The sequence below is a fragment of the Heliconius melpomene genome, chromosome 5 (genome assembly GCF_056956725.1).
Source record: "Heliconius melpomene rosina isolate 202511_hmr_F chromosome 5, ASM5695672v1, whole genome shotgun sequence".
Classification (NCBI taxonomy): domain Eukaryota; kingdom Metazoa; phylum Arthropoda; class Insecta; order Lepidoptera; family Nymphalidae; genus Heliconius; species Heliconius melpomene.
In genome coordinates, this window is record NC_140393.1 from 9,345,267 (window position 1) to 9,633,624 (window position 288,358).

The 288,358-nt window shown below is 33.6% G+C and overlaps 14 protein-coding genes and 4 non-coding genes across 36 annotated transcripts in view; 7 read left to right on the plus strand and 11 right to left on the minus strand.

Annotated features, from left to right (window-relative positions):
- The first annotated feature begins 7,263 nt into the window (after positions 1 to 7,263).
- LOC146539266 (potassium voltage-gated channel protein Shaw-like) lies at positions 7,264 to 60,257 on the plus strand. 5 transcript variants are annotated; one of them, XM_085185468.1, is made up of 10 exons: positions 7,264 to 7,333; positions 7,419 to 7,448; positions 41,563 to 41,709; positions 42,425 to 42,635; positions 45,713 to 45,830; positions 50,325 to 50,519; positions 52,462 to 53,142; positions 53,346 to 53,481; positions 53,611 to 53,736; positions 56,547 to 60,257. In XM_085185468.1, the coding sequence occupies exons 4-10, from the start codon at positions 42,427 to 42,429 to the stop codon at positions 56,927 to 56,929; spliced, it is 1,848 nt and encodes a 615-aa protein (XP_085041594.1). In that variant the 5' UTR covers positions 7,264 to 7,333; positions 7,419 to 7,448; positions 41,563 to 41,709; positions 42,425 to 42,426; the 3' UTR covers positions 56,930 to 60,257. The 5 variants fall into 5 exon arrangements, with proteins under 5 accessions (XP_085041594.1, XP_085041595.1, XP_085041596.1 ...); XM_085185469.1 differs by adding an exon at positions 55,348 to 55,418 and having other exon boundaries at positions 7,269 to 7,448; positions 56,547 to 56,689; XM_085185470.1 differs by adding an exon at positions 55,348 to 55,445 and having other exon boundaries at positions 7,269 to 7,448; positions 56,547 to 56,684.
- A 17,792-nt stretch (positions 60,258 to 78,049) lies between these two features.
- On the plus strand, positions 78,050 to 88,109 carry LOC146539267 (ommochrome-binding protein-like). Its single transcript, XM_085185972.1, has 3 exons — positions 78,050 to 78,850; positions 80,174 to 80,272; positions 87,935 to 88,109. Exons 1-3 carry the CDS (start codon positions 78,108 to 78,110, stop codon positions 88,107 to 88,109), a joined length of 1,017 nt encoding a protein of 338 aa, XP_085042098.1. The 5' UTR covers positions 78,050 to 78,107.
- A 5,227-nt stretch (positions 88,110 to 93,336) lies between these two features.
- LOC146539268 (uncharacterized) lies at positions 93,337 to 137,661 on the minus strand. 3 transcript variants are annotated; one of them, XM_085185802.1, is made up of 9 exons: positions 137,287 to 137,661; positions 103,681 to 103,860; positions 100,041 to 100,201; positions 99,182 to 99,284; positions 97,521 to 97,709; positions 96,776 to 96,940; positions 94,968 to 95,092; positions 94,245 to 94,397; positions 93,337 to 93,768 (listed from the first exon to the last, which is right to left on the minus strand). In XM_085185802.1, exons 1-9 carry the CDS (start codon positions 137,447 to 137,449, stop codon positions 93,562 to 93,564), a joined length of 1,446 nt encoding a protein of 481 aa, XP_085041928.1. In that variant the 5' UTR covers positions 137,450 to 137,661; the 3' UTR covers positions 93,337 to 93,561. The 3 variants fall into 3 exon arrangements, with proteins under 3 accessions (XP_085041928.1, XP_085041927.1, XP_085041926.1); XM_085185801.1 differs by having other exon boundaries at positions 94,245 to 94,400; XM_085185800.1 differs by having other exon boundaries at positions 94,245 to 94,427; positions 137,287 to 137,660.
- On the minus strand, positions 120,760 to 120,831 carry TRNAD-GUC (transfer RNA aspartic acid (anticodon GUC)). Its single transcript has one exon. It is a non-coding gene; the product is annotated as a tRNA-Asp (tRNA).
- A 10,908-nt stretch (positions 137,662 to 148,569) lies between the features above and the next one.
- On the minus strand, positions 148,570 to 149,952 carry LOC146539270 (uncharacterized; the record flags this gene model as incomplete). Its single annotated transcript, XM_085185419.1, has 1 exon — positions 148,570 to 149,952. A coding segment is annotated over one exon (840 nt), but the record flags the coding sequence as incomplete, so codon positions are not given.
- Positions 149,924 to 169,498, minus strand: Dlg5 (MAGUK family member discs large 5). Of its 3 annotated transcripts, none has more exons than XM_085185418.1 (27): positions 168,913 to 169,498; positions 168,794 to 168,843; positions 167,608 to 167,891; positions 165,106 to 165,221; positions 164,496 to 164,615; positions 164,127 to 164,244; positions 163,606 to 163,751; positions 163,265 to 163,388; positions 163,003 to 163,115; positions 162,187 to 162,293; positions 161,856 to 161,986; positions 161,241 to 161,336; positions 160,936 to 161,076; positions 160,432 to 160,595; positions 159,801 to 159,985; positions 159,340 to 159,419; positions 158,702 to 158,832; positions 157,685 to 157,790; positions 157,496 to 157,586; positions 155,117 to 155,184; positions 154,360 to 154,423; positions 152,301 to 154,231; positions 151,729 to 152,003; positions 151,425 to 151,642; positions 150,776 to 150,909; positions 150,284 to 150,503; positions 149,924 to 150,059 (listed from the first exon to the last, which is right to left on the minus strand). In XM_085185418.1, exons 2-27 carry the CDS (start codon positions 168,834 to 168,836, stop codon positions 149,953 to 149,955), a joined length of 5,313 nt encoding a protein of 1,770 aa, XP_085041544.1. In that variant the 5' UTR covers positions 168,837 to 168,843; positions 168,913 to 169,498; the 3' UTR covers positions 149,924 to 149,952. The 3 variants fall into 3 exon arrangements, with proteins under 3 accessions (XP_085041544.1, XP_085041543.1, XP_085041542.1); XM_085185417.1 differs by having other exon boundaries at positions 155,117 to 155,193; XM_085185416.1 differs by having other exon boundaries at positions 155,117 to 155,199.
- TRNAE-CUC (transfer RNA glutamic acid (anticodon CUC)) lies at positions 156,437 to 156,508 on the plus strand. The gene has a single exon. It is a non-coding gene; the product is annotated as a tRNA-Glu (tRNA).
- A 368-nt stretch (positions 169,499 to 169,866) lies between the features above and the next one.
- Positions 169,867 to 199,898, plus strand: chico (insulin receptor substrate 1 chico). Of its 6 annotated transcripts, none has more exons than XM_085185231.1 (14): positions 169,867 to 170,892; positions 176,700 to 176,883; positions 179,519 to 179,644; positions 181,848 to 181,993; positions 183,785 to 183,892; positions 185,683 to 185,991; positions 186,830 to 186,928; positions 187,605 to 187,716; positions 188,038 to 188,283; positions 188,778 to 189,039; positions 189,267 to 189,433; positions 189,848 to 190,326; positions 190,866 to 191,048; positions 191,430 to 199,898. In XM_085185231.1, exons 1-13 carry the CDS (start codon positions 170,526 to 170,528, stop codon positions 191,039 to 191,041), a joined length of 2,781 nt encoding a protein of 926 aa, XP_085041357.1. In that variant the 5' UTR covers positions 169,867 to 170,525; the 3' UTR covers positions 191,042 to 191,048; positions 191,430 to 199,898. The 6 variants fall into 6 exon arrangements, with proteins under 6 accessions (XP_085041357.1, XP_085041358.1, XP_085041360.1 ...); XM_085185232.1 differs by having other exon boundaries at positions 187,605 to 187,713; XM_085185234.1 differs by lacking the exon at positions 185,683 to 185,991 and having other exon boundaries at positions 169,868 to 170,892.
- Positions 199,899 to 201,654: 1,756 nt separating this feature from the next.
- LOC146539274 (serine/threonine-protein kinase VRK1-like) lies at positions 201,655 to 206,895 on the minus strand. Its single transcript, XM_085185237.1, has 6 exons — positions 206,297 to 206,895; positions 206,157 to 206,226; positions 205,876 to 206,072; positions 204,990 to 205,206; positions 203,984 to 204,157; positions 201,655 to 203,509 (listed from the first exon to the last, which is right to left on the minus strand). Exons 1-6 carry the CDS (start codon positions 206,519 to 206,521, stop codon positions 202,746 to 202,748), a joined length of 1,647 nt encoding a protein of 548 aa, XP_085041363.1. The 5' UTR covers positions 206,522 to 206,895; the 3' UTR covers positions 201,655 to 202,745.
- Positions 206,896 to 208,034: 1,139 nt separating this feature from the next.
- LOC146539275 (uncharacterized) lies at positions 208,035 to 210,161 on the minus strand. The gene is made up of 5 exons (XM_085185238.1): positions 209,923 to 210,161; positions 209,390 to 209,522; positions 209,121 to 209,306; positions 208,922 to 209,006; positions 208,035 to 208,403 (listed from the first exon to the last, which is right to left on the minus strand). The coding sequence occupies exons 1-5, from the start codon at positions 209,976 to 209,978 to the stop codon at positions 208,105 to 208,107; spliced, it is 759 nt and encodes a 252-aa protein (XP_085041364.1). The 5' UTR covers positions 209,979 to 210,161; the 3' UTR covers positions 208,035 to 208,104.
- Positions 210,162 to 210,878: 717 nt separating this feature from the next.
- Positions 210,879 to 225,455, minus strand: spz4 (Spaetzle domain-containing protein 4). Of its 2 annotated transcripts, none has more exons than XM_085185665.1 (5): positions 225,330 to 225,455; positions 214,779 to 214,958; positions 213,442 to 214,220; positions 212,137 to 212,298; positions 210,879 to 211,894 (listed from the first exon to the last, which is right to left on the minus strand). In XM_085185665.1, the coding sequence occupies exons 1-5, from the start codon at positions 225,357 to 225,359 to the stop codon at positions 211,636 to 211,638; spliced, it is 1,410 nt and encodes a 469-aa protein (XP_085041791.1). In that variant the 5' UTR covers positions 225,360 to 225,455; the 3' UTR covers positions 210,879 to 211,635. The 2 variants fall into 2 exon arrangements, with proteins under 2 accessions (XP_085041791.1, XP_085041793.1); XM_085185667.1 differs by having other exon boundaries at positions 214,779 to 214,961; positions 225,330 to 225,444.
- A 7,801-nt stretch (positions 225,456 to 233,256) lies between these two features.
- Positions 233,257 to 241,502, minus strand: LOC146539277 (toll-like receptor 4). The gene is made up of 3 exons (XM_085185770.1): positions 241,302 to 241,502; positions 238,950 to 239,208; positions 233,257 to 235,619 (listed from the first exon to the last, which is right to left on the minus strand). The coding sequence occupies exons 2-3, from the start codon at positions 239,187 to 239,189 to the stop codon at positions 233,286 to 233,288; spliced, it is 2,574 nt and encodes an 857-aa protein (XP_085041896.1). The 5' UTR covers positions 239,190 to 239,208; positions 241,302 to 241,502; the 3' UTR covers positions 233,257 to 233,285.
- Positions 241,503 to 242,491: 989 nt separating this feature from the next.
- Positions 242,492 to 249,039, minus strand: SmydA-1 (SET and MYND domain containing, arthropod-specific, member 1). Its single transcript, XM_085185899.1, has 10 exons — positions 248,880 to 249,039; positions 248,048 to 248,298; positions 247,520 to 247,675; positions 246,954 to 247,208; positions 246,506 to 246,628; positions 245,710 to 245,897; positions 245,365 to 245,580; positions 243,639 to 243,820; positions 243,045 to 243,157; positions 242,492 to 242,716 (listed from the first exon to the last, which is right to left on the minus strand). Exons 2-10 carry the CDS (start codon positions 248,291 to 248,293, stop codon positions 242,561 to 242,563), a joined length of 1,635 nt encoding a protein of 544 aa, XP_085042025.1. The 5' UTR covers positions 248,294 to 248,298; positions 248,880 to 249,039; the 3' UTR covers positions 242,492 to 242,560.
- Positions 249,040 to 249,581: 542 nt separating this feature from the next.
- TRNAD-GUC (transfer RNA aspartic acid (anticodon GUC)) lies at positions 249,582 to 249,653 on the plus strand. Its single transcript has one exon. It is a non-coding gene; the product is annotated as a tRNA-Asp (tRNA).
- Positions 249,654 to 252,077: 2,424 nt separating this feature from the next.
- LOC146539280 (5S ribosomal RNA) lies at positions 252,078 to 252,196 on the plus strand. Its single transcript, XR_014878031.1, has one exon. It is a non-coding gene; the product is annotated as a 5S ribosomal RNA (ribosomal RNA).
- Positions 252,197 to 252,836: 640 nt separating this feature from the next.
- On the minus strand, positions 252,837 to 281,775 carry LOC146539281 (SET domain-containing protein SmydA-8-like). Of its 5 annotated transcripts, none has more exons than XM_085185533.1 (11): positions 281,657 to 281,775; positions 266,526 to 266,571; positions 260,140 to 260,303; positions 259,155 to 259,292; positions 258,703 to 258,864; positions 258,218 to 258,407; positions 257,787 to 257,987; positions 255,487 to 255,713; positions 254,902 to 255,161; positions 254,524 to 254,627; positions 252,837 to 254,317 (listed from the first exon to the last, which is right to left on the minus strand). In XM_085185533.1, exons 2-11 carry the CDS (start codon positions 266,550 to 266,552, stop codon positions 254,177 to 254,179), a joined length of 1,614 nt encoding a protein of 537 aa, XP_085041659.1. In that variant the 5' UTR covers positions 266,553 to 266,571; positions 281,657 to 281,775; the 3' UTR covers positions 252,837 to 254,176. The 5 variants fall into 5 exon arrangements, with proteins under 5 accessions (XP_085041659.1, XP_085041655.1, XP_085041658.1 ...); XM_085185529.1 differs by having other exon boundaries at positions 260,140 to 260,306; XM_085185532.1 differs by lacking the exon at positions 281,657 to 281,775 and adding an exon at positions 279,158 to 279,299.
- Positions 281,776 to 283,057: 1,282 nt separating this feature from the next.
- ave (sterile alpha motif domain-containing protein aveugle) lies at positions 283,058 to 284,181 on the minus strand. Its single transcript, XM_085185535.1, has 3 exons — positions 283,980 to 284,181; positions 283,778 to 283,891; positions 283,058 to 283,355 (listed from the first exon to the last, which is right to left on the minus strand). Exons 1-3 carry the CDS (start codon positions 284,016 to 284,018, stop codon positions 283,173 to 283,175), a joined length of 336 nt encoding a protein of 111 aa, XP_085041661.1. The 5' UTR covers positions 284,019 to 284,181; the 3' UTR covers positions 283,058 to 283,172.
- A 147-nt stretch (positions 284,182 to 284,328) lies between these two features.
- LOC146539283 (protein phosphatase inhibitor 2-like) overlaps positions 284,329 to 288,358 on the plus strand; it is a 5,511-nt gene continuing 1,481 nt past the window's right edge. The window contains exons 1-3 of the mRNA XM_085185534.1: positions 284,329 to 284,922; positions 285,625 to 285,747; positions 287,065 to 288,358. The exon at positions 287,065 to 288,358 is cut by the window's right edge and continues 1,481 nt beyond it. Coding sequence (XP_085041660.1) covers positions 284,512 to 284,922; positions 285,625 to 285,705 — 492 coding nt within the window. The 5' untranslated portion in view covers positions 284,329 to 284,511 and the 3' untranslated portion in view covers positions 285,706 to 285,747; positions 287,065 to 288,358. The remainder of the gene's footprint in view (positions 284,923 to 285,624; positions 285,748 to 287,064) is intronic.

Genomic DNA, 288,358 nt, shown 5'->3' on the forward strand with positions numbered 1-288,358 from the left:
CAGCGTAGACTTCATATTTTTTTACCATATATTATTTCTTTTTCTTCACTTTGTATCGAGAATACTAGCAAGTAGGCGAAATAAACTTAGAATCAAGATACTCAGTTCTTTACTTATAGCCCACTTTTAGAGATATTGCATGTTGAATGGCGGAACTCGACGCCTTTATTAAATGTCAGACTGTTTTTTTACTTTTACAGACCACAGTGGTTGGTGAGATGGCGTTTAACTGGCACGACGCGACGTTGAGACCTCGACACCTACTCGCGGGAATAAATTAATTATTTGATATCCTCTGTTTCTACCTCAAATTGTATTTTTTTTTTGTCACCATATTATCCAATTGAAAAACAAAATAATCTACTATCAAATTGAAAAAAATACCCGCATGAAAACGCTTAATGTCCCATGTCTGCGCCACCTGTAATCAATTGCGTTGTAAATATTGACGGTAACAGGAAACTGACCCAATAAGGGTGGGGGGGAGAGTTATTGAGCAACAATATCGGAGCTAATATTGACTGGAAGACGGATGGCACCAACCTCGGAACTTATCTTCTTGCACTTTTGCTTTTATGAGATTTATTGTTCTTTTTAGGGTTCCATGGTCCAAAAAGAAAAAACGGAACCATTGTCAAGTACATTTATCTCGAGATCGCGTTTGATCTTTAAATAATTAAAAAATCGACGGTTCCTTGGAGCAAAAGAAAATCTAGCTTTTGAGTCAACGCAATAAAAGATACGTGCGTTTTCATCATTTTTCGTTGAGAGTTCTTTCTTGGGGAAATTAATTATTTAATATTTTTATTTCTTCGCTCTTGTAACAAGATAAACCGAGGCGTTAACTTCCGCCGCTCAGCATGTAATATAACCTCAAGATTTCCATGAAAATTCCATGAGGATCTTAATACAAGGTTTCCCCTGCCTACCTGGCTGCTACGCGGCGTGAAATTGTAAAAAAAAATATAAAATCAAATTTCAATATCTATATATCTACTCTACATTGAATTCGAAAAAGATGAAAGGAAAGAGCAGCAGAACAGTGACTTTGAAAATAATCCTTATATGGGTCATAATCAGAAAAAGTGTACATTTTGTGTCTTTTCTTGTCCCGCTACTTTGAATGCGTTTTAAAAATACAATTTTAAAGATAATTTAAATATTTTGCCATTTAAGATAAATTTACTTATTAACTTAAAGATTTTTGTAATATTTTAAATGTATTATTGCTAATAATAGTATTTTTTGTTAGTTGCAAAAAACTTTTCAAAATGCTTCCATACAATTTTTCGTGTCCCATTCACCACTTTACTTGTTAAAAAATTGATTTGTTACGAATATTTATGGTTTTATTTGATTTCAGGTATGTTTATATTACTTTACTTTATGCATAATATTAAATAGAATTACTTTTATTGATACATTATTTAATAAATAATATATATGAATTAAGTAAATTGGTCCCAAAATATTGTTTTTTTGTTACTCAGGGCTAGTAACGTACAATTAAAATATGAACGCAATTATTTTGAATGGTATTTAATATTAGTTTTTATTGTGGCACCATTATTCTAAAAGTCAATGCTGTCGTAGCTACAACCAGTAATGTTCTGGCAGCAGTAGAGGGGTTCAAATGTTTTAGAGGGAATGCGTGAAATTACATCTCAGGGTTATAAACGGCTTTTATTTTGGTAAGTATTCTATAATTTCGTTTTCTTGTTTATGTTATTTGCTTCTTTTTACAAAATCTCAAAAAAGAACTTCAGTGCTTGCACGTGCAACACGTGGCTCATGAGCAAATATTTAAAAAGGTTAGAATTTCTCAGACTTCATTCTCAATTTTGTTACATTTCGTTACGTAACGAAACTGAGAAAATATGAAGCCTAGTTCACAATTACGTTACCATCGGAAGATATGTATATAAAAAAAAATTGCTGGCATATGAAAAAAATAATTGGTGACTTTTGATGACGTAAAGTAACTAAAAATAATGATTTTTAAGCTTTTTGCCTGTTTGCTTGTTTGTCTAATGTGTTTGTGCACGCTTATCTCAGAAACGGCTTAACCGATTTACTTAAAAACATTTTTTTATTCTTCCTTAAATTAGTTGTGATTTTGTAATTACTATTTTTTTCTCTGGAGATAGTGAATTAATAAATATGTAGGTGAAGCGGGTGAGGCTTTTATTTAAAAACAAAAACGTTCTGTACTAGCGTTGTTAAAGATCTAAACAATAAACATAAAATATTATTAAATACCTATTGATAAATATTTTTTTATTTTCAGTAACCGTCATGGCTCCTATGTCAAATGCTGAAACACATAAAATATATAGAGAACGTCTTAAACAGACCAATCCTATTAAATATGAAGATATGCGGAATAAACACTTACAAAGAATTAAACTTAATTCCAGTGATAACAACTCAAATTTTGATATATTTTAAAGTTGATTTAATTTTATCATTAACTTTGTGATCTTTAGGAATATAAGTTTATTACGTTACGAACTAGCATTATTATATTGTTAATATTGTCACTTTGTTGTTATCTTACATTTATAATCTGTTAAATCAACGATTGAATCTTTAAAATTTTAATTTGTTTCTCATTAAATAAAAACAACATTGGTTTTATTGATATAATATTCTTATTTTGTTGTGTATAATGCCTTATGACATCAGTTTCGTAACAAAGATTATCAGTGTTGTTACTTATCAGTTACGTTACGAATTCGAAAATGTCCACTTTTCTGATTATGACCCATATAACATATTCATACCCCTGACTAAGAAAATAAACCCACACCTGTCCCATTTTTAGCTAGGTGCTATCCTACTGCACCGCGGTAATCTCATAAATCTCTTTAAAATATTTCATAGTTTTGTTTTTACTTAAAATATTCAACAAATGCTAATTAAAACATACTTTGGTCGTGCTTTTAAGTTTTTTCACTTAAGCATTAACATGCTTGTAGCACCGTGTCTATAGCACTGTTAAGAAAACCTCGTTAATTAGTAGTTTCTCCAGTTCGCTTCAAACAACTTAGGCTGTATACACATTGGACTTGATTTTTTTAACTTCGCGCTTTATCCTGCATAGAGGAGGGTAGGTTAGATTAATTACTTCAGAGGGAACCTAATGTTAAGACACTCCGTTTCTATTTTGTCGTCGAAATAAAAAATAAACACAATTTATCATTTTTAAAGTATTATTGTACACGTAGGAAAGAAAATTCTTATGTACTATTTAAAATCCGATATTTTTGGAATCAAGTCGAGACAAGATAAACAAAAGCTAACAAAAAATAACTCCCAAAAATATATATTTAATGGAAAGTACTGCACATTTATAAGGTCGGCTGAAAAACAGACTTCCCTACACTCAACCTAAAAGAAGCCATTAAGATATTTTATAGAAACCGACTTCATTCTTAGTCTAAAGAGAGGTTATAAGTGAATTTTCAATTTACATACTCTTAAGCATGTGAACGCATAACGTTCCAATTTCTTTATATTGAAAAATCGTTATCGACTTGCTTACTTACTTTTATGTTTCATTTTACGTTACGTACCTACGTATAAGCATTTTTCTGTGTATATATAAAATTTGTTTGTATGGATTTACCTACATTTTAATGAAAATTAATATATTTTCGTCATCTATACCACGGTAAGAGTTCTAATGAGGCCTCGCCTCCCGTAACGAGGCAAACACTCAACCCGCAATGCCTCTAGAATCTGGCAGAAAGTGGGAAACGGAAATATCTCGATGAGAAGGGACACTCCCTTAATAATAAGTTTCTAGGTTCCATCTATCGTCCCTGCTATGTACGGAATGTAAAGCTAAAAAAAAAATTAATTTAAATAAATATACAAGCAAAGTAACGACAAAAAGCTAATATGTGATAGCACTTCCATTTTCAGTATGAAGACGGAACAGATAAGGGAGAGGGAGGCAATGCGGCGCTTTATGGGAATATAATCGTCCTCTCATAGATACAGCAGCATTGAAGAGGGGAAATATGTGAATGTAGTATTTAATATTTTTTTAGTCTCCCCCTGTATCAGGCAGGTGGCAGGTTAATAATGGAAACACGCTTAGTGATAAGACACTTTATATTTTTTTCCCACAACCCGTATTTATCAGGTTTGGCAGAAAGTGTCTAAGATGGCTATTAAGACACTTTGACCGTCACTGTCTGTCCAATTTTGTGAGACATTGAACATTGAATGGCGAAAATTAAGAAAATGAAAATAATTGAATATCATTCTTCCGAATCCCAATTCCAATCGAACTCACAACCGGGTTTACAGTCAGACGCTACCCCACTGCGTCACACGGCGTTAAATTCTTAGAAAATAATATATGAAGAATGTAGAAAAATAATTTCCTTAGGGAGCATAAGTTAATTATACACACTAACGTTGAGGGTATTTCATAGAAACAACACGTGTAAGCTATATTTAAACATATCAATACATACATTTAATAAAAATATCTGGAAAATTCAATAGAAAGTGGGGGGAAGTGTGTCTTAAGGTTCCCGTTGTCGTCCCAAAATCGCGGGATAATGCGTGAAACTATTTGTTTTATATTTTACCTTTCTATAATAATATAATGCAATGAAAAAAAAAGTATTAACATATTCATTTCATGTTGGGTGGCGGAACACAGCACCGAAAAATTAAATATCCATAATATTAAAACAACATTAAAAACATTTACCTAGTTGAAAAGAAATGGACTTATCTATTCATCTTATCACCTGGAAAATGAATGAGCAGTTTTCAATGGATAGTCAATCTGGATAACTTTGATTCGTCCGGGTAACATTAACAACAGACCTCGCACTATTTTCGATATTTTTTCCATATGATACAACACTATTAATGAATGTTTATTTTAATAAATAAATATTAAGTTTAAAACCGAAAAGAAATATGAAAAGAAAATTGTCTAAGTTTAAACCTTTCTAATATTAATATAATAGAGATAATAAACACGCAAATGTGGCCAGTTGACAGGTTGTGAGTTGCATTCCCACTCGAGGAACTGAAATATTTAATATTTTCATTTCTTTCTCTGGTTCTCTACCTCGAAGGCAAAGCGCTACGTTAAGTTCCGCCACTTAACCCCAATGTCTCAAGAATTCGTCGAGAAATGGGAGATGGAGTGCCTTAACACTATATTCCCTCTACCTAGTTACTGTGTGCAAGATACATCGTAATTCTAAAATAAAGGAAAAATAGAAAACATAATAAGCACACAGCATTAAGGACATTTTAAATATAATTAATTATTTAATCTCGCGTATCTTTGAGATCGTTAAAATTCTCATTTGCATTTTATATACGCTCTTGAGCACAAGACCATATTGAATCTACATACTTATATGAAATGGAAATGTTTAAAATATATTAATTTACTTTTAATGTATTATTTTTGCTGTAGTGGTGCAGCGGTACTGCGTATAGCTGTTACTAAGACAGTTCTGGGTTTGATTCCTATTGAGGGTGGTGAGTGGTTTCGATTGCATTACTCTGTGGCTCATAGAAGCGTAAAGAATAAAAAAATATTGTCGAAACGGGCAAGCTGGAGAATTTCAGAAGGAACGATGCGCAATTCTTTTTATATAGCTATAACTGTTTTTTTTTTGAAGAAATTAATAATAAGCATTACCTTTCATCAAATATGAAACGAACCCACACCCTTAACCTTAAATTTAAATGTATATATACGAAATATAAAAAAATATTTTAATCTCTGTACCGTTTTTTGAAAGTTCTACACATACCTACATCGGCCAAAAAACGAATTTGTACTATTTAAAGTTGGGGATAGTAGGAAATATGAATCTACGATCATCAGAATTGCGATATGCTATTTTATAAATAAAATAAATTTTTAATACAAAAACATACAAAAAAAATATTTTTTTCTACATTTTTATATATATAAAATCGAAAGGTCACTCACTCATCACGAAATCTCAGAAACTACATGTGCTAGGAATCTTAAATTTTGCATAGGAGTTACTTATAGGACGTAGGTGCTCGCTAAGACGGGGATTTGCAATATTCGATTTCTAAGGGGTTGTTTTTGGGGTTGAAAGTTTGTATGAAACTTCGTTACTACAATTGCTAGAATTCTCAAATTTTGCATGGACGTCACTTATAGGATGTAGGTACTCATGGAGACAGAAATTAATAATAACGTAGTTCACGCAGGCGAAGCCGCGGGCGCGCCGCTAGTTCTTTATATATTACATTGGGAGAATCATTTACCGGCTTTGGAAAAACAAAACGCTGCGTTATGATCCGTCAATCAAAACAGCATGTCTCAAATTGAGGAAAGCATGATTTTTTTATACATACCTCTAAATTCTTACATAATATAGAAATTTTACCTTCCAATAAAAATTGTATTATGTTGGATGTCATCTAGTCTCCACACTGGTCTGCTTTGGTCACGCATTTTTATACACGTACAGAATGCAATATTTACTTTAGAATTAATATTTCTACTTTATTCTCGAAATATTCATACATAATATAAAATAATTTAAGATTGTTTTAAAATTAATTTATATAATTATATTTAATGACTTTTGAAAATGACAGTTTGAAAAACGACGCAACAATAACCATATACTTTGGTGGCTTGTCTCGTGTCAAGTGTATTACAGATAAAATAATTGGAGTTAAGTACGGAAAGCAGCAACAGCTACTGGAACATGGCAGAAAGAAGCGACGTACTCTCTCATAATGGACTTCAGACGTCAAACGGAACACATAATATACGCACACTCTACTTTCAATGCCTCCTGGATTCGGAAAAAGGATAAAGGAATGTTTTAACACTAGGTTCACAACACAACACAAAATATCGGAGCTTTTTTTGGAAAAAAAAGAAGTTAATGTGTCTCTAGAATTATCCGAACCGAGTACTCTAAAGATAGGTTCCCTCTGCCTATCCTGCTATGCGTGAAGCCAAACTTTCTATTCATATATTATGATACAATTCTATTTTGTACAGTTCAGCTCAATTAAAATTCAAGAGGAAGAGGGATAGAAAATATTAACATTTTCGAACTTTGAAGCCACCTTTTATATGGACAAAAAATTAAAAATACACCCTATTTATAAAGAGATAAAGCTTAAATTTCGTTATTTTTATAGTTCATTACAAGATATAATATATCTAGATACAAACAGAATAGGCAATGCGCATGCCCCAAATGTTCCCTATACGCCAGTGACGCGACGGACGCCGCGAGGCGCGCGCGGGTCGCCGGTTCAAATCCGATAACCAAATGTGAATACCCAAAGTGTATGTGGAAAGTACAGTTTATATGAAATAGTGCTTTTTTGAGTGATTTTGAAAATTTTTGAGTTTTTTTTTTACTTTTTTTTAGGCGTGGCCTTCGAATGCCCTCGTTTTACAGGTAAACTACAATAACGAATTATTATGTTGCGTGTGAAGAAAACTTACCTGCTTTTAAATTCGGTCAAATGTATTATGAAAAGTTGCCTCTAAATGTTATAGTTTGTGTGTGGTTTTTTTTATGTAACTGTTTAATTTTTTTAACTTGTTTTTTATTTAATGATAAATCATTTTAATAATTGTTTAGAATCTACATATTTTTAAAGCTATTATCATAATCAATTATTATATTACCTATTATTATATTATCTCCATATTAGTGGAAATGGATGAAAATATTTTTGTATATAAGTATTTTCCTGGCATACTCGCTATTTCCCGCGATTTTCCAGTCATTTTGAATATACCATTGGTGAGCTTAATCAGAGGTAAAAATATTTAAATTATTTAGTTACGAATTTAAAATAACAAGTTTTTTCTAAGATTATTTACTTAACACTCCGTTCCATTAAAACACTTTATTTCCACTTTCCGCCGAATTCTGTAAGCATTGCGTGTTAAAAGGCGGAATTCTACGCCACGTTACCAGAACCAGGAAATGAAAATATTAAACATTTAATTTCCTCGAGTGGCAATTGAACCCACATCCGGTCGCGTTTACAATCACACTTACTAGTGCCTCTACGCCACGAGTGGCCTCTATAGTTCCTAAATAATTAATCATTACACCTAGTAAGATTCGAACGCACGACTATTGCGTTAACAGTTACGTAGTATTCCACTTAGTTACGATAGCTTCTAGTTTTTTAATCTAGAACAATTTTAATGTACCTGTTATTTATTCTAAAGAAACAATAAAATGTGAACTTTTAATTTTAATTCTTAATTAAAACTGACCTACTTTTGTGGCAAGAGCAATAGATATAAATAATCTACAATATTGTTGATTCATATTATTTATTTTCTTTGAAAAAAATTTTTTTTTATATAAATTCAATTAAAAATATTATTGCAATTTGTTTTCTGCGCGTGACACTTTCGTAGTGTAATTAAGAGATGAATAAGGGATGGTTCTATTTCGACTTCAATAAATATCTATGCGGCGTTAAGTTCCGTTATCCTTCAATGCCTAGAATTGAAGCATAAGGCGAAGTAAGAGTGTCATGCCTGCTATGTGCGGGAAACTAATTTTTTTTTTGAAAAATAGAAACCAATTCAATCAATTTAGTTATTCTAGAATATTTTTTAACATTTTTAAATATTATTTTCATTTAATAAAACAATATTTTTAGAAATCAGATTAACGTTTGAACGTAGCGCGACTCGAAACCACAACCTATGCAAACCAAACGCGTAACAAAGTAGCCAGAAAGAAGTGTTTAGACACTCTCTCCTTATTTCCGTATAATGTTCATTACATACTCGTAGCATTTCGAGTGACGTAACTCAACGCTACGTATCGACAGATGAAACACAATATTAAAATATAAATATTTCATCAATTTCGGTCTCGTAATTGCTCCAACGTAAACGCAACGTCTGACGGTGGCGGCCCATCAATCAGTGTAATTATATTGGCCCGAAGAGTTTCTATATACAATTTAGATTAAGCCTCAAAATGCTCCATTTTGAACCTTTCTTAGGAACTCACAAAGGATGTGATAGTACAAATGGTATGGAAATATTTTTAGGGTTCCGTATTATTTATGAATTTGATTTTGTAATGAAGTAGACTTAAATATAGCCAGTCGTGGCGCAGGGGCAAAAGCGTGCGGTTGTAAACGAGACGGCTTGTGGATTCGATTGCCACTTGAGGAAGTGAAACATTTAAGGCAGAGGGAACCTTGGAACCTAGTGTCCGTCTCCGTCGCCATGAAGACACTTCCGTTCTCGAATTCTGGAGTCATTGCGTGTTGAATGGCGGAACTCAACGCCGCGCTTTGCCTCCGTTCTAGGGTGAAGAAATAAAAATATCCCAAAATTCACACCAATCATAAATTAGAACAATGCAATGTTCCTCTAGAAGAACAGACGCGAATAAGAAAACATTTGTATATACATAATGCATGCTCTTTTCCACGAGTAAGTAAATGCATCTAAAATTGCGCCACTTTGGTGAACCGCCAAGTGTACCTGTTCACATATGTATGACTGGTGCTGCACTGTCTTTTAAGTTATAAGGCATTTTAATATTTTTGAAAAAGTTTCATTTTTGTTATTTTATAACTTTTTTTATCTATTGTAATATCAGAATAAAGAACATCGTTTTAGATCATTGAAATTGTCGATTGAAATTTTTCAAAGCAGTGGTACCTTCGTGTGGGACTGACTGAAAAGATAAATTATCAAAGACAATTGAAATGCATAATTGCATAAGTAATATTTTTATTTTGATTTCGAAAAGGTTTTCCAAAATTCCAACGGGAACAAAAACTTATAGGATTATCAAAAAAATCGAACTTACAACCATAGAATTTACAAGCAACTACAAAAAAACTAACTACAATAACCTTAACCTACAGTAAAGAAACATAATACGTAAACGTAATAAAAGCTGTCCGTCATTTGACTGCATTATGAATAAGATTTACGATAATTTACGCCCACGTAAAGAATAACTATAGCGCTGACGTAAAGAGATCATTTCCAAATGTAATGTAATGTTAATAAATAGATACGGTATGTTTGTAAATTACAACTGACGTTTGAGGTCATCATGGGAAGGAAGAAACCACATGATGATGCTAAAGACTGTAGCAAAGTGCCTAATAAAACAAGGATTAAATTATTATACAGTGCCATGCCACCTTGCATATTCTTATAGGCAAAGAGAAATTAGTCATAATCAACGTCAACGTTTGACTGAACACAGGAGGGCTGTGAGTTCAAAACCCATTCCGAGGAAATATTTTCAATTTCCCAATAAACTAAGCCCCCTGATTAACCTCAACCTAGTATTAAGGTATTGCGTTTGCGCCTTTTGAGAACTCATCGGCACAAATTTTCTTTTCAAAACCGACATATAAAAATAAACTTCTAATCTTCAAAAACATGTTTACTCTGACCAAAAATATCAAATTTTAAAATAACAAACGATGTAATGCTAGTAAATAGAAACGATTATCTATTTATAAACTATAACTGACAGTTAAGGTCGTCCTAGTAAGATTGACCTGCAAGATGATTCGTCCGGAAGCTATAACAGTGTCTGTCAAATAGAAATATGGGTACTAGTGAAATGTAAATATGTTTACTGTTATATCTTTTTTAGTTTTCTGCTTTATCGCACACATAGCAGGGTAGGCAGAGGGAACCTGGAATTCTAGTGTTAAGAAATTCCGTTCCCATTAAGATGTTTCCGTATTCTACTTTTCGCCAGTCTCGAGGAGAAATTGAACCCATAGATTGAACATGAAAATTTATAAGTAATACATGAACAGAATATCAATTGTTTTAAAGTAAGATAATAACAATTTTAAAACTATATTGAAACAAAAAAATAATAATGGGAAAGGATACTCACAATCCTCGTATTACGACGACCTCCCTCAACCTAAATTTCGTATGTCTTTCAAATCGGTTAAAAAAAGGCTTTTTGGGTCATTCATAGATAAAATACTAAGATAATGACAAAAATATGTATCACAATCAATAAAGCCAGGCCTCGCGTGCCGCCGGGCTGTAAGCGCGATCTGATAGTGGGGTTAGTTCAAACATAGGATGGTCTTAAATAGAAAGCCTTGTTAGCCGTCTTGAGACTGGCGTTTTATGTTTTTGGAACTAGTTATATGTTCTGGTTTTGTCTAATAAATTATGAAGTTTTTCTATATAAAATAGAGATAGGCTTCCATAATTTTTAGGGACATTTGTTGTTTGGTTCTTATATCTAACAATCCTCTAGGTCTATTTTATTAGACTGTGGAAATTCTTTTAAAATATTTAAATAGTCAAGATTTTTACTCTCATTGTAGGGTTACTTAAACCGTGAGTGATGCGTCACTTCGCTGTCATTGTTGTATTAGATTTCACTAGTTAAGTGAGCCCGGCAAGTTTCGGTTCGATTCTCACTCAAGAGAATTTATTATTTTCATCTGCTTGCTCTGGTAATAAGACAAAGCGCAGTGTAGAATTTCGCCATTCAACATGCAGTGTCTCGAAAATTTTGGTTCTCTGGGGTAACGCAGTGTCCTAGCACTAGGTTCTCTCAGCCTAACCTACTATATGCGGTATACAACATGAAGCGAAAAGAATAATAAAACCAAACTCTAATCAATTAAATTTTACACTTACAACTCATCCTGTCAATATCTCTATACTGTTCTAAATTTAGTTACAATCGCTTTTGTTGAACGGGTTAATAATTGATGTTTCAAATGGCCTGGAGGTGATGAGTTATGAAACAAAGTAAGAGAATTGAGATAAAACGCGAGAATTTTCCGATGTTACTTCTACCGTATACTGCATATAGGAGGGGTGGTAGTGAGAGTCGAATTTTTATTTGACTTGCTGTGTTAGCCTTCCAAGAGATGAAATCTTCCAAGTCTTAAATTTGACTCATTTTTCAGTATCCTATTAATAACCAATTAAAATATAATAACAGCTCTATGCGAACTAACTCTGTGGAAACGCAAACCGCATCAAAATTAAACAATCGGTTAACCGTCCAGCTCGTAATATTTAAAATCCAGTCTGTTTTACGACACTATAAAATGTAAAAAAACGTTTAGTGCGTATAACGAACTGTGTGCTAAACGTGTGTTTTTAGTTTTCCTCATATTCGTGTAATGTAAACATTTGGATTGTGTGTTCCCCAAATTGGTTGGAAATTGGTTGTGGTTTTTATTTTTTTTCTGAAAGAAGTGTACGAACTGGCCTTCGTAGTGTATCGGCACAAGGATGTGACTGTAACGCGACGGTTATGGGTTCGATTCCCATTCGAGGAAGTGAAATATTTATTTACGTTTATATTTTCATTTCTTCGTTCTGGTGTTGAGGCAAAGCACGGCGTTGAGTTCTGCTACTCAACACGCAAAGCCTCCAGAATTCGCCAGAAAGTGGAGAACGGAATGTCTTAAGACACCCTCTGCCTACCCTGCTGTGTGCGGGAACAGGGACAGCGTGAAGCTAATTTTATTTTTTAAGTGTAGATTTTAATTTATAGTACAGCAACATCAGCCGCCGCAACTTGCACATCCTCTCACTCCTTTATTCTATCATCTATAATCCTTTCAGTCCTTCTTATCTAAAATCCCGGTTTCATTTCTTGGGCGCTGATACATCCTCTCAACTTCAACTTCGATCAAGATCTGACAACCGACTAAAGTGTCCATTTGCTCACACGCGCTTCTATGGTGAATCCTTTTCTGTGAAAGCGGTAAAACTCTGGAATATGATTCCTTCAGACATTCGTCACTCCAAATCCCTACTTATATTCAAAAGTCGTCTAACTAAGTATTTTCTTTCCTTACAATAATTATGTATTTATTTATTTGCAATATAGTATGTATGAATGTATGTATGTATGTATATATGTGTATATCTATATGTATGAATATTGTATATATATGTATATCTATATGTATGTATATCTATATGTATGTGTCTATATGTATTATGTATTGTATGTATAGGTTTTATATTTATTAAGTTTACTTAAGCTTTGCACCACATTTTGCCCTCACTCTTGGATGTATCCTATCTTTGGATTGGTTGCCTGGAAGAGATCACTTTTAGTGATAAGGCCGCCTTTGTGCATTTTATGTCTTAAAATTATAATTGTATTTCTTGTAAACTTTTATTATTATTATTATTATTATCAGCAGGTTACACGTACTGTAATTGTTCACAATGTAGATCGCATTGAGCAATTTAGACAGAGGTTATCTAGTGTTAAGACACTCCGTTCCCAACTCACCGCCAAATTTTCGGGAAATTGTATGTTGAATAGCGGAAACCATCGCTTTTTCTTGTTAAAAAGATGAAGAAACGTTACCGGCCGCTCTAAAATAACGTATTTATACGTTATTTCTTGATTGATATAAAATACCAAGAAAACAAGCTATGCCTTTGTTAAATAAACTTCTTTCGTTTCTATTAAGAGATTCATACGGAATCAATTGCTTTTATAAATATTTGTAATAATTCCAACTTCTGTATATTTTTCTCTGTTCCTTGAATGTTGGGTTATTATAAGAATGTATGAATACTTTTAAACTGTTATATTAAGATAAAAGATAGGTAAAGTATTATAAAATTTATGTTTTTTAGTTTTTTTAATTGTTATTTTTAAAATATTTTTTGATGTTTCTCTTTTATTAGTGTCTGAATAACCTTTTATTTAAATAAATAATACTTTCTTTTAACATATAATTTTTTGCCGAATGTTTATTCTTAGGAATAATCTTATTCTTAATCGGATTGTTTTATAAATATTCCTAAAGAGATTCTAAATATAAAAATAAATATAAAGAAGCGTATAAGAATTTCGACGTAATTCGATAGTAACGTATGGCTTAATTAGCTAAGAGATTAGATTTTGATACAACGGTTAACGGGTTCGAGTACATTTCCAAATATTTTTCTTTGTTAGAAAAAAAAATAAAGAGTGTGTTTCGTCGCACCTTGATGTAATAAAGCCTAATAGCCCTTCTCTATAAATAGACTATCCAACACAAAATAAATTTCAAAAAAAATTCAAACCAATAGTTTCTGAGATAAGCGCTATCAACAAAACAAATTTTTCAACTGTATAATATTAATATAGAAATATAGACAAATAATACTGTAGTATTATATATAGGATTCCGTTCCGTTGATAAGTAACAAACTCCGGTACATCTATACTCCAGTAAGTATTTGAGAGACAATGGACGTCTGAATAAAGGTTTCAATCGCGCCACTTGACCTGAAAACATTAAAAAATATTTCTGTTTCTCAAGTAAAAGTGGTTATAACTTCAATTTTACTAAAAATAAGGATTAAGAATACCAATAATTGGTTCGATTCCCACTCAGAGGAACGAAATATTTAATATTTTCCCTTCTTCGCTCTCGTGATAAGGGCAAAGCGTAGCGTTAAGTTCTGCCACTCAACACGCAATGCTTCCAGCAGCGAAAAGTAGGGAACGGAGTGTCTTAACTTAGGTTCCCTCGCCCTACCCTGCTATAAGAGGTAAAATTACTAATGTTAAAGTATTTTTGTATATACATATTGCATTTCTCTCATATTTTCGCATTAAATCTCACTGTGCTCAAACAAACAAGTAAATAAGCATTATTCAAAGCAGGAAAGCTGTTTAAAGTAAAAATAAAGGGTTTTATACAAAAATGCTTACAAATCACATAAAAATGAGGGAAAGGGCGGGCCCCATACACATAACTCGACCACGTCCATATAATGATTATGCAAAAGAGACCGTTCTGTAGGTACAGTAAACCACGAATTTAAGGTGAAAGGTGATTTAAGGAAATAATAAAACGACGGTTGCGACACTCGGGCCGTCCATACATAAATCACTCGGAATAAATATAATATTATAAATATTTTGATACTTAAATAATAATTACATAAATAACTAATCTATATATATAAAATCGAAAGGTCACTCACTCATCACGAAACCTCAGAAACTACAAGTGCTAGGAATCTCAAATTTTGCATAGGAGTTACTTATAGGACGTAGGTGCTCGCTAAGACGGGAATTTGCAATATTCCACTTCTAAGGGGTTGTTTTTGGGGTTGAAAGTTTGTATGAAACTCCGTTACTACAAATGCTTGAAGTCTCAAATTTTGCATAACGTCACTATGACGTAGTCATGGAGACAGAAATTAATAATAACATAGTTCACGCGGGTGTAACCGCGAGCGGGCCGCTAGTTATGTATATTGCCATGCATATTATTATTATTATTTATTTATTTTATTGCAACATATTTAAGATAGACTGTAACGACTATCGGAAATATCTTTTGCAAGAAGTTTTAAAAGGAATGATATACTCTCACTATTAACTTTTTGATTTCTCCATGTAAATTGCCAACGTTATTATAAGGAAATTACAGGATATATTTTCTATTAGCTTTCTCTACGCTTTCTCCGTATACAGACAGGGTAGGCAAAGATTAAGACACTCCATTCTGTAATTTCCACCTAATTTTCAAGATATTGTGTGTTGAGCGGCGGAACTTAACTCCGCACATTGTCTGATCTCTCTCTCTCTCTGATTGTATTATATGATATCAAAATCTATTTAACTGACATAATATATGTAAAATTGTAATATATACCAGATTCATAATTTTCCAGACCAATTCATAAATGGTAAAACGCAATAAAAATATGAATACATATCACAATTCACAATTTCCTCGTAAATTACAGTAGACACTGATTGAGACATAAATCGTGAAAATTAAACTTTTTTTCATTTTCCCCGCCCTCGTTGTTAACTACTGGTGATTTGTATGATTTATTGATATTTTACAATTATTGAAAGCTTATGCAGCAGTACAGCTTATTACTGAAGATGCGAAGGTTGTGAGTTCGACTCTCATTCGTGGGAATTAGTTGTTTTTATTTCCTCTTTAACAAAAAAAAAGCACTTTGTCAAGACGAGGTAGTATTATTTAGTTTTTTTTGTATTGAGGGTTTTTTAATTTTCACTTTATATAATAGAAAAATTATATTTAGAAATAGAACAATGTAACCTTAGGCCTTATATTGTGACGTCAGGTGCTATTCTAGGTTACGACGGAATTTAGATATAAAACATTTAGATAAACGATGCAGATAGAATCGTATTGTCAGGCTAGAATTTGACCTACATTATATGTAATAGTTGATTAAAGTAAGTTCCACAATAGTGGCCTTTACGTAAATAGGTGATTGCCTTAGATTTAGGATATCACTGTCTTAGTAATGTTACTCTATGTTTTATTTTCCCACATTTCACCAAATATATGAAGTATTTATTTAGCAGGTCTTGATGGTAGTTTTACAATGTTTTATAAAAAATAAATATTTCAGAGTTTGAATCCACAACCGTGAAAAGAAGAGAACGGAGTGTCTCAACACTATACTATTTCTGCTTACCTTATTTATAATGTAAGAAAAACGTAATTTCATATTAAAATTGGAAATTACATTTACTCATTTTGAATTTGAAATATAATTAATTCTGAAAATTGACTGATCATTAATGATAATTTTATCTGATGAAATATTTTTCATTATTGGTGGCAATAGTTATCGCCCCAATAATTAAGGCTTTCGTTAGCAAAAGATAATAAAATGATAAAAACTCTGATTGCTATCATAATGAATGCGAAAAGTCATATTTAAATACTCCGTGCCAAACAAGTTTCACCAGCTTTATTTTATTAGGTTAGGGATTGTAATCAGAAGGAGATAAATATAATTAATATTCCAACGTTTTATAATTTTCTTCTATTATAAAAGTGCAATAATTATCCTCATTTGTAAAATGTCCATTAAAGTACTAAAATTATGAAAATTAGCAAAAAGTGAGAAGGTACCAAATTAGTTAAAACGAAAAATATTAGAAAATAAATTGCATTAATTTCATTATAAACTAATATAGCAAATTTAAGTGAGTCTACTTCCAAAAGGGAACCTACAATCATAAAATTGATAGGGAACCCATGGACGGTCACTCTGTCCTGACCATAATTATTTACTGTATTGTTCTATAATCCTGTCACAGTTTAAATTATAATTAAATTTACTTGACGCTTTAATCCGCATTATGTAGTTTTGCACGACATTTTATAAAATGAGCTTTTAAAGCTCATATGTTGATCCAATAACTCTTCATTATAAATAAACATTATGAAGAATAATGAAAGTCGTCGTGGCGCAGTGGGAGAGTACTTGATAATAAACGACGATTGAGGGTTCGATCCAATTGGTGGAATGATTCCAATTGTTTTCATTTCCTCGCTATTCTAGATAAAATGCAGCTTTAAGTTCCATTCCATTTGACCTGAAATTGGGGAACGGAGTGCTTTAACACTAAGATTCCTTCAGCCTGCCCTGATATACGCGGGATACTGCGTGAAGCTATAAAAAAAACTTTTCCAACCAAAAGAAAAGTCTAGCCTAGATACAGCACTCGAAACTACTAAATCTATTATTTATAGCTTAGCGAGTGGATTTGAGATAAACTTATTAAATGATGAAACAGATTTCTCTCAGACACTTTACAGCATCTCAGACGTTTCCCATATACACCAGATGCACTTAAACTATTTAATATATCGTTTGTAATTTTGTACGTCATCGTGGCCCAGTAGTGTGAATTATATAGGTGGTCGGTGGTTTCTTTTTTAATCTTTCTTGCTTCAACCTGTATCCCACATATAGTAAGGTAGGCAGAGGAAACTTAGTGTGAAAACACTTCGCTCCCTACTTACGTTGAGTGGCGGAAAATTACAAATTACTAATATATTACAAATTACTAAATTATTCACGTATTGCACAAAAATCATAAAAATATTGAAATTAAATATATTTTAATTGTATATTAATTTTAAATCAGTTCAAATCACATGTTGGAGAATGTTAATAAAAAACATAAATAATTAACCCAAGAACAAAATTCGACTTAGGTTTCCTATAGCCAAAAAGTGAGAATCGGAAACGCAATTTGCCCCTTTCACTTAAAAAAACACTTATAAAAAGTATAAAAAATATAATATTTAAGTAGGCTCACATAACCCTTAAAAAAGCCAATCAAAATGCATTGTTATCGTCCAATTAACTTCTGGACGGGAGTACTCCATTGGAGAGTGCTTAATCTTTCTATAGAGTGTGTTTGATAGAACTAAGTGGATAGACCACTAGAGTCTATCTTTGTGAGGGATAATTTAGTTTTTTCACGTTTTAACCCGCATATAGTGAGGTTTTCAGGGGGAGCAGGATAAGGGAGTGAGTGATAAGACTCTCTGATCCCCAGTTTTTGGAACATATCGCAGCAGAACTCGCTACGCTTTATTCTGGTAACATCCAGAGCAAGGAAATGAAAATAATTCATTGTCCCGAGTGGGATTTGAACGCAACCATTGCGTCTGTTAGTATCATTGCCATATGCTATATATATGGTATTGCGCCACTACGACTTCGACTCAGTGTTTAGGCGCTGGAGAGTGAATGGAGTGTTTTAGCACTACGTTCCCAGGTTCCTCCTGAATATTTTGCTATGTGTGGGTTATAAAAAAACACACTTACAGTCGGACACTGGTTCACTGTACCACAATGATAATTCACCATGAAATAAACATTAAGCTGATTTTAATAAGGTTGTCATTCAAATATTTTTTTTCGTTTGAAAGTTAAAGAAAAAGTTAAAAGTTTGGAAGGAATGTTGATGGAATACTAATTTTCAATTTGGTTGTATTTTTTTCTATTTATTACACTTTTTTATAACTTAACTTTCCACGGCATCCTGAAGGACTTCCTTGATCTAGTTATAAGACAATGCGCGACTTTAGGTTCCACAACTCAACACGTAGTGCTTGAAAGTTGGACGGAATATTAGGGAACAAAATGTACTTAATGGGAGCAGAGAGTCTAAACATACGGTTCCCAGGTTCCCTCTATCTACCTTACCATTTACGAGATAAGAGCGTGAAGTTAGTGTTAAAATCGATCCCACAACCATCGCGACCAATTCAAAAAATAACTAACACATGAGCCGCTATGGCGTCAGTCACACTCAACTACTAACTTACTATTCCATTATTTATTTAATAAGGCAGATCTTAACTAAACACGTAAGCGTAAATTGACGGAATACAGTACAAAATTCAGGCTGTCTGAAATAAATATTTATTATAGTTTAATTTGGTTAGTTTAATTTAGCTTAGTATAAATTAATGGTAGAATTACACTTGTAGAAGTGGATGATGTATATATATTACTTACTTTGTGTTGTTGTTCCATTTATCTAGGAAAGTATAAGTTTTATTTGTATGTGTTTATCATATATTATTATTATTTATTATTTTTGTTTACGTAGGCGAAGTCGCAGGTATAAGTCAGTTTCACTACAAATATTGGAATCAATTGTTTTCATTTCTACTTTCTGAAACAATGTCTCAAATTTTGGCAGTGTCTTAACTGCTAAAGTTCTCTCTGGCTAACCTGCTGTCTACAATTAACATCCTACTAATGCTACTAATATTATAAATGTCAAACTTTATGAGATTGTCTGTTTATTTGACTTTCATGCAAAAACTACTGAACGGATATAGATGAAACTTTACAGTATTGTCCGAAATTATAGAATAACTAGCGACCCTATTGCGGCTTCGCCCGCTTTTACTACTGGATTGTTCATATAATGTATGTTTGCAAAGCACTTAAGATAATCTGAAAATTAATTAAACCCTAATGCAACCCGCATTTTCGTAGTTTCAATAAGGATTTTCCAATTGTTTTACACAGCAAGGATTTTTTAGTAGGTACCGTTATTTTATATCTGTGATACTAATCTTTTCAAGTACTTATTAAAATATATTTAAATTACTATTTTTAGATAGTTAAATGACATTAAATAATACATTCAACTCGAATTATCCAATACGTGCAAACGCATCTAAATCTTCGTTACTATAAAGGCAGGCGGGTTTTTTTTTTCGAGCTTGTGGTTAATGCTGAGGAGGGTATTCTGTCCCTGATGAAAAGCAAGCACTACGTGGCTGCCTGTGACGAAAATTAAATAGAATGCATCGGCCGGGAATTGAACCCGGGCTGCCCGCGTGGCAGGCGAGCATTCTACCACTGAATCACCGATGCGTGTAAGACAGGCGGGCGCGGCGGACTCGCTTGGATAAGCATAACGTCGCGAGACGCGTTTCGCAGCAAGGATTTTTTGATATTGTAACAACTTCTAAAGTACTTATTAAAATGAAAAACAGAAAAGACAGTTTTGATTTACATTAAATGGCCAACGTAACTAATAAACTTATTTATATGCTGAGAGTAAGGGATAAGTGAAACTTGACTCGATACAGTTGATGTGTGAACGGCGTGATGTGTCAATAATTAAATGCGTTTTTCTCTAAAACTATTCGCAATTTCGAAATAGTTTAAAAAGCAAATTGTATCTTCGTTTAACGTAAAAATTTAATAAAGTATTTTAAAGGATAAGGATTAATACAATTATGGAGAAATATCCCTCACAATAAAAAATATATTGAAATTACTATTTTTAGACAGAAATATGATCACTACAAGTTATTCTTAAAAGATACGAATATGCCATCGCGGATTTTTTTGTAGATCTTATTAAGAGGAACAATACTCCAGTACATTTTTTTCATGTAGTATTTACCATTAAAGCAGCGCATGCGCGAAAGTGTCTCAGCGGGTAGGACTTTATACGCATTTATCGTATTTATGTTAATTTACATAAGAATGTACAAATAATAAACTATATATAAACCTTCCCTGAGAAATACTCGACCTAATGGTGAAAACCGCATCCAAATCCGTTGGGTGGTTTTGAAGAAGAAGAGTTAGAAAGTTCAGACAGACACAAAAAGCGACTTTGTTTTATAAGATATAGGAGGATACATAATTGATGTAAAAAATTTATATACTTATATAACATATAAGGGTTTAAGCGGGCGAAGCCGCCAGTCGCTAGCTGCATATAAATAGACCACTAAATGTATAAATAAATATTGAAAGCCCACTAACGATAGTATATTAATGAACGTCTTCAAAGCGATCGATCCCGTATATTTGCAGTGTATCAGTGTGTGTTTGGTCAGCTGCGATAATTGCGAGATTGTTTGTTCGTGTATTTTGCTGTTCTGATTATATAGCTAGGAATATAATTATGAAGCATCTCTATAAAAGTATTCGGGAAAATTATATATTATTCATTTTTTGCTATACGCTTTATCCCCCAGGGAAAGCAAAGGGAACCTGGAAACCTAATGTTAAGACATTGTTTGTTCTCAGTAGGCCACTTCCGTCCCCATTTGAAGCCGAATTCTGGAAGCGTTGCGAGTTGAGTGGCGGAACTTGCGCTTTGCCTTGTATCAGAGCGAAAGATTGAAAATATTAAATATTTAAATTATAACATGTACTAATTCCCAATAATTAAAGCAAATGTCACAAAATCCAAGCAAAAAAAGTCACGAGCACAGCCTAGTCTATATAAAACATTTAGTTTTCACCAAACCCATAATTCCGTTTGTCTGTCTGTATAAGAATTAAAATAAAAACACACCGAAGTTCTATTTCATCTTACTGTTTACAATTCGCGCCGCCAAATGTTTATTTTACATACAATCTATATTCGCAAGTATATTTACTGAGAAAATTAATCTTTTTGAGCCGAATTGAGTGATTTCTTGGTAAATTAGTTCGTTAATATATCATTTGACTTTAGGAAGTAGCGGGTTCAAAGAACATAGAGGGTAATTTGTAAAAAAAGATTAATTGTGAATTTGGTTAAGTAAAGAACCTAATTAGAATATTTTTTTGTCTCAGAGCGTCTGATAGTAAACGTGACAGTTGTGGGTTCGATGTTCATTCGGGGGATTTAATTATTTATTTTCATCACTTCGCATTAATAGGTCAAAGCGCGGCATTAAGTTTCATGACGCTATATCTCGAAAATTGGGCGTAAAGTGAAGAACAGTCTTAATCCTAAATGTGGTTTGTTCTGCTGCTTCAGGTACGAGATGAAACGAAGAAAAATATTATAGTAAACCAATAAAGCCAAATTAAGATATATTTATTAAATTCTGAAATTTAAATAATTTAGAAAACTATTTTAAATTGAAATGATCGAGGCATTTCTAAATATAGTTATTATTTGACGGAACCCAACACGATTTGACTAGCCAGATGTAGACAGACAACGTAGAATGTTTATTTATTTTACTTGCTTAACTTTTGCGTTGTCTTTATTAAGATACTCTCCTCTTTCAGCGGAACTTAACGCCATAACACTTCATAGATTTTTCATATAAACATTACATAACTTAGATCATTTAGTTAACGCCAGAGTGGTTTCGCTTTGATCTAACTTATAAAGCGTCTCTACCGTTTGTATAACGAATGAATCTCTTTAGTTTTCTATTCTCGTATCGCGCTTGATGCATTTTATATTGTAACTAGAGGACCCGGACGCGGCTACGCCTGCTTGAAATATAAGAATATAATTTCTATAGAAATATACTATTATATTTATTTTCATTAATAAGGATGAATATCAAAATGACGCGGTAACGAACGCGGTCGCGTAGCGACGACGGTTGTTATTAACATGGCAGAATAAATTGCATGTCAAATTAGAAAGTATTTTAATTTATTAGTACATATGTGTAATGTAATATTATATAGCCTATAGCACTTCTGAAGAATGCAGCTTTCATACAAAACAAAAACAAAGTAAATCGGACCAGTAGATCCAGAGATCTTAGCGTTCAAACAAACAAACAAACAAACAAACAAACTCTTCCGCTTTATTATATTAGTATAGATGGTGGAATGAAAAAGAGATTTTCTTTAATATAACCCTTTCATTACTTCACGCTGATTTTCGCACACAGCAGGGAGGGCAGGGGAACCTGGGAACCTAATAAGACACCACAAGACAAGTTATTTTGGTGTATTTATTTTCAAGAATATCATTTTAAGAAAATAAAGTAGGATTTATTTTTAAAAGAAAATACACAAAATAACTCAATTTTACATGTATGTATGTACATCTTAACAAAACTGCTAAAAATGTTTAGGGCTGTTCGAATGTGACCCCTTACACCCATTTATATTCAAATAACACTTTAAATATACGAACAGGTATCAAAAAGGGCTTTCATGCTCTCAAAGAAGTTTTTATATTCTAGCAGGATAAAGAAATAGTTAGCCCCTTTTATCCTATTATGGCGAAAGGAGAATGTTTTTAGATGTAAATTGATATATTGTATAACTTAAAATCGTAAAATGGAACCTAGAATTATTGTAATAATAGAAATGTACTTTTATTGCAATATATCTAAAGACATTTAAAAACGTGCACAAGGTGCGGCGTTAAGTTACACCGCTTAATACGCAATGTCTTCTCAATTTTACAGGAAGTGGGTCACTTTGCCGACTCTGGTTTAAGCGGGATGCAGCGTGAAAAAGAAATTGTAATATTATTTATCAAAAACTAGTTTCAAGATTAAATTCTAATTTGAGTAGCGTAGAAGATGACAGCCCCTATATATTACGTGATCCGCGTTTTAAAATATCAAAACCTTATGTACTTATAGCGGAGTGTACCTACAGAATACTTGGATACTAAGTTTTCATATATTCTGGGTGAATTATGTAGATAAGTTTGTCCTAGTTAGATACAGACTGAAGAAAATGCTACTAAATAGTTTTAAATTTAGTGGTACAGGGTCTGACTGGACGGTTGTGGGTTCGATTTCCGCTCGGGAGAATAAATTATTTTCATGTCCAAGCTCCAAGTATTATTTTTTCTTCCTTTCCGTTTCTTACTTTCCAAGCTCCCTCTAACTACCCTGCTACACGCGCGATACTGAGTGGAGCTGAAAAAAAACAAGAAAATCTTATTTCAATTTAACAAATGTCAGTTAAAATGTAGTGACTCGACAAATGAAACAAAATTTATCCAAGAAAAAAACTATTTCTATTCCAATTCTATTATTGAAAAAATGAAAATAAATATCATTCAACTTTCAAGAAAATCCTATTTATTACCTATCAATATAATATTGGAACCTAACCCAATATGGAATTTCACACACCATCAAACCCGTGATGGCCATCCGAATAATATAATCCTCATCTGTAATACTACACTTCATAAAAATTATCTCCTTTGGCCTTCAGCCAACGGGATTTGACGGCCGTTGCTTTTTATGACACATTGCTACATTCATTGCCGATATAATGAATAATATGAACGGGATTTCTGGTGACACTATTGATACTTATAACAAAAATGGTTATATTTATATTTAAAATGTTTTCTACACAAACCGCTACGAGTTCCACTGTAAACTAACAATGTATCTAAGTGTACATTTCTTAACAAATTGCGTTTATTATTTTTTTAATGCAACTTGTCGCTTGGAAGCTTTCCAAGTTTGTCATCTATTATCATGTTAAAACAAGTTCTTAAGCTAATATGACACTTTTATATTTTAATTTATCTTTCTTGATTCTTCTTCTTTGTCGTTTCACTCTTGACAGAGCAGTCGTGGTCGTCCTTTTTAAAGGTTGGTGGTGCGCCACACAGTCCGACGCCATTCTACGTGGTTGACTGTCTGCCTGGTGCATTCGTACGGTCGTTGAGGGCAGCCTTCACTTGGTCTGTCCATCGCATGGCGGATCTACCGCGTGGCCTGTTACCCTCAACTTTTCCCTGAATCACATGGCGTTGCATGGAAATATCTTCTTTTTTCTTGATATGCTTTTAAAAAAGAATATTATAAGTTGAAAATATCATTTCAACTTATCAAATAGTCCCACTATCGGAAATAAAGTCACAGTTGGAGAACTCAGTCCGACTTGCAGATAACTTGGACTATACTGTATACATTATTCATTTCAGTCTTATACCATTTCCTTATAACCCAGATTTGTATTTTCTCGCCGTGCACTGTATTGTGTACTGGTGACCCTCACTCGGTTAGGCGAGACGTCTAATGGCTGTACGTTTTTCATTATATAATATTAGCGACTTACTTATTGCATCGTCTGGTAAAATTAAATATTTATTGTTTTGCTTATATTGTTTTAGCTTCACGCTGGATCCCGCATACAGTAGTGTAATCAAACAGAAGCAATCTAGTGTTAGAATACGGCGTTTCCCGCTTTTGTGTTTTGTACTGATGTGTTACATTTTAATGTTTTTTTTTTACTTTATATTATATCATGTACGTATATAGTAATGTAGGCAGAAGAACAGAACCTAGTGTTAAGGCACTCTATTTTCCTCTTTCCGCCCAAATTTAGAGACAATTCGCGTTAAGTGGAAAAGTCGATGCCTCACTTTTTCTTGTTACCAGAGTGGAGAAATGTAAATAATTAATTCTCCCGTATGAAAATAGAACCCACAACAGTCACACTTACATATAGACACTGTACCGCTGCGCTACGACGGCCTGCCTTTTGTAAAATACAATTATACTTATCTCTATACTTCATTTAATACTTTTACCTTTTCGTAAAAGTAATATTCCAAATTTGTCTAGAGGTCATACATATCAAATTCGCAGAACAGAAAATGGGCAAAATACATTTGTAAAAAATATTTATATTATTCTAGTTAAATATTAATATTAAGTTAATAGGCCAGTTTACCTTTGTATAATGCGAAATTCTATAAAAAATATAATATGTCTATGGATATATGTATATAAATGTATAATAAAAATGTACGAAATGTAATAAATAACAAAGCCTTCGTGGCGTAGTGGCACGGCATCTAAAAAATATTCGCGTTGGTTGCGGGTTCGATTCGAACTCGGTAGACTATTTTCATTTCATCTACAACACACGAGATACATAGCTCTAATACGTAATGTGTTCAAAATCGGGCGAATTCAAGAAAACGGAATATCTAAACAATAGGTTCCCTCTGTCTTCTGTATGTGGAATAGAGCATAACGTTGAAAAATATAAAAAAACGATCTTTATATCGCCGTATGTGTTAAATTATTAAATATAAGGACCAGACTCAATTATCTCTTAGCGTAGCAAAACACTTAGCAAGTACAATACAATCAAGACATTCCGTTATCCAATGTCTATCCAAATTCCAGACATTGGGTATTGAGTCACGGAACTCAACACCAGTGCTTGCCAATGAAAAATAAAATAAAATAGTAATCAATTTAGTACTTTAAGTAGTTATTTTTTGTCAAAGTAGTATATAAGGGTAACACAATTTACAATCTAAACGGCACCCCTAACGCGCTACGGTGAATGCAATCGAATTATACGTTATTTAGTTAGAGCTACGAACAAACAATTTTAGTTCCAGTTCTTCTAATATTAGGTTATTCGTTTGACCTAGGTTTAGTAAATTACTTTTTTTATTTAATTTTTAGAAATAAGAAAACATTATATTTATAAAGTAGCGTAGCGATATTTGAAACCATTCCTGTTGGACGGCTTGCAAAAGGCGCGGGTTCAATTTTTTATTAAATTTACTATATTATTCCTAAAAATCTTTCCTAATTATGGTATATCACCAAAAATGTTTAAAGCACTAGGTAGTGCTAAGGCACTCTGTTCTCGGGACCTTCATATTGAGTAGCGAAACTTAACTTGTTACCAGACCGGGTAAATAAAAGTAATTCATTCCCTCGAATAGAATCGAACCTATAACAGTCGTTCTTAGTCAGACGTCGTACTACGACTATCTTTTAACTTTTTAGATATGATTTTTTTTAGATCAAAATGTCCACGGGCGGTAATAGAACCCACGATGATAACAGCTATTATCAAGCACTTGAATTGGTTCTAAAGAGGATTAATTAAATTTTTCATTTAAACTCAATTCTATGAGTTGAACGGTTCATACATTTTGAATGAATGATTCAGCAATATTAAAATTCCTTTTTTCATTGAAATATTTAAAAAATTGTAATTAGTGTCAGTTAGGTTAACAAAAATATATTATACATACCCACCAAACATATAAGTATAAATAAAAAATAAGAATTAAAATATTTTATCGTGGCTTATTAGGACAGAGCCTGAGAGCATGTTGGTTATAAGTTCGATTCCTCTACTTAAGAGGCAGTGTATTAAAATTCGGAAGGTATGTGGGGAACTCCATGTTCTAGCTGTATATTCTGCAATTTGCGGGATATCAAGTTGAAAAACGAACCAAATTACTTGACTCCCTTTATACAACATACTTGATAAGATATAAAATAGAACCTAAACCCATCGCCATATAATACAAACTTTCCCAACTAAACGAAAACATTTTCTATTTAGGTATTATAAATAATCGACCTAATCCCCGAGCTTCCAACAAGCACTTAATATGGATTTATAAAATCCACTTTACGTCATCATGAGATAACATTAGTAACTCACCGACAGGTTAAACCTGTACTTAATAGTTGAAAGTTTATAGATGGTGTCAATAATGTGTGGTTTTTTTAGCTTTAAGCTGGATCCCGCACATAGCAGCATAGGCAAAGGGAACCTAGTGTTAAGTTAGTCCGTTTTCATTAATACACTTCCGTTCCCCCGAATTCTGGAGGCATCACATGTTGAGTGGCAGAATTCAAAGGAGCCATTTAGGCTTTGTCTCATAACCAGAGAGAGGCAATGAAAATATTAAATATTTCGTTCCCTTGAATGGGAATCGAATGCACGACCACCGCGTTCACAGTCGACCGCTCTGATGCTATGCCATGACTGCCTCAATAATAATAACATTGTATTTCTTCCAGCAGGATATTTTATAAAATAATGGTAAAGGAAATAATTTTAATTATGCATGTCAATAACGTAGCGGCTTCCAGACGCGTGACGAGGGTTTACATACTAAGTTACAGTCGGTATATTATAATATATTCAATTGTTTTGTTTTGTGAGGCCGTTATGGCACAGTGGGAGAGCTTCCGGCCATATGTGATATATGTGGATTCGATCACTCAGCCGGTGGTTATTTCTAATATTTTTATTTGGTACAGAGATTGAGGAGAAAGTGGAAAATCGTTGATAGTTTATAGATGGTGGCTGTAATGTGTTATATCTATACTAATATAATAAAGCGGAAGAGTTTGTTTGTTTGTTTGTTTGTTTGTTTGTTTGTTTGTTTGAACGCTAAGATCTCTGGATCTACTGGTCCGATTTACTTTGTTTTTGTTTTGTATGAAAGCTGCATTCTTCAGAAGTGCTATAGGCTATATAACATTACATTACACATATGTACTAATAAATTAAAATACTTTCTAATTTGACATGCAATTTATTCTGTCATGTTAATAACAACCGTCGTTGCTAAGCAACGGTTTGCAAAGTTTCTTTGTTGTTTTAAGAAAACGTCACCCAAAATGAACTTACATTTTTATATTCATCCTTATATAATATTTAATAAATATTCTTATAGTTCAAGCAGGCGTAGCCGCGTCCGGGTCCACTAGTTTTAAATGAAACTATTAACCGGATTCCTCGCTTATATTTAGTATTACACATTTTTGGAAACCCGACGTTTCCCACGTACACCAATAGATACCTCAATGGTGAATCTCACCACCACCCTAAACAGTTATCTACCGAGGGCAAATCTTTGTTTCACCATCTTACTATGTGTGATATTTGTTTGTTAGGCAAAGAGAACTTGGAAACTTAGTGTTAAGACACTCCGTTCTTTATTTTCTGAAAAATTATTAAGGAATTGCACGTTACTAGAGCGAGGAAGTGAAAATATTAAATACTAGCGGCCCGCTCGCGGTTACACCCGCGTGAACTTGTTATTATTAATTTCTGTCTCCATGACTACGTCCTAGTAACGTCTATGCAAAATTTGAGACTCCTAGCATTTGTAGTAACGAAGTTTCATACAAAGTTTCGACCCCGAAAACAACCCCTTAGAAGTCGAATATTACAAATTTCCGTCTTAGCGAGCACCTACGTCCTATAACTAACTCCTATGCAAAATTTGAGATTCCTAGTACATGTAGTTTCTAAGATTTCGTGATGAGTGAGTGACCTTTCAATTTTATATATATAGATTTAATTTACTCAAGTGTGAGTCGAACCTACAACCTTACACGTTTACTTACCTTTCCACCCTTGCGCCATGACTGGCCTCAAACTATATCTACTATACACTAGTAGATACATTACATTAGTAAATATGACTAATACATTTTCCCTAAGGAGAGGATAAATATAATATATTTTTTATCCCAACGATAATGTGATTACAGGATAGCTGTTATGGTAAAATCTCGTTGCTTTGTTTACCCGTTTGTTTGTTCAACGCCATTAAATTGCCTCGTTCGTTCATTTTGTATGGAATTATTTATGAGATAGGGGAAGTAAATCTTGGTGATTTCTATAGGATGATAAATAAATAAAGTATTTGAATATGTTTTTCGTGGATTGTTCTTTTTTTTTTAATTTTATTTTTACGCAAGTTTAATATTATGTAAAGTTAACAGAGAGCTCTACGATTTACTCTTGACATTGTGCTGAACTTAATGCCGCACTCTATTTAATAAAGTTAAGAAAAGAAATAAACGAGCGTTGAGTTGCGCTATTCAATATTCAATGCCTCAAGGAAGCATTTCTAATGGGGAATAGTGTCTTAACAGTAAATTCCCTTTAAGGCACTTCCGTAGCCCACTCTCCATCGAATTTTGTAGGCATTGCGTGTTGAGAGAGCAGAGCAAGGAAATGAAAACATTAAGTATCTCATTTTCTCCAATGGGAATCGAATAAACAACCTGTCACGTTAACAGTCGCAAGCTCGTCTGCGCCACGACTGGCCATCTAACTTATACAAGCTGGAAATATGGAGGATTTATTAGCAAATTAGCTTATAATTTGCTAATAAATCCTCCATCTTTCCAGTATAACATCGGTAATGTCAACAAGTCACCATCTGGCTAGAATCAGAACCAAATCTTACATAGTAATATAAGATTACATACGAATGGAAAGCTTAGTTTATTAGTTTCTCCCTTTTTTATTGCTCTATAAGGAAAATAAACCTTATATGTATGTTAATAGAGGATGGCTTGAAGTATAGTACAGTTGACGAGTCGTGGCCGCTCTGAAACTAGCTGTGCAGGCTTGATTTGAAGATATTTTCTTATTTCTGACTATTTTCCTACTAAGAGCACTATGCGGAAAAGCACCGAAAGTCTAGTTTCAAAGTGGCCAAAACACATTGGTCGTACTATAATTATAGTGAGAAGGTTAGTATTTTTGCTATTTGGTTGTAGGGTGATGTTTTTCCTTGTACACAGCTGGTCTCAAGAACATCTGTTTTCTTCTGTTTTTTGGCTATGAAGTGATCTTAGTGTAATTTGTTTTACTCACAGCCATGGTTAGGGATTTGAATACAATTTACGGTATTTTATATGTCGTAAATGTTTTTGTTTTTGGTTTTTCGTGTAATTTTGTAAGTGAATGGTAAATGGAAATTAAATATGAAAAATATTATTATTTTTCGTTTCACGCAATATCCCGCAAAGGAACCTTGTGTCAATACCCTCCATTCCCCACTTGACTAATGAAAATAATTGAAAATTTATCATCAATCGTTGATAGTAAGACACTGTTCCCCTGCACCACGATCTGGTCATATAATATGCTGATCAGTCAATAAGCATGTATATACATATTTTAGAATACATTAAGCATAAATTATCATTAATACATAGAATATGTATGTATTGAGCATGAATTGTTAGGACTAGGCCTTATAATTGAGGTCAGTCGTGGCGTAGAGATACAAGATAAGCGGGTTCAAATCCCGCCTAGTCCATTTTTTAATATATTTTCTTAAAAGTATTTTTCTTTCCAACACTAACAATAACTCTTTAAAAATTTAAAAAACGTTTAAGAAATAAAATAAATTACACACGATTTTACATACCAAAGTACCGACATACTTAAAAAAGGCGTTATGTTTTATGAAGTAGGTCGGTAAGAAGGATAATGAAATATTCCATACAGTACGTCTTCCTACCCGCGCCGCGGCGCGTCGAAAACACGAATGTTTCAAACGAATTAGACTTGGGTGTGGCGTTTTTGATGCATGTTTAAATTTTGTAAACGCGACGACGGTTTCAGGTACGATTCCTTATTAGAGGAGTGATTTCTTTTTTCTCGGTCTGGTAATATGACAACACGCGGCGTTGAGTTCCGCGTCTCAATAATTTGTTGTTCTGCTTACCGTTCTGTATGCGGGATACAACGTACAGCTAAAGGAAAATAGGATAAATATATAAATAAATATTTTAGATTGATCTGATTACATGTGACATTCTATTTAAACTAATAAAAAAGCAACGTTTAAACTTATTCTTTTTCTTTCTTAAATATTTTTATTTTCGTAATCCGGTTGGATTATTAGGTCAAAACTTCAGAATCAAAATCGAAGGTAACCATTAGTTTCATTTTTAAAAGAGAACCTGAAAACCTAATGTTAAAACATTTCGTTGCCGTTAAGACACTTCCCTAGGTTTCTCTGAATTCTGGAGGCATTGCGTATTGAGCGATTGATTGATTTAGTGGTGAATCACAACGCCGCCCTCGTTATCAGGGCGAAGAAATGCAAATATTAAATATTGCATTGCGAGTCGAATCCACTACCTACCGCGTTTACAGCCGCACGTTTGCAACTCCGCGCCACGACTGGCCCCAATCCTTCTAAAAATCAGTAAGTCAAAACAATAATCATTCTATTTATATTTATATGATTCCATAATACCAACGACACCACCAAAATCCTCCCGGCTTTACCAGGATTACTGACGAGGGCCCCTCATTTCAATTTGTGATAACATTAGCCGTATCGAAGTATCCAATTAAAATGTATGTTTGTATGTTTGCACATATACATAAACTTTATTACCTTTTAATCTTTATGATGTTTGTTTATTTCCTCTTAAAATATAGAATAGGGATGGTTTTTATTTGGACTATTATTAGAGAGGGACTATATTTAAATATGGTTGTGATGCAGGGACACAAGCGTGCGACTGTAAACTCGATGGTTATGGGTTTGATTCCCACTCGGGGGAAAGAAATATTTTATATTCATTTCGAAGCTCTGGTAACAAGAACGCATTTTTAGCTCCTCTGCTAGTGTCGTGGTCGGCGCTGATCACTTACCATCAGGGGACAGGTTCGCCCTTTTATAATACGTACTCGTATATCGATGACATGTCAAGTGGCGGAAACAGGAAGCGCAAAGATGGCCTGAAGTTGAGATATTTTCTTTCTTTTTTTGTATTCTAATTATTGAACACTTCCGTTAAATCCACAGAATACCCAAAGTATTGCTTGTTGAGGGGCAAAACTCAACGCCGCCCTTTACCCCGTTGACAGAAAAAGGAAATAAAAATATAAGACATTTCATTTCCCCAAGTAGGAATTAAACCCGCAACCTGTCGCGTTTACAGTCACACGTTTGTACTCCTGCGCCACGTTGGGCTCTGAATGGAATGTTTCATTTAATATTTGGAGATATTTTGAAAATTTCCAACCCATAACCCTAATTCTTGCGCCTCACCCGCCCCGCGTAATCCCATCAACCGCAGATGAAATATTAATTTTGAACGTTTTTGTTTGACATTTTCAATGAATAATTCATTGAAAATGTCAAACAAAAACGTTTTCAAGAAATGATATACGCTTTTGAATTCCCAACCAATATTTTAAAAAAGTAATTGGTTAGGTTAGGTGTATTAATTTTTTTATATAATATACCTACATATCAATATTTTTTTAAATTTTGTTATATATTGTTACATTTAGGCTCTAATTATAGATTATAGACAAAACAAAGTTATTGTGACATCTTCAAGCAATATTAGCCGATTATAGCAGCGTAGAGCAGAGGGAACCTAGTGTAAAAATACCATCTAATGGATGGGGAACAGTATTTTTACTGAATTTTCCATTCATTGTGTTGTGAGCTGTGAAATTCTGTCTGTCTTCCACTCCCCGTACGAGAATCGAACCTATAACTTAATCGAACCTATCTTTTAAAATATTTTCAAACCACCACTATATACCACGTCCATTAACCATTCCCACAGTCTATGCGCGCTGGGAACATAAATAAAACCGCAGTTATTTAACGCCGACCAATTTTATACTCTTCCTACACAGTTTTAAATTATTTTAGCCGTTAAATGACCTTTGTGTGTGTTTTAATATATATTGTAATATATACTTATATTGAGGTCAATGGCGCAGTGGCACAAGCGTGAAACTGTAAAGGCGACGAGATATGGGTTCGATTTTCACTCGAGGGAATATAATATTTAATATTTTCTTTTCCTCGCTCTGGTAACAGGGCATTGAGTTCCAACACTTAACCTCCAGAACTTGCCGAATGGGGAACAGAAGTGTCGGAATTATAGATTAGATTCCCTGATTCCGTCCGCCTGTACTGTGTGGATTTGTGCGAGTAGCTAAAAAAACTAAAGTAACATAGTACATAGCGAAAAACAATAAGACAGTCCTTTTGATTAGTGAAACTCTTAACCAAAGCTGACAATATATTATATATATAATATTATATATATAATTCATTCCCCCAAATTAGAATCGAACCAACAGCCCTCGCGTTTACAGTCGGACATTAGCTCAGGATTTTTAATATCGTTTAAAATACAAAATATAATTTTAAGCAAAAATTTAAAATCAAGTCAGTATTCATATTCGTAGCAAAAACTCGTTACGAAAACTTATATAGCTATATATTTAGTTCATATGAAAATTAAACTTTTGAACGTTATTTTTTACTTTTGTCTTTAATGAAGAGCATTCATTTAGTGTTGTATTAAATATTTAACTCGTAAGTTAGTTGATATTTTTGTTTGGACGCTATTTAGTTTTTTTTAATATTGATATAGATTTTGGTGAAAATGTTGAATGTGTTTTGGCACAGTTATGGATTCAATTTCCACGTGAGAGAATAAATTATTTCAATAAATTATTACACAATCCAAAGCAAAGGCCTCTGTTTTTTTCCTCCTTCACGCTTTAGCAGGGTAAAGACACTCCGCTGAATTCTAGTGACATTACGTATTGAGTGGCGTAACTCAACGACGTGTTTTGCCTCGATACTAGAGCCAAAAAAATTATATACTAAATATTTTATTTCCTACACGCTTGTGCCACTGTCTCTCGACTGACCTCTGTTCATTCAACAAAATGCGTTAAAATAAAAGAAAACAAACAAACGGTGTGGGATTGAAACTCATTAATCTCAATTAGTCCGGTGCAGAACCAATAAGAACAAATGAAAATCCAAATTCTTCACTTTATTGGAAACCTGACTCTATTAGTGGTAGCTTTCCTGTTTTAGATTGAATCTTTAATTGACGTTTTATTTTGTTTACATGCTCTAGTTTTTTTACAGGTTTAGGTAGACGGAACCTGGGAACCTACTTTTAAGACACTCCGTTCCCCACTTTTCACTCTTTCATTCACATATTTTGAAATTATATTTTTTGCAGTTTCAAAATTATATAGCTTTTCAATACACCTGCGCATACATTTGTATTTTTGAATATTTCATGAAGCTTTGTCGAATAAATTTTCATTTTGCATAACAATTTATACATGTATATTACTTTTTAAATTTTTAATTTTAAGTTCGCATTTCTTTGGGATTAACCGCTTGTGAAATGACCTGAGGACCCCTAACAATCGTTTACAAAGTGCATTCTAAAAATACCTGGACTTTCGTAGATAAATACAATAGATAAATATAAATATAAAACTGCTGATTAGCTGATAATTAGCTAACTGATAATAAGAAAAAGTCAAAAAAAATTCGGACCACGTGTCTGTAGTGTTTAGTTAAAATATATATTTAAAAAAAGTAGGGTAACAACAAGATACTCCCTTCCCCAATTTCCGCCCGAATTTGAGACCTTTCGTATTATATCACGGATCTCAACACCGCACTTTGTCTTGCGAGAGCGGGAAAATAAAAAGAAATTGCTACGCCAAGTGGGAAATAAATCCGCGACTATCGAGTGTAAAATTAAATTCTGTTCCACTGCGCCTTTATGAAATAAAATATCTTATTATATACTTACGGTGAAAAAAAGTAAAAATAATGAGATCATCTTGTTGTCTTCTACAATGTGCCTCTCGAAGGATTTAATGTGAAAAATGAGCGTATTTTTTACAAATTCTGAAAATATAATCTACTGTTTATTTGCTTTTCCACTAGGCTTAGGATATTCTCTTACCTTTACTGCTTAGTAAATATTACGGGTATTTTTTTGTTTATTTCGTAGGTTTTATAAAGTAAGGAACGGAAGTGCCTTTATAGGAACGGTGTAACTTAACACTAGGTTCCCAGGTTCCCTCTGTCTACCACATAGCATACAGCATAAACCCTAAAAGAAAAGTGTATAATTAATTTGAGAACAGTGTTTTTTCAATAATTTAAGATTCCCCAAGCGATGTGAAAGTTTTGGTGCTTCCTTTCATTTCGAAAACTCGAAAATGCGGCTTAAGCTTGTAAAATTAGAAGTATTTTTGTGTTTGAAGTGCTCTTGTAGGCAACGCTGAGCTAACTTTTCTAATAGCATTTCGATATTAATTACGGTACAACCATCTTTCACGCGTTTCCCGTATAATGCGGGATAGATTGAATGATACGGATAGTGGAATTTAAAAAACGAATAACATAACGTTTTTTCATAAAAATCTAAAAAACCTCTAAATCATTTGAATATTTTTGCTGTGGATTGCTACTATATCTAACTTTCATATCTGGGTCAATACTGGCAAAACAGACATTTGCATTCTGTTATTTGAATATTTGTACCTATTTAGGGTTGTCATTTAGTTTGAGGCCAGTCGTGGCGCAGGGGCACAAGCGAGGACTGTACAGGTTATGGGTTCGATTATCACTCATAGAAATGAAATATTTTAAGTTTTCAATTTCTTTCTCTTGTAACGAGCCAAAAGCTCGGCGTTGAGTTCCGCCACTCAACACGTAATTGCCTTCAGAATTCGGCGGAAAGTGAGAAAAGGAAATGTCTTTATAGGAACGGAGTGTCTTAGCCCCAGTTTCCCTATGCCAAACAAAAACAAAAATTTTAGCAGAAAGTATCCAAACACTAAGTTCCCTCTTTCCATCATGATATACGAGAAAATGCATGAAGGTAAAAAAAACTTAGAAAAATTTACCATAAAAGAAATGATACTGCATTTTGATCCAAGTAAAGGAACTCAAATCAAGATTTTGGTACGCAACCGCCCGTACGTCGAGCGCCACGCACGTCAGTGTCAGGCGGGTTGTGTTACCGTTGCCGTGACAACGGAACGAAAACAACAGCTTAGTCAAGGTAAAACAAATTATACGTTCGATAGTACGGAACGGAACAATGAAATTCCCTATTTTGATAGAAATAGAGATTGGGTTTCCTGTAAGAATTTTTCGAGAGAATAAAGTCCTTAATTTTTATATTATAATTTTCTGGAACAGTAGAATTTTCACGCCTATTCCTACATAGCAAGGTAGGCAGAGGCAACGAGTGTTAGGACACACCGTTCCCTAATTTTCGAGACATTGCAAAGTAAAAATAATGGCATTTCTCATTTACATAATAATATGAGAATGAAATATTTAAAATATCTCACGAACAACTATAATTAGGAAAGAGATATAAAAGATAATAGATAAAGATATATAAAAGATAATAGAGTGTCTGATATGACATCAGTCCAGTTTCATGTTTGAAAGTCCATACAAGCGAAGTAGCGGGCGGCTACTTGTCTTGTCTGCTTTGTCCCCTTAAAAATGCTTAAAATACATTTTATATAAAACACATAATCGTCTGTAAAGCCTCTAAGATTTTCAATCTCAAAGGATTCCCATCACAATATAATTCACGTAGATTGTTACGATAAATGTACGTTTAAATCGCGTCTTGAATGGGTCGTTATAGAGCATTACAGAGGTAAGTGCCTAATTTGATATACTGATCGATACTTAACGCTATTGTAGCGCAGTTGGCACTTACCTGTCTGAACGTGATGGTATTAGATTCATATTTCACGTAGGTTATGTATTTCGAATTATTCTTTTACTCTCGTACACTTCCCAAAGAAACTACATGTTTAATCTTGGTAATTTTGGCTATGCTTTTTGCTATTTATACAGACTCTTGGCTGCACTCGAAGCTATTTGTACTGTAACGGAACTCTATTCTATTCTCGCATACATCAAAGTAGGCAGAGAGAATTTAGTGCTACAATATTCCGTTCCATATGCACTGCCAATTTTTTAAGGCATTACGTGTTGAGTGACGTAACACAATACCGGGTTTTGCTTCTTGTTATCAGAGGCAAGAATTAAACATGATTCTTCCTCACATGTTGAATGCTATATCTATAGACTAAAAGTAAAGGACAAAGTCCCAAAACACGGTGTTGAGCTCCGCCATTATATTCTCCAAATAGAGCGGATAAATTGAAAGAAAATTTCTTAACACTGTGTTCCTGTTTGCCTCAATCAAACAATATATGTAGTTACAACTATGTAAATCGATACTACCTATACAATATAAGTAACTGAACTAATTCAACATGTCGACTTAATCGAAACCACGGATTTCCGGTGCCAGTGTTTAACCTAATTCCCATTTAATTTCGATCGGAGCGTTATTAGAAATTGTTTGATAGAGAACTGTTATTTGTGATTACATTTAATATAAACGTTAATAATTAATCGACTATTTCACAATGTAAAGACGATAATGCAGTTGATTGTAAACGTGAGAGTTGTAGGTTCGATTCTCACTTGGTGGAGTGAATGTTCTAACTTCGTTCTGATAAGAAAAAATTGGGTAGAAATTGAGACTGGGTTCTCTCTGTCTAGATTTCTATATGTGATACAGCATGAAACTTGTAACTGATTTCCCGAACTCCTTTAATTTATATATTTAACTAGCGGCCCGCTCGCGGCTTCGCCTGCGTGAACTACGTTATTATTAATTTCTGTCTCCATGAGTACCTACGTCCTATAAGTGACGTCCATGCAAAATTTGAGACTCCTAGCATTTGTAGTAACGAAGTTTCATACAAACTTTCAACCCCAAAAACAACCCCTTAGAAGTCGAATATTGCAAATTCCCGTCTTAGCGAGCACCTACGTCCTACAAATAACTCCTATACAAAATTTCTGATTCCTAGCACATGTAGTTTCTGAGATTTCGTGATGAGTGAGTGACCTTTCGATTTTATATATATAGATGAATAATGCTTTGGCTCCTTATGTGTCTAGTGGTTAGAACCTTTTATAATTGTGATAGTGTGTAATATAAAATCTTTTAGAAATTCAGAGATAACAATGTAAAGAAAGTTATATTTGCAACACATGAGTTTTATATAATACCAACGGAAGGTATCGTTCTAATAACATATTTGCCATAAGAAGTTTATTAAAGTAACTGGAAACTCTACAATATTTCATTGTCATAACGAAGCTCTTCCGAATAAAAACCAAGAGCGCGTCCTATCTTCCTCTCCACTATAACTGTCCATTATCTATAGTTCTAGTAAAAGGAAGAAAGCACAAGGGCACGGGCAAGTCGTAATGGAATAAAACGGAGTGTCTCAACACTATGTTTCAGGTTCTCTAGGCCTATCCTGCTATATGCACACCACACCACCGTCTAATATATGCACTATTATCTATTCCTACACAAAATATAGGTACATTCAAAGTAATTTTTTTGGCCTTCACTATCACCGAAATGTCAGATCGCTCTGAGATTTTAATAGAAGACCTCGCGGTGATTTGTGAGCCACAAAAGTTATTACCGCGGTGAATGATGAATAGTTATACTTTTGGGATGTTTTTCTTTTTTATTTTTTTGTTAGAAGTTTTGGGGTTTTATATTAAATTTAAATATATGTAGCCATAATTAACAACCAGGTTTTACATTTATGTTATTTAGGTTCTAATTTTATATTATTTTTGATTGGTGATTGTAGGTTCAAATCGTGACCTAACGTTTTTTGAAGATTACAGAAATATTCAAACGCGTTGTGTCTGTTATTACCTAACCTAGTGTTAAAACACTCCGTTCTCCACTTTCTGCCGAATTTTACAGCATTTATTTCATTATGTGTCACATTGTACCCCTGCGCTACGACGGCCAGCATAATATATTATTATTATCAATTATACATGAATTCCTACGTATAATAGTTATTTCATAGTTCGCACAATCCCCCAGGTCAAGGACGCACCTATTGTTTACTTTATCACTGCTTTCCCCTTACATGACTGTACGTTCCATTTCCCATTCTTGACCCAAATTGTTTATATATAAAGCTAATTTTCCGCTTTGGCTTTGTACTGGGGGTTAATGAATATTCTATATAAATTTTGTCGTAAGGACTTATATGCCGCATGTAGCAGTATAAAGAGGGAGAGAAGTGTTTTAATGAGAACAGAGTGTTTTAAGGCTAAGTTCCCAGGCCCCTCTTTGAAGCGTGAAGCTTAAAAAAATACAAAAAATCACTATGAGGCCGTCGTGGCACAAGGGAACTGCTCGTTCAGGTGAATCTACTATTATTTCCCAGCTCTGGTACTACTACTGGACTGGACTAAGTGTGGATTTCAGTTCCGCTCCTCAACACTTAGTGTCTCGAATTCGTCGAGCCGATTCTCTCCGCCTACACTGCTGTTACAGACGAAAAATAAACATGAAACTTGCAAAAAAAAATACTATTTTTCTATTTTTTCTAACCATTCCATCCACAAAACCAATTCAAATCAACAACCTTCAACAGAATTGATATGTATATTCTGCCGTACAGTCGTACACTAGAAATAGGTGAAATTGAATCTTTTTTGTTCTTTTTATTTTTTATCCACAATTTTCAGTCTGTGGTTTGTCCTTTGTTTTGCGTAGCTACATTTCATATGGCTCCCAGCGGTAAAAAATTAGAAAAAATACAACTAAAGTGGACTTTACTATAAAGGGATACGGTTCCTTTTCCGTCGACAAGTGTTAAATGAAATCTGTCGCGCATAGATCGCGAAATTGTACTATTTTAATAAGAACAGGCTTTAAGAATACACTTTTGTTGCTTGTTTATGATGCTATGAAATTATTTCACGCTATTTTGTTGCATACTAGCGGAGAGTGGAGGTTTTTTAATATTTTTATAAAAACAAAAGAGGCAAAACGTGATAGGTTATGAATTCGATTCCCTTTCAAGGGATAGACTATTTAATATGTTAATTTCCTCTCTCTGGTAAAGAGGAAAAGTAAGGCGTTGAGTTTACGCATCACGTAATGCCTCCTGAATTCTGTGGAAAGTGGGGAACGGAGTATCTTAACACTAGGCTCCCTCTGCCTACCCTGCTGTGTGCAGGATACAGCATGAAGCTGATTTTTTTTTTTATTTACGAGTACATGATTCACCGACAAAGTTTTAAAGATATCCAATTATAACATAGCTTTAGGCGTCGAAATATGACATGTCAATCTAAAGTTTTCTTATTATATAGGTATTGTTAAATTTAATTAACCCCACCACCGCCGCCTAATCGCCATCCAACTATATAAAGAACAACAGCATAATCTGTCACCTAATAAATAAAAAAAGTGATTTATCACTAACTTTATCACTACAAAAGATCAACAATAGTAAACGCTTAAATCTAATTTCATTAGAGTTTATCTATCACGTACAATAAAAAAGATATAAATAAAGACAGTCCAAGGGAACGTTCGATACACGGTTCATTGACGTCGAAAAGAGTAAATCCCATGATAAATTGTTGTAAGGAAGATTAATAGTTGCTTCGGAGACCAGGATATAATGGTTGGGAACTATTGGAAGTTAAATGCTTTTACTTGATAATGTGAAACAAAAGATTGTTTTGTTATATTTTTATTGATATTATTAAATAATATCATAGTAATAGTGTCATTCATTTTAATTTTTATTATTGCTCAGGTCATACTAACGTCCGTATGATCATTTTATAGTCCGTCTCTCTCTCTCTGAATATCATTTTTCTATAATAGCTTAGAGCACAGAAAAAACTTTGATTTTTAAGTCAACGAAATATAAGGATACGATTGTGTAAGCAGCAGAAGGTTTTGTTGCATTTGTATGGAGTTTGCAGATATATTCAAAACTATAGAGGGGACTCTTGCGGAGGCGAAAAATAGGGCATAAAGAGGATACGACGAAAAATAGAAAAAAGTTTTTACGTACCGTTGAACTATAATAATGAAATTGGTATGGAACCATCGGTGGGCGTATGGTAATCGCACTTGATTCATTTTTAACTTTACGCTGTACCTCGTATATATGAGGCAGAGGTAACCTAGTGATAAGACACTCTGTTCCTTTTGCAAAGTTTTCATTTCCATTTATACATTTACATTTATTTTAAATATTATTTTCTTTTGTTACAGATTAAAATCATAATCAAATCAAGCAATGCCACCGCAAGCCAGGTTTAGTCGACTAGAAGACGACTATATAGAAGTAATGTGGCGTAGAGGCCAGAGCCGGTCTCCGTAGCGGTGCATCCTAGTTGTTGGGTTGAGGAGATATTGTCAGTAAGTATTTGTTGTAGTATGTAAAAGGGTAGGCAGGGGAAACCTTGTAGCTTACAGTATAAAAATAATCTGTTCCTATTAAGTTTCTAAAAGCTGAATTTTGGGGATGCTAGGAAAAACCGGCGTTGTTTTCCACCACTCAACAGGCAATTTCTCCAGAATTTGAATGAAAATAGGGAACGGAGTGTCTTAACACAAGGTCTCTCTGCCTACTTACATTATTTTTCGAGCCCGAGTCTTCAATCATCTTTTGTACGGTGACTTTACAACTTACATGTTTCCTTCAAGCCATAAAATCTCATAAAAACCTTTCTTTACTAGCACAACAAGTAAAACCAGGGAACCAAACTAGTACGACTTCCTTTCATCCCCATCCCAACCAAAATTGTAATAACAGGGTCCGACAGCGGTCGCCTAGTGAATAATTCACGTGATCTCCATATGAATATTATGTTAACCGACCGACCGAGCCGTGTATTTATGCTTGTGTCTAGTGTTTCGTTTGTTTTGTTATATGGTGTAAGGAGATGAGCAAGAGATTGTAGGGAATGGTAGTCAGTTCGATTCTATTTTGGGTATTTTTATATATATGGAAATTGTTTGGATTAAATTTGAATTCCTCAAGGCAAATTGGCAGTTTTTCTTCTTCATAAACGGAACCTTAAAAATTACATTTAGAGACCTCTTACCAAAAACAAATGTACTTTGTCAACAGAAATGAATCTTCTCAACATGGACGCGGAGAACCGCGTCGTACTGAACGTGGGCGGCATCAGGCACGAGACGTACAAGGCTACCTTGAAAAAGATCCCGGCGACGCGCCTCTCGCGGCTGACGGAGGCGCTCGCGAACTACGACCCGGTGCTCAACGAGTACTTCTTTGACAGACACCCGGGGGTTTTCGCACAGGTCCTTAATTATTACAGGTATGTGACAAAAAATATTATAAAATAATTCTTATTTAGTCTCTAAGATAGTAAGATATAGTAAATCGATGATACTGGACGATGAACACGTATAGTGTGGTCGACGAGTCGTGGCTGCAATGAAGTTGGCGGCCATAACTTGTCCTTACTGTAACAAGCAGAAGATTCTTCTTCTAAGACTCTTCTGGAGGGCTAAAGAGGTTGATTACAGTGGACGATGAAACTTACTCAGAGAGCTCTTACTCAGAGCTCCGTTCTATACGACTACTCCACTGTTACACAAAGATAAAGAATGAAACTAAAAGAAAAATATAACCAATTGCAGTCAAACAAAGAGCGGGAAAATTATCATAAGAGATATCAAACTTTTATGATAAGGCGGGGAGTTCTGCCACTCAGTACCACCACCGCGCAATATCGTAAGCACCGAAGTGTAAAAGAGTATCTCAACACCAGGTTCCTTCTACCTCAATCTGTTCTATATATTTTCTGGAATATACAATATATTTTACAATTTATAACCAAAACATATTCGTCATTTCTCTTTAAAAATAAACTAAAGTGCTTTTTGTTGTAAAACCTTGAGATCCATCATTTATTCAAAATCCTACCAAATCATTCGGCAACCTTTTCGAATTCACTCCCGAAACTTATGAAGCTTTCCAAAAACTGATTTATTTGAGCACTCACCTTTTAAAATATGTATTTCTTTTAATATAAGTAAGGATTTAAAACAATAAATATTAGAAATGTTGAGTGGAAATGGTACAGTAGGTGACTGAGGCGTGGCGCACTGAGACAGCATTTCACTATAAACGCAACGACTATAGGTTCGATTCCCATTCGGAAGAATGATGAAATGTAAATTATTTTAAATTTGCCGTGTGTTCAACTTGGATTTCAAAGTGGAGAAAAGAGTGTCTTGCCACTAGGTTGTATCTGCCTATCCTGGTATAACAAAGCGTTATGCTAATGTACTTCATTTTATTGTTTTATCTCCACGCTCCAAGGTAAAAGGAACCTAATGTTAGGAATCCTCGTTCCCTACTTAACATGTAAAGTGTCTTGTCTAAGTGTCTCGAAACCCACGACGATCATGTTTTATAGCACGTTTATTTCTACTTCACTAGAAAAATTTCATTAAGAAAGAAAAATATTATAAATATATTTTCTTTTCTTTTTTACATAATTTACCAATAGTCTCATTAAATTGGTACAAGGAACGTTCATTAAAGAAATACATTTTTCCATTATATTCCTTTACAGCTGTTTTAATTGGTCTTTATCGATATATTCTGAATCGTTTCTTTATTATTTATCAAATAGCTGTATTTTGAAACGGAATAAGAAATCATTAATTAACTAAACGTCATTTCTCATATATTTCTCATCTTTACCAATAACTAGTTTAAATTATGCGAGGATGTCACAGTGAGAATAAAGAAGAAAAGGTGATTTGGGAATCAAGAAAAAGAATGATAAAGAAGATTTATGAAGCTTCAGTGCATGGCAAAAAAAGCAGGTAGTAACCTCGGTTGACCTATAAGGAACAGACGATGCTGAAGAAAGGTCACGTACATGAGGATGATGTTGCCCCTCAGAGGAAATTGTAGCGCTAGGCCTTTCGTTTTCTATTGATCGTCGAGCTAAAATAAAGCATAAAACTTAAAAACTTATCGTTAGCATCTGTGTAGGGAGTTTTTTACACAAGCTTTTATTTTAAGCTTTAAATATCATTAAGTAGAAAAATAAAAGATTATAATATAAATCGTCAACATAATATATTTCGTTCTTTTGAAATTACACGAAAATATATTTATTTCATGCAATAATATGAGTTTATAATAATATAAAACTTTTTTTTGGTACGCGCCCTATACCGCGTAACCCACTACGCGGTATAGGGCAGGAACCTTTTATTAAGACATACATAAGTATATACTTTAGTAAAGTTTGTTAAATGCTCTTATTTACTCTATGCAAATGCAAATAATCTAGAAAGAAATTCAAACAAAAAATAATTCAAACTGAAAGCGGATAACTTGTATCCCAACTATTTCGAATATTCCAAATTAAAATTCCAAAGCAAAGTTTAAAGTTTGTCATTAATTAATCGTGTTATTTGTCCCATTAACTTAATGGGGGGTCTAATGGGGCTCTATCTGTGTTTCCGCGTTCATTCGGGTGCCGACATTGATTAATTATCGGAGGTGGAGTGACGATTTGGTTTAAGTTTTATTTTTGTTTACCAAAACCTATTTTATATTTACATCACTTTCAGTAATTGATATTGCAACATTTTTTCCCATTTTCTTGGTCTGGTAGTGAGACACATGGAGAACGGAAATGTCTTAATGGGAACTAAGTGTTTCAACACTAAATTCTCAGGTTCCCATTGCCTACCATGCTATGTGTAGGATACTGCGTGAAACTATAAAAATAAAAACAATAAAGATTGTGAATTGTATAGCGATTTATAATGTCTTTCTTTCTTTAAAATGTCTTTTAAAACACCAGTGGTTTCAAGTTACATTTCAAGATGCTTTTGTAGTCCACAGCTACGACATTTCTCAAACAAGCAACAAAGAATGTTCTGATAATAATACTAGAGTCAAAATAATGTTATATCTGATATTCTTTTGATAGTAAAGTGTTTGTGGAGTTGTATTGCCCAGCAAAGGCTCATAATTTTCTCGCGTGGCACTGCAGGAAAGAGGAAATCGAAAAATCCTATGGCAACGGAAAAAAAACTAATTATATCTATTTTATGTTTTAAAATCGACAAAAACAAAATTGTGGCTGACTATGAGTATTTAATAAACAAACCAAATAAGTAAACTTCTTCACTGAGAATCAAATTCTCAACTATTTCGTAGACCCTCTAACATCGTCCCACTGCATCACCATATTTTAAAATATTATAAAAAAAACATAATCTTATATAATATAAACTTAGTGTTGAGACACTCCTTCCCCACGCACCGGAAAATTTTTGAAGCATTACGTGTTCAGTTTCGAAACTCAACGCCGCGCTTTGCCTTGATCTTACATAGCTATAACTACGTCTATCCACACAGGACCGGTAAACTCCACTATCCAACCGACGTATGTGGGCCGCTCTTCGAAGAGGAACTCGAGTTCTGGGGGCTGGACGCAAACCAGGTGGAGCCGTGCTGCTGGATGACTTATACGCAGGTAAGGATAACATGCTTTTATTAACAGTGGTGCAAATGCACAACACAAGCCCTTGTACATTTGCGCCACAACGGGCCCATAGTAAATCATTTAATTTTTCATATTAGTTTCTTTGTTAGTCAAAGTCAAACTCAAAATATCTTTATTCCATAAAAATGCTTAACATTTACTTGGAAATGTCACAAAAGTAGAAAAAACGATTTTGATGCATATGCAAGATGTTAGATGCATATATGTTTTAAACAGGTGTATAATTACAAATAAAAATTTACTATTTTTTCAAATAAAGGTTTACAGGTGTATAATTAGGAATTAAAATATTATATAACTAAGGGAATGGAAACAAGAACAGGAAAATGTGCCTACGTAACGGAACTCAAACAACGTAGGCTTATGTACATAAACCCACTCTTACACCCACAGAGGTGCTGTTATATCATTTGAGATTATAAATATTTAAATCCATAATATGAATTATTTTAGCTTTACGCCGTATTCTATATATACCATGGTTGGCAAGGGAACCTAATGTCCCCACAGACACAGCGTCCCCCACGCACCTCTCTATTTTCGAGACATTGCGTATTGAGTAGAGCAACGAATTGAAAATAATTCATTGAAGCAAAATATTTTAATAAATAAATACAAACAGTACCAGAGGTCAGTCGTGGGGCTGAAGCATGCGACTGCAAACGAGACACGTAAGTGTTTTGGTTTTCACTCCAGAAAATGAAATATTTAATATTTTCTTTTCATCGCTCTGGTGCAATACCTCCAGAAATCGGTGGAATATGGTAAACGGAAGTGTCTTAATAGTAGGTTCCCACTGCCTACTCTGCCATGTCAGGATCCAGCGTAAATGTAAAAACATATTACACACTTACGAACTTTTAGCTCACGTGCTTGGAAGCCTAAATATATCCAATTCCAAAAGTACCCTATGACATATATACACAGCAAACTAATAACCTTCTTTTTTCGAAATCGGTTAAAAAATTCCACCCGCAATCTTAATGCCCACAAGGCAAACTTTCCTCATTTGTCGCTATTCAGTTTTTATGGTGTGATAACTTTCACCAATATTGAATTCGATGTTACTGATATTGTAACGATAAGGAGATATGGAGTTACGTGACCTTATTTGGTAATATTCTCTTTGTTGGTTGGTTGTGTATTTTAGGTATGGTATTGATTTTTGATTGTTTTTTTTATTCACGCTGTATCACGCATATCGCAGGGTAGGCGGAGGGAGTGTAGTTCCCTATCTCCTGTCTGAATTGAAGATAATATTTGTTGATTGACGAAACTCAACGTCGCACTCTGTCCTACCTGTGCGGATAAACGAACATGACTTATGAATCATTCTTGCAAATGAGCACGATAAGAACTTGGTGTTTAGACACACCATTCCCAGTCAAAAAATATAATACAATAATTCCCTCGAATTCCCTCGAATTTCCCTGAAATAGAAGCAATGCCCACCTGGTTTACATTCAGATACCATCCCATTTAACCACAATCCCCTCTTTTCATAATATAGATAAAAAAAAATTAAAAACCAAAGCAAAGATAATGGAATGTGGGCGAAAATATGAACGTAAAATAACACTTTCTTCTTAATATCTGTAAAAGAGTGGGCGGGCTTCGGGCGGACCCTCTAACATTTTATTGAAATATATATTTTGACTAATCTTCTCCAATTGAATTCAGGCAATGCGGCCTCCACGGCTTTTGTTACTGAATAAATTACTTTTATTTCTTTTCTCTGGCAACACTGCGTCTCTAAACACTCAATGTCTCAAAAATTGGTGGAAATTGGGGAGCAGAGTGTCTTAAAATTGGGTTTTTTTGTTTATTCGCTGTAAGTGTAAGTGTGTCATTGGATATCGCTATTCAACACACGTCTCAATAATTGGGTGGTGCGTGAGGAACTGAGTAGAAACACATAGTACAATCCACACGTAGTAGAAAGAACTTCATTTTTACACTTTCCGTCGAATCCTTGAGGCATTGTGTGTTGAGTGGCGAAACTCAACGCTGCATTTAGCCTCATTACCACAGTGAGGAAATTAAAATGTTCAATTATTTAATTTTCTCGAGAAATCGAACCCATAACTTGTCGTATATACCGTCACGGCACGATGAAATAATATAATATCATAATATAACCAAAAATAAATAATTTAATAAAAAAAAAATATGTACAAATGTACCCGTGTCTTTAAAATATCAATATGGAGGCAGTAATGAGGTCTACTGAAGAACATTTCGACCTACTTACTCAGGTGTGTATCATAAATAATATAGAATTGTTATATTAAAGTTTATTCAATATTTTGATGTATTATACTTTTTACTTTGAGATCAGTAATGGTGCAGGGGCACAAACGTGACTTTAAACGACACATATTGGGGGTTCGATTTCCACCAGAAAAGTTGAAATATTTAATATTCCCGTTGTTCTGGTAACGATACAAAGCATAGCATTTCTCCAGAATTTACCGAAACATGGAAAATATCTTATCGAAAACTTGTATCTAAACACTAGGTTCCAAGGTTCCCTCTGTTCCCTGTTATGTGCGGCGTATAGTGGAATGCTGAAAATAAATAAAAAATACAAATAAGTATGCAACCATCTTTAAATCATCGATAAGAAGACGGTAATGACGTCTACGACAGAATATTTTGACCTATATTCTCAGGTGTAAATCAGAACCTATTCAATCTCTCGCGTGTATAATGAGATACGCTTTTGATTCACTATACAGATATTTATAGGTATATAGGCTTTATGTTTATTGAGGCCGCCGTAGTAAAGCGGTACGGTTCTGGGTTCGATTCCCACTCGCGAGAATGGTTTAGTTTTGTTTTTCGCTCTTCTATCAAATGACAGCGCGGCGTTATTAGTTTCACGCTCTATCCTGCATTTAAGTTAGTGTTAAGATATTTGTCGTTTGTCAAATTCTTGAAGCATTGCGTGTTGATTGACGGAACTTCGTTATCAGAGCGAGAAAATGAAAATATTTAATATTGCATTCCCCAGGTAGAAATCGAAGCCACAACCCTCGCGTTTGCAATCAGCACCTGTCCCCTGAGCTACGACAGTCTCTAATATGTATATAATAAAAAAAAAACGAGTATAAAAATAACATAATAGCGTTGACCAAAATTTATTCACACGGAAAATGTTTTGAAGATCAAAATTTACGCCCCAAATAAATGTACATATTTCGCGGTTTTGCGGAAAACCGGCGACGGATGAGAAGAATTTATTGTAAATTAATGGACGAATGGTTAAAAATTTATATCTGTGAAACGTTTTTGGGCTAATTTTAAAAAGCTTTACTTTTCGTTTTATGATTCCTATTGTATGTTAAGATTAGCGGGAGCGGAGTGTTTTGGCACTAGATTTTCTTTTACTTCTACCCCTGAAGCGAACAAAAATTGTAATATCACGGCGTTGAGTTGCGTCAGACACTAGGTTCATTTCTATGTACGAGGTACAGCGTGAAAAAAATAATACTATAAATTACAAATTGAAACAAAAAAAATAATATATCTTTAAATTAAAGCACGCAGCTATCTCTAATTATACAACTTCAAAGCAACCATATTGCTTACATGAGTACCTAATTAACGTGTTCGAAGGTTTTTAGTGACATAAGTATAAATAATAAGTATAAGTATGAATTTTGAAAATATTTTACACTAGCTATCCGCGTACATCTTTGCCCGTATTTTTCCAGTACAATATTTTCTAGTGATAGGTAGGTTACTTTTACCTATAATTTCAAACATATTAAATTTCTAATTATATAATATTTTTACTTCTTCTTTTTTGTGCTTAACGAGGCAAAAAAACAAAAAACACAGCACACAATGCCTCTAAAATTCGACGGATAGCGGAGAGCGGAGAGCGAACAAATATACTGGTGATGGTTGTGGGTTAAATTTATCCATGCCGATTTTTTTGGTTATCAAGAAAAATATTAAATATATCTATCTGCTTGAATTTTTTACTTCAGTACATATACATTTTTTTTTCAGCTCCACGCTATATTCCGCACATAGAACCTGGCAACCGCAAATGGAAAAGTAGCAACCTGGGAATCTAGTGCTAAGGCTCTCCTCTCCTTTCTCGAGATTCCCTACTACATCTACTACAGATACAGATGTATTACGCATATTTTAGGCTTATGCTGATGTGAACCAAAAAAATATGATAAAAATATCAAGTTACATTTTAAGAAACCATGCCATTATTCAAAGTCAAGATATCTTTATTCCATAAAAATGTTTAACATTTACTTGGACATGTCATAAAGTGGAAAAAAATTAAATAAAATTTAATTTATATTAAATTATATATTTATCTTTATTAGTACAAATTATCAATACACAAAATGACTATACATTTTTTAATATAACTAGTATAGGTACTATGCGTACATATGTACAATAGGCAAAAAAACTAAAAAAAAACTTTTGTTCTAGCATCGTGACACGCAAGAAACCCTAGCAGTTCTGGACCGCTTGGACCTGGATACTGAGAAACCCTCGGATGAGGAGGTGGCCCGCAAGTTTGGCTTCGAAGAGGACTATTACAAGGGAACAGTGTCGTGGTGGCAGCAGTTGAAACCTCAAATGTGGTCGTTGTTTGACGAGCCCTATAGTTCTAACGCTGCTAAGGTATAATTTTGACATTACTGAATGGATTTTTTTAAACTTTCTTTTCTCTTTTCTCTATAACGCATATAGCAGAATAGGAAAAGGGAACCAGTGGCACACCATTCCGTTTCCCACAAGCGACCCAATTTTCAAGTATTGAATTGAATTTGAATTTCAAATCAACGCTGCGCTTCCTCTTCTTACTAGAGAGAAACTAAAAACATTTCTCCTGGTGGAAGTGGAACCCACCACCGCCGTGCTTACAGTCAAGTGGTTTCCCAATACGCCACGACGTATTTATATTTTTTATACGTCACTAAAATAAGTTGGGTGGCTCCAATATCAGCTATCAGCTGCAAAACTAAAATTGCATTGCAACATCTGACGTGGGATGATAATTACTGTGTCTGTGGGAACGTGAAATTAAAATATAATGCTGAATGGTTTCGATTTGTACAAATAAATTGTATAAATAAGTTAAAGTTATTATAAAACCGTAATTGCATCGTTGCATCGCCGTTTACAAATTCCACTCTGATAAATTTATACGAATAAAATGCGTATTTTCCAAATCAGCTTTGGGAAATGCCGCCTGGAAATATCCGAAATATTTGTTTTAAATTAACAGGAAATAGGTTTTTAAAATATTTTCTTAAACTAAAATAAAAAGAACAAATTGATCATAAATTATGATTAAAAACAACGTTCAAGTTAATAGTTAATTAATGAAAAGAAAGAAATAAACTTGTCACTTTACTATACTTAACTAACTTAAAATTACTAAGAGTTACGTATGACTCATTTTATTTATCTATTTACGTAATGTAATAAAGCCCTTTCTCAATAAATGAACTATCCAACATAAAATATAATGTTCAACTAATTGAATTTGAACTGATTCTAAAATCAGTAGTTTCTTAGATAAACGCGCTCAGCCAAACAAAAACTCTTGAACTTAATAATAAGTTTAGAAGTATAGATATAGTCTTACAATATCGATACTATTAAAATATTGAAGATATTCCATTTATATGACCTAGTTGGAAACTAAAACTAGCTAACAATATCTATTCTGAACTGTAGATGTTAGGAGTTGAATAAAATAGTTGAAGCTTGTCATAATTTGAAGACATAAAAAAACTATTTTAGAGGTGTTCTTGGTAAAAACAAGTAATTATAAACGCGATTGTGATGTCCCATTCAGGAGAATGAAATATTTTTATTTCGTCGATTTAGTAACAAGACAGAGAGTGGCAAAGAGTTCTTTCACTCTCAACTCTAAATTTCTTATACAATTGGGTGGAAAAGTGGGGAACGGGATCTCTTAACACTAAGTTTCCTCTCTACGCTTCTATATGAATAATGCAATGTAAAGCTAAAAGAACTGTAACCCCTCCGTTTTCTGCTTACCTTTCACAATAAGTATATGCTAAACAACAATCTATACGACTTTAAATTCATAAACTTTCAATTACTTTCAAAGAAAAGATATTACGACTTGGATATAAAGTGTTTATCGTGAAATTTCTAGGACACTTTTTCATGTAAATCTATGCAAATCGGTTTAATTTAACCCGGCTATAGTTCCTTTGTTGTGATACTGAAACTAACTTGGGCTCGGACGCTTGTCGTCTAACAATGGCTTCCTTTTGGCAAATTCTATTAGTCAAGTGCTTGTATGGAGGGGAAGGCTTAATGTTTATAGAGAACTGTAATTAGTATAAATTAAGGTCTTATATGTTAGATAATATTACGGAATAAATTTATTCGGTTCGATTCCCATATAGGGTTTTTTTATTGAAGATATTTGCGTTTAACTAGTCAATTAGGTAGTTATTTAGCCTCATTACAAAAGAGGGAGTTGCCATTAACATAAAATCTTGCCAAAAAAGGTGAAACTGCTAAAAGTATGCTCACTTACGAGCCTTGAATTAATTATGATTAATTTCCTTTTTTCTTCCAGATCATCGGTGTGATATCAGTGTTTTTTATTTGCGTGTCCATCATATCGTTCTGTCTGAAAACCCACCCGGACATGAGAGTGCCCGTGATCAGGAACTATACAGTGACGACGGCAAACCAAACACAAAGTTGGGCGTTAGACAAAGTGCAAACAAACGCCCATATAGCATTTTTCTATATAGAATGTGTGTGCAACGCGTGGTTCACCCTAGAAATACTTGTTAGATTTATATCTTCCCCAAACAAATGTGAATTTGTCAAATCTTCCGTCAACATCATCGATTACATCGCTACAATGAGCTTCTATATAGACTTGATTCTCCAAAAATACGCGTCTCACGTAGAAAACGCGGACATCCTGGAATTCTTCTCCATAATCAGGATCATGAGATTATTCAAATTGACCAGGCATTCGTCTGGTCTCAAAATCCTCATACAGACATTTAGAGCATCTGCAAAGGAATTGACGCTCTTGGTGTTTTTCTTAGTTCTCGGAATAGTTATATTTGCCAGCCTTGTGTATTATGCGGAGAGAATACAGACGAATCCTCATAATGACTTCAACAGCATACCTCTCGGGCTGTGGTGGGCGCTGGTGACGATGACCACTGTGGGTTACGGAGATATGGCTCCGAAAACTTACGTTGGTATGTTCGTTGGTGCACTTTGCGCGTTGGCTGGTGTAAGTATATTTTAATATAAAAAAAATATTTATTTATATAGCAATTTAAATTATTTTGCGAATCATTTCACTAAATTACAAAACCACACCAAAATCCTTGTTTAAATAGCTTAATTACAGTTTATTTATTTTCACAGCGCATTCAAATAACAAATAATAATGTTATATTAAAATTAATTTATATTTGTTTATTCCCAATATAGGTGTTAACGATAGCTTTACCAGTACCAGTCATAGTGTCGAACTTCGCCATGTATTATTCTCACACGCAAGCGCGTGCTAAACTACCTAAGAAGAGACGAAGAGTCATTAACGTAGAACCTACAAGACCGCCTATGCGTAAGTCCTTAACAGTGTATAATACTTTTTAACTTTGTACACAGGTAATGTAAACACATTTAAGCACTTTCCGCCAAATTTCTCCGGATATTGAAAGAAAAATGACTGAAAATTACTTTTTTGTCCTAGGTGCACCAGGAGTGCCTGGTGGTCCGGCGGGACCACTAGCACCAGGCATGGGCCCACAAGCTGTTAATAGAAGAATGAATGCCATTAAAACAAATCATCCTAAAGATATGATAGGACCTAACATGGGTGAGGGTGTAGACATCACAATATATTTTATTTAATGTTATGATAATAATATTCAATTACTGCAATATATTAAATGAAAAATAATAAAATAATAAAAAAAATTGAAATGACTAAATTTAAATAAAATTAAATTAAATAAGCAATATTATTAAATATTTAGAATTGGCACCTATTGGCAGAACAGATTCACTCGATTTCAATTATTACAGAACAATACTCAACTGAATCACCAACGAAGTTAACAAAACTAACTTGAATATGTAATTATAAATTAGAATTTACTAGAATATTTTCAATAAAATATTAATTTTCAATTGACAATACATATAAAAAATCCTTCCAAGTACGTAATTATATTTTTTTAGTATATTCCACAAAGTTAACTCCACAAAATAATTTCATTGAAAATATTCAATCTGTATAGAACTAACATAGATATCACGGTATTAAACTAAATTATAGAAGAAAGAAGGAACTTTATTAGTAACACAATTAATGATTTTTAACGTAATCGATCATTCATTTTATTCAACTCTTTAGTCGTTTAAATAAAAATAAGAATAACTATTGCTTTATCTATTCCATATAAAAAGACTTTTGATATAATTAAATTTATATTGACTTTGAGTAAAAATAGGTGAGACCGTTTCGACCTGACCTTGAAACGTTAACGGTGTATTGTTTGGCTTTGCCACGATATTATTAAAGCGAATGATATTTTCTTTTATATTTTAACTTGATTGTAACCAATTTCCTAAATGTATATTTTATCAGATATAGCTAGCTAGCTACAAATTACACGATATATACTAAAGAAAATTCATTCTTTTGTTATCTTACCTTAGAACGACTAAAAATATTCGTTGTTATAACAAAGAATAGTTAATTCATTAGCCGTAACGTTACTAGTTACTAATAATATTCCTTCAATTGTATAATAATCAACCCTCACACTACTAACAGCTTACGCGGTGTAATCCTCCACAGATGGTGATCGTAGCGAGCTTGAGGCTATGATCCAAACAACACCAAACAACTGTAAAAGAAAAAATTTAAATATGCTTTAAAAAAAGCGTACACTTGCTGGCTCCGGGAACTGGCTTTATATAACGCCCGCACAGAACGGAATTAGCTTTTGGGAATGTTAATATATATAACACATTAAATAATAACACAATTGCACCAGATCTTCAAGCACCATGGATTCATAGGTCCTATTGAGGATTGATGAGAGCGGAAGGTGAAAATTATTTAGGGACCATTTATCGGTTAATAAGGCTTTAATATTATTACGCAATGGAAAGGTTGTGCAATAAAATTTAAATCCTGATATTGTAAAAAAAATGCGCAATAATATTAGGCTAATAAAGACCGTTTTAGTTTCGTTAGTTAGCTGCTTTGCCGCCTGTCTCTTGTTGTAGATTGTAGTTGAAAATAGATAACTTGTAGTGAATGATTCATAACACAAATAACACATTAATATATAAACATAAACTTTAAATACACAAAAAATATATATTTCAATGTTTTTTTTATAATTCTTGTTTTAGTTGTTTTAGATGTAGAATGTAGATGTTATGGTAATATAAATATTGTATCACATACTTTCAGGCAATCATCTTCAAAAAACGACTATTTGTAACTCCACCACTCAGGCAACCCCGGCACTACTCAACACGGCGGTACAAGTTTAAAACTAGATGGACACGGTACTTACTATAAGAACTGTTTAAATAATCTAAATTTACAAATTAAAATTTGAACTCACATCGTTTACAACAAGAATAAATAAAAAAAATATATGGTAATTGGATCGACAGTCATACAATTAAATAATGATAAAATTTTAACTATTTTAGATACAGTTCATAAAGTGAGTACTTACGACATAACTCATAAAACATTGAAAAGCAACTAACATACTGTAAATGGTGAATGCTATTGCGTTTTCAATTATTCGAAAATATATATTTATTTATCTAGAGGTCCCTTTGTTTCTCATTTTCGAGGATCTTAATTTCGTTAATGGTACCGAAATATTTTTTCTCTTTGATAATCTTGTTATACAAAGCTAAATTAAACATTTAAATAAGATTTCAAATTGTAAGAGCAGAAAATATTACTTAATTCTTTTTATAAGTCGTGGTATAGTGGTAGTGTCTGATTTTAAACTCGATGACTATAAGCCTGATGTCTGTGAGTTCAATCCTCACTCGGGGAATTGTATTTTAATTTATTTAATTTTTCCGCTCTGGTACATAAATCATGGTATCGGGTTCCACTATTTAAGCTCATTGTCACGAAAATTGTACGGAAAGTGGGAAACAGCTAAGAAAAAGGAAGAACCTTAATACTAGGTTTCCTCTGCTAGACAAAAAAAAAATATTTTAGTTACCTACTTTAAATTTTATACTTCTTACACGCAATTCGGAATGTTTGAATACGCGATAGTTTTCATTAAAATGTTGAACACTTACAGCTACTTGTTCGTTAATGGCTACATTATTTTTCTATTATACATACTCGTACATACATGTGCATTATGTTCTCGCTGCTGAGTGGAAGTGTCAACGTTTTGTCTTTGTGTTGTCTTGGTAATGGGTACGGTGTTAAAAAAAAACAATACTTTTTTACATGTTTTAGTGCAAAACTGTTGATGAAAATATTTTTTCCGCATATTTCATGAAATGTTGTATACAAAATGTTTGCATGTGGTCTTTGTAAATGTTGTTTTGATATGAAAATTTGATACTAATTGTCTTTTCTGTGGCCTAATTTTGGATTGTATCTAATTTATTTATTTTCTACAGTCGCAAGCTTAATGCCGGGAATGGATTTGACTGTAGCCACACGCCTTTCCCCGAGTCCCCGTGATATGAGTCCCGCTCTAGCAATTGCTCTACCGATGATGAAGTCAGTCAACATAGTCCCGGCACAGTGTTTCGACAATATGGCATATACGGAAAAACCAGATGATAATAAGGAAGAAAGTGAATCCAGCCGACAGGATTCCGTAGAAAGCGATAGCACTGTTAAAGCAAATAACTACAATAGTAAACAATTCATGGACAAGCTTGAAGAAAAGACGGACGCCAGAACACCGTTGCTCAGAGATCATAAAAACGAGTCTCTAGATGAAACTAAGTTACGAGACACTAAAGTAGAGAAACGGAAATCCTCAGCTTCCACATAGCGAGTAAAACATTTAAATATATACAATATATTAATGCAGGAGAGTCATATTAATGATATAAAAATAACAAATTACAACTAATTTCTTATTTAATATACCAATAAAAATATGATACATGAAATTCCTGTCATTATGTAATAGAATGTAATAAATCTGAGTAACTAGATTGCGCGATTACATTGTAGAACATAAAGTTATATATTGTTTTATTAAAGAAAATTGGCTTTTGACCCATTATAGTAGAAGAGAGTGGTTTGTTACAGTAACAGCTACTAGTACTATTAACCGTACATCTATATATACATATATTTCGCCCTCATGGCTGCAAATGCTTTTAAAAAAATAAATTTATTTTTCAATTGCAAAAACAACTAAATATTAAAGTTACACTATAAAATAAAAATACATTTTTAAATTGTTCTCGCGTCCGTTTTTCTTCAAGCCATATGAAAATTAACGAAAAAAAAATTAAATGAAAACAATTAAAAAGTCTGTGACCGAGAGCCCCGAAAGGAACGGATTTTACACAATTCTTGAACAAAACAACAGTAATACATATATTAGAAATATATCCAAAATTGGTATGCATGTAACGTGCGTTAGTTAGCAACATATTTGAGGTAGTTCTTACAAATACAGCTTCTACGTATCAACAGTATATAATCATTATAGTGTGCATTAAAGTTTGGTACTAGAGAAACCATACTATATAGATATAGAATACGAAAAGTCCAGGAGGCAGCTTTGAAAAATGCTTGTTTAGTTCTCTAGATTTATTTTTTTTACAATAAAATATTTGATTTTACAATTTTTTTTAGAAATAAATAGCATATCAATAAACTTTTTTCATATTTTTGTGTATTTGAAACAAAAATCTTTATGTATGTATGATGGATATGAATTCTTATCACAATATTTGAAGACGGGGGTTTTCTAAGTCACTAAGTAGTAATTAGATAAATACACGAAATAAATTTGAACAAGTATGAAAATTTATATTTTTTCATTTAAATAAAGTAAAAGCGCAAAGTAAATAAGGCAACAAATAAGCATTTAATACAAGAAAATCAACTAGACCACTAATTTAATTATTTACAAAACAAATTTGTTTAAAGATTTTCGATAAGTTAACATAAATTTACCCTTAATGTCTATATTATATTCACCATATATGGACATAATATTGTGATACATTTATGCGTACAGGGAAAACATTATTCTGACATGTCAGCCTCAGGCCTGTCATATTAAACGCTTGAAGACACTAACTAATTAGCGTCAGCCACAAATTAACTCAAATGAACTTTGTCTCCCTTGAGGTATAGTGTGGTCTGATTTGTTAGTCGTGGGTTCAGTTATCTAGGTTACTTGTACTTAACTTTCAGAGTATAACTCAATTTTCACTAAGTGAATTGTATCTAAATGGCTATAGGCATTAACAAATTAATTGTGTATCTTCTGTTTTTATAGATAATTATTATTATTGTACTTTTTACTCTCAGATCTGAAAAAAAGTGTTAAAATATAATAATATCCTCGTCTAGAAATCAAATACATATCTATCGTATATCGTTTAATACTTACGATAAACATTATAATTATTATAAATATTTTATTATGTAAGATATACGAATCTTTCATTTTCAGCGTTATTCGTCGTTGGTACGATATGTTAAAAGAACTAAACAAGCGTTGTTCTTAGCGTTAGTCATAAGAATTTTAAACGCATATTAGTTTTAACAATGTAAATAATATTTTAGCATTAATAATTTTATATCTCGACAGTTACTAAATTCACTAGAACACATATCATCAGCACTTTCTTACATTCTTGATGTCACATTATTTTTGTATGTGTATAAATAAATATAGCTCTTATTATATCAGTTAGATAATAAGATTAGATAGTTACCAATGAAATGTTTATAAAATCTATACTATTGAAATCTGATGGGGCCGTGAATGTGCATTATATTATTGTTTTATCATGCCCTTTTAATCTTCAAAAATACTTTTTTTTACACTTCTATTCTGTTTTCGAAATATTTTTACTTCATTTAAACAGAGATTAATTTAATAAAAAATCATATATACATCGATTATTATAAATTTCCTGTCCATTTAAAAAGTAAAAGTATGCTTTATATAAAACAAATTTTATTTCAAAGATAATTTAGTTATTGTGTTCAAAATAAAATGTTTCGTTGTGACTTAATTTTTTCAGCTTTCTGAGTATGTACCTGTACTATTTTAGATTAAGAAACGTGTCCTACACTATGCACTATTAAATTGTAGATACTGTAATTTAAAAGTTTAAAATGTTTTTTTTATTTAAATATTAGTCGTTTTATTGATGTTAATGTATATTTTAATGTTTAATTTTATCATAAATATATAAACGAAATAAATTTTATATGAGTTGTAATTGAAGCTCTTTATTACATTACTTTACTAATGTTTATACATAACATATTGTTTATGTAACGTTATTTTAATGTTGTTGTTATATTGTTTTAAAAAGAACTTGCATTTAGAAATTATATTTCTCTTTTAAAATTGTTTTTTTTTAAGTAAAAAATATATTCTGGTAATAACTGTAACGTTAACAAGGAAAATATTCTACGTAATATTTTTAACAGATTGACTAAAAAGGACAAAATAAAAAAAAACTACAGGTCTTTTCTGTTACAAAAAATGTAGCGAATGTAATCTATTTAAAATGAAATACTTTAATCATAAACATTGAAATAACGCATTTAATGCTGTTCAGTTGATTTAAAAATATATATTTAAAATTTAAATTAGTATATCTGAATTCGTGGTACCAATTGTAAATATAAGTGATTCACATATAATTTTGGCTGAGCTAAGTCTTGATGTAAACGAAGATATTTACAATCATTTTGCTACTTTCCTACTTATAAAAATGGCTATTTTCGAAATTTTATAAGTAAGTGGACCATTGATGTTGAGATTTTTTTTTATTAACACTTTCATTCACAGTTTCTGGTACAAATTAAAATATGTAAAATAATAAAAAAAGATATGTTAACATAGTTTCAGTTAGAACACATGCATTATATGTTATAAAAATTTAGTTGAATGAAATATAAAAAAAAAAAATAAAACATTTTATTATAAACGTACAAACTTTCGTAGCGAGCTCTCTGCCTATTTCCGTTGGTCGCACAACTACCGTAGGTTAAGGCTTTCAGTGAGTAAACAGGGCTTGTATCTTATTATGTATAGCATTCTATATACATTATACAAATTTTGAACAATACGAAAAACATATTTGAAATATTGTTCATTAAACATTTTAAAATTTTATACGTCTTTTACTTAACCTTTCTATCTCCTTTATATTAAATTTATATTTAAAAATTTTACTTTATACTGCTGTATTGCAAATATGTGTGTGAACCTAGTGTTACGACACTCCGTTCTCCACTATCCGATCAAATTTCAAGATATTATGAGTCGAGTGTTAGAATAATAAAATCAAGGTCGCGCTTTGTGTTTTTCGATCTAAGATGCATATGTAAAAAAGAAAATAACTTATAACTCGGAATGAGAATTGAACCCATGACCGTCACCTTTTCTTTCAGTAGCTTCGTAGCTGCGCTAAAATGCAGTACCAATACCAGTACTAGTATGACCAATATACACTTATCTCTATATAGTATATTTCTCTTCTTATTTATAAAAAAGTTATAACAAACTAGAAATAAAATCAAGAAGTTTATAAGCGAAGTTTTTATTTATTTGTGATTTCACAGACTTCCAGTATGTTTGTTGAATGAAACTTTGAAAAATTTAAAAGCTCTACAAGAGTTATGTGTTAGTTTTTTTTTTCTTATAGGTCAATAAGAGAAAAATGGGTTAAATGCGAGTCAGACTTAAATAGGAGTCGCACTCTACGCAAGGTCTTAATAATTCAGTGGAAAGTTGGTAACAGAGTGTCCTATCTCTAGGTTCCCAGGTTCACTCTGCCTATCCTGCTGTGTGTGAGATAGTGTGGCATTGAGCTACGCTGCTTAACAGTCTATAGTGTGCGCCAACTGAAAATAGAGAACAGAATGTTTTTTCACTATCTTCTAAGCTTCTTAAGTCACGTAGGGTTAAAGCGTGAAGTTGAAAAATATATAATATTAATTTTCAGCGTTACAATGAAAACGAACTCTTTTATATCCGAGAAATAACTTTTATGAAAGAACTGTTTATTTATGTAGAGCTCGTGACCGCAACCTTATTATTTTCTTCTGCCTTCTTTTCTTAAAATTTTACACTCTAAGTTTTCATATTATGAATAATAAATACTTATATATGTATATATTTTTAACTTTTAATACCATTGTAGCGCAGTAGGGTAGCGTCTAAACGCAACGGTTGGTTGGCGGTTTCTACATTAAAATTCAATCTTAGCGAAATTTTGCAATTTGGCTTTGGAACTTTAAAAAAAACACTGAAACTCAGGGGAAATAAAAAAAAACCCTAATATACACAGATGTTACGTACGTATATTATTATTTTAAATTTTCTTTAGTATAGATATAAAAAAGAGCTCACAAATCTTTCATATTTTACTTCTAAATTGTGTAAAGCAAACAAATAAAATTATTGCAAAATTTTAAAATTTAATTTAAAAATTAAAAACGAGACGAGTATTCATTAATGCTTAAACTAAATACATTAAAACGAGCTCTAGAAGGAAAATCAGAGCTAAAAGTTTTTATATTTTTAATACGAATGTACATTTTGACGATGTCGTGTAATATTTTTAGATTCACCCTTTATCTCGATTATAGGGTAGAGGGAACATAGTGTAAAACACTCCGTTTTTCGTTCAATTTTTCGATATATTACATGTTAAGTGGCACAACTCAAGGCCATTAAATTTCCCCTTAATGAAGCTACAACGAAATATAGCTATACAACCTTTGAACATAAAAAACCTCAACCCAAATCGAACTTAGAACCTTAATTTTAAGTACAACGCCACCACCAAACCCTTAAGACACCAATTTACAAAGTAACATCAATATAAACAGGGTTCGCAAATAAAAATAAAGTGCTGCTATCTCGTCAAGGAGATAATCCTGTGTAATATTCTTTTGATGTGAAAGATGAGATAAGAGTGAAGTGGGCGACTTTAAATATTGCTGTTTAAGATTACGAGAATTTTAGCTTTGATATATATTTTTTTGGCTTTACACTGTATCCCGCATGTAACAGACAGGAAAACACTCCCGTTCCTGACTTTCCAGCCATTTCTGTGGCTTTGTGTGTTAAATGGCGGAACTTAACGCCGCGCTTTGTCTAGTCATCAGGGCGAAAATGTTAATATTAAGCATGTTCAAAAATAAAAAACAAACCATTTTCTATTTATAACACAAGTGTAGTTGAAATAAAAGTTTTGAAAGTTTATAGATACTCAAAACCAAAGTAAGTATTAGGAAAGTTGACCATAAACTATTCAAGAAGTATCACTGGGGTCCCTTGAGATAGAAACTGTTTTTAACTATAATGCTGAACCTGAAGCTTGTACAAAATGACTGAACGATAAAACAGTAACTGTTACTTTTCTGTAAAAACTTCAATGTATAATATATGAGGATTTTTTTAATTTTTACCTAATTAAAAAAAGATAGAGGCCAATAGTGGCGCAGAGGTGCAAGTGTGCCTATAAACGCAACAGATTGTGGATTTTGTTCCCAATCGAGGTAATATAATATTTAATATTTTCATTTCCTCGCTCTGGTGTCGACGAAAAGCGTAGCGTTGATTTCGATGACTCAAGACGAAATATCTTGAACTCGGGCGGAAAGTTGGGACTTACTTTCTATATGCGAGATACTTACCTACTCCAGAATCTCCAGAATTCGATGAAATGTGAGAAGAGGAATGTTTTATCATTAAGCTCCTTCTGCATACCCTGCTACTTGCGGGATACAGCGTGAAGCTGAAAAAAGAAATATTATATTTAAGTGCTACTAATAATTGTTTGGAAAAAATCTTGTAACTAAACAAAGTTGGGAAAAGAGTGTCTTGACACTTGGTTCCCTCTAGCTAGGCTGCTGTGTGCGGGATACATCGTGACGCTAAAAAAAACTAATAAAATCACTAATATTAGAAACTTTAAAATTAAATGAACACTGCTTTTAAATCAATAAGTTAATCTCATTTTACTTATCAAAAACTATTAGGGTCATAATTAATTATCAGTCATAATACAATAATCCTCGCAACCCTTATCAGTCTCACCGTAATCCTGATTATGATGAATTATATTAAGATTTCTTGCAATATTCTAGAATCTTGCTAAGAATTTTATTTGTTTTCCTGTAAATGTCGAAAGTTGTCCTGTTATAAGTCGATTTCACAAGTATTAAGATACTCCAGGTTCCTTTTATCTATCTAGCTAGGTGCGTACCTAGTTACCTACATTTTACATACAAAAATATCAAATATTGAACCTGCTACAACCACACTTCTAGAGGAACCCTATAGAATCGATTCTTCACTTCTAAGACCTCTATTTCCACATTAATATTGAATAAGACGCACAATAATTAACAACTAACATCCCGACACGCCCTCGGGGAGGTCTGCGCCATCTTTCTGTTCTGGGAAATTACTCGGTTAATTGCATCGCACAGAGAATATATTTACAATTATAAGTAACTTAGGTTCAGTAGTTTTGTTTTGTATTTTATAAGAATTAGTTGTATGGAGTTTGATTTTTTGGATTTTTATATTTAGTTTCTTATTCATTCAATACCGTTCCGCATTATCCGTCGAGCCAAGGAACTCAATGCTGTCCATTGCTAGAGCAGATTTCATTTCCTCGAGTGGGAATCAAACCCACAATCTGTCGCATTTAGAATCAAGTTAATGGTTATATATGGACTACTTTGAACCCATACATATCAAAATTACCTTGGGAAATTAAAATGAGTCATATGTTCACGTAGATATAGTAGAGCACGAACGAAACCACCGGTAAAAGTTAGTCTTACTTAATTATAAGTTTAAATTAGGAAATCTCGTACAGCCATTCCATTTAAATATATCTGCGATTAAACAGTATCAAGTCGAAATATCGTCGGGTCGGGGCAATCACATAGCAATTGGCATCGCTGATGTGCGTCGTTCATTCTCGTACGCTTTGTTGAAAATGTACTTCTGTATAAGATATATCTTAGTTTTCTTTTTTTTTGAGATATTTTCCCATGTGTGGAGAGATTTAAATGGAAAATGTTCAGTTCTCAGAATATTGATGCTTAACTTTCCTTAAATTAACCTGATATCAACACTCCTACTCCCACTTCTTCACTAGTAATTAATAAATATTTCTTAAAGGTCGCACACAATATATCATTTTAAATGCCACCGCCATAAATACAGTGAAAAATCAGAATAAGCAATACGAATAATCGACATTAATCGTGAAATCGTGAAAAATGCAACTTCATCGCGTCATTTATCTTTAACGATTCAATACATTGGTTCTTCGTATTACGTTTTTAATTGTACTGTTAAAAGAAATGCTTAAAAGCTTCGAATGAATAAAATATTGATGAGAATTGCTATTTTTGTAATTTCATGTATATTAAACTTCATATGTAAATCTTTATAAAACTTTTGCATTACTTAATAACTGACTGCTATAAGTACGAAACTACTCGATTAAAATGTTCAACACCTTCAACATCAGCGTTTAGGCGGTTTAGTCAGTGTAGGCAATTAAGAGAGGATTTCTCCGTAGCGTACGGTACGTAGCGGGACTCAAACCTGCACCTCTTTTAAACCTCCTGGTCGGTTTCCAGGAGGAGTAGGTTCGTGACCCGCACGCGTACAAATTTGTATACGTTTTCTAAATAAGTTTTAAGCATAAAATATGCTTTCTAAACAAAGTTGTTGTCGAAAAAATAAAAGTAATAAAAGACGCTGGAACAGCAAGTTAATTTTTTTGTTGAATTTAGTTTATTTTTCTTTCCTAAGTGTGGAATAACACTTTAAAAATGTTAAAAATATTTTATGCTTCTATGATTCAGTCCTGGAAGTCCAAGAAAGCAGAGACAATGGTTTGAGAAGGGAGCTGTCTAATTATTTTAATTCTTCTTAATATTTTTATTCTTAATTCCCGGTCCAATTACTTGTTATTTCGGTTCAAACGACAACTCGCTTATAGTGGTTTCATCTAATGCCAGATTAAATGAAATTCAACCCCGAAATGACATTATATAAATTTTGAATGGTACACGCGGTCAGAACTGGCAACTCTGCAACTAAATTTGCACTACAGTTTAAATTAGTTTGTTAAAATATTTACTTAATTATTAACTGTACGTTATATGAAATTGCTCTAAATAAGTTAATCTAAATTGAGGCCAGTCATGGCACAGGGGCACAAGTGGGTGACGGTAAACGCGACTGGTTGTGGGTTCGATTCCTATTCGAGGAAATAAAATATGTAATATTTTCATTTGCGATCTGGTAACGTAATGCCTCGAGAATTCCGCAGAAAGTGGGGAACGGAAATGTTTTGATGGGAGTAAGGTTTTCAGGTTCCCTCTGCTTAGCCTGCTTCATGCGGGGTAGATGGAGGTGTGAATCTAAAATAACTTCTAAAAGAATTTAACCGAACGTAAATACAGAGCAAAATGATTTATCATTGGTCTCTCTTATTCTTAAACAAAAAATCTATGAAATTACGTACAAAAACGGCGAAATCGAAAGCAAATGATTATCGATTACATACATAAAGAAACCAGCAAAATCATAACGAATTAATGCCCCCAGAGATATTAGGTAAGTCGTTAAGATGGATTCATAGATAACGACAAGATAAAAGATAAGGTATAATTCAATAGCTACCTTTCCTAGGAGGTTTTTTTGCTTCACGCTGTATCTCATATATAACAAGGTAGACATAGAGATCCAGGGAACCTAGTGTTAAGACACTCCGTTACGATTAAGCTTCCGTTTCCCACTTACCGCCGAATTTTCAAGACATAGCGTGTGGAGTGGCGCAAGGAAATGGAAATATTAAATATTTAATTTCCTCTAGTAGGAATCGATCCCACAACCTGTCGAGTTTACAGTCGCACGCTTGTACCTCCGCACCACTGGTCTCTATTTATATCTATACTTAACATGATTAAATTACACCTACATATAAATATACGGGTCACATCTGCGTGGAATGCGGGCAGGTATGCTCGCTGTGATCCCTAACGGAATAGCGATGTCGAAGCTTTGAGTCGGTCAACTAGTTGTAGGTTCCGTAGAAAATGTGATAATATATATAACATATACTGCAAAGGGTGTTCGTGTATTGTTTATTGCTATAATAATATTGTTGACTGCTCGTTTTTGTTTAAGTTAATCTCAGAAAAAGGCTTAACAGATTTAAATTCGGATTTCACTATCTTTTTTCGCAAGCTTCCCTTAACATTTAATGTTTGTTTTATATCGCGTCGCTGGCGTTACAGTGACTAGCTGACCGTCGCTGACCAAGTAACGGTTTCGTATGCACCGCATTTTTGTACTATTTTTGTCCCTACACTTCTTTCTTTTCTATTTATTCTAATTTTTAGTAAAAGAAAATAAACTCTTTCGATATATTCTTCAGGATACACCTGAACCATTTACAGCTGGGTCGTATGAAAAGGGAGCTTAGTAGTAAGACAGTTCATTTCTCATTCGCTATTTTGCTGTAATCGAAGTGTTTGCTATTAGATATTGTGTGTAAATTGACGGAGCTCAACGCCGCGCCTTGATCTAATATCAAACGAGAAATTTATACATTATCCCGAGTGGGAATAAAATTCATAACCGTCGTTGTGCTGTTCCTAATTTCCGATGGCCCAATTTTAAAGATCTGCTTTTATAATAACCATATATTTAAAAGAAAGTCATTTTAGCGTTAATATTTTCATTTCATCTCCCCCTCATAATGTGCAAAGCGCGGCGTTGGGTTCCACTGAACACACAATGCCTCCAGAAACCGGCAGAAAAAGGAGAACGTAAGTGTCTTAATAGGAATAAAGTATCTTAACACTTGGTGCCCAAGAAAAAACAACTAAAACATATACTATCAAATGTAAAAGAGTTCAATATGACTGAAAACACAAACTACGAAAACCCTTGCTCAGGTTAACTGAGGGCGTTGACCCCGGCTAGGGTTCCGCGGGTAACGGCACTTTTACGATCGTTTTACGATCACACCAAATTGCTAAGTGAGAGATGACAGGCTATCTGCAAATAGATGTATTTGCATTTAGACAAAAGGTTTTTTGTCGAATTTCAGTTTTACAGTACAAAATCCACATGTATGTACTTATATATATAGTTAAATACATTTCTTTTTTTTAACCTTCAAAGAAGAGAAGAAGAATTTTACGACTTTTATTTTATATACATATACGAACAGAAACAGAAAGTACATACTTTCCACAACGTTTGAGTGAAAATGCGATGGCTGTGGTTTAAATTTCCACAACCATTTCTTTCATTTCCCCTAGTAACAAGACAAAACGCGGTGTTTAATTCCGCTACTCAACACCATATATCCTGAAAATTATGCAGAAAGAATGAGGTCATAACCAAAAGACCTCCGAAAATAAAAAAAATCCTGAATGTGTATCGAACTTATAACGACCGCGTTTTACAGTTAAATACTGTAGCACTACGCCACGATAGCCTCATATCCTCATACCCACCACTACTACAGAACCAAAAGCTAGTCTCAAAAAAGATTTCATCGCAAAATTCTTTAATTGCCTGTGAACTGTCTTTAAAAGTGAGGGCGGGTCAAAAACAATGTTCTACATCCCTGTAACACTTGTTCCCAGCGATTTCAACCTTATCATTATAGATGTAAGAATTGTATGACAAAAGTTTGAAATTCACGCCATTTTAAGCTTTACTTAACCGGAAATAAGATATATAGGAGCTTTTAGTCCAAATAGAGCGATCGTTGCAAAGATTTTAGATCGTTGCACATTACTGTTTGGAGACACGCTTTTAAGACAGTAATAGTATTGTAACAAGAGTCATGCAAGTAGAGTTAGAGTTTTCACGCTCTATCCCGCATCGCATCAATATCATATCATCCTCATCACTTGGATGCGTGGTACTTCATAACTGTGCGGTTTTGTAAGTGTGCAGGTTGAGAGTTCGATGCCCACTTGAAAGGAATTATTTTTATTTTTCCTTTTAGTAACAAGGCAATAGGCGGCGTTAAGTTAAGCCTCGAAATACGCCCAAGAACTTGGCATAAAATGGGGAACGTTAGTGGAATACAGCTGAAGCTAAAAAAGAAAATAAAATGTACACAAAAAAGGTATTAAAAATAATCCTTTGCCTTATATTTCAAAGTCAAAACCGTAAAGGAAAATACCCATAATTCCAACCGAAGCTTTTACAGCGGCGCTTTTTAGAGGTAAAAAATACAGGAGTATTTGATACACATTGTCAGGGTTACCATTACTATTCCTTTATCACTCTTCTGTCGAGGTGGAATTGAAAAATCTATTTGTAGACACTTTATTTCTCGTTTTCAATTGATTATTATTATTTAAATATGTATGTACTTCGAGGACGGTCATAGCGCAGGGGCACAAGCGTGTGACTGTAAAAGCGACAGTTTTGGGTTCGATCTTCACTCGAGGGAACCACATGCCAGCAAATTCTGGAGGCATTACGAGTTGAGTGGCAGGATTCAACACCGCGTTCTATTTCGTAAACAAAACGAAGAAGTGAAAATTTTTCATATTCCTACAGAGGAAATTGAACCAACTTATCGAATCGAATCGATTACTTATCCCCGTGCCAAGACTGGCCTTAATTCAGGTTTCACTAAACTGATTTCACTTTTATTTCCAATAAAATATTGAAACTAAGTAGATTATGCTGTCTTCACTCATTACAGTATTACACAGAAATTAAGTACTTTTATTCATTCTCAAAGATATTCGAAGCTTTAGAAACGATCGAGTCGAAGGAAAAAAGGCGAAAAAAATTTACAACTTATCGCTAACTAAGTCAACAAAGAAAGGAAGGAATTTCCAATAGACGCTAAGTGAAATCTTCTTGCCCTGTTTTTTACTAAGTAGATTGTTTTTAGCCTTTTTTCGATTGGTTTTTTGTTTAAACTAGTTTAAAATTATGATTGAAATTTTTTAATAGGGTTAGTGGTTAGGTTTCATTTTTTAATTGTTCTTTCTTCACCATGAACGCTATCGTGGTGTAAATAGTGAGTGGTTTTGGATTCGATTCCGAGATAGCGTATTTTTGTAGCGTCAGTCATATTTAATGATGTAGAATAAGAGAAGGAGTCATGTAAGATGGGCGTTAATTTGACAGTATGTGTGGCTCCTACGACTAGTACTTGTATAGATAACATATTTACTGACATTATTCCATGCTACAAAAGCATTATTAATAAATTGGATTCTGACCACTCTGGTCAGCTAGTAGAATTCTATAGTAAGAAAAAACAGGTGGCTAAGAAAAGAATTGCTGTTGTACCTGTCACAGCTAGTCGTTTGGAACGTATGAGAGTTAGTTTACTAACTAATTTACTAGTTTTAGATATAACTTTACCTCCCAATTCTTTGTACAATTCTTTTTTTTACTCTTTTATTAATAAATTTCATTCAATATTTACTCCCAAAGAGATTACAATTACTGATAGTCCTATCTTTGGAGACTGGGCCACAGCAGGTATTTATAAGAGTAGGGAGACACTGTATATGTTATATTATGAAAAACAGTTTAATAGTGGTGAAGAGTTTAAAGAGTACTTAAAATCTTACTCTAAAATTTTCAAAAGAGTTTGCAAAATTGCTAAATCTTTATTTATTAAAACAAAAATCAGAAATAGTAATAATAAAATTGAAGCCACTTGGAAGGTTGTTAATGCCGAGACTGGGAGAACTAGGGTGAAAGATTCTAATTTTAAACTTAGTATTGACGGTCACATTGTTGATTCCGATTTGGAAGTGGCCATTGCATTTGAAAAGTTTTTCTCTACTTTCCCAGTCAGTCTAACAAACGATTTAGGTTCTTCCACCACTATTGCAGAATCGTTAATTAAAGACAATGTTCCCGAATTTTATAATGGTTTCGTTTTCCGTCATGTAAATTATTCAGACATTAGTGTAGCTTTCAAATCAATTAGTATGAAAAAGACAGCCGACTTGTGGGGTGTCTCAGTTAATATCATAAATTCTTTAATTGATATTTTGATTCCTGATTTAGTTACAATTTTTAATAGATGTATTGATTGTGGAGTGTTTCCTGATTTGATGAAATATAGTAAAATAACTCCATTGTTTAAATCAGGTAGTACGCAAGACCCCACAAATTTCAGACCGATTTCAGTACTACCTACGTTTAGTAAAATTTTTGAAAAGCTGATACTCAGTCAGCTTCTTACTTATTTTAATAAAAATAAATTACTGCACACAGGTCAATTTGGTTTCACTCGTGGAAGGTCAACATCTGATGCTGGGGTCAAATTATTAGAGAGTGTATTCGCGGCTTGGGAGGAGTCACGTGATGCCTTTGGGGTGTTTTGTGACTTATCCAAAGCATTTGATTGTGTGCAGCATAAAACTCTTATCAGGAAGCTACACCACTATGGTATAAGAGGCATTGCTTTGGATCTTCTCACTTCTTATTTAAGTGATAGGATTCAAAAGGTAAATGTTAACGGGAAACTATCACACGGGTCACCTGTAGCATTGGGGGTGCCACAAGGCTCTATTCTGGGTCCGTTTTTGTTCCTTTTGTACATTAATGACTTACCTCACCTTATGAGAGATATCTGTGAAATGGTGTTGTTTGCAGATGATACATCTTTAGTTTTTAAGGTTAATAGACAGCAATTGGAAATTGACGATGTAAACAATGCTCTTTCTAGGATATTGCACTGGTTTAGTGCCAATAACTTGCTTTTAAATAGTAGTAAAACTAAATGTATCAGGTTCTTTACTAAGAATGTTCAACAAGTAGAAACCAGGGTTTTGATGAACAATAAGGAACTTAAAGTAGTTGATGAAACTGTTTTCTTAGGTATAACATTAGATGCTAAGTTACAATGGGGTCCGCATATAGAAACTTTATCTGGTAGACTTAGTTCGGCAGCGTATGCTGTCCGCAAGATTCGTCAACTGACCGATGTTGACACCGCGCGTTTAGTATACTTCAGCTATTTTCATAGCATTATGTCTTACGGCCTATTACTTTGGGGTAGTGCCGCTGAAATAGATACCATTTTTGTGCTCCAAAAACGGGCTGTCCGAGCAGTCTATAAAATGGGTCCACGGGAGTCACTAAGGAATAAATTTAAAGACTTTAACATCCTCACACTACACTCCCAATATATTTACGACAACTTAGTATATGTGCATAAGAATATTAATAAATTTAATAAAAACAGTGACCTCCATCAATATAATTTAAGAAATAAAAATAAGCTTGCTGTGCCCTTCTCTAGGCTCCATAAAGTGTCTCACTCATTCGTAGGTCAAAGTATACACTTTTATAACAAACTTCCAAACGACGTGGTTAATTTATCACTGAACAAATTTAAAAAAGTGGTAAAGCACAGGCTCTGCCAAAAAGCTTATTACTCTGTTAAAGATTATGTTCGCGATAAAGATGTTTGGAAATGAGTTGCTCTATTTCTAAGTTAAAATTGTTAATTGTGATTTATAACAAATGTTGGCATTTAAAAAGAGTGGCCATGAGTTTCTTTGCCTGTATCTTCTCATGAGCTCAACCATTTGAACGGGCTTTTTTCAAGTCAAAATTGCACATTTTTTTGGTTATTTTGTTTTCCATTTTTTTTTATCTTTTATGACATGTCCAAGTGAATGTTAAGCATTTTTATGGAATAAAGATATTTTGACTTTGACTTTGACTTTGGGTTTCATTCCCTCAGGGGAATAAATAACTTATTTTTATTTTCATGCTCTTGCAACAAGAGAACACACATTCGACTGTCTCAACATTAGGTTTCTAATTTCTTCTGCCTTCTTCTCTCATGCTATTTGCGAGATACGGTATAAAGCTTTAAGGAAAACTCGGCCACTGAATGTTAGTCAGACTCTCATACCGAGGTCTCCGTATCAATTTCAGGATGGTGTGTCAACGGGAAGTACAATTTATAAAAGTTAGGAAACTTAAGTTTGCAGACGTATACACTCATTTTATATGAAATTAACTACAATTATAAGTTTATACTAACTTTTTCTATGATATACTTATAAATATTAACTTTTTGACAACAATATATTCCTATAAGGGTTCCGTTTTAATCTTTTGAGGTATGGAACCCTAACCAAACATAAAATTCCTTCAATTAAAACTAAAAGCTACAAACGCTAACACTTTAGTGACATCAATAAATTTCAAAATAATAAATCCTAGCACAATCACCCGCAACGCCGCCGCGTCGGCGTTGATTTACGACCCAACACTGTATGCGCTAGATAAGGGCGCGAAACGCTAATAGTCACGTCTTTGCATTTTAATTGTTTGGAATGTGGAATAAAACTTAATTCAAAACTTGAAATACCTGACAAATGAAAAGGAGAATTTAATTACCAATTTGTATTATACATGATTTCTCCAGAAATACTAAGTCGATGTTAATGTAACTTTACTGTATAAACTAAGGAGTTAAAATATGCTTGAACTAGAGCGGAAAGGAGCGTCTGGATGTAACTTTTGATTTCTGAGATCTATGAACTTGTGAACAAACATATCTACATACATTTACGAAACTTACGAGTATAACACGTGCTCGGAAGCCTAATAAATAAATTATCCTACTCAAATATCACATAATATATTACCTATTAAACTGATACCTGCGTTTGTTAAAATCTTAGAAATTATATGAAAATTTAACAATTTGAAATAAATTGAAATTCAATATAAACTCACAATGCCTGTGAATTCAGTTTCTATATTCAGTTTCATACTTCAACATAGTAGAGTAGGGTAGGGTAGACAAAGAAAAAGCCATCGAATTATATCCGCTCTTCGGCCAAATTCGAGATATTACATGTAATTTGAAATACCTACACACTATATAACCTGGGGAAGAAAGGTCCTCGAATGGCGACCCCGTCTCGGCAAAAGAAGCACAGGCCGCCCTCCAACCAGGTGGACCGACGACCTTACAAAGACAGCGGGAATCCGCTGGATTCAAAGGGCGCAGGACCGGACGGAGTGGCGAGAATTAGGGGAGGCCTATGTCCAGCAGTGGACGTTAAAAGGCTGATGGATGGATGGATGGATATAACCTAACGCCTGACTTCATTTTATAGTAGTCACGCTGTATCTCGCACACACAAGGAAGGCAGAAACACTATATTCACGTTGAGATACTTCTGTTTCTCACTCTCCGCTGTATTCTCAACGCATTTCATATTACCGCGAACAAAAAAGAAAATATTAAATATTCCCCGAATGGGAATCGAATCCACAACCGTCGCGTTTACAGGACGCTTTTCCCCTGTGCCACGATGACCTCAAACTAAATTTATTAAGCAATATATCTCGCATTCTCTTTGCTAAGCGCGACTACTCTGTAAGCATATTTTACTAGATATTAAATGAGAATTATGCAAATTTTACATATTACACTCTAGCGCTAGTTAGTTCTTGTATGCTATGAATTTGTATGTAACAGTATTCAATTATTAAGTTAATGGGACAGCCTTTGAGTATAAGAGAGAGTAAGAGTTATGGGCTCGACATGGATTCTGTCTCTCTCTTTATCACTCAATACGCAATGTCTGAAAAGTGAAGAACGGAGTGTTTCAACGTTTGGTCCCCTCTGACTATTATGATGATGCGGGAAAAGACGTGAACCTACTTCTTTCTACTTACTAATAAATCTAGAATAAAATAAAAAATAACACCAGGTTCCCCTTGCCTGTCCTACTATGTGTGTGAAGCTAAAAAAATTAAGAAACTTCCCTGAGATATTAAAAATGGAATTAAAAGTCATATAGACCATTCTACCATTGTATTTACTATAAAATATATGGAAAATGCAGCTTCATTCTAACGTCTAATACAAGCAAATTCGCCATTTCCTTTCAATAGAGAATATAACGCTTGGTTAGGTTAAAAAATCGAATTTTATCTTTTTACATTATATTCACACGTATAGAAAGAAAGCAAAAAATACAGTTTAACGCTTGTTCCCGCATAACAAGGACTTAGAGTTCTAACACTCCGTTATCCACACACCGCTCAATTTTCGAAGCATTACCTGATGAGTGGCAGGTCACTGTGCTTTGTCTTGGTACTACAGCGAGGGAATGAAAATAATTCGTTCGTCTGAGTTAGAAAGGAACCCACAAATGTCGCGATTACTGTCAGTCGCGATACCCCTATGCCACGACGTCCTCGTACTAGTTATATGGCGGTATGAAATAAATAGCATTGTGTTTGGAATAAATATGGAATAAATAAAACCCGATTTTCGTGATAATTTTTTCGCCTGGCCCTTTCCACCACTCCTCCTTCAATTCCTCGAAAAATTTAGAGTTGTGTGTGTGTGTGTGTTGTGTGTGTTGTTAAGTGGGGAACGGAGTGCCTTAACACCAAGTTGCCTCTGCCTACACTGCGTGTAAAGCTAATTCACTTTCTTTTATTTCAATACAATCATTCTCCTGAAAACGAATCGAATCCACACCGTTAGCGTCAGAGTCATACGTAGTACTTCTGCGCCATAACGAACTAGTTACATCCATATGTTTAATTGTACCTACTATACAGAAAACAAAACTAATTACTATGATTAGATACAAAATGGTAACTCCATTAAATATTGTGGTTTCTATTAAACTAATACCGCCGCAATCACGTCCGATGCACTTAATAAAGCTATTAAACTTTGGGGTATAACTCGTGTAGAATATGCCATGTTAAAATTTATAAATCATTATATACTAGCAACTCGAACAAGGCTTCGCCCGCTTAAACTTATTATTATTATTAAAAATTAAACAAAATGTTTACATAAATTGTAGCCAATGTTTTATTCTGTTGTACAATCTATGTTAGTGTAAAGTTTCATATAAATCCATTCAGTGGATTTTGCTGATTTTTTAAAATAAAATTGGCACCTAGAGACGTTAATTAGTGTAGGAGACATTGTTGCTACTTACTCATAGAAAGTAGAAACAGCAAAATGTCGTTTGCCTAAGTTCGTTCTATTATCTTTTTTTCTCCTCTATGATTATATTTTTTTTCTATCTTCGTTTCCTCTATGGCCCCTTTGCCTTGCCATCAGAGCAAAGTAATGAAAATAATTAATTCTACTAATGGGAATAGAATCCAGAACCATCGCGTTTACATTCAGACTCTATGACAGTCTCAAAATTTTCCGAAAATACAGAAATAATACGTTAAAACGAAAAAAAAATGTCATTATTAACGCTACGATTATATATATTAACGCTTCTACATTTTCAGGGTGTGTTTTATAAAAATACTCCTGACAAATATATGAGGTATGATATAATGAAGGTAAAGATCAAAGAAGAATTAATGATTCATCACTACATTCTCTACATTCTCCAATATTCAACAGCCTTGTGGCTGTTTAATATTAAAATTGTTTAGTAGGTATTCTCAATATTACAATGGTCGGTCAGCAAAATCGGAATATCGAAACAATCTCTTCGTAACATATTGAAATTCAACAGATTGTCATAAATCATACAACCTTTGCTAAGGCAAGGGTACTGTACTCGTATATAAATGTATGTTTAGTACGGTAAATATGATATATTTTATATGTATTGGAGATTAGAAGATTTTGTATGAGAATTTCTAATTGTAAGATGTGGGTTCATATTTTAAAGCGGAGCGGACCCATTAAGGATTACGTTGAACTCGCAAACGTAAACTGTATACTTGTATTTCCACCGATAAATATACTCGTATATGATACATTTCTAAGTAGGTACTCGTTTAGTATCGAACAATTGAGAAATGCTCAAAGTTTTCACCAGACTCGTGTGAAAATTACCATTTGCTAAGTACTACGTGAGTTGACTTATGAACTGAAAGAAATCCAGTTACATTCAACATTTGTTTTAAGTGAATTCGAAGAAAATCGTGTAAAATGTACTCATTGGTAGGTTAAGAAAAATCTCGGATTCACACTCGGCCATTATACACATTACTATCTAAATAAAATAGTTATTTATCACATACACATTCTGTACAATCATCACAATCACAATCACAATATACTGAAAGTAAAGTCAAGTCATGAGGGTTCGATTCCCTCTGGAGAAATTAATTATTTCCACTTTCCAGTTTTACTTAAAATGTAAATGAGCGGGAAGTGGGCGGGAAGTGTGGTACGGAGTTCTCTCTGCCTATGACGTTATATGCGGGATACAGCGGGAAGCTATAAAACAATGCAATATTAAATATTCCCATTTCCAGGCCGTAGACGTGTACCAGAGACGTATTGAGCACGTATCGTAAACAAACCAATCTAAGTTACTCACTTCGCTCGCAACGTGAGGGATTTGTTACACCGTTGTATCATATATTATTGCATTTATTGTATAACTACTTTATAAATATAACTATTTATATACTATACTAGCAGGCACAAGCGGCTTCGCTCGTTGAACTATACGAATATTTATTAAATATATTTATGAAATTAATTACCCTTTAGAGGGTGAACTCTTAAAGACCATGAAACACGTGCTCAATGAGATATTTTTAAGAGTCTGCGTTTGAAATATATAAAATATTTATACAATCTATTACTTAAGCAATATGGGGAACAGAAGTTTCAGAAGACGGAAATTATACAATAATAATTATTATATTAAGAAGTGAAGAACTGCAGAATCTTCATGGCTAAAGACCATCTTGACACCAGGTTCCCAGGTTCCCTCTGCGGACCCTTCTATTAGCCGGATACACCGTGAAGCTAAAAAATTATAATTTCCCAACCGTTAACGGTGTAACTAGAACATGTAGTACGTACTCAATCACGAACTTACGGAACATGTCCGAACATCGATCTGGGCCGGATTGCTTCCCAAATATTTCCAATTCGTTCTCGATACTGTTAGTATACGAAGTTTGTTTGTGATATGCATGGCACGCTCAATTGAAATATCTATTGAATTCATTGAATATGCAATCAATATATTTTCAGTATAATTGACAAGCTTGATGGGATGTTAGTTAGCACGTAATAACTATGCATTTATCATAAAATTAAAAAAATTAATCAGCTTCACGCTATATATCCCGCACACAGCAGGGTAGGCAGAGGGACCCTTGTGCTAAGACGCCCCGTTTTTAAAAATTCAATTGATTCATACAATTTCCTAGAGATATATTAAATAGATATCGACGAAACAAACTTTTACGCTATGGGCACGTTATGGGTAACCTCCATAACTCCAAAATAATTTCAATTCCCTCTCGATACTACGAATATATTAAATTTTGTTCGTAACAATTTCTATATTATGTACCATTTTGATTCTTATTTGAAATATTCCTTTTTAGAAATATTTAAAGTGTTTAAAGTAATATAGCAGAATAGATAAAAGGAACTTAGTGATAAAGTACCTACTGAATTCTTCACGTACAATCCAATATTCAAGATATCGTGTTCAGAAGGTGAAGTCTAGGTCTCGCCTGTTCTTGCTACTAGATGAAATAAAAAAAAAATTGGCTAAAAGTGGAAAACGGAGAACGGGAAGATAATACAAATTTGTTTATTTAGAAATCCTATATTTTATTACACAAAACAACAATAAATATTCATTATAATATTAATATATAAATCATAAATTAAACAAAACATCAAACATCTCCAAATTATATTTTCAGTTTCACATTTCTGTTTCTCATGCTTACAATTCGTGTTGATACAATGTTATTGACACATACTTTAGATGTTTGTATTTGTGTCACATGGAAAAACAACAGCTCAGACTGTTTACTCGGTTACCCCAAGTTGTGAACAGCCAGTAACGGTCCCAGCGTCGTATAAATAGTACAATATATATTAAAATAATTGGAAAAAATGTTAAAAAGTATATATATTCTAACTTCTATTTTATTTCATTTCTCATTAGTAGCATCTATCCGGGAGATGATCGACTTAAACAAGATTTGCGATCTAAATGAGACCAAACAGTGCTACGTCAAAGAAATTCTGGCGTCCCGTTCACACAGTCCAAACCAATTAGCCGTTGACAGAGTATCTAATACGCTTTACTTCAGCTTTGACTCTGGCGAAGGCGAGTACGTGCCAGCTACACTCAAAATCGACACTAAAAGGCTAAGTATTCTCAAAGGAGTCAAAGATGCTTTTGCCATGGCAAGCGATGCAGCAAACCGAGAAATCTACTTTGGTGGCAGCCACGGCATTTACAGATACAATCCAATTTTGAAGAGCTTGAAGAGACTAAATGTAAGCAATTTGGACATCTGGTGGTTGCAAGTAAAAACAAGGATATATTTCACAAAATTTCCAAGTCTCAAAATGTATTACTATGAAAATCGTACCATCAAATCTGTACCAGAAGTAAGAAATTCAACTGTAAACCAATTTGTGCTAGATGCAGAAGACAATATATTCTTTATCAATGGCACTGGGCTATTCGGACTAAAGAAAGGAACCAATGAGGTAATATTTCTGAAAGATAATCCAAGATTCCTCGGCATAGCCGTCGATAATGCAGGTCACGTTCACCTCTGCAGTGAAGAAGGTATCTACGTTATCAATACGTTAGTGATGAGGGTTAGAAAGATAGTTGCTGTCCAAGGAGTTCTGGGTATTACTTTTGATAAAAATAATAACATTATATATACGGACTCACATGATATTGTTCAGTTGAAACCAGCGCCCAAGGATGATTCGTTTAATTTAGAAAGTATTATAAACTAAATATTTGTAATATGTTTTTCCTTAGATGAATAATTTTTTAAATATTTTAGTTGATGAAGTTTTATTTTAATAATAATAAATAGATTTATTTACATAAAGTTTGGAGAAAATATCTGCAGAATGCATGAAAATAGTTTGTTAGTATTACTACCTCAATTACTAACTTTAGTCTGCTGATCCTAAATGTTGTTTATTTTAATTTCACTCGGCATTCCGTAAGAGGCAGAGGTAACATAAAAACCTAATATAAAGCGACTCCGTTCTCCACAGTCCAAATGACCTCAAATAATCCGAAACTGTTAATTATTTAGCAAATGAACTGCTGTGTTGAATTCTGCTATTTAGCACTTAATGTCTCAGAAATTCATCAAGAAGGAAATCGTGGGTCCTAGAAAACCGTATATAAATAAATTTAAATGTAAATTAAATATATTAAATTACTTCTCCACATTGAAGCATCGAAAGAACAACTCTCTTGTGAAGACTTTTTAAGGTAAAAGAGGGTAATATTACATGTACCTGCCATTTGTATCCGAATCGGATTTCCTCATTAACTTTAACAAATATAAAGGGAACAAATATCTTGTTTACTTTTATAGAAATAAAAAAATTACAGCGCTATTTTCTTGGAAAAATAAAAAATGAATGTTTTTTAATTTTCCTTTTTGAGGTGCAAATAAATAATCCAAGAAAACACGTAATATCTTAAATTTGGGTGAACCTAACCTGCTATATGAGAAAAAACTGAAAAAGTGAAAAAAATTGAATTGGATTTTTTTTTTTTGGGAAATGTTTATACATTTCCTAAAATATTAACTTTTATAAGTTTAAAGCCAATTCTTGCGCAGGTGCAAAAACGTGTGACTGTGACCGCGACAAGTTGTGAGTTCGATTCCGGGTTCGGGGAAAATGTCTTCCTCGAGGAGGAAATATTTAATATTTTCATTTTCTCGCCCTGATAATGAGGCAAAAGTGTGGCGTTGAGTTCTGCCACTCAACACGCAATGTCTCCAGCATCCGGCGGAAAGTGTGGGCGGAAGTGTCATAATGGCAGCAGAGTGTCTTAACCCCTAATATATTTAATATTTAATTTCTCAGGTTCTTGTAATCATTTCAAAGTATTTTTTTCGAAGAATTAAATACACAAGGGTCTTCCAATTATTTATAATTACAAGAACATGTACAATATCGCCGCAAGCTGAAATACCCCCAGAATGACTCAGTTAATATATTATGAGTAAATAAAAATATTTTTGCTTACATTAAAGACTAGTCCCCTTTGAGAAGTGCGGTGTTGGGTTCCGCCGACCGACAGTGAGGCGTCAAGGCCCAGGGGCACAAGCGTGCGACTGTCATCGCGAGAAGATGTGGGATCGATTCCCACTCGAGGAAATGAGATATTTAATATACGGAGGAGGCAAAATATCAATAAAATTTATAATTATAATAAAAAAGTACAAGATAATATAAGAACATATAAAACTGTCTTTCATTTCAACTCTACGTCTTATTAAATTAAATTAAATTAGAGACAGTATGTTGAGGCGGAACCCAACACTACGCTTTGTCTTATCTAAGGGAAACATAAAAAATTACTACAACGCTAATTCCACTATGGTACAATTTTTTCATACAAATATCTAATTCACTCGAGATTAGAACTGGCACTCCTCTTAATATTTAATATGAAATAGACTGTACTATATCAGTCAAATTATTGACTATACAGCGTGCTCGTTATAGAATCGAAGCAGGAATTTTGTTATTAAATACCTTACAGTATTAAGCGTATAGAAGCATCTTTAGAATAACGAAAATCTAGATTAATATAGGAAATAGTAATAAATTATATTTATTTAGAGGTCGTCGTGATGCAGCGGCACAGCATCTCACTGTTAGTGCGACGGTTGCGTGTTCAAACTCCAGTGGAGGGAATAAATAATATTTAATTGTTTTTCTTCTCTGTTACCACAACACGACGATGAGTTCCATTACTTAAAACCTCCGATCAATGGTGATGGATGGATGGCGAACTCAAAAGTTAAGCGAAAATGGAGAAAGGAGTGGCTTAACGTTAAGTTCTCTCCACCTAGCATGCTATAATTATGTGTGATACAGCGTGGAAAAAAAAAAGGAAAAAAAAAATATTATATTAATTGTACATCATTAAAATCGAGATCCCCAGAAAATTTCTTAATGAACAAGTTACTATATAATTACAAAAGGAATCGGCTTTTGCATAAAAACAACAATGCATTGCGATACCAATTAATTGGTACACGAGGATATTTGTTCACTTATAATTGGTGGATGTCAAAGAAAATTATTATGAATAAGAAATCGACATTTTCGTTTTATCCGCTGATGGCATATTATGGGTTTTGCGTAGTATATTCATATATTTAATATATATATATACTTCAATAAATTTTAAAATATTTTAGAATTATTAAGTTTGGTTTAACTTTCATTCCTCCTTTTAGGAATTGAAATTACAACCGTCGCACACGTTTGTACACGCTTGTGTCCCTGCGGCACGATAACCTCAATAATAATAACGAAAACAATAACAGTCTAATATTTCTTATACGCGGCACGGCGTTAAGTTCCGCCACTCAACCCCCATTGTAACAAACACTTCTCTATCTACCCTCGACTATAAAGCATGCAACTTAAATTATAAAAATTAAATATACCTATATCAAATTTCATATTTCACTAGCTAATACTATTTCAAAGATGTAATAGGCGATACGTAAGCCGCTCACTGCCGCAAAGCCGATTGCCTCCGCGGCGGCGGCGGCGGCGGCACGTGCTAGTTTAGTACATTTCACACCTGACATTTATTTTCCCGACTGACGACATCCTTATTACTGTGTTATATGATCCTTCCGGCTCAGTGGATATTGTATTTTAAGTCGTAAGTTCAAATCTAATACTAATATATATTTGAGAGTATCGTGGCCCGGTAGCACTAGTGTGACTGGTCAACCCGAGGGTTATTCGTTCAATGTTCACTCGTGGAAATGAAATATCTAATAGATATTTTTATTTCCTCGCTCTAGTCAAAGCGCGGCGTTATGTTGCGGCACTCAAAAAGCAATATAATTTTATTGCTTAGTACAATAATACAATTTTTATCCTTCAAATATTCTTGGATATTCAATATTCAGTCTTCATCCCTCGAGTGGGAATCGAACCCAGGCAAACAAAGTCGCAGGCGATAAGTAGCTATTGTATAATATTTTTGAAGAACTAAATAGAATATCAATGTAATAATGTCTAACCCGCAGTAATCCGCTTAGCCGTGCGGTGCACCGCCGGTGGACTCTAATGCGATACGTTATCGAACGATCACAGAATACGTCCATCGACGCAATATAAATATATATTATAAAAGTGCAGACTGTCGATAACATTATTATATATATACTAGGGACCCGGTATCGGTTAAGCATATTGTTATATTATAACCAAATTATACATAATATATAAACATAAATAAATATTTAACTTCCTCGAGTGGGCATCGAATCCACCACCGTCACGCCACGCCACCAAGACGGCCTCACGTTTTAGATATACCATATTTTTTTAAGATATTGTATAGAATACCGAATTATACAGGTTGCCGGTAAGATATATAAGTGTATTTAAAAAATCGAATTTAAACATAATATTTAAAGACATCGCTACGTCTTTTCCAGTCGGTACATTTCAATGCACAGAAAAAAGTAAATACATGTTAGGTATATGTATAGCATTCGTTGTAATTGCCGACATTAGAAACTCGAAGCAAAGTAACGGAAGTCAGCAAATGACGCGAAAGGAAAAGAGTAAAGCGCGAAACGCTCGTTCCACAGAACAATCTACACTCGCTTTTATAATTTTCAAATGTTTCAAAGACATGACAAGTAGTCATTTTCTTTGACAGTTGTAATGAACTTAAAGAAAAACGGAGTTAGGTACTGAAAATTGGATAATATCATTGCATATTTTGTGTACATATCGGTGGAAAGGTATATAAAAGCGCGGCGTTGAGTTTCGCCCCACACAATGCCTCCAGACCTGAATTCAGACAGCCGAAAGTGAGGAACAGAAGTTAATAGGTCTTAATAGGTTCTTTGAAGAATACAGCGTGATAGTCCCAAACTTCCCAAATCACCAGCTTATACAAAAAATAAAACCCATTTTAAATATCATACATACATATATATGAGTTTAATAAACATTAATTACAACGTTTATTTCAGCAGCTTTGTTTAAATACGCAAAACGAGCAATTCACGTACGAACGACAGCTTAAATTATTCTTTATGTCGAAGCTGCGCTAATTAAAATTTATTATTATTATTATTGTAGATATAAGGGAAGAATTATAAATGGAGAATGAGGCCAGTCGTTTTGCAGGGGCACAAGCGTGGCCAGGGTGTAGGTTCGATCCCCACTATATTAACTATAGTTACGAAGCAAAATGCGGAGTTAAATTCCGTCGCTCAACACGCATTGCCTTCAGAATTCATCGGATAGAGGGGAACGGGAGCAGAGTGTTCTAACACTATGTTACCAGGATAGCGCTGCCTACCCTGCACATAGCGGGATACAATGTGAAACCGAAAAAAATTGCCATCGTTAAATATCAGAATAGGCAGAGAAAATATAATATTAAGACAATCTATTTTCCACGTTTGTCTATTTAGTACCGAAAGACAAAAATCATTACAAAAATCTTTCTCCCAAATGGAAATCGAACTTAAAATCATCACACCTTAGCCAGACATTTTATACAACTTAAAAAAGGCATATATATATTCTGTATCCTAGTAGGTAAATTGTAACTTCCAAGACTGATTGCTTAACGTGTCCACTGAAGCACTTAAGTGGCTCCGCACACCCATCCAACCATACGCTTGACCGTGCGTTGCTAAACCAAATCTGTGATATAGTGACAGTATATGACCTACTTCGATTTATGAGCATGCTACATATGCTAAAATTCTACGGAGAGTGGTGAACGGAGTGTCTAAACACTAGGTTCCTCCTGCCTATCCTGCTGTGCACGGGATATCGTGTGGAGCTGAAATTTAAAAAAAAAACAGGTTTTATAACGTAAAAGTTTGTAGAGAACTTACATTATGTCCCTATCTATTGAACCGCAAAGCTGATTGCCTTAGAACTAAGTCCGGGGTATTAGAGCTTTTGTTACTTGCTGCGATAAGATCTTTTAACTTGGATGTGAGAAAATTGACATTTATATTAACTTATTTTTTTTAAGAACTGAAGAAGAAGAAGTCTTGAACTTTTGGAAACTTTCTGCTAAGCAGGATAAAATCTAAAAAATTATCTCTTTTCTTTCCTACGTTTCCATTAAAATATTTCCGTTCCCTTTTTCCACCAAATTCTGGAGCCAAGGAGTGGCAACGAAAATAATAAATAATTCAATTCCCACCCGAGGAATTGAACTCACAACCTGTCGTATTTACAATCAGAAGCTAGCCTTTTGAACTTAAGATTGCCTGTTATATACATAATTATTATATTTTCTTCGAATATATCTAAATAATACTTTAGAAATATATAAAATAAACAATATTATTCCAAGTATGTATGTATGTATAATAATGGTCTTAATTTCTCACCCAGTTCAGTTCTCCAAACAGATGGTGCGCTCGGCTCAAATTACTTTGTTTATTTGTAAGTTTCAAAGTTTACGACGTTTCCGTTTCCGCTTCTGGCGATGAGAAGCGCCAAATTTCTTTATCTATAGAATTATATATTTGTTAGATATTCTGACTGTAAATGCGACGGTTGTGGGTTCGATTCACATCAGGGGAAAAAAGTTATTAATTCGCTCGCTTGCTACCAAAGTAACAAGACAAATCGCAGCGTTGAGTTTTGCTATTCAACACGCAATGTTTCGAAAAGCTTAAAATGTGGAAAGGCCTGGGTGGAAAATTGGGAACGGAGTGCCGACATTCTCTCCGCTACTCGGATATGTAAGGGATACAGGGTGAAGCTAAAAAAATAATTTATATACTAAAACACAAAAATTTGGGCATTCCAATTTTAGGCGGTCCAGTCAGCGCTTGGTTTGTAATGAGATTAAACAATGCTTTGTAAGCGCTCAGATCCCCTACGGAATGGGATTATTCACTGTAGTAGGTCTGAGCTGCTAGTTCAGTAGTTGGGGGCACTATCTCCTACGACTGAGGTGGTGGTTCAATTCTGTATTTTTAATTTCCCATTACGCATTTTTTAAAATTATTCCATGCTTAAAATTTCTTTGATTACTTGGACAGGATAATTATATAGTTAAAAAAAAAAAAAAAATTCGCTTATTAAGAACTGCTATTCAGGAACGTGCTTCACGGTATGTTATTATTGTTGTTCAGAGGGAACCTGGAAACGGAACGACAAGGAAATCTAATGTTATAACACTTCGATCTCATTAAGACATATCCGTACCAAGTTTCGTAATATAATTACGAAAATATTATTAGTGGATCAAATTCATTTTATAACTCAATAACAATCCGATCTAATAAAATTATATAAAAAAATTATGAATGTGTTTCACGCTGTATCCCGCACACAGTGGGGTAAGCAGAGGGAACCTCGTATTAAGGCACTTCTTTACCCACTTTCCACCAAATTCTGGAGTATCCGAATTGTGTGTTGAGTGACGGAACTTAACGCCGCAAGCCGATCTAATAGAACATATTAAAATAGAAGAAAAGTATTCCTATTTCTTAATAAAACATTAAGTAAGTAGTTCATCTGCACCACTCACTCAGCTCTCGGCCGCGTCTGAATTACATACAATCCTATAATACAGGATTTTGGCGGATTAAGTTCTTTGAGGTCTTCAAACAATAAACGACTGAAAGGAATTTAATTGTATTCGAGCATAGTTTCAACGTTTTGTTCTTCTTGTATTATCCTTTTTTTTTGTTCTTATTTTGTATACGTTTAATTTTTGGTATTAATGAAAAGTTTATTGTAGGCTTGGAAATGGTTGTGAAATCTAAATCTATGCTATAAAATAATAATAAACAATTAAATTAGAAATAAAGATTGTCTTCTCATTTTTTTTTCATTTTACCCTCTGCCTGTTCTGTCGAGCTGCTTTTTTTTTGTTAAATTGTTTTGTTTCGCAACTTAACGCAGCATTCCTAAAAAAAATGCCAGTTTCTCCTTATCAGCGGCAAGTACACAACAATTCCACTTCCACACCAAAAACCGTAATGAATTTCCAAGTAACACAAGTACAGGAGTAAACAAAATGTTAATTTCAAACATAATTTACATCCACGAGAGCTGGCTGGTCCGCAAAGGTGAGAACTGTCGTTTCCATTAACGCTGATTGCCGTTGCGGACTAGCGCCCTAATGGATTACATATTTAATATGGAAATATGTCCGTCTGTCTGTTTGTTATGCTATTAAATTTGTATTAAAATAAGTAGGTGCGTTTGGTTGTGCAGCTAACTGTAATCGGGATGGTTGTGAGTTCCAATCTAGGGTAGGTGTTGGGATAAAAAAAAAGTAGTTTTAATTATTCTTAAAGAATATTTGTAGTATATAATGAATATAGAGAGTTTTATTATTTACAAATGTTAATTTTCTTATAACGTCTGTATCTCCGTCCGTCACTCGTATATCTCGTAGTAGGGAAGGCAGAGGGAACTTAAGGCGTTGAGTTCTGCGACTCAACTCGATATGTGAAAATTTACAACAATTTTCTATAACAACAATTTTCTCGAGCGAAAATCGAACCAAAAACTATAAGTCAGCTTAAAAACCAAAATGAATGTAAAATTGTTTAAAACACCAAAGAAAAACCTCCCCGTTTCAATGAGAAGTCTCATTAACCAAAACAATAAAGGAACATGGCACAACAAGATACCGGCGGTTATACGCTGTGAATATTTGAAAAGGTTAATTTATGCAAAAAAAATTTAAGCCTAGTTCAGTTGCAGCGGCCTACTAAGCCTGCATTGCGCTAAACTTTTACATACAAAATTGAGGTTCTATATGAAAAATTGTCAATATAATGTTTTTTTAGTATCACGCTTTTTCCCGCATAACAGTTTCACGCTTTTTCCCGCACGGAAGTTAAATAGAACAAAAAAATCTAGTCAAGTCAATTCTTTTTCCACCCACAACCAGTTAACTTAAAAATTAGTTATAAAATAATATAATAATAATTTTCTAGTATAAAAATACTCCCAGATCTTAAACAAGGTTCCTTTGTATAATATTAATTAAAAACGGCAAGTACACAGTTGCCAGAGATGGAAAATAATATATTTTTTAAAGAAAAATATTATAAGAGACCCTAAAAGGACTCTGGTCTGAATAACGCACACAATACGTGCTTGTTCACGCTTTGCGTTCTAAAGCACTAAAGTGAGGTAAATATTGCTCAAAAAATATTCAGCTTTTTTATATATTAGTACCTAAATTAAAATAGTTTTTTCATACAGTAGTTGAGACATGTTCGGGATTTAATTTCCAATTCCAGGGTAAAAACAGTCTGGTCTCCATTTTCCTCCCAAATTCCGAAACATTGTACAACTCTAAAGCCACGATATGTATTTTTTACTATGGCAATATTTATGGAAAACGAAAATAATTCATTCCTCCGAATGGGAATTGAACCGACTACCGTCGTGTTTACAGTGGGAAGCTGTGCCGCTACACCAAGGTATCATTTGTGGGTGGTAGTGATGAATGTGGAGGTGTTTTATTTATTTTATCATTTCGTCCGTTCCTTAATTGGAAACACTAATATATTCACACAACTCAATAGAATAATTTGTGAATTTAATTAAACAAGAAAATCTTTTGACCAAAAAAAAGCATCTTTATAGTGTATACGCCTAGAACAGAGAGACTTGGTGTTCTAACACTCCTTTCCCCACACACTATAAAAGAAAAAAGGGTAAACTAATCGCTAATAGATATCTCTGAGTGCGACATTAAATATCAAAAGCATATTTATCAAAAACCTATATTTTACATATAATAGATATATTGAGAAACAAGATGAACGATTTTATATAAGGTACACGTTATATCCACTCGTAGATGAACGTACGACGCTCACATCTGCATTATTAAAATGCAATCACGGTTTACGCTCGGGAGATGCTGGAGGTACACTCGACGTCAAAAACATGTTGATAGTTTTATATAGAGAATAATTAGCTTTTGCGATTATAAGCTCTTAGATGTTTAATGTTATAGTGATTATGGAAGCGATGGTTGTGGCTTCGATTCCCACTTATGGGTAAGTATTTAAATTTCCTCCCAATTTCTAGGAGATTGAGCGGAAAGTCGAAATATACTCCCTGTATCTTAAATCCGGGTCTTAAAAAAATCTTAAAGGTGTGCAGGTTCACGCCGTAAAGTGGAAAAATATGAACCACTCCGTTCCCATTAGACACATCCATTCCTCACTTTCCACTAAATTCTGGAGGCATTGCGTGTTAAGTGGCAAAGCCCAAAACCTCGACTTATAAAAAAAAAACTTGTTCGGTACAATAAATTTTTCGATATTCCCCAAAATATCTTTAGTATTGCCATTAGGGCCTTCAGGGCGCTGGGTGATTCCGTGATTCCAATTTCCATTAACGGATCATGAATATTTTCATTTCCTTGTTCTGGCAACAAGACAAATCAAGACGTTAAATTCTGCCTCTCAACACGCAATAATCTCTCACTCACCTTAACACCAGATATCCTCTGCGTCTGCAATATTTAGAATACAGAGTAGAGTTAAAAAGAAATAATATATTTTTTTATTTTCCAAACATTGTGTAGGTCACTGTACAAACTTGAAGACACATTTACTATGACGTCACAAACAATAACCGAGTTTCAAGCTGTTCTAAGGTTGCTTCAGTAACACCATGTCTAACATCATGTGTTAATACACACATTATATATGATAGAAGAAGACGAGAAGCTCTTTTATGCTTTATAAATCTTTTGAGGAATTTACTTTGTTTTAGTGATGATATCGACTACTGAGCTACAGGTCGTGGGTCTGGGCTTCATTCTGTGCAATTAACTGAGAATCTATTATATACAATTTGTATTTACTTCGAAACTTTCTCAGCTTCTTATCATTTTTACACGTTTATAGTTTATCCATACCTATCCATACCTATATTATAAATTCGAAAGTAACTCTGTCTGTCTGTTTGTCTGTCTGTCTTTTACGCAATCAGGCTCAAACCGCTAATTCTATTGTGATAACATACACATATAGAGATACTTGAGGGTCCCGGGATGAACATAGGATACTTTTTTTCTCATATTTGTAATATTTTCGATATATATCAATATATTAAAATACTTATTAATTCGACATGCAATTTATTCCGCCATGTTTATGACATCCGCCGTTGCTAGGCAACGATTTGCAAAGTTTGTTGTTTTAAGAAAACGTCACCCAAAATGAGTTTGCTTAACGCATACATGGCGCGCGCCGATATATATTTGTATACATTAACAAAAATTAGATGATTTCTATAATTTGATATTCATCCTTATGAAAATAGACATAAGAGTCACTTTTAGCATTTCATCTAGATTCAAATTATAGTTTACTCGTTTTTTTCGTTTTTCGAATGAGCAGTATGCTGTTGGCCATATCGGCCTCTACAGCGTCACCGGACTTGGGGAGGCCGAGCTAGACGAGCTCTGACCTTGGCATGGCTACCGTGGAAGGTACCATCAAAAGAGAACACAGTGGCGCAAGGGCGTCTCCTTTGAGACTCGGACCGCGACTTGCGAACACCGTTCGTAGTGGGGGGCTTTGCTTCGATCGGTTCGACCAAAGCCTACTGGGGAGGGCTCTTGATGCCCTATTGGATTAATGAGTGCGGGCTCCTCTCGCGCCGAGGCGCGATTGGGCCACAGTAAATCTGGGACTTCGTCTCCACCGGCGGGGACGGTGTGCGTAGCGTGTATGTGTGCGATTGTGTGTAGCCCTACCTACAAATTTAGGGTCGTTCGCTTTAGTGATGGGGTCAGCATCATCGGTTAAGATATCCCGGGGTCGACGGCGATCCCACGGGCGACGTTTGGCGTAATTACACGAGTTTACCACCAGCGGATTCGGATGCGATTCGGCTTTAGTGAAATAGCTACTAGAGAGCTTACGACAGTGCTCTCTTACTGAATCTAATTTAACGTCTCTATGGAGGTCGGTGTTACGCATGTACCACGGGGCACCGGTAGTATTACGCAAGAAGCGGTTTTGAATTACTTGTAATCGGCTAAGGTCTGTCTGTGCGAACACAACACAGGCGTAGGCGAAAATGGGTCTGACGCATGATTTATAGAGTCGGATTTTATTTCTAAGTGAGAGTTTACTTTTAGCACAAATGAGTGGATACAAACAACTTAGAACGTAGGCCGCTTTGCGGCGAACATAAGTAATGTGGGCTTTAAAGGACAGTTGACTGTCGAGAATGACACCTAAGTATTTGGCCTGTTTGGCCTCGGGAATTATTTTGCCTAAAAGGCGGACATGTGGCAGGTAGTCTGTCCTACGAAGGGGGAAGTATATGATGTTACTTTTATCGGGATTGACCTCTATGCGCCATTGAAATAGCCACTGACCTATGCGGTCCATGGACTTTTGGAGTCTTTTAGCTATGCAGACTGATACACGGCCGGACGTATAGACGGCGGTGTCGTCTGCGAAAAGGGCTAGGTTTGTACCTGGGGTTTTGGGGATGTCGTGAGTGTACAGATTGTACAGAAGCGGCGATAATATGGAGCCCTGAGGGACTCCAGCTCTAACTGGCCTACTGGAGGAAAGGGTGCCTTCTACCCTATATCTAAATGAGCGGTTTGATGAAGGGTGCCTTCTACCCTATATCTAAATGAGTAGTCTCGAATGATGTGCACGAGTCTGTCAGGTACGTTAGTCTTTTGTAACTTGTAAATCAAGCCATTGTGCCAGACTTTATCAAATGCTTTTGCAATGTCTAAGAAGATTGCCGCTGATGGCATTAATTTGGCTCGGGATAACAGGAATTCCGTGAGGCGGTGTACCTGGTGTATGCTGGGGTGCTTGGCTCTAAAGCCGAATTGTTCGGGGGGATTATGTCATTGGCCACGACTGCGGCTTGGAGACGAGTGAGGAGGATACGTTCGTATATTTTGCCCATTGAGCTGAGAAGGCTTATGGGGCGATAACTGGACGGGGATGTGCGAGGTTTCTTAGGCTTGTGAATACCTATGACTATTGCCTCTTTCCATTGGTCTGGGAATGAGCACTCTTTTAAGAGCGTGTTGAAGATGGCGACGAGAAGCGTTAGGATGTGAAAGGGAAGAATTTTAAGGATCTTATTCGAGATGCGATCGGATCCTGGGGCTTTCTTTAGCTTAAGGCGCTTAATAATGTCTTGGACCTCTTCGACAGAGGTCGGTCTTATAGGTTCGCCCGCTGGTGGCAACGGTGCCCACGTTTCGACCTGTATAGTTTACTGTATAACATTCTAATAAATAATTAAGGAGATGTCACTGATTCGAAATGACCTAGCCTACGAGTGGTATAGTATGACCGACGCGAACGGGCAGATGACTTTGATGGTTTTGTAAATTTTTATATATTTTCGAATTACTGTTAATTTTTATTTAATTATTTGCTGCTTATAATTAATTTATCTCAGTTCGGTTATCTATACCGATGTTATACACTTAAAATATCGTAATTTTAATCATTTGAGATTTTATTTAATATTGTTCGCAAAAATTATTAATTATTTAATATAGAAAAATGTATACTACGCGCGCACGGCAAACTTTAGGTTCTTTTTCCAATATTAAGAATTTCCTTTAGTTACTTTTACATCTTTTGTTTGTTCGTTTCGGTTACTCAGATATTTTTTCTACTTATTATTATTTTTTAACTTATTTTAATTATTTAGGCTTATATTTTCGCGCGCGTAGCCGCGTCCGGGCCCACTAGTATAACAAATAAATAAAAAAAAGTAACTCTGAAAATCAGTAGTTCGTCTCTGTCTGTCTGTTCATTTGTTACAGTCTATTTGGTCCAAAATCACTAGACCAAATGAGTTCATAAAAAACTGTAAAATTAAACGTTTTTAAGTCGAACTTGTAATTTTTTTTCATTTTATATTGATATATATTACGAATAGTAGCCTAAAACTTTATTTCAGTGATAGAGCTTCATTTCAGTGAAAAAATATAGATTTAGGTTTTGTTGTTATTTTTATATTCGTATTTTCTCGCATTGGGTAGACTAAAGTCAATTTTATTCTAATATAGAATATAAAATAAACTTAACGTTGAATTATAAACGGTTTCTTTAATCAAACTTTAATGAAAATCAATATTTATTTAATAGTGAACTATAAAAACAAGAGTAATTTACTTCGACGTAAGAAAACTCACTTTATACTTTTATGCTCTTGTGCTAGATCATAAAGGTTAACCCTCAAGACGTTTACTAGTTTAATAAAAAGTATTGAATTTTTAAAGCATTTTTTGATTTCATTCATTTTACAATAGCAAACATAAAATGATTATTTAAATACCAAATGTCAAAAGGCGGTCGTGGCGAAAACTCCAATTTTCGATTGGGAAATCCCACTGGGGGGAATATTTCTTTTTTAATTTCTTCACTCTTTTAAGAAAACGTGGCGTTGAATTTTGCTCAAGATTCAATGTCTCGAATATATCTGAGTCTATAAGTGTCTTACGCCCAATGTTAATAATGTATCTCCTATCTCCAGTTAACGTCAATCTTGTATTGTTCGACATGTCTATCCAATCTCCATCTCTGTCTATTTCAATCTATGGTTTCAATTTATGGATTAGGATTGATTATTAACATTGGGCGTTAGAGAGATAACATATATCCTTACGTTCCGCTTATTGATCAATCCATTGAGCGGAACTCAACACCACATCAATGCAATGTCTTGGTATCAAAAAGTCGAAATAAGACTATAAGGTCCATTTATTCCTCAGACAAAATCACGTGCCATAAGCAAGCTAGTTAAATCTAAACAAACACATTACAAAAATAAATTTAAAATATCTCCGAGTACACTCAAGATACAAAACGCTATTAACTCAGAAAATACTGTTTACTTAATTAACTTACGTAAATAGGATGAGTCTCCTTTATACTGAATTACACTAACAAGAATATACTGTTGGCAGAAAAATTATACGTATAATGCTTTTTTAAAGAGTATTTTTTAATAAAAATAAATAATGTTTTAGGAAACGGGAAGGAAAGTGGATAAAATGGTTGAGGTCATGGCCTCTACACTTCTATGTAGAATGGCATGCAGCTAAAAGAATCTTCATCATCCTTTTACTAATCAAAATTTGCAAAATATCAATTAATTACAGTTTTTCATTTAAAGAAATAAGCAAAGATCAGTGATAATAAAATTTTGTTATAAGCAATAAATTAAATTATTTACAAATACAATTATTTACAACATAAATTTTCTTATTAAATTACTTATTAAGTTACATATATTACAAATAAATTAAATAAATAAACTTAATGTAGCTAAAGTATTTACATTTAAGATACTTTTAATTTCCTTGCCTTATTACCCGAACGAGAAAATGCAAAATAAACACGATTTTAAGTTTTTAGGCGTCGCACGGTATTTGAGTATATTTCAAGCAGATTCCTAAGTTTTCTTCTGGATTCTGTTTTACAGATGGCACTCCAAAATGTACTGAAACAGCGAAGGGGATGATGGAACTATCCATATGGCAATCCCGGAATGGTTTCCCGGGACAGAAAGTGTCCCCACAGTGATGGGGGTCGCAAACACCCGGACTGAACATTTGTGACTGAAATAAAATAGAATAAGGTTTATGATTATTTTTTATTTATTGTATTTTATTTAGGGATGAATTTGTACACAGAAATAATTACCTATTTGCCTTTCTACAAGAAATATTTTTTGTAGGCATAAAAAAACATGGTGAACTTTAAACATACAGGTTAATTAAATGAACCGTTGGAACATGAAGAAGTGTACGAGTAGGTTCAAATCTTGTAACAGCGTGTATATTCTTTAATGGCCACTAAAAGATTTAGATTTCTTATAAATAAGTAGTTTTTCGTAAAACAAAATTAATTCCCTCCTTATTCTACATATTCTTTTAGCTTCACGCTCTATCCCGCACAGGATAATATAGCAGGATAGACAGAAGAGACCTAGTATTAAAACACACCGTTCCTCACTTTCCTCTCAATTTCCGATATTACGTGTTGAGTGGAGGAACTCAACGCCGCGCATTACATATCCTTAAAAATAACTTACCGAAACAAAATATTCATTCTCACACGGTATAGTGACCCTATCCGTGCACTTCTGTCTACCAAATCCCTGGCCAGCATAATCTCCGTAGCCGTAATACTGCATCTTCTCTTTACTGTAGTGTTGTAGGTATGGCGACCAGCCCCACATGGATCTCTGCTGAGACGGCCAGATATAGCTCCAGATCTGATTATAGTGGGGTTAGGGGTTAGTTATACAGGGGTTATTGTGTTATAGGGGTTGTTTATTTCTTTTTAAATAGTATACTACGTAATTAGGGCAGGAAACTACATATTATTACATTTTTGGATGCTTAATTGGACTTATTATTAATATTTTATTATAGGATATATTTAATACATCACATTTAAATTAGAATATAAATTATTATTTATAATTTAAAATAAATCTACGGGTAACGAATTAATTTTTGCTAAAAAATATGAGTGTAGGATATTTGAGGACATTATTAATATTTGAGTTTCTTAAATGAGTTGATTAAACTATATAATAGGAAATGTAATAGGGAATGTATTATTTTTATTCATCGATCAATAAAACAAAAACAAAAACTAAATATTTCTAAATGAGAAAATCATTGAATAAATTTTATTTTTTCTTTTATGTTCCTCCGAGTGGGAATCGAACCCACAAACGTCGCGTTTACACTGTCTAACTGTAGCTGTTCCACGACAGCGTCTTATAATAATATCATATAATTCTTACTCTTGACATTATGCCTGGTTGTGGTGTTGACGTTTCTACTATCTGAGGCTCCGCGCCCGAGCCTTCTTCCTCGTCTTGAGTCATCTCATCATCTACTGGCATAACTTGGTCGATTGGATCTGATGCTGTTTAAATTACAATGAATATAAATTATTTATTTAACATTTTACTTTTTCTAATAAAGACTTCCTGGTAACATGAACTCATTCACAAAAGCTTTGATGTAAATTATCGATAAAATTAATGAAAGTTCATTTATCAAAGGGAATTTTATTAAAACTGTTGGGTTGAGTGGTGTACCTAACCCCGGGCTTTGATTGATCGATGAAAACAGGCCGTTTCCTTGATACTTGTAAGAAATTAAAAAAACCAATTAAATGAGTATACCATAAAGATTTTCAACATAGAGTATGGTTTGGGAGTTATGGTTATTGTTTTTTTTTTTAAATTTCATCCTTTTTCCGGTAGGTAATATCAGGGTAGGCAAAGTGGACCTCATGTTAACTCAACATCGCTTTTGTCTTGTTACCAGAACGGGCAAAGGAAAATATTTGTTTCCCCCAAGTGGGAATCGAATCCATCGCGTTTACAGTCGAAGGCTCTGCCACTGCGCCACGATGGCCTCTTTAGAATAATTTTCTTAGAAAAATAGACAGTTGTGGATTAGTATAAAGATATAATTATTAACTTGCAGAATCCATGTTAAAATAAATTTATCCATTTGAAGTTTCGCTAAGAATTTTAAGATTAAATATGTAAATAATCGGATTTGTAAGTCAAAATAAACCTGAAAGTTGTGGTTATTCAAAGTTTGTGAATTTCAAAAACAATTCGTGAACAAATTAGTTTAAAAAGTTATTAATTTTGAAGAAACTCCTGGAGGTAAATACTTGTAAGTAATTATTTATTCATTTGTTTTTTTTTTGTTCAGAAAATTATGTGTGATTTCGTATAATAAGTATGCAGTATCCAGTGTAGACCAATTAACAATTTCATTTAGATGCCGGTTCGATTCCTGACATATATTTCCTCGAACTCGAAAAAAGTGGAGGATAAGTTCTACATTTCTGTTAAATCTCTGTCTTTCCTGTTACGTGCGGGATATAGTGTGAAGCTGCTTTTTTATATAAAAAGAGATATAATCTATACAAAGAATTTTATAATTTATTCCATCATTTTCTCTGGTTTCTTGCTATACAAGTATCTACTTCATTTTCTCGTACAAAATGAATTACACTGATTCCACGGATGAGTAAAAAGGTAACGGTCCTAAACAAACACAAAATCAGATTGTAAAGAATATTCTAACAATTTTAATTTTTTAAATGACTGGTTTGCTTGAACGGACAGTTATAAACGTGCTATTATGGCGAGGGTCGCGAATTCGATTACCATTTGCAGCGTTACGAAAAGTAGGTAGGTACCTATATTTTTTTATTTCTTTTCTTATTTTAGTATACATAGATGACACCACAGCGGAATACAGCGTCAAAGTTTTAAAAAAAATGTTAAGTGACAGTCTCTATAGATGTTCTCTCTGCTTTCCTTCAAAATATTTCTTTTTCTGCCTTCAATGTATTCCGTATGTAGCACGGTGAGCAGAGGATGTGTAGTGTTAAGACACTTCGCTCTCCATTTTCTTCTTAATTCTGGAGTTGAGTGACGGAACTTAATGCCGCGTTTTGCCTCGATACAGAGCGAAGAAATGAAAATATTTAATTTCCTGGAGAGACCCATGTTTATGTCCCTACGCCACAACTGGCTTTTAAATCAAAATTTAAAAAAAAAACACTTAAATTACCACTAACCAGCAGGTTCCACATCATCCCCTCTGGGTCCTATCCTAAACGACCGACTGTCGCACGGCGTATATCTTATAGAGCAGAAGCCGACGTTCCTTCGTACGCACGCTCGGTACTCCTGGCTGGCGAGGTGTCGCCCGTTTGACGCGTAGTTGAACGATTTTATTGTACCTGGAAAAGCAATATGGTTTTTGAGATTTTATATTCTTTTTATTATAGAACACGGCGTTAAGTTCCGCTACTCAATACGCCATTTCTTAAAAATTGAGCGGAATGTGAGGAATAGTGTGTCTTAACATTAGATTTACAGCCAAAGTAGTAGGACACACTATACGGAAAAAGTACAAAACTACTTATTTATAATATTAAAATAAATCATTCTATAATCAATTTTATTGAAATGAAAAAATTGAAATTGAACAGAATTGAATTGAAAATATATTTTTGTGTCGGATATCTCACATAATGAATGTGATAGGTATACTTCATTCACAACTCTTAGTTTATTTTCATTTGACCAAGAGGGCAAACCAGCTGGTAGGCTTATAGTATTATATATGTTTTAATTACAAATTACTTACTTACAAATTACTTAATTACTATTATTTACAAAAAATTGTTTTTAAATTACAAAACGCGGTATTAACTTCTAACATTCCCCAAGCAATGTCTCGAAAATGATTCCCTCTACTCTATTTACGTGATACAGCGTGTACCAAAAAAGAACAAAAATAAAAAAAAAAACATTTACCATTATTCTCAACATGATGTTGCAAGCAATTGTGTGGAGATGACTGAGCGAGGGGCATCTGCGCTAAACGCAGCATCCACAGCCGCGGCATCTCGCTACCTCTCATGCGGATGACGAGAGGCGTAGACTTGGTGGTAGGGAGTTCCCCCGCTTCCTTGGTCTCGGCGTTACTTGGTAATGTGTAGTAGACTGTTGGGATAAAAGTTAATGTTAGATTTTATTAAGGCTTCTCTCCTAAGAAGCGATTCCGATTCAAGGAAACGAAGTGTTTAATATTATCATTTATTTGTAATGGTAACCAGGCAAAGCGCGCACATCAGCACCTCATACTTCAAGAATACGGCAGGAAGTGGCCAACAATAGTGTTTGAATGGGGAACGGAATGTCTTAACACTAGGATTTCTCTGCCCATTCTGCTTATATTTTGTTTTAATTACGTCGTCTGGCTGTAAGCGCAACGGTTTTTGGTTGGTTTCCCACTCGAGAGTGTTAATTATTATCACGCTTCGCTCGGATACCAAAAGAAAGTAAGGCGTTAAAATCCGCTATTTAACACCTATACTTTAAAAAAAGGTATATTCATTTTTTAACATAGAATTTTAATAAAAAATCCAATTTAATTTTGAACATAACAAAAAGATTACATATTTTAAAGCCACATACAAAATACGATACGGCAATCGTTTAAAACACGTGTCACTAACATAACATAAATTCTAACAACACTACCGTGAAATTGCGAAATAAACATAAAAAAAAATTCGACGCATTTCTTTACATTCTAGCCAAAATATTATTATTTAAATATTTTTTAGCTTCACGCCATATCTAGCACATAGCAGGGTAGGCAGAGGGAACCTAGGAATCTAGTGTCAAGACACTCCGTTCCTATTAAGACATTTCCGGTTTCCTTCTGCCTTTTTGAGTAGCGGATCTCCCTGCTGCGCTTTACCTTGTCACCAGAACGAAGAATTGTAAATATATGCATATTTCATTCCCCCGAATGGGAATCAAAGCTACATCATTCGCACGACGACCTCAAAAATCACTCACAATTTAATTGAACTTAATCTAAAGTGGCAAAATTTTATGAAAATGTAAGTAAATAACATTATTTTATATCATTTATAAGTTTTCTAAGCTTTTAAACCATTGAACTGATGGGCGGGTGAGAACAAAGTGCTTGTAAAGTAAGAAAAGTGGCTCTAATTTATTACTCCCACCTAAGATCTAAGACTACGGATAAGAATATTCTATTCGTAGCGGTGTTGTTAATTTTATCATTTGATTTTGTAAGATTTTCATTTCAGTAAGAAAATGTTTGACTTAAGAAGATGGCCATCAGTTCAAATCTGGCTCAAAAAGATTACTTTTTAGCTTCAATCTGTATCCTGTACAACATAGCAGGGTAGGCAGAGAAAACCTGGGAACCTAGTATTAAGACGCTCCATACTTATAAAGGTACTTTCGTTTCCCACTTTCCGTCGAATTCTGGTAATATTGCATGTCGAGTAGCAGAACTCAAGTTCGTGCTTTGTCTCGATCCAAAGCGTGGAAAAGAAAATATTAAATATTTCGTTCCTTTGAGTGGGAACCATTTTTTTTTTCTGTCATCTTTTATTTATCTACATAAATATAGAAATTAATTATAATATCCTTACTATGTTGACCATGGTTTTGTCCGCATATGGTAAAGTTGGCCGCACCCTCCCCCAAGATCATGGCGTCTTCGTCGCATTCACCTGTCGTACGATTGGGCTGCCCCTGAAATATATATTAAATATATTCAAAATAAGAAAAGAAAACGTTTTTAATATATATTGTTTATCATTCCCCACTTAGCAGGGTAAATAGAGAGAACCAAGTGTTAAGACACTGTCTTGCCCATGCATTACCTAGTTTTAGGAATGTTAACTGTTAAGTCTTGTGTAGCGTATCTCAACGCTACGCTTTGTCTTGTTATTAGAGCGAGGCAATGACAATAACCTTTCCCTCGAGTAAGAATCGAACACCCAACTATCACGTTTATAGTTGCTTCGACGACGAGACGCCATAATGATGTACTTTTCATAACACTAACATAAAAGTAAAACCTCTAACATTATGAAAGATGAACTGAAATCAAATAGCCTATTTATTTAGAAAGCAAAGAAGTACAACTGTGAAGTGATTAATCATTCAGTAATTAGTTAGCTGAAACAACAAGCCAAAAATATTTTTGTTTTTCTTTCAGCGACTTTTACAATAAATAATTTTGGCGTTGAACCCTTCGCGGCGTAGTGGCAGAACGTCTAACTGTAAACGTGACGGTTGTTCTTTTATATAATGTCTCGATTATTGTTTCTTAAGACTAGGTTCCTACTACGTACTTTGTTAAAAAGCGAAAACAAAAACCGCTTATCGCTTTGATTATAAAAAAAGACGCGGCGTTTAGTTCCGCTACTCAAGGCTTTTTATCTTAGCTTTCGTTTCCCTCGGTTTTCCCTGCGGGATATAGCGTAAAGCTTAAAAATTACTTACAATAGTAAAATGGACGAAATCTATCCTCAATTGCATTATACCGGCGTAACTTTTTTCTATATGTATAGTGCAATCCTTCTCCCCAGTCCAGAGCTCGGGGAAGCCTGGTGACATGAAGTACGTCAGGTTATTCTGTACTGTCGCACCGCAGGTCACTTCGACTGTAAGGAAAGGAAAAAAATAATTTAGATTCACAATGTATCCCGCATGGAACAAGATGGGCAGAGGGAACCTAGAGTTAAGACACTCCGTTACCCAGCTTCCGCCAAATTTTTGAGTTTTTTATATTTAAGAAATAGCGTAAAACTGAAAAAAGCAAAGAAATATAAAAATACTATAAAACCTAAAGTTAAAAGTTTTCTCTCAAAAAAACCACAACACAACCACTAACCACTAGAGAAATGTAAACAAAATTTTCTTACACTTTATATAAGTCAGCATAAAAATAGTAACTTCTAAAGAAACTCTGAGCTTAATATTTTAAATGAAATAAATAAAGTAAACTTGAAGAGTTAAATATAAACAAGGTATTAACAAGTCAAGCTATTTTTTATTAAGTCTTACTTCTAACACAACTACACAGAATTTAATTAATATGATAGAAGATTTCAATCTGTAATAAAATAAATTATATTCTTTTAAAAAAGCGTCGTTAGAAAATCGAGATCATCATGGCGCATAAGCACAGCTTTCGACTATAAACGTAATGATTGTGATGGGTTCGATTCCCACTTAAGATATTGAATTATTTCTACGACTTTGATCTCCACCACTCATTCCACAATGTGTGTAAAGAAAATGGGTACGGAGTGCTTTAATACTAGGTTCTCTCTGTCTACCCTACTATATGCGAATAAAGCTAAAAAAATGACTACAATAGATACTAGAAAAAAATAAGGAATAGGTTCGATTTCCATTTGAGGAAATGAAATATTTAGTATTTTCATTTCTTCGCTCTGGTGTCGAGAAAAAGCGCAATGTTTAGTTTCGCCTCTTAAAACGCCTCTAGAATTCAGAGGAAACGAAGGAACAGAGTGCCTTAACATTAAGTTTCCCTCTGCCTAGCCTGCTGTTTCCTGAAGCTAAAAGAATGTTATTCTATGAAATACAAATCAATTTAATTTTAATTAACTACCTCACAAATCTTGCTAATAGGAACTAAATAACGCCATTTAATTAAATTATCGTCAACTCTAAGCCTCTTAAGTGTTAGCAAATACGCTGGATAATTGCTTGAGTAAGTCTCGTATGATTTTGCTGTAGCTCGTTTAGTTATTAAAAATTTCTTGTTGAGGCCAGTCGTGGTGCAGGGGCACAAACTCAAACGCGACATGTGTAGGTTCGATTCACATTCGAGAAAATGAAATATTTAATATTTTTGTATCCTCGCTCTGGTAACGAGGCAAAGCCGCTCAACTCAGTGCCTCCAGGATTCGGCGAAAAGTGGTAAACGGAAGTGTCTGGATAAAAACGGAGTGCCTTAACACTAGATTCCCATGCCCCCTCTGCCTACTCTATGCGGTATACAATGTGAAGATAAAAATAAATTTCTTATTGTTTTCATACAAAATACTTGCTTAGAAATCTAACACCTAATTACATGTCTCTTACTGTAAAATGTATAAGTACATTTTTTTAAAAACGAATTAATTATATAAATTGTAATCAATTTACGCTTTATCAAAAAATGTATGTTTGTAATTAGTTATTATGGAACGTAAAATTAAACCTTTAAACCATTTTTGATCGATAATAAGGAACAATTTATTTTTAATTGTATGCCTGTCTGACTGTAAATACCACGGTCATGGATTCGATTTGTTTGAAATTATTCATTCATTATCATTTTCTCGCTACTATGACGGGGCAAAACGCGGCGTTGAGTTCCACCACTCAACGAAGTAGAGAACAGAGCATTAAAAGTAGATTCCTGGTGCCTATTATGCTATGCATATTCTCGAAGTTGCACACGTAAAACTTTAAAACTTAAAAAAAAGTATAAATATAATATCTACATAAACTTTTACATGACCTGTAAAATAACGATTTTAAACTTACACCCCGTTTTACCTAAATCCCACAATTTCCCCAACTAGTATAGTATATAGAGAACATTCCCGAAGTGGGTCTAACAGAACAATAGGTACCTACGTAGATTCTAAGATCTATACGCCATTCAGTTTGCGGTGTCGTTCAATACAAGTTTAAAGTAGAATTGTTTATAAATTGGAAAACTTTGCTACGAATGCGCAAGAGTTACGCGACAACTGCTTAAGCATGAGAATGAGCTTGGGAAAGCTTGTTTTATCAATTGCTTGATATAAATCGAGCTTTCGGTTTAAAAAGGTTTTTTAAATTTTCTATTTGTATGTAAATGTAAGTAAAGATGGGACAATATATCGTAAAGGAAGATAGAGGATATCTAGCGTTGAGACATAACGTTTTCCACTTTCCGATCCATTAAGAAGACATTTAAAACATTACGTGGGGCTTAGATGGCGGAACCTAACGCCGCGTTTTATTGAATCAGACTGGAGCAGCTATAATATATTCTATATTCTTTTATTAACTCTCTCGGGAATCGTATGTACAGCCCTCATTTTTCATCTTGTCTTTTAGTAGAAAAGATATAGAAATTGTAATTTTTGAAGAAAAAGAAACAAGTATTAAAGTTTCTTTTTGAAAAATGCTGTGAAATAAAAAAATACGCTTGAACTCTATAATACGATTAAAATACCTTTTTTTTTCTTTACAACGAGTACTAAGAACTAAGAAGTTTTGAAGTTTGTAATGAAACGATTTTATTTCTTATTCTACTTGTTTTAACGCCACGCCGGTTCTTTTGTACGAGGATTTCTATTAAAATAGACTCTTTAGTACTTAATGAATTCGTTAAGAGTGTATTATATTTTATTTTGCAATGGTTAACCATCTAGGTTCAGTGAAACAGTGTCTCATGTGAACGCAGTAATCGTGAGTTCGATTTCCATTCGGAGGAATAAATTATTTGCGAGATACAGCGTGACGCTACAATAAAACTAATTCACATTTAATTTTTTTTACATATCTCCTACATTTTTAGAGGCATGTAAAACTTAAATATTTCACATGTAATGTTTCTAACGACATTTGAACCTACAACCATCACAAGTTTTGTTGTTATCAATATGCTGATATCCTACTAATATTAATATATGAAAATTCGTGAGGTTGAAAACTGAAAAAGTTAAAATTAAGGAAGCAACGCGTAGGTCTCTATTATGAAAATTAAAGTATGTAGGTACTTTTAAATTTGTAACAACTGACAAATTTTTCCCGTAACTTCTCTTTGTGGAGTATCTATACATATTATTGGCAGAGCGTCCAACCTATCGGAACTAAGTTGTAAACTTTGTCCGATAAAGAGGAACATTTGACTTGAATGGTACATATCGATATAAAAACTATTTTAAGTTCTAACAGAATTCCTGAAAGTACTTAGCTAAGTATTATATTTATTTCTTAGCTGTAGTAAGAAGATAAAGTGACACAAAAATGCTTCTAAATGGAGTAAATGTAAATGGAGAAAGTATCTTAACACTAAGATCTCTCTGCTGACCTAACACGAAAAAAAATTGAACTATTTTTAATAAATACTTACAAACGCAGCATACACCTAGCCCGTGAGCGCAGTCCCCCAAAGGCTTGCCGTCTCGCTGCCGACAGTCATAAGGGTTCACGCATATTCCAGCCCGTGCTATAGTGAAGCCGGAGGGCTGGCACTCTCTTTCCCCTCCTACAGGGAAGAAATTCAGGACTTTACCCCAGGATAAAATGCCACCTGGAAGAAAAGTAAGTATATTGGTTAATTTACTTTTTTAACCGACTTCTGTAAGAAAAGGAGGTTATCAATTCGACTGTATTTTTTTTTTTTTTTTTTATGTTTGTTACCTCATAACTTTTGACTGGGTGAACCGATTTTGAAAATTTTTTTTTGTTTGAAAGGTGAAGCTTCCCGAATGGTCCCATTTTTTTTTGGTCCATGTCTGACAATGGTATCTATGAGAAATTCACATAAGTCTTAAATTTGCATTAGGTATGTGCGCGACAAATAGACGTATAACTCAATGTCGCGCCAACCGATTTTGATGATTCTTTTTTTATTTGAAAGGATACACTTCAAGGTTTAATTTGGTGAAAGTTTGGTTAGGTTCCGATTATGGGATCTGGTGAAAATTGAGAAAGTTTGTTTTTTTTTTGGTAAAAAATTGATTATACTATAATAGTTACAAAAACTTTTTAAATTGATGTCAGAAGTGAGATTCCTGATCGTTCAACCAACCTCAAAAAAGGGGATGTTCTCATTTTCAACCAACTTCAAAAAAGGGAGATTCTCAATTCGTCCGAATACTTTTTATGTATGTTCTTGTCAATATACCAAAGTGTAACTTTGCACAAAAATAAAACCTAATTAAATAAAGTTTTACATAGGACAACCACAACCACTCGTTGACAACCACTACCACCACCATCACCACTCGTTTAAGAAGCATCATTTTAAGATCTACCCATCACTTAAAATCGTAAAATAAATTATTTTTTAACAAAAAGAAAACCGACTTCTAACAACGAATTAGACTAAGACTTCAAAATTACTAAGACTTCAAAATTATAAAATCTTTGTATAATTATTTTTCACTTTTTAGTTCGTTGTTAAAAGTCGGTTTTCTTTTTGTTAAAAATTAATTTATTTTCGGCAATTGTTGTTTAGATACCCACTAAGGGGAACAATTTATTTTCTTTTTCTCGATCTGATAGCGTTGAGTTCCACCATTCAACACCCAATGTCTTGAAAATTACACATAAAATGGGGAGCGGAGTGGTTAATACAAGATTCCCTCTTTTTACCTTTCTGTATGCAGGATCCAGCTTAAAATAAAAAAAAACACTCCAGTAACAACAAACACACAGCAAAATAAATAACGACTACCCTACAACCATTTAAAGCTTTAAAAGTGTAATAATTGCATTTCTTTTGTGGTAGAAAATAAAAAAAAACTAGTGCTAGTTTACTCCGGTACTTACGAGTAAGTAAAGTTTATGAAAGATTGCAATTAAAAAAGTTAAATGACACTACTGTGTGCAACTTTTACTTTGAATATGTTTTAAAGTCTCTAGACTAGGTTTTATATTATTTTTTTTATCTTGCCTCATTTCTAGCGTCTACCGTGAATAGGTAATAGTTATTTAGTGTTAAGACACTCTGTGGCTTATTTTTACGCGTGATGTGTGGCGGAACTCAACGCCGTGGTATATTGAAAAAAGAGATATAACTATATGTTACATATCCAACGAGTTGTGACCGGTTATTTGAAGATTTACAAGTATTTACATAATATTGTTAGCATACGTGAGTAAAGAATAAATTGAAATTTTCTCTGCCTTCTCTTAGATAAGCGAGAAATAAGTATAAATGTTATATTTGAAGTCGTCTGAGGTGTGGCGTCTGTTTCGAAAATTAAATGTTACTTGGGAAACGGAGTGCTTTAACACTAAATTCCTTCAGCCTACTCTCCTATATACTGGATACAGAACGAAGCAAAAGATATTATATTATTTCTTCTATACTCTTATAGCATTTTACTATCAGTCGGTTTTTCAAGTTCGCTCTTAAACTAATAGCGTTTTCGTTTTTGGCCATCTTCCAGTTTTCAACCGAATTATAGACGTTATGAAATATTTCATACATATGAGTATATTTAAGCTATTAAAATATATCTTATAGGGATTTATTACCTAATTTCAACTAAATTATTCGTGAAATGTTACTTGTAGTAGAATTTCACGAATAATTGAATTCTTGAATTGAGTCCTCTAAGGTACAGTCGTTATATCTTGTTGTTCTTGCTAGTCTTTTTATTTCTTTTTTTATTCCGCACATAGGCACAGGGAGCCTCCGTTCCCATTAAGATACTTTCGTTACCCGCTCTCCTGGCATATTGAGCTGGCGCTTTGCCTCCTTACCACAGCAAGGAAAGTAAAAGTTTAAAGTTATAACTAATAAATCAATAACTATAGTTCATGTCTAACTGCAATTTTCTCCCTCTGCCTATATTAATATTATATAAATAAACAACGTAAAACGAGAAAAGAAAAAAAATGCTATAACTTTTGTTATTTTCAGGCTCTGGCAAGGCGTGGCGTTATGTTCCACCATTCAACACACAATGTCTCGAAATTGGGCGCAAAGTGGATTTTAACGCAATCTAAATATTACAACTGCTTATTAAAAGGCTCTTATTTTCCATTTTCCTGTTACAGAGTTAAAGATGAAGTTACATACATATATGGTAAGTACTACATTCTAGTTCGAGATAGTAAACCGGTACTAATAGTACTAGTTTCAACCATCAATGTCAAAAGCAATTATGTGGGAGGAGGTTCGATAGATGAGTGTGAGGTGGTGGGGCAGGACTCGATAGGCTTTAGGTTCGATTACCACTCGAGGAGCCTGAGAGCATGTTTTTCTCCGTTTAATATTTAAAATATTTAAATATTAAGGAGAACAAATTTGTTGTAACAAAAGGAGGCTAAGTCAGGTGCTTCATGTGTAACATTTTAATTATGTAAATTAATTAGAATCACACTCCATTGACAAGGATAAATCGATTGACGTGTTATTATTATTATTTTTTTTATTACGATACATTCAGTGTCCGAATAAAAATTATATATTTTAACCAGTTATAAGTAAGAGGTCTTAAGTCTATATATACAAAAAAATAATTCAAAAATGGACTTCTTTCAAAACAATATAGATAGGTAGTTAATACAAGAAAGAACATAATAATACACATTTTCTTGATTTAGGATATATATCTATCATATTATCAAGCTGAGGTCTGTCGTGGTGCAAGGTTATGGTAGCTACAGGTTGTGCGTTCCCACCTCTCTGGAGGAAATCATAATATTTAATATTTTGATTTTCTCGCCCTGGTAACTAGGGATACGGGCTTAAGTTCCACCACTCAACATTCAATGCTTCCAGAATTGGACGAAAAGTGGAAAATAGAAATGTCCTAATGAGGAAACGGAGTGCATTAACACTAGGTCCCCAGGTTCCCTTTGCCTACCCAGCTATGTTTGGGGTAGACTGTGAAGATAAAAAAAAAACTACATTATAATTATTAGACTGTAGAGTTGTGTGAAAATAAACAACATTTATATGAATAAAAACAAAGTTAGCTGATAATTTTTAAGATACCCAAAATGATACTTAAAAATAAAATTTGGTTATAACAAAAGAAGGCAGCATTTTGTTAACGTACACATATTTGTATTTTCACGAAGTAGCGACTCCCAAAAGAGAAGGTAAAGTTCATTGTAAGAAACAGAGCTACGGCCACGGGGAGTTTACATCGGGGAACATAGAGTACTTGATGACAGAGCTAATATTCAACATCTAATATACATATATTATACTATTCCGTTAGTGAGTGACTGATAGACAACACACAGACAAAACTTCTGTGCGAAGTGAGTGATTTAGAGGGTCCTAAGGAATTGAAAAAAACTATTTTTTTCATAGGGTGCATCAGCGTAGAAATGAGAACAGAACTCCAAGCGAGGGCAAACCTGGGCCCTGTATAGGGTACGGTATCTAAAATTGATGGAAAGCATATACTTCAACATATTAAATATTTGATAAAAAAAATATGTAAAGTTAAAACATTACTTTCTCCACTCTTTAACCACTTCAATTAATGGTGTATTAGATAGCGAGACGCTTTATACCAGCCTCTTCGTGGTTCACTGCTCGCACTAACGGTAACTACCCGTAAGCTCAGTGGGTTAAACCAAGATATGATATAATATAGGCTTAGGCCTCCTTTGCTAAAGGAAATTTCCTATATAAAATGATGTTATAAATTAGAACCAGCAGTCCTGAGATTAGTGCGTTTAAACAATGAACACATAATCAGCCATTCCTACAGCCTAGACATGTTTACGGGAGCGCGAGTGGGCTTTTTACAAATAACTAAGAAAGTTAAATTTAAATTTACTTTAATTAAAATAAGAACAAAGGTATATGTTCTTATAACTAACTTAAAATTAACTTAACTAGTGAATCGACCGAGCAGAAGTGCATGCTCTAATCGACTAAAGAATAAAATATAGAATAATTAATATTAAAACACTACGTTTGTTTCCCATGGCATGAGGGGATTCGCGTTACTTACGCCGAACGCTGATTAGGCGTTTACCGGTACCGTTCTCACGCCATGAGGCAACATAACTGCCTACTACACTAAAACGTCCAAATAATAATAAAATATAAACTACCTCTGCTACACAAGTATTCTATGTCACGCTAACAGGAAAAATAAGATAAGTATAGAGAAAAATAGTGCATACGCCGCCTCCAGGCACGTCTCGAGTATTACGGGTGAATGTCTTTTTTTAAGAAGGTTACGTGCTCCGTGCCCCGTGCTGCGTGCTTCGCCAAACGTTGTGAACGAGATTCAACAAAAATTATAACTATTCATATTTTTAACCGACTTCTGTAAGAAAAGGAGGTTATCAATTCGACTGTTTTTCTTTTTTTTTTCATCAAAATATATAAAAGAGGTCCTCGTTGCGCAGGGGCACAAACGTGTGATTATAAATACTATGTTGTGGGTTCGATTCGCACTTAAGGGAATTTAATATTTATTTAATATTAATATCTTATAGTCATCTTGCCTGTTATGAGACAGAACGCGTCGTTGAATTCCGCGACTCAACACGCAATGTTTCTAGAATTCGGTGAAAAGTTGGGAACGGAAGTGTCTTTATAGGAACGGAGTGATTTAACACTAGGTTGTCAGGTTCCCAATGACTACCCTGCTAGCTCACCTATCAGGATACAGCATGAAGCTAAAAAAAAACCAGAAGTAGGTGAACAGCAAAAAATGTCTCGAAATATAAGCCGAAAATAGCGATAGGAGTATCTTGACACTTTCTTTCTGCTTGCTCTGCTATAGCAGAATCACGATATTTCCCATTTAAGTGGCTGGTTAGGGAGATACTCTAACCGTCCAAAGTCCAAATGCATTGCGTGTTGAGTAACGGAACCTAACTCCGTAAATAATTTTAATGAATTTAATTATTATTATGGATCAATCAGACTTAAAAACCATTTTATTTTAAAAAACACTGAAGTAATATGGAGAGTAGTAAATAATTTTCAATATAAATTCATTTGAAATTCACAAAAAGCTACGCCCCGGGGACGAAGGGAACCACATTTAAAATCTTTTACGCTCAAAACTTTCATCTGGGTGAAATTTATTTTTTCTTTAAAACTGTTTCAATAGTTTATGAAGATACCGTTGAAGCAACTTCGCTAAAATTATTATTTCTTAGTCCCTTGAGAAAGTAAACGCTTTGAAAAATTCTACGTCTAAATAATTTTTAAGTATTTCTTATCGGTCTACAGAGAATCTAATATTTCGAGGTTAGTATAGATTCATTTTATTTTTTTAGCTTTACGCTATATCCCACATATAGCAGCGCAGGCAGAGGGCACCCAGTGTTAAAACCCTCCATTCTCCACAGTGATGGACCGTAAACACAATCGTTGTGAGTTCGACCACAATTCGGAGGAATGAATTATTCTACATATAATCATATCTCATAGCTCTGCTAAGACGAAGAGCGGCGTTGAGGTCCGTCACGGAATACACGATGTCTCGAAGTCAGACTAGCCTATTATAGCTTTACCTAATCTACAAAATAATACGCAAGAAGTAATACAGACGTCAGAATAACATGAAAATAAAATACAAATATATATCGATATTCAACTCAAGTAGGTATCTAGGTACTAGTAAATACTTGGATACGTTATCAATATGTTCTTATACAAAATATAACATTTTCAATATTAAGGCGTATAACCTATTACAAACAGCGCCTTCACTCGATCGTCCTTTGGAAAATTTCACTCGGAACCCCCTTTGTGATGCCTCCATACATTACGGCACCGATATTTCCCTACTCGAGATAAGATGGTGCTTACTTTTTATATTCTACATCCTGTTTAGGTATAATATGTTTTCTTATCTTCGTAAAATTAGGTTGGTACTTTATATATATAAAGAGAGTGAGTATAACAGAGAAAACTATTTCTACTTTTACTCACTCCTTTTTGAACTTTTATTCCGATTTTGAATTTTTACAGCGTCCGACTGCAAATGCAATGGTTGTGGATTCAGTCGCGCCTAGGCTCCTGTTAACATCATTAATACCTAAAACTTATTTATACGGATAATGAATAACAAAATGTCTTGACATTTGGTTCTGACATTTATCCTGCTATACGAGGTAAAATAGCTGAAAAAAAAGAAAAAATATAGCTTTAATGTCCTAATGTTATCAGCTATCAGTTTCAGTCCCAATGTTAGCACTTTTCAGAATGTTAATATAATTTCAACTTCTCGATTAATTATTTAAGAGATTTTGACTTCTTTTGTTTATTTTTACGTTTCCGTAACTTTAAAAAAACCGGAGCCTTCATAAGATTAACAACGACTAAATACATCATATAGGTAAAAAAAAAACAAAAAAAACTACTATAACTACGCCGAAATAACGTTCCATACATTAATATCTTTCATACACCGTTACGTTACATAGCAAAAATATACTTTAAGTTGAAGCCAATTTATATAAAGTTGAATAGACGTGCCGCGCCGGGGCAAAAACCAAACGTTGAAAAGTTAATTAAGGACACGCCACGAATGTTAGATTGTTTTTCTTTTTTTATCTATTTTGTATGGAGCTCGCTAGTTATTATAAACAGATAGATTAAAAATAAAGATAAATACTTCGTGCATAGTTAATGATTTTTGTAAACTGTTTTATATATTTTTTATAAGCCTATGAATATATGGTGAAGCCAGGTTGTGGTTTGTCCCACTCGTTCGGCTGACCAAAGCGGAGAGTGGGGAACGGAATTGTCTTGATGGGCACTGAGTGTTTTAACACTAGGTTCTCTCTGCCTACCCTACTGTGTCCGAAATACACTGTATAAGCTTGAAAATATTTATATGAAAATTTTTATATGAAACTTGGCGCAGCGTATGAATGTAAACGCAACAGTCGTGGGCAGAGAAAACCTATTGTTAAAATACTTCGCTATCCACGCGTCACCCAATGTTTGAGACATTGCGCGTTGAATTGCGGAATTGAACGCCGTCACTTGCCAGAACTTTTTAATAATTGAAAATTAAATATTTTTTGTTTAAATTGTGAATAATGTACGACAAAAGGCAAAAAATCTTAGATTCATACAAAATAACAATAAAAAACCATTAGAAAATATTGAATCTAAGTATTTGTTTATTTTTATTATTTCCTTTAAAATTCGCGGCCAAAGTCACGCCATTTCACTTTCACCGTGACGCTATAATAATAAAAAAAAATTACAACCGTTAACACTTTCTTAGTCCAGTTTATTACGATTGTTAGTTTTGACCGGATGTCGACTACCGGTATTCCACTTGTGATATACGCTTTTTAATGTTATGTTTTTTTTAACTTGTCTCTCTCTGTTTTGTTGGATAAAAGAGAAGAATATATGGAGGATGAACATGTATGGAATTAATGTCTATTGAATAGGCAGGATAGCTGCCAGCTAATGTAATAGTAAAATATACCATTGACTTTGAAAAGAGCAACTGTTGAGTTTCTTGCCGGCTCTTTTCAGCAGAACTGCCTTCCGAACCGGTGCCGGTGGTAGCTTTTTGTTCATATGTTCAAAAGTGCTTGTAATAGTTTATTTGAATAAGAAATATTTTGAATTTGAATTTTTGAAAAAAAAAATACGGAGTGATCTTTTCGGTAGATTATTTCATTATTTTATTATGTGAAAGTTAACTACAATCTAAGGCCAATTTTATTCGTTTTATATGTATGAACTGCAAGAACAAAAAAGCAATAAGCTCATCTTGATACAATAAACGAAACAATACCTACTCTCTAGTTCACAATAAAAAAAGTAATGGTATACATTTTTTCAACACCAATAATGGTTTTTGGACTACTTTTACTACGTTTTTTGGGGAACACAAAGGAACGGTGGGAGGAACGATGATTGTGGAATGCAACTAGTACTTAGTAAATTATCATTTTTTTAAAAATTGATAAGGTCAAGGCTTTAGTTAAGGTCAAAACGAAGAAATGGACTAATTCATTCCCCTTTGTGGTTTTCGAACCTGTAGCCGTCGCTTCATATATGGCTGCCTTTATAATAGCCGAAGAAACTGACTGCAACTTTCATTATTTTCCCATGGGTTTCAAACTTACCACTATAAAGTAATAAATGTAAGTAAGATGTCAAACCGCACTAACCACAACGTTGTCTAATGATTTTAATCTTAAAAATGTAGCTCTTACAAAAAAAATCTTAACCTAAATATAAAAATATATAAAGAAAGAAAGAAAAAAGTCGTCATTGCGCAGGCGTGCGACTGTAAACGCAACGATTGAAGGTTCGGTTCCCACTAGGTGGAATGAAATTATTTTCATTGTTTTCATTTCCATGCTTCAGGTAAAGAGGCAAACAGTTATACCAGTCAACACGCAATGTCTCCAGTATTCGGCGGAGAGTTGGTAACAAAGTCAAAGTCAAAGTCAAAATATCTTTATTCCTATAATATTAAAAATGCTTAACATTTACTTGGATATGTCAAAAAAGTAAAAAAAATGAAAAACAAAATAACCAAAAAAAATGTGCAAATAACGAAAATCTCTTAATGAGAAGGGAGTGTCTTAACAATAGGTAACCAGGTTCTCTTTGCCTGCCTGCCTGCCATTGCCATGTGCGGGATACAGCTTTAAAAAAAAACAATATTTGAATATATCCATGTATAGACAAACAGCACTTTACGTAGTGCGAAACACATTCAAAAAATTGGCTTTTCTTACCACCTGACGTGAGAAGAACGAATGATGGCACTAATGCAAGGGTTTATAAGAAACAGCATTACCATATATGGTAACATAATATTTATTATGACTTTCGAACACATATTACCCAGACGTGAGGTTTTGACAGTACCTACGAGCTGTCAGCTTTTCTTTTTGTCCTGTTGCGTTGTCGCTGTGAGTCGTCCTTGATATTTAAATTGATTTTATACATTTTTCCTTATTTAATTTATTTTAACGTCAAGTCAACTAAGGATTTAATTTCACTGTCATCGATTTTCTATCTATTTTGGACATCTTCGGTGTTCTTTTACGTTTATTAATACTTAAAATTTACATTGAGGCCATCATAACGCATTCTTAACATCTGATTATTAGCGGTTGTAGGTTCGATTCACATTTAAAGAAAGCAATTATTTCCTAGCTCTGGTTATAAAGGAAGACATGACTTTGTACTCCGCCCATCTCAAAAATGAGGGGAAAAGTGAGAAATGGAAAAATATTATTTCTCATCTTCCATTGATATACTATGCTATAAACGGAATACAGTGCGATAATTTCTTTAGAGCTTCGTATCCCGCACATAGCAGGATGATCGTGGTTGACAGGTTTTGAGTTCAATTCCCATTCGTGAAAATGAAATATTTAATATTTTAATTTGGTTAGGTTAGGCGTGGTGCCGACCACTCAATAAGCAATCAAAGCCTAATGGGGATGAAGTTCTTTAACACTAGATCCCAGGTTCCCACTACTTACCCTACTATTTGCAGGATACAACGTAAAACTAAAAAAAAATACTAGCTATTTACTTACTAAGATACCTGTCTCCTGATGTTGATACTTACACAAAACACCTTTCTTAATCATTTCTCCTTTACTAAAAGATTTTCAAATAAAATTCAATGTTAATAATTAAATGGAAAAAGAAACTGAGTAGCAATAAAACTCGCCCCACTTAAGAATATCGCGTTAACTCAAATAAGATAAAAAAAGGACAAAAAAATTAACAACTATAAAACAGACATTATAATCTGATAAATCTCTTGGAAGAGGGGATGCTGTGAAACGAGTCCCTTACATTTATCACGTCGTATTAAAATAAAAAGTGGGCCTTTTGTCTCTTAAAATCCTATTTTAGAAATTGTTATTGTACTTTTTTAAACATTTTTTGGTGTTATACTAGAAAAGTTATAACGATTTCAATGTTGGGAACCAAATAAAAATTGGAACGTAGCAAGATTTGAATCTACGCCTCTAGGACTGCATAAGCGCACTGACTACTAAGCCATACGTTTCTCTCACTACACTACAAACTCTTTAATGTTTGTATTTGTATAAGAATAATTGCTTCTTTCTTTACGCATCTTTAATATTTTTTATGAAATACTAATTATTTAGTGGGTAATTACTTTTTTACTTTTTTTTGTTTATTTAGGGTTCGATTCCCACCTGGAGATCTACTAAACATCTTTTTGCGTGAAATTTATTTTAATTTAGTATTTTAATTATTCATATACCTAACCTTTTACTAGGACGACACCGAATTTAAAAAATATATATAAATATACATATATATTTTTCTTGCTATCTCCTATTCTATACAGTAATTATAAAGCCATTTCTACAAACCCACTGTCGCCCTAGCTCGAAGTGGACTACGGGGTGAGCAAGTCCGCGAACTAGTCTTTACTTAGAAATTATATATTTGTAACGAGAGTTGACTGGGAAATTGAAAAAAAATAAATATTTTTCCTCTTGCTCATGATAAATATTTTCATAATACTTGATATTCTAGTTACCTCAAAACCTAAATTGGTCTTTAGGTCCTCGTGGCCCAGGAGCACAACGGTGTGACTGTGAGGTTATCATAGAGATCCTCCCCTCAATACGCAATGTATCGGAAGTTTGACTGAAGGTAGGAAAGCAGGTGCCTAAGTCTCCTTGGTCTACAATGCCATTGGCATTGAGTTCTGCCATTCTACACACAATGCCTCCAGAATTCAGCGTAAAGTAGAGAACGGAAGTATTTAATAGAAACATAGTGTCTTAACATTAGGTTCCCAGGTACCCCTGATATGGGATATAGAGGGAGGTTAGAAGAAATAACTTATATATCAGATTTCATCTGGTTCAATAACACATCCCTATAAAGATTTTGAACTAGCAACCATTACGTCAAGTCAAGCGTGTCTCAACTACTTTACATACGACGGCGTCAGACAATGTCAATTATTTAGATACAAGAATAATTTATCTCATGAATATTTATTATTATGTACGTCATGTTTCTCGTAAATTACGGTTTTTCACATAAACAATTTTAATTTGCAAAATATCAGCATATATTTAACGCTAAAACACACTTATGGTATACTAAGATACGATTGGTGTAATTTTATGTCCTGCTTGGTGCAAGCCATGGTAACAGATTCGATTGCCGTTCAGAGGATATTTTTCTCTTAACGCTGTATAATGTAATGTTAAAAACTTAAGACACATCTTTTGAACCATGTTCGTCAATGTAATTTTGTCTATTTATTAAAAGCTTTTATTTAACTTGCAATGTATGTATGTGGGTTCGGGTGAAATCTTAGAGCTCAATTCTGAAGTAGATATCGTCAACCGATTGAGCTGAAATTTTGTATACACGTTTACTTTGGATGACAATGCACGATAAAATATGTGACGTCATTCTAAATGTAATATGGCGGACCATGCAAGATGGCGGAATTGTTATTTTTAATGTACTTCTACAATATGGGTATCAAATGAAAGGACTCGTTGAGAGCAACTCGAAAAATAATGTGATTTCACTCTAAATCCCATAAGGAGGATATTGAAGATAGCCGAGTATCTATTTGGTCTACTTCTACAATATACATATTAAATGAAATGGGTCGTTGACCGTAACTCTAAAAATAATGTGACGTTATACTAAATCCAATATGGCGGAACATCTAAGATGGCGGAATAGTTATTATTTATGCACTTCTGCAATATGGGTATCAAATGAAAGATCTTGCCGAGAACTATTAGAAAAATAATGTGACATCACTTGAAATCCAATAGAATTGACACGATTCAAGTTTTTTATGCTTTCATATAATGAGAGGTATGTTCATACGATTGAGCTGAAATTTTGTATACACGTTAGGTTTGGATGACAATGCACGATAAGGTTTGTGACTTCATTCTAAATACAATATGGCGGACCATCCAGGATGGCAGAATAGTTATATTTCATGAACTTCTATAATATGGGTATCAAATGAAAGGGCTTGTTGAGAGTAACTGGAAAAATAGTGTAACGTCATTCTAAATCCAATATGGCGAACCATCCAAAGTAACAGAAGAGTTATTTTTGATGCACTTGTACATTACGGGTATCAAATGAAAGGGCTTCTTAAGAGCAACTTGAAAAATGATGTGACGTCATTCTAAATCTAATAAGGCGGACCATCCAAGATGGCGGAATAGTTATATTTAATGCACTTCTATAATATGGGTATCAAATGAAAGGGCTCATTGAGAGCAACTTGGGAAATAATGTGACGTCATTCTAAATCCAATATGTGGGACCATCCAAGATGACCGAATAGTTATTATTTTTGCAATTCTGCAATATGGATATTAAATGAAAGGGCTCATTGAGAGCACCTCGAAAAATAATCTAACGTCATTCTAAATCCAATATGGCGGACCATCCAAGATAGCCGAATAGTTAATTTTAGTCTAATTCTACAATATGGATATCTATTGAAAGGGCTCGTTGAGAGTAACTCGAAAAATGTGACGTTTTTCTAAATCCAATATGGCGGAACATCTAAGATGGCGGAATAGTTATTATTTATGCACATCTGCAATACGGGTATCAAATGAAAGGGCTTGCCGAGAATAATTAGAAAAATAATATGACATCTAGTGTGAGAAACCTTCTTCCTCCTGGCATTAATCCCGGCTATTGCCAGGGTCTGCCTTCCTACTCAACCTACTCTACTTTGCGCGGTCTTTTGAGTCTTCGGTGGTTAGACCTTTGGCTCTCATATCCGGCATCACGACATCCAACCAGCGCTTCCTTGGGCGTCCAGGAAGTCTCACTCCAGGAACTGATATAGCAAGGCACTTGCATCCGACATAGTTCTTAGACCAGCGCGTAACGTGGCCAAACCATCTCAGGCGGCGCTCTTGGAGCTTTTCCGCTACGTCACGGACCCCAAGACTACCTCGAACGAATGTGTTGCGTATGCGGTCAGACCGCGTTACACCGCACATCCACCTCAGCATCTTCATTTCCGTGACGTGAAGCTCCTGAGTGTACCGAGATAGTGCTGGCCAACATTCGCTGCCGTATAAAAGAACCGGTCGTATGATGCTCTTGTATATCAATCCCTTGAGCTTGGCGGTTTTCTTCGGTCACAGACCACACCAGTGACCTCCCGCCATTTGGCCCAGGCAGCACTTATCCGACCATAAACATCGTGATCGATGCCTCCAGACTCGTGCATAACGATCCAAGATACCTGAACTTTTCTGACTTAACGGCTGGCTCAGGACCTATAAGGATCGTGGTCGAGTCCGGGCTCCCGCAGGCCATGTACTCGGTCTTCGACATATTTAGTTTAAGACCGCCGTTCTCAAGCGTACCCTTCCAGAGGTTCACTTTACGCTCCACCGTCAGTCGGTTCTCGTCAATGAGTGCTATGTCGTCGTCATACATCATCAGCCATGGAGGCTGCACTACATTGAACAAGAACGGACTAAGAGTCGAGCCCTGGTGAACCCACGCTGTAATCGGGAAGGGTCTAGTGTCGCCAACAGCATTCCTAACCATAGAAGCGGAATCGTGGTACATGTCTCTAGTGTGAGAAACCTAGCCAGTGGTAACTAAAAAGTAAAAAATAAATTATAAGCAAAAAATCATTTTTAGAAAAAGCTTTTATTTAAACGCTTTAAAAAGGAGAAAATAAAATTTGTCTTTTAAATTTTAACTATCAACTCATAACCTCATTGTACACAATTTATATGATCATAAAAGCTTGTCGCGTTAATCAATATTTAATTAAATTGAAACTTTAAAAATTTAAACTTAGCAGATTTTACATAATTAAATTAGCACTAGTTTAGTTACACAAGTAAATCGCGCGACAAGCTTTTATGATCATATAAATTGTGTACAATGGGGTTATGAGTTGATAGTTAAAATTTAAAAGACAAATTTTATTTTCTCCTTTTTAAAGCGTTTAAATAAAAGCTTTTTCTAAAAATGATTTTTTGCTTATAATTTATTTATTATTCAATCACGTCTAAACTACTAAATTATTTTTAATTAAAGGTGGATCTTGGAAATTATTTAATTTTCTCTGTAAATCCATTAATTGCAACCATTTTCCATTTATTGTTATTTATTATTGATTGCTCCGTCCAATCCAAGATACGCATTTTATTAAAAAGTATAAAGACACTTCGTTCCCCGGGCAACGTCCAATCTTCGAGATATTTTCTGTTGAAATGCGGAGCTCAACGCCACACCTTGCCTCGTTACCAGTGACCATTGCGTCACCATAGCTATTCCCTTCATATATTTACCAGTGTATAAGATACAAAAAATTAACGTGACAAACACTTTTCATGTCAAGTAGTGAGTGAAAAACCCAAAAAAAATCTTCTTTAAAAAAAAATTCTTAATTTTCGCGCAACGGAAGTAAACACAATAAAGAAATTCGAAAAAAGGCAAATATATGATAACTTTCAAGTTAACAACAAAATTATTATTAAATTAAGATAACATTTCTAAATGATTTGTCATTTTATTATACAAATGTAGCGGCCTTGACGTCGCACGCGGTCTCCAAGGTGTTTATACGAGTGGACATATTATACGGTATATTCCGCTTTCTATAGAGAGTTCAAAAGTTTTAACAGTAAATAATGTTGACATACCCAAAAAGTTATTTAAAGTGATGGTGGATCTTCTTGCATTATTAAATCTGGTATAAAATACATTAGGCCGTAAGGGCGCAGTGGCGCAACTGTAAACTGTGGTTCTAGGTTTGATTCCCAAACAAAGGAAATTTATTATTTTCATTTTTCCATTCTGGTAACAAGACAGAGTTCAGCTCTAGCACTTTACACGAAATGTGTCGAAAATTGGACAGAAAGTGGGGAAAGAGGTTAAAAATCCGTGTTTAATCTGATTCTTCTATATCGATCTTGTTAACTCCACTATAATGGTGGTTAAAACATTTCTTACACCACGCGGAACGAGTCAATGACGCGTGTTTTGTCCCTCCATTTTCTACTTTCCGGTACAAATGTTTCTTTTTCTTTAAAATATAAACATAAACAAGCGGACATCGATTTGATTCTATCAGCAACGTCTTACTTTATCTACTACATCATAATAAGACTTTTTTCCTTTAGCTGCCCTCTGTATCCCACATATATCAGGCGCTTAGCCTCGTTCCAGAGAAAGGAAATAAAACTATTAAATAATTTATTTCCAGAAGTAGAAATCGAACCCACGACCTATCATCGTGTTTACACACCCACACGTTTACTTGACTTGCCTCGTCACAAAACTCACTCGTCAATAACAATTATACAAAAGCAAGTAATCAAATGATTGATATCTCACGTCTCTAAGTATCTCTTCGACTTATCCAAGCCCTAAGTAATTTAAACTTAGTTTAAGTTAGCTCACGTTATTTAAACTCATTTGGCCTAAAATTCAATTTAAATTCATAAGACAGCGTCATGTTTAGTAAATACATAAATAAATAATGTTCTTTACGGTTTTCAATTAAGCAAAATAAATAAATATGCGTTGTGTAGCGTCTGACACTGCGGTTTGGGGTTCGATTCCCACTCGAAGACTTGATCTATGTTTTATTTTCTCGTTCTTGTAACCGCGTACCGCCACTCAACCCGCAATATCTCGAAAACTGGGTAAACGTGAGGAACGGAGTAACTTAACAATAGGTTCCCTCAGCCTATTCTGCTATATGCGGGATTCAGCGTGTAGTCAGGGACTCAGCGTGCAAGTTGAAAAATAAAGAAAGATATTAAAAAATAATAGCCATGAATTAAAAAATGAAGCCAGTAGGGCGCAGGCGCACAAGCGAGTGACTAAACACGACAGATAGTGGCTTCGATTTCCACTGGGGTTTGTGAAATATTTAATATTTTTCTTGTTCTATAACAGATTTCTTAATGAGCTCCTTAAAAGTAAGTTTCCAGGTTTTCATGAAAATGGGATACAAGAATAAAATAATAAACTAAAAATAAAAGAACTTTGCCATTTAACATCACACACTTGCTAAACCAACGCCTACTTTACAAATGGAAATCTCGACATAAAAAAATAGTATATATTAAATTATTATAGTTATAATAGCTTTTAATACAACATAATTTTAGGCAAAAATGTTGTTTTTATCACTTTTTAAGCAGATAGGACCACATCTCATATATATTTCCTAATTCTTATTTTTTAAATGTCCCCAAATTACCATAGATTAACATAAGCAAAAGTAATAGTATAGTAACAATTTGTCAGCCTATTCGTTTAAGATGACTTCATATAGAAAAATATCATTTTTCAGTTTCACGTTCTTTCCCGCATAGAGGGTTGGCAGAGATAACCCCGTGCTAAGACATTTCTTTCTCCACTTTCGAATCTGCGTGTTTAGTGGCAGAAATCAATGCCGCGTTTAAGATCTATATAACACTAAGTTAATTCCGTAAGAAATATCTCTCATACAAACAAAAAATCCTCCCCGGCGGGGAATCGAACCCCGGTCTCCCGCGTGACAGGCGGGGATACTTACCACTATACTACCGAGGACTTGGGATTTAAATGCAAATATTGTATTTTATGATATGGTTATCACTTTATGCAAATATTGTATTTATGAGTCACGAAGCAAACTATTTTTATTTTAGCAGGTGATAAGGCGTGGATATTATAAGCATTTTGTATTAAATAATTTATTGATCGATCTGGTGGTAAGACAAAGCATTTTTAAAGTTTATGAGAGTCAAATTCTTTTTTTATTATCATATTGGTAATTACTTTTTTATTTTCACGCTTTATCCTGCAAATTGGAGGAAAAAACTAATGATAGCACGAATAATTTGAGGGGTTGAGCAGCGGAACCCATCAATGCACTTAATCTAGAGAAAGGAAATAAAAATAAACCATAACTGGAATAAAATAATAATAAAAGACACCAAATAAAAAAAAGTTATTTTCTCCACATGCACCTTCAGAAATATCTAATGAGACCAGTCGTGGCGCAGGGGCACAAGCGTGTGACTCCAAACGCGACGGTTGCTGATTCGATTCTCACTCGGAGGAATGAATAGATTCAGGAAATGAGGAAAAACGCATATTACTTCCAAAATTGAGCGGAAAGTATGGAACGGAAATATCTTAACACTTACGTTCCCAAGTCTCCTCTACTTACCCTGCTGCTGATACAGCGTGTAGTAAAAAAAAATATTAAAAAAATACATCCCCCCCCCATTTTTTCTTAGTACGTAAAGAATAATCGGTTAAATAAGTTAACTTGTTCAACCGTATGGGTCTCTTTATGAGCGCCATCAATAATGTTTTACTGCGAATCTTATTTCCTTTTCGTTTCAATAAATTCACTTTCCGTTACAGCCCGTGTGGGAGACGCGTAGAGGCATTGAATTACTTATTTATTTTTTAACATAAAATACTAATTCGTATAGGTATATTGGATATGTATCTTCATTATTATTTCTGCTTCACGCATTGTTCTATATAAAATGACAGTAAGATGGAAATAAGTGTTAAGACACTCCGTTCCCCACTCTCTTTAAAACAAATCGTGATATACCCTGTTGAGTGACGGAATTAAACCCTAAATAAAAATAATTCGTTCCCGCGAGTGGGAATCGAACCCACAACCGTCCTGTTTACAATCCAAAACAGTATTTTAACAGTTTCCCTCTGCCTATTATAGCGTGAAGCTAAGAAAAAGTCAATATTATATTAAATTAAACTTGACATTATCAAAGATTTATTATATTACTAGCGACCCTATTGCGGCTTCGCCCGCTTTTACTACTGGATTATTCATATAATGTATGTTTGCAAAGCACTTAAGATAATGTGAAAACTAATTAAACCCTAATGCAACCCGCATTTTCGTAGTTTCAATAAGGATTTTCCAATTGTTTTACACAGCAAGGATTTTTTAGTAGGTACCGTAATTTTATATCTGTGATACTAATCTTTTCAAGTACTTATTAAAATATATTTAAATTACTATTTTTAGATAGTTAAATGACATTAAATAATACATTCAACTCGAATTATCCAATACGTGCAAACGCATCTAAATCTTCGTTGCTATAAAAGCAGGCGGGTTTTTTTTTTCGAGCTTGTGGTTAATGCATTCTGTCCCTGATGAAAAGCAAGCACTACGTGGCTGCCTGTGACGAAAATTAAATAGAATGCATCGGCCGGGAATTGAACTCGGGCTGCCCGCGTGGCAGGCGAGCATTCTACCACTGAACCACCGATGCGTGTAAGGCAGGCGGGCGCGGCGGACTCGCTTGTATAAGCATAACGTCGCGAGGCGCGTTTCGCAGCAAGGATTTTTTGATATTGTAACAACTTCTAAAGTACTTATTAAAATGAAAAACAGAAAAGACAGTTTTGATCTACATTAAATGGCCAACGTAACTAATATACTTATTTATATGCTGAGAGTAAGGGATAAGTGAAACTTGACTCGATACAGTTGATGTGTGAACGGCGTGATGTGTCAATAATTAAATGCGTTTTTCTCTAAAACTATTCGCAATTTCGAAATAGTTTAAAAAGCAAATTTTATCTTCGTTTAACGTAGAAAATTAATAAAGTATTTTAAAGGATAAGGATTAATACCATTATGGAGGAATATCCCTCACAATAAAAAATATATTGAAATTACTATTTTTAGACAGAAATATGATCACTACACGTTATCCTTAAAAGATAAAAATATGCTCTCGCGGACTTTTTTGTAGATCTTATTAAGAGGAACAATACTCCAGTACATTTTTTTCATGTAGTACTTACCATTAAAGCAGCGCATGCGCGAAAGTGTCTCAACGGGTAGGACTTTAGACACATTTATCGTATTTATGTTAATTTACATAAGAATGTACAAATAATAAACTATATATAAACCTTCCCTGAAAAATACTCGACCTAATGGTGAAAACCGCATAAAAATCCGTTGGGTAGTTTAGAAGAAGAAGAGTTAGAAAGTTCAGACAGACACAAAAAGCGACTTTGTTTTATAAGATATAGGATTCTGTTTACAAAGAATACGTGATAAAAACACACAATATACATTAAACACGCACGTGAAAACATTCACTATCATTACCGGAGTGCCAATTACGTTATGAAAGTGCAAACTTTTCACGCTACAGATATTTCACTGTGGAACCGAACGCTGATCCGAGATAGGAGTAATTAACTAATTATTTATTTTGATACAATCTACCTCTAGGTATTATATGCGAGGTTTGTATAACTGTAATAACTTTATTTAGAAGATAATGCTATACTCCGTATATAGTAGGACAGACAGAGGGATCAAGGACAGAGAGACCTAGTGCTAAGACACTCCGTTCCCATTAAGACATTCCCAAATTTTTCACCAATTTCTAATGCAATATTAGAAGCGGACATCAACTTGAGAAAATGAAAATATTAAATGTCTCATTCCGCCGAACTTACAGCTTTTACCCCTGCGCCACGACGCGACTGCCTCGTTCCGGTCTTCTTACCATGCCATGCCAGAGAAATAATACTCTAGGAAAAAAAATACTTATTTAGTTTAAAAATAAGTATAAAAATTGATCTTAGTCAGTTTTGAAACCGCGCCTCTTGGAAATCGTCCAAGCCCTGACCACTAAGCCATACGCTACAAAAATACTTTAATTAAAATGAATATTTAAGTGTTAAGTTTAAGTGTTATAGTTGGGTACAAGCAATTTATTTATAAATGAACAATTATTTATAAACTGTACTTTTAGAATATTTTCAATTTTAAGAGTATAACTCATACTCTATAGTTACCTCTTTCATATTTTTCACTATAATTACCTTTATATTTCAAAATTTATATAGTCGTTTAAAAGTTCATATGTTAATATAATTATACTATTCACATAAATTTAATTTCTTTTCAGGCGTAAACATTTGTAATTTGCTAGCGTATTTATTTCACAAATTCAAAAAGTTCATATTTATTAACTTAGTAAATTGCACTCAACACGCAGTGAGTTCACAATTGGGCGGAAAATTGGTAACGTAAGTGTCTTAACGGGAACAGAGTGTCTTAACACTAGGTTCCCAGGTGCATGCCGAATACATCGTGAAGCTGATTTTATAATATTATATTTTTACCCAGTTCTAGTTTCCCACTTCTGTGAAATCTAGTTGAGAGGTGAATGTACTACTTTAAAGTCATCCGGCATTATTAATATAAAGAGTTATTTAGAGCAGGTTTATTTTTTATTTTTCACGCAACTCCCGCATTTTGCGCATTGTTTATTTTTGTATTTGTTTTCAACTTCACGTTGTAACACGCATATAGTAGGGTAGACAGAGAGACCCTTATGTTAAGACACCCTTTATTAACTAGTGGAATTTAATGCCGCATTTCTATCTTGTTAAATTGGGGAAATGAAAACAATTCATTGCTCAAAGTGGTCATCGAATCCACCACATTGTCTTTACGAACCGATAATGGTCCCACTGTGCCATAACAGGCTTTAGTTAAAAGGCGAAAACTTTAGAATTAAAATATATTCTTTCTTATAGTTTAAAGTTTACTATGACAAAATATCGAAAAGTGGGTGATAATTACGAGGGGAACCGAATGACAACGCTAGGTTCCAACGTTCCCGCTGCCTCGCTATATGCGGGATACATTAAGCTAAAATATAACAATAAAATTTCACGTTTTAAAGCCAGCATTTGTTCTTGTACGTCTCGTATAGACAAACAAATGCAATTTCGAATTGCAAACTGGCGCCGTTTTAGCTCATGTCCATTTCTATTTATACATTACTTGCAAGTTGCGGTATTAACTTGTACTTTTGTCTTTCATATATTTCCATATATTAATGCCTGTCATTGGTTTTCCCTTACCTTATACTAATTATGTCAAAAAACTGGCTTTGCTGTATGCTATAGATTCGATTCCCATTTAAAATAAAATATTTTCTTTATTTATTTATTTATTAGTTAATTATTAATTTATTTGTGAAGTTGTTATTTAAAAGTAGATATGTTTATTTGCAGAGCAAACTTTGAGATCGTTTATTTGTTCCGCAAATAGCAGGGTAGACAGAGAGAACCTGAGAATCTAGTGTTAAGACAGTCACGCTAAGATACTTTTGTTGAACACTTTCTACCGAAATCCTAAATTAAAGGAAAAATTTAAAAAATACTTCAAAGCTCAAAAATTAGTACGTAAGTAGTAAATTAAGGCCCCATGTAGAAAATATCCCATCAAAAACATAAATGTAAAAAGAAAGCCAAGTTCTGTAATAAAACGTATGCTTTCAGCGATAAAAGAAGTGAGATGTAAATGTATGCCAAGTTCAATGGTCAGTCCTGAAATTTACTTTTTAACAATATAAAATATTTTATAACAACTGAAAATGCCCATTCTTCTTACAACTTGGAGACTTTATTTATGTGTAATATCTGACTTGGCTAGTTTTCATATAAATTTACAATAGAATCTGAATAGAATAGAATAGAATTTGAATACATTCATTAATATCGATGTAAATTAATTTGAAAACTAGCCAAGTCAGATATTACACATAAATGAAGTCTCCAAGTTGTAAGAAGAATGGGCATTTTCAGTTGTTATAAAATATTTTATATTGTTAAAAATAAATTTCAGGACTGACCATTGAACTTGGCATACATTTACATCTCACTTCTTTTATCGCTGAAAGCATACGTTTTATTACAGAACTTGGCTTTCTTTTTACATTTATGTTTTTGATGGGATATCATTACTTTTTGTACAGAAATTATAAGTAAGAAGGTTCATAATGTTATCAAAATCAAAATATTCTTTATTCAATTTGGCCATTACAAGTACTTTTCCTATAGGAAGCTACTGTAGCAAGAAACTCAAGAGTTGCTCTTTTTAAAACATAGTTTAGAGTAAGCGCTTCATAGGACATTTCTCTTCGCCGAATAACCCAAGTAGGACACCATTGTGATAATACACTTCTATCTTAATATTGTACAAATCTACTGCAGCCTTTATTTCGGAAGTAGCTCCGTACGTAGTTAAGCAAAGCATGTCTTCTTTAGAAGAGTAAGGATTCCCATTTCGAGCGCTAGTGTAGATACTTAAATCATTCCAGTTACGACATACGTACTCTACTATAGTCTCGCGCAATTTATTAGTTTGTTGTATATCAATACGCTCAAACAAAGAATATGCAAAAGCATGGAAGAGACAGCTCCCATCGGGAGGCATTGGAACAATTCGGTGTAAGGTTCTTGTTTCACCCACAAGCAATTCTATTGAACGACTCATTGTTCAACATGTCTTGGAAAAAATATAAACAATAAGTTTATTAAGTGCTGACGGTACCAATCTGAATTGATATGATCCCAAGGTTAACTTCGTTCTCTGCCGTTTTCACAAGTGTTCCTAAAACCAGTAAAATCATGAAACCCAGGCCAAAAAAAACCATTAAAATATGAGCGCCTTCGTACAATAAAATGTATCTAATATAATTAGGTATTTACTTTTTTTATTATAGTCAATAATATTATGTTTTATTATTCTTAAGATGATATTTAATTATATATGAATTTAGATTATATTTATCTATGAATCTCGACTATAGTTTTTATTTTGTTGATTAAATGACAGTTGTCAGATTATAAAGTAATTAATGTATGCTGCGTTTAGAAATCTGATAAATTTATTATTATTTTTTTCTAATTTTATTATTTTGTTGGAATAACTCAACACGCAATGCCTCCAGAGTTCGATGGAAAGAGGGGAACTGAGTGTCTTAACACTAGGTTCCCTCTGTCTACCCCGCTATGTGTGGGATACACCGTAAAGCGGATCTATTTATTGGAACGAAGTTCCTTACGGCAGGCTTGGAAGGGATAGGGATTTCGCTGCGTGAACGAACTGAAAAAAATGTGATAGTAAAACCGTAAGAAAAATGCGTGGAATAAAACCGTTAAATGAGACGTGCGCAGGCGCGACAGTCGCATACACAGACGAGTAGTGTATCTTTCTCCCTCTCCTGTACCTTTCTCTTTCTCCCTCTTTCTTTTTTTAGTTGATAATTTGAATTACGATGTTTTTTTATTTTAAGTAATTTATTATTTCCTAAAATACTGAATTTTCTAAATACTTTCTTGTACTTAAATAAAAAAAAATCAGCAAAATTTAAGAGAAAAATCAAGAAAACCTACATAAAATTGAGCACGACTTTTTTTGCAATTTGTGTCGATTCTACATTAGCCGAAGGACTCGTCGTTCGTCGAACTTCGTTCCTAACTGGTGTCCCACGACACCACATTTTGGTTTTTTTTTATTATTTTGTTTAAGTAATTTTTAATTTTCTCTTTTTTTCTCTTATTTTTTTATTAACAATTACTTAAATTTTTACTGTTAATAATTACTTTATAATTACTTCTGTTAAGATAGCTGGTAGGCTGACAATGTTTCAAAATAAAAATCAAATCAGCTTCACTCTGTATCCCGCACACAGAAGAGTAGACAGAGAGAACCTAGTGTTAAAACACTCAGTAACTAGTAACCAGTAACCAGTCAGGTTTTACAGTCACACTTTATGCCCCTGTGCCACGACTGACCTTACAGATAGTATATTATTATTAAATTTTATATATATTTCTATCAATATAATTACTTTTTAAAAGCTATTATTTGTATTTATTTTTTAGTGTATTTTTTTCTGTTTTAGGATTCTGTACCTCGAAAGCAATAAAACAGAACCCTTATAGGACTTAGTACTTAAATATTGTAATAATAATTTGTTATTTGTTATCATTGTGCCGATAGTGGTTTCGGTTAACGGTTTAATAGCGAAAAGCCTCGACCAACACCTTAAGAGGCTATCGCTTAGCTGTTGGATCAAGAAACGGATACAGAAGGCAGTATTACTTGAGACGGCACGTATTGTGCGGCGGTTCCTCTCTCTGGAGCCCTAGCCATCGATGGCTTGGACCCTTGTCCCGCCCTCGGAAGAGTGGTTTTTTTATATTTTTAAATGTATCTTTTTTATAATAATTTATATTTAAAAATGTAAAAGTGATTCACTAATTTAATAAAAGTTCTTCAGGTATTTAATATCAAATACGTTAATCGACTATGCAAATGCTCTTATTATAATAAGTACTAAAATGTTTAAATTATCTATATATATAAAAGGACTTGTCCTCACTGACTGAGATAAGACGCACGCACAGCCGTAACCGCTGACGGTAGAAACGTTAAATTTGGACAAAAGTTTACTTTCGTAATCTGGACATCCACTAAGAAGGGATTTAGAAAAATTTTAACCTTAAAGAGATGAAATAGCGGATAAAAATTTAAATCGCACCGATTTTTATAAAATTTGAAATTTAGATTTTTAAAGGTATTTAATTGAACACGTGTTTCATCGTTTTCTAGAATTCTCCCCTCTTATTATTCCCCCCCTAGAGAGAACCTTTAGGGTGCAAATATTCATAAATATTCCTAAAATTTGAAATTCAGACTCTTAAACGTATATAATTAAACATATGTTGTATGATTTTCTAGAATTCACCCCCTAAGGGTGCAAATAAGGGGTTGAAAGTTTATTTAGAAAAATTTTTAAAACGCCACCGATTATTATAAAATTTGAAATTTAGACTTAAAAATATTTCATTGAACACATGTTTTATGGGTTATTAGAATTCACCCTTAAATAGGCAAGCGAAGCTGCGCGCGTCCGCTAGTAATAAATAATAATGAAGGATGTTAATCCATTTATTATATTTTTATATTTTTACGTGAAGCCCTTGAAGTCCACATGATGACAGGCTTTCTCAGGACATAAATTAGAGTAATTTTCAGCTACAAATGGAGACATATCTTATCTTAAAATATACTTGAAAGCATCGTGTTGTTTGAGATGGCTTACGTAAGTAATAGTGAAGTAAGTACAAAACAAATAAAATATTTACTAACGTGTGACATAAATAAAAGCAAATATATATAAATAATGCATTGCTCTTATTTTGTTGGCAGGCGCTATGCCTAAAAATCAGTTATCATTAACTTTGATTGCTATGCTTTCATTACAGGTGCTATAAGTAAATGTTCCTAATTGAATCTATTTATTGAAAAATTATAAGAAAATATTTTAAAAAATACTAGTTTCGTATTTTTCCCTTGACATACACCCAATTACTTAACCGGATGCTAAATTTCACCATTCTAGATCATCTGGAACTTGGTTAACATTAAGGTCTATAGGTCAGTCACCCCCCTAAAAATTTACGATTTTTGGACGTCATTATCTAAATAACTGTTTGAGCTGTGTTTATGAAATTTAATGCACGTATACAGGTAGGGGGTCTAAATATTTGAGCCAAATATGACAGCTTTAGGTGGAATAGTTTTTGAGTTACGAATAGGTAAAAAGTGGCTTCAAATGGTTCGTGTAAAATAACACACGGTGCTGCTCGCCAGTTCTGAAACCCAGAAACTTGGCACGCGCTCCGCGCGTTTTAAATGTCTAGATACGCCAATGTCCTTACATAAAATAAAAAATTCTCACGAACTACTTTATAATTAATTGTAATTTATATCTAAAACAAGTTCTTTATCAGACACAATTAATATTATAATTTATTGATTTTAAATTATAATAAAAAAATACGAAAATAGAGTAAATTAAAAAGTAATAAGTCTAAATATTGTCATAGCTTAGTATCCGGTTTTAAATATTTCTTAGAAGCTTTTATAGAAACTACCTAGTAGTAGTAGTAGTGTGTGAAATCTTTCCAGAATTCGGCAAAAAATAGGGAAGAGTAGTGTCCTAATGAAAACGGAGTACATTAGATTCCCAGGTTCCCTCTGTCTACCCTACTACGTGCGAAATACAACAAAACAACGAAACCAAAAAAAAATGTAACCCCAACCACGTCCAAATGAAATATCCTCAACCGAACACAAATACCTTCGACTTGTAAAACCTGACGTAACCGTAATGTATACTTGCATAAACAACCTATTGACCTTAAAATCCTTGAGGGGTCTTCCTTTTATTGTAAACATGGCCATTTTATTACAATCCGACTACATTTCGAGTGAAGTGTCATAGTTATCCATATATAGTTCTCATTTTATTGGTTGTAACGTGTGTAGGTTGTATAAGTGCCAATACTCGTTGAATTTACTTCGTTATTTTCCCTTAAATTTCTCTTTTTAGAATGATTCGTAAAGTTATGTTTATGGTAATGATGTGGCAATAAATATTTAGATGTAATGATGCGTTGAAATTATGTTTTTGAAGAAATAGTGAGACCCTCGTGACATAAGGGCGTGACTGTAAACACAACGGTTTTGGGTTTTGATTATCGCTCGGAGGAATGAGATATTTAATATTTCCTTGCTCAGGGAACAGAGCAAAGCGAGTGGTTGCGTTCCACTAGGTTTCCAGGTTCCCTCTGCGAACTCTGCTATACACGGGATACAGTGTGAAAAACAGAATAATACAAAAAATATACAAAGATATGTTTTCTGGATTGAATGGAAAATCTCGTATAAAGTCTTTTTGGTCACATCATCAGTGTAAAACACTCCTCCTCACTTCTCACCACATTTTCGAGACATTGGGTGTTGAATAGCGCAATTCGTCGCTGTTCTTTAACTTATTACCAGAGCGAAGAAAATTACAATAATTAATTTCCGAGTGGGAATCGAAACCGAAACTGTTGCGTTTACAGTCTCACTATAAAATTTCTAAGCATTCTATTTAATATGCCTGTTTAAGATATACCTATATATAAAAGTGGGGACCGGAGTGTTTTAACACTAGGTTCTCTCTGGTGAAGCTGACATTATTATAAGAAATACCTCCAACAAAAAATAAAATATCATTATAAATCACATGCACAACAAAAGTTTAGAGAAAACGTCTCAGCGCTTATAAAGCTATAAACATTTTAATATCGCCGGATGTAACCACTTCGGTACCACCATTAGTGGTATTTACTGACTTTTACGGTAATGTTGAATGTAAAATCATTATGTTTCATTATTCAACTCATATTTATTTTAAGGCGTTGAATTCCGATACTTAACTTTCTTCAAGTTTCTTAACACTAGGTTCCCAGGTATTTTCTGGCTCTGCTATGTGCGGAATACAGCGAGACGCTAAAAAAGTATGTCTAGTTCTCATGGTATCAAGTGCGGCGTTAAGTTCCGTCGGTAAACACGCAATATCTTGAATTTTTGTGAAATTTGGAGAACGACGGTTTCCTCGAGTGGAGATGGAACCCAAAACGTACACTAATGAAATTATAACAAAAAACGATTACTTTTGTGACGACTTAGGAGTAACATTGTTTTGTTAAAATTTACTTTTGCATAACAAGAATATGAAAAAAAATTGTGGTGTCAAAACACTCCACTGCTTTTCTAGTGGTAGATCTCAACACACCTTACCGAAACTGTACATTATAGAAAAAAAGCTGATGTTAAATTTCCCCGTTGTCTATTCTCGATTTGTATTGTAGCAAAGCGTAGCTTTTAGGGAAATTTCTAATATTTTATAATAATAATTTCCCTTTAATAGTATTTGAATGCCAAGCTATCGCCTACAACTCCTCCACAGGGTAAAATATGTAAATAAATTATAATGAACCAACTCGGAACAAATTCTAAATGTGACAGCTGTCAAATCGTAGAGTCAATTAGAGGTATATACAATTTTGTTTATTCATAATTCACCATTCTTTTCCACTTCTTCCGCAATGTGGATGGCGCAATCAAACAGAATATATTCTACATTTTTTATCCATTTAAAAGACACGGCTTGTTGGAAAACGTAACCCAACGCTGTGGTTTGTCTTATTTTTTTTCCAGTTGCATCCTGAAACCTAGTCACTCCATTTTCTCCTGGAATTCCTCTACGGCGATGGCGTCTTTATTGCTATAATAACAATATTAAAAAACAAGGCTATTATTTAATTTATTATTATTACAATGTTAGAAAAAATAAACTGTCACATGTACTCATTCCTTTTCAACCGGTTTCGTCTATACATAATTTATTGATGCTTTTTATGATTTTCATATTTTTACTTATTTAAACAAGTTTTTTTTTTTAACGATTTTTTTTCACAAGTGCCCACTTCACTTGGCTTAGTGTAGAAAGTGTTACAAATGTCGAGTAATTTGACCTTTTTAATTTTTTTTAAATTGGAATATTTAAAAAAAAAACAAACATCTAACGGCTTCAATTCTAAATGTTTAATAGTATGTATATTTTTGTATTATATAAAAGACATAGTTTCACGCTTTCTTAAACGGCTTCCAAGAGGAACGGGTTCAAATCTCGCTACGTTCAAATTTTTAGGAGTATATTTTTTTCCTAAGTGTGATATGACCCATACACATATATATTTCTTTATATATATTCTTTGAAAAACTATGTTTCAAATTATGTTTTAACTGAAAGTATAATAAAAATGTATACCTTATAACATGACAAATTACAATAAAAAATGAAGAAGACCCGATTTTCCTTGAATGGCCATACAAATTTACATAAAAAAATCATAAACGTAAAAAATCTTATTCATTGAGGCCGTCGTGTCGCAATGGCACGGCCTCTGGCTGATAAAACGATGATCGTTGGTTCGATCCCGCTTGCAATTTCATTCCCCAGCACATATTAGATCGAAAATTACAGGGGGCAAGAGGCCTAGAGGCCGAGGCGTTGGGTTCCGCCACTTAAGACGCAATGCCTCCAGAATTTGATGAGAAGTAGAGAATTCCGTTCCCAACTCTTAACCGAATCGTAACCGTGTCTTAATAACAATAGGTTCCCAGGTTCCCTCTGCCTTTTCTGCTATGTATGAGATACAGCGTAAAACTAATAAAAATAAGTTTAAGCTGTAAATAAAGACCTGAACAAGGGAACCAACCGTATATAATTACACGGAAGAAACCCACTGTCAAACTTTTAGACAACTCCCAGTGCTTGGCTGGAGAGATACGCCACTTGAATAATTTATGATACTGTTTGTTTGTTTGCGAATTCCGTAACTGAAATATACGCTTAATGAGATCACTAATTATTATTAAGGCCGTTATGGCGCAGTGGTAAATTACGCATCGTAGGTTGGAGTTCCGTTTAATGTATATATGTATATAGAAAATAACTTCACGCCTATAGCAGGATTAGCAGAGGTTTTATTTGACTTACAAATCGATATTAGTAGTTCCTGATATCAGCGCGTTCAACCAAACAAACTTAGCTTCATAATATTACTATACATATCGATATGAGCAAATCATTTATCTTAATTACACACATACACACATTTATAAAAAATATATGAATAATAAATACAGCATGTTCTAGTTTAAACATAAATAAACACACCGTTATACGATTTCTTCGTAAATTATATGTGTTTAGTGAAACTACTCAATAAAAGTGATTAAAAACGAGTGCTATGAGACTCATCGTTGCAAAAGTTGCATGACGGAACCTACTTAGAGTGACCGGGCCGGGCCTGTGTGGACGCCCGCGTACTTGGAAGATGCGCACGCGCCGATCAATTAGTTTGTTTGACTCACGCTGTATAACGCGCGAGTAAGGTGGGCGGAGGGAACCTAGTGTTAAAACTTTACGTTCCCCACTTTCCGCCGAATTTTCGAGGCATTATGTATTGGGTGGTGGAACTCAATATTATTTCCTAATTTAGCTTTCTGTTTATAATGTTCATTCGACGATTCAAAAGTGCTTAGTATAAAATAGTCTATTTGAATAAATAATATTTTGTATTTGAAATTGAATTGGCTGTTTGTTTTGTTTTTTATCTGACTTCATACTGTATCTCGCATACGGCATCCTAGGTTGTGGGAAAATAGTGTTAAAACTCTTTGCAAAATTTTCCAAAACATTACGCGTAGATTTACGTTACTCAAGACACGCAGTCTTGTTATCAGGGAAAGAAATTAAAATAGTTCATTCCCAACTAAAAATCGAACCTATAGGCGTCCCAAATACGATCAGACATTGTGTTACTGACATGCTATGACAGCCTTGTATTTTTTAATAAATATTTGCCTTAAAGAAAAAGAAACAAGAAAAAATAAAAAGTAACCTCCTTTGAAATCTGAAATCTCAGCGACATTAATATAGCAATAAATAGAAATGTTTTCCCATTTCAAAGCACATCAAATATTTTATGAGTCGAAAGTCAATGTTTGAAGACCCTTATGACTCAGTCCTGTTTATTATTTAATTAATGCTTTATAGAGTGGGTACCGAGTTTGATATTTTATTTATGAATAAATAACAAATATTTTTATTCAAAATGAGAAGTTATACTTATTTCTTTAAGCGTCGACTTATTTTAATTAATTACTTACGAAGTAGTATTAGTAGGTTTCTATTAATTGGGAAACAGTGCTAACTAATGAGTATTGAGAGGTGGAACTCAACCGTAAATTGCCTTAAACAAATATAGCTTAAGCATTTTTGTAGTCATACAGAGAAAAACATAAGTTAATGAATTATCACATAAACTTTGGAGTCTAAGTCGTGTAACTTAACTCTGCACTATATCCCATCAAAATATTGTAGATATAAAAGATTACACTTTAAATATAAGTATTTCTCCAAGAGCGACTAAAACTCAAAATCTTGTTTACAGGTATATTTTAATAATAATTAACCCAAATGACGTAAACAATTATCACTTTAAGGGTTCCCTAACCAAAGGATAGTGTGACCCTATCATTAAAATTCCGTTGACTGTCTGTGTCTTGTATCTGCCCATCTGTTACCAGGCTGTATCTCATGAACTCATAAACCGTGAAAGTTAGACAGTTGATATTTTCACAGATCATGTATGTATTTCTGTTGCCTCTATAACATTAAATATATCTATTAAAAAGCAGAATAAAATAAATATTTAAGATGGTTCCCATACAACATAATTGATTTTTTTGCTCATCTATATATATAAAATCTAAAGGTCACTCACTCATCACGAAATCTCAGAAACTACATGTGCTAGGAATCTCAAATTTTGCATAGGAGTTACTTATAGGACGTAGGTGCTCGCTAAGACGGGAATTTGCAATATTCGATTTCTAAGGGGTTGTTTTTGGGGTTGAAAGTTTGTATGAAACTTCGTTACTACAAATGCCAAGAGTCTCAAATTTTGCATGGACGTCACTTATAGGACGTAGGTACTCATGGAGATAGAAATTTATAATAACATAGTTCACGCAGGCGAAGCCGCGGGCGGGCCGCTAGTTTTATATATAATAGTATGGAACCCTTCGCGCTCATATCCAAATTGCACTTGACTGGTTTTAATACAAAACTTGTATTATTCAATAACTTTGTTCTATTAGAAACAACTTATCGCATTCTATTTAATTATAACAAAAGGCAAATCGAAGTTACTTTTACAATAAAAAATAAAACAATCCTATCACTATTGGACTACTTCTAGATGTCTTATCCGCCTGCAATGTAGTTACTATATTGTATAGGTATACATACTTTCACATCGGTATTTACTTCTCTTTTTTCTTATAGATATCGTGAGTATTATTCACCTGATTTTCCACTTTCCAGCGTCGACGGATTTTTTGTTAGAAATGAACTTCAAATATGAGTTTACTAAATAAATTTTGACATTAACGATTTTTTTCATTGTTTGTATTGAGAGTCCACGGGAAGTACCCTATAGGTTTTGATTACGCGGTGAATTTCATACAAAATTTAGCAAATTTCAACAAAAATGATGCTATTCTTTGATTACGTTTAGTTAAAAGCAATGAATAATTGATATTAATTTCAATATGATACTTCCTCGCGAACTCGGGATGAATGGTCTTGACAGACGGATAACAAAGTGATCCTATAAAGGTTCCGTTTTTCCCTTTTGCGGTACAGAACCCTAATAAGGACGAAATTAGCATTTAGAGCACACTATTTTCGCACTTGTTAAATTGATATCCAAATAGCCTACTCTAATGTAAAATTAAAAAATGAAGACATCCAATAAAAACTATTAATATACGAATATTACTAAATTAACTTATTTTCTACAGATAAATTAGAAATTATAATTTATAATTGTAGTCTAATCGTGTCATTGAATTAATGTTTAGAAATTACTTAATGTGAGCAAGCAACTAGCTTCACGCGTATCCCGGTACCTGTGCAACCTAGTGTTAGGTCACTCCATTACTCTAACACCGCCTTATTTTCGAGACATTGCACGGTGAGTGGCGGAACATAACGCCGTGCTTTGCTTTGTTACCAGAGCGAGGAGATGAAAAATAAATCTTTCGAGTGGAATTGTAACCTACAACCGTCGCGCTTACAGTTCTATGCCGATCGCCTCAAACTACTACTTAATGTATAGACATAATATATAACACCTGTCTGGTGCAGTAGCAGCGTCTGTAATTACGTAGGTCACTAGAACGATTCTTGCCTCAGGCTATTTATATTTACCATAGATGGAAAAAATAGAGGTGACACAGCTTTAAACTTGATTAAAATTACGTTTAAGAAGTATTCTATAAAATATATTAATATATAATTTTATATTTATTTATGTCAATACATATATATCTCGATTTTTAAAACATTTTCACTGAAACAATCAAAATATTCTTTTTCAATTAGGCTAACACAAGCACTTTTGAACTGTTGACTTACATAAAATTGTCAATAGAGTGGGAAGGAGTACTACTAACCAGAAACTTTAATACACGATATATATATATATAGAAATTATAGTGTCAACTACTGACACAAATCGTTACCAATAGATTATAAGTTACGGGACGGTTAAGAACAGAGTGTCTTAACACTAGGTTCCCAGTTTCCCCCAATTCATATGCAATATATAACGTGGAGTTAAGAAAAATTATAAAAAAATCAAGAAATAAATATTAGGAACATTGTTTGTTTATTTATTATTAACAATAATTACATAACCAAAAATAACACTTACCAGACAGCAACCCCCGACCCTCAACACTCGTTGTATTCTTAAAAAAATTATGGTCCGTGACGTCACTGTTATCAACTTTTCTCTTAAAATTCCTCTTGAAGCCATTACAGTCACAAATCAATACACATATAAACACTACGTAGCCGACAAGTTTCGTACACATTTTCGATTCATAATTAAATTTAAAACAATATCTTTGGCACTAAAATACTTTTAAAATATAATATTAATAATAATTTATTATTTTAGCTATGAAATTACTGTTTTTACATATATTTTAAACGTAAATAGATAGTTTTCGCGGGTAAACGCGGTGGCCATGTTTCGTGGTGCGCGTGCGCATGTCTCTCAGAGCAGGTTGCCAACTGCTCTTGTCGAGGCGAAGGAACAAAAAAGATAAGCTACCGCGACCTGGTTTCGCACGGTATCACTAAATTCCGATTCATTTCATATTAAATTTATAAATGTGCTAATAATCTATTGAAATATGTAGGTAAATTTTTAAATGTTTGATTTTTAATTTAATTTTGATTTTTAAATGTATTTTTGTTTATGTAAAAAAAATGATGTTACTTATGTAGAAAACGTATAAAAATTTGAATGTAGCGGGACTCGAACCCGACGAGGTCTGTCTGTAAGCTATCGTCCTGAGTCTGGGAATATTAATATGTTTATATTCTTAAAAACGCTTTTATAAAATTTTATAAAAGTTCGGCGTCAAATTGCACTGCTTAATAAGTAATTGGAAATCGTCTTCATATTTTTGTAGTTATATATTTTTTACTTAGCTTTAATTTCGAATTTTTCCTTGTCAATTTCGTATAAGATTTTAAAAAATACAAAAATATGAAACAATAAATTAAAAATATGCATTACCTATCAATATAATGTTAAACAATTTCTAATCGTTATAATCTTTTTTTTTTAAATATTTTCCTATAGAGGCGTGACTCCTAAATACCTAATAGTATATAATATCACCCACGCACGTTACGTCTGTGGAAGAGCATGGATTTGAACCGCCCCCATCTAGTTAATTCGCATAAAAACTGTTCCATGAAGGTAAAATAATAAATGTAAACGCAAACTCGTTCTCTTCAAATGGAGAATCTTTATAATTTAAAACAAGTATCAGGATAAACAAGATTGTAAAGGCGTTTGACGGCCGCGCTCAGAGTTGTCAATTAGCATTTAAGTTGGATTATTTATTTATAATGAGGTAAACAAATAAATATAAATTAGCACAAATCTTAGAGGCACTTGGATTTATTATTTTTAGCTTTACATAATTTCCGATATTACGGCTAAATAAGGCTTGAGGCCAAACGCGACTGGTTGTGGGTTCGATCCCGACTCGAGGAAATGAATTATTATTTATTAATATTTTCATTTCTTCACACCTAGTACAAGACAAAATCCCGCCGTTGATTTCCGCTCCTAGGATCCGGTGGAAAATGGGTAACGGAGTTAACAATAGGTTCCCTCTGCCTACCCTGCTGAGTGCGGGGTACAGCGTGAAGCTGATTTTTTATAATATTAAAAATATAGTTACATAAATCATATTATAGTTGTATCTATATATATAAAATCGAAAGGTCACTCACTCATCACGAAATCTCAGAAACTACATGTGCTAGGAATCTCAAATTTTGCATACGAGTTACTTATAGGACGTAGGTGCTCGCTAAGACGGGAATTTGTAATATTCGACTTCTAAGGGGTTGTTTTTGGGGTCGAAAGTTTGTATGAAACTACGTTACTACAATTGACGTAGTCATGGAGACAGAAATTAATAATAACATAGTTCACGCGGGTGAAACCGCGAGCGGGCTGCTAGTTTATTATAAATGTAAATCGCCTTTGATCGACGTAGCGTAGTGTATCTGATGGTATCTGGTCTTCAAAAGGCGCGCGACACATATGATCACATTTACTATTAACTCGATCATAGCACGAGCCTGAATAACTCTTATATGCTTTATATATTCTATGTTATTTAAATATTTATTTATTTAACGGACTACACGTACGTAACGTACGTAACTGTAAACTCGACGGTTGCTGGTTCAATTCCCATTCGCGATATGAAATGTTTATTATTTTGTAAATACAAAATACTTCTCTCAACATACAACTTCTGTTGCTGTTAAATAGGGATTGTTTCCTTTCTTCTTTTACATTGTGTAAAAGTTGAGTTTCGTCACTCAACACGTAATGCCTCCAGATTTCGGAGAAAAGTGGGAAGCGGAGTATCTTAAAACGAAACTGAAAAAAAGGAACCCGCGCAAAAAGGTTAACTCGCTAACAGTGATTGTTCATAATGATGCATTATTTCCTTTACTGGCGCTGGCTCTGAACGGAACGGCAGGTCTGATTGTACGCGACTACGTGGTCTAATACTGTGTCAATTGACTATTGTGCTCGTGGTTGTAGCTTTTTACTAAGAAAATATAAAGGAAATAGAATTAAATTTAGCATTTAAACATTACTTATTGAGGCCACAGATTTATTTAATTTTATTTAGTATCGAGGCAAGGTGCGACGTTGAGTTTCGCCACAAAACAAACAATGCCACAATGCATGCCGGCCGAAGACGAAGAATTAAATAAACGATCGAGAAGTATTTTTTCTTTTCCATTATTTAATTGTATTTGTTAGATTATCTCCTTAAGCCTCACTTGTATCGCAAGTCCCAGGCTCCAGGCAATGTGTCCCGCTCCTTCCCCTACAACGCGATAGTCACCCACGATGGTTTACTTCAAATTCAACCTCAAAGAACCTTTCCAATAGTTTCCTGCGTACAGGAAAGACAAAAGGAACCTCAGAATTAAACCACTTAGTTCCCCACGTAGTGACCAATTTTTGAGACATTGGGTGTTGAGTTGCAAAACTAAACACCGCGCTATGCTTTAATACCAGATCAAGGAAATGAAAAAATGTATTCCCCTGAATGGGGATCCTTCCCAGAAATAAAAAAAAAAAAATAATAAAAAAAATAAAAAAAAAAAAACAGTGACTTCCATCAACATAATTTAAGAAATAAAAATAAGCTTGCTGTGCCCTTCTCTAGGCTCCATAAAGTGTTTCACTCATTCGTAGGTCAAAGTATACACTTTTATAACAAACTTCCAAACGACGTGGTTAATTTATCACTGAACAAATTTAAAAAAGTGGTAAAGCACAGGCTCTGCCAAAAAACATATTACTCTGTTAAAGATTATGTTCGCGATAAAGATGTTTGGAAATGAGTTGCTGTATTTCTAAGTTGAAATTGTTAATTGTAATTGTAATTTGTAACAAATATTGGCAGTTAAAAAGAGTGGCCATGAGTTTCTCAGCTCTTCAGAAGTTGTCTCATGAGCTCAACCATTTGAACGGGCTTTTTTCAAGTCAAAATTGCACATTTTTTTTTTTGGTTATTTTGTTTTGCATTTTTTTTTTTTACTTTTATGACATGTCCAAGTAAATGTTAAGCATTTCTATGGAATAAAGATATTTTGACTTTGACTTTGACTTTGACTTTGAACTGTCGTGCTCACAATCAAACATGTGAGACGATGATGGTTTCAATTAAAATGTAAAAAATGCGTGAAAATTAAATCAAATTGTTTTAAATTCATCAATAATCAGCCCCATTGACCTTAAAACAAATTACATTCCGCTACAAAACAAAGCTAATTCTATTTAAGCGACGATTAGTGAATCGTAATATACGAGCGAGTGGTAGGTACTCGTACATCTCGAATGGGTTAGGAAAATTGTACTTTCTCTAATTAGTCCGGTCGCGTGCGGGGCTCGACATGCGATTTGTGGGACACACGGACGGACGGGCTTTGAACGTATACTCTGGTAATATGTGTTAGCTATTTAGATATCCTATCTTTCTGGATTTTATAATTATTAAATGTTTTTTTTGTGAGACCAGGTCTATATATAGTCGGGATATATGGAAACGGAGTGTCTTGTCACTAGGATCTCGGGTCTCGTCTGTCTACTAAGCTATGTGTGGAATATATCATGAAATTAAAAACAAACATTCCTCGCAACATACTCTGATCTCTTCTAACGAGTATAGTCTCTCCTAGCTATACTACATATATCTAGAGAGGGGAAATTAAAATAAAGAACTCCCCAAATGGAACCGAACCCACACTCCATCCCAATGCGCCACCAGGCCTCAATACGAATGTATATTTAACAGTGGCGTAGCTAGGGTATTTGCTGCCCGGTGCGGCTCGGGGGACATGATGCCCCTTTCCTGTTAATGACTTCTAAAAAAAAAAAAAAAACCAAATCATCGACGTTGAGTTCTAAAAAAACAAAGTGATCGTCGACTTTGATGCCCCTTTTATTTTGATGCCCGGTGCGGCTTAAAGGACTTGATGCCCTTTAAAATGGTATAAAGTCTAAAAAACAAAGAAAAAACACACTAATCGTCGACTTTGATGCCCTTTTCCTGTTGATGCCCGGTGCGACCGCACCGCTCGCACCCCCCTAGCTACGCCACTGATATTTAAAAGCTAAGGCGCAAATCAAAGCGCATACAATTAGCCCCAAATTATCGATCAAAGTGAGCTCGTACTGTAGTTCGATTGGCAGGTTAATTGTGCAAGCATCACACGAGCTACACGCTTAGTGCTTCCTTTAATATAGGTCGTTTGTGTTTTGACGATAATGTTTTTAATTGTTTTGTAAAAAATAGATTTAGGAGTGATGTGTCACTAATTTCTTTCGATCTTTCTTGTTAGTCAATACATAATATAGTAACTAACTGTAATTTTAAATTTATTCTGTAGTTTTTGTTCCGTATTTTCCCCGCATAGATGGCAGTTCTAACGAACGATGAAAAGATAGAGAAGACACTGTATCAGCTTCACGCTGTATTTCGCACGCAACAGAGTAAACAGAGGGAACCTAATGTAAAAACAATCCGTCGTTATCGCTAAAATAAAATAATGAAGATATTAATAAATAATAATTCATTCCCCCAAGAGGGGATCGAATCCACAACCGTCGCGTTACAGTCACACCTTGTACCACGACGGCCATATTTACAGTTCTCTTTACAATACAATTTTTCCGAATGACTCTTAAATCTCACAATCAATCACTGAATAGTATTAGAAATTCTCATTAAGTACTTCGTCAGTCGTGGTCTGTAGGTGCCAATATTGTACATCAATTGAATAAATAAATAAATGAAAATGTAAGCAACTTCAATGGTAAGTACGTAAATACTTTCTACAAACAGATATAAACATGTTTGATTTCTTTGTATTGATATTTTTTTTACTTAAGTATCATTACATTACATAATCATTATAATTTTTCTTCGCATTTATCAATTACTGAGTACCTACGGTATCCAATACGCTATGCCTCCAGAATTTGACTGAAAATCGGGAACGGAAGTGTTTTAATAAGAAAAGAGTGTCTTAACACTATGTTCCTTTCACCTAAACCTAGATTCACGATGTATCCCTAGCAGGGTTATCAGAGCGTGCAGAACGTTAAACGCTATGGTCCCTACATACCTCTTTATACATGCCCTCCGAGGGGTCTACATGCTTTTTACGTTAAACAAAATTCTAATAAAATAAATACTTATTATGAGAAAACTTAGCACAATTTAATAACTATACTTACTAATTATAGAAAATAACCTTACAAATACCAATACCCTCTCTGTATCTAACAGAATTACTGTAAAAGTAGTGTTTAAAAATAATGATAATTGTGAGAAATGTTTAAATACTTAACCTACAGGTTACGTCTCGATTTCACTGTAAATGTTTCTTTTCTTAAAACTACATTAGAAAATAGCTGACGTGAGGAAAGGCAAAGCTATTCTATTAACTTCTATGTTGGGTTTGTTTATTATTTGTAGAGAGACGACTGAGTATATAAGTATGTCATTTTTTTCAGTCCCAACTAGTCTTGGAACCTAGTGTTCTTAACACTCCGTGCCCCACTTCCCGCCGTTTTCTGGAGGAATTGCATATTGGGTGGCGGAACTCTTTGCCTCGACACCAGAGCGAATAAATGAAAATATTAAACATTTCATTTGCTCAAGCATAGATGGAACCTGCAACAATAATTGAACTGAAATGAAACCATACAGTGTCATGTGTTTTTTTATTATATGGTAAAATGCTATAGGAAGGCCGAGGGATTTTAAAACAGAGGTGATTTGAAACAACAACACTATTGGGCCGGGCAGGCGAAGCCGCAGTTAGCACTAGTATAGCCTTGTATATAGCAGGGTAGGCAGAGAGAACCTAGGAACCTAGTGTCGAGACACTGCGTTTCCATTAAGTCATTAAGTCTTCCGTTCCACATTTTTCGCTGAATTCTGGAGGTAGGTATTGCGTTTTGACTGTCGAAACTCAACGCCACGCTTTGTCTCTTTACCAGAGCGACGAAATGAAGTTATTAAATATTTAATTTCCTAGAATAGGAATCGAACCCACAACCTTGTCGCATTTGCAATCGTACACTTGTGGCCCTGCTACGCACGACTGGCCTCAAATATAACTGTTAGATGCTATCTCCGTAATGACAGGAAATAAGTTATTTGCGTATCTTTTAACAAGATACTTTACTGATGGGTCACTTTTTCAAATTACAAGATGAATTTTAAATGAAATCAACATATTTTTTTATTATTAATTTTAAATGAATTAGAAAAATGGTGAGAAGATTTTTTATTTAAATTACAGGGCAATGTTTCATTTTAAATTAGTGATTGATCTAATTAATTATTTAATGTGCTTTTAATTTATATTTTTATAGCAAATATTTTATTTTATAAATAATTCGTTTCATTTTTTTTAAATGGAAAAGGCATGATAAACGAACGTAGGTACGGTTCACATGATGGTGAACGATCACCGCCGCCTACGTCCCCGTGTACACTAGAGGGGCTACAGTTGTGTTGCCGGCCTTTAAGGTGGAGATAGACGCGGTTTTTGAAGGTACACAGGTCGTATCGACCTGGATACTCTGCCGCAGGTAGGCCATTCAAGTTTCCTACGAAACCGCACAGTAGTGGAGTGCCACGTATGAGGGTGGTGTGGTACTTGAGCTTGTGACGTACTGTGCGGTTAGAAAACTCGGCAGGACACGTTCTTACCTGCCGCCGAATGTTCAAAGTCCTCCACAACACTCCCCATGATAAATGCGGTAGAGAACGCACAGAAAAACAGACGTCTCTACGCAAAGCCAAAGTGCCTTTCACAGATCATTGGGTCCTCAACTTTCATTCATTCTTTATATGAAAGAATAGTATTTAAATATTTTATTTCCTCGTATGGAGATCGAACCTATAAAGTCGCGGTAACAATCACACACTTGTTGCTCGGCGCCAAGACCGCCTCAGTAATGTAGTAATTTTTATATAATTTAATCTTTTGTATCGTCTGAGACTATCACTCTGTTTTGGACCTACAATAGTTTTTTATTTACATAACATCACACCTAATAATGGGATTCGAATAAACGATTCGGGTTCAGTACAAGGAATGAGCGCAACATATTAAATAAAACACTTCATTTATACCGTATATTTATTATTGCTTCGTTCTAAATTGTAAACAATTCGTTGAAATTTCACAAACAAAAACTTCGCTTCTCGCGACTCTTATTAAATAAAACGAAAAATTACATAAAATAATACCATAAAAAATACAGAATAAACAAACATTAACAGATAAATATATCTCCAAAATAAGACATCAAAACTACCTTGTATATTTATAATTTAAATACTGTTATTGTCATTAAATACACATTTTCATTTAAATTCTCTAAATATATAATATAATATATAATTTACAGAAAGAGCTACCCTTTAATGCTGATTTATCTATATATTATAAAATCGGATCGAAACAAAGTCGATTTTCTTAAGACTTTATAGAAAAAATCGATTAAAATTATTTATAAAAAATCAGCCATTAATCATTATTGATAGCAAAATAGTGTAAAATCGATAACTTAACTGTTACATCAGATCAAGTTAAAATAAACTTAAAACTAAGTGTGGTTTAAAAAAATATTTAAACTGTTTGTGCAACATCGAACATTTTAATTAATATTTTTATGTGGTAACTATTTTATGACCACAGATAAAAATTCTTTGTAATATACCAAAAATATCGATTTGTTCCTTTGCATTTATTCAAAATAAATTCTCAACTATTTTCTTTTAATAAAGTAGCACCATAATATATTTACAATAACACTCTGTTAGGAATCAGATATAGGAATCTTTGTTCAACAAAACCTATTTTGCGAAACAATTTTAATAATTTATAAAATTAATCAAGTTTTTTATAATCATTCAATTTATTATTTATAATATCATAAAAATAATTGTCTGATCTGTTGGCAAATTTAAATATAAAATTATTAAAAATATGCTTTATTTTTTTTCTACAATCAATAAAAACTCTTATATTTCACGACACGTAAAAATGAGTATGAAATTCTCTTCTACCATAAATAAATTACAATATTATAAAGAGTGATATTAATTTACAAAATATCGATTTCCACCTGAATAAACCATCTATTTACAAAGTCAATGAATTTTTATCTGTGACCGTCATAGGTTATTTGTAGGCGCTATGAGCACCGAAACAACAAATAAGCGTAAATATATTAAAATCGTTCATTTTCGACATTAATAAACTGGTCAGCTTAAAATATCAGTCATGTCAGTTGTGTAAGTCAATTTTGTCAGTCACGTCAGATGATCGTAGAAAATGAACAATTCTATTAAACCGGCAAAGCGATATAACTAACATTACATAAACTTGTATCAAATCTCTGTACAAAAAACTTAACTAACTACAACTGTGAATAAACCAATATCGATATAAAGCCTCATCACACGAATATTAATGAGATCGCAAATCATTTTAGCAATTGTCTTGTCTTGAAACGTACAAACAATTAATTATAAATCAAAAATAAGACAAATAAATAAATCCTGATTTTTGGTTGAAAATTGAAAAAAAAAGGTTGCTTTTTCCGTTTTCAAGCAAAAATCTCGAAATCTTAAGAAGAAAAAACAAAAACTACGAAGTAGTCATACAAAATATCAACGTTAAAAAAGTTTGTATGTCCCATACACGTTACAATATTATTGCCATATGTAATAAATAAAGTTCGTTTATTTCATTCAGTTTGGTCCTACGGTATAACCCTAAATGTTCCGAATGCACTACTTATGTTATACAATAATATGTATGAATTTTCAGACAAAAAATCTATTTAAATTTGTAATAAGATAGTATTTATGTTTTTCGATGTCGATTCATTTAAGAATAAAGAGTATCCTTTATTCCTTCTTCTAAATTTTAAATTTAGATTTTTTTTAAAATAGATCAATAATTGATATATGGATCGATCAATTGATATTGATCTTCTCAGTAAATCTTAATTTTTTATAAATATTATCTCATTACAATTACGATACATACATATAGTAATATTATAATAATCGGTTAATGATTAAAACATGTAAATACGGTGCTAGTGCTATAAATATAAAACCATGTGCATTTTATTTAAATATATAATAAAGTATATATTATGTTTGTGTCAATATAACTAACTACATGATTATAATTATTATATATAATTATTGAAGTTTTTATAAGAGTTATGTATTTCTAGATTGATAGATCATCATTGTAAAATAAACAGTCTAGTCTGGAGTTTCAATGTCTATTGTATTTTTCTTGTAAAAATCTATTAATCTATTGAATAGAAATTGAATTTGAAAAATGTTACTTTTGGAAAATGTAATTAGTAATTCAACAAGTAAATATATAAGAACCGTTGTTACACTTTATAGTGTACTCGAAGTATGATACTTAAAAAACAAAACTAGATTTGTATTTGCATCTTGATAATATAATACATATATTTACTGTGTAATTTTAAAAATATCTATATTCTTTTATGAATCAAACATGTCATGTAATCCTGAACTATGAAATACCTACTGTATTTTAATAAAATAAAAAAAAATCCTAAAAGGGATGTTGATTTATTTTTTATTATTCCCAATATATATATATATATATATATATATATATATATATATATATATATATATATATAATATACATATACATATATATATATATATATATATAAATAAATTAAAAATAGGAACCATTTTAAACTAATTTAAAAAAACATAACCCTCTCTTATTATCATAAAATCAATTTTTGAATATTCATTCAATAGTAAAATATGAAGTCACTTGCTTGTAGACGTTTCCTGTAATAGTAGCCGTGTTGTATTAATAATTTACTTTTATAAATCGTACAAAAAAAATAACTTATCAACATCCCATATAACACACATCTACTTTATAAATTTATTAGACATGCATATAAAAAATTGTATACGTGACAAGTCCAAACTTGTTTTAAATGACAAAGACGTGTCAAATCGTGTCACGTCACGATAATATTTAAAATATCTAATAAACATTACTAAGTGTCTATTGATCCCTACGTTCTAAGCTAGGCTACTTTGAATGAAGTCTACTTTTAGGTTATTTAGGTCTACATTGATCTAGTCTAAACTAAGACACTTAAGTATTCATGATTTTTTAGTATATTAAAAATCGTTATATTTTGTATCTGTATAATTGTCTATTGGCACCTATTGTATTCTTTTTAACTGAAAAATAAAAAAACGAGTTTATTTTAACATTAAATAAATATATATAAATTATTAAGAATAAGAATTATTTTCACTGTATAAAAAAGACGTTCAAAAACTTATGAAGTGTAAATATTCAAGTAAAGGATCAATTCAAATGTTTTAAAAAGATCATGTCATTTAATTTCATAACATTTCTTATCGCCGATAAAATTATGTTATTATTATTCCTCAAAAAATCCATCTCAAAAACGAATTTTACGAGTACCATTCGATTATTCGTTATAGTTATAATCGATTACGATTTGATATTAAAAACAAATCTACAAGTATTGTATAGAAAATACGTTTGAAATCGACATTCATAGTTAGCACCTACACATTTTATATTTCTATTATAAAGTTTAGACCACTTCTGAACACTTACGTTTGAAAAACACGATAAAAAACCTAATAATTCTAAATAAAAAGCACCAAGTAAGGAAATATTGTTTAAATTATAAACGGCTCGAAGAAAATTCTAGAATAATATATATAAAATGGTGAAGTATATTTTGAAGATACGAGACTTACTTTGTTTTTTTATGTCGTAATTAGAATACATGTATGTAGATAAGAAATATATTGCTATATTTAAGAAGTTGATATGAAATTAAAAACGATTTACAGTAAGGCATACGAGTACATAATATGTCATGGCAGCCTTGATGTTAGATTGTTTGTTTATTTTGCGCAATTTACACTTGGGGAAAAAACAATCATAGGTAAGAAAAAAATCTAAAATCATATCTGCGCAATCATCTACATCCAACTTCAACGTGGCCACGACTCGTCGGCCGTACTATAAACATGTTTTTATTTTAGTTCAAAATGGTAAATATATAAGAACCATTATGAATAAAAAATTTGAAATATCATTAAACATTGACTATAGTTTAAACATTAATAAAATGTATACTTTAGAAAATTTGGACAAATATTTAGCAAAAAATAAAAAAGAGTAACATTATCTGTGTTATATCACACTTAGGAAGGAAAAATACTTTTTTACAAGACATAAATTTTTAATGTAGCGGGATTTGAACTCATCTCTTGGAAATCGTTTAACTTTAGTAGCTTCTCTAAAAAAAATATTGACCATTTTAATAGGACTTCCACAGACCTTTAATAGCTTTTAATTTAGGTGATTTCTTCGTAGCCTCCAATTCTTGTTTGAAACTTATAATAAACTTCTCTCGCAAACTCAACCTCGGCGACGAGGGCTTCAATAAAAACTTCTTTAAATCATTGGTGAAGCTACTCGCTGTGTAATTCGGTTCATCTTTCATCGATTCATCGTTACTCGATTCTAGAAACGATACCGATTTATTCGATTGCAACGAGTTCTTCCTTTCGCGATGCGGATTGGTTTTAGACCGAGAACTGATAGTTTTACTCGATAAACTATAACTTTTGGAGGCAAGAGAATATTCGTCTTCAATCGAATCGAGTGTATCAGTCGATCGATTGCATATTTTGCAACAAAATCGACAATGCTCTATGTCTCTATGATATTTTCCGTTACATAGCACGTAGTTTTCTTTGATAGCACCACTAGTTGGTGGTTTTAGAGTATTCTTATCTCGATATCGATAACTTTTATCACTCTTCCTTGACTTTTTCCGTTTACATTTCGGACAGTTATTTTTAGCGATTTTTCGTAATTCTTTGAGAAATTCATAATCGATTTCGAAATATTTGACATCCGGTTCCGAATAGTACCTTTGATCGCTATCAGTGAAGTCGTTTTTGGGTTTTTTCTTGGTTTTGTGTATGGGCGAGTCCGGTTGCCCAGGATCAGAGTAGTACCTGATATCTATATCAGAGACAGGTGGTTTATCATATTTGCAATGGGAACAGAAGGTAACAGATTTCTGTTTAGAGGGAGTACTAGTGGAGGGCGTAGTGGAGGGAGGGTTGGAAGGGGGCGTGGGGGGCAAAGGTCAGGCCTGCGCTGAGGGCACCCATAGTGTCTTGTTCTGCTCTTCCTCGACCGCCTCTTTGATTTGTGTGCACATGTACGCTATGTTCACACCGGCTGGTATTTCCGCTGGGAAGTGATAAGTATAAAGTGAATATTCATTGTTTTTTTTTATACGAATTTATTTATTATACGAATCTTATGATAACTTTAGTGTGTGTTTAACTGTAGTAGTGCTAGAACACGTTACACGTTCGTCAGATGGTGTGCCGCTGCGCCATACGCCTTTTTTAAATACTCATTTACTCTCTCAATTTAATAACAAAAAATAATAATATTTTAAAACAACTAACCTGATATAAAATTCCTATACTCGTTCTCAACTTTGAGACCATGTTCATACATTTCTTTAGCGGCCTTCGCAGACACTTTGTCCGCGGGGTACCTTGTGTCTTTGACTTCTTTAATTTGTTTGAATGACTTGAATTTGATGAAAAGAACTATTGGATATATTTGATGCTTGTGGAGTTTCTCTATTGTGGGTACGCTCACGTCTATTATACAGTGGATTCCCTGAGTTAAAAGAAAATAAAACATTATCAACAAAATATTTTTTTTGCTTTTGTAGGATATTGTATGCCGCATATAACAAATTAAGAGGTAGTGTTAAAACAATCCGTTTCTCACACACCTTCTAATTTTCGAGACAAAGCGTGTTGAGTGGCGCTACTCAACGCCGCATTTTATTTACTCCATTGACCAAATGAATCACAACCATTCAATTGACACGCTACATGATGTAGTGCTCTAGAACCAGTGCTTTAATTGATATTTTAGGCCCTTACCTTATCAGCGAGGTCCCTGAGTGCTCGCGGGTCGGGTCGTGCTCGCGCGAACACGTGCGGCCAGTCGGTTACCAACTTGCCCGCCACACACTCCCTGAGAGGACCCAGCACGGCCACAGGTCGTTTACTACCATCTAATGTAAATTAATATATATGTAAGTAACGTTTCATATATGTGGAATAGGGATAGAGAAATAATTTAATGAATTATCTTTGAGATGGGTGAAACAGTCTAAGAGGATTGAATGATCCTACTGATACCGCCTTTGAAATACGTTCTAGAAGAAGTAGATAAATAGATTGATTGAATAAATATATTGTAGAGAGAGTACGCAGTATATCCTTACAGTTAGACACTTCTATCGCATACAAAATATAAAACTCTAAACCTTTTCTCTAAGTCCTTTCGTTCTACCAGTATTACAGCTCTTAGTACTAAAGAAAAATATATTAAATTATTACTTACACTTGTTTAATACACAAAATTACACTACCGTTTACAATATTATTGAGCAAAGCGAGGTTGATCACGACACATATATGAAATTAGACTAAAAGAACGAAAACTAAAACAATTACAACTAAATAAATTCTACTCAAATATTATGAACCACCCAAAATAAAAACGTCAATATAAAACAGCACTCACAATGTAATTTCTCCACTCTCTGATAACTCAGTGGTACATCATCAGCTAATGTCCCAGAGTCACTCCAGCACCCCAACTCGGTGTTAGAGAAGGACGCTAGTTCTTTACTATCTCTATGTTTTTTACGTCGGAAGAACGATCTTCTTGCTGTACTCGATGCTCGTCTTTGAGCTTCATTGTCTAGTGTACCTATTGAACGGCGGAGTATTTCTTCCACTCTGGAAATTAATTTTAAATTTGTAAAAATATTGCACAATATGTTAAATTTTATTGCAAAATTCCCAAATAAACCAACCAAACTCACTTAAATTTACTGGGTATAGTGCCCCAGTGGCGTTTAACACCTTTGCAATCCAACTGCCACGCCCTCCAGAGACCGGGGGCGCCGTTAAACAACGTGTTATCTACAAATAACACTTCATCTTTGCGAAACCATAGAGAATATTCATCTATAGTGTCCATTCCTATGGAAGCTATTTTAGCGCAACGGTCGAAACCGGCTCGTATATAAAATGCGTCGCCGGGTTTGTCTTTTATTTCATGATATTGGGGCAGATCATGTCGGACTAGAACGCTCACCTGTTGGGAGAAAAAATATTAAAAATCTAACGTGTATAGAAATAATTATGTTGTTAGTTAATAGCATAGCATAGCATAGCATAAGCATAGAGTTTATTCATACACATATGAAAAAAATATGAGAACAAACTTAAGAACAAACATACTTTGCTGACATTACATCATGTATTAAAATATTTGACAGTTTTGCATAAAAGAATTATCCATAAGAACTTTATACACTACTAAGTACACGTATAAAAAAGATATCAACAAGTACAAAGTATTTTATACCAACTAAAGTACATATATACTTACTTTATCAGCCGGTTTCGCTAGTTCCAAAGCTGCCTGCTCAGCAGTAGCTCGCCTTAAATCCACGTTATTATATTCCAAAATTTGATCTCCCGTCCTCAAGCCCGCTATATACGCGGGCGAATCTATTTGAACACTGTGCACGTAAATACCAACAGCATTACCACCCACAAGACTTATACCCAAATCTGAGCAATTACGCATTTCTATTAACAAAAATCTGGGTAAATCTTTCCCTTGCGACTGCCTTAATGTCGCCACTTCAGTGGACGGAACATCCATTCGTAATGATTGTTGTGGACCAGGCGAGTTCCGAGGTGTTGGAGATCCAGATAGGGAAACCTCCTCATCATGAGAACTGTCTCCGGAAGACGAGCTACCTGGAACTTCCATCTCATCTTTGTACTTCTCAGGACTGTATTGAACTAGCATAGTTATTGAATTTCCGATTTGTCTTAAAACACTTGCAGCTAAAGTATAAGTCGCTGATCTCATATTAATTCCACAAACTTCTAATAACTGATCACCAACTTGGAGACCAACTTGACTGGCCAAGGAGTTCTCATTTACAGTAGAAACAAAAACTCCCCCACTACTTGGCGGACAATATATTTGTATGCCCAACGGCTGCTGACTTTTGTCAATGTGAACCCTCCTCAACTCCCCCGGCAGAGGTTTATTCCATCCTAATCCACAATATTCGGGCATAGAATTCCTCGTTTTGTGAGTCAATTGCTTTGCCCCTCGTCCAGGACTTAGCACTTCTACGTGAAATGTCGGCATTGGGGAATTTCTCTCTGAACTTCTCTCAATAGAACCCGTACTAAGTTTTCCTGCAGAATTTTTAGATGTCACACTAGGATTAGATGGGATACGAAACCTTTGGTTTTCTTTTTTTCTGGGGAAGGTCCCGCCTTCGTATGTATGGTGGTACTCTCTATTCACTCTTGGTACAGGATGTAAGTCGGACATATTGTGCGTGTGCGACGTAAATGAATGCATGTCGTAACTTGTGCCAATACTTTCTCCTGATTGACTCTGTGGTATATTAGTTGGACTGGAAAGATGGTTGTATCGACTAGATGTATGTGGATTCGAATTTGTGAACGGCCCTCTATAGTATTGGGACTGGAGACGTGATTGAGATGGCAATGTTCCCGTCATTGGGAAATTAGCATTGCTATTTAAGCTGTCTGGACCGAAACTGTCACTGTCAGATGGATATTTATTCACTGTTTTGGGCGAAGATGCTTTTTTAGAGGAGTAGAACTGATCGAGTATATCTTTCCCCGTGTGATTTTTAATCGAATGATCAAGTGAACTGGGTGATTTTCTTGATACAAAATCGAGTGAATTAGGGCCTTTGTTGACCATAAAGTCTAAGGAATGGGGGCTTTTTGTACGGTTTCTCATGGCAGGTTGATAAAAAAGGGAATCTTCTGACGGATTGAGAACTAAACTTAATCTATTCGGAGTAACATCCTGTTCATAATCACTTATAGATATTTTTTCTTTTTCTAAAGTCCGATTTTTCTCGAAGGGCATACTATTGGGTGCAAAAGGGTTATGTATGGCTAAAGGGGCCGGTTTGGGAAAATGTTCAATGGCTGGACTGGATTCAATAGATTTATAGACAGAATGTCGCGCTGGCGTAGTCACTTGAGTTAAGGGCACATGCCCTAAGGGTATGGGATTCGAATTCCTATTCGTATTAGATCTTTGCGGTTCAGGCGGTAACTTTGTTGGAGGGCTGAGTAAAATTGATAAATGTGGCCTTTCTTTTCTCGATCGAGGTTGTACTATGGTTCCTGTCGCGTTATCTTCTAGTATAAAATTTGCTCTCGCTTTAGGCCAAGTGCCGCCATTTTTAACATCATTCTGAGCTTCTTTATTTTTTCGTCTTGACCTCTTTAGTACGCTGCTAGTTTCTTTAACTAAAATATAAATTTATATTTATTAATTTAACAAAATAGTTTTCAAATTTCATTAATTGGACCACAATGGTGAAATAATAATATAAATACAATAACACAATAAGTAATAAACATAAGTCTGTACTCACTTGTTTTCCCGTGATAACTGTCGATAACCGAGTCTAGCTCCGCAATAGCATCTGATTCTGGCACCTGTCAAATATTAAAAAAAATACAAAAAACAGAAAACGTAAATTATACACATTAGATGGGATATTGTTTTAATATTAACACATCTTTTATTATACAATTATTTACCATTATATCTATCAATTTCAAATTATTTGTACATTTTAAAACTCAATGGCTCACATAAGTGCCACTTTATAGAACCCACAACCACTATAGAAAGTGAAAGTTATTTCTAAGTCAATCATGATGGAGCATAAATAAACGACATGTTCGACTCACTACTAAAAATTATAATAAAATATATCAATAAATAAAATACAATCAAAAGATAAGACAATCTATTGATTATTCTATATCGCTCCCCTTAATAAAAGTGACCTAACTCAACATTTCTGCAAGTATAATATTTCCAGATTAGACAATAAAAATTGTAGAATAGGCACTATGCATTTTTCAAAAAGATTTCTAACAAATTTATTAATAGGTGATAAGGCATAACACGCTAGGTAGAAAGAGACACTTATATCTCTAATTTCTTCTGGAATCCAATTAAAGACACTGTTTTAATTGAGTGGATCAAAAGAAAATAATTTAACTGTAACCGTTTCCAGTGGGGATAGAATTATCAAGTTTTCTTATAATTCCCTTCTAAAGAAAATTCTGAAAAAATGCCTATATTTTCATCATCGATAAAGTAAAACATATACAACCCACCTTGCTCTGCTTGTCTTTACTCTTGCCAGTGACGGCCTCTATCTTTCCGCGAATCATGTCCCATGTGCCTGCAACACCTTTTACTAGTTGACCAAATTGTTTTTATTGAAATATCAAAATGTAAATAAAATATAATTTATTCTATTAGGTTATTATGAGTTATTTTTATTTATATACTTTTTAATCAGTCAAATTGACTGATTTAAAAGTATATAATTAAAAATATAAGTAGAGTCAGTCATACAGGAAACCACCAACAAGAAAGTCATATTCTGCTAAGAAAAACCTCCTGAACAGTAGCTGTATCCCGTATATACCAGTAGATGGAATCTAGTGTTAAGACACTCTGTTCACGTATCGCAAAATTTTCGAGTGTCTAGTGGTGGGAGTCAACGTCGCGCTTGTTTTGTACCAGAGCAAGAAAACAAAAATAATTAACTTCCCTCAATGGCAATCGAACCATTCTGTCGTTTTTACAGTCGGATTCGATGTCACTTTCTTATCACCAATACTTTCCCTTTCAATGTTTTCAATGTTTAAGAAAAAGAAATTAGGAATTGACAATAACTCAAAAATTAAACATTTATGTATTTTATTTTCTGTTAGGGAATAAGATACATCGATTTTCTTAAAATAAATGTTTTTATAAACGCACATAGAGTATATCAAAAAAATATTCATCTTATTTAACATTAATTTATTTAGTATTGTATACTATTCCTAACAAAAAAAAAACAAATAAATAGATCGATATATGAACACAATCTTATCTAGTCGATACCAGATAATGATATCTCGAGTGTTTTGCCTAACGGCAATGGCAAACGTCATAACTAGTAAAGGTATAATTGTCAACATCTGTTACAATTTTATTTTTTACCTTCCCGCATAAGGCAAGGTCGTGGGTTCGTTTCTCAATGGGAATAATAAATTATTTAATATTTTCAGCACGGCGTTGAGTTTCGCCACTCAACATGTAATTTATCGCATCTTATTTATGTATATTTGTTTTTTGCTTTTGTTCTTTGTCAATCATATTTTTTTTAATTCACACATTATGCAGAATGAACCTAGTGTATAAGCTCTCCGTCTTATTTTTGATCATTAAGTTTCGAGATATTCTTTTCTTGTACGATACACATCATCTTATTTGTGGACACTTATACATATTTGAATACAACTACATTTTATCTCCGCAAAAAGTGGAGAATGGATTAATTTATCACTAGACATAGATCATAATATGATCTATCTATAACAATTTTTTTTAGTTACTTAAAAGTTTTGTAATGTCTACTATTTCAGATCTTAAGCCCAACATCCGATATGGTCTAGTGGCTAGGATACCTGGCTCTCACCCAGGAGGCTCGGGTTCGATTCCCGGTATCGGAATTATGTGTTTTTCTTTTTTTATTATTATTTTATTATTATAATTACAGTAAATATTATTCTAAATATACATAAAGTATAATAAAATATAAAGAATTAGAAAAAAATGTTCTAAATAATTACAAAAAATATGTTCGTGTTTTTAAATCCTTTTTTTGTAATAATACAAAATTAATAATATAATGAAAAAACAAATACTAAAAAATCTAGTCAACCGACCTCGCTTTGCTTTAAATTTTTTATTAAAAAATATGACACTTATACTTTTTATGGTTTTATATAACCAAAAACAGAATTTTCTTAAGCAGTACTAAAAGCACTACTAAATGAAGATGAGTTAAAATTTTAATTAAATTAATATAGATATGTTTTATGTCAGTCGTATCGCAGGGCCACGTCAGACTAAAAGCGCGACAGGTTATGGGTTCCATTCTCACTTACCGCTACTACGCCGCTACTTCAAACGCCTCCAAACACCTCAAAATGACACTAGGTTCCCAATTTCTCTCTGCCTACCCTGCTATGTGCGCAATACATACAGCGTGTAGCGAAAAAAAAATTATTTTATTTTTTAAGTGAAATCAACTCAAGAAAAGCTTATGCCTCAACATTCCTAAATACGTGAGAAACAACATTCCTAAATACACTCAAAAGAATTAAAGATTTTTTAAAACTATTTTTTAACTATAAACTAATTATTACTAAATAATTTACAATGTACATATATGAATCATATAGGAGACAATGCTTTTTTTTTTCAAAACAACAAAACAATACTTAATGATTTTTATCTATAATTAAATGGTTATTGTATAAAACTACACATTTTTTAATAATATTTAGATTATAGACCCAAATATACAGAAATTATAACGATACGAAAACATAATTTAACTACCCAAATACTAATCTAAATGGAAATAATTTTATTTACTTCCATATGATTCATATTATGATAATATATAATATTTTATATAAATATATAAGTACCTCTCTCCTGGTGTATCTTCCCCTGGCTGCCGGCCGCTACGTGGTATACGTAGCGCCGGTCGAATTCCGCTACTGAGTGTTCCACATGCACCTATACAGATATTAAAAGACATTACATTAGATCAGCTTCACGCTATATCCCACACACAGCGGGGTAGGCAGAGGGAACCCAAAAGAAGGAATGAATACCTTAGGCTCAGGTGGCGGCGGTATGAAGGCGCCCCAGTTGTCCTCGGTCTGGGAGCAAATGTTCACCATCTTGTTGTCACCGTACGATTGCTCGTACAGCGAGAGCCTGTAAACATTGTATTTGTTTACTTTATTTATATTAGTATAAAATTATATAGACAATGTCTGGTTGTAAGTTTGACAGTTGTGGGTTCAGTTGCTGCCAGGAAGGCGGCGGAGGGAACCAGGAAACCTAACATAAAGATACTCCTTTCCAATTAAAACACTCCTGTTTCTCACTTTCCGCCGAATTCAGGAAGCATTGCGTTTTGAATGGTGGGACTCGCCGCCGAAATAAATTTCATAATATTAATAGCAAAAACATTGTATTTCAAGACTTTAATAGTTAAATTATATATATAATTTTAAATGAAATTACTTACGACCACGGATACTATAATATGTATATATTAAATATTTAATATCAAATTGTGTAAATAATAAAATTAAGTTAATATTATTTCATATAAAATACATCTATTGACTATGCACCAGTAACAACCCGACTAGAAGTTGAGTACAACTATACCGATATTGCAAAAACAGAGTCTAAGTATGTTTGTTTGTCTGTTTGCAATTATGTAGGAAATCGACAATAAATATTATGGCACGCGAGATGAAGTGCATTTTTTTATTACACTTGAAAAGTGATGAAAATTGTAAATATTGACTAACATACAACTTCAATATAAAAGTAAGAAGGCAATATAAATGGGTTCGATTTCAATTTTAAAAATGATTATTGTTGGCGTATTAAATAAAAAATCAATAAATTGGATTAATTTTAACAATATAACTTTTAGGTCCTATATTAACTATTCTAAAGATTTACTAAAATCCTTAAGTCAATATTATTTAACTATAGCATGATTTGAGGTTATGGCTTTGTACTATATAGCCAGGGCATGGCTTGTAACTCGTGATCGTGGCATGGAACCATAGCTCGTAGTTCCAGGCCAAGGCCTATGTAATGCTTACCTGTTACGCGGATCGCAGCAGGGGTAAAGAGGTCTCAGCACAGTAAGCAGCACACAGTCGTAGTGACAGTCGTTGAGTAGTGCTGTTGCTTCTGATACACTTTTTATGCCTTCTAGGGAGCAGTTGTTTATCTGTGGAGAAATAAAAGACATGGAACTATTTTAGAGGCCAGTCATGGCACAGGGGCACAAGCTTGTGACTGTAAACGCGACAGGTTGTGGGTTTGATTGCCACTCGAAGAAATTTTATAAAAATAAAAATCAGCTTCACGCTGTATCCTGCACACAGCAGGATAGGCACAGGGAACCTAGTGTTAAAACACTCCGTTCCCCACTTTTTGAAGAATTCTGGAGGCATTGGGTGTTGAGTGGCAGAACAGATCGCGCTTTGCCTCGACACCAGAGCGAAGAAATCGAAATATAAACGTAAATAAATATTTCACATCCTCGAGTGGGGATCGAGCCCACAACCATCGCGTTACAGTCACACCCTTATGCCGCTGCGCCATGACGTAACCCATTGCTAAGACACTCCGTTCCCTCTGCCTATCCTGCTGTGTGCGGGATACAGCGTGAAGATGAAATAAATATAGTAACTGTCAAAGATAAAATAAATATAAATAACAGTATAAAACTCACACTGACAACTCTATCCCCGACGTACACGTTGCCTTCTTTAGCGGCCGCACTGCCACAAGCTATTTTGCTTATGAAAATACCTGGAAAATAAAATTCATAATATTTAGAAAAGTTTCCCACTGCATTCAAATGTTAACGCTATTTCTTAATAGAAAGCGTAACATTGCACCTAAAACTAGTTCAATAAATCAAATCAACTTTACGTTATATTTCGCACACAGCAGGGTAGGTAGAGGGAACCCCAGTGTTATAACACTCCGTTCCCCACTTTCCACCGAATTTTGGAGGCATTGCGTTTTGACTGGTGGAACTCAACGCCGAGCTTTGCCTGGACACCAGAGCAAAGAAATGGAAATATACATTTCAATACATATTTCATTTCATCAAGTGGGTATCTAATCCACAAACAGTCGCGTTTACAGTCACACCTAGGTAATGCCCCTATATTAAAACCAACATACCTTGTTGCAAGCTGAGCCCGCTCTGCCCCCCACCCGCGATGCGCAGCAGAGTGCGCGCGGCGCGGGCGCGTTGCAGGCGCAGCTGCACGGGGCCGCGCTGCAGCGCTGAGCGCAGAGCTGCAGCGCACAACGTGGCGCGCGCCCACTGCGACATGCCACACACGTCCGCTATGCGGTCGAGCACTCTGCAATTTATATAAATTTTCAAATTGCTGTACAACTACCACACACACAGCGTAAATCAACAATATGAAAATTAAAATGTTTAATAATTGTTTTTCTTTTTTTTTCTTATTAAATCCGCTTCATGCTGTATCCCGCACACAGCAGGATAGACAGAGGGAACCTAATGTTAAGACACTTCGTCCCCCATTTCCTGCCGAATTCTTGAAGCAATTGCAATTATTTTCTTATTAAAACTATTCAAAACTCAATAACTTAACAATGTTCAGCAAATACCAGTTCAAATAATTAAAGAAAGTAATCATCTCATTAAAAATATAAAAATAAAAATAATACTATGTATCTCACAAAGTAAAGTTAAGTGTAGAACTGAATATTTTAACCCTAAAATTCTAGGTTCTTCTTCTAGATTCCATTCAAAATCTCCTAAACTCTTGCAAATACTCACTTGATCCTCCCATCTGCAATGGATCCCTTCTTCACAGCGGTCACATATACACTACAATCATTAGGGTAACAGGGTTCATCTCGACCACCGCAAAGTTCCAAGCCCAAGGAACCATCCGGAGACATACCGCTCAGTTCCACGTCGATTATTTCCCATTCGAAGTCCTGGAATAAAATAAAATATGTAACAAAAAGTATAGTTATTGAATATAAAAAAACCTTTTTTGTAAACCCTTTTTAGAAAAAATTGTTAAAAATAATACATTGCGACGTAGGAGCCAGAGGCCAGTCGTTGCGTCACTCCGTCGTTAAGATCCGCCAGCAAAACGCATTGCCTCTATAACAAACGGAGAACGAAGAACTTTCAAAACGTTCTCATCATATTATATATAATTAAGTTCCCTGTTTTAATTATTATGTTATATGATGGACAAAAAAGGTGTAACTAAAAAAAGAGCCCAAATTTTATTTGAACCCACATGAATCAACCAAAAAATTGTATTACCTGTATATCAGAATCTCTATGTGACGGCATTCGACATTTATCCTCGTGAGACTTAGGTCTGGGAGATTTGCCCTCTTTGGAGTCCTTTTTCCCTCCGTGCCTCCGCGCCTCAGCCAACTCCCCTACCATTTGATCTCGTTCCTGTAATACGATTGATAGTTTTATGAATAATAAAATATACAATTGTTGTTTTATTTAATAATAAAATATTGAAACATTTGTAATCATATTGTCTCAAATTTAATTAACATAAACACACACAGAAAAAATCTTATTTGCACATTTAAATTCAAAATATAACTCACCTTTCTTAATCGATTACAGAGAGCTTTGACACTTTCTCGTTCCTGCAACAGTTTGTCTCTTTCAGCGAACGCCCAGTCTCTTCTACGTTTGGACACCTGGAAATATTTAAATTTCATAAAAGATATTCAAGCGTTCTAAAGTGGATATTATAAAGTCGATTTTTTACTGTGAATATATAATTAATAGGCGCTAAGCGGTACTCATATAGTCATACATTTGTACAATCCTGTACCGCCTGTGTACATACACATACAGTTCAAACAAATTGACTAATAGACAGCGAAATAAAAAAAAATCGTATAATTTTTTTTATCTATCTAAATTATTTTCTTTAATATACGTAATGTAGAGATTTTAGCACTTTAATTCATGTCTTTATAGACATGAATTATGGCTTATGCCATGTCTCATTTTACATTTAAATAAATGAACGAAGAGAACATTAAATTTTTTATATATTTTCTAAATAACCTCAGCTAAAATTTAGATCAAAACTTTTTAATCAGGTTAACCATGTATGTTTAGAATTATTTATCACATTTCCGTGGTCAAAAACGTATATTACTAACTATATGCGATTAATCCAGTTAGAGTTTCATTTAAAAATACTATACCTCAGCCTCTCTATGTGCATCGTGTAAATCATGTGCCAATCTGTCAGCTCGTGCTCTTAGCCGTTCTATTTCTTGGTTGGCTTGTTCCACGTCGTCGACTCGAGCACAAGACGCCTCTGATGGGGAGAGACCTGGAGAAAATATATTAATATAGAGCAGCACAATCATTATCACAAAAAAAATTGTTTCGGTTTAGTATGTACAATTTTTTTTTCAGCTGTAGCAGGGTAGACAAAGGCATCAGTGGTCGAGATTAACGCGTTCAATCAAACAAACTCATCACTTAATTGTAATATTAAATTAAGATAATAAATAGCTTATACTAATATACCTTGTAATTTATCCATAGAAAGATCATTAGAATGTTGTCCATTGAGGAACCCATCAGTACCCACAACACTCGATAACCCTAAATGGTGGTACGCTGAGTTGTCTTGCCTGAAACAAATTGTTATCAGCTTCAGCTTCACGCTGTATCCTGCACACAGCATGGTAGGCAGAAGGAACCTTGTGTTAAGACACTCCGTTTGCCACTTTCCGCCGAAATCTGAAGGCATTCCGTATTGAATACGGAACGAAACTCAACGTCGCGCTTTGCCTCGACACCAGAGCGAAGGAATGGAAATATAAATTTAAATAAATATTTCATCTCCTCGAGTGGGGATCGAACCCACAACCAGTCGGTTTTACAGTCACTCTCAATTTACTTTTTTATATCTACATATTTACAAACATTTTTCATCTTTGCTATAATTGTTTGTGTTCTTACAGCTCCTGCTACGAGCAGGATAGACAGAGGGAACCTGGGATTGTTAGCACACGCAATTCTTATTAAGATACTTTCTTTTCCCACTTTCCATCGAATTGATGCATTGCATTGTTACCAGAGCGAACAAATGAAAATATTTAATAAATTATTTCCACCTTACAGTCGCACACCTGTATCGCCACGACGGCCTAAAATAAATGTCATAATTTATACATATATAACCAAAAACAAAAAGATCACAATTTCTTTTAGACCATGCATAATTAAAATAAGTAGCCATTCAAGACTTTGGCATTTAGATCATTATTTTTATTTTCTATGGCTTACATATTATTCTTTTTAATTTTATCACATAAAATAAAAAAAAACAATATTCACCTTGATTTCCCCAACGTAGCTGTGTTCTGTGGTGTTTTTAAATCCGTACACTCCTTGATCGCGCGGTCGCGGTCCACGAGAGCCGATTCGATCTCGCGACGGAGACTTTCAGCCTGTTAACGTAAAAATATTGTTATTATTTTTTTTTAGCTTCACACTGTATCCGCATACAGCAGGCACAGGGAATCTAGTGTGAAGACACACTTTCCGCCAAATTCTGGAGCAATATCCAAGCAATATTCTTATTCTTGTCCCTACATACCTGTAAAGCGGTAGCCCTCTGCTCTTCCCTGGAGGCTTGCAAAGCGGATTCTAACGCCGCAACGCGTTTTAACGCCGCCTGTAGATCATCAGAGAGCTTCTCCATTTCTTTGTGTACTGTGTCCCTATGGTAGACAGTTTAACGTTATATTTAAGTAGGTAATTTAGTTTAACAATTAAATATTTTCAGTTATATAAAATAAAGTAAAATTGAGGTCAGTTGAGCTGGAAAAAAATACGAAATTTATCTGAAAATGAAAGCTACATACAAGTCTGTGTGTGTGTTTGTTTCTGCGTGTAAGAGTGTGTGTGTATGAGTGTGCTTTGAGTGTGCATGATCACCTCTCACTCATGATGAGCGTGTACTCTGCCATGGCGGCGTTGCGCTCGTCGGTGAGCCGCTTGATGTCGTTGCGCTCGCGCACGCCACCCTCCCACTGCCGCACCACGCTCGCCACCTGCTGCTTCAGCGCGTTGCGCTCGCGAATCTGGATTTTATTATTTTTATTTATATTAGGCCTAATCTTTTTAATCTTCGTTAGATTAATTGCCTAAGAGACAGTTTAAAAATTCAGTAAGTCACTGCTCTATGTAATATAATTTTTTGTTTTGTTTATTTTAGTAAAATATCATAATTAATATTCACTTCGCTAACCCTCTTTCTCTTATTACATCCTATGTATTAGGTTGCCTGAAAAATATCGCTGTTGAGACAATGAAGTCACCTCTCTTCTTTTTATTTTTGTTATCTATTTTATAGTTGCCTGTTTCTTTGCTGAACAATTAAAATTATGATTGATTATCTAAAACCAAAAAAAAGTAGCAGTTCAACTAACTAGCTTTTAAAAAAACACTATAATTACCACGACATTTCTCTCTTGTGTTAAATCGTGACACTGTGTCTTGAGCCTACTGTTTTCTTCTTGTACTATTCGCAAATTTTCTAGCGTCGTGTTGTGATTTTCTATAAGATCGTCATACCTGGAATAAATAATAATAAAAAACTACAAATTATATAAAGAAATTTCAAAGAAACATGGGATGTTGACGGAAAAATCATTTTTATTAAAAAATGTCAAGACACTTAATGTAATTTTATAACATGTATTTTTTTCACATTGCAAACCACAATTCACAACAAATACGTTATAACAAAAAAATAACCAAAAATTAATTCAATAAATTAATATTTATTTTGTTTTTAATCGACCTCTTATTTTAAAAAAATTAACCTTTTCTGGAAACATTCGAGTTCTTCCTTGAGAGCGTCGTATTTCCTCAATGTATGTACGAGAGCGTCCGCGCCCTCCGCGCCACTATTCTGTTGTAGATGCTGAATCTCACGCTCTAGGCTGAAATATATTGAAAAATTCATTGGTAGACATAATGCGGCGTTGAGGTCCGAAATTCATTACCCTGTTGTCTGATATTTAGCACTATCTTAAATCTAGCACAAAGAGAGGATAACGGACCATGACATTAGTTTCTCTTTCTTTACCCTGCTGTATACGTGATAAAGCAAAAAAAATATAAATGTGGAAAAAACGTTAATTTTTGCGATTAAATACTTTACGATGTTTTTTAAATTTAACTGAAAGCTTTGTTTCTTTTCTAATTCTAAGTATTATAAATAATAAATCCTTTTATCCGACTTTACAATTATATGGATTACATAATTAACCATATCAACGCAACTATATAATAAAATATAAATGTCTATAAATATACAATACAATTGTAAATTTCATTTGAATTTTTAACTAAATTGTTTATATTATTTTCATTTCCCTGCTGTAGTAAACAAATACGAAATTCTATTAATATTAAGTAATATATAAATACCGTTGATTATCATTCAACAGATCGCCGTATTTGCCGCGGAGGCTGCTCGTCTCCTGCGCGGACACTTCCAGCTGGTTCATCGCTGCACGATGTTGGCCGCGGAAGTATTCTAGCTCCTGGAATATTTTATATAATTTATAATTAAACTATATTTTTCAACATTTCAAATCGCCATAAAATGTCAAATTACTTTTGAAATATTATATATATAAAATATTTGTCAGAAAATATTATTATTAATTATTACGTAATTTTCGCCTTTACAAAAGTTTTGTAATCAAAGCGTCTTGAGACAAATGTTTTGCTAATCTAGTAAGAGAACGAAGAGAATAAAAAATCCCTTTATCTCACATATATAGCGATAGGCAGAGGAGCCTAGCGTTAAGACCTTCTGTTCCCCACTTTCCGCCACTTTCTCTCTTTCACAGTTTCTCGAGGCATTAGGTGTTGAACGACGAATCTCATCGCTGTATTTTGCCTCGCAACGAGGTAAATTACAGCGACCTCGAGAGAGTGAAATATTAAATATTACACTCTCCCGAGTGAGAATCGAACCTACAGCCGTTGTGGAGTAATCTTTACGAAAATGTTTCTTCGAATAAAATATATACAAAACTAGTATTTTGTGCAGTACTTTTTTCGTTTAGCATTATTTTTTTATGTTGTACATTATTGTAACAGACTTACTCGTTTATAACATTAAAATCGATAGGAAGTAACATTAAGTACAAGTACCTATGCGACTGTAACGCATAGGTTGTGGGTTCGATTCCCGATAGAGGAAATGATATATCGTATATTTTTATTTCTTTGGTTTAGTAAAGAGGCAAACGCAATGCGCTCAATGCCTCCAGAATTTGGACGAAAGTGTCTTAACATTAAGTTCCCAGGTTCCCTCTAGCAGAGTAGGCACTCTGCTTCGTGCGAGAACAAGCAATGTGAAGCAAAAAAATATTAAAATCAGTTGTTATTCTCACACAAATCCATTACTCAGTCCTGAATACAATTTCAACACAGCGCAAAAATTTGAAAAACAAAAAAAAATACGTTCTCATTAAAATAGAACTAAAGCATAATTTTCACATTTACTAATGTTGAAATATATAATGGTTAGTTAAAAAAATGGCTAACAAGAACTAGGCTATTTCTCCAAGGCTGTGTAGTGTGTATAAAATATAGGTCAATAGGGCAAGTTTGTTTTGTATTGAAATGGGGAAATTTATTTCTGAATAGACTGGCAACGTTGCTCCAAAGCGCGGTCTCGCCCCGAGATATAAAAATGGCGGCACTTATATTTAGCGCTTAGAACTTTTTAAAAGAAAAATATTTTAAGAAAATTAAAAAAAATACATAGCGAGACTTGAACCCGCGCCGCATGGACGGTTCTCAAGTAAAAAAGTATTTCTCTTTCAAAAGTGTGGAATAAACACTTTAAAAACGTTAAAAAAATATAGAACTTTTGATACTGAAATGACTTCGAAAAAATGTTATTTCACTCGAGCTTTCAGAAAATTTTCATTTATTTAATGGGCGGCCTTCTATAAAAATATTTTCTCGAAAAAGTTCAATTGGAATTGGCAAATAGTAAACTATGAATTAGATTGACGACATTTTTGATGGATAAATGGATAAGGGTTCCTTTTTTCCTTAAAAGATACGTAACCCTATAAAATGGAGAATAAAAGGACTAATTTATGCTGGATTCTGTTCGTCATTTCACATTTCACACATAGCACGGTAAGTACACAGAACCCAGAGTCACGGCACTCCGTTCTGTTGAGTGACGAAACTTTACGCCGCGCTTCGTCTTATCAGAGCGATGAAATGAACATTATTCAGTCAAAGGAAAAGAGATTCGAACCCAAACCCATCGCGTGATTCTGTAGACATTGCGTGATGAGTGGCAGAATTCAGCTATAAGCTTTGCTTCGTTACCAAAGCGAAAATATGAAAATATTACATTTTACATTTCCTGTAGTGGGGGTACAGAACCTTATAATCTGCCTCTACGCCACGACTGGCCATTTATATAAGACAGTACATGTAAAATGAAAATGTAAATGTCCAACACTTTAATTCTCTAGCTTGTGAAAACATAAAACAACATTGACTAAAACAGAATTACAAGCTATTTTTAAATGAAATTAGCAATTTGCATACTAATTAATACTTGACATTGTACTCAGTTATCATTTATTACGTAAGCAGAGGGAACATCTGTTCATTTATTGTAAATTATATTTATATTAGACCTTTCCAGCATAGCCTCTGACTGTAAATGCGACAGTTGGATTCAGGTTCAATCTCATTCAGGTGAATTCATTATTTTCATTTCCTAGTCTCTGGTAATAAGACATTTGTATAGGGTTTGTGTAGTGTAGTGTGTTCTGCCACTGAAAATATGTCTCGAAATTTGGGCAGTGTCAGGGTAACAGTGCCTTAACACAAATTTTGTGCTGATGAGGACAATGTGATGTTATAAACAAATATAGCAATACTAACCTTCATAACATGTTCACAACGTCTAGATGTCTCAGTATACTGACGTCTTAGTTGGTTCAAGTCATGTTGAGCTTTATCACATTGCTGTTTAAGATTCTCGTTGGCCTGCTTATTTAATACTTCATACTGTCCAAGTTCGTATGGTGCACTCATGGTGTGGCTGTGGCTCGTATAGTTGGGTTTCTCGTAGCATTGCGATGAAGATAAGTCATATTCAATGGGCAAAGACGGTATTTGGGTAGTTGTATGACGCTCATTACTCACGTAGCTGTGAGATATTGATTCTGAAAATAGTATTTTTTTTATATTTACATATATGAAATCACATTTCATTGAATTAGTTTTTGTTGAAAAAAAAATAAATCTATTGAATTATAATTAATATGATAATACATTTTATTTAAGGTCAAATTTGTAATTACTACCTGGTAAAATTTTTTCAAGACCACAAATTAGTAATATGAATAATTCAGTGTATTGAGGCCAGTCATGGTGCAGGGGCACAAGTGTGTGACTGCAAACACTACTGATTTTGGGTTCAATCCCCGCTTGAGGAAATGAAATATTTATTTAAATTTATATTTTCAATTTGTCTTCTGGTCCTGGTCAAGGCAAAATGTACCGTTATGTTCCACCACTTAACACACAATGCCTCCAGAATTTGGAGAGAATAGTGAATGAAGTATATTAACATTAGGTTCCCTCTGTCTACAGTCGGTCTGTCTGTAGTCTGTCTGTAGACAGGTTGTCAGCTGATTTTTTTTTTCAATTTATTTGTTGTATATAAGTTACTATCATTTGAAGCTTTTGTGGGACTAGAAGCAGAAAGAACCTAATATTATAAAGCATTTGGACATGGATGTATGAACATTTTAAAACACACAAGAGTGTTTTAAGCGGTCCACTCAACCTTAAGACCTATTGAATACAATTTTTGTATGGCCAAACTGAATGCTTTACTTTGTCTGCTGAGGCGGAGGAAATAAGAATTATAGATCACCTTGAGCTAAAATTGAACTCATAATAACTGTGTTTACAATTGAATACTGTTCTACTACACTATAATGGGTTCAAACCTAAAGGATGTGTATAAGAGTAATATTAATTTCAGCAGTAATTTGAAATATGTATTTAAAAGTTAATATTTTTACTACTTAGTCTGGATAATGACAATGATAATACTCACCATTACTCCCATTGCTTTCTAATGAAGATGTTCCTGATGCCATAATATATCTGCAATAAAATTATATTGTACAAAGATTCCTAGTGTATTATTATGCTTCATTTCATGATCAATATTACCTCCAAAGTTACGATCTGTGGTCCATTGTCTTTCTCCTAGATATTATAGAAATTATTATCTAATAAGAACAAAGTTGTTGTTTGTTGTTTTTATCATAAAATCCAAATCTCATAGGGTGCAAGCTTGACACGGTTTTCACGCTCTAATGATAGTTGCAAAACTTCTTAACCGCAACTATTGATAGACTGTTGCAACTAGTATTTACACAGGACGAAAGTATTCAACATTATAATGCCATCCAGCAGAGACTTCTCATCCGCCCGCGAGTTACAGATAACTGTACAACGATACGGTCCATAAATACCATCACCGAACATTAAAAACACCGAATTTGCCACAAAAAGTCTCCTTTCGCTACGAATATGGTTTTCACGGCTAAGGAGTAAATGCTTATTTCACAATGTAAACAGATTACTTATCACGCGAACGTACAACATAAATAGTCAGACCGCACAAATTTGTACAACAATAAGCTAAAATAAGAAAATAAAACTATTACACGTATTTATCAGTAGTAATTTGCCAACATTTCCCGTTTCTGTTCAGTGTTCTCTACCTTTTTTAGCAAGTAAATGAATGAATGAATGACGGACACAAAAGAAGACGACATATTTAGTGAATGTTGTCAATGGTAAATTTAAAACTTTGCAATCGGATACATTTTATATAATATATTTACTGCAACATATTGTAAAAGAAAGTGGTATGAATATTGCATGTAGTACGGCAGTTTTCTATGTTTTAATAGGAATATAAAATAATTCTCTCTTATTTTTAACTTGTTTTAATATTTGAATTTATGATAATTGCAAAGTAATCTTATTTAAAACAATAATTTATTCTTAAAAACAGTCCTATGCTGCAGCAGAATACTCTGTTGAAAGTGTTTTAAATGCCGTCAAGTGGCGCATGTAAATATTATAGTCACAGTATCCGACCTATACGGCACTATTTTCTCGTAATCGTCGTTCGAATAAATGACACGCAATAGCGAGGAACCAATAAAAAACGACGCGCAAATACAGGAGTTTTATAAATCAAGTGCATAACATATGAACGACTCTGTGTAATTTGACTCTTTCATTAGCCAAAATTTGAATGTTCTGTAAGAGTGCAGTATAGCGCGTAAAATTGATTGTTTTGATGTCGCACGGAGGCATGAGCACGGCGTGACTTCCATGCCCTGCGTTCCCACGGAAGGGCGTGCGGATTACGTTTACTATGAATGATTTTATCTCTTTCTAAACTCGTGTATCTGTGAATGACCGAGTGTAATAGCGAGCGTACCAAATTATGGATTGAAAAGCGTTTGTTGTTGTATTTTGATATTTGCAGTTTGCACCGCATTGCTGCGATCTTGTTGCCGTTATCTCGTTGGTGAATCGTAGTAGTGTAATATAAGCGGTCATATGGCGCCCGCAGGACTAGGCCGAGTACGGATTAGTTACGCCGTTCGATTTGTCGAGCGCTTTACTATTTACGCACTATTGAAAAGAGATAGTACGTATTTTTAGTCGCGTCGACGGTGAGACGAGTGACTTTCATCACGGTGCGTAAACAACTTCAAGGTTATCCGTCGTGTTTGTGCCAGTGCTGATGCGGAGGCGCTGACATGGCTGCCATGGCGGAGGGCGGCGCGGTGGTGCGCCAGGGCCACCTTCGCAAGCTGAAGACCATGAAGAAGAAGTACTTCGTGCTCCGCGCGGAGACTTCGGAGAGTTCAGCAAGGCTTGAGTATTACGAATCCGAGAAGAAGTTTCGTTCAGGGGCAGCGCCGCGTCGCGTGCTGCCTTTGAAGAGTTGTTATAACATAACTAGACGGTTAGACTTGAAACAAAAACATGTGATAGCTCTGTTTACAAAAGAGGAACAACTGTGTATAGTGGCCGAAAATGAACAAGATCTACATGGATGGCTCGCTGCCATTCTGAAACAGTTCCGTTCGGATGATGCAAGTGAGGAGCTACTGCATCCTATACGTAAGTGTTATTTTTATATTTATCTTAAGATAAGCAGAGGAAAGTGTTAAAATCCTCTGTCCCTACCGGACTACCAAATTTTATAGAGATTGTATGTTAAGTGAGTGATTTTGTCTGGTTACTAGAGTGAAGAAATAAAAATAATTTATTACCCCAAGTGGGATTCATACCCACAACCATTGTCTTTACAGATGCTGTAACACTGCATCACAATAACCTCTTGTTATTTTTCTATTTATTTATAGAAAATAATGATTCATAATATATTAAGTCACTATTGATGACTTGTAAAGTGATTTCATTTATTTATTATCTACATATTGATGTGTTATCTGAGTAATGGGGAAAACATACTATTTTTTGGTTTTCCAATTTAATAAATACTTAAAAAACAAAATGGTTTCAGTTTATTGTGTGTGAGCAATAAAATAATATAATTTACTATGAAACAAATAAATTTAATTATAGTTTAAATAAAGCAAGGTTGTACTCCTTTATATTTGTGATGCAAATTGTAATGCAAAATACATCATTTATTTTTTCTTTTGATCTTATCGAATGCATAACACATATTCCAATCAGATAAAAATAAAATAATATTATGAGAAACTTCCGTGTTTTTGTAATATTTAAAAATAATTACTATACTTAACAAATAAAAACAATGTCTCGATTTTTTCCTACTAGCTGGTTCAACAGAAAGCACCTCATTTCCTCATGCATAATCCAATTTTTGAGACGTTGTGTGGAGGAATCAAACCCTGCTGCTTGCATCAGAGCTAGAAAAAAAATTTGCAATGTTTTTTCAATCAAAAGTATAATATTTATGCTAAATTTTAGGCAACTCTTTAGTACGATAAATATTTCCTGACAAAGTTTTCCTTATTTTGAATTTATTATTTTTCCTCATAATAATGTACACTGTGCTTCATAAGTGTTGTTATAAAATAATTAGTTATTTAATTTGAATATTACAATTATAATAAAGATCTCATCGTGTTCTTTATTAATTGTGTTTACAAGAAAATGCAGGAAAGTGCTTGAATATAATATTATTTATATACATATATAAAATTGTTTGTTTGTCTATTTGTTGTTCTCAATTATGCAAAAGCTACTTATTGGAATCACACATTCATCACGAATATTGTACTTTCATAGTCATATAGCTGAAACAGTGAAGTTGGGAGTTAAAACATTCCCAAGTATTTATTGATGGTTGAAATCAAATATTTAGACTTTTTTCATTTAATTTAAATTAGATCTTAATATAATATACTAAATATCAAGAAAAATAAAGAAATTTGCAATAATATCAACAAGAAATCACATCATGCAAATATTTTAAAATAATTACACCATGTTTTATAATAAATTAGTAATAAATTGAGCAGTGTATGCTAAAATGAATCTTAAACCCCAACAACTAATACTAAATTGGCATGACAGTGTGTTTGTATGGAATCAATAAATCAGATGATGGAAACATACATAGAGATCTCAAGGCAATGATGTCATTGACCCTATGATAGTACTCTGATAATGATAGTAGGGACTAGTTAGCATAATTAAATAGCCAATTCACGTATTTATGGCTGTTTATTTATCCTTTTTACTCGGTATGACGTATAAAGTAGGGTAGGAAGAGGGAACCTGGTGTTAAAACACTCTTTTTCCTCCTTACAACCCGATTTTAATGATACACGTGTTGAGTAGCGGAGTTCAGCGCCGCGACTTGCCTTTTTAACTGAGTGTGGAAATGAAAATATTTCGTTTTCTCGGGTGGGAATCGAAACCACAACCGTCACGTTTACAGTCAGCCGCTGCTCCACGATAGTTTTAAATATAGTATAAAAAATATACATATATTTATTTTATAGTCAAAAGCAAGAGGAAAGAGCTAGTTATTAAATAAACGTGACGGCTACAAATATATAGGTAACTAATGTGTAAACAATTTCTATTGATTAATCACAATAAAATGATGACAGTTCACAAAACTGTTTATTACGTATATTTAATTGTTTAACCACTTTTGTTTTTGTTATGTTTGTTTGTGTGTTTTTCTTATATTTTTCAAGGATTTTTTTAATGATTGATCTACGTATTTAGTTGTGGGATTTTTTTCTTTAGTTTCACGCTGTATCCCGCACTTAGCAGGATCAGCATAAGGAACCCGGGAACCTAACGTTAAGACAGTCCGTTCCCATTAAGACTCTTCTGTTCCCCACATTCCGACGATTTCTGGAGGCATTGCGTGTTGATTGGCAAACATCAACGCCGCGCTTTGCCTCGTTTCCTAAGCGAAGAAATGAAAATATTAAATATTTAATTTTCTCGAATGGGAATCGAACTCACAATCTGTCGTGATTACAGTCACATGCTTGTATCCTTACGCCACTACTGGCTTCTACTGACTAGGTATTTCGCATTTAGAAGCCAACTAAGAATTTCCCACGTGAAGTTTTACAAACAATTTTTTTATGTGTTTCCGTTAAGACAGTATCATATAAAACATATTTTTTTTTCCCGTTTAACGATCCTAATTTTGAATACGATTAGTAGATTTTTCCGTAATGACAGGAAATATGTCAAAAAACAAGCTTTGTATCTCTCATTCGTATTTGGCGCTTTTTTCTTATGAAGGCAGCATCTTAATAACTTTTTAGAAAACGTACTAAATTTAAACATTGTCAGATTTGAACCTGCGCTTCTTGGAAACCTGGAACTATAAGCGCTCTGACCACTAAGCTATAGTGAATGTAGAAAAATATTAAAAATATGTTAACGTTAACTCTACTTTTTACCCTTCTATATCCTTAGTATGGAGAACCATACAACCTGACATTGCAGAAATAATTACTGCTCAACTGACACTTTCGGAACACCATAAGCAAGCTAGAAGAAGAAGAGCTTCTTTCCAATAAAAATCCATTAAAAATCAATAGAGACTTCTATTATTAATAAAATAGTCTGAGGTATGTACACAGTATACTTCAATCTCTCAAGGGCATCCCTTTAAGACTGTATTAAATATTAATATAGTATACTCACAAAGTAACATTTCCTATTCGATACATTAAAACACTTTTATCTCAATGAAACTCGTAAATTCCTTTGGCTGAGTATTCTCGAACCTATGACCCCACACTGAAAATTCATTTTGCCATACACTAGCAGGCCATGTGTTTATTTATAGTACCCCATATATTTATCATTATTTACGGCTTCCACGAAACCGGGGAAGTCCCACGATAATGATTTTACAACCAGCGGGTTCGTGTATTGAATTATTTGAAAGTTTTATTTATTTTGTTTCGTTTTGTAATTGTACCTATTTTACCTATTTAGATTTGTTGTTTGTAAGGTATTGTTGATATTTAAATAAATCGAAATATTATTTTATTGAATTAGGTCATTTTTTAGGACAAGCACTGAATCGGCAAGTGAGATAGAAATGTCAGTAGTGTCAGTCCCACAGGACCATACACAGAAGCTGAAGTTTCTGTAAATTGTGAACAGGGCAAACTTAATATAGTAGAGTATGGAGATGCTACCACCGCCATATCGGCTCAGCAGGCAGTTTCCAGCAACAAAACTCAACAGTCGCTTTTTCAATATAATGATTAATTGTAATATTTCATAGAATAGAATAACTAACGGTTGTATACGGTTTTGAGTTACGCAATTTCTCGAAAATTGGAGAGTTGCAGAGAATTCTTTATCTGTAATACAGTGGGTACCTAAAAAACATACCTAAAATAAACAAGTCTTGCAGTGTTAAAGTTTGTCGTAAGGTAAAGTAAGTAAACATAAATAAACAGTTGTTAGTATAATTCGTGCGGTTATATTTCTACGTAACCTATTAAATAACTAGAACGTTAGAGAATGCCACAGAAAAATAATATCGACATAATATTATAATGAAATTATAACTTCCGTATGCGAATTCTAAGTAAATAATATCCTTTTATAATTACGTGATGGTATAGAAACTTGTTTACTTGTGGGCTCGATTATCGCTCTGGTAACGAGTCAAAATTGAGTTTCGCCGCTTAAGACGCAATGCCTCCAGAATTCGGCGGAAAGTGGGGAATGGAAGTGTCTTAATGGGAACGAAGTGTCGTAATATTAGGTTCTCTTTGCCTACCCTGCTATGTGCGGGATATACTTAAAGATAATAAAATGGGGCCCGGTAAGCGGAAAAAAATATGTTTCATAAAGACAATAGACATTAATTCTTTTGAATAACTTATATGATGGCTTTGCTATATAAGTTACTTTTTTAAAACAATGTAAGTCTAAATTTCATAAGAAAGCCTAGTAATAAGTGACTCATTAATAACAGTACTGAAAGTTCCATATAAAATGTTCAACGGATTCGAACACGTGCCTCTCGAGATCTGTAGGTATATAATACAGTTGTCGGTTTTTGGAAAGATTCCAATAGACGTGGGTTGAGAGCCTAAAATTTGTTTATAGCAAAGTTATGCAGCTTCACTTTTCTTCCCGCATAGCAGGTTAGGCAGAGAAAAGATTTGAGGGAGGAGGATTTTTGAGGTGTTTAGGGAAATTTCCGCCCACTCTTAGGAATTAAATACCTAGGGGTAATTATGTATAAGTAGAAGTTGAAAATAAAATGTAGTTATAGCTGATAATTTAGGAAAAACAAGCAAACATCACCACCGCACTGTCTAACAGATCGAGACAACTCATTCTCCCTAGTGGAGATCGATCCTACAACCGTCGCGTTTGTAGTTTAACGCTGCACCACTGTGCCACCGATGGCCTTCATTACATAAATGTACTAACGTATGAACTGCAAATACCACACATGGCCTACCGCAACGGAAAATCCAAAGCGCGCTGCAAAGATATGCAACCTATTTATATGTGTATAATTGAAAAATATTTCAACAATTACATGTTTTGTACGGCACTGTAGATAATAAATATGCTTTGGTTTCCTTGTTGTTTTTGTATTTACTTAAGATATAACTAGGTAGTTGTTATTAATGGATTTTTTTTAGTTGTTTTTAACAGGCTAGGCTAGGAGAAAATAGTTCTAATTATAATTAGTTATATACTAAATAGCTATTGAGGACAGTCGTAGCACAGGCGCAGGGACATAAATGTGCGACTGAGAACATGACAGGTTGTGGGTTCGATTCACACTCGAGAACTCTCATGAGATATTGAATATTTTCATTTCTTCTCTCTGGTAACGAGGTAAAGCGCGGCATTTAGCGGTCACTCAACACGCAATACCTGCAGAATTGTGCGGAAAGTGGGAAACGGAAGTGTCTTAATGGGAACGGAGTGTCCTTACATTACTCTGATACAGCGTGAAGCTGACAAAAAATGTTGAAATACCTACTCAATATCCGTCGACTCGTTTAAACGGTTACAAAGATTGTACCTGCAAAAAAAGACAAATTTTACCTTTATGTGTTAGTGTAAACACGCTATGAATCATTCATAGTTCATCATAGTTTTTATATTTTACTAAACGAAATGTATAATGTAAATTTTAAATATTATAAATATTATTCTTTTCGTTTTCCTTTCTGTGTCACTTTCATGTTATCATTATCGTAGTATCAGTTTAGACACGTAGAACTTTATATTAAGACACTACGTTCTCCGCTTTACCAGAGGATAATTTTTTTTTCCCCGAGTGGGAATCGAACCCACAAGCATACCGCTTCCAGTTAGACGCAATGCCGTTGCGCCACGACGGCCTCTATTTTTTTATTGCAAACAAAAAGCTAATTTTGATGATATTTATATATTCTATATTTTCTTAGAACACGTATGGCAAGTGAACGTGCAAAAGAAAGGTTTGGGTGTGTCGAAGAACATCCAGGGACTATACAACCTGTGCCTCACCGACAAAACCCTCGCCCTCGTCAAGATAAAGAGCCACAACAACGTGATCAGCGACCTCGTCATACCGGAACGCGTGGAGTACTCCCTGAAGAATATTAGACGGTGGGTAGTTTTGTTTTTCGTTTTAGAATAATATGGTTGATGAGTAGTAGTCGTTCTGAAGTATAATAAGCATAGCAGCCAGAAAAAACATTTATTTAAGAAATCACGAGTTATCACTGATAAATAAGTTTGAAAAGAAACGTTTCAGTCGTTTTAACTTTACTTTGACATGAATTATGCATGAATCTTAAAACTCCTTAGAAGCTTAGAGGTTTGAAATGAAAACTCTCCTCCTTCACTTTGGAAGTAAATACTAGGACTAAGAAACGCACTCAGAGATGTTAATTACAGTTTGATTGACATCAAACCGTTTTTTTGTGTGTATTTCAATAAATGCTTTTATCATCGTAAATGCATTGGTTGTGGGTTCGGTCCCTACTCGGGAGATTGATTATTTCTATTTTTGTTTCCTCGCTCGTAGGCAAAGCGAGGTTCTGAGTTCCGCCACTCAATAAGCAACGACTTGATAGTTGGGCGAAAAGTGGAGAATGTCAACACAATTAGGTTCCATCTGCCTACCCTGCTATGCGGAAAGGCATGAAGCCCCTTTTTTAATACTAATAGAAAGGCCTTTTGAGTGACTCTGTTAATATTTTAAATTAACAGAGTCACTCAAACGAATTATTTTAATTATGAATAATTTTAATTTCAAAGGAGAATGGAATAATGGTGATTTAACCTTTTACTAATAAAAAACTAATACTTTCTAATAAAAATAATTGAAGTAAAAAATGTAATAAAAGTAACTAAATTGTGATTAAATATCATACATTCATATCACGCCTCGCCAAATCATAATCTTCGTCGGTATCAGTTTAGCTAGAATAAAAATATATGATTTGTATAGATAAATATGAAATAGTTTAATATGTGATATAGTAAAACACTACGTGTAATATTATCTTCGAGCAGGGGTTCCCAACATTTTCTGCTTTTATATCAATATTGCTAGCAGGGACCACTCTGTACCTATAATCAATATAAACTGTGATAATGAAACACAAATTTTAATTTAGGGCCCTCGTGGCGAAGCGGCACATGCGTGTAACTGTAACGCGACGGTTGTGAATTCGATCCCCACACGAGGATAGCCTCACCGCGTCTAGGCTTCTGCGGACCAATTTTAGGCTTCCTTCCTAGAGTTTAGCGGACTACTGGTTGGGAACCACTGTCTTAAAGCAAAATTATTATAAATAATATTTATCGTCGTGCTGCAGCGGCACTTCTGACTGTAAACTAGACGGTTGTAAGTTCGAATCCCACTCTAGGCAATGAATTAGTTTCACTTTTCTCATTCTGGTAGCAAGACAAATCTTGGTATTGAGGTCCACCGTTTAACAAACAGACAGAAAGTGCAATAACTTGTATCAATACGCTAACTTGTATCATTACGCTAGTTGCCGGTACTTACCCTGGTCCATGCAGGAAAATACATGAAACTGCTTTTTTTATTTCTACACATACCTGCTAAATAGCTGACGGCTTTATCGTAAAAGATAAAAGGTAAAACACAATGTGTCATAGCAAATATTATGCTATAGTACGATTGTTGTAGGTAATAGTAATACTATAGTAAAGTAGGTAGGTGCTTAGAAAACTAGCTAAATATTTACGTACAATTTTAATCATTGACGCCATCGTGACGCATTTGGGAATTGTTTGATTGTACGCGATGGTTCTTATTCTGATGGGTATTTTTTTTAGCTTCACTCTGTATGTTGCAAATAGCAGGGTAGGTAAGGGGAACCTGGGAACCTAGTGTTAAGACACTCCGTTCCCCAACAAGACAAAGCGCGCCGTTAAGTTCCGCCACTCAATATGGCGGAAAGTAGGGAACACTAGGTTCCCTCTACCTACTCTGCTGTGTGCGTGATAAGATTTGAAGAGTAAATAAGTAAAAAAAGAATATATAACCACATTCGCCCTATGCACCCTGCGCCTTCCGTGAGATGCATGAATCGAAAATATTTCAATTTCGTTGCTATTACTGCCAATTCCATATTATTTCACAATATTAGTTTAACATTTATTTTAACTTAAAACCTGCAGTGAAATTGTAGAGTAAAGAACCTAATTTAACTAATTGCATTCGTAGAACGTATTTACTTGTTGTTTTTGTCGTAAAACGAATGCTATTGCCGTACAAGAGTCACAATGACGCTAATAGCTAAGACGTCACGGTATTCATGTACTTTTTTCTTTGAAAGTAAACAACTTTTTTCCGTAATATTTTATTTTATGGTTTTTTATATATAATCTATACTTCTATACTATTTACTTTATATGGCTGAAGAGATTGTTCTTATTCCTTTCATTTCCTCGCTCTGGTAACGAGGCAACACGCTCCAGAATTCGGCGGAAAGTTGGAAACGGAAGTTTCTTAATGGGGATGGAGTGTCTTAACACTAGGTTTCCATGCTTCCTCTACCGCCCCTCTTATTGCATGATACAGTGTGAAGCTAAAGAAAATAAGTTAAATATGTTTGCTGTAGGATTATTTACAATATTGCATTGCATCTCCAATATTTCAAAAAAAGTGCAAATACGTCATTGTTGCGCCAAATGAGTCATATGTCTAAAAATGTATATTTAAAATTGAAGCTTTGGACATTTCGTAAAACATTTTTCATTCCAGGTGCGGAGATTCCGAATGTTTTTTCTACATGGAGGTGGGACGTCAGACCGCGACCGGTGCGGGCGAGCTGTGGATGCACTCGGACGACTCCAACATCGCTCAGAGCATGCACTCCACTATATACCAGTGAGTTTTGTATAGTACGGTTGACGAGTCGTGGCCGGCCGCTCTGTACTAACTGTAATGGTTGTGCAGATTAGATTTTAGGATTTTTTCTCACTTTTGATAATTTTCCTTCCAAGTGTACAATGTGCATAAATTTCTGAAAGCTTAATTGCAAAACGCCATTGACTTATTAAACCGTTAGTAAATTCGGCCTTTTCGGCGAAAATTTCAGTACGGAAGTCAGGTTCCCTCTTTCTACCATGGCATTTGCGGGATATAGCATAAAGTTTTAAAAATGTAATGTCTCATCAGGATTCCTACTTTCACGTCACTTTTATAATTTAAACATGATTTAAAAAATATATATGTCGCAAACGATTTTTTTATGTAGAAGACTTCACGTACTGAATGAAATCGCGTTTTATACAGAATCGTGATAATTTCGCTATGATGGGGTTGCATGAATTTTGAAAAGAATTTAAAACGCAAATTTTATTCAAAACCAGGAAGGGTTCTCTTTAGAAATTTTGAAACCACCCCACATACTTTTTTTATATTTTCCCTTTACTAGATGACTGTCCAAAAATATCTTTTACACTGTCGTTACGCTTTAATAATCGTTGGAGCTTTAACTAAAGTTTAGAGATGTTATTTTTTAATAATTATAAATCTATACTTTTATACTAATAGTATAAATTTGGTTGAGCTCGCTAATCTCAAAAAATACTGGTTCGAATTAAAAAAAATATATTTTTGTTTTGTATCGTCCATTTGTCGTGATTGATCATGGGGACAAAGCCGCGTACAAAAGCAAGTATCTAATAATATATGATAATGAAATATTTTCACGCGATATTACAATATGTCGAATATTTCTCAACGATAAATTTTAAATACAAAGAATAGTTTCTATGCAAAACATTTTCTTTATCAACATAAGTGTGTATATATAAAAAAATAATTGCCTATTAAAAATAAATCATGAATTGTTATGATTCTTATTACTTGAGCCCTTTTGTAGTTTAATTCGTAATAATACCCAATTAACATTTATAACATAATATATTTTTTAGCTTCACGCTTTCTCCCGCATATAGCAGAGTGTACAAAGGGAACCTAGGAACCTAGAGTTAAGACACTTTCTTTCTCACAGTTACTTTGGAATTATCATTAAATTATTTATATCCACTAGAAATTTACACCTGTGAGTTATGCCCCTTTGACAAGGACCGCCGGATGTATAGTTGCATGATTTTTATATGCAGCCAAATATTCTTATTTTTGGTGTCAAAAATGTTAAATATGTGGTTTTATAGATAACTGGGTAATAAAATAAAACTTTCCAATTATTTTGATAGGACCATTTAAATTTTATATTAAATGCGGTATCTTAATGTAATTTTTTTTTCTCGCATTATTGGCATTCCGATAAGTTTATATCGCGATTTCAATTTAAATTGCAAGATTTTGTTAAAATCGTGTTATAATGTCGATTAGTGATATTAATTTAGGTTAAATTATTTTAAACATATATTTTTTTCTTTTTTTATAAAGTAAAATGGATATACGTTATTTGGCTATAATGGAAGTGGGGGGTTCAAATTCATTACATTTAACGACGTTGTTTAGATAAAGCGATGCATTACCTAATAATAAATAAATTTAATGAAATTTAATTTAAATAAATTAAATCTAAAAGAAAAATGTACTATTGTCACTGGTTGGATGTCCTCCCCGTGAGACACTATCTAAAAAAATACACGTTTATTGACAAAGTTGGTTAGGCCGTGTATTTAAAGAAAAATAAAAAAAATTCAAGGCCGAAATCAAAAATATTCAAGGAGACCGTCGTGGCGCAGACTCACAATCTTGTGACTGTAACGCAGCGATTGTGTGATTGTGGGTTCGATTTCCACTCGGAAAATTAATTATTATTTATTAATATTTTCATTTCTTCGCTCTGGTATAAAGTGCGTCGTTGATTTACCCGTCTCGTAGTGTTTCGACAATTTGGCGGAAACTGGGGAACAGAGTGTTTTAACACTGGACGTAAGCTGAAAAAACTATAAATTCAAATTCCTCGCCAAAAATGCATAAACTTTTAGCCTAAAAAGTTAAATCATTTTTGGCTAGTGTAAATAAAGTACCTACTTAAGATATAATTATAGGATTTAAAATAGATTATATTAAGATGCAAATATCAACATATTACAAAATATTTCAGTGCCATGATAAACTGTGCGAAGGAAACGGAGAACGAGAAGGACCACGTGGTGATACCAAGCAAGGGCTCCCTCATCGAGGGATCGAACTCGCTACCCACCAGGCCGAGGACGTATTCCGATGTTAAAGCCCGTGTTATCTATAATGGTAAAACATTTTGTTTATTTGTTTGTTTTTTTATATTGGTTAAAGCGGGTTCAATGTGTGCTCGACGTAAATGGAGGAAGTGTTTTATTCCTTTAAAAAAATAATATACCTAGATTTGATGAAAAATTACTTAAAATATTTTTGATTATTTAGTACAGACATTATAATGATTAAAGTATTAGAATTTACGAAGTAGGTATGTTCATTTGAATCGAATATAAATTGGTCTACACAATAACCGATACATGTAAGAATAGATTAAATAAAAATGAAATAAGAAAAGATAGAGGTCTTTGACCGAAAAATTAATGAATCATGCGGAAAATTTAATGGGATAATGACCTTTGAGGTTCACAGTAATACCGCCTGGGGGTTATTACGCACACCTACTGTCGAAGTTGTGTTTTTTTTTAAGTTCTTTTTTATTTACACGTGTTTTTTGTGGGTTCGTCAGAGCTTAGTGATAATACACTTAAGTTTTAGGTTTTTGCCTAAAAAAAAGTTCATTAAGTTGAGGACAGCGATGTTGATTTTGTTTTCCTTTAATTGGTATTTGTACTCACGACCATAGCGTTCCGTAACATATATCTCAATTTTCAACTTAGCCACGTCGTTGAGGATATCTTGATACTTTAAATGAAACCTACAAAGTCGTTTTTATTTATTTTTTTTTCATTTTATGACTCGTCTCGAACTCTAAATTGGTTTAAGTTTTTACCAATTGTCAGTCATTTTTGTGTTAATTTCTTTCACACACACATATTTCATGTAGTTTGAATAGAAAACATACATAGACATAGACATGTTGACGCATCTGTAATAGTGCCCTTTTAGTATTGAGTAGTGTTCGTTCCTTTCAGATAAAATTGCTTTATATTTGTTTTTGTTTCATATTTTTTTTTCTATAATATAGAAAAGGTATTATTAATTAAAGTTTTTTAAAGATAAAAAACATTTTTTAATAAAAAAACAAATTCTTCATTTTTCGAAGTGTAGTAAATTTCTGTATCTGAAAAAACATTAAAAATACAGTTATTGGTTATTTTTAAAGCAATATCTGACTGTAACGTAATAAGTTTCACGCATCTACTAAGTAATTGTAGCTAGAATTAGTTAGCTTCAGTACATACTAATCTGAAATCTTTTCAACCCATATATTATTCTATTTTATAAGCATTATTGTTATAAGATTCACGCACATTTGTGCCATTTGTGTTGTCCTTATCATTAATTTTAAATATTTTTAAGGAAAACATTTATCAAAATTGGCTCAGATTTCATTAAGTGCTCCGTTTTATTTATAAACACATTGGGTTTAAGAGATTGCTACGTAGAATGTCACTAACAATTTATACATTTTTGTTTTTATTAGAGCTGTAAGTTTATTTTAAATAATAAATTTGGAGCTTTTTATATTATGATTAGAGTTATTAAATTAAAGTGATAAGGTTACGTATTACGGTTGATTTTACATTTTGGTGTAAATATGTATGTCTGAGAATATATTTTTTATGAAAAACATGAATTCAATTGTGCATATAACTATTTTTAATGGAAAATAATATTTCAAACCAAAAAGAAAAAAATAATATTAGTAGATTCTTTGCTAAATAAACATAAAATGTTATCACTCAAAAATTGGATAATAATATTATTATGTCAATTAAATTATTATTATCGCGTTTTTAACAAATACATGAATTATAAATATATACTACAAAAAAAAAGGACAACCAAGAGACTCTAGAAAAAAGCAAAAAATAGAGTTTCATTGCCATAAATCTATTACAGACAAGGGTCTCTGTGTTGGCTCGTGTATAAAGCAATGCGTGTGCGCATCCGCAACGTACTCAATAGACGACTCGTGTGCCGCTATTGCGCCTTTGACGCCTAAAAACGGTAGGATTGTACTACAGAAAATACAGACTTCTATATCACTATGAATGTTCATTTTATTAATTCTTTAAAACTGACTTTCATCTAGATTAAAAAAATGAGTTTATTTTTTTATAAATAATTTGAATTGAATTTGCAGAATAAAATGTTAACATCCAAAGTGATGTAGTTCTAATTCTGTATAATAATATGATCGTCGTTATATGGTGACTGTTGTAGCATCTTGTTCATTGCTGTACCTTGTATTCGGATTTCTAATTATATTTTAAATTCAATTGAAATTCAAATTGAATTGAATATTTATTTCAATTTTAATATAGACTTTTTGTTTGTAAATGGAATTAAACAATTTGAATCTTTTTTGTGTTTAAGGATACTCGGTACTTGTCGTTGGCTAATGATTTCTATCCTCTTCGTCGCTTTATATTATCATCATTTCATTATCATCATCATCATTGGCATCGTCGTTATCATTATATCATGATCGTTCTATTCATTAATTCCGCCATATTGATTTTTTTTATTTTATACCCTTTTCTAATAAGTTTCTTCTAAACCATGACTTGTGGTTTTCTGTAAGGAATAAGGTGTTTATAAATGACTTTTAAAAAACATATATGTATATTACTATATATTTTTAAACATATTTCAATAGTAGGTACTAATTATACTAATAAATATTGTTTTAACGAATTTTGAGTATGTACAGTATGTTTAAAATATGTGAAGTGTATCTTTTACTAATGATTGTATTAGATTTAATTTCTTCAAATTAACTGTATTAGACTTTAATGCTAATTGATATGTTTTTGTGCATATAGAATGAACAAGAACATACATTATAATATATATTGTTTTTATAAAAAAATTAAAGGATTTATTTACAAAATACACATATTATAATGACAATATCGATACACTAACAATACTTTTCAGGTTTATTCAAGTTAATTTTTAAGCATGCTTAAGTCAAGGCATCGTCGTTTTGACAGTTTTCTGTACGTCTGCATGACACGGTGATGGTGTTACGTTCTCGGTGAAGTGACATTGAAACTATCATACATACAAAACATATGCACACACGCAAAATTATGGCAATTTGTATGGTATTTATTTTCAGTCTTGCCATGATTTTGTGACAATTAACAATTACGGCGATTGTACCTGGTTTGCATTTTTTTTTTTCAGTAAAAGTTGTTGTAATATATCGTTACAGATGAGTATCTACTGAGGATTATTTTGTTTTTTTTAATATATATATTACATGTTGATAATATTTGATTGATTATATTTCTTATTTTTAGATTACTACAATTGTAAGATATTCCAATTTTAAATATGACGTTGACATATTATATAACTAGCGGACGCGCGCAGCTTCGCTTGCCTATTTAAGGGTGAATTCTAATAACCCATGAAACACCTGTTCAATTAAGTCTAAATTTCAAATTTTATAAAAATCGGTGGCGATTTAAAGATTTTTCCATACAAACTTTCAACCCCTTATTTGCACCCTTAGGGTGTGAATTCTAGAAAACCATGAAACATGTGTTTAATTATATACGTTTAAGAGTCTGAATTTCAAATTTTATGAAAATTGGTGACGATTTAAAAAAACTAATTAACTAATTTAAAAAAATATATATATATTTTTTACATGATATTCCATCTTGTAATATTCTTTAACATTAATGACCGAGTTACAATCGCCCCCATCATCTAACACCGCACCGGGTGAGTGACCGCGCTTGGTGTCACATGTTTACGTGTCGCTTCTCATTGTCTCTCCGCAGCCGACCAACCGACGAATAACACACTAACGCCCGACAAAGACCCCGCGAGGATCATTAAACACCACCGCACAGTGTCGCTTCCCGCCGGGTACCTGCCGTGCCAGGAACCCCTCAGGATCGTTCACGAGAGGACCAGATCCGCCCCCCTCACTGGTGATGAGCTGGATCGCGCCATACTGGAGAAGGTCGCCATGCACTCCTCGTGCAAGGCGGTCAACGGGACCGATGGTTTGTCCAAGAAGACGCCATGGTCGAGGCGCGCCAGCACCGGGACCAGGTTGTCGAAGCTGTCCCCGGCCCATACTAAAAGTATGTATTGTGTACGAGCTTCTAACGCGCAACCCATCGCCATTTTTTACTAACATTAAGCCATTGAAATGCCGATATTGAATGTTTTTGATATGTTTTTTTTGTATGGAGTGCTTAATTTTTTGTTTAAATCTTTTATATGTGCATGCGCTTCCGTATATTATTGTGTTTGAGCGCTTTTTTTACGAATAAATGAATATTGTTATTTTTTATTATCACAGTTCTTAATTTGTTTTTTTTTTTTTACATATATGTATAGTTAATATTATGCATAATATTATAACACCTTAATCTGAGTATTTAAGAGTAACGTCAATATGACGAGCAGTCAAAGTCTGTAATTTGTCGTCACGTTGTTAAATCATAGCTATGTGAACCACAAACTTGTAACTTATCACTGGAAATATTCAATTTAGTGTATCTTTTTGTATATAAAATATACTTCTGCCCCTATATATTTTCTATTTTTGTATATTATTATTAGTTTATGTATAGAATAACTATAAATACCGTATTATTAATATGATAATTTCAACATTACAATGTAAAACAAGATTCAAACATTTTTCTCATACCTTATTGTCAATATTGTCCAACTAGAGACCATTGCTTAGCTAGCAATACTGAAATAACTTTTGTCATACATACTAAAAGTATTTTATATATTTAATAATATTGCAATTGTGCTTAAATATATATATGTATAAAGATCTGAAACCTAAAAAAAATCGATTAAATATGTCCTAAATAAATTTTGTGTTTATTACCATTATAATTTGGGCTTTTCACCTGAATTGAACATTAATATTCTTAAACATAAAGTGTATTTTGTTCACAGATACTAATGTGATTCGCAAGAGGTGTGACACGATGCCCTCCAGAGCGAGTTCGTCCTTTGAGCCGGAGAGGCCTCCGCCACGAGATGTTGAAACGGACGGTATGTATATAAAGCTATGGGAAGCTCTCTAATGATCTACAGGCGGGGTTAAATCGCGTTGCGGCGTTAGAATCTGCATTGTAAACGTCTAGGAAAGAACAGAGGGCTGCTTTACATATGAAAAGGGCGAGAGAAGAGCTTTGCTTGCTTCTTGTACAAAAGAGCACTTGGTACGGTCCAGGGGTAATGTCAACTGACACTGACAGTTATCTCCACCATTAATAACTACCAGATTACGTAAAGTATGGTCGATGAGTTGAGACTACCAGAAATTAGGCTTTCTGAGCTTTGCATATTATTCACTCGAGAAAAAAATAATCGAAAGGAAGGACGAAAACATACAATCAAGTGTGCGCAATTACCGCCGCTAACTTCAGAACAGCCACAGCTTTTTTGACGTACTGTACCTACTCATTTGTTTTAATATATTACAGTAAGTATATATTTTGTGAGTGTGGAGGATTGCTAGAGTAGGGATTGAAGAAATTTTAAATATTTTTTTATGTTCAAATTGCTAATAAAAAGCAACAGTGAGAGGCAGAAAGGTCGATCTTGTAGAAAGAACCAAGAATCCCACTTAATAAGTTCAGATATGGTCATAATCAAAAAACAAAACAGTATACCATATTCAATTGAGCAATTATTTTAAAGTACTAATATTTTATCTGTGAATTAGGGCTGGACTCGTCCCGCGACGACATCGACTCGATATCGGAGTGGTACCGCACGCCGCGCATCCCCGAGGAGCCCGACTGCTGTGACCACATGGCCAAGGACTTCATGAGGTAGCTTGTAAATAAACTGGGTTCTTGGGTTTGAGTCCAGTTAAAGCCGTTCTTTGTTTTTTTTTTTCGTTTGGTTGTAGATTTCATTTTGTTAAATTTAATTTTTAATTTGGTAACATTAGCTTAAATGTTTAACAATGACTGTCATTGTGTACTCCTGACAGGCATTTTTAAACATTTCTGTAGTTTCTGTTACGTTATGGTTACAGAGTTCTGTTACGTTATGGTTACAGAGTTCTGTAACCATAACATTTTTATGATTCTTAAAAGAAAATCTTTGAAATGAATTATCATATTACTACAACTTGATTATTATACATACAGTATGACTACCCGTGGCAGTTCAAGCGCTCACTCCCGGACGTCCTCGGTAGGGGCAGACGAAGTAGATGCTGAACCTGCGACCGCCGCCGCCGTAGGTACAGGAAGTACGACATGCGGGCCCCTCGGAGGGTTTTCTGTAGGGTTCCCTGGAGGGTACTTGCCCATGGCACCCGGGCATGAACCGCTCGCGATGGCGTCCAGTGGTTCCGTGTGTAGCGGGACTCCGTCTACTGATCCCAGGTTTAGGTAATATATTTTTATATTAATATTTTATTATGTGTGGTATGATGTTTATTGCAAAAATACTTAAATAGTTGACAGAAAAAAAATAGTTGCTATACACACATGTATTTTTATTTTTTTCGAGATCAGTTTAATTTTTTTAATAAATTATGTGTGATTTGTGATATTATGAAGAAAAACAGAAAAAATGTTATCTTAATACAAAATATATAATCGTAAAATAACTAATCTTGAAATAAAGAAAAACAATCGTTAAAATTACCTGTTTATAATCTATATCTATAAAAATGTGAAACAAAAAACTTTGTACACTTTTTATGAAAATTGTGCGGATGGAGAAGTATGAAATAAAAATACATTGAAATAATAAAATGAATGTAAAATATATTATCATAGTTGTTTGTTAATATACACTTTTGTATAAAATGACACAAACGCGTATTGTGCGCGTCAATTGTTTCTCTAATATACGTAATTATAATTTCTCCTATGAACAGTGAATATCAACTAGACCCGGCCACCGCGCACATCTCGGCGGAGCGCTCCACGCGCGCCTACAGCGTGGGGTCGCGACCTCTGCCGGCGCGCGTGGAGCCCGCCCGTCTGCGCGCCTACAGTGCGGGCGCTCGCCGCGCACCACGCGACCCCGCAACCCCCGCCGCCTCGACCCCCGCGACCCCTGCGACACCCGTGCAGCCGCGCGCCTCCGCAGGTGACTGGATGGAACTGGACTTCTCCTCTAACTCACCCGCGCCTAAGGTACGTGTGTTTAATGCGGTGTATTAGTATGTCGCCATCGTGACCCCTCTGCAGATTTGCACCTTAGGAGGAATTGAACGTAGTTGGACTTCTCGTCGAACTTACTGCACTTGTCATAGAATGAGAATTCGACTATATTCTGACGTATTTTTTTAATATCAGATTCTCGTTTTTCTGCGGTATGATGACCTTATGACCTCTAATAATGAACTAATGTCTCATCCCAGGTGGTAGTGGCGCGCACCCCTCCGGGCGCGTGTTTCTTGGAGCGCCGCAACCTGGACGAGTACGTGGACATGTCGCCGCGCAACGCCGGCTACGTGGAGATGCGGCCCGGCGACCTCGCGCACGCCACGCTCGCGCCCTCCACGCCCGCGCCCGCCACGCCGGACGGGTAAAAGAGCTTTTTTTTTTCTAGATGTGATAATTATGTTGTCTTGGCAGCTAGCATCTACAGGAAGTACTAGTTCAGGAAGATATCTGAAAACTATACATTTGTGGTTAAGTACTCAAAAATAATAGCCTTAAATTTGGTATTAAAGCCGCTAGTTCAAGTAAGGTATCAGATGAAAATGCTCTGACAGCTGAGCTTGAATTTTAGAAAATAGTTCGAGACCTTCACTTTTTGTACGGATTCCTCGGTGGACGAACCCGACTCGCGCTTTTCCGGTTTTTTATATTGTATTGTGTTGCTAGCTAAAAATTGAGACATTGTGTATTGTTTGTAGGAACTGAAGTTCTCTGTTTTTTTCTGCATAGTATTACAGGCAACTGTATTTGCTTAATATAATTTCTATCAAAATTATAGATATGTCGAAATGACCTGCGGACGTGCACCCACCCGTCCCATAGCCATATCGACCCCACGGCAGCCGCCCCCATTGGCGACTTCCCCCGACGAACGTAGAAGACGACGTGAACCCAAAACACCATTGGGCTCACAAACACTATTCAACATGTCCATGGAACCCAAAACACCACTGGGTTCCCAAACACTATTCCACATGTCCATGGAGTCCCCATCCTCCCCACCTGAAACAGACATTGCGGAATTAGACGATGACCACCACTACCTAACAACAGTTCGCGAATTGTCCGAAGATGGGCGGAAAAGTCCAGAATTGAGAGCCGAATTCAAGGCGGAATTTGGAGAAGTTTCCTCGTCACCCCAGTACGTGCAGCTCGTTGGTGGTATTAATATAGCCAAAGGGGGGAAGAAACAAGTGGACGAGTTGCCCAGTAACCCGACGGCCGCTAAAACTATTGTTAGGCCGGATGATGTTAGAGGTTTGTGCTTTTTACTTTTCACGTTTTTCTCGTAAAGCAGAGTAGGTAGGGGGAACTATGTCTTAACATTTCGCCATGCGGTACCCAATATTTGAGATTTTTCGTGTTGAGTGAACTGAACTTAACGTCGCTGTTTGTCTACTGAAGCCGGGAAATAATTTAAATATAAACATTCCCTCGAATGGGATCGAATCGATAACCATAGCATTTAGTCAGACGCTTTAATTTTTAGTTAACTTATCGATTTGTAAAAAAAAATATTGGTTTTATCTCAAATTGTATTGATGCTTATAGAAGATAATTATACACTTTTAAGTTTTTACTCGTCTAAGTACAATATACAAGTGCAGTACAGTATGTCTACAATATGATGACACGAGCTCGTACTTGCGTGTTATTTTTTGGAGGAATTTGCGATATTTGTAAAGATTCACTTTCACGATAAAAATTAACTTGAAAATGATATGAACTTACTATATTTCGCTAGTTTCTTAAAACAAGTTTACATAAAAGATTATTTAAAACAAATTATATTTCAGAAACGTCATCTATCCCCGGTACAACAGTAGGTACGACAGCAGGCGGGGTTGGGGGCGCGGTGCACTATGCCGCGCTGGACCTGGAGCCGCGGCGCGCGCTGGCGGCGCCTGCGCAGCGTTTATATACGCAAATAGACTTTGTACGCAGTGAAAAATATGCTGCTGATGCTACGTAGCATTGCGGTCAGCTTGAATTTTATTATTCATATTAAGTAATGTACAGAATAAAAAAAATATGAAGAAGATTGTGGTTTGTTAAAAATATACATCATCTCATGTACATTATAGTGTTATTGGATTTTTTTTTAAATAAAAATTTAGAAATAAATTTAACAGATATAAATTTAGGTAAGGGAAAATAAATACATTGTAACAAGAGTCTAAGAATTTCGACGTAACTTAAAAAGAAAGTATTTTAGTTGACGACGTGGACGTTAAACATAATGAGTTTAAGTCCCGCGGCGTTTTTTTTAAATACACCAGTCATATAGCAATGTAATTTACTATTTAATGTGTTATAAACTATAACTATTATATAAGTCTAACATTAATTGTATGTTACAGATATAGCGAAAACAAAAGGCCGCACATACATCAATGAATCCACACCTCGGGAACGCCTCGTCTCGCCTCTGTATACGTTATACAGAACCCTATACATACTATACAGTACTATGTTTACAGTTTACAAAACCGCTGTAAACAGTTTACTTCTGTATACAGTTTGCAGAACCCTTTATATAATATACAGTATACAGTTACATTGTTTAGCGTACGTTTAGAGCGAATTACACTAAAAATGTGTCAATAATTTTTATATATATTTTGTATGTAAATGATGGCATTAGTTATATCATCATTTACATATAATATATAACAAAAATCCGTTATGTCAGTGGAAAACAACATTTTTGTTCATTTTATTCTATTTTTTGTTTTTTTTGTTAGAAACAATGTAATTTTGTTTTTATTATTATATTGTTATATGTTGAATATAAATAACGAATATGATGAACACTCTTAATTTTTTTTATAATTAACAGTTTAGGTGTTTTGTATGAATTCTGTAAATGAAACTAAAATTCTTACATTTTTCATTTATTCTTTGATAAATCAAAATCTGTACCTGAAATAATTATGTTTTTACATCTTTAAGTTAACAGGTTTTCCCCTTCACGTTGTTTTTTTCGTTTATTCTTTATATATTTTACTTGTTATTTTTTTTTATTCGACTACACAAGACGAGGTATACGGGTGTTTGACTTAAACTATACTGCCATTTACTGTAGGTGCGTATGATTCATACAAAGTAACTGATATTTTATTATTGTATGTTTATGTAAATAAAGTTTTTCCTTGTTATTTTTTTATGTATAAAATTGCTTAAAATTTGCTTAATTAACTATTAAGTAAAAATTTTATTATCAATATAATGTTCATTATTTAAAAATAATGGTTCTTTAGTTATTGTTAAAAAAATGCAATATATAAAATATCAGTTATTAAAATAAGAGCGTACGGTAATTGAGTATTTTCTTCATTATAAAACGACTGCCGGAATGATATTCCTACATAAATAAAATATATGTATGTCACACGACTATGTCTCCGTTTTAGATGAAAAAAACTGTGTTTTTTTTTTCGTTTTCTTATAAATGATAGAGTGCGTTTATTTAATGTTTTTTACGCAGTATCATGATATATCTGTATATAAATTCGATTATAGTTAATAGTGTCGAAAATCTAATTAAATTCATACAATAAAATTCAAGTCGTCGTCGATTTTATATTTTAATAATAATAATACTAAAAATGCACTCTACTGTTTATATATTAATATAACCCGTTTAATGGTAGGTACAAAATATTGTTTAAATTGATTTATTTTATTGCTATTAATTCTTGAAACGCTGAAAAAATCTCTTAATAATATCTTATTTATTTTTGTAGTTATTATGTTGAAACTGACAACTTTTATTTTCTATAAAAAAATAGAAATTTCAATAAAAATCAAATATAATAGGTTAAATTAGGCTTAGCATAAATACCCGAGGTCCCGATTTTTCATACAAATTAAATTTATATAGTTATATTTGTAATATATGTGTAAATAACATTTTATTATTAATATTAAATGATTATATGTAAAAAAATGTACGCACGTTGATCAGTTTGAATGTTTTAATTATGAAAATATCGTATCGTGTCGTAAAGTCTAGTACAATCGCAGATAAAAATCGGTTTCAAATAATATTGTAAGTAAAGTCGTATATAAAGCGTAGACTATTGTTATGATACGGTTTATACATATTATGATATACATACAAACATACACACTTATATGTATATATATTTATCAGTGTTGCGGGAGATTTGAGTTTTGAGTTGTTTGTCAGTTTTTTCTTTAATTTATCAATACAAATTAATTATGATTGTAGTGGATGGTATATATATTATGAAATGAAGGTTAAAATTCTTATTTTTAAACAAATAATAAATATGATGTTAATATTTATTGTTATTTAACTAATCTTGTTTGCGAGTTAATCATTATATATAATAAGTGAACTTAATAGTTTTTCTTAATAAATTAAGTTACTTTAAACAAAACTATTAACGTATAAAAAAATGTTTAAGACATTTTTTATGCATTTTTCTATATTACTAAATTGAACTCAAACTCAAATGTTCTCCAGCATTGGCTTAAATCCCATTTAAAGTTTAATTTGATCGAAACTAAAGTATTGCCTGCCTTTTCTTATATAAGTCGTAAGAAAAGGATAGCATTATGGTTAGTGGAGATCAGAGAAGTACTTTCAAAACGAGTTCCATACACGATTAGTATTATTGTGAAAATATATTCCACAATATGTATCAAAATAGCAAATTGCATTTCTGTAATATATTAAACTTATAAACTGAATAAAAACTGACTTTTAAATCATAGACTATACTGATTGAAAGCGTTATAGATGGTCACTATTTGTTTTCATTACATTGCGCAATAATAATAAGCGTGTTTGAGCCGTTTTATTGGAAATATTAAACTATATTAATGTTTAACGATGACATCGGTCTGTGGTGTATCATGAATGTGCTATTTCATTTTTTTTTGTAAAAAAATCTATGTATTATTTGATTATAACCCTGGATTATATTTTTAGTTTGAATTACCGAGATGTTCTGTATATCTTGTATTTTTGTATGGAACATAAGCAACAAATAAATAAAGAAATACTTCTCGAAACCAAGAGATTTAAAGAATAAAGATTATTCTAAATTTACATTCAATTGGTTATTGAAATAACTAGCAATTACCTTTTTTAGCACATTCACGATCATACAACCATTTGGTGTTAGTTGTGCATAATTGATCTAAATCACTTATTTAATTTGTAAAATTACATGTTAATTGAAATAATTTGCTTCATATGAACTATCAAACAGGGTGAGACAGTGCGAACTTAGTGATTCAACACTCCGCTCTCCGTAATTTTAATTATTTCTCACACATTAAATCGATTTTGCATATCTAATTTTTATTATAGATATAAATATACATAATCCATTAACAATTAGTCTATAATGCAACGGTTGTGAGAGAGGCCTAAAGTAGTCGCGTTCCGTAATACTACCTATTGTGTTCGTAGTATCATACTCTGATATCTGGAAACTTATTATCTTATCAGTTATCTTATCTTATCTACGTGTTACCAGTTGTTATTGCTTGACACTTGGCTGTTCACGTCTTGAAGAATATTAAGAATTTTTCGCAAAATTTGGCTTCTTACCATACAGTTATCGTTTTTCGTGACTGTTAGAAATTATTTTTATTGATTTTTTTAAATATTGAATAGAGACTGGAAAAATTTACAAGAAAAAATATTATTTTTTGCGTCATTTGTAAATTTTTTTTTGTTATAGTTAGTCAAAAATCCTTATGTGTATAAAGCAAGAAAAGGAGCGGCCAAGTGTAGCCAAATTGAAAAAAAAAACCTGAGCTTGCCCTTTATTATTCCGATTTAGTTAATAATTAGTTAACTTTTCATTCAACTCTTGCTCTAGCTCTCGAATCATTCGTACAAATACAGTACAGTATATTATGTGGCTAGTCAAACCTAATTTTAGGCAGAACCTGTTTTATCCTAGGCCGAATTGAGTGGTTAGCCTATGTTAGAAATTTATCCAGACACTATGAACGCCTATCGCAAATATGAAAAAACTTATTATATAAATTATTAAAAAAGGTATTTTATATTAAAGTAAAGTAATGAGATACTTAAAATTAACTAGTTAGACCAAACTAGAGTCTCTTATACTAAAAGTGCATATATACCTATAACCTATACTATAAGTATAGTAACATATCTTTTTTTTTCAAGAAGAGTTACTAGTTTATCCTAAAATAGGGTTTGGCCAGTGACAATATACTCCCTAAAGCTGGGTTCACATCTTCGAAAATAAATCTTTTTCCATGTAAATAAAATTATACTATGTAAGGTATAAAAAGTATATGTGACCCCGCCTTTCGATCTGTCGTGTGCCTTAAAGAAACTTAGTCACAAATGTTACATTGAAATCGCGGTTTAAATTTTAGAAATATTATCGTATATATAGAACTTTCCATGGAGGGTTATACAAGTTGTATTTGAAATCTTCTTGGGTAAGCGTTCTTAGGTGAAAGTGACGTAACTCAAACTTTATGATTTTAGTAAAGATTTTTTCTTGTTAATATCTGATGAAAAAAGATTATTTAAAAGAAATATAATATTGTGTATTGTAATGAATTATATAAAAAAATATTAAAAGTATTTATTTACGGAGATTTCTTCCAACCAACCAGTAATATGAGTAATATGAGACAATTATGTGATAAATTCCTGCAATGCCTTGAGTTCGGTCACTTTTATTTTTAGCATGATGTGTAAAATATAAAATAAGTAAAGAAAGTAGCTAGAATAGATAATAGATAGTCTATATATATGTGGTTTTTGCGAGTATTGGTCATGTAAAGTTTTTACAAATATAAAAGAAAAGAATAAAAAATCGTCAATTATAATAACTTTTGCAAATTCTAGTTGAGAATATAAGCATGGATACATCTTTATGAGTCCTTTTTATGAACTTTCTTTTACTTGATATTATAAAAGAAAATCCATTTAACTCCTCCATGGAATAACGCGAATGTATTGAAAATGCTTAGTTTAGAACGATGCAGAAGGTTTTTCTTTTTATATATACGTAAGTACAGTATGGCCGATGTTTCTGAAATAAGCTGTAGATGGCTGCATACATTTGATTCTGAGATTTATTCTTATTCTTGATTATTTTTGGAAACCCTTAGTTCAAGGTGGCCACAACACATCGGCAGTATTATACTTACTACTTGCTATATACATACGTATACGTGTATGACGCGTTTAATTATAGAATTCATTGCGTTCCTATTTGCTATTTTATATTTGTATCATGTTTTTTTAAATATGTAAATGTAAAACTAGTGTTAGATTTACGTTTCGGTTATTGATGGTTATGATTATGTTGTTGATTTAAGTTGATTCGTTTTCATTGTTTTATGGTTTTTTTTTTGTGAAAATCCGACAGACTTGTTTGTATAGTGGAAGTTAACGCCATGTTTTGTTTATTAGACATGACAAAATAGTTTAAGATATTGCTTAAATTTGAGGCGAACACACAACCGTAGCTCTAAATCATTAACATCTATAATATAATCGTTATGTGTATTTTAAAGAGTTATATGTATTAAAATGTACTATCAAATCACCTGATACATCCCACCCATTAATGTCGCGGCTTTAGTTTTTTGTTCTTTGTGACCTCGCGATTTCATTATTATTCTGTTTTACTAATGTTATTTAAAATTTGTTATAGATCTAATGAAATTAGATGTTTTGGGTTAAACCCAATTGTTCGAATTAAATTTGAACTTAAAAAAATCTTCTGCTCGTCTCACAAAGTAAAGTACAGGCTCAGGCGTAACTGTGTTCAAATGATTTTTACAGTTTTTTTTTCTTATCAAAATAAAGTTTATAACATACCGTTTAAGAATAGTAGACCGATATCCTTAGGTTCAGATTGTTTAATGCAATAGTTATTTTTCTTCCATAATTGTAAAAAAAGGGTTGATTTTTGTACGCACCAGGGTTTTTATATATAGATAATACTGGGGGGTCCTCCCGTCTGTTATTTTACCTTAGTACTAAAATAGTAACGGCATTGACCCCCCTTCAGCAAATACAATGATAGGTAGTATAATAGAATTATATACATGTTTAAAATATGACAATCTTCTTCACGCGCTTTTTTATATAAAAAAAGTTGTAAAAGCACAATATATACTGTTGAAATTTTTCAGAAGAAAAAATATTACGTTATAATGTTGCCACAATAAATATATTTACAGTATAAAAAATTTTAGACTTATTAAAGAATTTATTAAATATTTTTTTTAAGTAAAAGCGCGTGGATGTATATTGTACTCGTATATACCTACTACAATATTATAGTTATATTCAAAAAATATTAATAAAATTATAATGTTTATTATATATATATTAATATATACTTATATACTTTTGATAGCTAACGTATTAATAAGTTACCGATACAAATCCAATCCCGCCGGTAATTGTTTCGACGATGAGATATAAGCTCAAGTTGCAGCTTTTTGGGATAATCGATATAAAAAAGATGAGTTTTATTGAAAAATCATCGAGTCATCTGTATTATATTCAAGACCTATGATGTACTTGATCGAAACTATGAACGATAGGTATATATTTTTTTTTTAAAACAATCCCCAAAATATAAAGAAGAATGTTTTTTATAATTTCCAAATAAATACCTTTCGTGGTAAGTGAAAAAAATTGTGTTTTGTTTGCTTACCAAATGTAGCTGATGTGGGTAATATAAAATATATATATATATTAATCTAGAATATTTATGTTCTTTATGATATGTCGTACCTATCCTTTAATGTCGATTATCCCCAAGTCTGAACTATTAAATAAAAAAAGGATGACGAACATTCCGACAAACTCGACTAGTCCAGTGTGTTCATACATCGAAATCGGTGTAGCTTTCTGTCCACTCCGATATAACGCACGTATAAAAAGAAAGTGACCTAACCTAAAATTTCTGATTCTGATAGTTTGCGTGTAAAAAGTTTACTCCATCAAGATTTAATTTATAAATTTATTTTTTTTGGGTTAGGCCACTTTTGTCTTAGGCTGCGATAAGACACTATGCGCTCGAAACTTGGTAATGGGACCTGTATAACGCCTGACTGAGTTAACACCAAATTTTTTATATAGAACAAGTAAATAATTAAATGAATAATAAATAAAAAAACGTTATTTATTCAAGACGACGTACGAATATTTTGTGTATTGTATGTAAATTATTGAAATTTTGAGAGTTAAGCTCGATACAATTTTTAAATGTTAAGCTTTAATAACGCCAGATTTAAATGGCTTTTTTTGGATTCTTAGATTTTTTTTTGATTATTACAAAAAAGTCTCACCAAAAAAATTGTAACTTTATGACTCGCTGTTGCACTTGAAAACGATAATTAATGTTCGGTTATCATTAGATTTATTGTAATACATCAGTTTAATGTCAATCAAATGCTAATTAACGTCCCTAGGTGCGACTGTTAGTAAAATCAGTTGAAAACTGGCCGATATTATAACGTAGTACAATTAGGCACAGCCATTGTTTACTTTTATGTATTATGTGTAGGGGAGTACGCTCGGAATGAGCTTTGAGTGTCGTCCAGTGATGGCCGGGCGACGGTGGCTTGCTTAAAATATCTAAAAAAATTATATATAATTATTATTAATAAAAACCTTATTTTTTGCAAGAATTGTAATTTTTTTCTTTGAATGTTATAATGAAACAGATTAAATATGTTGTGTTGAGTACACAGTGAATGAGCCCATCACAGTTATTTTTTTTTCTCTCATCCAGTTGTATTTTGATATAGTACTTATTTTAGTAGAAATGTTTGTGAAGCAAGATTTGTGCGTCAGATCTTGCTCAACCTAATTTTGAATAATTAATTTTGAATATAAATATTTTAAACTTAACATATAAACCATTAAATTGTCTTTGAGTTTTACGTTTACATTTGTTAAATACAAGTCACGAGCCGCTCGGCAGCTTCTAGGTAAGCCAGTACGCAGTAGCTAGTGCCACCTCGCAGTATAATACCTAGTGAATAGCTTACTATATATATATATACTATGTTACTTTATTCCACGTAGCTCTAAGACGTTCTAGATAGTAAACGGACAGGTACGGTCGAAACTCCTTTTAAAATACGCCTCAATAATGTTTTATAGACGAAATTTATATCATATTTACATATATTATATATACTGAAGGAATATGTTCAAATATATATATTTTACCTTTATATTATTGCTATTTGTAATTCGTATACATATTTATTAGCACAAAACGTCACAAAATAAAGGTTATTTTAAAAGGAGCGGCGCATTCGCATTGGTGTGATATGTTTACATCGAACGCTAGTGTGTGCGCGGCCTTATTTACACACTCCGTACAAATAGATGAAAGTGGTTCATGACAATGGAGTTTAAATGTACTAGTCCCATTGCAACTTAAATAGATTTTGCATAAAAATGTTCCTGTAACGGCGTAAATAGTGTTTTTTATAATTAATAAAGTAAGGTTTTAACTAAGTAATGTGTAACGGTATAGGTGCGGCGCGAGGGGCGAGGGGGGCGCGCGACCGCGACCGCGACGGATACGAACCCTGTGCCACCGTCGACGGTGGACGGAGGACGGACTCGTTGGAAAAATAATATTTTTTTACAAATGGTGCTACGTTTTGTTTTAGTCAATGTCGCGGTCGTCGTCGCGGTCGCGCTATACCACCATGTTATGTTTATTACATTTCTAAATCTAATTCTTTTTTTTGGTACGTTACTTTTTTTGTTTACTTTCATATTACGATTATTGTAAATAAAATAAAAGCTTTGGATTTGAGTGTGGGTTTTTTCTTGGGTATTGTACCCATTATTTTTAATATAGGTATTAGGATACAATGTTGACAAAATTTTAATATATAATATATTTCCGGAAAAGTATGCAATATAGTAATATTGAATACTTTTGGAACAATCAATGGAGAAACTTATTTAGCGTTTTTAAATAATTATTTACACCAGATCCTAGAAGACGTTACCTTGTTACTTCGCTCCACATGTATTTTCAATGCTATGGAGCACCTTGCCATTATGCTGAGAATGTCAGAAAACATTTTCCAAATCGATGGATTGGCCGTGGAGGGCCTATAGCCTGGCCTCCGAGATCACCAGAACTCAACTCGATCGATTTTTTTTGTCTGGGGGTTCTACAAAGATATACAAGTCATCATACGCCACCATAGATGTATTGCGTTTACAATTAAACTAGACGCAAAGAAACATAAGAGAAAACAAAGATGTGTTTAGAAAATTAAAGATAAATTTTATAAAAAGGTGCCGACTATGCGTCGCCAATCACAGAGGTCACTTGAAACATATATTATAAAACTATTTTGATTATTTTCTTCCTTTTTTTCGCTTTTTTATTTTCTTAAAACCATAAAATTGTATATCTATAACATATTATCATTTTTAGAATATCATCATCATCAGCCTGTCCTCGTCCACTGCTGGACATAGGCCTCTCCAATGGCACGCCACTGAGCTCGATCTTCAGCTCTTCGCATCCAGCCGCTGCCCGCCACTTTACGAATATCGTTACCCCATCTAGCTGGAGGACGTCCTACATTACGCTTGCCGAGGCGTGGTCTCCACTGTAGAACGCGCTTACTCCAACGGTCATCGGTTCTGCGGCAAATGTGACCAGCCCATTGCCACTTTAGAATATAGGCCAATTATAAGTTACTAATAAAATATATTTTTTTATTTGAGTTAATTCTGAATTATGCTCTTTAAAAATAGACAATCCTCATAATAAGAATAACTGATTTTCGCTGCCTCTTGACTGAACTACATTTTTTATCGTTGAGCTAGGCCTGCAATACCAGCCGTTTTTGAAATTAGTTGTAAAAAAATTTTTAAATTGTTTTTCTGTGTGTAATTTGTTTCAGCGCAACCGCTGAAAGTTGTTGTTAAAATTTTACTTTGATTTTTTTGTTTCAATGTTATTTTTTTGAATGTTTTATAAAACTATGAATTGCAACTACTACGTGATTCAAATGGACTACTATTGAGCTATATTGCTCCAGTTAGGATGTATTAACTAATTTTCTTCAAGAATCCCACTTTTTCTAAAAAATCACAAATTCTCAAATATCTGCCGAACAACTGAAAATCGGCTAACATACACGGGGGTGTGGTGGGAGGTGTGTTACACCTGTATATGAAGGAGACAAATGCAAAGTGGATATATTTTTTTTAATTGTCTTCCTTTTAAATTCATAGCTAGCTGTTTTATTTTTTTTAAATGTAAATAATACATCCAACGAGTGGGCATTGAACCGATAACCACCGTGTTAACAGTAAGAGGCTGACCTTTGACACTGCGCCATGATACCTACACTGGTCTAATAAGACAAAGTGCGGCGTTTAGTTACCTCATACAACATGCATACTCTGTCTGCTAACCCGGATTATGTTGACACTAAATTCTCTTTCTAGATACAAGTATGAAGCATAAAAAAATATTGTAATATTTACTATGAACTCAAATATTTCGAAACATGTCCATGCAAAAATATCAATCATTAGCAACTGTCAATAAAACAACATTTATTTCAATACCTACATAATAACACACAAAAAATTTAACTAAAAAAATCATTTATTGTACACTTATTATATGGAAAAACATGATTGTTATTTTCTAACAATAATTCTCAAGTTCTTAAATATTTATGTTAATTAGTTAGTTATGGCATCAGTATAAACTGTACTACTTTATAAATGCTAAATAAACTAAATTTAATATTAAACATTTATTTAATCAATATTAAGTTTGATTTATTCATTTTATTCCTTATTGGAATGCACTCCTGTAATCGACACTAACGGTTATCCGTAATTAACAAGTAACTGAGTCCGATATGAATGAGGCGTTATTAAAGATTTTTCGCTTATTACAAAGTAGCGACAGGGAAATTTTTCGAACATTTTGTTACTAGACAAGGCATCAACAACAAATAGCGTAAGTCAAGAACAATCTTTAAAAAATAAACTTCCCAAAAATCTAATATCCATAACTGAAATTACACGGAACTATCGGATAGCCCGAAATAATTTTATTTCAGTAACAATATTAATTCTTCCTATATCCATAACATCTCTGTTACATATCATCATTGAACTTTATACTAAAAACTTTTATATTATTGATTTCATATGTATAATTCAATTAGTATTGTAGAATCTATTTATACTCTTAATATTAGCGCTAAAAAAAATGTTTCATACATACTTTTATACAAACACAATTTCAATAACCATCTTATAGGATTATGAGTGGACACCACACTATTTCTAGTGCACTAGGTTAGGGCACTACAAGTAGAATATTCTGAACGCATTTACACTATCTAGTGCCCTACATGAACAAACTACCCTAGTGTACTAAAACCAGTGAGATGAAAAGGCCACTTCACTAAAACATTGAGACAAATCATTTCAAACAATCATGCGTCAGATGCCTCTGTTGTAATTTACGCATAATAATAAACTTAGATGGTTTCAACGGTTGACTGCCTGGCCTCAATCTATCAACCCTTAGGATACTGGCATCAATACTGTAATACAAAGCCAAATACAAAAACATGAAGAAAAACATAAAAATCAAACAAGGGAACACTAGCTATTTGGATGGGGAGCGTCCATTCACTTTTTTCTCCCTGGGACTGATCACTTTGACACTATCCTTCTTTCTTAATTCTCTCTTTACTGTTACTTCTTGAGTCGATAGTAATTTGCGTTTTCGTTTCTCTTTTTTTTCTTCTACCACAAAAGAATCTTCAAAAACATCTGGACTGGACTCTGCAGTAGGTTTTTTTATTTCTTTTTTCTCTCCTATTATTTCACATATAGGACTATCAAAGGACACCTGCCGAGGACTTCTTTTAGGTTTCTCATTAGATGTTTGAGTCGCTATATTTGTAAAATTCTTCTTAGGTGGAGGTGTCAATTTGGGAACTATCTTAGTTTTCCTAATTTTAACCACAACACTCGGTTCTATTGATTTCCTTTTCTTTCTTGGCCGCAGTTTCTCTACACTCTCTTCAGGTTCTTCATTTTCACAATTTTCTTCAGAAACTGGTTGCTTTCTCCTTCTGGGTGCTTTAACTTGGCCATTCTGCTTAGAATTTTTCCTCAAGACCTTTTCCACGGGGACATCATCATCATCATCATCATCATCACCTTCCTCAGCTTGATCACCTTTTTCTTCTTTATCAACAGTTTTAGCAAGTTTTCTTTTCTTGGTAGGTGTGAATACAATTTTACTGTTTTTCGTAATACCATCAGATTTTAAGTAACTTTCGAATAACTGTCGACACTTAGCAAAGTCCACAGTGGTTTTTGGTTTCATTGTATTTACGTATTCAAATAGTTTGATTAATGCATCTGCAAATAATAGAAAAATATGTTGTAAGAAAACACAAACTATACAATACAATATAACATAACATATCTAACACATAGTGAACTTCGATTTTTTATCATTTTTTATCTTATACAGTGCAAAAATACAAATACAAAAAATTTCACATGGTAATAGAAAATAAAACATAATAATAATAATAAATAACAATTAACACTAGGTTCACTCAGGTTCCTTCTACCTATTCTGCTATGTGCAGAATACAGAAAGCAAAAAAATTTAAATACAGAATTCATCAATGCTGCATTTATTGGAGAGCAACAATCAATGTCATAAAAGTAAAATGATCCATGGGGAATGGAGCTCTTTACTCTTTGTTCTCAAGTCTGAGATGCCGTTTTCGGCATCATGGTTTATAAATAAGGACCTTATAAGTATAAAACTAACAGCCTATTCAAAGCCATCTAAGCCTAATAATAAAATATCTAACATCTTACCAGGCACATCATTAAATTTGTTAGTAATCTCTTTCCGCACATTCTTCATGAACGCCTCCTTCATGCTTTGCACTGTTTTAGGTTGCTTCAAATGTTTCTCCCACGGTAACTCCCCAACTAGCCATTGTAGCATATTGTATGCTAGAATCTCTAAATCCCCTCGCATTGTGGGTGCTGGAATATTAATATTATTAATAACTAATATTGTATGCTAGAATCTCTAATAAAATATCATATCATATGAAATCAATAATATAAAAAATAATTGAAACACAGTGGCAGAGCATCAGAGTGTAAACGCGACGGATGTGGGTCCCAATCTCACTCGGGCGGTTGAATAATCTAATTTCTACGTTCTAGTAATAATTCAAAATGACACCTATACAATACGCGTCTATAAAATGTGTTGAAGTGTCTTGCAAGTAGCACTAGGGTCCTACTACATTGCCATATTCGGATATATAGAGATTTTCAATGAGGCCGTCGTGGCGCAGGGGCACACGCGTGCGATTTGATTGCCACTTGAAGAAATTAATTATTTTATATTTTCATTTCCTCACTCTGATTATGAGGAAAAGCGCGGCGTTAATTTCCGCCACTCGACAAAGTGCGGAAGTGCGCGGAAAGTGGGCAACGGTCAGGACAGAGTGTCTTAACAACTTGCTATGATTAAAAAAATATATAATTTAAATACTATGGAGCTTTGACTCCTGCTTGCTTTCCTAGAGTGAGAGGGTTTCACACATGTTTTATTTCAATAAGACTTTTGAAAAAAAAAAAACAACTATACATTTTTAGCATTACAGCACTTAGAGCAATACTTCCGAGTGAGTCGGCGACTAGAGGCTGTTTTGTCTTGTTACAAGAACTAGGATATGATAGTAATTCACTCTCAGATACCGCCTACAATCGTCACATCCAGTCAACAGCGCACTGACCTCTTATATTGTGATTAATAATAAATAACAAAAAAATACATAAAAATCTGTTTCTCTATTATACTAACCTCCTATATGCGCATCTCGGCTCGTATATTCAATAGTCCCATTATGTGCACTTTTGGGGTCTGGCTTATATTCCTTATCACCAACTCTGGTCGCTAAACCAAAGTCAACCAAATATGCTTGGTTTTCCGTACCCTTCTTAAGCCCCATTAATATGTTTGCACCCTTTATGTCTGCATGTACGTAGCCCTTACTGTGTATATATTCAAGTACATCTAACTGCAATGTGTTTTATTGTTAGTTGGTATAATGTATAGAAAAATTTGACTCAAACCTCTTCAAAAGCATCCAAGCATTTATTAACAATTTTTCTACCTTTACACTATCCCATATACAGCAGGGTAGACAGAGGTTATGTAGGGTTGAGACACTCCATTCCTCACTTCCCACCGAATTACCTAGCATTACCATTGTGTCAGAGGAAAAGCATTTAGATTATGAATTATTGACAACTCAGCAGTTCTTGTTGAACTATATTGATATTCTGATATATTTTAAATATTTTCCTTTACAAACAAATTTTAAATATTACATGTTATCTATATCTATATATGAAACATTCACACTTTACTGCATAGCAAGGCAGGCAGAGAATACCAAGTGTCTGAAGCATTGTCAGATTTTATCATAGCAAGATTTGGAATTTTTAAGCATTTTAAGTATCTAAGTACTATTGCAATATAAACTTCTGGGACTTCTGGCAACACTAATCAGGACCTTACTCTCTGTTAAGTTGAATGGTATAAACCACACTTTATCTTACTAAAGTGGGAAATACTAGTCATTCATTCCCCAAGTGGGATTCAAACATTAGTAATTTATCTAACTAAAAAAGATGGTTACATCCATCTTTTGTAGTATGACATAATTATAAAAGCATTTACAAACCATTTGTAATCCAATTTGAAACACAGTAACTGCTGAGAAACTCTTGCCAGAATCCTTAAATATACTCCATAAATCCTTTCCATATCTCTCTAAGACTAAATACCTATATTTCTCACCCTTATACTCATGTGTTCCATTACCAAAATACAATGGCATACCAAATGATGTTAGTTTTTTTGATTTCATGAATTCTGCAACTGAAAATAGTTAATTATTATAGACATAATTATTATTCGTAAAATCATAATCATAATATGAATATGATGTATTAATTGGCTTACTATCGTTTTTATTTGCATTTCTGATGTAAAAATGTTTCTCCACAAATAGTGGCCCATTCTCATGTGGTTCCTGTTGAAAATATAACAATCAATTCACTTAATATAAACTTTTTCTGTATAAAAATATAGATGCAACTCACAATTTTTACAACATAAGGATAATTGGGAGATTTTTTAGGAGAGCTGTTATGTTCACACGCGGAATAAATTACACCGAAACCACCGACTCCTATGGACGGTCCGATGCGCCATTTCTTTTTAGCTATAGAATCATTTATTACTTCTCCTATGGGAATAGGAGCAGGCATTTTATATCCATTTGCTTTTTTTTTTGGCGCCGCCGCCTTTTTTCCTCTTCCAGTCATTTTCTCTAAGTATAATTGTCTATTCTCTATATACACAAAATTAAGTACTAATTTCACAACATACAATTTAATAAGTTAATTTCAGTTCAGTTCTTGATTTATGGCGTTTCGAGCGTGCCTAAGTTAATTTCAAATATAGAACAAAACTCAAACTTCAAATAATATTAAGATTTTTGTTTTTAAATGGCCAGACTGCGATGACGATGAATGACGTAAAATAATCTGCCAATGTCACATATAGTAGAGAGACACTAATGATATGAAGCAGCAAATTTTATAAATATTATGAATTGAATTATTTAGATTATTAATAAAACTTGAAAACAAGCGTCGTTGTTGACATTGTCAAAACGGCCATTTTCAATTTCAATGTTCAACAGACTTGCCAACATCAAATAAAAAAGTCGAATATAAAATAAAGATAAGACGAATATAAAAATAAAATCGATATAGCGATTTAAAAGCAAAATATATTCGTATTATATAATTTCGAATTTGAATTTTAAATTTACCGTGAATGAAAGCCCTTCCGGTTGTGTATCTATCCATATTTTAGAATTGTAGCAAACTATTGTAATAAAGGTAGATGAAAGATGGAATAAAAGTATCTATGATTAGGACTGCATATATTTTATTGCCAAGTTGCCAACTCGGATTTTGAAAATCCCGAAAGCCAGATAAGAAGAATACAGAGAAATAGTAATTTCCATATGAAAAATATTTGTTGTGAAACAAAAATAAGTACTCATTACTATTATAATTCTTATCACCAGATATTAGAGCATAATTTAGAATGTGAAAAATTCTTTGTGGAAGCTTTGTAACTCGTTATCTTCGATAACGATTTACGAAAACTTTCGAAATTCTATTCGATAAGTACTATCGTTGCCGTATTTACAAAGGTAACGATATCGTCATTCGTCAATACTACCAAGTTGGTAGGTCTCTGTATCTGTCATAGTTAGTAGTACCAACTATGACAGATGCTATCGAAAACCATATATTATTGTTTATTTTACATACTGTAGATATTTTTTTAAAATATTTGTGTACATTTAATGGAGCGAGCTATAATAGGATTTATGGTGAATTACTCTTATTAACAGTAGAATCTTTACACTACATCGTTAGTGCAACTTATTAACAATTGATATGAGCCACTTTTCTTTGCATTTTACGTGTCTAATTAATAGTAAATTTATTATTTAAGATCCGCTACTTTTTGCGACATTTTCTATTTTGTCCGCACGCGCTGGGTTAGGTTAGGTGAATGAATGAATTTCAAAATATTCCACAGTTTAACTCCGAGATACATTTTGGCCATACATTCTATAATTACAATTATCACCCAACTAATTCGCTGGGATCACCGCGTCGTACACAACGTTCCTGCAAAATTTCAGAACTGTAGGTTTAACAGTCTAGGAGGATTGGCATTACAACAATACACTTTTGGCCAGTAAAAACTTTGCTTCGCTCAGCTCAAATAATGGTAATTTGTGAAATAATGGAGTGGATATATCTTGTCTTTATTAAAATCTATATAATATGTTGCATCTAAACGCACATAATATACATAATATTTATTTCTTTTCCAAAACATCTACTACTCTGTTGCCTAAATCTAAAAACTGTTCAAACAAATCCAACCATCGCCCTTGTTGCTGTAACTCTCGTTTTCTAAGCCTTATTCTCTCCTTTTCAATTTCCCTCTGAAATGTTTTCCACTCACTATCGGCACTGACAAACACTTGTTGAGGCACTTCTGTCTGAGATCTGATTCTACTTTTATGTACAGTTTTCCACCTTTTTCTAATAGAAGATTTAGATTTTTTAGGTATATGTTGTTCACTAGTTCCTGGTAACTCCCAGTCATCTATACCTGCAATTAAAAACTATATTAGCTTTACAATCTCCATAGTGAGCCAGAGAAAATGAAGTTCAAATGATACAGATGTTGTACACATCATAAATATTGTCTAGGAGTTTTTTATATGACCTTCCTCCCAAAGAATCCAGAGATAGGAAAGGTTCTTTCAGAAGAAAGGTCAACTATAATTTCCCCATGCCTCTTATATAATTATCATTATTATTGTTTTTATCTTTACTCTGTATCCGGCACATAGCAGGGTTGGCAGAGAGACTCTTGTGCCCCTATTTTTAAAAGATTTTGTTGTCATTAAGACATGTACTATACATTATACTGATTTCTCCAGGAATTGCATGATAGGTGGAGGGACTCAACACCTAGCTTTGCCTCGTGAGCAGAGTTAGGGAATTAATGTATTAAATATGTTATTCTGCCAAGTAGGAAATATCCCCTGCATCACAAAAGCCTCATAATGGTATTAGATTTTCGTTTATCATTTTTGTTTAAAGTATAACATTTTGAAAACTTACTTGGTTCAAATTTAGGTTCCTTTTCAGAATCAGAATGACTTTCTGATGATTCGCTTTTAGAAACTGATGTACATTTTTCATCTTCCTGCAAAATCAATAAAAATTTTAATAAAGTATTATGATCAGGATCTTTTCTTATTAGACTAACATATTAAACAAATTTTATTTATTAATACCACAGCAAGTAAATAAGACATACCTGTTCTAAATTAAATTCTGGAAATTCCACTACCTCTGTTGTCATTGATTGACCCACAATGTTAAGAACTCTTTGCTCTAAGTCACTTAATTTCAACTTGTGTGCTCGACCACCCATTGGCTTGCCATCTGATTGTTCTATTCTATTGGCTTTTCTTTTTGTATTATTTTTTAAATCACTCCAAACCTTTGAAGATATTAAAGAAAAATATAAATCATTAATATATATATCATTTATTGCTTAAAAATATTTTTATATTGTTTATATACTTTTCTCCATTTCCCTGCTGTTTTGGTGTCGCCTGAAGTATCAGCATTTAATAATTTTGTTAATTTAACCCACATCTGTATATTTGTGATCCTCCCTTGAGAACCTTCTGTGGGTTTACTGAGATCACCATTCCTAGTAAAGATTAATATATATAATATGAACTTTAATTCTAAGAACACTTTAAAGACACTTTGTCGACACCATTTTTATTCAGTACAATGTCGAGAAAGAATCATACTGTATTTACTATAGTAGGGGACTCGTAGTTCATTTGTGGCAATATTTATATAGTTGGAATCTTTCTTTTTAATACTAATAAGACAACGGGGGGCGTTGTTTTTCGTTACTTAATAAGGAATATGTTCAAAGATGAGCAGTATGTATAGAGCGGAATAATCGGTCCACAACAAAGCACTACTTTTATGATATTTTCACATAAGCAATGTCGTTCCCTTTTCTTATCGCCACATCTGTTGAATAAAGATGATTATTACTTAGAGTATTCTATTTAGATAAACAATTTATAACGTACCTTTCCATAAATTCTACAAGCGATTGAAATTGACTTGCACTGGTTCTCATTTTCATGAACTTATTACTTTATATAAAAATAAAACTAAAAAATATCGTTTCATCTGTTTATAAATATCAAAAATTACTTGATTTTTTCTAATCAAGTAACTAACGTAACTACAGCGTCAATCGAGAACTTTAAACTGTCAATAGTTAACGCGCAAGTGACAGTTATCGTGGTGTCACTTCGACTATCGTTAAGTTAGCTCTGCGACATTTCTATCTGCATTGCAGTAAGTTTATAAATGTGAATTACTTAAAACATTATATTTCATTAAATTAAGTGTAGTTTTAATAGTTTTTTTTATATATTTATAGTTATTACAATTTTTCATATATTTTCTTACGCTAATATAGACGTAACGTTATTAGTGACAGTAAAAATCAATACATTGAACTCAACAGTTTGCGTAAAACGTAACTATCACGTTTTGATCGTGAGTTACAATGCCATAACATAACTATCGTAAGTATAGTATAAGATTACTATTGTATTATATGTATTAACATAGGTAGGTAAGTATATTTTCGTATTCAAAGTTAAAGTATATTTAAATAAAAAAAAAATGGAAAGTGTAATTAATAGAACTATATTTGAAGTCTGACGTGGCGCAGTGGCACAAGTGTGTTACTGTAAACATGATAGGTTGTGGATTCGATTCCACCCGAGGAAGTTAAATATTTAATTCTTTAATTTCCACCGTTTCCCACTGGCCGCCGTTTTCTAAAAGCATTGCGTGTTGAGTGGCGGAACTTAACGCTTCGACACCAGAGCGAAGAAATGAAAATATTAATTTAACTAAATATTTCCTTTTCTCGAGTAGGGATAGGCGAACCCAGAACAACCCAGTCGAACCAAGAGAAAGTGCACCAAATTATATTAGAAGAGAAAAAAAAGGAAATATAAAACGATTATAATTTAATATAATATATTTCACATTAACATTTCATACACTTTTTACAGTTAATTTACACAATTTTCACTAGCCTTAAAAATAGTAATTAGTAACGGATAAATTAAACTATGTATAAACAACTGTTAAATTTTATTTACGTCTATCTCCTATAAGCTAATAAACAACAGTATAATTATAAAAGCTAATTAAATAACATTATTTAACAAATTTTAATAATTCTTACAGTAATACCTAATATAAATAATTTTATCTAATATATGTGTATGTTTAATGGTGGGGTTAAATTAGGGAAGATTTATCATATGACGAGCACAGGTTATGTAAAATTAAAAAAAATATAACGGGCGCACTAATAGTGTCGATTAAATAAGGAATTATTGAATATGTATTTATAATTTAATCGATACTATTGAGATATCGATTAAATAAGGAATTATTCATGTGATCATTTGCAATTTAAACTTTTACTACAAATTTAAAAAAATAATGTTGCCGCCAATCAGCTTTTAGCTATTATTTATAAATGACAATTACAAAGTTTTAAACGAAACGTAGCGTAGCGTAAGCGTAGTCGCGCTAAAATTTAGCTGTATATGGCTGGGTAGATATGATTTAACGTTCTTTAAATTTTTTGATTATTTTCTTACTGAGTAAACAATGCGCAAAAGTTCAGAGAACCTAAAAACAGACCGCGCCTCGTCAACGAAAGTTATATTAATTTATTTATAAAAACAATATATCAACCATTTAACTTTCTAATACAAATCATCATCATCCTCCCCGTACGACGTGGAATACCAATCTCTGGCCACATCTTCGTAAATAAGCCTCTTGACGTCCTCGTCGTACTGTGGATGGAGGATACGAGGTGACCTCGCGCGGAACTCCAGAGGCACGTCGTAGCATCTGCAGACGCAGCAGGCGGGGAACTTGAACCAGTCGGCGAAGATGCCGCGGCACTCGTTGCGGGGGTCGTAGGCAAGGAGGCGGTGTAGACGGTATTGCTGTTCGCATCTGTCATTTTGTATTGATTGGTGCTTAGTTTATTTCAATAGAAGATATAAACTGCGCAAGTTTGAATGTAAAAGCGACAGGTTCTATGTGGGTGGAGGATGGATGTGGGTTCGATTGCCTTTGGGGATAATGAAATATATAACATTTACATTGGGCATCTCGTCATATGCTCTGGTAACAAGGCAAAGATTTTACTATTTTTAATATTAGGTAATATTATCATAATAAAACAGAGTATTCACCTGCATCCCTCTCTGCAGTATTGTTGCTTGTGTTTGTGCACACACGTCTCCAAGTGTATGTACTGCTCGAAGGGGTACATGTTGAGGAGCGCCAGCATCTCCCCGCGGGTGCTGTTCGCCCAGAATGGAGCCGCCATCTCTTCTTTAGTCTCACACGCGTTCCTGTTATGTGGGGATAGAATCAATTATTATAATAATAAGTAATACTACTAGCTTTTATTTATGGGTTGGCCCGCGTGGTCAAATGGAAGCGACACATGAAACTAATTGCAAGTAAGTACCTATAGACTGATAATTTTAAACGATGATGTAATATAGAGTTCTTTGATATCGTCTAGGTAAAACGCGGCGTCGAGTTCTGCCACTCAACACGCAAGGCAGAAAGTGGGGAACGGAGTGTCTTAACACTAGGTTTTGTAAGATATATTTTTTTTATCCTTAGCGGAGTAGACAGAGAAAAGCGAGCGACAAACATCACTGATAGGGTGATAAGTATCTTTCACCTCGTCCTCTACCATTATATATCCTTTATAGTGATGAGAATTATGTATCTTTGCGTTTATTTTTTACCGTAAATCCAAATTAGAAAATTAAAATTTCAAAATCTACTTTCATATAGTGCCAAAGTATAAAATGATATCTATTGTCTTAACAAATCGATAACGGTAAAACCAATGAAAGTATACGATTGCTTAATAAAAACAAACATTTAAGGCAAACAATTTAAATGCAGATTAAGTTAACGATGACTTGTAAGTTATTGTGGGCTAGTGGTGAAAGCGCGAGGTGCCGGAACCAGTCCGCGAATATCATTTCATCGAGTTAGGTATAAGTAATAATATCTTTTATAAATAAGATATGAAATGTATACTTTTTTTGTTATTTTATATTAAAGTAAAAATTTCAATATCGATAATTCTATATAGTATGAGTCTATTATAGTTTTTTTTTTAGATTATTTTCTTTTCTTTTACATTGTAAATATATAAACGAATCTCTTGCTAAACTCATGAGTATGTAGGCAAGAAACGTTCTTTACAATATTAACCTAAAGTAACATTCTAATACTAAACTACTGTACCGACAATTATAATTTATCCATACATACTTTACATACATATAAAAAATAAATATTCTATTAGTTTACTTATTATTTAGTTAACTTTAATAAAAAAAAAATAGAGAGTCTGGTATAACTGATAATTGTAATTTATGCCAATATAAAGTACCTACCTATTAACTATATTCATAACTTCTCCATAAAATTTGATCGCAAAAAAGTGAAAATCTACAGCATGTACTTACGCTCCCCGGAGTTTTATGACCGAAGGTCGCATCGTCTCTTGCACAGGTTTAGGGTGCAACTCTTCCTTTTTATCATTATCTTTGTTATCAACTCGGTCCACTTTCACTTTCTCGTGTTCTGAAAACAACAGCGTAGGCGGCAAAGTGGAAGTGTCCGAGCTCTTCCAAATGTCTTTTCCAGATTCTGTTGTAATATCATCGTACTGTTCAATAGTATCGGTACTATTAATGATTTCCGCCGTCGTAGTCATATTTCTGTCCGTATTGTTCTTCCTTTCGGCCAATGGTTCGCTTTTGGAGGTTCCCGAGAAATTTGTGTAAACACTATTTGTCTCTATACTTTGTTTTATAACGGCTTCTAAAGTTATCACATCTGGATCTAAGTTGTTTATTTCTATATTAGCTATACTTTCTAATTTTGTTTTGTAGGATATACCTTTATCGTCGTTCAGCGTATCGTTATTACTAACTTCTGTTTTGTTTTCATTTTCCTTTATATTTGTACTGTTGATTGCGTTATCAAGCGGCTTTACTTTCAATATTTCAGTGTCTACTTTTTTCTGTTTCTCGCTATTTGATTGTATCGGCCTGAAATGTGGTTTGTCCTTCATGGCGCGTCCGTGGCTTTTCTTCGTATATAACATTTTAGTCTTTATTAGTTCTTCAGTGAAGTCTTCGCTTTTGTCATCATCATCATCATCGTCGTCTATAAAATTTTCTAACTCTGCTTTAAGTACAGCTATATGTCGCTCATCACCGTACATTCTTCTCATGAGACCCTGAAAATATTGTAAGGAAAGTATGTATTGTCAAAAATATAATAAAAAAGTTACAATAGCTTGGAATAAACAAGTTATTATAGGTCTGGCTAATACGTAAATATTACGAGAAAAATCAAATAACACGTACAATGTATATAAAAGTCACGAATCACGATCTTATTTTATAGTAACATAAAAATAAAAAGTGAAATCGTCCACAATACCTGTGGACACACAAGTATTCTTAAACTATATTGTGTTTAAAATTGAACATTTTGAATCTTTACGCTTCGTAGAGAGTTCTCTATTTTCCACTTGAATTCGGGCAATTGCGTATTTACTAGCGGAATTCAACGCCGCGCTTTTTATTGCAAGGCAAGGACGTCAAAGTAATTGATTGCCTCGAGTGAGAATCGAACTAACACCCATCGCGTTTATTATTGTCCCATGACCATGTCGACGTGGCTAAATGAAACATACCTACTTTTCTTAAATTTTATTCGAGCATTGAATCTTCGGCTTGAACGTGTTGAAATTGTCAAGGCAGATATGAATATCAGAATTATTTGTTATTACCTGATTCTCCCTGATAAACCTCCGAATAGCGTGCCAGGGGTAGCTGTTCCCTGGCGTGGTGCAGTAGCTCTGCTTGCTCAGGTCGCAGGGCACGTCGGGGACGGCCTTCGCCCGCTTGGTGCGGTACGGGCGGGCGCATGCTGACGCGTAGTCGTAGCACCGCACTGTGCTCCATGTTACCTACTTGACGAAGAATTAGGGTGTTAATATATATTTTTTAGTATATATATATATACTAGTGGGCCCGGACGCGGCTACGCCCGCGAAAATATAAGCCTAAATAATTAAAATAAGTTAAAAAACAATAATAAGTGGAGATTTATTATTAGAAAAAATATCTGAGTAACCGAAATGAACAAAAAAAAGAAGTAAAAGTAACTAAAGGAAATTCTTAATATTAGAAAAAGTACCTAAAGTTTGCCGTGCGCGCGTACTAAACATTTTTCTATATTAAATAATTATTAATTTTTGCGAACAATATTAAATAAAATCCCAAATGATTAAAATTACGATATTTTAAGTGTATAACATCGGTATAGATAACCGAACGGAGATAAATTAATTATAAGCAGCAAATAATTACATAAAAAATAATAGTAATTCGAAAATATATAAAAGTTTACAAAATCATCAAAGTCATCTGCCCGTTCGCGGCGGTCATACTATACCACTCGTAGGCTAGCTCATTTGGAATCAGTGACATCTTATTTATTAGAATGTTATACAGTAAACTATAATTTCCATCTAGATGAAATGCTAAAAGAGACTATTATAATAATTTATTTTCATAAGGATGAATATCAAATTATAGAAATCATCTAATTTTTGTTAATGTATACAAATCTATATCGGCGCGCACCATGTATGCATTAAGCAAACTCACTGTGGGTGACGTTTTCTTAAAACAGCAAACTTTGCAAACCGTTGCTTAGCAACGCGTAGCGACGATTGTTATTAACATGGCGGAATAAATTCCTTGTCAAATTAATTATTTTAATATATTGGTATATAACGAAAATATTACAAATATGAGAAAAAAAAAGTATCCTATGTTCATCCCGGGACCCTCAAGTATCTCTATATGAGTATTTTATCACAATTAAATTAGCGGTTTGGCCCTGATTGCGGAAAAGACAGACAGACAGACAGACAGACAGACAGACAGAGTTACTTTCGAATTTATAATATAGGTATGGATATATATATATATATAAATATACTAGTGGACCCGAACGCGGCTACGCCCGCTTGAACTAAGTATATGAATATTTATTAAATATATTTATGAAATTATTTTCACTTTTCAATAGAGAGATGCGTTACGCAAGCTCATTTTGGTTGACGTTCTAACAACAAACTTTGCAAATCGTTGCTTAGCAACGCGACGGTTGTTATTAACATGGCGGAATAAATTGTTTGTCAAATTAATAAATATTTTAATATATTGGTGTATATCGAAAATATTACAAATATGAGAAAAAAAAGTATCCTATGTTCATCCCGAGACCCTCAAGTATCTCTATATGAGTATTTTATCACAATTAAATTAGCAGTTTGGCCCTGATTGCGTAAAAGACAGACAGATAGACAGACAGACAGACAGAGTTACTTTCGAATTTATAATATAGGTATGGATATAGATGATAGTGTCATTTTTAATTTGCCTGTGCTTTTTTATGTTTTTATTTAAAAAAATGGCGTTTACAGTTAATTTGCACAAGACCATGCATATATCTAAAATAAGGTAACCGATTTTCCTTGTTAGCTTTCTGTGGGTGGCTTACGCCCACCTCTATGTTTTCTTTTGTACCAAAATTTAGTCGGGCTTTTGTGATTTAGAATGATATGGCTGTAGTGAGAACTCTTTCTTGGAAAGATGTTTATGGTTATTTATTTTTTATATAAATAATGTTTATGACGTGACTATAGTTTCCTGTACCCACGCGCATGACGTCACAACTCACCCAACTTACATTTGCGTCAGCGCAAATAATATTTTGAAAAGAAGATTAGATGAGTATAGAGTTAACACAAGCGATATCAGATTTTATCTCGACTTTGTTTTAAGTTAATAAGCTCTTCCACCTCTTTTCTCAAAAACGGGACAAAAATAAAATAAAATCTATTTAATTTATTATTTATAATGGTGATAAATATCAATATAATTATAATGTTTTTTAATGGGAAAACATTTGTCGTTTAGGTATAAAAAAACACTTCCGTTCACAGAAACACTGAACCTACAGCGAATTTTGGGAACTCTGCGTTTTGAGTGGCGGACAAAACCCCGCGATTGGCTCTTTTACCAGAGCGCAGAAATTAAAATATTAAATTTTCATTTCCTCGAGGAATCGAACGTTTGTCTGTCGGGTTTATAGTCGCATTTACCTCTGCGCTACCATTGCCCCCCTTAGCTTGATCAAGCAAGAAAAAAAAGGATATACGAACAACGTGTCCCAATAAGGGTTCCATTCATTTCTTTTAAAATACGGAACCCTAATAACAACAAAATATAAACACAACGATATACATACGTCAATAATTATACCAAAACCGCGTCCCCGTGTTCATTAATCGAGCGCAAATAAAAAAGTTTGACACAGTGACTGCCATGATAAATAAACCGTAATGCAAAGTAATATGAATCGAGGTCGTTATACTTATAAGTTATACAGTAGGTACACAGTATACAGTATACAGGGTGCAGCGTGCACCTGCGGCCGTCGCTGTCTGTACGAATGAAAGTAAACGCCCACTCGATTGAAATTACTTGTCTTATATACTTACAATTAAAGGTTTAGGTTTCACTTTTCTTACTTTCTATTTTAATCCTTTTTGGGATTATATGATATTGTTGATATTTTCATTTTGAGGCCTGTCGTGGTTCAGGGGTTCGTGTGTGACCGTAAACGCGAAACGCGACTGGTTGTGGGTTCGATCCCCGCTGGAGGAAATGAAATATTTATTTAAATTTAAGTTGAGTTGTGTGCGCGAGTTTCGTCAATCAATGGCTCCAGAAATTGGCGGAAAATGGTGAACAGAAAGGATGATGGGAACGGAGTGTCCTAACAAAAGTTCCCAGTACCTTACCAAATGAGAGAATAATGTGAAGCTAAAAAAACATCACCCTTATCTGATGATATGAAGATGGAATATTTCGTCACTAAAATAGAAATTATATTCTAATAGCAAATTATTTAATATTCTGAGCAAGGTCTCGAAAATTGGGCGTTGAATGGGTGATGTATTTATCACTAGGTTCTCTGTGGCCCCAAACTGGAAAATGTCTCTAGAAACGCCATGGGCGTATCTAGAGTCATATAAAGAGAGGTATATAGCTACGTTCAATTTTTATACGTTTTCTACATATTAAAATAGTGTTTTTTCTAATATTAATAGAAAAAGGGCTGAAAAAATTAATACAAGGTTCACTCTTTAGACCCGGTAAGAGATGCTTCAAGCTAAAAAGTTGTATTAGTATTTTAGATGAGTAGGCGGTAACATTTTGATATTGTTGTCAGAAAGGAGGTCGAGTAAGGACATTTTTGGGCGCGTGATGTACATACACACAAACACACATGTGGCGTGAGATGCTCCATGTACGTGGGGACGCGTGATACCGTTATTAAATAAACAATTTTTTTACATATTACTCAAAAGATTTCGAAAATTGAAGGTATTCTTTTCAGTGGCGTAGCTAGGGTATTTGCTGCCCGGTGTGGCTCGGGGAACTTGATGCCCCTTTCCTGTTGTTGACTTCTAAAAAAAAAAAAAAAACGTGATCATCGCCGTTGAGTTCTATAAAACAAAGTGATCGTCGACTTTGATGCCCCTTTCCTTTTGATGCCCGGTGCGGCTTAAAGGACTTGATGCCCTTTAATATGGTATAAAGTCTAAAAAACAAAGAAAAAACACACTAATCGTCGACTTTGATGCCCTTTTCCTGTTGATGCCCGGTGCGACCGCACCGCTCGCACCCCCCTAGCTACGCCACTGATTCTTTTCGTAAGATATGATAAGGAACATGGAGAATGGTTTTACTGTCCAATTATCACATGTCTAAAGGTCATTTCCTCGTTATAGTAATAAAACAGCGCGGCGTTGAGTTACGCCATTCGAAAATCGGATGGAAACTGGACAAAAGAGATACCTAGTGTCAAGCGTCTATATGTCTAGACCATATGAGAAAAGGCGAGAAACTGCTTTTTTAAAACAAACCCAAATGAAATAAATTTATTTCATAATAATTATAAATGTTTTTACAATATTTTTGTCGTTCAATTATTCGATAAAAGATGTAAAATCAAATTTCATTTACATTGTACACACTGATTACAAATAAGCGACATCCTATCGAATTTCTTTATTAAGATAGCTCTCTCGATGACGTCACACCTGCTCAAATATCACCAATCACTTTCACTTGCATGCCTGTCCGTATGTCCGCTCAATTGTATGGTGGCTTCTGGTTTCTTTTGTTGCTTACATAGCTTTGCGTGTAATGATGAAATAAGTATGCTTCGAAAAGTAGCGTCTCTGTAAACTATTAACTGTAAGCGGGTATATTGTGGTTTCGATGGTTACTTCAGGAATGATTATAATAGTTTATACCACCGATTGGGAATTGAACCTACAATCATAACTTTTACAGTTAGACTCAGAATTTAAAAATAAAGTCCATAGCATAAATAAAATAAATAAGATTTTTTAGTTCCCAAATCATACAATTTAGCAAATATCTATATATATAAAAGGACTTGTCCTCACTGACTGAGGTAAGACGCACGCACAGCCGTAACCGCTGATGGTAGAAACGTGAAATTTGGACAGATGTTTACTTTCGTAATCTGGACATCCACTAAGAAGGGATTTTTAAAAATTTTAACCCTAAAGGGGGGAAATAGGGATTGAAAGTTTGTATGGAAAAAAATTTAAATCGGCACCGATTTTTATAAAATTTGAAATTTAGATTTTTAAAAGTATTTAATTGAACACGTGTTTCATCGTTTTCTACAATTTTCCCCCTAAGGGTGCAAATAAGGGGTTGAAAGTTTGTATGGAAAAATCTTTAAATCACCGACTCTTAAACCACCGACTCTTTTAGACTCTTAAAAATATTTAATTGAACACATATTGTAGTTTATTAGAATTCACCCCTAAATAAGTAAGCGAAGCTGCGCGCGTCCGCTAGTATTAATATATAGCTTAAATATAACAGGAAAAAAATCCATATTTTTTTCGTTTTACCAAAAGATATAATTGATAGTTTATTTTTAAAAGGACCGGTATATCTCGTTCGCAAATTACAACTTATTTACTTTTTACAACATCAAGCTAATTTACTTAACTCAACCGTTATACGAAATTATATCGAGTAATTATGTTTTAATATACGAGTGGAGCCGCTTTGGTGGCTAAGAAAGATTCATTTCAAAAAGGTCTAAAATGATTTGCTATAAATTATGCTGTATTTTTTTAGGTTAACTCTGTATCCCGGAAATAGCAGGATAATAGGGAACCTAGTGTTAGAACACTGTTCCAAACATTCGACTTAGCTATTGAGATATTGGGTTTTAAGTGGCAGAACTCACTTCCTCACGTTACCTTGCTGTCAAAGCTAATTTATAAAAATATTCAAACTCACAACAATCGTGTTTACGCTCAAACGTAGCGCGTGACCGTGAACGTGCGCCACGACACGACGACCGGCCGCAAAAGAGTAGGTAAAGCGTACAGCGAAGAAATAAAAATAAATCATTCCCCGATTAGGGATCGAATCCACAACCAGTGCGTTTCCTAATTTGCAGACGCTGTTCCACTGTGCTACGATGTTATTTACGTATAGTATTTTATAACTAACTTAAGACACTCCGTGAGTTATTGAGATACTTCCGTGAAACTCAACGTTGCAAGTTGACTCGTTACCAAAGCGAGGAAAATCGAATATTGAATATTCTTCGAACTGGAATCGAACCCAAAACCTTCATGTTTAAAGGCGCACGCCTGTGCCTCTGCGTCATGACGACCTCATCCTAATCATTATAATAAAATATTTTATCATATTCAGCGAACTAATGTAGTATTAATATTTTTTTATCATAATTTAATCACTAATGGCTAAAAGGTAGAAAGTTTAAAGCGCATGTTGCAATTACAATGTTTTCACTGTTTATTGACAGTCAATACGGCAGCCTGCACTGATCGAGAGAGTCCGGTTGGTAAAAGCTACCTTATTTATATTTTGAATGTGAAAGTATTACCACCGTGTATACAGTCATATACCGTGCCGCTGCGCTACCATGGTTCTAGGTTCGATTCGCAGTTGGAGGAATGAATTAGTTTCATTTCCTAGCTTTGATAATAAGTCAAACAGCGTGACGTTGAGTTTTGCCACTCGACTTGCAATGTCTCGAAAATAGGGGAGCTAAGTATCTAATGGGGAATTGGGGAACTGAGATATAAGATTCATCAACATCTTCATCTTTATATTCATCTTTACACCTGCTATATCTAAATATAACTTTTTATTTAAATAACGTACTAATATCTATTTTTACTTTTAAAGATCTTTTATATATAAGTTTATCACAATTCTCGCTTACAAACAGCTTAGTGTGAAGACACTCCTTTCTCTATCCATATTTTATCGCCCATTCGATGCAATAATTACGTATTTACAGTTTTTTAATTATTGCAAGAGACGCAATTAAAATTTGACAATACTTTTTCCCCGCACATTGACATATTTAACTTGTTTTTTTTAAATCGTCTAAATTTTTTTCCCTCATATTCTGTCGTTTAAATGTAATTTTTTTTTAAATGCAAACAACTTAAAATGAATTCCACAGTCATCGTAATATATAATTAGGTATAACCTTAAATTTAATTCATAGCAATATTTTCATTAACTTTTTTAGAAAGCATATAAACAAATATAGCGAGATTTCAACCCGCACCGTTTGGAAACCGTCCAAGCGCTCTAACCACTAAGCTTTATGCTGTTAAAAGCTCTTCATGAAGAAAATTATACTACTACTAGTGGACCCGGACGCGGCTACGCCTGCTTGAACTATAAGAATATTTATTAAATATTATATAATATATTTATTTTTATAAGGATGAATATCAAAATAGAAGTTATTTTTGGGTGACGTTTTCTTAAAACAACAAAGAAACTTTGCAAACCGGCTTTCCTACAAGCTTTCATACAAAACAAAAACATAGTAAATCGGACCAGTAGATTCAAAGATCTTAGCGTTCAAACAAACAAACAAACAAACAAACTCTTCCGCTTTATTATATTATAGTATATAGTATAAGTAATAGTAAAATAGTAATAGTATATAGTAATAGTATAGATTGATACTAATGACTTTTTGACTTGGACTATTCAAATTGACTAGAATGTGCCATACACACCTCTCAGCTATTAAGCCATCTCATAATGGAAACGAATCCTAAACATATATCTACATAGTTTTGTAGCTTCATGCTCAATCAGGCACATACCAGGGTAGGCAGAAGGGACCTGGGAACCTAATTGCACCCTCTGTTCCCATTAATACACTCCATTCCCCACTTTCCGTCGAATTCTTGAAGCATTGCATTACTTTCCTTTGTAATTGGTTCGAGAAAATATAAATGTTAAACAGTTAATTTCCTCGACTGGGAATCGAAGCCACAACCTATGACGTTGACAGTACAAAGTAGCTTACAAAGTTGATTAGGTATAACAAGTAGTTTTAACTGTAGATAGATAATTTACATGTAACGAGTATTTAAATGAGGTTACACGAGAGCCTAGAGACCAGACGCAGACAGGCGGTGAAATCACGTCTGTCTAGAACTAACTTTCGCCAATATAAAGTATTGTGGGTGATGTAAAATTTACAATGTTTCGCGTATCGTAACTTATGTTATTATTTTTTTTACCAGATTAAAAGAGAAGAACGGAGTGTGTTAACACTAGATCCTTCTGCCTTGCCTGCTAGGCGGGAAATGCGTGAAATTGTTTTTATGGTACAAATTAAAAAAAAGGTTAAAAATATAGAATATTTAGACGAAGAATAAATAAAGAAAGTTTTTTTTCGAAACATTATAAAATTTAAACTTTAAATTTAACATTAAATTAAATTTTTAAAATTAAATTTCAACTTTCTTAATAATAGGAAAAAGCGTGGCGTAGGTAAATGACCTCTAAGAATGTAATTTTAGATGATCCACACTTAAGACAGTAAAATAGGGGTTGAACTTTTGTATGTTGTCGTTTCCAAATTGCTAATTACGCGTAATATGAAATAGAAAACCTTTCTAAGCTTTTTTGCACACATCGCAGAGTAGACAAAGGGAACCTAATGCTAAGGTACTCTATTACCACTTTCCACCGAATTTTCGAGACATTGCATGTGAACTGGCGGAACTTAATGCCGCTTATTGTCTTGTTACCGAAACGATGAAAATGAAAGTTAAATAATACATTTCTCCGATAAGGAATCGAACTCACAACAGCCACTACTATCAAATAGAAAAGTTAGCTAATAAAGATTAAATATAGGTATGTTTTTGGCGATTATAAATGACTAATTAAATTCCTTAACAAAATATGTCATAGGAAAATCGAAAACAGCGCAGGCAAAGCCTAGCGGTAAGCTAGTGAATAAGCTACGTGAATAGGTAGAGTCGCAGAAACAAGCTTGGCAAGTTAACTTGCCGTCGTGAACTGAATCGCTGCAAGTGATTAAACAAGATGCGATATAATTACAAGTGGATTTTGGTGTCAATTAACTAGATAGATGCTGCAGACTTCTTCTTAGTTGTAGACATAAAACGATATATAAAATATAATTTAAACGTAAATAATTAGTTTAGCTTATTAAATTTTTCTTTTTTATTTTATTTTATCAGCTTTACGCTGTATCCCGCACACAGCAGGCTAAGCCGAGTCTTTCTGCTGAATTCTGGAGACATTGCGTGTTGAGTGGCAGAACTCAACGTCGAACTTTGCCTCGATACCAGAGCCAATAAATGGAAATATACACTTCCTCGAGTGGGGATCGAACTCACAACCGTCGCGTTACAGTCACACCCTTCTGCCGCTGTGCCACGATGGCCTCCTCTTTTTTCTTTTTTAAAAGGTTCCCTCTGCCTACCCTGCTATGTGCGGTATCCCGCAGTGCAAAGCTAAAAAAACTACAAAGTGTAAATACGAGTAAATCTCATCAATCCACCTTACTTAGAGACGGAAAGCGGGACAGTAGCCGCGGTAGTACGTGGGAACCAGGCCAACTGCCTCGCACCCATTTTTTTTCACTGATCGCACACTGATGCTATTATGCCTATAAATTATCGAATAGTAAGTCTGTTTGTACGTTTAATTGTTTTTTTGTATGTTTTGAATAATTGTTTATCTTTTTTTTTAAATATAATGAGTGTAGACTTATGAAATGACTGATCAAATGTGACAATTTAGTTGGAATCCCATTGGGGGAAGAGAATTAGTTTGATTTGCTGGCTCTGGTAACAAGACAAAGCACGGTGTTAAATTATACACTGAAAGGCAATATCTCGAAGTTTGAAGACGAAATAGTAAGACAGTGCTTAGTTATTTTTCCTTATTATTTTTATATTTTTAAAATTAGGAAGGTAGGTTAAAGGTTTAATATTTAAACTGATTTGATTACAAATTACATATATTGAAGACTTTTAAAACGTGTTAAAAACTAAAATTGAGACTAAAAAAAGTTATTGTTGTTGATTATTTAGTAGTTATGTTTGTTTTTACATTTTTTATATTTACTCTGCATATATTTATCATATTATAACAAATATTAATTCTAAGATTTGGAAAACGTATAAAAAAATAAGAAGTCTCTCAACTCGAACCCGCGTTGCTTGGACGGTTTCTAATATTTTTTTGTATTTGTAGTGTGGAATAACACTAAAAAATTAAAAACATGTTATAAGTTTTCACGATAAATACCCATAATATTCTGTAAATTTCTTTTTAATTATCATAGTAAAATCGTTCCAAATCGTGCATTTTCTATGTCAAGCTATCATGTAATTAAAGAAGTTCGTTAGCCTTCACATTCTTTGTCGATATTTAAACAATATACAATTACTTATCTGTGTAACGAGAAATGAGGGAAAGCATTGTTTAACGCCGGCCTCCTTACCTCACCGTCGAATATTTAAGTTATTATAATTTATGTACATTTTATACTAGAATAGAAATATACTTGTTTAAGTTATTTTACAATTTTTAAACTCCTTTAATAAATGCACAGTAGTTATATGAATATAGACCTAATTAACTTCGAACTCTTCGACTTTAGATATTTTTAATTTTCATTTACTATAAACATATTATTATAGAGTAAAATATCCAAATATCCAAAAATATAGTATAATTAATAATTAGACATCGACCTATTAAAAAAAAACAAAACATAAAACTCATCTATTAGCCATTACTTATCAATCCCTTCATCACAACGTCTTTTGTCGGCATGTGTACGAAAATTAGCACTTTTTAACGCAATTCACACTCACCACAAACAGAAAGGCGATATCGAGACGCATTTCTCTAACGTAAACGAACTTTCACTTGAACACCACACAGGCTCATGGTGACCGCACGCCACCGCGGCCGAGCATCGACTGGCAAATGCTATAAAGAAAAGTACATGGACTTGGACTTGCTTTGCTAAGTACAATATAGTGGTAGTGCGCGTGCTAACTGACCTGCGCAGGCGCAACAGTTTGGTTAGATTTGATTAGTGTTGTAATTAAAATACAAGACGTATAGTAGACAGTTTCAATCAATTAGTTGTCATTATCTAAAATGGAAAGATTGGTGATTTTTAAAGTTAATTTCTTTATTTTGAAGCTTTGCGTTAAAATAAAGTTCTATCTAAAAAATTTTTTAAGTAAATATTTCGGAGTAATATATATATTTTAATTCCTTTTCAATGCGACCATACCAGGCCAGACGTGACGCAGGGGCACTAAGTAGACTGTAAACGCGGCAGGGTGTGGGTTCGATCCCTACTCGAAGAAATCCAATATTTAATATTTTTATTTTTTCGTTCTAGTGTCGAGGTAAAGCGCGCTACTCATCACGCAATGTCTCCAGAATTCAGTGAAAAGTGGGCGACAGGTAACAGTTCTTCAGAACAGTCCCCATAATATATGCGATAGAGAACGCACAGCGAGGAGACGTTTTCTTTATATCAATTTCCGTAAATGTATATCAAACCTACGACCATAAAAAACATATTTTAGATTTTACAAATACTGACTTTCTAAGTAACATCGCACCTGTACCGTTCTCGCCCTTAGAATATATCTCACATGAATGCAAATTATGACATTAATACTCATCAAAGTGTTGAATTTTATGTGCGTTTTTATTAGTTTCATTGTAATTACTTGCGCCCGTGTGACTCAGTTGTCACTTGTCTTACAACATTTAGCATACGGTGGTTAAAGGTTCTAACCTACCCATATAATAGCACGAAATATATATCTAGATTCTAGATATCTATATTTATACTAATATCATAAAGTTTATCAGTTTATTTGGCTGAAGGCGCTAATCTCAGAAACTACGAGTTCCAATTCGAGTCCATTTGTACAGAAAGTCTATATTATTCTTTATCACTATAGGTCGGCAACGCATCTAAAGTTCCTTTTGTCACATGGGGTCGTGGGGTCGTGGGCGGCGGCGATCACTTACTTCACACTCACATCATCAGCAGATTTTGCCGTATCTTTTACATAAAATGTGTTCTCTTAGTTATTTGTTATTTCCATTACAGTAAAAAAATTAACTTTTATTACTATTTTTAGCTTCACGTTGTATCCTGCACAGCAGGGAAGGCTCTCCATTACTATAAATATACTTCCGCTCCTCACTTTCCGCCGAATTCTGGAGGCATTGCGTGATGAGTGGCGAAAAATGCCTCGTTACCAGAGCCAGGAAATGGAAATATAAAATACATTTCATTTCCTCGAATGCGAATCGAACCCATAACCTGTCGTTACAGTCGGCCGCATTTGCACCTGCGACACTACTGGCCTGATCTTCACGTAGTTGTATTCAATTAGTTAATGATATAATTTCGTTAATCATCAATTAAAATTTATTTATTTAAACTGTATCATTATTAATTTAGTCAAAAAAATTAGGTCTCCACTGAGAGTGTGCAATTGAGTAGGTCAGTCGAGTAATCATTTGCTTTCTGTCTGTCTCTTTCTAACGGTCTCTAGTACGGTGCGTGCGAGCGAGACGGCGCACCCACACCGTTATCCCGCGGCGATATCTTGAATGAAAATGGCGTTTTCTCTCGCGCCAAAACAATGCCGTTGCAAATCAACTTACTTACTAATTTTAAAATCGAAAGGCGTCTAATTATATTATTTTTAATTACTAATTTAAATATTTTATTTCTTTTATGTTAATGTTTATGATTGTTTTATATAAAGCTATTTATATTTTTGGGAAGAATAAGTCTAGGGCTTTAGTTATCTCTTTTGCACAATAAAAAACAAAATGTATTTTTATATCTGCGATTTCAAATTAAAAATACATAAGAGACAGGTTATTAGTAAAATAAAAACTGAGTATCTATTAGCCGAGTTGGTTGGAATCCAGATGTATTGGCTATATTTAATTTATGTCATTGTAGTTTTCAATTTAACATATGCCACCAGAATTCGGCGGAAAATGGGAACTTAACACTAGGTTCCGTATAACTACTCTGCTGTGTGCGGAATACAGTGTGAAGCTGGTTTGTAATTTCATTAAAAACACCCTGCCTGCAGATTTGGCAGCGCGCTCTTAGGCCATTACGTACTTTATAGCGGAAATCGATATGCCATTTCTTACAACCACATTATTAGGTTATTAGTTTATAAACTGTAAAACCTATAAATGATTTCAAGAAAACACTAAGTGGCTCCCGGAAGCCGCCCGGATGGGATGTAAAAAGTTGTTTACCTGCTTTTGATGGGCTTAATGTTACATTGTTAGAAAGGAAGATAATATGTAGAGTTAGTTTAACTAAAACATCTAGCTTAACAGTGTATCACTCATATACCATCCGGTAGGCCGAGGGAACCTATTTATGATACCAGAGCGAAGAAATGAAAATATAAATTTAAATAAATATACGAACCTATAACCATTCGCACTTTCAGTCACACAATTGAAAGTGTAAAAAATGATAGGAGTGACCGACAGAGAAGAGAAGTCGTCGTGGTACAACGGCACAACGTCTCGCTATAAGCACGACTTGTAAGTTCGATTTCTACTCCGGGGGATTCTTCAAAGAATGCGCTAAGTGCAATAGTCTCTGTACTCAGTGGGAGAAGTGACTCTTCCTCTATCTCTTATCACTCACTTGCTTCATACGTTGCTAGCTTGTTTACGTCACTCATTCTTTATTCTCACTGTGACATCCTCGTTTCATCATCATCATCATCCTCTTTTGTATGACTTATAATGAAAAATGTAAATTAAAATTAAATATATTCAAAGGAACGTTCACGGGAAAAAAATATGGCTAGATGCCATAATTTCTGTTTCTCATAATAATGAAGAAACGAAGTAAGAACATTCATAATTTGATCTACTAAATAGAGTCGTCGCGTCATCTTAGGGTCGTTACAGGTCTAGTATCCACCATCCTGTGAAATAATAATTATGTTTAATGGAATCATATTTATTAGGAGTTGTTTTAGGCAACAGATTTTAGCTTTGCTTGCCTTTGTTGTTCTTTTTTCAGCCTTTGACTGTAAGCGTTACAAATGTTAGTTCGATATCAGTGAAGCTGACATAGCAAAAATACGAGATCCAAACACATTACATTATAATACTTTTTAGATTTTCAACGAAATTTCTAAACGCTAGGTTCCCTATGACTTCCCTATATGAATTCCGTAAAAATTAAACATACTACCTGTGAGTATGTGCCTTAAATTAATCAAAGATTCACCTCACATCGCCAACTCATATATCCCACGTTAGTTAGTTGAATTTATTACTACGATTTCATATGCGACCCACCATACAGTGTTTCCGCGAAAAACATTTTTGTTTTTCCAGAAAGTTGTAATAACTAATTTCTATATACATTTGTTTATATTACTAGTGTATTTGCGTGCTCAAATGGAATATACTGTTTTTTTTTTTCATTTTTTGTTTATGGTATTCCGAATGTGCCAGTTGAGCACAAATCACAAAAGTAGAAACCACTTTTAATAATTTTTATTTCATAACCAAAATATATCTGCAGCCTCGAAATTTTTCTTTTGTGTGAAACACATCGATTTGCATAGGTTTAGTTTCTTTTTCAAATAGGTACATAAAAAAAAATAAAATCTGATGATAATGGGCTCTAAAGGTAAATTTTCCATGCAACGTATATTTTAAGGTCTCCGCTATCGAGTCGTTGCGCATAAGCAAATGTCTAAGTCGATTGTTATGGGTCCGACTCCATATTGGTGAAATACAAAATTTTTTTTGAGAGACGAGGAAGAAGAAAGACGTCAAAGAGTCAAGATGACTTTTTTTTGTTTAAATAAACGCGCTAGCTTAACTAAATATTTATTTCCATTTTATAATATTAGTATAGAAATATAGATATGGATTATAGAATGTTTGTTAAAATTTTAGATTAAAGATATCATTATCATAACACCTGTAAGGGAAGCGTGAAACTGCGAATTTGAGAAATTACGTGTTGAATAGAGAAATCCAATAACTCATTATCTCATTATGAAAATGAAACAACAGGTTCTTCACCTGAGAACCTAGTGTTAAGTCACTCCATTTCCATTAAGAGAGGTTTGTTCCCCAATTTAGGCCGAACTCTTGAGATATTGCACGTTGAGTGCTGGAACTTAACACCGCGCTTTACCTCATTACCAGAGCCGAAATAAAGGACGGAGTGGAAATAAAAACCACCACAACCTTCACGTCACACACTTGTAAATGGCATACTTATATGCAAATATAATAAAAAATTAAACACACTTATCTCATGAAGTAACAATATGAAAGTGACGATATCCTTGAGAAAGGCAAATATGTATTGAGAGGTGCATTAGCGGCGCTGCAGCTTTCTATATCTCGCAAGTGGGCCGAGACGTGATGGTGATACGCGAGCCAGCAGGTATGATTGACCTTTTGGTTGAGTGGTTGGTCGCGTTGGCTGTTTAGTGGAAGTCCTGGGTTTGATCGTGTGAATGGGGATGGGTGTGGGATCGACCATTTCATGTGGGTGGGAGCCGTGTTTGTCTCGTTATCTGAGCGAAGAAAATGATAATAATAAATATTTCATCATCACGAACGACAATAGAACCCAGAACCTGTCGCGTTTGAACTGGCCTCAATCGAACTCGGTACTTAAATACGCGAAACACCGCATCAATAATATATTTACTAAACGACAAAATAATTTAATAAGAAACAATTAAGAGATGCCGTATGAAGAACCAATTAACCTTTTCTTACATTTTTACTTCCTTTTCTGTTCGAGTAAAGAAGATGTCAAGTTAATTATTTATTTAGGTAGATACGTGTTCTTGTGAAAAACAATATAATACATCAGGTTGAGGTATTTGTGTTAATTACTTGTGTTTATGAAGTATTTATGTAGCTTGTCTTTTTGTTGAAGATGACCGGCGTGACTCGTGATTGTAACCGCGATGATAGTGGATTCTATTCCTACTCGGCGGAACGAATCACTAGTCTTAACGAGAATGGAGTGTCTTAACACACCATATTAGCATGAACTTAAAACATGTATTTTTAAAATGAAATATATATATTTTTATATCTTTTAGTTTCATTCTTTATCCAGCAGGGTAGGCAGAGGAGGAAAACCCGTTGTAATTCTTTTTGGTGTCTTATATTTTTTTAATTCTATCGAAAAAAAAGCAATTTTTTGTATTTTATAGTATTCATTTACTTATAACCCCGTTATATAATAGTTGACTTTAAGGTACGAGAACATGAATAAATCTTTGTTTGTTCATAAAGTAAAGGCATTCTAGGTTATAATTAGTATAAGAATACGGCTGAGACAGAACAAAACAGTGCTTTGACAGCTGTAGCACAGACCTCAGTGCTGACAGGTGATTTGTACTTGTATGTACGCAGATAGATTTGTATCTCTTTTGAAAGGCAAAGGAAGTTGTAAATGTGACGTGAAGCCTCATAGGTCAGTCGTGGGGCACTAAGTGTGCAAAATCGACTGGTTGTGGATCCGATCCTCATTCGAGGAAAAGAAACGTTTATTTAAATTTTATTTTCCTGTCTTCGCTCTGGCGTTGAGTTCCACCACTCAACACCCAATGCCTCTAGAATTGGGCGGAAAGTGGGGAACGGAGTGTCTTGACACTAGGTTCTCTTTGCCTACCCTGCTGTGTGTGGGATGTTAACATGTAGCCTATGTATTATTCTAATGTATATACCTATATATAGATACCTATTAATGTAAAGTTCTAAATCCGTTCCGTAGTTTTTGCGTAAAAGTGGAACAAATATGCATCCTCACAAACTTTCACAGTTATAATATTAGTATTAAACAAATTGAAAATGATCCAAAAATCATAAAATTTTCCATAGATTACATGAAACCATCAATGTCATCTATGGAAAATTTTAAATCGTTCGTGGATCTCAAATACACATACTGATTAAGGCACTCGGTAGGTTTTTAACTACATTTCTGTTTCAATTTTTTTTAATTAACTTTATGACAATTGAATGTAATGTTAATACATCGAAACCTTTTTATTGTTTTGTTACTTTTGAGGTCTTATACTACAGATGTGCAGTGTAGTGTACATATATTATAATAAAGTAGGTTAGGTTAGGTTCCCCGCTCGGAGGAATTATTTTATATAAGCTATTTTAATACACCCGCTCTTCCAAGCCTTCGAGCGCAGTGGAGAAAGGACCTCCTGCATAAAATGCTTTGCTTAATCAATAAGAAGCCTGAAAACAAAGATTATTTATTTCTTATTCTGTACGTTATATTCCATACATAGCATGGTAGGCAGATGGAAATTGGAACCCTATTGTTAAGAGACTCCGCTGCCCACTTTCCGCCGAATAAAGAACATAATACTGAATTTAAGTCAAATGATAAACATAATTCTACGGACTGTCGAATGTGTTATATAACAAATCGACAAATAACAGTTTATTGCGTACTTAAATTATTTACATTAAAATAGTAATAAAATAACTGTGGCATTGCGTTAAACAATGCTCTGTTAGCTTTGCGTTGGGAAAACCCCAGTTCTGTTTGTACGGTGACGTCGCTCCGTCGTAACTCCGCACCGCATATTGCGACCCACCCTGCTTGCCCTGCTGCACCTGCTTTATCCACCCTGGGTATGGGTTCGATTCAGTTTTAATTATTAATCATTAGTTTGTCCAGATATCTCAATTTACAATTAATAAATCGTTAATTGATTGTAAATATTTTATTTTATTTTTTCATAAGAGAAATTCAGTGGTGGTTGGTGTAGAGTCTAATTTTACCTGATTTCGTCTGATTTTCATTTTAATTTAACACATAAACAGTAAATGTTTGCTAGAAAATTATTGAATAAAAAAAATCAGTTGGATTCATGTAAAAAATGTTTTTTATTTTTGTTGTTTTTCGGTAAAGTAAACTGTAACTCGAATTTGGGTGGAGAGTGGGGAACATGTCTTCATACCTGATTGTCTCTGTCTATTCTGCTTTGCGGAATAAATCGTGACGCTAAAAAACACTTTATTCACATTAGTAACTTTTGATTTTTATAAGATGAATCTCGTCTGCCTTTGCAGTGTTAACAATTATTTTTTATCTTTATTCTGTTTCGTACATAGCAGAATAGGCCTACAGGACCAGGTAATCTAGTGATAAAACACTCCTTTCCCATTAAGACTTCCGTTCCTCAAATGAAATGTGTTCAGTGGTCGAATTCTGGAAGAAAGTTACCAGAGCGAGAAAATGAAAATACTATGTATTCATTCCGTCGAGTGCGGATGGACCCGCAGCTGTCGCCTATATAAGTGTACGATTGTGCACACAAATGATTTGTTTAATTGTGTATTAATCTGATACAACAATTAGAGCTAAAACAATAATGTAAGATGTGTACAATATAGCTGTTTAGAAATAAAATAAACATGATACCTACCACTTAAATAACGAAATGTTATTTAAAGAAAAAAATTAAAGTACCGAGACTCGAAAACCGTCCAAGGCAAACGGTTTCCGAGAGGCGCCGGTTCAAATCCTGTTACGTTAATTTTTTTATACGTTTTCTATAAAAAAATGTTTCCTTAGTGTGGAATAAATAACATTTTAAAAAGGCAACAATAAGGAAATGTTCCTTTATTAAAATGCCTTGATAAACGATGAAAAATCAAAGTCCAAACGATGAAAAATGAAAGCTGAAAATAAAACAGATATCATAAAAAGATCTTTATTATTCGCCTCTTCATCTGTTTTTGATGATAACATTTCTTAATTTCCTCCAAAATTCATCTGCATTTTCATCATCCCATGAAAGATATATTTTTGTTTTGAGCAAAAACTTCAAAGTTGTTGTTAAATATTTGTTTTCGACTTCACCTATTCTTATTAATACTAAGGGATCGTAGGAGACACCGTTCTCCAGAGACAGTCTATGGTAATCTGCCAACTGTGCCTCCCATCTACACCACTGAGATTTTACAAAATTATTACTTATAACTAAAATAACATATCTACTCTCTTTTATACTCGCTATAATTGCTTCGGATATGAAGGCACCTATCTCGAAATCTCTTTCATAAATACATAGTTTTAAATAAGGCGGACACCGTTCTAATTGACTCACCATTTGTGATACAAAGTCGTTATCGTCACTACAATATGACACGAAAGCGTCGTACTTAAAACAATCGGGCTCTATAGCTTTCAAAGTACTACCAAGGAAGGTCCTTCCGAGAGCTATTTTGGCTAGAAACAACCAGTATCTAAGGTAAATTCGATATTTATATACAAATGTTAGGAATAGCATTAAAAATATTACGGTGACTAGTGAAGGGGCTGTCCAGACTAATAACATTAGGCCAGATATCTTTTCGTTCATGGCGCAGCGTACAGTATTCATAGAGGATAAGTAGTCCGCCACCCTCTTGTCCTCCCAAACGTCTGGACTGTTACACAGAATACTGGAGTGCATAAAATACTGTTTGAGCTCATCAGACCCATTAACTTGCAACCACATGTAGGTTCTGTACATCGAAGAGCAATCACAAATGAACACGTTGTTCAACAAATCAATTTCAATTGTCATATTTTTTCTATTTTGTAATAAAAAGTTAATATCTTGAATCATGCTTAGAGTGAAGTGAGATATTTTATTGTTAGTTAAGTAGAGACTATGAGGCTGCAGTCCAGATGACAGAAACAACGGTTTCCACCACGACACTATGAGATTATCACTCAAGTCCAAAACTTGTAAAAACTTCAATGGTTTCAATAATTCTGACGTGACATAAAACATTTCGTTATTTTTGAGTATGAGGTGAGTTAAGTTTGGCATCATTTCAAATATATTGTCATCATCAAAAATATACTTGATGCCACAATTTCTCAAAATTAGCACCTTTAACGCATTCAGTCCTTTAAACATGCCGCTGCTTAAATTTGTATTTGCTGTTAAAGGATTATTAGCTAGATTAAGGATTTCCAATTGTTTCATAGGCTTGAATGTTTCATCGCCGATACGAAATAGGGTGCCGTTTTCCAAATTCAGCATTCTCAATTTTTCTAATCCTAAAAAAGTGTAATTGAATATCGACTTAATTCTATTAAATCCAAGGTTGAGTATTTTGAGATCCTTACATTCGAGGAATGATCCGATGTCGATTTCATAGTATACAGGATTTGTTGCTGTGCCTCGGTTAGATGACAAATCTAGGAGTACTAGTTGCGAACACGATATATGTTTCAAATGGATACCAGGTAGATTATTGCCACTCAACAGTAAGATTCGAAGCTCGGGAAATTTTAATGGACCAAATGTTTTTTCACCAATATTTAAGGCGCTTACAGCCTGTAGATCTATCATTTTAACATTTGGCATACTCGGAAAAGCTTCATCTGTGAGAATTTCAAATTGATTATTTGACAAGATAAGCGTTTCAATTTTGGTACTAGCAATAACTTCCATCAGATGTCTGGGTGGATGCTTACGAAAACCCAAACTACTTAAACCCAAATGTGTCAAACTTCTGTTATGATTTCTCATGCTTATGAGAAAGTCACCTATAATTGACGAGTTCAAATCATTTTCGCCTATGTTTAATTCTTCTAAAAAAGTTAAAGGTAAAAAACTGTTTGGGTGGATATAATCTAATCTGCATAAATTAATATCTATCTTACTTAAGGGAGAACCTTTCATTAGTGCAAAAGCGTTCTCAGGAATCTTTTCTAGGGAATTTTCTGATATATCCAACTTCTTTAACGCTGGTAATATGGAGGGCTTAAATGCAGGCGTTATTTTGAGTATATTTGTAAATCCATTATTAACTAAACTCAATTCTTTAAGGCTTTTTAAGCCTACAAACGTGTCTTCAAGGATTACATGCAAATTTGTGTTGTAGGATATAGAAAGTTCCTCTAATATGGTGAGATTGCGAAACAGCCATGGCTGTAGATATTTTAACTGATGATTTGCATCTATTTTTAAAGATTTTAAATAGTACAAAGAATCTAAATCCCCTACTCTTATCTCAGGTAATACTGTCGTTCTTACAACAAGTGATTCACTTCTCCTTTTAATCTGAAACAAACAAGGTAAAATAATTATTATTGATTAAGTATATCGATTCACCTGCCTTAACTTATTATATCTATAGAGTCGTACGAAACAGTTACAGTTCTCTCGCCACCTAGCAAAAGAATATGTTGTAAGGGATTTTACTCAAAGAATAATGTTTTCATTTTCTCGTTCTAGTAAAAAAAGAGTGACGTTAACCATCACGTAAGACGCAAGGTCGTCATCATCTTCATAGGTTCTTTATGCCTACTCTGATATATGCTGGTCACAGCGTGAAGCTAAAAAATGATGTTTAGACCAGGCTCTGCTTATTGTTTAATACTTACATTATATCTTAAATGACAAGTTAAAATTAACGGTGCTGTTGACCTTTATCGTAGCGCTTTATTTTCTTCAATTTATTAAGCTGGTTTGGTTGAATTATCAGAAAGAAAGATAAAAAACAATTAAAAACGTGACAGCAAGATAGCATATCAGTATAAATATCTAATTTAAAACGCATTGTATATTTACGACGCCACTACACGAACTGCGATGTTCGTAGAAAAATAAACAAAAAAAATAGTTTAAAGTTGAGGTAATGCCATCCTGTAAATTCTATGGAAGTAGAGTTAGAACCTAGAAGTTATCTGTAAATACAACCATAAGCATAGCTGAAATCTATATTTCTGCACTCTTTATATATAGATACATATTAGGTGTGAAAAGTTTTTTTTTACCGGTCCACTTTTTTCTTGTATCCATCCATACCTATATTATAAATTCGAAAGTAACTCTGTCTGTCTGTCTGTCTGTATGTCTGTCTGTATGTCTTTTACGCAATCAGGGCCAAACCGCTAATTTAATTGTGATAAAATACTCATATAGAGATACTTGAGGGTCTCGGGATGAACATAGGATACCTTTTTTTCTCATATTTGTAATATTTTCGATATATACCAATATATTAAAATAATTAATTTGACATGCAATTTATTCCGCCATGTTAATAAAAATCGTCGCTACGCGTTGCTAAGCAACGGCTTGCAAAGTTTGTTGTTTTAAGAAAACTTCACCCAAAATGAGCTTGCTTAATGCATACATGGCGCGCGCCGATGTAGATTTGTATACATTAACAAAAATTAGATGATTTCTATAATTTGATATTCATCCTTATGAAAATAAATATAAATGTCACTTTTAGCATTTCATCTTGATGGAAATTATAGTTTACTGTGTAACATTCTAATAAATAATTAAGATGTCACTGATTCCAAATGACCTAGCCTTCGAGTGGTATAGTATGACCGACGCGAACGGGCAGATGACTTTGATGATTTTGTAAATTTTTATATATTTTCGAATTACTATATTTTTTTATGTAATTATTTGCTGCTTATAATTAATTTATCTCAGTTCGGTTATCTATACCGATGTTATACACTTAAAATATCGTAATTTTATTCATTTGGGATTTTATTTAATATTGTTCGCTATTAATAATTATTTAATATAGAAAATTGTTTAGTACGCGCAAACTTTAGGTACTTTTTCTAATATTAAGAATTTCCTTTAATTACTTTTACTTCTTTTGTTTGTTCATTTGGGTTACTCAGATATTTTTTCTAATAATAAATCTCCACTTATTATTATTTTTAAACTTATTTTAATTATTTAGGCTTATATTTTCGCGGGCGTAGTCGCGTCCGGGCCCACTAGTTCTCTATAAAACGTTAACGTTGATGAATTCACTTCATTGCAATTATATAAAGTTCAGCTCCCAAGATTCATCTTGGGAGCTGAACTTTATATAATTGCATAAATCCTATCATATAACCCTAGTGTTAAGACACTCTATTTCCCACTCTCTGCCTTAATTTTCAAGACATTGCGTACTGTTACCAGCAGGTAAGACATATTTTTAGTGTATATAACTCTTAAAATAACACCTTAAAATATTTCTTTAATATAAGATTATAATTTTAGTCGAGCAGAGAGAGCTATATTTAATACATTATTCCTAAATTGTAATCGCACATTTTTATGAACTAAGGGACAGCATTCATGAATCTGGTGTTATCATAAGAGTACAAAGACTTAGTTATCTAACGCACACATTGCGTCAGTTATTATAAACCAACACGAATATAACATGTTTAAACGGTAAAATTTAAAATACATACATATTTAAGGCAGTCGTTTCTTTGCAGTATATCTAACTATAAACGCGAAGGTTTTAGGTTCGATTTCCACTTAGAGGAATAAATTAAAAAAATAATTATTTATATGACCTACATCGTTGAGTTCCACTAATCAAAAAACAATATCTTGAAATTGGGAGGAAAATGGGAAACGGAGTCTTAATATTAGGCTCGCTCTGGCTGCTCTGGTTTCGTACCTCAAAAGCATAAGGTACCCTTATAGGATCACTTTTTTGTCCATTTGTCAGTCGGTCAAACAATTTATTTGGAGATCGCATGAAGGTATCATGCTGAAATTCATATCACATATTTACATCTACGGTCTTGTAGCACAGAAAATATCAAACTTGTAAGTCAACGGTACTTCCCGTGGACCCATAGTTACGAAGTAAGTCCAAAAATAATCCGAAATATACCAAAAATCCGAAAAAATCAGTAATATTTATTAGAAAAATAATATTACAAGCTTATATTTGTAGTTCATTTCCTACAAAATGATTTGTATATGCCCTCCAAACTTGGATTTAAGCTCGGCGTTGTTATTATTTCGAATAATTTCTTTCACAATAATAATAAACAAGTACTTAAGTGAAAGTAACAACATCATAAAATATGCAATCAAAACAAGGATCTTTAGCTGAGAAATTTCCATAATTTCTTAACGTGTTGATTATTTTTGATATCTCACCTCTCCATAATATTTACACACGAGTCATACCTCGTCGGGCTAATTTTATCATCTGTCTTAAGCTGATAGGCCTAAACGTGTTTAATATCAAAAATACTTATTTTGATGTAATAAAACAAAAAATTACTGTAGTTATTGAATAAAATGTAAATATTATTTTATTTAAGACAAACCATTCCATGGTCCAGCGTGTTTTCGGTCCAATTTTCCAGACATTGCGTATTTAGCAGCGGAACCCAACGCCAAAGCGCGGCGTTATTATAGCAAGGAAATGAAAGTGAAAATAATTTATTCCCTCCAAGTGAATTCTCTTAGGGATAGAATTATTCCTACTAATTCTTATTCTTCATATTGGACTATAATTTACAATTTGGTCTATACTGGGAAAATATATAGAGTTACTATTCAAACAATGTAACTTGCAATAACAATAAACAAGTGTCCCGGTCTTGATACGTAACTTACCTTTGGGAACCTCCTGCACTCGTAGTTGCCAAAACAAACGATGACTTTACGGTTCTTGGAGCTTCGGCATATGCAGCCGGAGACGCGATCCTTCCCAATATCTATGGGCAAAGCTGTAGTTATTTTGTCCTCGGGTGGGTACAGCATATTCCTTGATATTTCTTCGTATTCCTCCAAAAGACTGCTCTTAGCGTATTGGGCGTAACATAATAGCAGCCATAGGGTACGTGCTAGCCACATGGTCAGCTCAGGACGTTATCTGTAAATATATAAAAAAATCGAAAATGAAAATCAAACAAAAAAATTGAGTACATTTGTGCGAGCATTTTAGTCGTATAAAAAAGTTTATTAGTATTTTTTTTATTTTTCAGGACCGAAACTTTCTCAGTGCTAGTCGGTAAACGTGACGGTTGTAGTGTTTGGTCTTGTAATAAGAAAAAGCGCGGTGTTTTGTTCGGTTACTCAACACGCTGTCTCTAAATTGGAATGAATCCTCTTTTTACCCTGCTATATGCAGGGTTAAGTTAAGCTATAAAAATAAACTTTTTTATTACCAGTAACTGATACACAACGCACACGGTTGCGTCCTGAAGCTTTAAATACATATACTTAACTATAACATAAAAATACAAATGATTTTAGAGGCCTCATCAATAATCAATAATCGGCTGGTTGTGGGTTCGATCCCCACTCGAGGAGATGAAATATTAATTTAAATTTATATTTCCAGTTTTTCGCTCTGATGTCGAGGCAAAGCGCGGCGTTGAGTTCTGCCACTCAAAACGTAATGCTTCAAGAATTTGGTGGAACGTGAGATACAGAAGTGTCTTGATGGAGAATGCAGTATCTTAATTCTAGGTTCTCAGGTCCCCTCTGCCTACCATGCCACGTCCAGGATAACCGAAAAATACAAATAAAAACAGATGACAACATATTTGTAAATATCCTATTATGTATATCTTAACATATATAACCAAATTATTATACTAATATTTAATGGAGTCACGGTCGTCACCATGACGCGGTTAGGACATGATTAGGCTCTAATTCTACTCGTGGTGGTTTTTAAAATAACTTTTAAATATATGCATTTTTAACAGATATTGGCAGCGATGAATTTATAAACATATAGGTACACTACAAACCCCGTCTCTAAAAAAACAAAATAAAGAACCTAGTTAGGGCGTAGGGTAACATGCGTCATATTTTATGAATATGTCGCAACTATAAAATAATGAGTTTTATGAAATCGTCCCGACTCCGTCCTTGTGATGATAATTGCTCTTTTTTCGAACTTGAAGTTAATACTTCTAGGCCTTATCTTTACAGCGACATTGATTGGGTAGGAAAGAGAGTGCCTTGTCTCTAAGAAAGAGTATAAGGACTACACGGCTGCTTAAGAGGATGTCGACGGTGGTAAGGGTGTCCCCTGCTGTATTCGAACCTAGTCTTGCAGCCGTCGATAGAGCTGGATAATCAGGGGCCCTGGGTAAGGACTGGTTAAAGATGGAGGAGCGTGCAGATTATATAAGGTCAAGAGTTAAGTATATTTAAAAGTCCTTAAAAAAACAATCCGTCTAATTAACATTTTCTCTCTACGGAGTAAAAGAACATTGTGATAAATCACCAAATTCATTCATTCTTTTTCAGGGAAAAATTGTAAAGAAAAGTTAATGCTTAATAAGACCTTTCGACGAGAATTCGACGGAAAGTGGGGAACGCAAGTGTCCTAATGGGAACGTAGTGTCTTAACACTAGCTTCCGAGGTGCCACCACCAGGTGCGTACCATGTTTCTCTCTAGCCTACAAGCAAATTTCAGCGTTCTAAGCCGCGTAACTTGTCTGTAAATTAGGCACTAGGTAACGAGAGTTTTATACACTTGAAGGTGATATGTGAAATGATATATGAAGATATGATATATGAATGCACATTGGTGGTAACTAATTTTTTGATCTTATAATCGTTTAAACAGTACTATAAGCTAGCAAACAAATGTATTTGAAGTAATGATGTCATGTTCATTTTTGCCCCTTGAGGTCCGTGGTAAAAAGAAATGATAATGATGATCAATGAAATTAGAAATCACAAACACCTCTTAACAAATAATTCACCACTACGTCACGATAGCTTGTTACAAATTTAGTTTATAAATGGATAGATAAAATTGGTGCGAGTCATGGCGCGAAGGTACATGCGTGCGACGGTAAGCGTGACAGGTTGATGGAAACGCAAGAGTCTAAATGGGTACCCTAACTAACCCTAACAAGAGGTTCCTTCTGCGTTCCGTACTATGGGCAGGATACTGCGTGATCCTACAAAAAAGACAAAATTCTATTTAAAAGTAAACGAACCTTAAATAACAACCTTCGGAGCCACTAATCTTTATAATCTTCTTCCTCAACGAAATGCAAGAGCTGTAATTTCACTAAAAATTCCATTTATGTGCACTATTTTTGACGAATTTCATAGAAAAACTCTATAAATTGAGTATTTTACACAGTTTAAGGTGCAAAGTAGCGACAGGTGTCTAAGGTGTCCGTGAACGACTGAGACGTCTCCGGTGTGTTGACTCGTGATAATTTAATTATGATAGTGTAAGCGTTTGTTTGCAAATTTCGAATATTTGAAGTATATTTTTTTGCGGATGTTTTGTAATATTTTTTTTTATCATTGCGTTTTATGGTAAGGAAAATTGTGTTTCTTTTATATTGTTACATTATTTTAGTGCTGTGATTTATTACGCATATGCGTAGTAGGAAAAAAAAACCCTAATATGAAGACTTATCGCTCTCCGTTTTCTGTCTCAGAATTAGAAATCCAATGAAAAATAAATGAAACAATTCATTCCTCCGAGTGGGGATTGAACCTATAGATACAGATTTTTATAAACTAGTGTCGTTGCGGTACGTCTGGCGAAAAACGGAAACTGCACGACTGTGAACGCGACAGGTTGTCGGTTCAATTCTCACTCCAGGAAATGAAATATTGAATATTTTAATTTTAAAGAGAACTCTAGTGCCAAGGCAAAGCACGCCGTTGAGCTCCGCCACTCGACACTCAATTCCTTCAACAAAATGGGAAACGGAAGTGTCTATTTGATAAGAAAGTTACACACAAACGACTCGACGAACTCCAGACCAGTAATGACAGTCGACAAGTGCTCGTAACTCTCAATAGGGGCTGCCGTCAGACTATCCCTAGAATTGAACCGGTGACCAGTTAGTTATATTTACAGTTTGCTGATCAGATTATTTATTATGTAAGTACTAATTAGATTACTAATGATGAAAGCCTGTGGTAGAAGAGGGATGTCAGTTTGAGCGTAAAAGGTTATTGAAGATTTTTTTCCACGTATGACGAGAGTAGCAGGGTTGATAGTAGATATACATTTAAAATTATTTTATTTCGTCCTGGCGCAGAACTTCGGTTCGGTTTAAAGTTAGGAACGGAGTGTCGTAACACCAGGTTCCCTCTACCTATCCTGCTATGCAATGCAGGATACAACCGTTAGCTGAAAAATTCAAATAAAGAGAAAACAAAAAAATATATTTTGTTTTTTATTGAAATTAAATAATAAAGATACAAAATATAAACAACAAAACTGACATAACTAAAGTGGTGAAGGTAGAGCTGCAGATAATGTCTTAATAAGTTCGTCCATCTGTATCAAGTTGATCCTCGCCTGCCGACCGAGAAGACCTTCAGGCAACTCCGGTGGCTCATGAGCTAGTAGTGCGGCTGATTCCATGAGTATTTTACGGGATTCCTATAAAAAAACATTTAAGATGTAAATATTTTTATTAATCGTGTTGACATTAGGAATGAAATAAAAAAAAATGAAATTTTCTAATTATTATAACAAAAGGTGTGACTTGTGTGTGAATATGTTCACTGTGGGGTCTATTTTTAAGAATTTTCAGCTAGTGCAGTTGAGGTTTTTTATATCAACAAACCCCCCACCGACAATTCCTCAATCTGCAGAGTTAAAACAGAAGCATTGTCTTACGGAGTGCAAAATATCACTTATTGAAACGAAAAAGTTCATTTTGTTCTTAATTTTCTTTGCAAATTTGGTTTAAATACATAATACTTACCGTAACATAACCTAGCATAACCATCGGTCCATCAGTCAACGACTTCCTGTGGCCTGTCTCAGCCACTGCTGCGTGGAGTTCAAAGAGCAATGAACCGCGTAGGCGGGTTTCAGCTGAAATTTATTTTTATATTAAACAAGCGGCCCGCCCGCGGCTTCGCCTGCGTGAACTACGTTATTATTAATTTCTGTCTCCATGAGTACCTACGTCCTATAAGTGACGTCCATGTAAAATTTGAGACTCCTAGCATTTGTAGTAACGAAGTTTCATACAAACTTTCAACCCCAAAAAAAACCCCTTAGAAGTCGAAAATTGCAAATTCCCGTCTTAGCGAGCACCTACGTCCTATAAATAACTCCTATGCAAAATTTGAGATTCCTAGCACTTGTAATTTCTGTGATTTCGTGATGAGTGAGTGACCTTTCGATTTTATATATATATAGATGAAATTCATGGAACGAAAACAAAAATCCACCATAAACTAATAAATTTTTAAAAAGGTAAAATATATATATAACAAAAATATTTTATAAGATTTCTATAACATTTCTTTTGAACTTGAACTTGTTGCCGCTTCTATAGTAAAATAATAACCTGGAGTCAAGGTTTCCAATAAATCAGCGATCTTCCTGCACAATTGGGTCTTCAGAATTAGTCGGTCTTCGTTCAACTTAGTAAGGCCGTTGTCTTGTCCGAGCATCTGAGCTAGAGCTAGACTTACATCTGTCATGTAATAGTGGGAGGGGTGGAGATAGCTGCTGCAGTGGCTAATGAATCTAGAAAATTTAATACTAAGAATTAAATAAAGTTCATTGTCGTACGTTGTTAAGTCGTCGTGGCGCAGGGGCACAAGCGTGCAATTGTAAACAGGACAGGTTCAGTATCTACTCTGGAGTATTCTCTCTCTGGTAACGAGGCCAGCACGCAATGCCTCAAGAAATTAGCGGAAAGTGGGAAAAGGAAGTGTATTAATGAGGAACGGTGTATTTTTAAACTGGGCTCCCAAGTTCTCTCTGCCTACGGTGAATATTGTAATTATTCTCCAGGCTCGGGATCGAACCAATTATCAGACAGCATTCTGGTAGCGGTGACCTTATTGGCTTATCTTAAAACAAAATATTTAAATATAATAGCTTAAAACAAAGTTGCATGTTTCTCCTCTTTAACATTTATTTTAAACTCCTAATCGCCGACATTTAACAAGTCTCAAACGACTGATAGCGAGATAAGATCCGGAAAAAAAATAATTACTTCGTTTACTTGTTTCATACTATAGAGATAATTTTAACAGGTGACTATTATTGTATTTTACCAAAAAAAAAATGGTTTTTGTTTTATTCTATAAGTCTACTATCTACTTGCAAATTATATAACTTTTTTTTCAGCTTCATGCTGGCATATACATGGCAAGGTAGGCATATAGAACCTGGGACCCTAGTAAAGACACTCTGTTCCCCATTTTCAAATCTTAAGATATTGCGTGTCGAGTTTCCAAAACTTGCTTAGTCACCAGAGAGAGGAAAATTAAAATTTTAAATATTTCATTTCCTCGAGGGGGAATCGAACCCATAATCGTCGCGTTTAGAATCACCCGCTCGTGACCCTGCGCCACGATAGCCGCAATACACAATTATTATTTTTTATATGTGTAGTTTTCGGGAGAACTAAATAAATCAAAATTACTTTAGTATATAGAAAATTTTTAAGATCACTATACGCCTAAGTATAGAGACTAGGGAACCATGGGAAAGCAGTATTTTCCAATGAAAACTGGTTTTCATTAACATTGCTATGTTAAAAAAGTAAAGTCCAAAATATGTTTAACATTTTCATTTCATGATCTAATATTGAATGTTTTTATGTATCATAATGAATTATATACTAGTTATGGCTAGCAGTTATGCTTGGATACATTATTTTTTTAGCTTCACGCTGTATCCGACACGTACCTAGGTAGGCAGAAGGAACCTGGGAACCTAGTGTTAAGACATTTTTGTTTTTCACTTTCTGCCGAACTGGAGGCATTGCATGTTGAGTGGCAGAAATCAACGCAGCGCTTCGTCCCGTTACCAGAGCGAAGAAGTTAAAATAATAAAGATTGAATTTCCACGAATGGCAATCGAACCCAACCCATCTGTTGCGTGTACAACGTGTGGCAAGCTTTTGCCCCTGCGCCACGATTGGACTCATTTCGGAGTATCTTAACACCAGTTCCTAGCTCCCAGGTTCCCTCTATATACCCTGTACGTACTGCATGAAGCTAGTACAATCAAATTATCAAATGGTGCAAAATTAAAACTGAAAATGATTAATAACAAACCTCTCACAAGCATCAGGATCGCCTTTAGGCATAATGCTTAGCTCCTTGCCAATATCCTGTAGGAGTTGCTGTATGATGGAGTCAGATATTTCATCCTTGCAGCTGTTACATTTCCAGAATTTATTGTCTAATCCTCTAGTGCTGGGATCTGGAGATTTGGTCTTATGGAGGATAGGCAGGATAAAGGTATCCGGTAAAAGATAGCCTCTACAGTCTCTGAAAAATGATCGTCGTTTTAGTTAAGTTCATTATGAAGCTGAAGAGTTTATTTGGTTGATCGCTTGATCAAATCTTAGGATTACCTTCTGCTCATCTCATAGACTAAGCGGTACAAGGATCACTTACTTCTTCTTACACTTAACAGCGCTAAACATAGTACTGAGTTCGGTCACATCAGAGCATCTCTCACAGGAACATTCGAAGAACTTGGAGTCCGAGAGGTGATGCCTCCTCGCCTCCGTGCCCCACAGGGGGTCCGTGTAGCACACTGAGAGATGAGCTCCAGCTGGTATGCTTATACCGGCTGATAGGACCTGAAATAACGTATCATACTTCATACTAATATTATAAATGTGAATGTAAGTTTGTTTGTCACGTTTTCATGCCTAAACGACTCATATATTATCCTTTGACTATAATAAGTCGCGTATAGCAGGACAAACGCAACACCGCGGTTTATCTTATTAACTGATCTTCGCTTTCTCCGCACCACTATAGCCTTGATAAATATGATACGACGATAAATCTTTCTAGATTTTCTTTTTTGATATTTAAATGAGAAAGGAGATTTATGAAAGAAATTTTAAACAAAAAATAGATATAAGTTAACATAAGCAATAGCGATGATTCGCTTATTGCTAATATTTTATGTCAGGCAATGTATCATGTCGTTATGTTTGGTAAACACACGTCGCATCGGTTAGAAATTTTATTACTCTTATTCCTGTAGGTTCAATGCCCTCGAAGAAATAAAAAATATATGTATTTTCATTTCCTCAATCTGGTAACGAGTGGAGAATTAACTTTTTAGATAAACTTTCGCCAGGCTCTCTAATATTAGGTATATTCTTTTAAAAAAGAGTATTTTTAAAATTTTTAAAATGAGGTATTAAAATTGTTTTATTGAATTTGATTATCTTACGATTTGTCCATTTGATGTAAAGCTTTTGTTGCAGTTAGCGCGACAACTGTGCTCCACCATTGAAATTTTATCGAAAACTGCCACGTACTCGGGTTCTAGGAGAGGAACTTCGTGACCATTTATCTAAAATGTAGAGAAAAATATTACGACCACTGACTGCTTTAGACGGTTGTGAATTCAAATCCTACCCTATTTAACGCTAGTTGGTTAGTACGTTTATTTATTACACGACTTCCTTGATTTTTCCCCAAAAATTATTGACAATTGGAAAATAATATCAGTAAGTTTTTCTACTGTAGGTATATATATATATATATATATATATATATATATATATATATATATATATATATATATATATATATTGTAGATATACAAAGACAGTATAATATAAAAAGCCTTTTATAATAATAATATAACATGCAACATTTAAGCTACACCACTACACCTGAACTATTCCGCAGCACTTCATAATTTCGTCTTCACTAAACTTAGATTCCAATTTAAAGAATTTCCAAATGAACTGAGCAATCATTTTCTTGTCATTCTCCCACTTATCTGTGCCTTTGCGGTCTTCGTCGTGGGATTCCAGGACCTGGAGCTTTGCCCACAGCTTTTCGTTATGGTCTCGCTGGTAGAGGCAACGAAGGACAGTGATGCATTGGTAATTTGGATGTGGCATACCGAATGTTGAGATTGATACCTGGAATATTTGATTAAGAATAGATATTATAATAGTTATTATCTATATTGAAAATCATTCATATATATTATTATATGTTGGAAATCATTTAACACGTTTACTGCGGCACCTATTTTTGAAAACAGCTGGTGCGGTTGAGTTCTTTTCGGTCTCATATTTTGTACATAAAGTATTGAAATCGATTTCGACCTCAAGTCATAGTGAGCACGTTAATATTATAATATTTGTCTGGTACAATACAGGCACTGATTATTATCTTATTTAGTACAATTCAGTAGCCATATATGGGCTAATTATTTGTGAAATCATACCTTTTCGCCTTTTTGCTGTGTATAATAGCATTCTGGTATATGAACTTCTTTTTTCGTACATAATTCAGAACAAAATGGCCAGCCGCATTTCTCACAAGGCACAACCTTATTTTCTTCTAGTAATCTGTAGCATCCAAGACACACGGGCGGAGTTACCTACAAGTATAAAAGGAGAATGTATGTTTGTGAATGTAGGTACCTGTTAGTATGTGACACTATTCTTCATTTTCAAAGCAGATTCATTCTTTATTAAACTTTTAATATACTCAAATATGTATTTATTGAGGCCAATCTTGGCGCAGGGGCAGCGTGCAACGTGCAACAGGTTGTGGGTTCGATTTTAACTCGAGGAAATGAAATATTTAATATTTTAATTTCCTCCACCAAATTCTGGAGGCATTGCGTGTCGAGAGGCGGAATTCAACGCCGCGCCGCTTAAAATTGAAACACCAAAGTTTAAATTTTCATGCCGGAACGAATGACCGCCAATCTATCCACTACCTACATAAATAAAAAATCTAAACTCACCTGAGCCGGACCAGTAATCAAGGGAGCTTCCTTCATAACGACATCTCCAGCTTTAACATTCCTAGTAGCTTCCAAATATCTTCCAAGTGTATTATCTTCTTTGACCCTGGCTGGGACACAGTGGTGCTTATGTTGCTTCCAATGCTGCTTCTGATGGTCCCTCGAACAGTAGTGGACTTGCTGACAGCTTGAGCACTTGTGCTCTGTTGGTGCAGCGCATACGATGCATGGTGATTCTATAGCCATGGTCTCTGGAAGATGTAAGGTGAATTTCTTATACTCAAAATTCCTTGACGATATTTAGTATGGTGTGTGGGCAAGCGGCGAGTTCAAATCCCGTCAGTTTACGATTTTTTATATATGCATGTCCTAAAAAAGTGCATTGCTTGACGCTATTAAAATTAAAAAAAAATACTGTGATCTATAAAACTTAATTATTTCCCGAATTCAAAAAGTATCATATTACAATAATATAAAGAAAGAAATTAATGCAGTAGTGCAGCGGCACAGCGTCTTTCTGTAAACGCGACGGTACTGAGTTCGATTCCCACTTAGTGAAAAGAAAAAAATAATTTCGGTGAGCCACTAAACACGAAATATCTCACAAATCAGGCAGTGCAAGGGAAACGAAATGACTTAATACTAGCTTTTCTCTGACTACACAGTTATGCGGGAGCTTATCTTGGTATTTATTTTACCTACAATGAAAAACGTGTAAGAGAAGCACTGATACATGGTTGGTGAATAATTTTAACAATATCAAAAGCTTAAAATATTAAAGATTTAGGTTATGCATCACTCCACTTTAGACCTAAAACTAACAAGAACTTACCCTATGTTTGAATATTTATTTTATAGAACAAGCACAGAAAATGTCTAAACACTTAATTTAATTAGAACATAAAGAAAATCATATCAAAAAAATTACAATTTTATTCAAAAAGAGATAAGATATTAGAAGAGAGCTGTACAATGCGCTCGCGCAGCTTGCGGGGCGGTAAAAATAAATCTACCGGCCGACTGAAACGTGAAACGAAATACGAACCATGTGTATTATATTTGCTCACAATTTGGTTTTAAATTATCTATGCTATAGTTGTGGGTTCGATTCCCAATCGTCTCAGTTGGTTAAGTTTCCGATCTTCTACAAAAAGAACTTTGAGTTTCTTTTTGACATTTTTTTGTTTTTTTTTTCTTCACGCTGTGCACATAGCAGGAAGCCAGAGGGAGTCTGGGAATCTACTGTTAAGACACTCTGTTCCCCATTAAGACACTTCCGTGCCCCATTTTCCACCGAATCCTTCAGAAATTGCGTGTTGAGTGTAGAAACTAAACGTCACGCTTTGCCTTATGAGTGGAGCGAGAATATGAAAACATGAAACATTTAATTCCACCAAGTGGTAATTGAACCCATAACCGTTGTTTATAATTTTGCACTTATGTCCCTGCGCCTTAATTACAATTAAAATAGATAAAATAATAAGAACATTTACTTAGCGTTAAATGATAAAGTTTTTCGACATGTCCATCACAATCTTCGGTAGTATAGTGGTAAGTATCCCCGCCTGTCACGCGGGAGACCGGGGTTCGATTCCCCGCCGGAGAGATCTCTTTTTTTATTTTTGTATTCTGTTTTTTTTTTTCATATTATTTTAGATAAATATGACTATTTGTCACTAACGATGTACTAGCGGATTCACGCGCTTTAACTATACAATTATTTATTTCTTAATCTGAACTACTTGCGTGTTCTAATAACTTTATTATTTACAGCAGAACCCATACTTTGAACCAATTTAATAAAAAAATACCTAAGCCAATACCCAAGCCAATTTAATAAAAAAATAAATTTTGTAGCAATTTAGTAGAACAAAATACTTTATTTGATATAAGGTAAGTGACGGTAACTTCGTGATAGTACGTGGTTTCGTGAGTTTTGCTTCTGGCAAAAATAATAAGCAATTTAAGTATTATTTACGGAAACTATATATTGGTATATAATCTTTATACTTTCAACTGTCTAAAAACTAAGTAACAATATTTTAATGATAAAATTGAGCGTATAGCGACATTTTAAACGCAGAGTTGGCTACAAACTGCATTGTAACGTGTCTGCGATGCTTGCGACCGTAAGACTAGGGTAAGAATTTCTTAAGGTTGTAGAAAGACAAAAGTAAGTTATTCGAATAAAACATTGAATATATGCTTTTTTGTATTCTATAATTAAACATTTTATTGAAAAAAAAAATAGATGGAAGCATAAAATTCTTTTAAAATTGCAATAAATCGATTCACGAAATAGCAGACATTTTATTTATCAAGTGTCCGCTATTTCGTGTTACTACCGAATTAGGGAAATCTTAAATACTTTTTAATAAATTTATATTTATGTTATAACTAAGATAATTTAAATTTAAAGCTTAAAATCAGTTACTGTATTTATTAAAGTTTCTCGTGATCGAAATTCGGTATATGTTTTGTCCACTTAAATTTCTATATTACTATTTTAAAGGTAACCTGAATTGGTAATTTTAAGCTAAATTCGTATAGGTACTGCCAATGTAATTTTATTTTTTAATCAACCTTTATAATTTATTGTTGTGTATTTTATCGAATATACGTGGTTGTTAATGATTACTTTACATAATGTAAAAAATACTGAATAAACAGAACTGCGGAAGTTACTAAAATCAGTAACACGAAATAAGATCCCCTACATTTCATTATTTTCTCTAACTTCGTGACAAATAAATCTACGTAAAATCAGCACATTGACTTCTTTGTCTTTGTTAATAGTGTTTATCTTAGTCTTGTTATAAGTCTAAATAAAGATCTTTTTATTTTTTCAAGAATTTTTCAGGAATATAATATATACCTACTAAACACAAAACGCCGTACAAACTGGTTGCGAAAATATATAGTTCTATAAACTGGCATACCTAGCTTCAAAAATTTAACTTGAATTTTGAGTTTTTTTATATATTTTTTATAAAAAAATATATAAACGTTCAAAAATGTAGTTTTTTTAAAACTGAGCTTATATAATTTGTAAATTATAAAAGTTGGGGCTACTCGTGGCGCAGAAGTACAAAGTGTGACTGTAAAACCGACTGGTTGTGGGTTCGATCCCCACTCCAGGAGATGAAAATAGGAATAGTATAGAAAATAGAAAATATTTATTTAAATTTATATTTCAGGCAAAGCACGGCGTTGAGTTGTGCCACTTAACATGCTGTGACTCCGGAATTCCGCAGAAAGTGGGGAACGGAGTGTTTTAAAAACACTAGGTTCCTACCTATCTACCTACCTACCTATCTACCTACCTACCTACCTAGGCCTATCCTGCTGTGTGCGGGATACAGCGTGAAGATGATTTAATTTGATTTGATTTTTTTTATGAAAGTTTTAATGTCGTTAAGCTGATCTACCTATTTTTTTTTATTTACAAATTCTTTACAATCCAAACCAATAAAGGTGTTAATTTTTTTTATTATAAAACCTCACTCGCGAGGTAAAAACTTGTGACCCGAAATAGGGGACACAAACTCACGAAGTTAGAAACAGAGCTAAATTTTATCACGAAGTAGGGTTCAAATTAGAGGTCCACAAATAAATTAATATAAAAATTAAGGTTAAGTTAAACCGCATAATTCACACATTAAATTACTGCCAAAAGACCCACTTTGATCACACTAAAATTTGCAAATTCATATAACCTTTAATAATGTATTTACAATAGTTTAAAGTTATGAGAGCCTTAAACTGCCGAACTCCCGTACATTTACCTTAACTGTTTGCTTTATAAAAGAATTTAAATCAAACAAACACTGAATGATAAATAAAACTAATTTTAAATCGGTTGATCTAAAAATCAATCACAAGAATTTTAAATATTACTGTTTTTCAGGTACATCAATAAATTAATTTATTACTGGGTAGTAATAAATTTTCTTAAATAACTTCCATTTACAAACAGTAACGACCGTTTTATAATATGAAGATTGTGTTATTAATATATTTTGACCTATTCGCCAACGTCCATACCACGTTGAACACACCGGTTCTCGTCCGATCACCGAAGTTAAGCAACGTCGGGCGCGGTCAGTACTTGGATGGGTGACCGCCTGGGAACACCGCGTGCCGTTGGCTTTTTGCACTATTTTTTGTGTATATATAACATTTACAAATATATTTTTTTATAATTGATTTTCATACCAGTTACACATGGATGGTGGTTATTATAATACATTCTGATTATTATAATTATCTTCCATCTAATTATAGTTATATTTTACACACTGTATAAATTGGCAGTACTTAACGCCTATTTTGTATTATTTCCTCGTACATAAAAATTAGTATTACTTATAATATATTTACCTCTTAATACTTAATAGTAGAATGCTGTTTACTATGTTTCACAGGCGAAGACAAGCCTAAAATATATTATGAGCAAATATACTCTCTTACAACTTTTGTGAAAAAAAACTTTCAGGCGCTTTAATAATTAGCCTGCATTTTGGCCCATCTAGTCAGATTATGATTTGTTACTACTTTCATATAAATCCAGATAATTTTGATTGAAATTTGAAAGTTGAAAGACATAATATTTTTCTAATTAGTACTTTTTACATTCTATGATCATGAACCGTGATATTTCACAGCTGATGATTTTTGTTGCCGCTATAACAACAAATAAAAAACAGAATAAAATAAAAATCATGTTTGTTGTATAAGAGACCCTATAACAAACGTTTTATTATAAGGTAAAATAAGAAAAAAAGATCCATTATCCACAAAATATTTAATTATCGTTATATACAAATTTATTAAAATATTTGTTATATTTAAATAATTACATATTATATTACAATCTTGAACAGTAAAAAATATTTTCATATCATTTATACAGATAAAACTAAAATAAACGAATTTCTTTATATGGGTTACAGTTACACAGGCTATATAATATATATATAAATATATAATAATATATATTTATAATATATTATAAAAATATATAATAGTATATATTTTTATAATATGATTTATTTAACCTAAAATTGACTCTTGGGAACGTTAATCTGTAATAAATACACAATATGTCACAAATAAAAATGAATTTAAATTTTATATTTAATAAATGATTAAAATGTATTTTTTTACATCCTTTACAAAATAGACTCTAACGAAATTAGAAGAATGGAAAATGTTGCTATTAATTTTAATACCAAAACGTTAATATGTATAAAAATAAATAAATAAATTTACAAATAAAGCATAAATTAAATAAAACTATCACTTCTAGAATACTCACATAGGAATTTTATACTGTTACCTTTTAGTACAAATCGAAAAAAAAAGTTACCGCTATAGGTACCTACTCAAAAACCTTAATTTATTTTTTAAATAATTTAATGCCAATTAAATAAGCTAACATCAATTAACTAAATTCTCTATAAGCGTCTAACAGTAAGATGAATAACGTAAATTAAAGAGTTTTAATAGAAAATTAATTAATTAAGCAAAAATATTATGTCTTTTAGAAGGAATGAATAATGATTGTGAAATTATTTTACGAAAAATTACATGAAAATAACAATAATAGGTTAGGTTTAGGAGGTACCTAATTGTTATTATATTAGTTACAATATAATATAATATTTATATAAATATTCTAACAACGTTTAATAAGATTGAGGCCGTGGTGGCGCAGGGGCACAAGCGTGCGATTGTAAAGCTTAAACACGACGGTCGTGGGTTCGACTCCCACTCGAGGAAATGAAATAATTCATATTTTCATTGTTGCCTTGAGTTCTGTGATTAACACGCAACGCCTCAGAAATTCGCCAAAAACTGGCAAGCCTAATGGACGTGCCTCAATTCTTCGTTCCCAGGTTCCTATGGCTCAAGGTGATGAATGATTTTTATTAAGACTTGTTAGAATATTTTATAACCAAATCAAAATTAGACAAAAATTCTTGTTGAAACAATCAAATAAATATTAAATGGTACATACATAGAAAATAGGTAGGTACTGTACAAATTAATCATAATAAAAATACTGTCATATTTCTTCATATAACAAATTCATAGCCGTTTTTTTTTTTCATTGATATATTAATTAAATCAGGAAATTTTGCCAATTATTTGCTCCCATGTTTTTATTTTCTTCAACGCATCGCGAGCCGCTGACGCCATTAGACCTTCTGGGGAGTGTCTCGGTTCGAATCCCAGAATCAATGCGGACTGTGTTAGGTAGCTTACGATCTGGAAGAGAAAAATAAAATATAATAACAACAAAAATATACAATGTGTAGTAAAGGAATTAATTGTACGAGTATCTTTTGTAAAATTATTATTAGGACAGAATTTTTTTTTGCACATAAGCAAATCTCTAGTCTAAAAATAAAAGAAAATATAGTAATAAAAAAGTGAAACTTTTAAAACTGGATTATAACGTGAATGATAGTAACCTCTTTGAGACGAATTCTAAGATTTTCTTTGGTGATAGCTTTCCTTTCAAAGTCTCTCGTCGTCAGCACCATGAGAGGAGCGTGCAGTTCATATAGAGTTATACCTGTAAATTGATAGTTAAAAAGATTATTTGAATTTATTTACAATAATATAGCAAGAATTTGATTAAATTTATACGCCACCATCCCAGTCTACTGAACAGAACAAAAATGCGAGACAAGCAAACGAAAAAATTGTCAGTCAAACTCCATCTCCATCTGCTCCAATATTAGTTGACCACACAACCAGTGACCACCTAGAGAAGACAATTCTCAATATATATACCGAGTTTTTTAAAAAATATTATTCCCTTGTCCTCAACACTAGGTGTGTCTTACCTCGCAATCTAGAATATCCGGGCTCTATAACATCGAACACTTTCATCAAATCTCTGCAAATCTCCACTTTCCTGTGCAACAGTGTCTCCGGCATCTGATGTATCATATAGTCCGTTACTTTCCCATACAGCTGGCTGAGGGAGTGTTTCGCGGAGAGACACAGATAGTGACTGTCGTGGAGAACATTTCGATATTTGGTCAAAAATGTTTCAAAGCCTGTCACATCGTTTGCGTCTATCTGATCAAAGTCATCGGTTAACCTGAAATATTTAATAATAAACGTAAGATTGCTTTATATTTTAAGCGACAATTAGCGATAATTACTAATGTTATAAATGTGAAAGTTTTTAAGAATGGGTGATTGTTACACTTACTCCCAAAAAGTACTGAATGGAATTAGATGTAATTTTATAGTAATGTAGATTATATTTTGGTAATAAGTTAAAACTTTACACATTTAAACAAGACATAAAGTGAAGTTCTGCAACTTAAGTGTCGTTTTTCTAGTAAACTTATGTATTATAGTTTTAAGCTTTAATATGGCTTATCAAACTTATAATAGCTATAATATAGCTTATATCTTACCTTTTCAAAAGAACTTGTACAGCAGTAGCCAGCATTTCGTAAACACAGCTCTCACAACGCCAAGGTGCAGCCTGTATCAGTGGCGTGGTGGGTAAAACCCTCGAACTGCACTTTGGACACCTAAAGGCACTCGCATATGTTCCCAATTCTGTTGGATCTGAACATCTCTTGCACGCGCATTCGAAGAATTTACTTAATTTTAGATGTTCGCGACGTTTGAGAGTACCCTGAAAGTTAAAGTTTCGTTAGGTATGGCATATAGGCATATAGGTTTCAAAAATATAAAATTCTAAAATATTCCATAACTATAAATTAGTACATACGCCATTAACAGCAGAAAAATTCGCACTTTTAAGTGTTAATTGATGATAAATTTTACAGATGAGAAAACAATACATCCAGTTCATTTTTTTTCTGTACATCGAAAATTATTATACGTTTACAACTCATCTATATACATAGACTAGCGGACCCGGACGCGGCTACGCCTGCTTGAAATATAAGAATATAATTTCTATAGAAATATAATTTCAATCTAGATGAAATGCTAAAAGTGACTATTATATTTATTTTCATAAGGATCAATATCAAAATGACGTGGTAACGAACGCGGTCGCGTAGCGACGACGGTTGTTATTAACATGGCAGAATAAATTGCATGTCAAATTAGAAAGTATTTTAATTTATTAGTATATATGTGTAATCTAATATTATATAGCCTATAGCACTTCTGAAGAATGCACCTTTCATACAAAACAAAAACAAAGTAAATCGATCCAGTAGATCCAGAGATCTTAGCGTTCAAACAAACAAACAAACAAACAAACAAACAAACAAACTCTTCCGCTTTATTATATTAGTATAGATAATTAAATTGTAACTGATCGCTGTCTGTACATAGAAGATATAGAAAATCTATTAATAATTGGAGTATTTATTAAAGTAAAAGACCCAAGGACTTTTAAATTTTTATCTATTGATACTAATAAACAGTTCGTATCGTTAGTTTCTCTGTGTGATTGTGCAAGCTAATCTTAGAAACCGCTTTAAAAAAATTAATGCAGTTTCTACTATTTGTATTTGCATTTTGGCAAACTTCCCTTTACACTTTGGGTTAGTGTTATTTAATAAAATTTTATTTATTTAATAAAAAAAATATATTAAAATAAGAAATATTTTGTCAGAAAATTTAGTATTCAATGTATACATGTGGTCTTTATAATTATAATATTATTAGAACAGGAATATTATTAACTAGTGGACCCGGACGCGGCTACGCCTGCTTGAACTATAAGAATATTTTCGCGTCGGTCATATTCATATTATGCCACCCGAAGGCTAGGTCATTTCGAATCAGTGACATCTCCTTAATTATTTAGAATGTTATACAGTAAACTATAATTTCAATCTAGATAAAATGCTAAAAGTGACTATTATATTTATGTTCATAAGGATGAATATCAAAAAGTCGCGGTAACGGTTGCGTAGTGACGCGATGGTTGTTATTAACATGGCAGAATAAATTGCATGTCAAATTAGAAAGTACTTAAAAATATATTAGTTTATATGTATAATGTAATGTTATATAGCCTATAGCACTTCTGAAGAATGCAGCTTTCATACAAAACAAAAACAATGTAAATCGGATCAGTAGATCCAGAGATCTTAGCGTTGAAACAAACAAACAAACAAACTCTTCCGCTTTATTATATTAGTACTAGCGGACCCGGACGCGGCTACGCCTGCTTGAAATATAAGAATATAATTTCTATAGAAATATAATTTCAATCTAGATGAAATGCTAAAAGTGACTATTATATTTATTTTCATAAGGATGAATATCAAAATGACGCGGTAACGAACGCGGTCGCGTAGCGACGACGGTTGTTATTAACATGGCAGAATAAATTGCATGTCAAATTAGAAAGTATTTTAATTTATTAGTACATATGTATAATGTAATGTTATATAGCCTATAGCACTTCTGAAGAATGCAGCTTTCATACAAAACAAAAACAAAGTAAATCGATCTTAGCGTTCAAACAAACAAACAAACAAACAAACAAACAAACTCTTCCGCTTTATTATATTAGTATAGATAGAGTATAGATTCGGATTAGTAAATAGAAAGTCGAGTAATTCAAGCAGATAGCCGCGAGGGACTCGGTTCTAACATATGTATAAGAATTTTAAGTTTTTAACGTGGCTGGAAAAGAACTTGGCTTAGAAAACTGACCGCCTTGATAGTTTCCAAAAGGCACGGATTTTTATACTTTCAAAAAGATTTTTATTTACTTTACCTGTAAAGTATAAGCGTAACATAAGGATATAATATCTCCAGCTGTATGAGGTAGAGAAGCTCTAACAGTCAAGGGTCTTCCAGGTTTTCGTTCAGCATCAGTATGGGTGGTGGAAGGTGTGCAGTCGTGGGCCAGCAGAAAAGCTGCATCATATAGTGCTCTGGCATTGGCCCCACTACCACCTACTTCGAATGCGTTTACCTGTGAACAGATTATATTAAATGTAGATTATTCTATAACTAATCGTTTTTTACAACAAGTAATATGTTTATAGGTTAATATTGTTAACCTGCCGTAACCTAGCGCCGAATTTTGGCCAACTAGTTTCAATGATACACCACATTGGCAATAATTTACAACGAACACACAGAAAAGTTGTCAAATAAAAAAAATATATTGATTGTTATAGTAGCTAAGTAATGCTAATCTACCTCCAATATACCACAAACAGTGTGTATTTCTTCATCATCGAAGTCCAAGCCCCACTTCTTTAATCTCTGTACCACGTTCCTTTCGTTCATCGGAAATATGTCGCCCCTTGAACGGCGCACGGCGTTGTGCGCCTCCATAGATGACACTGCCCGCCATTTATCTGGATCTTCTTGTTTTAGGAGGAGACATCTGCAAATTGTTGGTGTTTTTAACAGTTTGTCACCTGTACCCGCATCTCGGACCAGCCAAAGGGAACCTAGTGTTAGGATACGCCGTCCCTCACTTTCTGCCGTTTTTGTGGAAAGGTTGCTACGAACGTGGTATAACACCGTCTCACCGTAAACGCTGTAGTTAGAGGGGTTAGATTGATTTCCACCACGCAATATTTAAGTTTCCTCTATCTACTTCGTAATTTGCCGCTAACGCTAAAAGAATATCTATGTAAATAAAAATATTATGAATTACATTTATTATAATTATGTACCTCAAAGGAGTAAGTGCTTGATAAGAATCCTTCAAATCCTCAATCCGACCGTAATCAGGCGGAATTGTCTTTAACGTATCACATTCATATATTGAGTGTCCGGTGTACTTGCCCAGGCCATGGCAAGTGCTGCTGCATAGCGGCCATTTACATCCTGGACATCTATAAACGAACAAAATAGATTTTTAATATGAATCTATTAAGACATATGATTGAGGCCGTCTTGGTGCATCAGCACAGCGTCTGACTGTAATCGAAACGGTTGTAGGTTCGATTTCGACTCGGAGGAAAGATTTATTTTCTTATTCTATCTTAAACACAACAAGACAAGACAGTGCTGAGATCCACCATTGAACACGTAATATCTCAAAAATAAGGCGGAACGTGGGAGAACAGAGTGTCTTAATAGTAGGTTCCTACCTACACTAGTATGATCCAGCGTAGAGACTTACTGTGCCAAATTCGATTCGTCCAGCTCCCTATAACATCCTAGACAAATAAGTCCACATCCGGAACAAGGGCCCACTACCAGCGCAGGTGCCTCTATGATTACTTCGCCAGGCTTAATGTCTCTTGTTGCGACCACGTATCTGAAATACATATATTGTAAGAGAAATTTTCATAAAAAATATTATAGTGTAGAAGAATACTTTTTCATATTTTTGTGTTGGATAGTCTATTTGCCGAATAATGTTACCTGCGTTTAGAGTTAGGCAGGAACTTAGGCCCGTATATAAACCGTTCTCAACTGTAAGATCAACGTTGAGATCTATCTTGAGATGCAATTTTAATCTATGAATGAAAACGGCATCACAAGATCGCGATCGAGTTGTGGGTGTAAAGCGTCATATATAACACTTTGGTATTTCCATTTAACACCGTCGGCGAAGAAGCAGGTAATGCCAGCAGTAAAGTAGATGATCAAATTTATAATATTTGAAGTTATACAATAATCTCAAACAAAGCAAAATTAATAAAAAAAAGTTTTTATCAAAATGAATGACGTTTGTATGTAGGATTTATTTATCGTAAAAAAGAATCTATCAATGATCGACGTAAATATTTTTCACAAATGTATGTATCTTTCGATCCTACTAACCGGTTACAAAGTGAGAAACGCACTGTAGTGTAATGTTTATACACTACTCTTAAAACAGACAGGATGATTGCCAAGTGCTGCGTTGCAGGTGGTAACTTTAAATCTATTTTTGGGAATATGATAAAATTGTCTTTCGTTTAAATCTATGTAGTTAAACGTTGTTGAAGGCAAAATTGTTGAATTAAGCATCAAAAACTTAAAATAAAATATATATATATTGTCAGTAGTGTCCAGTCCTACGGGAAGTTAGTAGCTACTACCAATTTCTAGTTCTAGTTCTAATGAGAAAAGGCGACAAAAAACGCAACAATAAATATTAAACATCAACAACACCTTACCTGCCCATGATATCAGAATGCTTGATTTCATAACACAAGTCTTTCTTGAGCTCATCCTGCTTGATCTTAGTTTCTTCCGTATCTTCCTTCTCTTCCTTGGAACTGACTGGGGTCTCATTTATAATATTCTCCTTGTTTCGTCCATCATTTCGCGTCCTTCTTTTCTGCTGTGAAAATAAAAAAGATTTTTCTATTTTTAGTATTATGAAGACAGAAATTGAGTTTGTCGTTATGGCGCAGTACTGTGCTAGCTCGTGTAACTGTAAACATTGTGGGTTCGATTTCCACTTGGGAGAATAAAAAAAAAAACATTTTCTCGTCCTGATAACAAGATTAATTGCGGCGTTGTGCTCCGCTGATCAACACGCAACGTATATTCGAAAAATAAGAAACATAGTGTCTTAACACTTTTCCAACTTTGCTATATGCGAGCGTGAACCTAAACAAAAACAAAAAAAAATTGGAACTGTGCCTTACACAGGTGATGCACCTCAACATCGGGATTGCCGTGTAATAGTAAATATAGAGTGGAACGGAGACACGTCTGCGAGCCGCGGCCAGTGACGTCAGAGTGTATGAATGGATGTCTTGACTTGGTGGTGACTAGTGGTGGTGACTAGCTGGTAGTGACCTTGCGTCGATAGCTTCCAAAAATCATATGGCTCTTTGGTAACTCTGATGTTGATTTATATGACCGTGAAATGGATTGTGTGATTCGTTTATATTGGTGTTTTATAAATTATGGTTTTACTTTTTTTTAATTTACTTTTAGTTATTTGGATTTTACATTTTTGGTGGTTTTGATAGTGAAAGTGGGAAAGTTTCCTACAATGCTTACGAGGAAGAATCTTGTTGATAGAACAATTTTTTATATTTTGCCGGTTTGGCATTTGGTCACTGCGTCCAAATCAGAGAGAAGAAATGATAATATTAAATATTGCATTTCCCCACCTGGGAAACGAGCAAATGCTTTTTTATTATTATTAGACTATACGATATATTTGGTTTCTTCTGAACGAGTCTTTAGTTTGGCACGCAATGGTTTATTGGCACTTGAGTAATATTAATATAGCTTTGCAGATTGTGAATGCCTTTCCATATTGATGTATCACTATCATATATAATCGTTTATATAACTTTTATGAATATTTTAAAATATCATTATTTATATTTATGAAAAAATAATTTCTGTGTGTTATAGGAATTATTTCTTCCAGAAGAGTAAGTCTAGAAATGAATTGGATAAGACTAAGGTCATGTTTAATGCATTCGTAAACCCAAGGCTATTTATCGTCTATAATGTTAACATCCAGATCCAGAACCTGAACAGCCAGACTATACAACTGGGTAGGAACAACTTCGATAAATCTTCGATCCGCTACTACCTCAACTTATAAAGTCTCGGGTATTCGCCCATTAATTGGCCAAATATTTTCGTGTAGTGAGTGACAACATTTGATGAGAATAATTCATGAACTCGCAAGTTACAAATGCTTGTACAAAAATTCTTTTATATATAGCCTCGTCACAGCCATTACTACATAATAGCATTTTGAAATTTAAAATATATCTTTGTATTAGACAATTGTAGAAGTTGAGTGGAATATTATAAATCTATATATAAAACACTCATTCGTTACCGAGTGACCAACAGACAACGTACAGTCGAGATTACGCGGCGTAGAACGCTGAAATCTAACCTGTAGATTCCTTGTGGAGTATAGGGCAGCTTATAAAAAAGGATTTCTTGAAATTCCTAAGAAAACGAGATTTTATGCTTTAGCGGCCGATCGTGGCCCACATGTGTGGGTACAAGCGTGTAACTCTAAACGCAACAGGTTGTGGATTCGATTTACACTACAGAAAATGAAATATTATTTTCATTTCCTCGCTCTGTATCGAGGCAAAACGTGGCGTTAGGTTCCTTCACTCATCGCTCAACGACTCCATAATTCGGCGGAAACTTGGGAACGGAAGTGTCTCAATGGGAAAATTGTCTTAACAATAGGTCCATAGGTTCCCTCTGCCTACGCTGTTACGTACGGGATACAGAGTAAAGTTACCAGTCTTTATTTAAAACAAACCAAACTTATTCTCAAATGTGCTGATCAAATTTCATATATTCCTCGTCTAAATGCGTTCTGTTGATAGCCGAAACATTTTTCTTGGCAGTGGTGTAACTGGTGCTGTGAACACGCCGGTACTATTGTCCGCTTCTTGGACCCAGTTCAAAATTATTTTGATTTCATTAAATTTTTATGTGAACCAATGTAAGTCCTATATTTCACAGGTTTATTGTGATTGTGCTAGTTATTTATAGGTACATTTTATATTCAAGTAAGCGAGGGTGTCGTGTAAAATTTTTATTAAATTTCATAGTTTTTGGCACAATGTTTTTTACAATATCATGAGTAAATAGGATTTTCTATTTGTGTACATTAGGTATTATGTTCATGTCATGGACTTTCCCCAACAATTTTTAAGATATTCTCACGCTACTGTTACTCACCACGTTTTGTCTACCAATGACAAAGGGAAATGACAATTATGTAAAATTTGGTATTTTTTCCGGGTATAGATTAAATTCACAGCCATCATGCTGATCATGTTGGTGTTTCACCATGGGCGGAGGAATGGGAAGAAGTCGTGCTCCAGATTAGCCTGACGTCCACCCCAGATATTTTATAAAAGCAACTAAAGTATGAAGAAAAAAAACACACAAAGAGAGCAATTTGAAACTAAAACAACTCAAGTCCCTGGAAATATATGTTAGATACTATATTAATTATTTGTTGATATATCGATAGCTCATGTGTTTCACTGCGCCCACTATGGCATCTCCACAATTAAAACATTTTTAAATATTTTTTTCTGTCTATAAAGACAATCTTTTAAGAAAATTACACAATTTTTTTACACAATAATGCTTAAATAACAGAATACACCTGTTGCGCTATATTCAAAATGGAGCAAGTTGATCTGACGGAGAAATATATCTATCTTCTAGATATCTTCATCAATAGTTATTATCCAAATGTTAATGTTTAAATATGCCGTTAGAATTTGAGTATACGGTAGAGAACCAGAGAATTGAATTTCCAAGTTTTATACGTTTCTTTACGACCAATTTGAATGTTCAACTATAATCGTAAAATATATCTCGTTAAAATCTCATTGCTACCTAAAAATATATATTTCTATATAAATCAGCTTCATCACCGCTGCTTTCATCAAATAATGATTTCGTATGTTATTATTGAGGCTAGCAGTTGTGCAGGGCCACAGGCGTAAGCGCGACCAGAAGTGGGTTCGATTCCCACTCGAAAAAATAAAATATTTAATATTTTCATTTACCTCGCTCTGTTAACAAGACATATTTCAAGCCTAAAGAATTCGGTGGAAAGTGTGAAACGGAAATGTCTTAATGGGTATAGAGTGTCTTAACATTAGGTTCCCAGCTTTCTCTTGCCTACCCTGCTTTGCGCGGGAAACAGAGTAAAATAATTGTAGTCTAAAAACATTTTTTTCTATTGTTTTGCACTTCAATAAACTAAAACTTGAACGTAAAACGTCTGTACAAGTAACTTAACTGACAATAATCGACCTTTAAACCAAGGATAAACACAATTGGGCAAGAAATATTATTTTAAGGGAAATCTGTTGCATGTTTCAACATTTAGGGAAGCACCAAACAACGTGCCACCAGAGCTATTAGGATTTCATCGGGCCACGAACTAAAATACTCCTCTATACTATAAACTGATGATATACGTATCTATGTTCCCTTTTAAATTGATAGTTTGTTGTCGAAACATTAAAATTTACGTTTCTCATTCGCGATGAAATGTAGATTTGGGTGATGTAAGACCTCTATCGAGTTACTAGAGCACTAGACAACATTAAATAATTCGTTTTTCAGAGTTGGAATCGATCCCACGAACGTCGGATTTACCTGTGCCATTGCGACCACAAATCAATGCTCGTATACTTAGCTCTATGTTTACAGTGAGTATAAACAAGTAGCTTCCGCCAATCAGCACTCACTCTGCCCCTAAAATTCAACAGGAAATGGGGAACGGAAAGGTCTTAATGGGAGCGGGACATTAAATTCCCAGGTTCCCTCTCTCTGCCTACCCTGCTAAGTGTGGGGTACAGCGTGACGCTAAAAAAAAGTATAAACATAAGTTTGTAGCGCGACATGCATTGGCGCGGCTCCCGCCCGTCTGTGTACGACATGACGTTACGTCGAGTGTGTCCAAACGACAAATTATAACCGTTTTGTCTTGAATAGATCTTAATTTGTTGCAAAGCCATATCAAAATACGAGTAATCTTGTAATTATCTTGATGTTAATTATTATCAGATTGTTCTTATACTAATCTATTCACTCCATATCTTAGATATAGCGTGGTAGGCAGAGGAAACCTAGAGTTAAGGCACCGTGACCCATGCACGACTAGGTGGAAGACAATGGCGCGCTTTAATACAACGAGGACATGAATATATTAAATATGTCATTCCCCCAAAAGGATTCGAAAAGAGCTTAAAGAGCGCTCTAAGAAAATTATTTTTTTTCTCTGAATAGGAATTGGGAATAGAATGCACAGTAGCCTTTTACTTTTACGTAATCTGGGGACCTAGAGTTAAGGAACTCTGTTTTCCATTATGACACTTCCTTTTTCTTAAAAGAATTCTTCTTATAGTATTCTGAGATGATGCGTGGTGGAACTCAATGCCGCGCTTTGCCTCGTCACCAGAAAGAGGAAATAAAAATATCCAAAAAATTTCATTCTCCCGAGAGGATTCGAACCCACAACCCTCATGTTTACAGCGCACGCTTGTGCGGCCTCTAATATTTTTTTTATGTCTCGGCTCTACATTTTCTTCTGCCCACTCCGAAGTTAAATATTTAAAAAAAAAAGAAAAACTATTCAAACCAACAGAAACGAACGCTACATTAATACGAAACGAGCATCTCTTAAATCTCTCAAATCATATTTTGTATGAAATATTGGGAAATTAAAACAAAATTATGGTACGTGGCACGTTCGTTCGTAGAACAATTTTCCGCAAATTAGCAGCGCTTTTGATGCCAAAAGCCTTGCCAACTAGAAATAGATGTACTTGGTATCTCACGGTCCCAAGGGTTATTTGATAGTGTACTTTTCAATATAGCTATTTTTTTATGTATCCCGCATAGGAGAATAGGCAGAGGAAACCTATTGTTGGGACACTCCGTTCTCCACGCGCCTCCGAATTTTAGAAAGTGGCTAACGGTGTCTTAATGGGGAACAGAGATCCCTAACAACGACGAGTTAACGAAAGGGAGACCTAACCCACAGCCATCCCGTTTACAATCTTATAATCTACGCAAACAAAACTGCTGGCAACGACTAGTTAATTATTTATCGCTACATTTACTTATAAAAATAGAAAAAAATATAATATACTATTGTATTGTGGCCTCAATAGAGAAAGCAATCAATCAGGAATCGAATTGGCGTACTGTGCCAAGATTGCCAGCGTTTGATGCCAGGAGGCGCTGACATACCGGTGTCTGGTGCACCGGCGCACCGCGCACGGGACCATTAAATATTATTTGGATTATTTTAATTAGCTTAGCTGATAGCTGATAGCTATTATTACTGGCGTGACCTTTTAACTGTATTTGTATTGTATAGGCATATGATATAGGCAGGATTAAAATTCTGTAACTTAGTATTTTCTGTTTAAGCATTCCATGGAATGAGTGCCAATTACTGATATATTTCAAGGCAACTTAAAATGCGAATTGACGCTCACTTTAACTGTTTTAGATTTATTCTTTTCTGTTTAGTTTCACGCTGTATCCCGCTCATAGCAGGGTGGGTAGAGGGAACTAAGTTTTAAAGCACTTTATATGCCATTTTCAGCTGAATTTTTGGAGTCATTGCGTGTAGAGTTATAAGCAGAACGATAAAATGAAAATATTAAATATTTAATTTCCTCGAGTAGGAATCGAACTCACAGCCGTCGCGTTTATAGTCGTACGCCCCTGCGCCACAACTGGCCTCAATCGGGAATAATTATTTTATAATTATTTTTAATTTCCTTTTCTCAAATCTATTTAACATGGAATATTTCGAAAAAATTGCAGAATATTTGGAACAGGGTGTCTCACTGCCATGCTGATCGAGAACAATCATAAACCAGAATTTTAATTATATGACAATGACTGTAAAATATGTCAAAATCTGACAAGAATAAGCTGAAAAGATAAGATAGACACAAAATAAGCGATGACTTCATTTATTTTTCAAAAAAGCTAAAGACTAAAAAAATCTCTCTAGTGAATAAACAGATGAAAGATTTTCGATTCGCAAATCTCTCTGTTTGTAAACACTAACCTTTTTCTTATGAGACTTTTTGTTCATGATGGACCGGTGCACAGATCTGAAACAAAATGTTATTTTAAACTTCAAAGTAATGTTAAAAACTATAAAATGTAGCGCATAGAGACTCTACCTATAAGCATGCTATATTGTGCTTCTATTCATATTTTTATTGTAAAATAAACATCTTCCCACTCTTTGAAAATGTTGAAAATGAAAAATAAATATATTATTTTGAGACCCTCGTGGCGAGGGGCACAGGCATGTGACTGTAAACTTGACGGTTGTGTGTTCGATTACTTAGGGGGGAATGAAATATTTAATATTCTCGGTCTTAACGTGGCAAAGCGAGGCGTTTAGTTGTGCCACTCAATTCGTAATGTGTCATTAATTCAGAGGAAAGTGGCAAACAGACGTGTCTTAAGTGGCAAGTGGGAACAAAGTTCCTTAACACTAATTTCTCAGATTCCTTCTGGCCACCCTGCTATGTGCAGGATACTAAACTTTTTTATTTAAAAATTTTATTTTAAAACTTTTTTAATATAAAATCAATTGGGTCGCTTTAATCAAATAAATATTAAGGTACCACGTTACTTATATTAATTTCATGAAAACTCAAGCGAGTTTTGTTCGTCTCAAATCCGGGATTTTGGTATTTTAATTAAACATGGCGTCGAATAAAAACTGGGGCAGTTGCGAAACGCGAGATGAGGAATTGTTGTGTAAACAAATCTGAATGGGTTTCTATGGTCGTTTGTAGAGACGTTTTATTACTATTTTTTATATTAATATAAATTTTCTCGACATAAATGTATTTTAAATTGCTTTCATTTAGATTTTTCATTTTTGTGTAGAATTGCCGGGAGATTACACAGAAAATTTAGGGACGATTTACACTATGGTGACGCGGTTCATTCTCGGTCCAATCTCAGTCTGTTAAAAATATTCTTATACGAGAAACAATGAGAGCATTCATACTCTGATATCGGTCAAGTTCCAGTCCAATCACACATATAAGAATATTTCTCATACAATGATACAAGAATATGAGATGGGATCGATAACTAATCGTGACCAGCATATAGTATAAGCCTTCCTTTAGTATTACAAAACTTAATATTAAAATATTCCATCCTCCACTTCCTTCCAGTTCGAAATTTCGGTTCATCCTATCGAACTCACAATCAGTCGCGTTAAGAGTCACACTTTGTGCCCCTGCGCCACGACTGGCCTCAAAATTAAAAGATAATTAGTATAATACACTGGTGCCCAGTTTTTTCTCAAAGGCGCTCAAATGGCGATAACTATTGTTTTGACGGTACAGTTCCGCACCCAACGCCAGCTTATTTAGATATTGGCAGCTATTCAAAGTAGTTTGATGTGAATTATCTTTGTAAATGATCGTTGCTAAGCTACGATAACAGCTCCCTAGATTATCTGAGATCTATTAAGAAACATTGGAATAGAACATAGAGTAGGTATAGAATTTGTTAAATAAAGTGCGACGTTCGGTTTCTCTATTTTAAATATTATGATATCCTATTTTTCTTAAATGGGAAAATAAAACACTAAATTACTTATATAATATATATTATATACTTTGTAATTAGCGTCAAGATAAAAAACTTAGGAAGTATTATGTTCACCGTCACACTGTAACCCACTCTTAAAAGGTAAATTGATTAAAAATAATAGGATAGAATTAAAAATATAGAAAATGTGAAGTATTAAGATGCATCACAGTGCGCGTGGGTTGGCAATTCAAATCACATTTGGGTTGTTATTCCCACGGGGAAAAATATTCAATTTCATTAGTTCTAAAAGAACGTCCGCAACATCTTATATCTCTTAGAAATAAGTCACAATGAGGTATTTAGCAGCAAAAAATAAAATTCTTATAAAAAAATTGAAATATTTGATTTTTATGAGACTGACCGATAGAGGGGGTCATGGAGCAACACAACGATTATTTTTTTATCTCGGAATTCCCACGAGATAGGGATTTACCCGCTTAAATAACGTTTAGCGAAGCCGCGCAGGGGCCGCTAGTCTATATATATAAAAGGACTTGTCCTCACTGACTGAGGTAAGACGCGCGCACAGCCGTAACCGCTGTGCGTAGAAACGTTAAATTTGGACAGATGTTTACTTTCGTTATCTGGACATCCACTAAGAAGGGATTTTGAAAAATTTAAACCCTAAAGGGGTGAAATAGGGGTTGAAAGTTTGTATGGAAAAAAATTTAAATCAGCACCGATATTTATAAAATTTGAAATTTAGATTTTTAAAAGTATTTAATTGAACACGTATTTCATAGTTTTCTAGAATTCTTCCCTTAAGGGTGCAAATAAGGGGTTGAAAGTTTGTATAGAGAAATCTTTAAAACGCCACCGATTATTATAAAATTTGAAATTTAGACTCTTAAAAATATTTAATTTAACATGTATTTCATGGTTTTCTAGAATTCACCCCCTAAGGGTGCAAATAAGGGGTTAAAAGTTTGTATGGAAAAATCTTTAAATCGCCACCGATTTTTATAAAAATTCAAATTTAGACTCTTAAAAATATTTAATTGAACACATGTTTTGTGGTTTCTTAGAATTCACTCCTAAATAAGTAAGCGAAGCTGCGCGCGTCCGCTAGTCTAATATAAAAGGACTTGTCCTCACTGACTGAGGTAAGACGCACGCATAGCCGTAACCGCTGATGGTAAAAATATGAAATTTGGACAAATGTTTACTTTCATAATCTGGACATCCACTAAGAAGGGATTTTGAAAAATTTTAACCCTAAAGGGGTGAAATAAGGGTTGAAAGTTTGTATGGAAAAAAAATTAAATCTGCACCGATTTTTATAAAATTGTAAATTCAGACTCTTAAAAATATTTAATTGAACACGTGTTTCACGATTTTCTAGAATTCACCCCCTAAGGGTGCCAATAAGGGGTTGAAAGTTTGTATGGAAAAATCTTTAAATCGCCACCGGTTTTTATAAAATTTTAAATTTAGACTCTTAAAAATATTTCATTGAACACATGTTTCGTGGTTTATTTTAATTCATCCCCTACGGGTACAAATAAGGGGTTGAAAGTTTGTATGGAAAAATCTTTAAATCGCCACCGATTTTTATAAAATTTGAAATTTAGACTCTTAAAAATATATCACTGAACACATGTTTCGTGGTTCATTTTAATTCATCCCCTAGGAGTGCAAATAAGGGATTGAGAGTTAGTATGGAAAAGTCTTTAAACCGCCACCGATTTTTTTAAATTTTAAATTTAGACTCTTAAAAATATTTAATTGAACACATGTTTCTTGGTTTATTTTAATTCATCCCCTAGGGGCGCAAATAAGGGATTGAAAGTTTGTATGAAAAAAATCTTTAAATCGCCACCGATTTTCATAAAATTTGAAATTGATACTCTTAAAAATATTTCATTGAACTGCGAAAGCGAAGCTGCGCGCGTCCACTAGTATTATATAAAAAGGTAAAAAAAAAACAACAGTAACACTACAAATAACATTCTTTATAGTACGTCTATTATAATAAAAAAAAATATCAACTATGCACCTGAAAAGAAGACAACCGTAAGACCTTGAAAATAGAAGTGATGAAAATGACCGAAGAATATTGTAAAAACATTTTTATTAAATATTTATTTTAATTTTATTTAAATAAATAGATATAAAGATAATAAAGATATTATGTAATATTTATTTAAATTTATATTTTCATTTCTTTGTTCTTGTGTCGAGGCAAAGCGCGACGTTGAGTTCCCCCACTCAATACGCAATGCCTCCAGAATTCCGCGGAAAGTGGGGAACGGAGTGTCTTAACACTTTATTCCCTCTGCCTACCCTGCGGTGTGCGGGATACAGCGTGAAGTAGATTAATTAATAAATTAAGATATTCAATATTTACTCGCTATCGTATTATGCAAATTGGCGGCAACTGAAGTTCAACGTTATTTCAGTACTTGTAACGCCATTTATTATTTTTAGATTAAGATTTTATAAGTTGATCAGTTTGTTACGGTGATCTCACCACACGCTGATATTCAGGTAAAATAGGAACTATATATGTAATATTTCTGCGTTTATCGCCGATATAATCATTTCCGCGGCGTTTAGATCCCCAAGGGTCCCCTCCAGAGCACTCACCGTAGAGGAGACAGAGCGCGTCATCAGGACTGTAAGTAAATATATGAATTTAAAATTTATTTGGTGGATAAAAGTGTGCCTAAAATATAAAATTTACAAATATTATTTCATTATTGATTTTATGATTTTTTGAATTATAAAAAACAGAATTCAGAACTTTTAATACATAAAATAATATAAATTATAAGATATTAAAGAAGACAACATGTCTATTTGAAATTTTTTTTAGTATTTATTATTGATAAATTAAATATTGAATATTAGGAAAGTAAATTTTAATATTTGGCTCTTAGATAGCATGTTAAAATTTTAAAATGTCCAGATATGTGTAGGAATTTATCAGATATTTAATCAATATTTCATGTAGAAAATTCATAAATATTAGTAATCTATAAAATATATATGTATGTTATACATTAAAAAATACATTTTTTAAACGGTTTTATTTAGCTCACCCCGTTTGTTTGTTTGGGTCAAATTTAGTAATTGAAATTTAACCCTCTTCCCGTTAACCGATTGATCTGAAATTTGGTATACGCCTTTGATTCTGGTGACAATACAATTATCCATATTCAATATTATTGTGAATATAAGATGGCCGCCGCTACAAGATGGCGGACAACTTAGTTTTTTTCAATCCCATCAATATGGATATCAAATGAAAGGGCTTGTCAAGTAGAATTCAGTGGACTATACAAAATCAAAATCCAAGATGGCCGCCACTATAAGATGGCGGACAAGTTAGTTTTTTTCAATCCTATCAATACGGGTATCAAATGAAAGGGCTTGTCAAGCAGAATTCAGTGGACTATACAAAATCAAAATCCAAGATGGCCGCCGCTACAAGATGGCGGACAAGTTAGTTTTTTCGATCCCATCAATATGGGTATCAAATGAAAGGGCTTGTCAAGTAGAATTCAGTGCACTATACAAAATCAAAATCAAAGATGGCCACTGCTACAAAATGGCGGATAATGTAGTTTTCAATCCCATCAATATGGGTATCAAAATAAAGGGCTTGGTAAGTATAATACAGTATACTATACACAATTACAATATGAATCTCCCACCTAAGTCAAGATCTGGTATCCTGTCGAGGACTGTGTGGCTATAGGGTGCCTAAAAATGATACGTCGCTAGGGGTACCACCCAAGGTAAAAGGTAAAAGCGCGCCGAGAACTGTATGGCACTAGGTGGATAAAAATGATATGTCGTTAGCGTTTTCCCCTCAAGATTCAGGCACATCTTGTTGTACATAGCCTTGTCCCTCTATTGGACCTCTGGGGGGGTCGTTCGTAACATTCTCCATTAACCTTGCAATAATGAGACATCGAGCCTCATTTCAACGAATTGAATAGCATGAGAAATAAAAACTAAAAACTTAAAAATAAAAAAGTAAAAAAAAATTTTTAAGTTAAACGGTTTTATATTGCAGATAAATGTACTAAAAGCTAAAAAATAATTTCATAGAAATTATGATTACTAAAATAAAATCGTGGGGACACTTGCTACTTACCACTAGGTGGGTGAAGTCTCACGCTATGTCTTTCAATTGTAGATATTGGACGTGCCCCACGATTAAATTTTAGTAATCATAATTTCTATGAAATTATTTTTTAGCTTTTAGTACATTTATCTGCAATATAAAACCGTTTAACTTAAAATTTTTTTTTTACTTTTTTATTAATTACTTACACAGGGTTAGCTTGACTGATTGCTAAGAAGGCGAAAACACACGAAATGAAGAAGATAGACACCTTCATTTTTTTATAATATTATTATAATAATATTTAAGAAGAACAAAATGTCTGACGCGAATCGAAAGACATAGAACGACTGTCTGATATTCGGATATTTATATGTGCTTTATAACCGTGACCATATCGGTAGGTCAATCTCTTATCATAATTCATAATACAAACTATTTTAAAAACATTTTCCTAGAATTTAATCATTATTTTGTAGAAGTAATGACCGTTCCCCAATGTCTTAAACATGTCATGTGTAAAAGGTGGTAAGCATCTTGACATTTAATTGTACATAGACCGAGAGAATCAATATTCTACCACAGGCCGTCACGAATGTTCAGCATCAAACAGAACCTGCTGTGTACTCAAAGAGATTCCGTAGTGGTATGACTTACACCACTGGCAATGTAACTTGGCTATACAATTTTTAACTTATCAATTTTTCATACGTTGAGGTTGAGTTCGTGGTGTAGAGACACAAGCGAGTAACTGTAAAGGCAGATTATGGGTTCGATTCCCATTTGAGGAAAGGAAATATTTAATATTTTCATTTCTTCGCTCTGGTGTCGAGGGAACGGGCTTAAGTTCCGCCACTCAACACGCAGTACCTTCTGCCTACCTACAACATGCGGGATAAAGCGTGAGACAAAAAAAGGGAAAAAAAAATGTTTCATATAATTCGTAATTTAGGCAGAAATTAATTTAATTATGTATATTAATTTAAACATCAAAACTGAGACGGGCGCGAGTGGGCGCGGGACATTCATTATTTTGACTAAAACATATTATGATTCAGTATCAGGTCCCGGATGTACGTACAAATTATACTGGAGTAATATTCTGAACACACGTCCGCTTATATTTTTTCTTGGAACGAACCCTGATGTACCACAGCTGTGACGGCAAGTGGCAAGTGTTTTCTCAGTATATCTATATATGGAATTATGAACGTATTATAGATTTTTCTCAAAGCTAAAGTTATTATCTATATATATATAAAAGGACTTGTCCTCACTGGCTGAGGTAAGACGCACGCACAGCCGTAACCGCTGTACCTAAAAACGTGGAATTTGGAAAGATGTTTACTTTCGTAATCTGGACATCCACTAAGAAGGGATTTTGAAAAGTTTTAACCCTAAAGGGGTGAAATAGGGGTTGAAAGTTTGCATGGAAAAAAATTTAAATCGGCATCGATTTTCATAAAATTTTTAATTTGGATTTTTAAAAGTATTTAATTGAACACGTGTTTCATCGTTTTCTAGAATTCTCCCCCTAAGGGTGCATATAAGGGGTTGAAAGTTTGTATGGCAAAATCTTTTCTCTATACAAACTGGATCTAATCTGGATTATTATAAAATTAGAAATTTAGACTCTTAAAAACATTTCATTGAACACATGTTTTATGGTTTATTAGAATTCACCCCCAAAATATTCAAGCGAAGCTGTGCGCGTCCGCTTGTCTTTTAATAAATAACTAGCTTGAACTTGCGGCCACGCAACACGCTATGCCTCCAGAGTTCAACTGAAAGTGGAAACCGAAGTGTTTTAATACTAGGCTAGTGCAAAAGATTATTCAATGCTGGTTGGTGGAACGTGGCAGTGAACCCCATCGCCGTTCCTTCCTTTCCTTGGCTTTTCCAAATAACCTCTTTCGCTAAAGAAACCAGTGTATTCTTGTATTTCTAACTGCATAGACTGTAATGGCTGGAATCTTTTACATCTTACTGGCAACACAGTTGCAGTTCATTACTCTCTATAAATATATCACTTTACGTGAAATTTACGAAATCGACCTATACGTAGATATTTTACATAAAATTTGTAAAAATGTACCTATAAAGACACTAACAACAAAAACAAATTGGAAAAATCATATAAGAATATCAGCGTAGCTCGAAAAGAACGGCTTAGTGGTCAGAGTGCTTGGACGGATTCCAAGAGGCACCGGTTCAAATCTTTATACACTTTCTAAATAACTAACTTTTCACCTGTACTAATATGAACTTACAACCACCAAACCCATAACCACCAAATACAACTAAACCCGCTCAACTCTACCCCAATAGATAGAACCACAAAAATTATAAATCGTTGACAGACAAAGCACGTGCGAATATTACCGAAATGTGCGTAAAGTACACAAGCGTGCCGCCATGTTTGTGTTCTATGTAGTCGTAAAACCCTCCACGTCCTCTGATCTTACTCCAAATTGTTTCGGATATATCGTTAATAATGAGACGGGAAGCTGTTTAAATTATATCCTGAATTATCTTGTCTTGAAATCATAAATATATTATGTATTTTTGGAGCGACAGGTTGTGGGTTCGATTCCCGGTGGAGGAAATTAAATATTTTATATTTTCCTTGATTCGCTCTGGTAACGAGGTAAAACTGGGCGTCGCGTTGAGTTTCGTCACTCAAGACGCAATGCCTCGAGAGTTCGACGGAAAGTACCAAGTGATTTCCGTCGACGTCGCGTTTACAAACCAGTGATACCAGCTCGATGCTACCATAAAATTGTATTATCATCCAGCCCACTCATATAATAGTCCAATTTCATGATGACACAATTAGAAGAGCGCGAAAATCAGAATCTTAGATTTTATTACATAGTTACAACACAAACTAAAAAGAGCTTATAAAAAATAAGCTACAACTACAAGCTAGCACCCATACCGCGAGTGCGTCTCCACCCAGCACACATTATAATATGATTTAGTCTCTCCAATCAGTGTAGTGATGTAGTAATTTGCACAATCGGACTAATTCTAATTATTCACAGACACGCGCGACGGCTGGAGCTCTGGACGCGCTATCCGTCAACTTGCACGTTAAGATTGGTTCACAATATTTGTTTTGGTTTTTTTTTAGGTTCACGATGTATCCCACACATAGGAGGCTGAGGGAACCTGATAAACCTAGTGCCTTGAGTTGAGACACTCCCGCTTTCCATTTTCCGACTAATTCTTCAGGCATTTCGTGTTGAGTAGCGAAGCTCATCGTCGTGCTTAGCCTCGATACTAGAGTGAAAAATGAAAATATTGAATAATTTATCCTCTTCTCGATCTTCTCTATCTAATCGAACCTACAATTAGTTTACAGTCGCACCCTTGTGCCGCTGCGCCAAAACGGCCTCGAGATGCCATCGAAAATTCTTCAGCTTTATAATATTAGTGTTATAGACATTTTCAACCTCCACCACCAAGTCAGACTATCATAGTCCAATCCAATAACATTCTAACATATTGATTTAAATCTCGTTAATACATTGTTACTAGTAGATGCATACATGTGTTTGTCTGTTCATCACACAGTCACTCGGTGCAAATGTAATCGCGGCTTTAAAGGCACGTGCGAGCGATGATCATAAATCGCGAGGCATGCGCGTGCGCTGCAATCTTTTGGCAGGGCGCAGCTAATAGCCACTGTTCTATAGTACCAGTGGAGTACTGTTCACATAAAAATATATACCTACATTAATATTCATAATGTTTTTTAGCATTTTTTTTAGCTTCACGTTATATCCCGCACATATAAAATTTATAAAAAACTCCGTTCTCCAATGTCCGCCAAATTTTTGGTGGCGTTGCGTGTTAAATAGCGGAACTGAACGCCGCGCTTTGCGTTGTTACCAGAGCGAGGTACTTAATGAAAATATTAAATATTTCATTCTCTCGAGTGGTACCTATCGAACTCTATAATTTAGATAAAAAAAAGTAGAATAGAATTTAAAAAATATCATATAATCGTATATGTGTACATATTTAATATTTTTAGGATTACGTATCTCAAAATTAAAGAAACAGAACCCGTATAGACAAGTCTATAATCATTTATTGTTCATTTATCTTTTGAAGCACACAAAAATATTAAGCTTCTAAAATTACTACTTTATACTATAGTAAAAATCTTTCCGTATATTGCTTAAATGTTTTATAATATTATTTTTAATCAACCTCATCAAATTTCATCAAAAATCAAGTCAATTAATCATACACATGTATACATATTCCTTATATAACACAAAAACAGTTAATTCGATATAGATTGACTAGCGGCATCGCGCCAAGAAACATACTACCTAACTCTACTTCAGTAGTTGCGTTAACTATTGAGATTTCAGAGTTCAGGCCATACCCATACGTTAGAATATATCACAACAAATAACAAATAAAGTGTATTGAAATGCAAAGAGGATATATGGACTGCAGACGAGTGTAAATGTCTTGGCGATAGTACACGGCTTCGATAAATCACGTGTTACGGCCGTAATCAAAGTTCCAATAATACTTTGTATACGTATCTATATATCTATTTTTTTATCTTTTTTCTTTTTTTCATCTTCCTGTATATGTTACCGCGATTTGGTAGGGAGTAGATTGAGATAATTGATTCTCAGTTAAGTTATTTAAATTAAGATATTCAACTGAATATCCCGATCCGATCCCGAAATGTGTTGAACACCGAGTACATGGCCTGCGGGAGCCCGGACTCGAACACGATCCTTATAGGTCCTGAGCCAGCCGTTAAATCGGAAAAGTTCAGTTCAGAGTCTGGAGGCATCGATCACGATGTCCAAGGCCGGATAAGCGCTTCCTGGGCAAAATGACGGGAAGTCAATGGTGCGGTCTGCGAGCGCAGAATACCGCCCAAGCTCAAGGGGCTGATATACAGGAGCATGGAATGATAATAATAATGGATAATAGATATATCTATTTGTTGAGCAGTGTTATTTTATGTTTAAGATACCTTTCCCAAGTGGGAATTGAACCCACAACCTATCGCAGGAAATTCCCACTTGAGGAAACGAAATATTTAATATTTGCATTCCCCCGGTCTGGTAACAAAGTAAAGCGTGGCGTTTAGTTCCTTCATGCCTCCAGCTTTACTTAGCTATTTTACCTCGTAGAAGTCACAAGTGAACCACTGAACGCTAATCCAGATATCTTTAAAATGGGAGCTCACCTATAAATGTAACAATTAATAGATTAATTGTAGTCGTCTTAGTTTATGATACAAATAACATAAACATTTTGAAATATCGCCCGTCTGTCTATTTATCCGTCCACGTCTCGGAACAGCTACATCAGCTGACTTTGATGAAAATGTTAAAGGTAAATTCGAATATACTCAGAATTTACATTATTTCTCTTCTACTTTAACATATTTAGAGCTAATGCAGATTGTATTTTTATTAATAGGTTATCGTAGGACAAAAGAAAAAGGAACCCTTATTGGATGACTTTGTTGTCCGTTTCTCGGTCTGCGTGTCTGTCAGTCTGTCAAGACGATTTTTCTTAAGGTCGCATGGAGAGATCGTCAAGCTGGAATTAATATCATGCAAATCTACAGCTCAAGCGTGAAATTGCTACGGGACTCTCTGTTTCAACGATTCAATTTGGTGTCAATACGCACTTAACCAACTTATCATATAGAGGATTGTGAAAAGTTACTCTGATCTATTTTTTTTTTGCGTTTCTATATAATATGTAAGTGTAGGTAAATTTATCATTACATAACCAAAGCAAATGAAAAGATTTTAAGTATGGGCCCATTCGAAATGAGAGCACAACTTTAAAAAAATATTCACAATAATGTATACTATAAAATCTCCATTTTATTTTATCTTTCTTTTCATTAAAATATCCGAGTACGTTTACCATGCTACAGACTTTAGGCCAGACAGCTGATGTGATTGCCAACATATTACAAGTGTTTATTGCCAACGATCAACCGCTCAGCTAATGTAACAGTAGAAAAAATTGTATGGTTAGCAAAGAAAATTGGAATCATATTTTTTTTGAAGCTTCATGCTTTTTTCTATTGAGGAGGCATAGGGAGCCTAGATAGTGTAAAGAAGTGTCTTTGGGCGAGTGGATAACGGAGTGGGACTTCTGAGGACTTTTGAGAGATGGCATTAGAAAAGAAGGTATGCACCCTCTAACTAGCCTGCTATTGATAAAGCGTAAAGAGAAAATAACATTTCCCGCCTCTGAAAACGTTATACTAACTATCGTAAAGATTTTTTTTATACTCCATTGCTCCATAAAGGAGTGGTAAGAATTAAGTTCTTTTTAGGTTAGTTACATGTGTGGTTGGAAATATTTTTGTGATTATTGTATAAATTTAAAAATTATTGGCCATTTCGTTTCTTTTTCAAATAAATAGCTATATTTTCTTAAAACTGTAATTCCGTAATTTGTACGTAGCCTTTATACTTGCGACCTCCATTTTTTTAAATATTTTAATTTTAAAACTGTTAATATATTGTGAGTACAATTATTTAAAATAAATTATTGTTTGTAATGAATGTATGATGTATTCATTACATATAAGGTATAAAATTATGTTTTTCTGTATTTTAAATATTTATTTAAGCATATAAAATGAAATGAAATGTTATATTTTACTTTTAAAATTGTTAAAGAAAGCTGATTTTCATTTAGAGTTAACATAAAGTTTTAAATTGTGTAATCATTAATTATTTCGCTAGTCAATGTAATATTTAAAAAATAGAATTTACTATAAAACAAAAGAATTTACTGAGCTAACGAAAAAAATAAATTAAATTAAATCACCTTCACGCTGAATTCCGCATACAGCAGGGTAGGCAGAGGTAACCTCGTCTTAAGACACTCCGTTCCGCAAAAAAAATTTTTTTCAATAATAAAAAAATATATAATCATAGTTACCAACACATCAATGAACAATAAAAAATAATTAATAAACAAAAACAAACCTTTTACAACACTTAAGCCGAACCAATTAAAACAATAGACACAAAAAAGAAGAAAAATTAAAAAAAAGACAAGTGTCAAAATAACCGCGAAACCAGTATGACCGAATAAAGGCGCGTCGCGACTCGCGCGCACCGCCCAACTATACCACAGCCACTGGCTTGACACAATAAAGTTTTAAACGTTTGGGACGCGACGCGGGAATTTCATAATAACCATACGTGATTGAGATTTAGACATTAAGCCAAATGACATGCCAAATAACACAAATATATTTAATATTTATAAAGAAATGGGCATCGACGGCAATCTTGGACTACTGGGACGTGTGTAACAGCAAAAGTTGAGGTTTGTTTCCATCAACTTAGTGCCGAATCCTATTCATCTGTCATAGTGCCGGGTTGTGGTTCGATTACCATTGGAGGAAATGAAATATTTCCATTTACTCGTTCTAGTAAAGGCGCGTTCGCGTGTAGAGTTCCGCCACTCATCACGCAATGCCTCTTGAATTGAGTGTACTAGGCCTAAAAGGTAAGTAATAGATATTTATATAAGGTTATACTCGTATATCGCGATAGTTTCTGCTATGTAGAACGCGACATCTTTCAAAATCGAAAAGTTTGAAGGATTTTTTCAGTATCTTATATTTACCTGTCTAAAAATGGTACATATGTGATAAGATAATAATTAATTCATTTAAGGTTAACTCAATAGTATGTACAATAATATAAGGCTTTATAGGTTGCAAATACAGTTGTAATTATTTTGTTTTAGCAATACAGCACACATAGCAGTGTAGGCAGAGGGAACCTGGGCACTTAGGGTTAATACATTACGATCCCATTAAGACATTTTTGTTTTTCACTATTAGCTAATAATATAATCACGAAAAAATCTTACCACTTAACCAATAAAAATTCTATCGCATAGTAAATTTATTACACAAATGTTTACAACTATCAAAGCTACGATTTAGTGATGGGACGGTAGGTAATAGCGCAATTAGGTAGGTACAGCTTCACACTATGAAACTAGACACTATGAAACTAGGCGGCAGAGAGAGATAGAGATTTGCTTATTTTAGTTCTCGCTTTGTTTCGATTTTCATAATTCCAGGGGTCCAGGTCCGCGGTAAAGTATAGGGCTAAATCTTTACATCGTTTTTGTTGCATTTTGTATTAAATTCGCAGTGTACCTAATCTAAATGACACACTCTTAATTTTTTTATTCTCCAAGGGGCCGTGATCTGAATATTAAATTTTAATTAAAATTTGATACCTCCATGCGATCTTGAGGTGACTTTATAGCGATCTTATAAAAGCACCGTTTTTTTCCTTTTGAGGAACGGAACCTTAAAAAATGCAGTAAACCATTCTATAAAAAATGTGTAACTAATATTCTCAGTTACTAAGAACCATCTGAAATTTTATATTTTGCTTTTCCTTCGTGGAACCGATAATGAAAAAGCTACTGAAGTGCTGATCCAGACTATTTTTTTGTATATTCTTGGTAATTGTTTTTATCAATTACTCGTTCGATTATTCATCTCAAAAAACATGACGTAGCACTTTGTGTTAACTACATTGGGATGTCGAACATATTTTAAACGTAAACATTTCCTCGAGTAGAAAGCGAAATCACAACTGTAGTGTAATATTTTTTTAATTCTAGGTTCCCACGTTCCCTCTATCTAACCTGCGGGGTACAGCGAAAAAAAACATAAGAACAGCTTTATCTGGCCTGACATTATATTTATCCGGCGTCCCGTCGCCCGTTATAACCGGCATCGGGCAGCATCGCGAGGAAGAATAATAAACAAAGGAGGATCATTAAAATTGCTATTTTGGGTCGTCGGCTCGCGACTAACTAGATATCCACTGGCTTTTGTGTGTGGTACGAGTTGAGAGAACGTGGTGGAAATTATATTATTAATAAATGAGTGGAGAATGTTCACTATTTTTTACTATTCGGTCCGCTTACCAACCTTATTTTGCTATACGAGTATGGGGCAATCATGGAGGTATCAAAATATTTTTTGAATGTGGCACGAAATTTTTATATCGTTTTTTGCATTATTTTATTAAGTTTTTCATTATAAGACAGTTAAGAGTTTCTTAACATTAGGTTCGCAGGTTCTCTCTGCCTTAAATGTGGAATGCGGCGTAGAGTTAAAAAAAAGGAAACAAGAAGTAGGTAGGTAGTAGGTCATAATCTAGTGTTAAGACACTCCGTTCTCATCAAGACACTTCCTTTCCTTACTATCTGCCGAATCCTAGAGGCATTGCGTGTTGGGGAAAATAGACTCACTTAAGTAAGTATAACTAGGTATTATAAACAAAAGAAAATTAGTTCAACAAGAAATTCAACGTAATGTTAGATAGCAATTAGCATATACATTTCTCAATAATATAAAAATTGTTACAAAAAATTTGTTCAGGGAAAAGAATATTCATACAAAAGAATAAGTCTACTAGTCTTGTTACAATTACATATACACTAACCTTTTTGCTTAAAGAAATAAATTGTCCACTTGCACTTTTTTACAAGTCCACTAGTAAATACAACATACACTATTTAAATGAATTATTATATAGAACAGAAATGCTTTATATAGAGTTTACAAGAAGCCCTAGCAGCCGAGTTACATGAATAAGAAAGGATTAGCCTTTCTTAAGTAAGTGAAGGAAACACCCTTAGCATTTCCTTAAGTAAGATCATCTTTACATAATAAAATAGATATAATGCACTTGCATCATAGTTAGGTACTTAGGTCTGTATTTATAAACTGCTCTCAACTCTGAGATCGATCGTGAGAGAGACCTTGAGATGCCGTTTTCATTTATAGATTAAAAATTATGTATGAAAATAGCATCTTAAGATCTATGTCAGAGTTAAGAGCGGTATTGGGCAAGTATTTAGGCAATAGATATTTACGATTTTATTAATATTTTCTGACTTTCATTAATAGATTAGGATAATTTTATTTCCCTAAATATTTTAGAAATTAAAATCACCCTAATCTTTTAATTTTAATGATAACTCTTTATATTTAATGCATATACTTACTCTGTTTGGTTAAACAAATTCTTAAAGTATAATATTAGATCCTCGATATATCTATCAAGTGTGATTTTGGGCTCGACATCGAGGGTTCGTACTTGACGGACGGAGTACAAACTTTAATACTAAATTTGCCTCCCTTTTAAGAGTATTATTATTTAGGACTTTACCACAAATTAATATTTTTCAGACTTTTCCTGAACTAGTACTACCTGTAGATGCTAGCTCGATAATACTATATGTTAAAAAAAAAAAAAAAGAGGTAGGGGTCTCATCCAACCCCTCTAGTATAAGCTCTAGATATAAGTACAGTTTAAATTGTCCCAAAATTAAGTACGCCACATTAAAAGAACTTTCTTAAAATAAAAAAAGGCACGGGCAACTATGCGCCAGTGGATGTAGTTTTTAAAATAAAAAAAAAATAAAAAAATATGCTAGCTCAACAGGAAGTACCCTATTAAATTTAATTTAATTTATAGTGTCGAAACACGTTTTTTGCTATATAAACGGCCATATCTTTTTTTAGGTAAATGTAGAAATATGATATTTTCATTACATCAAGAGATTGTAGACCTGAGTATATGGTCTGAATTTCAACTCGATATCTCCAAGCTTTCGTTTTCGTGAGATAAAGGCTCTTGACAGACAGACAGACGCATGGACAACAAAGTTATCTTATAAGGGTTCGTTTTTTTCCTTAAGAGGTATGAAACCCTAAAAATAATATTTTTTTTGTTATATAAGGAATTTTATATACTTCTGTAAGGTATATTAAATTTATTTGAATTTTTTTCAAATATTTTTTATGTTTAAGTCTTAAATGTGTAAAATAAAACAAAACATCCAATAATTTCTTTATTTCAATAATTAAAATATATTTTTTCCAAGTTAAGTAACAATTCTTAAAGCTTAATCACATATAGTTGAACTTTTCAATAAAACCTAGTCATCTTTTTGTCACAAATCATAATTAAAATAGTAATGACGTCTTTCTAAGTCCCTTATTTCAACAATGTCAGTTTTGAGGCGCAGTTTGAGTATTTCTCTCCATATTGCCTCTCTGTGCTCCTTGTTAGTAATGCCCATTCTTAGCAATGTATTGTCATTTATGCGGACAAGAGCTCTGCCTGTTATGTCATGCTGGAATACAATTTAATGATTATGTTATTAAATATGAATTATAAGCATATTATTTAGATTAATTTATACAAAATATTATCTAAATTCGAAATATATATTTTTTGACCTCACGATAATTCTAAAATAAAAACCTAAGATAAAAACGACTCCATTCACCACATTCTGCCTGAATTTAAGAATTTAACATTGTAATTGGCAAATACAGGCGAATTCAAATAATTTTATCTAGAGTTAAATCTATGACCTTTGAGTTTACAGTCAAATACTGCTTTATGCAAGCTCTTGCATATTTTTAATAATCAATTGTGATTCAAATAGGCAACAGATGTCTAACTAAAGGTAATGGTTGTGTATTTTAGTACTTCTTCGAATGGTTCATTCGTCATGATGATGATTAAAATATGAAAATATTATTTACATACCTCATGAAATCTTTCCCAATATAAATTGTAATAATCGCTACAATGACGACTAAGCCATTTTTGTACATCTGCCTCAGTCCACAAATACACTGCTTTAGGACGAGTTGTTTTCACCTTAAATAAAAATATTTAATTTTGAATAAAAAATAAAATAAGTGAAATATTGATATGAAACTTCCACATCCATTTTAATGTTATTCACCTTAGATTTATTAGAATTTAAGCTAGAATCTTCAACCATATTTACGGAACTAACACATGCAAATAAAAGGAAATGTAATATTTTTTAAATAAAGAATTATTCACGTTAAAATAATAAAATTAAGCAATGTTTTGGTATTATTTATATACAAATTATTCTTTTTTAATTTCAGTGACATTTCTTTATAATTACAATTTAAACACAGATAACTTACAGTGATATATTGAATGTTGATAATTGATATAGATTAAATATAGATTTTACTTTATAGTCTTCTAAAAATATATTTAATATCAATTTTAGTTAAATTATTATTTACAAAGAAAAAAGTCTAAAAATTGTAAAAGAAATTTTCTCAAGAAAATATATTTTACTATTTATGTAAGATAATCTATTTCGACTGCATTTTATGTCAAAAATGCAAGGAAAAATGGTAATGCAAGAAGGATTAGTTGGTGTATTTGTCATTTGTAGAAAATTTGTTTAATTATATTTTGTTTGTAATTCTGTGCCAAGTACGATGCTATATTAAATGAATATGGCTCAAAACTTACAAAAGAAGCCCTCGAAGGGCATTTTGAAAACCTCTAGGAGTGTGGATAACCAAGATGGTATGCCGTCGACTAGTAAGAGACCGAAGGAACAGAGATTTGATGAAATGAATATAATAGAGACATTTCATCCACCTAATAAAGACTACGGACATATGAAGGTTGATGAACCGAAAACACCATTCTCAGAGGCCATAGATGGAGATTTAGAGCCAACAGATGAGTTAGATGCAAATATTTTAGCGGCTAAACTTGCTGCCAGTATGAATAAGCCGCCTAAATGTACAGAACCCTCTGTGAGTGATGATGAAGACGAGGAAGAGTCAGAAGAAGCACGTCAAAAGAGGCTGGAGTTTGAAAAAAAGAGAAAAATGCATTATAATGAATTTCAAGTAATGATTTTTTTTATGAGCATGATGCATATAAACTATTAAGTCTTAATGCCCTATTTCATTATGTAATAATATTATAATCATGACATTATTTATGTCATAGAATGTATACTATAAGTTAGTTATAACAAACAGTTATCACAAAACACTTAAGCTTATCTTTTACCTACATGTTGTTTTTCATTGCTTATAGTAACTTATTAGTACTTTTTTCTACTATTTATGGAGTTGGTTTTAAATTAATATTACTTTTACATATAAAATTTATTGGTAATATCCTCATATAGCATTAATTCAAAATGATCTAGTTAAACTAATAGATAATGATCTATATATATAAAAACAGAAATTCCCACTGACTAAGGTATAGCATGCACTGTCATAACTGCTAATGGTAGAAACATGAAATTTGGACAGATGTTTATTTTCATAATGTAGGCACCTGCTGGGAAGAGATTTTGAAAAATTTTAACAAAGAGAGATTGTAAAGTGAAGTAAAAGTAAAAAAGTAAAGTTTGTTTGGATTTTTTTGTAAATCAGCACAAATTTTTATAAAAAATGAAATTGAATTCTTAAAAATGTTTTATGGAACCATGGTTTATAAGAATTCATCCCTAAGGGTGCAAATAAGGGGGCGAACCTGCATGTGTACGCTAGTTTTATATAAAAATAATTAAAAAATATACAAAAATGATTTTGCAGGCATTGCAATTAGCTCGGCAATTAATGGCCCAAGAGGAGGAAGAAGAAGATGATGAAAGAGCGGAGTCAGCAGCTACTTGACTAATTAAAAAACTATACATTTCATGCTAAGTGTTCATGCTGGTAAGCATTACTTATTTTAATAACTGAGTGACAGGAAAAACATAGCCACTTAAAATTACTAAGAAAGAAGTCTTACTTAGAAAGAAGTCATCTATTTATGACATTTTTTAATTTCTTAACTCTTATGAAAATTTGAAATATAGGATTTTTGTTAATGCCAACAAAATTAGAGGTTTTGTTTTTCAGCTCGAGTGTCAGCGTCATGACATGATTCTCTCATTCACACTTGAATACAAAGCATCATGTATTGAGTGGTGTAACTGAACACCATACTTATTAAAGCAAAAGGTATGAAATCTTTATCCTTCGAAGACAGGATTGAACCTACAACCTTCACATTTACAGCCAAACAATATCCCACTGGCCATGATGGGTTCAAGTTGGAATTTACCTGGTTCTAACTAAATAAAAAACATACTTAACATATGTGCATATTAGGATATTAAAATATTTTAATATCATTAAATGTTATTCTTTCACCATGCTATTTGTATACAAACTTACTTTTTATTCAATGATATATATTTTAAAGCCAAAAAGGGAATATTTTACACATGACTAATGTTAGCAACAACTTGAAAATATTTGACAGAGTGCATGCAAATATACATGATACTTGATTTTTTTGCCCAACTTCTTTCTGTTACCCCCATATAGCTGGGTAGACCAAGGGAACCCATTGTTAAGACAATCCATTCACCACTTTCCACCTAATTTAAGAGGCTTTGTGTGTTGAGTGGTGAAACAAAATGCCACGCCTTGCCTTATGAACAGAGTGAAGAAACATATTAATTAATAATAATTCATTGCTCCAAATGGGAATTGAACCCACAAACATTGTGTTTACTTGAGATATTGAGAATATTTACCTGTATTGTTACATCATAGAATTACTAATTGGATTTAGTTGCAATAATGCTTTTTAGGTTTAGCTTAGCTAATAAAATTAACCCATACAATACAATATAGAAAAACAATGGGGCATTTTGTTGAGAACTGTTAAATTATATTCTTTTTTTACATATTAAAAGTAATATATAGTTAATCTATAATATTTTTTATTGTTTTGTGGGTATATGTCACATAAACGTATCTTTAACAAATAAAATGCCATTGTCCCTCTACTTCATATCCATAAAACTATTAGTAGTATAAACCTATAAACTGTAAACACAAAATAAATAATAGAGTCTACTTGAAAATTTAGTAAAATATTCAAATAGAGTGTCTTATCACCAAATAAGAGTGCATTTGGTTTACCCTGTTAGATTACATTAAATTATAAGACTTTTCTAATTTTAAATATTTTTTTTCCAGGATTGATGAGAATGCAGACAATATGTTGAAAGTTGTTAATTATTGCCATAGGCATCCAGTGTTCCTGTATGGCTGTAACAAATCATAAGTGTTTATTATATACAATTTATTGTGAACATTTTTGAAGGTCTGTTCGTAGTCTAGATTTAACTTAATTGATTACATCTTCCATTAATATAATAATATATTTTGAAATTGATAATGTGATTTGTCAATGATTGAAATAATCTTTTTGATTGTTAGATGTGATTTCTTAATAGATGTATTAGAATATCATTTTTTATTGATAAAACTTTTAAAAATTATCCAAGTGTTTAATAATATATATTTTAAAACATAATTTATTGAATTATGTACAAATATTTTTTTTATAAAACAAAGGTGCGAGTGTTGATAATACTTTTCTGTGTTTGTTTAAAAAGACCTTCAGAAATTTCCACTGATTATTTTCTAATTATCACCTAACCTATATAGGTTATAAGCATATGCTTATTTTTAATTTTATGTTAACACTATGTATGGCACAGTGGAAGAATAATCATTTCACAGGATATTTTTGATTTAAATCTAAATTTTTAAAGTATTTTTAAAATTATCATTAAAGAGAACACATTATTTAATATATGCATAATTTTCTGCAAGACTATTTAAAAACTATTTAAAATTGACATTGAAACATTTGTATTACAAAATGAGTAAGGCCATAGTGTCGTCATCTTTATACAATTTCCATTGTAGAATCAACCTTGCAATTTAATATATGTGGGAAGAATTCAATTGATCCTTAGTCATTGAGTGAATATGCTGGTAGACGGTTTGCTCGCGTTTTAAATTTTATAGTCATATAATGTTTCAGCAAATTTATATATTTTAATTAAAATCTCAAATATTTTAAAGTTCCATACTAATAATTATATGAAAAATATATCTTGTACTATAGACTACAGATGTATCCAGGAAAGCTATAAAGACATACAAAGCCTTCCTTCCTCCTTCTAAAAATAATAATATATAAAAAAAAATTCAATTCCAGTAGTTCATGAGTTTAGAAAGAAAACAAACTTACTCTTCTATATTATAATATTAGTATAGATAATAAATCTTTTACCAGCTATTTACTTCTGTTAAATAGTCATATAGTATAATAGTCATAATATTTAGAATTAAAATAATACATCAGTTAAAGTAGGCATCTGTAACGCTTCGATTTCGAATTTAAACATATGATAAATTTAATAAAATATTTACAGTAAGGTCGACGAGTAGTGGTCATTCTGACGTTTCTTTGCTTTCT

Bases quoted from the DNA above. Each gene is read 5' to 3' on its own strand.
- LOC146539268 (XM_085185800.1), bottom strand. From the start codon at position 137,449: ATGTGTACGAAACTTGTCGGCTACGTAGTGTTTATATGTGTATTGATT. The intron at 97,710-99,181 runs GTAAGGATATTA...TTATCCCAACAG, and splicing joins ACAAAACCATGGTCAACATA to TCTACTACACATTACCAAGT. The intron at 94,428-94,967 runs GTAAGAATTATA...CACTATAATCAG, and splicing joins AACCAGGCATAATGTCAAGA to ATCTGGAGCTATATCTGGCC.
- SmydA-1 (XM_085185899.1), bottom strand. From the start codon at position 248,293: ATGGCTATAGAATCACCATGCATCGTATGCGCTGCACCAACAGAGCAC. The intron at 245,898-246,505 runs GTAAGATAATCA...ACGTTATTTCAG, and splicing joins TTACATCAAATGGACAAATC to GTCCTATCAGCCGGTATAAG. The intron at 245,581-245,709 runs GTAAGTGATCCT...ATCATTTTTCAG, and splicing joins GCTGTTAAGTGTAAGAAGAA to AGACTGTAGAGGCTATCTTT.
- LOC146539275 (XM_085185238.1), bottom strand. From the start codon at position 209,978: ATGAAAATGAGAACCAGTGCAAGTCAATTTCAATCGCTTGTAGAATTT. The intron at 209,523-209,922 runs GTACGTTATAAA...AATCTTTACTAG, and splicing joins CTTGTAGAATTTATGGAAAG to GAATGGTGATCTCAGTAAAC. The intron at 209,307-209,389 runs GTATATAAACAA...ATATCTTCAAAG, and splicing joins CAGCAGGGAAATGGAGAAAA to GTTTGGAGTGATTTAAAAAA.
- LOC146539266 (XM_085185468.1), top strand. From the start codon at position 42,427: ATGAATCTTCTCAACATGGACGCGGAGAACCGCGTCGTACTGAACGTG. The intron at 45,831-50,324 runs GTAAGGATAACA...CTTTTGTTCTAG, and splicing joins GCTGGATGACTTATACGCAG to CATCGTGACACGCAAGAAAC. The intron at 50,520-52,461 runs GTATAATTTTGA...TTTTTCTTCCAG, and splicing joins ATAGTTCTAACGCTGCTAAG to ATCATCGGTGTGATATCAGT.
- chico (XM_085185231.1), top strand. From the start codon at position 170,526: ATGGCTGCCATGGCGGAGGGCGGCGCGGTGGTGCGCCAGGGCCACCTT. The intron at 170,893-176,699 runs GTAAGTGTTATT...ATATTTTCTTAG, and splicing joins GGAGCTACTGCATCCTATAC to AACACGTATGGCAAGTGAAC. The intron at 188,284-188,777 runs GTAATATATTTT...TCCTATGAACAG, and splicing joins TCTACTGATCCCAGGTTTAG to TGAATATCAACTAGACCCGG.
- spz4 (XM_085185665.1), bottom strand. From the start codon at position 225,359: ATGCGTCTCGATATCGCCTTTCTGTTTGTG. The intron at 214,959-225,329 runs GTGAGTGTGAAT...TTCGTCAAGTAG, and splicing joins ATATCGCCTTTCTGTTTGTG to GTAACATGGAGCACAGTGCG. The intron at 214,221-214,778 runs GTAATAACAAAT...CAATATTTTCAG, and splicing joins GGTTTATCAGGGAGAATCAG to GGTCTCATGAGAAGAATGTA.
- ave (XM_085185535.1), bottom strand. From the start codon at position 284,018: ATGGTTGAAGATTCTAGCTTAAATTCTAATAAATCTAAG. The intron at 283,892-283,979 runs GTGAATAACATT...TTTTTATTTAAG, and splicing joins TAAATTCTAATAAATCTAAG to GTGAAAACAACTCGTCCTAA. The intron at 283,356-283,777 runs GTATGTAAATAA...ATTGTATTCCAG, and splicing joins ATTGGGAAAGATTTCATGAG to CATGACATAACAGGCAGAGC.
- LOC146539277 (XM_085185770.1), bottom strand. From the start codon at position 239,189: ATGTGGCTAGCACGTACCCTATGGCTGCTATTATGTTACGCCCAATAC. The intron at 235,620-238,949 runs GTAAGTTACGTA...TGTTTGTTTCAG, and splicing joins AGTGCAGGAGGTTCCCAAAG to ATTAAAAGGAGAAGTGAATC.
- LOC146539274 (XM_085185237.1), bottom strand. From the start codon at position 206,521: ATGACTGGAAGAGGAAAAAAGGCGGCGGCGCCAAAAAAAAAAGCAAAT. The intron at 206,227-206,296 runs GTGAGTTGCATC...TATTTTCAACAG, and splicing joins ATCCTTATGTTGTAAAAATT to GAACCACATGAGAATGGGCC. The intron at 206,073-206,156 runs GTAAGCCAATTA...AACTATTTTCAG, and splicing joins AAATGCAAATAAAAACGATA to TTGCAGAATTCATGAAATCA.
- LOC146539267 (XM_085185972.1), top strand. From the start codon at position 78,108: ATGATCGACTTAAACAAGATTTGCGATCTAAATGAGACCAAACAGTGC. The intron at 78,851-80,173 runs GTTGAAACCAGC...CTTACATTAAAG, and splicing joins GACTCACATGATATTGTTCA to ACTAGTCCCCTTTGAGAAGT. The intron at 80,273-87,934 runs GTGGGATCGATT...TACATATAATAG, and splicing joins GACTGTCATCGCGAGAAGAT to ATATATTGAGAAACAAGATG.
- Dlg5 (XM_085185416.1), bottom strand. From the start codon at position 168,836: ATGGCATCAGGAACATCTTCATTAGAAAGCAATGGGAGTAATG. The intron at 150,504-150,775 runs GTAAGGGCCTAA...CTTTTAACTCAG, and splicing joins TCAGGGACCTCGCTGATAAG to GGAATCCACTGTATAATAGA. The intron at 150,060-150,283 runs GTTAGTTGTTTT...ATCACTTCCCAG, and splicing joins GTATAGGAATTTTATATCAG to CGGAAATACCAGCCGGTGTG.
- LOC146539281 (XM_085185529.1), bottom strand. From the start codon at position 266,552: ATGAACAAAAAGTCTCATAAGAAAAAG. The intron at 260,307-266,525 runs GTTAGTGTTTAC...TTATTTTCACAG, and splicing joins AAAAGTCTCATAAGAAAAAG to CAGAAAAGAAGGACGCGAAA. The intron at 258,865-259,154 runs GTAAGTCTCTAC...GTTCGTTTATAG, and splicing joins GACGAATCGAATTTGGCACA to ATGTCCAGGATGTAAATGGC.